Source organism: Phoxinus phoxinus (assembly GCF_949152265.1).
Source record: "Phoxinus phoxinus genome assembly, chromosome: 11".
NCBI lineage: Eukaryota > Metazoa > Chordata > Actinopteri > Cypriniformes > Leuciscidae > Phoxinus > Phoxinus phoxinus.
The window spans coordinates 16,658,454-16,902,246 of record NC_136886.1 but is presented as its reverse complement, the minus strand read 5'-3'; the positions used below and the strand labels follow the sequence as shown (position 1 = coordinate 16,902,246).

Sequence of the window (243,793 nt, the reverse complement as noted above, 5' to 3'; positions counted from 1 at the left end):
CGCATAGGCTATTGGATAATACTGCAAATCTGCAATCGGGTCTGGTTCCATTCTGGAATGGGACGTCCAGTTTTCAGAATCAAGTCAATTCCTAATGGATACAATTGAGTCCTGTCCTTCATTTTTCACTAAGTCTGATTAGTAAACTGGGTTGAGAAAAATTATGAATGGACAAACAAACGGCCTATGTCCTGAACACAATAGTTTAGTACACACTGTGCACGTTATAAGGTTTCCCTTTATAGTACATTATGGGTGGTGGAATAGGATAGAAGAAGGAAGACACTTGACTGAGGCTCTCTTTAAAGGTACAAAAGTCCGGCGCACCGGATCGTGTTCCCTGGATACCCAGCATCTATTTATTATCCTTCTCCCCTCTGTGACCTCCCCTTTATTTTAGACCTCTGATTCATCTGCAATTCAACCCGTAAAAACCGCAAAACGCCTCTAAGTTTACAGCCTCTGGTCTATACCATCGGCAGGCGTGAATCAAGTGAGCTTTTTCAATCATTTCTGTGCGCATCTATTGATGGCTTGATTTTAACAATACAACTATGTGTTGTGTTTAGAGAACATTGAAGGACATACAGTAGCAGTTCTAATTTAATTTGCATTGTAGAATTGGTAGCAACCAACAAGCTGATATCAACAGGAGAGCATCATTTTGAGTTGACAATGTTGGTTTTATTCATCTTATTCAATGAGAACAGGAATCTGCCAATTGAGATTAGCCTGTCATGTCACAGGTGCTTGCTCTGCATGTTAGCGGATGAAGGGATGCAGGGCGATAAACTTCTAACACAGAGCTTCAGCCCTATTGACAGGTCAGGAAGCCACCGTGGTCACAGAGGGCTATTTGATGTGACATCTATTTCACCTGGTCAGGTTAAAATTGAAGTTAGCGGCTAGCGTGATGCAATCACCACGCATGGCTGAAAGCTCCTGGGATTCTGGATAGAAACGGCAGCCAGCGAATGGACAGCGGAATGTGCTTTTCAGGTTAGTGCTTAGACAGACATCGCTGGGGACATGGACTAGGAATGGAATGGGTGGGGGTTGTTGCTTAATATCTATATCCTAGCAACTGAGTGGGTATGATACCATGTCCAGTTGTTGTCAGGGATTGGTCAGCATGTTGGCATTGACGCCGCCCCTTTGCTTGTGGGCTGTAGAAAGATTAAACCAAAATTATAACATCCTCCACACTTGATTCACTCCTGTGCACTTGACCTTCTAGCACTTTAATCTGCCTCACAATTTCTTTTTTGTTTGTTTTTCATGTTTTTCCTTTATTTATAACTCCAGATCTGCTGTAATACATGTGCTTGGGCCACTTGCCGATAACCTTGACGACCTCAGTAAAGACCCCAGTCTGGCAGTATGTCCTCTCCTTATGCAGCAGTTCAATTCTGCCCAGAGCGAGCCTTTCAACGGTAAGACAGAAGCAACAGTTTGTGCCAATTTGTTGGCCAATTCTGAATAGGTCACCAGGTTTATCTTGACCACTTACTTGGGCATGCACACATGGTTTTATTTAGTTGCTTCATTTGTAAATAGATATGAGCACATTGCAAAGCAACATGTGGCTGTTTCTATGGTCCAGCACAGTGTGTTTTTTTCTTTCTCCTTATTAAAGAGTTGTTGTCTGGACTGAGACATGCTGGAGGTGCTAACAGTTATGTCTGGTTCTCCAGCTGCTGCCTGGCTATGGTATTTATAGGTGTGCTGTTCTTATGGCGAAAGTCAGCGTTTTGTGTAGTTTAGGGTGAACTGTCTAGATACTCAGCCTGCTTGCTTGTTAGCTCTTCATGCACTCGCTACTGGACATTTGTTTTTGTGGGTCTGAACAGAGTTCAACTCTAAATACAGCTGTATTAATAGATACTGTAGGGATTCAATTCTCATGCTTGTATCCGTTAATGACGTTCTAATGTAGTATTCCATTTCAATGGAGTATTGGCACCTCTTTAAAAAGGCAATTTAAATATTAATTTCATATACTACATACATTTTCAAATGCCAGCTTTCCTTAGCTGCTTTGGATATACATCTCTATATTAAATAAATTGTTATGGTTAAGTTAGGTTATGTGCATTTTTATCTAGTCATTCGGTATGTTGACAATCATTGGGTAATGTGGAAGAATACATGTTTTTCAATCTGTCATGTGAGAGTATGCAATTTTTCAGGCCTGTAAAATGAACTTAAATATATTGTTTAAATGTAAAAAGGTTGTTACTCTAACATGTAAATTTCAGGTGACAGCCATGTAATGGGTACAGTCATGCTAAATTATGCTTTAGAAGAGACTAGTAGAGCTAGTTGTCACTTTCTGTAAAGGCACATAACTAAAAATCTTGGCTATTACGCTCTTCTCTTCCCTGAAAAGAAAAAAACTGCTCAGGAAAAACATGCAGTCCCTTAGTTGCATGTTGTCACACTTGAAAATTGCAAATATAAAATACATTCATATAAAAGAAAGAATCTTTATATATATATATATATATATATATATATATATATATATATATATATATATATATATATAATTGTGTAAATCTGTAAAATGTAAAACGCATGGGACAACTTGACCCATTAAAAGTGTTAGTTCAACTGGTCATGAGCTGAAAGTACATAAGTTCAACATCTTGGTTAAAATCTGCTTTAATAATAGTTTTGACACTTGCCTGAATGCCAGTGTGATTTTTTTGTGTTCATTTATTTACCTTACAGCTAAGGCCAAAAATATGACATAATATTTTAAACCAACGTACAAAACTACGGTTAGAGAAATCACACGTGTTATTGGACATAGTTACTGTCATAAATCCCTTGTGACATATTCCCTGTGTGACAACATGCGGTCTAACTTACCACTATATTGTTAGGTCTTAGCCCTTGAGCTCATGTGGGTATACCTGCAGAGACGGTTGTTTTTGAGACTAATCCAGCTCCTATCAGTAGGTCTAATCTACAAGAGAAGATAAACAGATGTGTACCGATTAAAAATAACATCAACAGAGGTTCTCAAAATAAAATGAACATGCATTTCCATGCAAGTCAATAGAAGTTCTCCAAATCACTTCTAACTGAATCCTGGAAAATTCGACTCAGATATTTTAAATTAAAAACAAACTTTGATTCTTAGACCCTGTTGGATTAATTTAATGATCAATTAGGGGGAAATGTTGAGTATATTTTGTGATTGACCTACATTAAATTCCTTTTAAATTACATTTAATTGCCAAACAGTTGAATCAAATTGTCACACACCTGTTTACGCTGTTATGCTTGAACACAGGATATTGAATGACTTTTCTGTATTGGCAAGCTTTTAAACATACTTTTGAAAATGAATAAATTACAAGTGCAAAGTGAATTAAGTCAATATGAGATTGTCTAACTTTGGGACAGCTCACTCCTTTGCCACATTCAATCGAATTTGGGCATTGACAGTTAAAGCCCGCGTCTTGGGAGGAAAAACCACGGGGCCACTATTCTTTTGTCTGAGCCACCATGTCCATCCTGCAGTCCCGGGTTTGAGGGATGAGGGAAGGGTCGGCAGATCCCTTTGAACGTTACCTGGCCTCTGATTAATGAAGATAGTGGAGAAGCCCCTCTCACTTGTCTCCCCAGATTTCAGGACTCTGTTTGTTTTGATTGCATTTTCATCGCTGGATGTGCCCAACCTGTCAGGAGACAATGGGCAGCCCTGTTAAGCTGTGACTTTTGACCCCGTCCTGTCTGCGAGGGGCCTGGTCTGTGTTTAAGTGGACGCAGTGCAGCCTCTCCCTCAGGCAGAATGCATAACTCCCCCCAGTAACCAGACACCCACCCACAGCTTCCAAAGAAGCTATACCACTAGAGATGAAACCAACCCTCCACACAGCCACAATGAAAAACTACAGGTCACCATTGTCTCCAAGTAGTTTCTGCTTTTTTTAACAGTGAGCTAAGCCCTGAAATAATTTCATCATCTCAATGATCTCACTAAAATCTCCTTTATGGTTTTTATTACCTGTAATGAGGATAAGAAGGATGGTTCCTTGGCTAAATTTGGGATGCGATGGCTGACATAATGACAGATGTGGCAGCCACCGTGGTAAAGCAGAATTCTTAACATGTTTAGGCGTTAGTTATTTGACGGAGAATGACAGAAACGTACATAGTATTCCTTCAATGCGTGATTCCTGAATTACTCATTTTCAGGTTGCACTATTTGTTTGATCGGGCGTTGTGAGTGCTATTATTTTTGTGTCTAGATGTTTAATTGATGAAACGGCCATTCCCATGTTAGCTGATGATGGATCAGAAATCTGCCCATAAACTTCACCTGTCATTTCTGTGGGTGTAAATCAAAGCTGGATATTTTCGCGCATGGGTGCTGCACCTTTTGTGGGACCATGATGTCATTCTTGGCTGAAAATCCCTGTCAACCATATTGTATTTCTATTTACTATCTAGCATCTGTTCATCCATTGTTTTTGGACATTTTGCCGAGAGTGCATCCTTTCTCAACTTTAGTTGGATAATTCACCTGGCACAGGTTTTATGATGATGATGATGATGATGATATCATCACACCAGGGCTGTCACCCAGCTCTCAGCCAGGGATCTGAAACATGTCCTGTCGCAATGTGTGACCTGAGACAGCAGCCACTCAGCACCTGCTGGAGACCTATATAGTCCTCATGCTCTCACCAACCTGTAATGTTGACAATATTAAATGCAATAACATATCAATGAGAGAGAGAGAGGGAGAGAGAGAGACATGTAATCCCTATACAGACAGATGCTGGAACCTTGTGTAAGGTTATTAGCCACTACATTCTCTGACATAAGAGTAGTAGTATCTTGTTTTGTGGTTTTGTTGAGTGTGATGGCAAAAGCTAAATCTAAGCGTACTGACAATTGTAGAGCCATTTAGCACTCTCAGAGCACTATAAATTAAACAGAGTCTTCCATGATATATGATATAGATGACATACCCCTATGACATAAACACTTTGCTTAAGTTGCTTCCGCTTCTTTATAGCTTGTCACTTCTTATTGCGTTGTGTATGAGCCTTTTTAGAGATAAAGAACATGGAAAATGAATTGATTCTTAATTGTTGCCTCGTGTATTTAAAACTTCCTTAATCCCAATTAAAGGTTTAGTTCACCCAAAAATGAAAATTCTGTCATAATTTACTCACCCTCAAGTTGTTCCAAAACCTGTATGAGTTTCTTTCTTCTTTTGAACACAAAGGAAGATATGTATTTTTTTATAGAATCTCGGTATAACCAAACATTTGATGGACCCCATTGATTTTCATCAATATGGGGGGAAAGACACTATAGAAGTCAATGGAGCCAATCAACTGTTTGGTTACCCATATTCTTCAAAATATTTTCTTTTGTGTTCAGTAGAAGAAATTCATAAAGGTTTGGAACAACTTGAGAGTGGGTAAATGGTGACAGATTTTGAATTTTTGGGTGAACTATACCTTTAAATTCGATCTTTTAAAATGCTACTATTTTAATGACACTGTTAAATGTAATTTTTACCAGATCTCAAAATTTTTGATTTTTTTATATACTAATCATTAGTTGTGATGATGTTTGTTATTATTATTATCATATACATTTTTCATTTAGTATTTTGACAATATAGTGTTGAATTTTAATATTGTCTACTTATTTGCATACGGGATCTGTCAGAATCAGTGCATCCTTACTGGGGGTTCATTTTGTTTCAACAGAAAAACAAAAAACAAAAGTAAATCAACGAATACTAAAAAATAATTACCTATAGTGTTCTATCAAAAAAAGCTGCGACAATATATCAATCTAATTCTGCAAGAAATAAAGAATGATAGCAATTAATTTTATAAAAATAATTTTGTGTCTGCATCTTTTTATTTGGATATCCAGATACATGCATTTTCTATGTGGCTTCATTGACTTATGTTGCTTTTATAACTTAAAAGATATTTTAAAAAATGGTTAAAAAAATCATCTCAATATCATACTGCTGTGCATCTGTGCAAGATCCGACCCATTTTATAAAAATGATGTAATAAATATTCTGAAGTGCCATCTCTTTGATTATACTTGCATGGGTGACAGATTCATTAATAGAAATAACAATATGAATAGCTGTCAGTAAGTTAGGGCGCAGCTTTCATTTGTATTTACTTACTCCCTTAAAAGCCCCTCAGACTGTTCAGGTTGACAGTGTAAAATGCAGAGGGGTTTAGATTTTTATCTTACAATGGGAGGTAGGAATGCTGAGGTATGGACCTATGGACGCACTGTGACAATTGACGCATTGGGCTTGGCATTTGTGTGTCTTCCAGTGTGCCAAATGACAATATCTATGAGGCTTAAAGTAAACATTAGCAATGAAAAAGCTTTTATCCCCAGTGACAGGCCTGGCAGCACACCGTTGTCCCAGTAATTCAACTCTAGCATTCACTTTGTGCCACACCTCTTCAGCTGAACAAAGACAAAAAAAAAAAAAAAGTATATACCCTGCGTTTCTTCTGAAGAGCTGTGTTTGGGGAGCCCATGGAAAGAAAAGGGAAAAGAGGATTTTTTTTCATGGTATTGAAGCTGAAATCCAAATGCTTCTTTTGCCCCTCCCATTTTCTTCCTTTAGGAAATGGATATAGTCTCACCCCTGGCCCCATATTAAGAAATAAATAAGATTAAAATAAACTAAATATACTCTTTTGTGTTCCACAGAAAAAAACAAAGCCCACCGGATTTTGCAATTATCCCTTTTAAGATACAAAATTTGAAACACCATATTTATTAAGTTAAGAATTTTTACTAGTTTCGTCATATCAAATTCATACAAATGTATTATGTAAAAAAGCTTTGTGATGCTAGGCAGAACAAATAGGCCTACTGTAAAATGAAGTTTCTCTTCAAAGGCTGGTATTCCAAGTGTCACTTTAGACTTTACAGTGATATCAAAGAATAGTGTTGCTTTGTATCTCTGCCTAGGATACAGTAATTTGACATCCTTCGACCTAAAAGCATTCAGCATTTATTAGGCATGCCTACATAGCTTAGTATATTAATATCTCCCCACCGCACAGAATGTAGGGGAATTCCGGCCCCACACCCGAGTGCCAACGTTAGATTATGGGTTGACACCCCAACTCCCAGAGACACACACACACACACACACACACACGCACACACACAAAGATACATACATTTACTACCTTCAACCCCCATCCACAGCCAAGCCCAGTTCAGCCACACACATTCCGAATGCTGCATAGCGGTGGTGTTGCTATCATATAGACAGCGAAGGGGAATTCCGCTCTGCTTGGTCCTCAGCGTGTGCCTCTCCTCAGAAGGAACAATGAGACGCCGGGCTCTGGCTTGGTGTCATATTTCAGATAGAGAGGGTTGTCGTGTTTTCACTGACAGTCTTATTCTCTCTACTGCTCCTGAATGTCATGTTAACACTGGTTATTGGTGTTGCTTTAGACAGGCACAGAGCATGGCCTTTGTGGGGGGAGAGGTAATTAAGAATGAGTTGTGTTTTTACATCCTGAAGAAGTGCAGTGACTTCTTACCACCATTAAGGCAATAATCGGGGCCGGATTTATGCATAAGCATTCTAGGCATGTGCCTATGCTCGCAGGTCCAAGGAGGCCCAATTACAATAAAGGATAAATAATATATTTGTTATTATTATTTCAGTGTAATGCGAAACTCTGCAAGACAATTACTTTATAAACTAATAACATATCATTACTGTCAGGTCTTGTATCTCCATTTTTTTCCATTCTTTTCATAAATCATTACTATTGGTAACCCTTTATATCTGTCTGTGGGTTTTGTAAATATTTAACCAATGAAAAGTATAAAAACAGCTTGTGACTAAACTCCGTAACTCCATTGGCTCCTCAAACTGTCGGTAAAAACCTCATAACTCCAACCCGCCTCAATCTTGAATTGAACATCAATTGCTGAAGTGAGATTTATGACAAATTACCAACAAAAAAAAATGCATAACTACAGCTGCAATACATTTCATAACCTGTAAGTTGATGAAAGCATAATGCAATGCACTCACTGCCTCAAATGCGGCCATTCTAATGACTGGGGAAAAAACAGGACATTCGTTAATCAAAAACTTGGAAACTTGAGTTGAGCTTGATTTTGGTAAATGTTAATATAATGACACATACAAGTATAGGCTGTATGATCATATATAAAGCTACAATATCAACTTTGACAACACAGTTTTTAATCATTTTTTAATCCAATTTTTTCATTTCCTGAAAAGTAGCAGTATTGGTCATAGGAGGTTTGCGACCAACAGCGGGCCAGGGGGTCTAAGAATGCCACATAAGGTAAATCCGGCCCTGGCAATAATGGATACTGTATCAGTTTACTAAATAAAATTTGAGTTCAAGTCATTTGTTACTTTAATTAGCGGTGATTGCAAAGGCAAACTATTTCTGCTGCTCATTCTTAGGATAAAGGATGTTCATAACTGATGATCGTAAATAAATAAATAAAAATTTTGTCTGGTGTACATATGAAAGTATGACATTAATATGGAGTAGTCTATTGTAAGTAACCAAAAGAAAACCTAGCAAACCTGACAACACCCATATCAACACCATTGAAAACACCCACAACAAACCTCTGGAAGTGACTTTAGCATAGGCAAAAACAACACTTTTTCTCTTTCTTCAGAAAGTTTTAGTTTAATACAATTTAAGTGTGTCCACAAACTTTTGTTTCCATCTCTCTAGATTGAGAGAACCCGCAGCAGCTTGTCTCTCATGGGCTGAAGGTTCTTTCCTGGCCTCCATGTCCCAGGGCCAGGGCTCTCAGGGTACAGATATCCTCGGACAAGATGTCATCAACCAGCTACTGGAGATGCTGGACCAGTGAGTTATGAAGTATTACTAGTATTATGCATTGAATGGTATCGTGAATAATTGTAACCACAACTATAATACTTATTCATTGTTCCGCTTTTAGAAAATATAATGCATCAAAACATGTGACAAATAAACAATTTTAGATGTAACAAGGAATTTGCAAATATTTAAAATATGTAATACAATATAATAAATACAACTATTTATGTAAAATATGTAATACTTTATAAAGTGGATTATGAGTGCCTTTAAGACTTTAAGTGTCACCCGTTATACTTAAAAGCAGTCACACCCACTTATTGGCTAAATACGACATTTTATTTAACTTGGACTTTTTAAATAAAGAAATGAATAAAGAAATTCAATAAAATAAAATAAATCACTATATATACTATATTATCTACTCATTTCACGAATAATCAGTCCATTTGCTGGTCTCTGTTCCAGGTCTGCACTACATTCAATGCAGCCGATCGAGCTGAACTTCTCTGAGGGCTCTTCAGGCGGATCAGCATCCAATACCATACAGATTAGCATGGACTGCATCACGATGCGTGGGCCTGAGGAGCCTCTTACAGTGAGTACTTAATTTCACACTTCAATTTGCACAGTGAAAAACTACACCAAGTTTAATCAAACAACAATTTCACTTATCTGAAGGATATTGCTGTGTCATTAAGATCTGAGCAGTTACCGTGGGTCGGGACTCTGTTCTTGACGCATTTCAAGATGTCAGATGATGTGAAATGCAAGTGCCGATCTTCTCGAATTCATATCTAAGCTTTAAATATGGGAATATTCATTTGAATTAAGTGTCTCATTTCTCAAAAGGAGGAGCTAAGGCAGGTAGTTGATAACTGGTTATCGACTCAAAATATCACCCAAATATATACCATCTATTACCGGTAAAATAATAGTGATGCCTCAATTGCAGTATGTTGTTGAATTTACTGTAATGTCACGTAGCATAAAACTGCATACAGTTTAGATATTTTAAAATAATCAAAAGCCATTAATACAAAATATTTAATAATCTTTTCAATACTTGGCTTATTTTACTACCACTTGTAGTACTGAAGAATTTAATTGTTGAATTCTTCTAAAATCCCCCGCAAAGTTTAAAACAAATGTACATGGGGATTTTTTTTAAAACCTCCCACTGAATGGTCTCAGACAGGCTGTTTTTGAAAGAAGCAGTAGATAATTCACTTTTTTAATACCTTCAGAAGAATTTCTGTATTTTTTGCCAAGTACTTTTAGTTTTTTTTATTTAGTTTTTTATGTACCGGTAATTTGCTTTTAAATATTGAACTTCATCCAACAATTTTTTGAATACACACACGAATTTCTTAAGTAGAGAAACGTAATTATTTGATCACATATGAAACTTGGTTTTGTTTAGTGTGATCACTCAAGTGAATAATTTCAGTAGTGGGGAATTTAGTGGTAAGCCCCAGCAGAAACAGTTAACTTACACTTGCATGTGGGGGTGTTACTGTTTATTGGGGGTGTTATGGGTTTTCCCTGGTCATTCTGGATCGTTTTGGTGGTAGCAAATTCAAAAGAGATGTCCAGGTCCGGATGAACAGCGCTAAATATAAAAGTCCTGATGACGATAGCCTTGCTTTGCTGCAATGGCACATCCGATCTGAAGTGCTTCAGATGTAGCATTTTGTCATGTAAATAAAACAATTTTTGAATGATCATAAAAATTTAAGGGAATATGAATTATGAAGATGGAGATTTACAACAACACTACACATCAGATAATTTCTTCTTTGGTGTAAGTTATCTTTTTTCCCCTCTCTATACTCTGAATAAGATCTCTTTCTAGTTCACACTATTTAATCCTTTTCTTTTATAAAAATGTAAATCTTGTATAAATTAGTTAGTGAACTTTAACACGGTTTAACAACTGTTAATTTGCATAAAGTCGATGTAAGTCAGGCGAAATTGATGTATCCCTCGGGCAGATTCTATCAACACGTATGGCTCTAACATACTGTTTATACCAAACAGAAGAGCAGTGGAAAGTTTGACATTAAGTGTATGACCTGACGCTGAGGCCTTGTAGATTTTCTCTGGGCGCACAGGAGAATTAGGTGGTTGTGGTTCCCCTCCCAGCAGAGGAATGTAGTTGTCCGGTAGTAAAGATGGGAAAAAAAGGGAGAGACAGAGCAAAGCGTTGCCTCTCTGGCCCTGAGGGATTATCTTTTCTCTTGATCTGGTGATTAATACCCCCCATACAACACCACCCGCCCCCATTTTCCTCGCAGTAAAGATCAGGCGTGGTGCGCAGCATGGCACGCTAACACTCCGTCCCTTGCCAGCTAGCATTCATGTTGATCGAAAAGGTGGAAACTATGGAAACCTTCCAATCGCCATTTAAACTCTCGAAGAACAAACTTTTATTGAAAGACAGCAGTGGGCATTATAGGGATAGTTCACCCAAAAATTTAAATTGTCATCATTTACTCACCCTCATGTTGTTCCACACCAGTATGACTTTCTTTCTTCTGTGGATATCTTGAACAACGTTTATTTGGACAAAAAAAATATTTTTGGATGAACTATCCCCTTTAATGACCAGCTTATGATTGATCTGTGAACTCTTTCACCAAAAGAACAAGAATTAAGGAAAAGCTTTGCCGCCCTTCATTAATTATCAAATGATGCGGACTGTTTAGCGCCCTCAGGGTCCTCTGTGTTTGTATTGTGCATGGGGTTTAAAGCCCTTTTTTAATCTGAAATTGCTCTTTCTTTTGGAAGTGTGCTTTCTCTGTAGCTGCAGGGCAATAATTTAGTTCAGCACCTGCCGCTGTGAGTAACTGAGGCTTGCGTCCTATTCTGTCTGTGTGAGATCGGGCATAGGGGAGGAGAAGGAGAGAAAGAGAGAGGGGGGGGGGGGGTGTCGAGTCAGGTAGAATGAAGAGGAAAGATTGTGTCCTGACATTCAACAGCTCAGCTGATATCATGGCGAGATGGAGCAGTTACTCAGCTAAACGTGGTGAACTCAGAGCTAGTATTTTTGGAGCTGATGAAATAGCCAAAGAAAAGGGAGACAACATGTTTCATATTAAATGTGCCATTATTTAAAATTCACCTTTTTTCAATGACAACAGTAAACAAAACTGTTTGCTTCTGTATAATGATGTATCCACGTTGTTGTCCATGACAACTGCCATATAGTGCAAAAGAAACACCCTTTAAAAGAGTTATTTTCTACAAACCGTTCATGATTTAGATTTGTTGCTACCCTCAGTAATCAGTAGATCAGTAGTTCCATTAGAATTTGTATTTTTCCACGTTGTTATTAAAATTAAATTATATTTTAATAAATTAAAAGATAAGATGATGCTCAACCACATTTGAGTGCATGTTTATGTAAACTACCGGTCAAAAGTTTGGAGCCGGCATGATTTTATTTTTTATTTTTTTTAAGACTTCTTTTAAGGCTGCATTTGTTTGATTCAGTAATCTTAGACTAAGCTTAGTTATTGGTAATATAATAATGTTAAATTGCTAACAATCTTATTAATATTAGATTTTTAGTGTAAAAACAGTAATATTGTCAAATATTAGCCTGTTACAATTTAAAATGAATATTTTCTATTTTAATATATTTAAAAATGGATACAAAGTAAGTTAGAAAAAACTGCATTTTTATGAAGTAGAAAGATTTTGTATCATTATAAATATCTTTACTGTCACCTTTGATCTATTTAGTGCATCCTTGCTGGGGAAAAAAACAGTCTTTGAACTGGTGTACAAAGCTGTTTGTTTTGTTCAATTTAAATAATTTAATGAACAATTAATCTCCTTGGGGTGTGTAAATAACAACGTATCATAAGTAAGTTACTTTTTAGTTACCCTAGTGAAAAAAAAGAAAGAAATATATTTACATAATTTTTTTAATACATTCTAAATACATTTAAAATACGCTTATTTCATACTACGTAAGTATAGTACAAATCACTAACATTCACTGCCATATCGCTTGATACTTACTGAAATAAATATTATAATTAAACTTTATTTGGAGTACTTCTTAATTGCACAATGCACATTTCTTAATATTAAGCCTAAAAATATGTTTTAAAATCACTACTGTAAGGATAGTAGGATCTCTGTATAATAAATGTATCTTTAAATGCAAGATATTTAAAGTGTACGTAAAGAATACTTGCAATAGTTTCACTTTAGCACAATCAAATATAAATATGTAAATGTATTTGTAGTATACTTAGCATAAAATAAATGTATTTCAAATACATTTTGGTATATTTATTTTTCACTTGGGTACAAAGGACAGAAAACTAAATAATATGTATAAAGTTTTGTCTGTTTGTGTGGATGACACTCAGAATTTGCATATATATCTAAAGATATAGTCAGAGGTAGATTTAAGCATCACGGCATTAACGATTTTCCACAACAGTTACACACAACACTGTGCTTATTTTGTCCTATCAAATGTCGTAGCCAATCTAACCAATATCAATAAGCAAAGTTACACAGTAACAGGTTCTATATTTTGCAAACTGCTTCAAATAGAAGCATTGGCGAGAGAGAATGGCTGTCCCATTGAGCAATTTTTTTTTTGTCTGGGTGTTGCTGAGCAGCAATAATTTAAAACTTAATCTATCCCTTGGCTTGAATACATTGAAGGTGGTGAGGCAATGGTTTGTTTAGGCTGTGTTGTGTCCTAGCCCTTGATTAGTCATTTGTAGTTTTCTTTTCAAGTAGAGCCTGACTCAGCATTAGGCAGGAACACATAATGAAGGCGTGCTTCCTTACCGCAATCCATGCATTCTGTAGCTACTGTTTGATTTCTCCGAAATGTTTCTTGTAAATTATTTAAAATTGCGATTTATAAAATAATTATAAAAATCAGATTTTTACTGATTGTAAAATCAGTCTCTTACATTGTTCCCTATTTTATTAATGTTATTTAATATATTTGATTTATTGTGGTGGTTTTCATAGTGCTGATGAATGTCCTGTTCAGATGATCAAAGTCCTTTCAGTGGTTCTTCTATATATATATATATATATATTATGGATCACTCTTTTCAACTCTTGATTTGAGATTTGACTCCACAGTTTAAATCACGACTGCTAAATCACTGCTGACTCGTCACCCCACCAGTTTGCCTCAAGCGAAATTAAAAAGCACTGCCTTGTAAACATTAGCATTTTTTCCCCTCTGTCTCTTTCCTTTTTTCCACTCTCTTCCTTTATACATATACATCAAGGCATTAAGAAGTGTTTCGTATTCGTAAGATCTTCACAAATAGAAAACTCAGTATAAATGCAAAACTAGAAATTATAGCGGATATTTCTGAATGACTAAAATATCTTTAAGACTTCCTTCTCTGTCTCATACGGAAAACCACAGCAGTGACCCTTAACCTGGTTTAGTTGAAAGGCTCTGCAATTAGTTTTTTTAACCGTTTTTTTTTTGCTTGTATATTGTTTTTTCTTGTCAACGTCTGATAGGATACCGTTTTTTTTTTTCAATCATAAGTCAGACATCATGCTGATTTGAAACTAATAACTTTTAACTAACACCAGAATACAACCATTCCTCGAAGACTACACGAGTATCAAAACAGGACAGCAAGGACTAGTGCAAATTATGCTGTAAAAGTTCAGAGTGCAGGTGTTGACTTTTGCTCTGTGATGTCCACAGGTGTTTAGTCTTTGACATCACAAACAGCTTATTATCCTGAACTGTAGCACTGTTACCCATGAGCTAGTGAACTCAAAGCAGACTGACCCATAGATGAGTTTTAAAAGCATAGATTCAATAAAAATAATAACAACAATTTGCCATAAATACAAAAGTCATAAGTAATAAAATAAAATAAAATAAAATAGAGAATAAATACAATATATGCAACAAAAATATAATAAAATAAGCATCTTACCCCTTTTTATTTCTCACTACTCCGTTAAAGGGGCGATTCAGAGTTTCTTGAGCAGGTGTCTCTCAAAACACAAGCCACCTGACACATGACACCTCACTAATCCTAGAGTTGTAAGCCCAAACAGTCCTTTAAGTGTCCACATAGATCTAAGTGCAGCATCTTTTGTCTGAGCCACCGGGAAGCTTCAGTCAGGTTCATCACCTTTTTGCAGAGCCTGTTTATAGCCTCACAGCGGTGGCCTAATTTAGCCTAATTGTTTTGAATGAGTGTTTATATATATATATATTTCACTTCATGAATCGGAGTTGACCTGCCAAGTACAGTCTTTAGTCATTTGACAAGGGGTAGCTCATAATCTTATGTTTGCTGTTAGAGTGGATAAATAAAAAATAAATAAAAATAAAAAAGAAGGCCCACACCATTATCTAAATGTAAAATTATCTAAAGCCTCAAAGAATGCAAGTTGCGTGCAAAACCAGATAAGTTAACCTTTTGGGAATGATCCGTCTCAACAAATATAATCTATGTATTTTGTTTTAGTCATGAATGGCCATGCCTCCCTAAAGCAAAACCTTTTTTAGGGGCTTACTTCTTCTTACTGCAGTTTGTGGTATAATTTGTGATTGTTAGGTGGGTCAGGTTTAGGGGTCCAGCCCTTTGTCCACCGTGTCTATTGTCACCTGAGGCTGTCCCTTAATGCTGTCACCTCTGACCCCCACGGGACACATAAATAACTTCTCGACCAGGAATAGCTTTTCAAGTCAGTGCAATAAACCCACCCCAAAAAAATATTTGTACATATTAACATCTGTTAATACAACATACAGACAGCACAAACTATCTTAGAGAATATGGAACAATCAAAGAGCAGACAAATATTGTGGAGAATACACTACTGTTTAAAGTTTGGGGTTAGTACAATTTTTTAAAATGTTTTTAAAAAGCTCATCAATGCTGCATTAAAAAAAAAAAATCTAAAATACAGTAAAACATAATATTGTGAAATATTACCATAAAGATTGTAATGTAATAAAAAATACTGTTTTCTATTTTCATATATTTATATGTAATTAATTACTGTGATGGCAAAATTCAACAGCCATTACTCTGGTCTTCAGGGTCACATGATTCTACAAAAATCTTTCAGATTTTTGATAGTCAAGAAGCATTTTTTATTAATGTTGAAACCCAAGATTCTTTGAATTGAAAGAACAACATATTTTCAATATTTGAACTTTTGTAACAAATTAAAAAGCATTTACTGACACTTTTGATCAATTTAATGCACCCTTGTGTAAAGAATTATTAAATCTTACTGAGCACAAACGTTTGAATGGTAGTGTATGTATGTAACATTCTTCCGAATTTCTAATGAATTGACGGAGCTGGTTTTGCTTACATGACTTTTGATACATTACTTGGAAGGTTTTTCTTTTCCCTTCAGAGAACATTGCATAAGGAATAGCAAATATAGACATAATAAATAGCTTATTAGCAGTATATTATAAACATGGAATATTTAGCTGTGGTCTATTGAATGATTTCATACTTTTGCGAGAGTTGCAGTCAGCTTGACCACAACACCTCAGTTGAGTTGACAGCTGCAGCCCACTGTGACTTCAGTGCTACAACAGTGAGGGCCTTAACTCCCTATTGTAGATTGCAACCAATGTTTTTCTAACATAATTAGAAGTTTGTTTAGCTAACCCTAATTGCCCCCCATCAAAAGTGCTCTGAATAACAGCTACCCCCAAGAGGGTGTGAGCTACTGTTTTGAAGAATTTTAATAATAATAATAATAATTCATTACATTTATATAGCGCTTTTCTGGACACTCAAAGCGCTTTACATAGAAGGGGGGAATCTCCTCAACCCGAAAAATTCTTGAAGAATTTTAAAGTGTGCTCTGGGTGTTAGATGGGGGTGATAGTTTTAACGCACATTTTGACACTATCTAATGCTATATTCTTGACTCAGTGCATTAATGAGGCAGTTTGCCCTTCTCAGACGTGACTAGGTTGGCATGAGACTGCTGTACAGGGGGTTGTGGTTACCAACCTTTGGAATACATAAGTGAACAATTTTCTCTAAAGTCAGTCTGTTAAATAAATCGAATTTAGCACTTTTGGTTGGTACAAGTTGGTCTACAAGTATATCTACAATATTTTGCAAAGATAGCAACATTTGCTGATATAACAGATTATACCAATTAAATGGATAAAGCAAATATCACAAATGAGATACTGTATGTCTAGTTTACAGTAACAGTTCAAATAATTTGCATGGCTGGTCACATTGCACTTATGTAGTGGGTAAAATTATGTAAAAAGTGCCCAAGCTGAAAAGCGGTTTAATTGTTTTTCTTTCTTCCGTATCATCTGATGAATCTAACATGAAGACATTTAAATATTCACAAAGGAGTGGGTTGGTTCTACCCTATCTGAAACAACATTAGTGTGTTCAAAACAAATCTACACCGGTCATCTCTGATAGATACAAGCTGTCAACTGCAGTCCTATTGTTTCTGATGAGACTCATAGGGGCATGCTAGAGGCTCTTTGGGAGGTTGGGAGAGGCTCATTCTTATGCAAACAGGGGCTATGGATGCTACTACTGGAGAGAATTTAGCGCTCTAAGGTCTTTGTAGAACTATAAAGAGGATTCCAGAATTATGTGTCTCGAGGCTCCATGTTTCAGTGCAAAGTCATTTACTGCACCTCAAAATCCCATTCATGATATTTCTCTCTCCCCCTACATTTTATCATCATGTCATAAAATTCTGAAATCATTCAAGTTTAAAATATGCTTAATTATTTCAGTAAATAGAAAATTTAATTTATATATATATAAAGTAAATGTAATGGCTGACCTGTTTTTACTATAGAATTTCTTTTGACTGAAATGTATTTTTTTTTTAGGTATTGCAGTCATTTCATTGCTTATTTGAAAAATTAATAATCACACTTGCACAGATTAATTTTTTCCATGTTATGGAAAGTGTTTGATTTGGTTGCCATATTGCATTTTAAAATTGTTAATGGAAAATTTAAGTAAAACAATATAACTTTATTCTGGTTTTTTTTTTTAAGTAATTTGAATGTATATACATATATAAAATATATATTTTTTAAAATAGACAGGAAAAAACGATAGCAATTTGCATTGGAAGGCGTCTAGGTCGTGTGCATACTCCTTAGGGTTAAATCTTAAAGGAAGAGCTTGAAGACGGGCAACACCTTCCCAAAAGTAGGGTGTGGTATTGGACTCAGGTATTGGACAGGTAATTTCTCAGGACCTCCCTTTTTTGTCCCTGGTATATATGGCAATCCCATTGAATTCCTATAGAGACTTTAAGCCTGTCCCGTTCACCTCTATAGCCCACATCGCACTTTTAGGGGATAAAAGGAGGAAAACAAGGGGTAAGAATCCTGGAGCCTGTGGAGCAAACAGCGGCTGCACTGCTCAACCTCAGCGCCAATATGTTGTACCTGGAGACCAATCAGCCCACATCATACAGTGAGGTAAGGCCCTTGCGCTACCACTGCCCATCTGGAGAGTTGGTCTCAGTGCTAGATTTTGGGTTCTCAGGGAACCCTGTGGAGTGATTGGCAACAGTGGCATCAAAAGTAGGCCTTACAAAGGCATTGAAATATGTTGCGACGTTGCGTACTTTCTTTTATCCTTTTTTATGCTGTTAACCAAAAACGTTTGAGGGGATACTGTTACTTCTGAAAATGTTGTGATTTGTCTTTCTGGTCTCACACTTTGCATTTGCATTTAATTGGCTTTAAAAAATATATATATTAGATTTGTTTGTGCACATGTTCGCCAAACTTTTTTTATATTGAGACTTTAGAAAGTGAAATGTTTGCATTTAAAAAGTCAAGTTTGTTGAACTGCGATAATGGATTTTACAATGGCTTATGGGTGTGAAAAATCGGACATGTGTGTCTACAAATAAAAACCAACATGTATTGCTTTAATGGTTTGCCTAGCTGCTGTTTTGTCTACGGTGTACTGCTCTTGGGTTGAGTCAAGGTATTTGGCAAATAATGGATTTGTCTGAGACGGTGAGACTGATAATCTTGTTTGTATAGAACAATAGGCTGCGATTGGGCAGTTTGCTTTGAGAAAGTACTCATGGAGTCTACTTTTACTTAACCGTAATATCCCTTGTATTGTTACTGTTTATGGACAGTTTCAGAAGTTTTTTTTAACATATACAAATATTTTTTTTAACTGTAGGTTAATGGATACAATTGCATGTAGACATCCAGAAGTCATTGTATTGCTATATCAGGAAAGAAAAAGAAGATTAATACTTAAGCCAAAATAATTGAGTGAGGTGACAAAAGGATCATGGTTTCACAGCTAAGCTTGAATTTCGTGTCAGGTTGCTAATGTGTTTTCGAATGGTCATGGATGAAAGTTAGCGAATTTCTGGGTGTATTTTTTGTTGAACTGCAGTAAATGCCAACACGGAGTCTTCTTCTGTAACATTTATATATGGAGAGCACATTTAATAATTCCCCAAAATGTCACTGTTTTGACATTTATTTTTATTTTAGAATATTTCTAAAAATATATATTTTTTTAATTCAAAATATCTTCTTTTGCATAATTTGTCAACTGAACTTTCATACAACAGAGCGATCTTTGTACTGTTACAATATAATGCAACTTAAGTTTCTACCCTGTGTGTTGTAAGCTAAGATAGTGGCCGGATCTGTGTTTGTTCTCTAAAAGCACCCCCATTCCTTCCTGACAGGTGGTAGTTCAAACTGTGATTTCAGTGCTGCCATTCTCTTGCACAAAGCTGTTGTCAACACAACACCGTTAGCTCAGAGACAAACCTGTTAGAAACGCAGTCCGGTCCCCCCAATCCCCACCCCACCCCCTTGTGTTTTTAAAACTGCCTTTAGGTAACCAATCCACTGCCCACACAGCTTTGATTAATGCTTTTAAACGCTCCGTCTCTCACTGTCTTTAATCATGGTAGGGGTTATGGGTCCGTAGACGTGCATGTTTTGTATTGTAAGAGGAGACATGGAGGTGCAAGGAATTTAAGCCAAACGAAATAATACTGTGTATGTTTTGATTTACCATAAATGTTTTAAATGATGGTTGAAATAAATGAAATTAGCTAATTGTAAGCTATGCTCTTTGGAGAGGTTCCTTAACTTTTAGGTTGAGTTGGGTTTAGGGAGAGTTGGGTTTAGGTCTTTGAGAGCAGTTTTGGCCTTAAGATGCACCCATATTTCTCTCAGCAAAGGGTCTTCAGGTTAAACTCCCGCTCGTCTGAGTGATAGATTGCGGAGCCGCTTTGAAGAATGCGTGCATCAAAGTGATCCTGAGAAGTCTAGGAATTGCAATTGTTTTAACTGTGGTGCATACAGATACAATCATCGGCTCTGCCCAGCCCACTGGGTATGAAGTGCGAAGAGAGTAAGAGCAATCCCTAACCCCCCTCCACCTTCTTCAATTTAGTACTTAATGTTTTCTTCCCCTGTGGTCACTCATCAAGGACTCACAGATGTTCTCAACACCCATCCCGGGTTACAAACTGCCCAGGTCACTGGAACACACCCAGGAATGGCAGCCATTTCACCCCCCCAGGCCAGGGCAGCCTCAGCTCCTGTCACAGCTCTTGAGTAAGGAGCCCTCATTTTGGTCTCAAACTCAAGACTTAAGTAGCTGTTGGAATGAAGTAGCAGTAATTTAGTGGTTTTGGTCATTAGGATACTTTTTGTGGAATCAAGAACCAAGACCGGTAGCATTCGAGGCTGAAAATCAACTGTACTGCTGGCTCTGCTGACACCTGTCAACAGCACATTGTTAAACGATGGAATGAGTTCTGTGGAGTTCCTTGAAGACTGACATTGCAGAATTTAAAACTGGAATCTTTACAATTTGCTTTAGCTGGAATCGTTTTTAAGAAACTGATAATCATTGAACGTTTAGATTGTCTTGATTTCACAAAAGCATCCATGTGTGCATTAGGCACAAGGGCAGCAATTGAGAAAGTTTTGCTTGTCAACATATTATTATTATTATTACATTTAAATGTATGTATTTGGCAGAAACTGTTATCTAAAGCGACTTTTGTTGCATTCAACATAATTGAATTACATTTGATCAGTTCATGCATTCCCTGGGAATAAAACCCTTGACATTGGTGTTGTTTGTGCCAGACTAAAGTATAGTATAGTATAGTATAGTATAGTATAGTATAGTATAGTATAGTATAGTATACATTTTAAATTTAAACTGCATAAAGGTAGATCTCTAGAAGAAAGGATTTGAGGATCCCAACTGTACAAAGGTCATATCAGCATATGTCTTGGCATTTCAAAAGCTCCATCTTGTTATTAAAGATTGCACTTGCAGCCTTTTCTTTTGCACTCTAAAAAATGCTGGGTTGTTTCAACCCAATTATGGGTCAAATATGGACAAACCCCAAACGTTGGGTTAAAAACGTAATTAAAAAATGTAACCCAATGGCTGGGTTTGTCCATATTTGACCCAAAATTGGGTTGAAACAACCCAGCATTTTTTAGAGTGTGAAAATCAGTCAGCTTTCCTTTAAATTTTAGTTTCTTCCCATTCCAATTTGTTCATCAGCAATCAATGCATAATGTTCAAACTTTCAATGGTATTATAAAAGACGAACCCATCATAGCCATCTGATTTATGGCTCTGCTTAAGCATGCACACATCCCAGGGGCTCACTCTCCAAGTAGGTTATAAACGGGGTGGTATTTTTAAGAGCAGCTAAAGCAGTTGTTGCATTGTGGAAGAGTATTTGATAAAAAGGTGCTAGAGAAAGTTAAACACTGATCAAAAAGTTGAACTAAATGCTAAATAAAAAAGTTATTACTGGGTGTTTTGTCTACACAAACTTTTTGAATTATGATATTGTATTTCCTCATAGCATATGCACAGTTGGTTAACCCTCTTTCCCCTCACTTTATTATCAGTGCTTCTTTCAACATTGAGCAGCTCTAATGATTCTTAGAAATTAGGAAGTGTGGGTGGTTTCACAGATGTGACTTGTATGTTAAAATAAGTCATAAAGTGTAACTTCACATCTCACTCGGTTTACCTCAGTAAAATGCTCATGCTAATAAAATTATTATAAAAATATTCCACTACACTACATGATACCAGTTTTGGAGCTTAAACTGTACATGACTTGGCCTCTCAAGCAAAGATGTTATGATGATTTCAGCAGTGAATTCCTCTATACCCATTTTTCCCTAGAAACTTAATATTGTAGGGTCATTCTTTTATAGCTGCATTGCTTTTTCTCTTCTTCTTTTTTACAGTTTAAATGCTTGTGTTGATTGTTGTCCTTTTGCCCAACTTTAATTATAATTTCAAATGCTAATGTGGTGCTAATGACTTGAAGTAGACGGTACACTGCCCTAGACCTCTGTAGTGGGATCAGACACACAGACTGACTTGCGTGGTCTTACTGTCTCTAAAAGATTCCATTATGTCCTAATTGCTCCATTGTAAGGACGTGTGTGTTTGAGAAGTTCTGTTGAGGCTGGAGGGTAATGCTCTAGTGTTTGGGTCCTCTTTGTGTGGGTATGTGTGTGTCTGCTCTTGCAATACGCTTCTTTTCATACACCGATAGACCTGGTCTATTGTTTCTCTAGACAGGCTCTTAAAAGCCAGAGACTCATTGTTTCCAGGAGGCTGAGCAGACTTGTGGCGTACACACACACACACGCGCACACACACACACAATGACCGACCCCTGTCTGTACAGTGCAAATGGCGCTCTCAGGTGTGTGGGTAGCTATACAAAATAGGCAATTTATTAAAAATATTTTAAAACTTTTAAAAATGTATTCTTTCTAGACAAAAATGAATTATTTGAACACATGCATTAGTCAAAATAAATGGACGCTTTTAACATTTCTGGGATTCTCAGAAGCGGAAGTCGTCTTAGTCTTCTATAGTGGTGTAGTACAGAAACTACGACAAATATGTTTAGCCTGCTCCCATTTGCCCCAATAGCAGAAATCCATGATAGCATTTTGATGACTTTCCAAAAGAGGAACAAATATTAAGAGTGATTATGTTTGTCAGAAGATAGAAAGATCAAGTTTGCAGTCACTCCCTCGGCCGTTGTTTTAGCAACACGACACGTAGCGTCATTAACCGGTTTTCTCTACTTTAATGCCAAAAAACACAAAGTATACTGTTATAAATGTACTTTTTTTTCCTTAATGAAAATATAAAAGAACTTTTGCTGTATTTATGATGTAATAACTATAGAAACACGTCATCACAGTCTGCGAAAAGGGCCCATCTTTGATTGTGGCCCACAGCATCAGGAGAATTTTATAGGGAGGGAGTGAAAAAGAAAGAGACAGGAAAAGAGAGAGAAAGGGGAGAAGCGTGCAAGCTGGACAGCTGTCTCCATCCATGCCTGAAATAAACAAGGGACTCGGTTGAGATTAATGACTGTCTAAAGAGCCACACAACCATGGCACCTCATCCAGGAATGTGGCGTATATAAATGGAAAGGAATGGACTGGAGGAGTGGGGCTGGAAAAGACTGGCTTACCTCCAGAACATTCTTCCTTCTCTCAAATGACAGTCATTTTAATTCCTCTCTGCGCCTTCACTGGAACAAGGCAACAGGAGCCGTGTGAACTGTGTATCGCCCATTCACTGGCCGTCCCCCTTGCTGACCCCACCTTCCTTTGTTATTACTGCATCTTCCAGTTCATTTAACTGTGTCTTTATTTATTCCTACAGAGCCCACCCTCAACATTAGAGCAATTAAGGAGTGCTAAAGACTTAATTGGTCCTGAATATGATGATTGTTTACATTGTAAACGACTGCAGTTTCACACCTATAGAATAAAAATCACTGGGATGAATTTAGAAGTAGTTCATTTTGAGCTAATTAGACGTGTAGTATTTAAGACCCGATTTGTTCCTGTTAGATGTTAGGCTACTTTCAATTCCTTGAAAATGGGGAAAAAAATGCTGGGTCGTTTCAGAAGTTAAATATGGACAAACCCCTTAAAAATGTAAACCAATGGTTGGGTTTGTCCATATTTGACCCACACATGGGTTGAAACAATTTGAAATTTGTGCTTAGTTGTGAATCATTACATACTGAATTATGGTTTCTAATAATTTACATAATGTTCTTTTTTAAATAAAACTCTTGGAAAACATTTGAGTGAGAGCATAACTGAAAATGTACATACAGTAAATTAATATTAGTTACATAATGTGTCATTATTGTGGTAATCCTTCTCATCTGTCAGGATTGACATTTGATGCTGTTCTAGATGATGCTGTTATAGAAGGACATTTACTGCCTTTCTTAATGCAAGTAGACAGGGCTGTTTGATGAACAGTTTGAAAAAGTGCATAACCTCTTGGGTCATAATTCTCTCTGACTTGCGCATACTGTGCAAAGACTTCTTTAAGTCTGCCAAGCACTGGCTGATATGACCATCATCTGTTTCTCTAAGCCCACCATTACATCATAGCCTGATGTATTAACATCAAAAGAAGCGGTATTGTGGCAACAACCCATTAATGTTTTGATGAATATTGTGTCTTTGTTCATGTGACACTGCTAATACCATAAACACTTGAAAAGATTGTATACTGATAAAAATACTCCCTTTTTTTCCTCTAGCCACAGTATACAAGTCTGGGGCTTCTCAGCAGCATGGATCAAAATGGTGGCTCCACCTCCACCAGCCCCTACAACAACGATCATGCTCAGAACAATGTAACGGCACCATCACCCTACGCCCAGCCCAGTTCCACCTTCGAAGCCCTGTCTCCATCACCTGCCATCCCATCCAACACAGACTATGCTGGCCCACACACCTTTGATGTGTCCTTCCAGCAGTCCAGCACAGCCAAATCAGCCACCTGGACGGTAAGTCATGGCAATTGTGTATATGTGTGATGGATGATGGATGACTTTTTTGACACATTATTTTTTACACTATGAAATTAAATATTGCTAGTAAACTACAGACAAAACCCATTTACACCATTATACTATTTATTTACACCCCTCCCCCTTACACACACAAACAACAACAAAAATCAAATTTTATTCAGATACCTTTTATTACTGGGGTAAGGGATTAGAGCCAAACCAATAGAGAAAGGAGACCATGTTGTCCTTTGAATCTATATTGGGGTTAAGTGTCTGGCTTTAGGGAAACAACCAAATATTTCTGCACCAGGAAAGGGGACCTCCTGCCCTCTGGTTACAACTCCTCTATGTATGGCATTTGGAGTGTTTTGTTGTGTTATGACAGTGTGCTGTGGTTGTCTGTTACACAAGGACAAAGACTTTGTGATGTTCTTATTAAAGGTGATTTCTGCTGTCAAGGGTTCTTCTTCTCTAGAAGGATAGTAACGTTTTTGTCTGTCTGAACTCTGCTTTAGGCACTTCTGTGAACTATATGAAAGATGTCAGTTACAAAACTCTCTCTGGCTGAGAAAAAAAGGCACAACGTTTACTGCATAATACTTGCCGTCTTTTTGAAGATTTTCTCAAAGTCAGTTAAATTGGGTACAAACAATAAGCAGTTATTTAAAAAAAAATATATTTATTATTTTTAGTCAATAAAATGCATTATCTGATGAATACTTGTAATTACATTTTTGAACATTAAAAAACTGAAAATATAAAAGTATTTTAAATATTTTAAAAAGACGAAAGGAAAATTCTATTAAAAAGGGCCACGACTGACCCCTGCTGGTGAGTTGTTACCTTTCATAGACCGCTATGTCCACATAGCGGAAAAAATGCGCTTCAGTGAACATTACAGTAAGCGGTGTCACTGTCACTTTGTTTTGCAGATAGGTGTCACCTATTTATAATCAAACCGACTAAACTTGCTAGGCTAGTTGTAGCAGCATGGGAACAATCCCATCAGGCCACTAAGTCTGTCAACTAAAAAGTACAACAAAAAAACTGGCTTTCGGTTGGACAACGCACCCTAGTGGTTGCTAGCTAGTTATAGCTAATTAAGGTCTTGCCGACCTTGTCTTTACACTGTTTCTTAATTTTTTGCTGTGTTTTATGATTGCAATAACAACTGTTGTTATTTTTGCACTAAATGTGATGCATTTATTTCTGACAAGGCTAACCTGATCCCTTCAATGGAAGCCATTTAATCACAGACATTAAATCAGATGCATGTCTAGCATTATTTGAGGTTAATTGATCCCAGGTATTATAAACCAATGTCTTGTTAATCTTGAATTTGGCAGATTGTGGTCTTGAAAAACCAGTGAGTCAGTTGCGGTAATGCAGTTTTATATCTTTGAGTAAACAAGTTGAGCGGAGATTGGTTTTTGAGTTGCTCAGTGCTCATTGGCTACAGTGCAAGTGTGGGATTGTGACATTTACCCTATTCCCACAAGAGCCCTTGTCATCCTCACTTCTTGACTTCACCAATACAGCAGCAATAGTCAGACACCTCACTGTACTTAGAGAAGACTTCTGGGTGTGAGAAAGACACCACACCCATGGTTGTCTCATTTTAGTTATTCCTGCTCATTCTCTCCACTGTGAGAAACGGAAATATGAATGCTATGAAGAGTAGCTCATCTTTTAATTTAATTAGCAAAATGAAAGGCATTTTTTGGGTTAAGTTTCATGTAACCCACGCTTGTTCTCCATACGCAGCTCACTCTAATCCTGCATATATTGCTTCCATGACACACACCCACACACATATTTCCTGGCATTGCATACTACCGCTCATCATTTACGGGAATGCTTTTGCAATCCTGCTTTTTTGTAGATGTCAATGATAAGACCATTCATGAACCTTTTTTGTCCGTTTTCAATTTTCAGAGGAAACTCATCCCCTCAATCATTTTCAGTTCACTTTTTTGGCTGGAGTTCGTTTAGTTTGATGTTCTTTAGAGCAGAGCCTCCAATTGCATTTTACTGTCAACCTATCAACGCATCCACAATTTAGTTTGGCCATTGGTTCACCTGTATAGAACGGCATGACCAAAGGAATGCGATCGCTAGAGTTGTTGTCTCAAGAAGTGAGCTAGGGATTAGAAGAATGGGTCAGTAATACTCGTGTAAATACTCCATGCCTTCCCCCTGAACCCTACAGTGCCAAAGGGGCTGTTCCCTGCTCAATGAGTAAAGCTTTTCGACTGCGTCTCTCATAATGCCGCAGGACAAGGAGATGAGAACGAGGATAGAAGTTGGGGGAGGACAGACGCGTTCAAAGAGATGAGTGTTCCAGCGAAAGGTGGCAAGATACGACTTGTCCATGGAACATCTGCAGGCCCGTCCCACGCCTCGTGAGATGGAGCTGAGACTTGTTTGTGTCAACGAGCTTGTCGAGACTCGTCTGACATTGCCACGTAAAGCCCTAAAACCTAGAGCAAGCAGAGGAAGAAGAAAAGGAGGGAGAGGTTAATTTAAAAAAAAAAAAAAATCTGAGGTTGAAAAGATTTTTATGATAGGGAAATGATTTCTAAGAAAGGCGTACCTGGAAAAGCACACTTCTCTGACAGGTTCTGTTTGGAGATGTTGTTCTTGTTGTTTTGTGTTTTAAAAGCACAGGTAATCTTTAATTGTTTAAAAGACCATGCAAGAGGTAGAACTGGACTGAGTCAAAGAAGAGATCAGTCTGTCAGCACCAGTATAGCGACGCGTCTGCTTTATCTCACTTGCACGTTCATAATCTCCATTTTCTCGTGCAGCCGAGATACAATGGATCTCTCTGAAAAGGCCCGGCATCTACTTATTAGACGTGACCTTAAAGCCCACCTTTTGTGCGACACCTTCAGAACGTAATTGATCGAGAACAGAAATGCAAACACCTTCATTTTCAGCAAAAGAAGAAATAAAGGTAGCTGTGAGGAAAGAATTTGGCAGCACTCAGGGGGACCATTGAGCAAAACTAGGGGAAATCCAGCATAATTACACCAAAGCTTGTCACACGTTTTCTGGGAAAGATCACATTTCCAGAGCATATAATTTAATCACAGGGCATTAACTAGTGCCAGGAAGCATTGGGGGCATTTGTTTACATCACTTCGAGAAAGTATGAATATGATGAGGGTAGTTTGCAGAACAAGTCTCCCTCCAAATGCACTATGAACAGAGTTACTGATTTTGGTTTGAAAACCAATTGCATTTAAATGTCGACATGCACCTTTGGCTTCATCCTTTTTGTGCACCAACTGGTTTGAAAGTGAAAATCAAAACCTTTTAAGTAAATATGCATAAACAACATGCAAAGTATTCAGGCGTGAACTCAGCATGGCTGTTGATTTGGTAATCAAAACTGTGGTTGCAACCCTTCTTGCTCACCAACTAAGTCCTGCAAACGTGCAACAGCAAACAATTGTTTCCCATGTATTCTAGTGTAAAAAGCGTGCCATTATGAGTAAAGAGCTCTACTTTGTCCTCAACATTTATAGCATGAAATATATTAAGCACAGGTACGGCCAATGTCCTGTGAAATTTGCCTTTTAACAGATTAGCATTTTCTGTGTGAAATTAGGATTTAAGTGTAGGGGGTGCAAAAGTTTTGCTTTCCAAACTCACCAAACAGGTGTTTTTATAATTTTTTTCCCCCTGCTGCGCCAAAGGGGGGGAAACAATTTTATTTCTTTCCCAATGAAACCGGTTTTGGAAGAAGCAACAGGCGTGATGGTACATGTCAGGTATGAGGTGGGACAAGACCAGAGGCGCCAGAGCATTGGGCCAACCCGCCCTGCCATGCTGAGACACGAATACAGCCTTAGCCCGCAGCCCTGCTCTGCTCAAACACACACACTACAGCTGCAAACTTGTCACAACATGTACAGCGCTGTATGTGTGTGCGTTTGTTGTATGTGTGATTGTGGTTTTACACATAAATCTCTGTATGTGTAAAAATCTCTTTGACTGATTTGTTTATAGTGCACATCATCAATTTCAAAGACATTGAAAATGATTCAAGAAACAGTTGGACCATGTTATCGCTTTTTATTTTAAATTTCAGTAATTAACACGTTAACATAATTTTATAATAATTAAAGGCTGCAGGATAATAAAGGAACCGAACAACCTTAAATATGGTGCTTCATTTCAGTCATTATTAAAACAGAGCAGATTCTGCACGTTTCCTTTAGGCTGCTGATATACTGCACAAGTGCTCTGCAAGAACGATAAGATCACTTTAAAAGTTCCACTACCATACCAGTTTTTTAGCATCTTCCAACTGTAGTGTAGAATTCTGGGTAGCACTTTACAATAAGGCTCAATTTGTAAATGCATTAAGGGGGTCATGAACTAACAACAATGTACTTTTACTACATTTATTTATCTTGATTAGTGTTAATTTATAAGTATACTTATACAGCAGTGTTGTTATTGTTAAATAAAAATATAAAAATGTATAAAAGCTGAAATAAAATAAAACATCAATAGATGTAAAACTGAAATTTAGAAATGTTGCCTTGAAATAAATAAGTTGGAGTACTAAAATTAAAGCTAACTAGAATGATAAAAAAACTAATAAAAATGACAAAAGCACATACCAATTTTACTTAAACGTAAACTGAAAATATTAAAATAAAGGTTAAATAAAAAAAAATCAATAAATACTATAATAGTTTATAAATAACAATGAAACAACAGATATATTTTAACATGCATTTAGCATAAAATGTATGAATGATCATGAAATCACAATAAACAATAATATGTTTATAAATGAACATTAACCTATAAATGCGTTAAAAAATGATTATTCATTATTAGTTCATCAATGTTGACAATTTAACCTTTTTTTGTAAAATGCTATGAAGCTCCTTTTCTGTTCAAACAGTTACTTTAACCTTTTTTGTTCCATTCCCAAGCTGTGTGATTCCCATTGTAGCCCATGACTGGGACATAATTACATGTTAACACCACTGTGCCCCTCCCTGTAAAACAGCCAATGCCTCCAATTCATCAGATCACTGTGTGGCCCCACCCTTGGTGTATGTGTGCGTGTTTTATGTGTGTGTTTTTCCCCTGTCAGAAGCGGCTCATTTGGCCCTAAGCAAACACGGGAGCCTCCTCACATGTTCGAGTTCTGAAAATGTGTTGCTTTAGGGCTAGAATTGATATATCAACTGCTTTGTTTGTGTGGTGAGTTTTGTAGGTTGAAGTTTACGACGATGTTGCAAAATATGTAAGAATGGTGTTTGTTGTCAGTATGTCATTTATATCTGTCTCTGGCTTTTTTTTTCCCGCTGGGCCTCTGTGTGATTGACCCTCTGGCATTCATGTCTACATTCATTGGTCCTAGAGGATCTTCCCTCTCCCCATCTCTCACTCACCTCATTTAAATGAATGACAGGAGCGTACAGGGCATATCAAGTTGGGAGCAGAAGTGCAATTACAGTTATTTATCTTTCTTTTTTATAGAACACCTTTCAAATAGTGCGTTCAGTTCACGCACAAAACACCTCCATCATCCCCCGGTGAAAGCACCCCGGTGCTAATTTAGTCCGAGCTAAACTGGGTCGAGCCAGTTCTGAGAGTGCAGATGATGAGTGAAGGTGCTGTATGCTGTTGATTTTCTGATGAAGACATCAGCTAATGCAAGTGATATGTCAAGTCAGAGAGCCGAAAATATAGACTGTGCAGACCGTCTTTCAATGTAGCTGACATCAAATTTGTCAAAAAAGGTGCAGTTAATTAAATAAGTCATAAACTAACAATTAATTTTTGTACAGCATAATACATTATAATAATGATATATGTAGAGCAATTTATTAATCCATTTTTGAATGTTAATATACTATTATTCATTCCTAATATTTAAAGGTAATTTGTGAATTAAATGTTAATTTATTAATGTTTATTAAACCTGTTAAAAATGTAGTTGTGTAGAAATTAACATTATTTTAGATTAGTAAATGCTGTTAAAGTATCTTGTATCCTTTACTGTGGTCTTATTGTATCAGTGAAATCATAGGCAAATTCTTCATGGATTATTATTTCCTTTTCTTTTAATGTTGTTGTTTTTTTTTCCCTACATCATCCAGTTTGTTCTACCAATTCCTTCAGGAAATGGCCAGGATTTGTGTGTGTGTTTGTTCTTGTCAAGATTGTGTAATACTCTGAAAGCTCACGAGCAGGTGTTGGGACGGGCTCCTCTCATTGGAACACTTCATATCAAAAGTTAATAGAGATGGAATTTAATGTAACATTGTTCTTCAGAACAGCCCCGGGCAACGTTCACAGCCCCTTTTTTCTTTCTTTCTTCTTCGTCATCTTCACCTTTTCTAATGAACTTGACAGGAAAGTTTTCTCCACAGTTATTTTCCATGGGCTCGATACGCTGCTTTCAGCTCAAGAATTCAGTTCAAAGCTGCAAAGAAAATGATGGTCTGTGCTATTTTTCTTGAAAAAGAAGTGATGTGCAACCAGCCATTGTTATCTACAATACAAAATCTATGGCCTAGCATTAGGTTTTGCAACATTGATGGTGGCTGAGGGGTGATTTGCAGTTGTCACAATGTTGGCGGTCACACTTTGTGAGACTGTTTAATCACGTAGATCTTTCTTTTTGTCCTATTATGTGTGGTAAGACAGTATGTTAAACACTTGATGATGCTGTAAGTATGAGTAACTCCTGAGTTTTAGCCTGCGGTGATGAGGATGATTCAAGCACACTGTGTGATGCAATTGTGATTTTTGTGGTCAGTGACACCCAGAACATCAAGCTGTCATCAGTGATGAAGAGGATGTTGGGAAATACATGTTGTGGTTACCTCATAAGATTTCTATTTCTATTTAATAATGATATGTACAGTAGATGTTTATTTTCATGCATTTAAAAACAATAAACCTAATTAGTGAAACTCCAGCAGAGCCTGCTTCTGTGTAAAAAGTCATTCTTGCATAAATTGATTTGAACATGACAATTTATATAAGAATAGTATAAGCAGGGCTTGACGTTAACACCCACCAAATGCGGTTGTATTTTAGCAGTGGGAGTCACTCCTACTAGACACTTTAGGGTTGAAATTTATATATAATATATACTTGTCCTAAAACTGTATTCTTTTAAAAATGCATCTGAAATAATAAGTGCAATGTAGTGTGAAAAATAAACTTTTCAAAACATATTGATATGACACGCCTTGAGTATGATTAACGAATTACACCATTGGTTTTTAACCAGAGGGCCTCAAGCAAACTTTAAAGGGGTCCTGATTATGCTTTAAAATGTTTTAAAATATGACAAAAAAATTAAAATGTGACAAACAAGCTAAAACTAATTAAACCACAGCTAAACTTCTGGAATGTTACTATTTATTGATTTAATTGGATCTATTTATTTTATTTATTTATTTTTTTAATTCAAATTATTTTAGTACATTTTTAATCTGTGGACATTCTAATTTCTGTACATTAACAAGAGAGTGGGGGGTCTGCAAATATCGTTCTGTATGAACAAGGCCCATTGCTCAACACCAGAAATATTATCACATCAGGGTAATATTTTTTCGTCAGATTTCTGCAACAAAATGGTTCCTGACATCTTGATAGATAAATTATGCTTCAGGTGGTTTAGAAAGCAGATCTTAGTGTGCTTTGTGTGCTTAAACACAGGTATATCTTAACCCATGACAGCTGTAGGACAGAACCAGAAGTCCTGCCGCCGAATACCAGCTGCTATTCCCTTTAAAGACAGTTATATGGTGCTTATTCCACTAAAGGGTTGCCAAACTGCAGCTGTTTTATCTCTGCATTGGCTGTTTAAGAGAAAGACTTTCTTTACATGAACATTTTACAAAAGCTCTCAAAGAAAGCAAAACATTTTGCAACATTTTAGTAATACTGATTAAAATGTGCGTATATTGTTAAAATAGGAGTGCAGTGATATTACAGATGCATTAAGTCATTTTTGGTTGTTTTAATTGCAGTTGCTAACCAAACCTTTCTGTCTTTTCTTTAGTACTCCACAGAGCTGAAGAAGCTGTACTGTCAGATTGCCAAAACCTGTCCCATTCAAATCAAGGTCCTTACCAATCCACCTCAGGGTGCAGTTATACGGGCCATGCCTGTCTATAAGAAAGCTGAGCATGTTACTGAGGTGGTCAAACGATGCCCGAACCATGAACTGAGCAGAGAGTTCAATGACGGTATGTCACTCGTCTAGATTTGTACTCTAGGAATGCAATTAAATGTGTTTTTATTCTTCAGCTTGGTGATCTAATCGACTGACTTTTGTGTTCATTAGGCCAAATAGCCCCACCCAGTCACCTGATCAGGGTCGAGGGGAACAGCCATGCTCAATACATGGAAGATTCCATTACTGGGCGTCAGAGTGTGCTGGTGCCTTACGAGCCCCCTCAGGTGAACACACACGCACACACACACACACACACATCGTTATGAGGACAATCCATATGCGTAATGATTTCTATACTGTACAAACTGTATATTCTATCCCCTAAACCTACCCATCACATAAAACTTTCAGCATTTTTACATTTTAAAAAAAAATCACTTGGTATGGTTTATACGCTGTTTTCATTGTGGGGACATTTGGTACTCATAACATAGGGTTTACAAGGTACACACAAACACTGCTCCTAGCTCTCCCTACATGCCCTGCACACCTGAAATCATTCCTAACAGATGTTAAATTAAAACAGCTCTACAGAAATGAACAACTGTGTGGTGTATGACACGGTTGTTCCCCATTAACAGGTGGGCACAGAGTTCACAACCATCCTGTACAATTTCATGTGTAACTCCAGCTGTGTTGGCGGAATGAACAGACGGCCTATTCTTATCATCGTCACTTTGGAAACCAGAGAGTAAGACAATTTCAAAACGCATTGGATTTTCCTGAATAGAAGATCGCTAATTTGTGAAGAACATATGGAAACACGCATACATTTCTTCATTGGTCTCTCCCAGTGGTCAGGTTTTGGGCCGACGGTGTTTTGAGGCTCGTATCTGCGCGTGTCCTGGACGTGACCGCAAAGCTGACGAAGACAGCATCCGCAAACAGCATGTCAGCGATGGCACAAAGAGCAGTGAGGGTATGAAGCGCCGTAAGTAGTGCTGGGGGCTGGTGACTGGGCTTCATCTGACACAAATACACTTGCATTGCATGTTTCTTACTCCTAGTCCTCTCACCTCTATAGATACTGCATGTCCTCTTGAACAAACAAACACACACACACACACTGCAACTTTTCCTCCTGTTCTGTGCTTCAGCTCTGCATCTTGTGCTTGCAGATCTTCTTTTGCAGCTGTTTCACTTCTTCCTCTATCTCTGTCTTCCACAGCTTTCCGCCAGGCCTCTCACCTGTCTCAGCACCCCTCCATCAAGAAGCGAAGATCCACCGATGAGGAAGTGTTTTGTCTGCCTGTGAGTATCTCTGCTTTGTCTGCAATATTCCAGCATCAGATTTTCGGTTATTTATTTGAAATAAAATATAAGACTTAGTTCACACAGGACTTTATCAGTTTATACAGTTATTATTTTTCAATGTAAACATACACTAGGTGGACAACCTGTTGTCTTCCATCCTGTTGCTCTCTATTTAGCTATTTTTGAACACGATAATTGGTCCTAAATGAACGGTCCCTTGCTCGATGAGAAAGAGTTGTTCAAACTTTCTATGAAGCCTGCTTGTATAATGTATTTTTGTTTTATTTATGTTACATAACCCATTAAAAACGGCACTACACGTTACCTTTTGGTATAATGTGCTACTTTTTAACTGTGAAAATGAATTATACTTATGTTTTATAACTGTTATGAGAACAATTAACCATAACTTATGAAAAGATCATTGATAATTTGTAAAAAATAAATAAAAAAAAATGGTAAATATTAGTAATTAGGTATACTATCAATTTAACAATGAATAGTAATTTTACAGCATGCATTAATCTAGGTTATTGATAATTTCTACACATTCACTATCTATATATCTATATCTATAGATAGTGAATGTGTAGAAATGATCAATATCCTAGATTAATGCATGCTGTAAAATTACCATTCATTGTTAAATTGATAGTATACACATATATATATATATATATATATATATATATATATATATATATATATATATATAATATTTTTTAAGTATTTTACATATTTAAAATTGCATATAAACAATAGTGTATTCATAAATTAACATCAATTTAGATTAATAAATGAATTATGAATACCTTTACAATGCATTAAAACCTGTCATACTTCATAAAGTTTTCCAGAACTATTTGAAACTGAAAAGATAATAAATAATAAAGGAAAAATAATGTAAGAGTCTGACATCCAGACTTATCCCTCCTCTCTTCCTCTCTGTGCTTCAGATTAAAGGCCGTGAAATCTATGAGATTTTGGTGAAAATCAAAGAGTCTTTGGAACTCATGCAGTTCCTCCCTCAGCACACTATTGAGTCATACAGACAGCAACAGCAGAACCTACTGCAGAAACAGTGAGTACCTTACACACGCAGAAAGATTCCCTGATAAAATGGGGGTGATTCTGCCTCATTGGAAAATTGAGAAAAACTATAATATGGGGAATTAATCCTCAGATCATCATTTTTTATAATGTGACTAGCCACAGCAAAACTAGGCAAGTACTACACAGTGCTAGCAAGGTCCACCCACAGATTTATATTTGTGGCAGTGTGTTTTAATAACTTGATCAACCTGCTTGCTTTCAACGTTTGTGATTGCTCATTAACTGACTGTGAACTGACTTTGCAATTTACATTTTTTGTTTATTCGATCAGCCATTCATTTCCACCTCTTATGAGGGTTTCTAGAGTGCAAACACTTGAACTTAACATGGCAGTTTAATTCTCTCACACTGCTGATATAATCTTGGTTACCGCGTGAATGTATGCGTTTGGATTGCATCTGCATGAGATTTGTGTTCTGCATCACTGATGATGTTGTTAAAAGATTAGCTCTTAATCAAGCCCCGCTGTTATGGTCAGCAATTCACATAATAATAGCTATGTTTTGCATTCTGCTTGGCTTCATATTAAGGGTGTACCTTGCTCTGATTTATTCAGATTTCCACAGAAACAAGTTTATACTCTGCAGGCACATTTTTACTGGTCTTCATGGTAAATGCATATTTAGTCTGCGCTTAACCTTTAGCATAGTTCCCGCAGAAGCACATTCTGTATCTGCTGTAATAGTGCTCAACAGAGGGGGAGGGAGAGACCTGCGAATGATTCCTTAAATGTCACCATTAATGAATGCTTTTGACAGCTTCTCTAATTAGCAAACCAACTGATGTCTGACTATAAGAATTTAAATGTCAATGATTGTCTTCCTGTAAATTTCCTTAAGACCGTTTAAACCATCCACACCCAACTGAGCTGTTCAGTGACGTCAGTTTGTAGGTCAACTGGATTCGCCATGGATTCCCTAGGGAAGTTCTAATGGGTTTTCAGAATAGCCTCTTTTTTTTTTATGAGTAAAATAAAGATTTGGTTACATTATCTCACACATTTTTTTCAATTCTATTTTGTAGGACAAAATACAAAAATTCTTTAATATTAACCACACACATTTACTTTTAAATAACAGCCATACTAATAACCCATAGATATTCCAAAGGGAACCAATGGCTTAAAAATGCTAATTCTCTACTGAGTTGCAGAGCTATAAACTGCTCAAACAGCTCCAGTGTGAAAAGTTGTGAAAGAACGGCTGGTGATTATAGGGTTCATTTGTCCCCTATGTACTAAAACAAGGAAAGAGCACACAGGCTGTGAAATGTGCATCGTTTGACGATGTTTTGAGTATCCTGTTAATGCAGTACTGTACACATCGAAAGCATCCATGTCCAGATTAAATAGGTAGATAGTTTAACATTTCCTGGCACAAGTGTGGTTTGATCATTTTCAGCTTTGTCTTGCATGCTGTTAATTCCCTCTTTTTTCATAAATCTGTTTTTCTAACTATATATTTTTCTCTGTTTTAAATAAAGCTCCTTCTGTCATAGATTCAGTGCTGGTCGTTTTATTTTGTTGATTTCCTTCTTGTTCTTTCTCACTGTCTCTAAAGTTTAAAACTGAAATGACTTCCATAGTTGCAGCTTACTGCCATCTTGTGGAACGATTGTGCGCATGCTAAACACAGTTTGATTAGCCTTTTTTTTTGGTTGACTTGTCATATCTTTTAGCACCTTTAAATCACATAATGTAGTTTTATTTAAATTAATGAGGCTTTGAAGATTTGTAGATGCATGTTTACATTGAATCCCATTTATTTTAGGCTAATAGTCTATATTATTAACTTAATATATTAAATATGTTATTCATTATTTATATTATTATATAATTCCAGTTTGATTTACCCATCCTCAACTCCTCATCACTGTGGTCTCTCTCTTTCTTTTATTTCATGATACAGTGTAATATCTGTTTAAATGGTGTCATCTTTTTCATTTTTCCTGACATTTTGCTATTCCTCTCTCTTCTCTCCTCACATCTTCCTGCATTTTCCTGTCTTTCTATTTCTCACTGTCTATCTTTGATTCTTTTCTACAGCCTGATAAGGGCCCGTTTGCGCTCTGAGCTTCTGGACCCAATAGGTGAGCAGAAGAGGCGCTTCAGTGCTTCCTGAAAATAGGAATCCCATTCCTCCTTCGCTCATCTATCTCCATCTCTTCTTCATCTCATCCTCTACCCCTCAAGGGGCTCCTTGTGCTTCTCCAAAGTGTCACCTGTGGTAACTCCTAGACTTTTCACATGCCACAAATAGGTTGAACACAGGATTTAGTTTCTACCACCTGAAGACCTCGTTTTAAATGTGAGCTCTCAAGTGAAGTCGTTTTTAGATATTTTTGGAAAGTCCACTGCATGATTTTGCCCCTCCAAAGTGTATTATCCAGCCCATGGCGCTTGTTTATCAATTGAAATGATCCGTTTGTGTGTTCAATTTGCTTACACTCAACCAACACTCAGATTTAGTTGCATTAATATTGTTGTTCAATAATCTGAAGTGTCTAAAGTTTCTTAAAACGTTTCATTTTCCTTGTTTGATGTTTCTTAAAGGGCCCTTGTGACTGAGGCGGCTTGTTGCCTCAGCATTTACTATGATCTGCTGGTATTGCACAGAAACCCATTGCACATAAACAGTATAGCAACTTGTCAGCTGACGACCTTATTTCTCTCTTTCTCTCCATTCTTTCCATCTGTTTTTCTTCTTTCTATCTCTCTAAATAATCCTGAATGTCGAAACTGACCAGGAACCAAGCACACACCTTTTTATGGGACTCATAGTTTTTCTTTAAGCTCTTGATGATGGTTTATCTTAAATCGCTTTTTTGTTTTTGCCTCTGTCTTCATTTTATTATTGGAGCTGGACTCATTGAGTTGTCTATAAACGTGGGGGGATAGACTTTATTGATGACTGAATTTTGATAATGCTGGTCATGTTTTGTAAAGTGTACTGCTGGGCAGTTTTTTTGTGCGTTTTGTCTTGATTATTTGTGCATTTTCTTAAAAAAATGTATTTCCTGCTATGTACATGGCAGTTAAGAGAAAAGGAAATGAATGCTACAGTGTTGACAGATCCTTTTGTTGTTTCATATGAAATGAATGGTTGTTGTATTCTCAATGGCTCTTGCACTTTTGTCAGTTACTACTATTCAATAAATAACTTCTCTGCTTTTGTGTTCCTATCCCTACACTTCCTCTTTAATCTCTTTTCTTCTCCTTTATCTCATTGAATCTTCTTTTTCATCGAATTGTCAGGGCCTTTCAGTCAGCAGGGCATTTTAAAATATCAATGAACTGAAACACTTAGCGTTTTTATTATACATTATGTGAACAAAGAAAGCAACATATGCAAGTTAAAGGGTTAAACCACACAAAAATCTGGTACTCACTCTAGTCACTCCAAAACTGTATTTTCTTATATTTTATATGTATATAAAGAAAAATATATATTAAAGAACACATTAAAAATATATATATTTTTATAAGAATGTAGTTAACCAAACCAATCTGATTTTCAGTGACGTCTCTAAAAAAATATCTCCTTTTATGTTCCATAAAAGAAAGCAAAATTATATGTGGGAGAGTAAATGAGTAAACGATTTTTTTGTTTGGCTGACTTAACCCTTTAAGGCCATATTACACAAATATGTCATGCAAATTAACCATAAACGAGTCTATAAATATTATTTTTCCCCTGTTGTTCCTATTGTTAATTTACATAATGTATATTTAATATTACGTAAAGTAATATTTGTGTAATATGGCCTAAAAGGGTAAAGTCAGCCAAAAAAAAAAAAAAAAATCTCTGAATATATATATTTTTATACACGTTTATACCTCTTTGCTGAGAATTGCAGAACAACAAAAACATGTTAGTGACCTTGCACAAAGTCAGTGTACAAAACATTTATAGAAAACATTTAATCATGACAAGGTAGCACACATTTAATATGCCTGTATAAGCCTATGCGAAGAGTTCAGGAATGGGTCATTTGGACGTCCACTATAGTTTAGGCAAATATCCAATGACAGTATCAGAACCTGTACTTTCTTTCTCCCTCAGGAGCTCTCTGCCACCCCAACCTAACTTCGGTTCCAGCTCACCCACCCTCGGCAAGAACAAGCTGCCATCCGTCAGTCAGCTCATCAACCCCCAACAGCGCAACACACTCACCCCATCCAGCATGGCTGGAGGACTAACTGACAGTAAGGACTCGATTTAACCATCAGTCAAATTAATAGATGCTTACAGTCTATGCTAGAACTAACAAAAGACCTTATAATCAATATAAAGCAATTTCTGAAGTTAAATTTACACGCGGAAGTGTCTCCGAAACCCTTTCTCCTCAGTGAAGGAGATCCTGTCTGGGCTTGAGAAACTCTCAGTTCTCAGTGTCACTTTGACAGACAGTTTCATTTTAAAATTGAACTAGATCTTTGTGGGACAATCCGCCTTCCCTTCGGCACACTGTCAAAATTTACTTATACGTGATAAATATGCACTGTGAAGTGTGCCTCAGGTTTCATGTTTTCTAAAATCACCTAATGCATATTTGGTGCCCTCAGGTGTTAATGTAGAGTATTTATTTATTTAGACTCTTGTTTACATGTTTACAGAGGCTGCATTTATTTGATCAAAAATATAGTAAAAATCAATAATACTGTGAAATGTTAATACGGTAACACTTTACAATAAGGTTCATTAGTTAACATTAGTTAATGTATTAACTAACATGAACTAACAATGAGCAATACTTTTGTTACTGTATTTATAAATCTTTGTTCATGTTAAAAATACAGCTGTTCATTGTTTGTTCATGTTAGTTCACACTTCACAGTGCATTAACTAGTGTTAACAAATACAACCAAGTAATACAACGTATTACTAAATGTTGAAATTAATATTAACTAAGATTAATAAATGCTGAAGTTTTGTTCAGTTGTTAGTTCACGTTAACTATGTAGTTAACTTATGTTTACTTAGGAACCTTATTGTTAAGTGTTACCATTACCGAGTAAAATAATATTGAAAAAAAAACCCCGTCAGGATTCTTTGATGAACAGATCAAAAGAACAGCATTTATTTTGAAATAAGATCTTTTGATCAATTTAATGTATCCTTGCTAAATAAAAGTATAATTTTTTTTTTTTTTTTTACAAATGTTTGTATGGTAGCGTATCATGATTTCCACAAAAATATTAAGCAGCAAATAATAAGAAATTGAAATAATAAATGTTTCTTGAGCATCAAATCAGCATATTAGAATGATTTCTGAATGATCATGTGACTACATTAATGATGGCAAAAATCCAGCTTTGTCATCACAAGGATAAATTACATTTTAAAATGTATGAAAATAGAATATATATATATATATTAATGTTCTTTGCAAATTAATACAAATATTATGAAATAAAATATTTAATTGTTTTTACTGAGCATAAAAGACTTGTAATCATAAAATGTAATCATAATGATTCCCAGCTTTTGAGCGTGTGTATTTTTAATTAACTTATTGTTCATTGTTAATTCATGTTTGTTCATTATACATTTATTTTAATTTACAAAACTTGAAATGTCAAAATTGTATTAGTATATGCTGAAACGAATATGCTGTAAAAGTATTTTTCATTGTTAGTTGGTGATACCTAATGCATTAACTGATTTAACCTTATTGTAAAGTGTTATTTTATTTCCCTTTTTTTGAGGTTTATTACAGTCTCAACACTTTCCCCTCCCTTCAGTGACCCCTCCGATGATGGGCGGCCCTGTCCCCATGAACACGGACATGAGTGGCCTGAGCCCCACCAACCCCCTGCAGTCTCAGTTACAAATGGTGCCCTCCTCTCACTGCACACCTCCGCCACCCTACCCAATGGACAACAGTATTTCCAGGTACACAAATACACTCGCAGTAAGTCTCTCTAAAATGGCACATACGTGAAAGGGAAATGGCGTTATCGTAGTACTGTTTAAAAGCTTAATATCTGTCAATTGCAGTTTCCTGTTGAGGCTGGGCTGTTCAGCTTGTTTGGACTATTTCACAGCCCAAGGACTGACCAATATCTACCAGATTGAGAACTACAACTTGGAGGTGAGGAATTTGCCTTTCTCCTTAGTGTCTATCTGTCAGGTGCCGGTTTAAGAAAGCATCGCCTAGAATTGTTCACCATGGAGCTTATAGCACACTAGATGTGAGGATTCGGAGAGATCAGAGCAGTGGCTGTTGTATTCATGAGCTCTGTGGTATTTCCATCCACAGGACTTGTCCAGGCTGAAGATTCCCACAGAATTCCAGCACATCATTTGGAAAGGAATCATGGAGTACCGGCAGACCATGGAGTTTTCTCCACCTCCCCACATCTTGCGCACCTCTAGCGGGACATCCACTGTTAGCGTGGGCGCCACCGAAGCCAGAGGCGAGCGCGTAATCGATGCGGTGCGCTTCACTCTCCGTCAGACCATTTCCTTCCCTCCGCGGGATGACTGGACCGATTTCTCCTTTGACCTGGCTCCCGATTCCCGTCGCAACAAGCAGCAGCGCATCAAGGAGGAGGGCGAATGAACACTATTACATGCATACAACGGCAACAGTGTACATTTACTGTACACGCACACACACACTCTGTTTTATATTAACACACTTGGTGTTGGTCCAGATCGTTTCACAGTTTTCCTAAGCAAGTGATTAAAAAAACTGTGAGCCTCATAGTCTAGTTCACTTAAACTTAAATGGGCAGATAAAATGCACTTAAAGTCCTTTATGGTTTCATTATCTTCTGGTGGATTTAGCTCTGGTTGTCATTTCAAGCCCCTTTATTGAACGCAAGCAGCTGTGGCTGAGGGGAAATGGTGCTTTGCTAGATTGTTTTGTCATTTTTACTGTTTCTTGAGACGAAGCACTTAAGAAATGCTGTTGTTACTACTCATAAAATACACACTGAACGTTTGGGGTTTCTTTCCTTCTTTTGTTTTAAATGGCCAACGGTATATTTCTACGTTATTGTTCTTTTCTTTTTTTTTCTGTATAAAAAACCAAAACAAACATTTTCCTCCCAGCAGGAGCTTTAGTGTTAATTGTAATCATTGTTTGAGAGAATTCCTTGCGGTTGAACAATGTCATTTTTAAAAGGCGGACGTGTCAGTTTTGATTGTATGTATTTCGAATCGCACATGGTTCTCTAATCTCACAGAAAGTGTTATTCGTCTATTTTTATTTGTGGTGTAAGACTGATGTTTTCATGTAGCCTCTATGTAATACTGTAAACCCTTTGTATCTTTTATTTGTGAGTCGCAAACACTCCAATACTAGAATTGCAGTGTGTAAGTATTGAATTTAATTGCTTGAACTGCTGTTTACTGGCCCGTAAAGTATAAAAGTGATTTTTATTGGTTCATTGGCCAATGTGTTTGTACATTGTCAATGCAATGTGGCTTCAGTATTTTTTAAACCAGTTTCCAATTCACTTGATACTCGTTGTTAGCCTTTTGTGGCAATATTGTACAGTTTTTTAGTTCACTTTCATTTGACAACAGAGTAAACAATTCTTTATCAAACTATTAAGGAATTATTGTAAATATGTTGCAATGTACTTATTTTGATATAAACCAAAAATAAAACAAATATCATTGAACATTGGCTTTTTTTTCTATATAATTAAACCAAATAAATCGGTTTTATTCAAATAGAAGTCAGACATGGAGGACCTCATTTTGATTTATTAAACAGTAGATATCAATAGTATTCTGTGGTTTTAACAGAAAATAAACAAAGATTGAAAAGTTGAGCACTGGGAATATAATCCTATGAACATCTTTTAATTTACAGGTCATTTTAAGAATCTTATTCTCATTTAAGACTTTTTTAGCACTTGCATAGTGTGAAACTGACAGGACTATTTCCAAAAATGTTCTTAAGATTATATTTTTCCTCACGTTGATTTGACCTCTGTTAAGGTTTATGTATAGATTATGTTTGATACTGGTAAATCGTTTGTGCATACATTTATATTTGATGGAGACTGGATTCACAAACCAGTTTTTCTTTAGTGCTTCAGCATCAGTACATAATACTTGCATTACTGAATAACTACTCGACAGATGCTGGTTCACTTAATTTAACTCAATTATTGGCATCTTCAACTTTCTCAATACATCCTCTTGTAAATTTGGCCATTACTTATAGAGGTCCCAGTTTACTGTCACCATCTCATCAACCCATTCCTTTTAATCTTGAAAGCAACAATCACAAGACAACTTCATGGAACCAGGTGATCCAACAAATGGTTAACAATATCTGGGCATTTTAGTGAATCAGTACAGAAAGCAGCAGAGTTGTGTGGAAGTATATGTGTGTCACACTGGCGCAGCCTCATGTGCAAGCAACCATACTTTCCAAATATGAAAATTAAGTATATATATTCACCTCAATGCCAGTGATGAGGCTCCAGGTGAATTTGTTTGCTGTAAAAACACTGCTCTGATAAATATGTCAAACTTTTCTGTTACATGAGTATTCAGCAATATATAATGTTTACATCTTCAAATGGCAAAATAATTAGTGACCTCAAACATTAAAGCAGAAAAGAGCAATGAGGTTCCTTGATTGAGGTTCCAAAACCGTTTTCTCATCCAGAGGACCTGTTTGAGACTCATATAAAACAGCTGTAGCTCATTAAGGCTCGAGACAGATAGATAACAAATCTAACTTGCTTAATTAGCTCAGTTTCTCAAATCAGAAATCGAAATCACAAAGCAAAATGAACAAAAATCACCATTTCTAATGCAGGGTCATATTGACATCTCCATGCCCAAAGTTTTAGAACGCCCGTCAATCATGATGCCCAAAGAGTCTTGACAGTATTCCACGTCAGTGTTGCCCAGGGAGGAGGATCACGACAAGAAAAAAGAACAAAACAAAAAAAAAGTGTGGGAATGCTCTACTACCCCCTTCCCCTTCAGGCTGTTTTGGTTGGAGCTGTGGCTGTCTCCTGGATGACCAGAGTGAAGCATTTCTGACGTCTCTGTCACTAAGAGCTCTCCATAGCATCTAAAACTTTCATGATTTGCTGTTTGATGACTTTAGTGGCGTCACCTGCGTCTGGAATTAAATACCTTGAGAAGAGAAGACAAGAATTATGCTTATGCTTACAATTTTGCAAACTACACAAAGACAAGTAAATGACACCAGATGCCGTGTTGCAAAAAACAACAACAGTATATTTGCATATACTGTAAAGTATATAACAGGGTTATTATCATTAACTAAAACTATTAAAAACACTTTGTTAATTTAAATAAATATGAAATAAAAATTGGATGAAATATCTAAATAATAGAACTATAAATTTTGCTTTGGCAACTAAATGAAATACATTTAAAGGCACAGTGTGCAAGTTTCACCACTAGAGGTCACTTAATCAAAGCAACAAAGGCGTGGCTTGATGATGCCGTGAATGAGCGTGGAATCATGGGAGGTGTCCATATGTCCACCATATGTCCACCTCCATAGCCGATGGAAAGCAATCCGTCGGGACTCGGGTAGAAACCATGTTCATACATGAGCTAATGTATTGCTGTTTAACTTGGTCAAAACAATCCTACTAAAATACATTTGAGTGTGTTGAAAAAGTTGTTATAAAGTTACTCTGTGCGTTCACTCAGTAGCTGGTGTGAGACACTCATTGCACATTACAGAAAGCTAGATCCTTATTAGAATATCATATAATTATAAAAGATTGTGTTGCTAAATGTAACGCAATTCATTTTAAAATATTGTATGTATGGCTGTATTACTGTTACTACAAATTAATCTCTTTCTGATTATGCTATGTTAGCCACTTGACAAAATAGTGTTGTCTCTGAGAGATGGTACAAAAATGTTACCCACGGTAAATCAAGAAAAAGAGATTCAAACAATAAGATTAACTGTGTTGAGCTATATAACAAGTAGTTTTCTGTCGATGAATATATCCAAACATTTGCTCACCCGTCTAATAAAACATAATATATTAAAGTGTCTTTGGTGTTTCCATGGCTTCTATGGAAGTAAATTCTACGAAAATCGAGGGTAACGCAGATATGACATCATTATCAGACGACGCAATGACACGAGCTGTTACACTGGTTAAAATGGCTGATTTCTCTGGATTTAAACATTTGGGATAATGCAAGTACACAAGTCAACAAAATATAACATTACATTGTTCTAGTAGCTTTTGGATTTTATATTCCAAAAATCTTACATATTGTGCCTTTAAATTGAAGTACTAAAATTATCAATGGGAAATAATAATTAAAAAAAAAAACAGAACAAACTAAAACGGAAATAAAAAAAATTAAATCCAAGTAGAAATATTTAAAGAAAAGAAAATGTATAAAAATGACAAAAGCACAAAAGACAAAATTTGTAAAACATCTCATTAAAATTAAACCTGAAAGTGTAAAAATAAAAGCCAATTAAAAATATTCATAATATATACTTAAATAATAATATGAATGTATTTTTTTGTTGTTAAAATACATAAAGGTCTCTTGGTGTCCTGTTGTCATATTCACCATACCTCTCTACAGCCACTATCTCCACTCCTGCAGCATTGTTGTTGCCAAACTTAAAAGTGATGAGTTCTGGATGCTTCTTCTTGGAGGTGATCTTCACCACAGAGTTTAGGGCCTGCCTGGACTGGATGTAAGCAAAACCTTTTCGGGCGGCGATCTCTCTCAAACAGTACATGTGTGTTGCAGTGATCAGCAGATGACTGTGGAAAATAAAAACAATTTTATAACCATAATACGCACTAGAGCTGCACGATCCTAGATAAATCGAGAATCACAATTTCTTGGTAAAAATAGAGATCACGATTTTCCCACTATTCTGAATAGACAACTAAACAACAGTCTAGTTAAAAAATATTGAGTTGATATGAAAAAAATAATAATTACTCATTAAGACTTCACTTGTTTAATTACTGGATGAATCAGCGTTTTTGAACAAATCTCTTGAACGAATGTTTCAATGACAAATATATTTTTAACAGTCACTTACCGCCACCTACTGGCATAACGATGTAATTGATACAATCTTCATTTGGAGAGTCAATTATTGAATATTGTAAGACAGGAATAATGATATTGTGTGGTTGAAAAGCGGTTTCGTACCCATTATAACTGCTCGCTCTGGGTCAGCGGCACCATGAACACAGATTTGAACGTGATAGTAGTTTTTGAAGGTTTAATAGACATGGCTGAATCATTGACATCTATGAATAAGATCGCGTGGGTATTTGAATTGAGATCGCGATCTTTTAATGATTAATCGTGCAGCTCTAAAATGCACACCAGCCATCTTATCAGCTGGGAAGCCTCAGTATCTGATATGCTGAATTATTTACATCATAGTTTTTCACATGCAACCGTATTATTACACTGAATACCTTGGCCAGAATATAACAATTGTGTTATAATGTTAGAATATAACCTTGCTGCTTTTTTTTTTGTTTCATACTTAAACTTTTATTTGATGATTCCGCCTGTAGTGGAATCCCGGAGCACCAATCCCATGTCCAGTTCTGATGTGCTCAGACATGTGACCTCACCTTGGGAACATGTGTCCTGTCTCCTTAACTTCATTGCATGGAATATGGTGCTTCACATCTGGTTTGTTGATCCAAGTCTGTATATTGACTATCTCTTTCCTGTCATCATCTGATATTGATGAACTGTCAATCTCATCTAAAAGGAGGAAAGGAAAAAAGAAAACATGAGGAAAAACACAGGGACCCAAATATGATATGAGTGTAGTGCACCAAAAGGAATTTATAATTAAATATCTAGAAGTTAGGTTTAGTACAGTAGTTCTCAAATAGAGGTCCTCGACAAATTTCTTATAGTCATACACACACTATTTTTAAGTATATTTATTTTTATTTTTAACAGAAGTTCCAGAGGTCAGCTTATGTAAATAGGCAATATTCAAAAGCTTTGGAAAGGAAGGCTCTTGAATATGGTCTTGGAAAAAGGGTACGTTATTTTGTTAATACCGGTATATAGTTTAAAATTTGTTCTTTGGTTCCCTAATAGCTTGCTTAATAGAAAGTATGTTTAAATACAATTCTGCAAACCAGTATGACATGGCATGAATCCAAGGTCAAGATTTCCACTAAAAAATAAATAACATTTTGGTTTGTTTCTCATCAAACTCCGATCTCATGCCACCCGAACACTGAATTATCCCATGTGACTTGTGCTGTGTATATTCTGTGATATTTTTGCATTTTGTTTTTCAGCTTAAAGGTGTCAGTTTTTGTTCGAACTAAACTCTGCAGGAAAGTGTAAGTTGAGTTGCCTGGAGCAGGTTGAATGTCCCTGGTTTAGATCGACCTATGCATTTACCTGTATCATACTCTTCCTCATCTCCGATGCTGAAAACAGGCTTCACACCCCTGTATGGCTTCCCCACCCGATCACTGCTGCTTACATGCCTAAAGAAAGAAAAAAGAAAAAGCATCAGAGGTACTTACAAGAGCCACTAGAAGAATAAAGGTTTGTCCTTCACAGTAGCATTGTCTTCCTTGTGCTAAAACAGGCATTCTAAGAGCATGGTAGTGAGATGAGGTGTCCTCTAGGATTAGAAAGGTGAATACTGTTAGTTGGAAGAGAGGGAAGTTAACATGTTTGCATTTTAACAGAGATGAGAATCAAAGTGTGGAAGGCCAGAGTTTACAAAGTGAGTCCATTTTACAGTAAAACTGAACAACTTTAACATTAAAAATCACAATTGCCCCAGCCTTCCACAGCAGTGATCAAATCTGTATAAAAACAATGAAGAACTGCAGTCTCCCTCCACACAAGTTAGGGGCATCAAAGAGGACTCAGACTTCAGGCACTGCTGGCATAAAACAAGGAAAGGCACAAAGTGGCAAATGCAGTGAAAGAGGTCACAACAGCCAACACGGTCACAAAGTGACAAACAATACCTGTGGTTCACAGCTTCCATTCTGAGTGGTATTTGTGAGTTCTACTACACATGCATGTGAATGTTTGGTAGTGGATGACAAAGTCACAAACTCTAGAATATTACTCTACTCTGATGATATTTCCTGAAGAATTTTAGTAGGAAACAGGAAATTCAAAAGACTGAATAGGATATGGTGATGCAGATGCATATGGTGTTAAAGCATGAGTGTGCCGTTTAATTTGGGTTGTGAAAACCCCTACAATGAGCTAAAGCTGACAGCGCCACCTTGAGAGGGCAAGTTGCGGAACCCGGATGCACGCTGAAGGGGGCACAGACAAACAGTAATGAAGTCTTACCGATCCAGTATTCCCTTGTCTGGCCAGGGTAGATTGAAAGACATTCTAGTGTGAAATAACAGGGCATAGGTTGGGAGGATGATTAAAAAAGGAAGACTTCAGAAAAGCAATCACTTTAAATAAATGCCACTATGTAATATCATCTAAGTTATTTTCTTAAGTAAGGGGTTTTAAAAAAAAGAGAGAGATCTGATCATTAAACTTTTTTCTTCTCATCAATTGTTCTTTTTTTATCAATAGACGGACATATCTGCAGAGAAGGATGTGAAAGAATGCCTGTCTGGTGAACTGAAGATAAAGGATGCTCACCTGTCCACCGGTGTGGAAGTGTTTTCAATGAAGCTGATCATCTTCTCCTTCACATTAACTGACTTTGACTTGAGTGCAAAAGTCATTTTGTTGACAAGTGATTTAACTCCTTTGCCATCTGTGCTGTTCATTTCCCCCTGTACCAATATAAGAGATGGGCTGGATTAACTTAATCCAAGTTTGAGAGGCATTTGCTTATCACAATGGAAGTTGAAGCATTTATTGGCTTACTTTACATACATACACTAAATGCCACCCAGAAAACGAAAGGAAGATGCTACATGTATTCAGCTTATTTTTCAAAAGGGAAGTACCGTAAGCTGTTTCCTATGAATGTGTGCGAGACTTCAGATTCCTTAGCCACTATAAGTAATTAACTAGAAGAATAACAAAGTGCAGTAAAACTATGAGCTACAAGCCATTGTTTTAATTACAATAATATATTTATCAATCGTGATAATAAAATAACTGGAAGCCTCGCACATTCAAGATAAAAAATGGCCATGCAAGCTCCTACGTAATAAATAAATAAGGAGGACACATCCTTGAAATATCTTGAAAACAGATTTAGAAAATGTTGATGAGGAGGACATGGGCCACAAAAGCCTGGTTTATAGGCTGCATGCTCGGAGTAGTGAGTAGCACAGCTTTAATGCACAATCTGATGATGTAACGTGCATCTCTCACACTCACATACACACCAAACTCACATCAGCTGAGCTGAGGCTACTGTGGGATCCTGAGGTGCTCACGATCCAGTGAACATAAACATTATCCGGCCCTTCAACATTAATATCTGCCAGGTGCTGCTGCAATGCTGAGAATAAAAGAAACAGTGAGTCTCATCAGCACAATAAAACTGCTTCTGTCACCATGTAAAACTGCTGATCAGATTTTATAAATAAATCCAAATGCATTACATTTTATTTATTTAAAGGCACACTATGTAAGATTTTTGGATCAAAATATTAAAAAACCACTAGATCAATGCTATAAATTTGGTTGATTTGTGTACTTACATTATCCCAAATGTTTCTAAGAACGTTTAAATCCAGAGAAATAAGCAGTTTTAACCAGGACATGGACCGTGTCCATGCCTCGCCCATCAATGAGTTACACTCGATTTCCGGTTACGTTTTGTAGAAACCATGGAAACACCAAAGAAGCTTTAATATATACCGGTAATGTGTTATATTAGACAGGTGACCAACTGTTTGGATATATTCATCGACGGAAAGTGAATCGTTATACAGCTCAACACAGTTAGTCTTTGTTTAAATCTCGTTTTCTTGATTTACCATGTACCATATTTACCATCCCTAATATCGATCTCTCTCACTGCGGTGTGCAACAAGTGCCTCATAAAGTAGCCGCCGAGCGAACGCACACTACTTCCAACACACTCAAATGTATCTAAAACAGCGCTGCGTTGCACTACATACGCATGACCGAAAGAAGCAGGAAGTGGTCTGTGGAATAATAAACGCTCCACTGCTCTCGAGCTGTGTCGTGCTTGTCTCTCATCAGCAATCGCTCCAGCGGCCTCGTTTCGCGCCAACGGCTTTCGTAACGTTAATAAATCTTTAATACATTACCGGTCATCCATGAATATGATTTCTGCCCGAGTTCCGTCGTATTCTCCACCGGCTGTAGAGGTGAAGACAACAACTACCATGATTCCACGAATCAAGGCGTCATCAAGCTAAACCTTTGTTTTGAATAAACAACCTCTAGTGGTGAAAAGTTACATAGTGTGCCTCTAATTGTTTGTTGATATTATGTTTATCAGTTGCATTTTGTTCCAAATTTGGACCGGAGGTACAGTGCACAGATGATTTAAAAAAGTGTTGCGTCTGAAAATACAACTTACCCATAAATCCACCTTTTGCTATGCTCACGAACTCTTTATTTTTCTAGACAAAGGAAAGAAAAATATATCTCTAATAGTTATGAAATTCTTTGAATAATAATTTACACAACAACTCAATAAGTAGCAACAGACAGTTCTCACCTGTAGAAAGTGGGCAAGCACCATGTTCATGTACATGTCCTCCTCTTCACGTCCACTGCCCATGAAGCACAGATGCTCTCCACTGGCCACAGAGCCCGACTCCAGAGACTGCTTCTGTGCCTCCAGAAGAGACTTCACTGACAGGGCAAACTCAGAGGGGTTATGGAGCATCTGTGAACCAAGACAAGGTAGTGAAGGACACAGGTGCATAAAGCAGTGTGCAATTCCTCTGAAGCAGCTACACATATTAAACATAGTATTTTTGTGGAAACAACGTCTATTTCAGAAACTCTATTTGACCAATTCATATTAGGTCAAATATTGCATTTGAAAATTCAATTGTATTTTCAAATCAAAGGCATTCTTCTCTGCTTGCAAAAATTCTTACCAGGTCAGAGTCCAAATGAAAGGCAGTGGAGAGGTGACCAGCATTGTACTGCTCTGCAGGACGGCAGTCGACTACAAAAAACCTCACACCCTCCTAAGTAGAATAAAACCGCAAGAATAACACAGATTCTCTGTTGGTGATTCTCATGCACAGCTTGCAGAAATCAAGATGCATAGAGCACATCAAATATGGTCAATTTGATGTGCTCTATGTATGTGCGATGATCAATGTTTATATGTGAATAAAAACCTAAATTAAATGTTCATCATATAAAATCACCAAGTCTCTTCAGAGGACTTATCTGCTTCATTCATATGGATTCATTTTACAATGTCTTTAGGTACTTTTTGAAGAATGGCATTAAAAATATCTTAATTTGTCAAAGATCATAAAAAGATATGAAAAAAAAAAAAAAAAAAAAAAAAAAGAGTAAATGTTGACAAATTTCATTTCTGGGTGAACTATCCCTTTAACGCTGAGCCCTGATGAACAACATTAATAATCATTAAAGATGATTTGGAGAGGTCTTCAACAGTAATCTTGGGCTGGGGACTCACAGGTTGTAGCTGGTTGGCTTGCAGGATCTCAGGGACGGATACGGGCAGACAGAGTGCTTGACTCAGGTCCATGTCCTCTTCTTTTAGGGCGACCAGACTGCTGCCAAACAGATTATGGTTCTCCTGCACACACATCAAATATTTAAGCATGTAATACCTCAGGGCTCGATAGAGTGATTCACTTGCATTTGTGAATGAAAAGAGATGTGTGCGAACAGTAAAATGTATTTGTGTAATGTGTGCAAAAAAAAAATACAAAAAAGCCTGCAGCTCCTCAGTTTTGTGAAATGTAAGGTCATAAAACATCTTAAGTGGTATAACTATTTTAAAAGGTATTACATTTGAGGGTGGAAAACAGGAATTGTGATTCAGCCAAATGTGATTATTAAACTTAAATTATGCTATTAAAAGATGTTATTGCGATGCACCACAGTTCCTGATCTACTGTGCATCATATTTATAGGAAGTTGGAAATAAGAACAGCGATATAATGTTTACCTTTCTAAGCGATAGAGGCGTCTTGCTGTTGTAATACTGTGCTAAAGAGAACAAGTCTTCAATGTCCTCTGCCTCTAGTAATGACGGAGACAGCTCCAGCATTTCTGAGAAAATAATAATAAGACAAAAATCACAGCTGTACACTTGTCACAATGCAACAGGTTTTTGTAATGTATTTTTATTATTATTAAAAAATGCATTAAATTAAACAATTAAAATTAAAAAATTACTGATTATCTCCTCTTTGCCATCTCCTTCTTGGGTAAGAATGCTGTCTCTGGACATTAGAAAACAAAGAAAAACATCTTTTGACTTGATCTCATAAACAGGCGAGCAAAACTCCCTTAGTGTAGTTCCTTAAAGGGGTCCTATTATCCTTTTTTCTTTACTGTGTAATGTTGCTATTTGTACATGAAAAAGGCCTGCAAAGTTAAAAAGCACAAAGTCCACTCCAAAGGGAGTTATTCTCTACATCAGTAAGCAGGGTTTCTGGACTCTTGCAAATGCCTCCGTACATGTCAAAATGTATACCGGTTATGGTAAGGGCATTACATTCCTATACACGCTTTAAGTGATAGACCAACTTACTGTTCAACAGACTGAGGCGGTGAAAACAGGTCCTGCAACAATGTAAGTTGTTTTGTTTTTTTAAATTGCACATTAAATGATGAATGAACATATTTCATAGATGCCATAAACAAAATTATGAACCTGTGAATGAGCATAATAGGACCCCTTTACTCAACTGAGTGCACTGAACTGTCACATACTTGGCATTGACAAGGATGATGAGCAAGAGGAAGAAGATGAGAAAAGGGTCAGCCTGTTGGAGATAAACATCCCACAAGGCCTGCGTTACCTCAGGGATACAGTGGCTAGAAAAGAGACTGCCCAGCTACAGGAAATAGGAATGCAAAAAAACATAAGTGTCAAGTTCTTTCGCAAAAATTATAAATGTACATTTGATTCATTCTAGGAATATGACCATAACACTTTTTTTCAGACTAGCTCCATAGCATGTATAAGTTACGTATAATTAATATACTAAGCTTGGGGTATCCAATCATGCTCCTGGAGGGCTGATGTTCTGCATAGCTTCAACCTTCATTTAACACACCTGCACCAGTTAATCAAGGTCATGAGGATTACTAGAAACTCCCAGAAGGTGTGTTGGGGTAAGTTGGAGGCTTGGAGCTAAACTCGTAGGCCCTGCATGAGCAGGTTTGGACACTCCTGTACAAAGCCAAATATTTCATCAACTTTTGCCAGAAAAAGACTGACCCAGCTGATGGCGTAGGAATCAGGAGTGATCTTTTTTGTGTCCAGGAAGGAGCAGAGCTCAGGCTCATGATACTGCAACAGGAGCCTGAATAGGTGAAATGGGCGTCCTTTCACAAAACAGTCTCTGCAAAGGACAAACAATATGACACTAAATCAAGGAAAATGATATACAAAGCATGCATGTTCCCCCTCTTAAAGTTGGTGGCATTTAATCACCTTGAACAAAACTTTCAAAACTGGCCTTTTTAGACAAGACATGGTCATTTCAGAGATTCTGATTTTCTACATAATACGCAACATTTTATTATTAATTTTAATGTTTGATCAAATTACATCAAACCAAACTTGTCATGCACAAATAAATCCTGGATCGGTAAAGTTTTGGAGTGGAAAAAAACAGATGAAAAGCAAAACCGTGGGGTTTTGTTTTATCTTTTCTTTTGATGAGAAAAAACACAGACAGATATATGAACATCCCAACTACCGTGGGATGTATTTATTCATGATTGCGTAGAAGCAGTTGTAGAGGTCTCTGCGGGACAGCTGTAAGCCCAAGAGTGGTTTGAGGATGTGTGGCCAACTAAGATCTGGAGTGAAGGTGACATTTCTGGATTTGCAGTAGAAGGTGATCACTGACTCCACATCTGACACCAGGTCCCGCCCTTCCTCCACTGGTATCCCCAGCTCATCTATAGGCAAATATTGCAGAGGTCAAACATTAGCATCATAATATTTAAAAAAATCCAACTGATTTTTATGGGGCTGTATTTCACAACACTGTAAACTATCTTTTGCAGCTTATTGCACTTGAATGGTCAAACATGCACAGTTATATACAGTAAGTTATATCATACGTGGAATATTCATGTAAACAGTAGGTGATGTCTTAAATTAACATAAACAGCTGGGTAAAAACCGGATGAGTCAGTTTTTTAGTCATCATTCTTAGTTTAGTGACTTTTTTTTTTAGAATGTAATGTTACAATATTAGAACCCTTTTTGCACATAATATATAGATCATAGGCTACATTGGTAGGGGTGGGAATCACCAGAGGCACCACGATACGATATTATCCCGATACTTGGGTCACGATACGATATTATTGCGATTTTAAACATATTGCGATATATTGAAATTTTTTACCTTTTTCCAACTTCAAATTATGTCCGCAAAGGAAAACTGTCAACATCTGTTTGTTCATGTCACATCAATTTTATTGCCGCAAAATGTGATTGTCAAGCGGACTAACTAACAAACACTTACATGAACCTGTGATAAATGTTGCATACACCTGGCAAACTGTACTGTTTGCATTTAAGGTAAACTAGACTGTAATACAAACAGGTATGCACTGCTGTGTTACTACAGGTATTGATGAGATGCAACAACACCCGCAATTGTTATATACCGGTATAACGCCTGCTATTTGCAACAACGCCCACAATTTGCTCTTTTAGATAAGGAAAAAACGTCTTTGTCTTTGTTTCCACAGTATTTTAAATTTTGATATTTTTAGGTCAAACCGTTGTTGTCTGACAGTCATACCATGCAGGTCTATGGGGTCCACCTCAAAGAGCATGCACAGAGAAGTCAAAATTAAACATGATTTAATGACTCGTAAATGTAAGTACACATTGATGGCCTAAGACACGAAACGAGCGGTTTGTGTGAGAAAACGAACAGTATTTATGTCGTTTTTACCTCTTGTAATCACAGTCAAGTCCATGTACTCTGAGGGTGCGGGCGCTTCCTTCTGTGTGACGTGTACGCAGACTGGTGCATAGATATATATACACTAGATGTCGCATTAAAGACATTCGTTCCAATGAACTGCCGTAGCCAAGGTGACATCTAGTGTATACTTCTATGCACCAGTCTGCGCACACGTCACACACCAGGATGCGCTCGCGCCCTCAGATCACTTTGGACGTGGCTGTGTTACAAGAGGTAAAAACGATATAAATACTGTTAGTTTTCTCACACAAACCGCTCGTTTCGTGTCTCAGGCCATCAATGTGTACTTACATTTACGAGTCATTAAATCATGTTTAATTTGGACTTCTCTGTGCATGCTCTTTGAGGTGGACCCCATAGACCTGCATGATATGACTGTCAGACAACAACGGTTGGACCTAAAAATATCTAAATTGAAAATACTGTGGAAACAAAGACACCTACATCTTGGATGCCCTTGAGGTAAGCTAAAACATATCAAAAATGAATTTCAAAGTGAACTATCCCTTTAAATTCTCATGTGTAATTTAAATAATAAAAGATCGATGCTTGGCGCCCGTGTATCGATACAGTAGCCTATTGCCACAGAAAATATCGCGATACTATGCTGTATCGATTTTTTCCCCCACCCCTAATATTCACTATATTTGTTATTCATAGACTTCAATATGAACATAGTTTGTAGAACAACATTGGGCAGGATGTGAAATAACTTTTTTTCTTCTTTTTTTTATCCTACTAAAAAGAAGAAGAAAGTACAGAGACGTATAACCGTATAGCTAAAAAAATACTAGAATAAAAATTTTTTGGTCATATCGCCCAGCCCTAATGTGTAGTACATAACCACGCATAAATGGCAAATTGAAAATGAGGAGAGGTAATTCACCAATAATCTGCTGACTGCGGGTGTGAATGAGCGTCTGTTCTGCTAGGTCCAAAGCCCCATCCCATGAAGACAGACTATCTCCTTTACCAGACACGTTCAAAGCAATCTGTCAACACATACACATGAAACTAAAAATTAAACAGAAAACACTTACAGTTCAACAAGGCTCTATCAGCAGCACTAGGGTTGTCAAAAGTATTGATACTGAAATATCGGAAATGGTTCCAATTCTCCTTTTCTGCAGTATTGATACACCGATATTAGCTGCGCATTCTCACTCTCTCTCCTCTCCGCATGTTGTGTAACAGCATATTGGATCCGTGCATAAGATCGTATAGTGACAGCAGCCTAATAAACCTGATGCTTTCTGTCATGTTAATCAAAGAACAAAGAGAAACATCACTCACTGATCTTGACCGAATAACTTTTGTAACTTTATTTGTAAGCATTAGTCTGAATTTAATTTTTAGAATGGAAACAATCCACAGGTGTTATTTTACGTTTTATTACTGAAATTTCAGTAGTATTCTGAATACTACTGTTAGAACTTAAAGCCATGTTTATTTCATTTGTCTCTTTATTCTATTATACTTATTTGTGCTATTGTTTGCAATTTGTTTATTTATTCTTTTTTATTACTGACTGTTTACTGGCCTTTTTTTCTAAATGTAGTTCAACAATTCAAACAAAGCCTCCCTGTGTGTAAAATTATGAGATAAATGATCTGGATGGTGGTATTATGGCAGTTTTCCCAAGTATTTAAAATGGTATTCAATATCAATATTTTTCAAGGTATTGCATCGAACTTGGAAATTCCAGAATCGTGACAACTCTAATTAGCAAACCATTAGATATAGCCTAGGCTAATCTCCCACAGGGTGTAAGTTTAAAGGGTCCTACACTCCAAGCTAAGCTACAGTTTCCTTAATGGTCATTTGATCAATACAGAGGCTCTCTAAAGCCCTTTGGGACCCATTGACTCTGAAGGAAATTCTTTAAAACAAAGCCCTGCATGGATCTCTTATGTATTTTACACAACACTTTTTCTGTCTCTCTAATCAACACACATCATGTACAATCTTTCCATAGCTTATTCATAATGCAGATAGTCAATATTTCCACATGAGGCCACACAGGCTGATTAGTCATGCTGTTTAGTCTTTATACACTTACCATCCATAACTTGGCCCGCTGTGGTGGGGAAAGGTTTCGGACCTGGATGACACCATCCTGATCAGTGTCCAGATCACATTCTGCCAAGTCAAGAGCGTCTGCCAGATCCTGATTCCTTCAGAAAACACAGTAAATGCACACATGACACACTGACCTGGGCCTCATTTATAACCGTTGCATATGCACAAAACAGGACCTGAAAGAGGCATACGCCACTTCCGACGCATAGGCTCAGTTGTGATTTATAAAAACAAACTTGACGGGAAAACTTGCGCACCTGCACGCAAACTCTGACCCATGCGTACGAACGTTTTGGAGATGGAGCAGTTTGGCGACACCGATGGTGAGCTGGAGTTAAATGTCTTTTTCGTCACTTTTAGACAGAAAATCATACAGAAAGATAATACAAATATAATTTCGCTCACCAAGCAAGCCTATCACTTGAAGAAGAATATCCATCCCTTCTTAAATGTCTGCGTTGGGCCGTTTAGTGAAACTGAATATGTAGCCTATCTAACGGCAGATGAAGTAAAACCGTAAATCTTCATTGTGAGTCCTAATTATAAATACAGTGCATGTTCACAATAACAGTTTAAATAAATAAAATAATATATTTTTTTAATTCTGATATAGGCTACACATTTAGATCAAACACTCTCATTAATGGAGTTAAACACTTAAACTACATGAAATCATTACGAAGAAGTTATAAAAAAAAAATTATATTCAATAAATAGATATATTTGTTGTGGATGCAATGCTTTTGAACACTTTTCCTCTGGCATGCTGTGTTTTAATGTTTTAACTACAGAGATATCATGATAAATAGCAGATTGTCTGAGAAAATAGTTTTGTGTAAATAATGCACAACAAGTGGAAAAGATTGAGAAAAACTTTCTCTGAAATGTATTTTATTAAAATACTTGGATTAAACCGCTTAATTCATATGGATTTATTTTAAAAATATTATTATTTTTAAAGTTTTGTGTGAAAAGACTTCCAATGGAGGGACAGACATTTCTCAATTTCATTACCAAGATTACGGTAACTACTTTCATTTCCGAAGATAAACAAAAGTCTTGGAACGACATGAGGGAGTAAATGATGACAGAATTTTCATTTTTGGGTGAACTAACCCTTTTATTATAAAGAGAGTATAAAGAATACGGCAACTTATTCTAATTAGAATTAAGGAGAAAAAGCATTATTTCTGTTAAGTGTCAGATGAATTTATTCTTATTCAGTCTGATGCATTTTTATATAAACAACAAAAAATAGCACAGGAAAAAAAACAAAAAGCATCTTGAACAGCCAGTGACATGAATCATTTATGAGCAATATGCTGTCAGCTATACAGAAATTAATATCACCACAACAAATAAGGTGCGTATGTATATACATGGTAGCTGACATGGCTGGCTGTGTGATGAATACACACATTACTGAGAATTCAACTGCAGAAAGAGGCTTCTTCTACCAAATTCAATATTAAGTCAAAAGGTTATTCTGTCTCTCTGCACTTCACTCTCCTCTAGGGTTTCTCTAAGAGCTATTACAAATTCTAGACACTAGCAGAACAAGCCAAGAACCTGGTACAGGGTTCTTCAGGAGAAAAAAAAACAAACACTCGACTTGCACTAAATTGCATTTTTAGTTGAGAAAAAAAAACAGAAAGAAATCCTCTGAGGCCTCTTTGCCATCTGCTATACTGCCAGGGAAAGAAACTCCCAGACAAAGCCCTACTCTCACACACTACTGCTGAGAACAACTGTGCTGAAATTTAAACAATGCGCATCACTCACACAAACACACCGCAGATGCTCCAATTCTTTCACACACACAACCTCTTCTCAGCTGCAGCAAAACCACCAGTGACGCATTACAAAATAAACTATTTTTCAGAGCAATAATACAAAACACTTACCGGTAATTGTTTAATGAGTACCTGCAACATAGTAGCTAATAGCATGATTTTTTTTTTTTTTTACAGTATAATTTTCAACCCATTCGAACTGATTAGCCTATTCCAAGACTATCAAGAGTCGTTCTCGGAATTTCAACAAAACATAATTTGTTATCGACATCACCATGGTGACAGTGGAAAAACATGGTTAAATAAATACATCAAGAAAACTAAACACTGTAAAGGTGTAACTAGTAGAAATCAAGTTGATTATTGATGATGGGTTCCACAATCACTCTAAAGTCGTGACATACTCTTAGGGATGAAGACGAAAGCTGTCTAGCAACAAGCCATACCAAGCATTCAAACCTGGGGTGAAAAAATGCAAGTCGCCACATATTTTGGACGGATGCCTGAATATTGAGATAGGAAGCTTTAGAGTCAATACATTCTTTTTTTAGGTGCAGCGCACTAAATAACATGCAAAACTGTATCTGTGGTGGTTAATAATGGACTTAGTAATCACAGCCTGAAATATATACCACCCTGCAACAAACTTTGCTCCTGTTATCTCTCCAAGGGAGTCATTTGTCTTCCTTGAAAACAGGAAGGTCCATATTCAGCATAAGAGGAAGAGGACACAAAGGCTCACTAAAGGAAGTTAGAGGAATCATTAAAAATCTAGGAATTAACTTATTTTTGCCGAACTGTCATTACACAGTGTATCTCTTGCTAAGCGAAATCCTTTTAAAAAACTATAATGGTAATAGTGGATTATGAGAAAAAGAGTGCTTTGCGGTGACCTTCAATAACAGTTTGCAAATGCCATGGCTGTGAATTACAACAGGATTCAAAATGCTTTTCATAATAATTATGATGAACTTCTACGCCACATGTGCAGAAAAACAAAGCAGAAAAATGTTGACGTCAATAAGCTGTCAATGTAGTTGGGCTGAATTCCTCAAGCATGTATAACTTGGGAGGAGTTTCTAATGTTCATACTTATTTCAACTCTCATGTACAATACATACTGAAATATTCACAAAAGAATCACTTCAGAAAGTACCAAAAGAAGGTGAACCCCCCATTTTCAGATTTTTTTTTTTCCAATTCCAGAAAACCACCACAGCTAAGAAATATGCCTTACAGAACTAAGTTAAACAAAGAATTCACACTTAAGGAGAGCCGAATACCCTAAACTACAACCATATATACCATATAAGTAGGGGGGAAACATGGTCATACTGAAGTTATAGGAGATAAGAGATTATATAATCAGAGTAGCATAATCATCATCACAATTCTATTGTGTCAAATTACGCTAACACCTAGCAAAAGCTGTTTTAACACAGCCAACTCCTGAGGGAACACAACAATTACATATTTAACTTCTTAGAAGACATTTTACAGATCACCATAAGAATAACAGGACTATGTCGAACTGAGCTGAGAAGGTCTGAGAAACAGCTGGAGCCTCAAAACAATACTACTGCTTTGACTAGCCAGAGTAGCTGCTTAGCACAGCATCGCTGTCTCACAAACGGATGTCGTGAAAACACTACGTGATTAATAATCTCTCTTCACCGGACTTCAAGTTGCAAGTGGTAATATCAGACTGGGACCAGTGAATCGTTCTGCGGCAAAATTGATCAGTGGTGTTTTCTTACCAGCTGCCTTGAAGCACTTCCCCTACAGCATCCGCCATTGCTGTGGTGACGGTTCACGTCAAACTGTGTCGTAAATACCAGCGTCCTGTCGCTAGGACCACATGCGCGCGCGGACACTAGTCTAGACGTGACGTAGAACGCGATATTCAGCGGCGCGCGACTTAAGCTTTGATGAAAAAAAAAAAAAAAAAACCTTAAGCTTTGATGAATAAAAAAAAATTATGCATTCTAGACCTGGTCGGTTATTTTTTTTACAGTCTATGGTTTCAACACGGCATGACACTGTTGCCTGCCTCTAAAATAAATTAGTATTTCATTTTGTTTTGCTTGTGCATGTAGGCATGTAGCCCACTGCTAATTGATTTTTTTTAATTGATCCGGAAAAAAATTGTTATTCATTTTCTGCCATGATGTTGTATGATTTATGTCATATGTAATGTATTTACAAAATACTCGACTGGCCACTCGACTGGATCATTCCAGCTGATAGTATGTTACAGAGATTTAGTTTGGGCAACAGATTGGTTATCCTTGTATTTTTTTAAAAAAGCGAAACATATTCTATAGTCCACGTTTAGCCCCATACAAGCTTAGTCTTGTAGTCTTGAGAACTGATAGCCTATCATTTTGTCAATTTATCACCAAACTACTTGCTCAGAGCAAATTGTCATGACGAATTTGCTCATGACGAAGAGCAAATTGCTCCTATTGACAGGAAGTGTCTAATTCTAACTGAGCCAAGATTAATCAAAACTTCATTCTCCAAAACTTAATTTAAAATGCATGATGTCTGATGAGCATCTGGGTCAAAGTCAACAATCCCTTGAGGAGAAGTAAAGACAATGTTATCAGTTAGTCTCATCTTGGCTCTTTGGGTGCTTTTGACTTTTTAAAGTGTACTTTGTTTTAATTATACCTCTATCATATGAAGATGCTTGCCAACCTCACACTTTCACACAAACAACTGTCAAAAGATATTTGTTGATAGATGGATAAATGTTGGCAAAACCTGAGCAAAATTACTGAATAACACAGGGTCCATTTGCAGCATCTGTCTTGAGAGTTTGACCGGCAGTTAGATAAGAGGTTATCAGCCTTACTGTTCTGATGCAAATTAGACAACCTTTTTATGTCAGTACATTAGAATACATGCAGTACATTCTACAGTCTTGTAGAAAAAATTAAATGACTAAGTCTAAGCAGTTTTTGCAACCGGCCCTAAACTAAAGGCCACGGTCGTTAAATGAGTGTTGTTATATTTTTGATGTCAATGATTCATGCAAATGCTCATTTACTGATCTCATTTGATGTTTTATTCCAGGCAAAAACTTTATAATGAAGCATAAATGCTTGCCACAGGCATGCCATCCTCACAGGAAACACGCCTGCCAAGATGGCCAAGACCCACTAAACATTGGAAAACAGCTCAGAAGAGGTTGTATATGAAGCATATAAGCATCAGTTAATCCCCCCATCTCACTTTTAATTTTCTCTATTTGTTTGTATATTTCAATTTGAGACAAGACTGGGAGAGGTGATATGTGATTTATAAGAAACCTGATTGTACCGCAGCCACCTGCACTAAAAAAAAAAGAACCTTTTAAACATTTTTCATATACATATTTATATTATTTAAAAATATAAATGTAAAACTATGTATTAATTAAGGACAATACAAATGTAAAAAAATGTTTATGTATAATTATACCAGTTTAAGCCAAAACAGCTCATTTTCATTTGCTGTCCCTGGGAATGTGCATTCAATTAGTAAGCAAATTTAATAAGCATTAAATAAAAATAGTTACAAATAATTAATCTAAAGAAACTAATTCACTGTGGATAAAAGCATCTCCTAAATTAATAAATAAATGTAAATCTGCATCGAAAAACAAAGCAAGCTGGCTTTATGAATAACTGTGGACAACTTGATTCTTTATTTTAGGGTATCATACATTAATATTACACAAGTAAACTTTACTGACATCACATTTACCCCAACCCCCCTCCCTTTATTTCTTTTTTTTGCACAGCAACTTTCAACAGATTCAGCACAACAAATTCATTTGAAACCTTTAGGTTGTGCCACTTAGCTTGCATTAGTTTATTTTAAAACAATCGTTTGTGATCTTCAAACATGCAGCAGAATGACTGGAATGACTTGTTCTACCAATATTGGTAGGTAAAACCATTAATAATTGATCGGGTTGGAGAAAAAGAAAATAAGCAAACATGTAAACATTTACATATTAGGCAATGCTTAATGTGTACATGCATAGGCAATTTATCACATCCCCCCCAATAGCATAGGACAAGCCCAATGAAGGCAGCAATGCCATATTGACATTGAAATCATCTTAAAGCAGAAGATGGCCGAATGAATGCAGATAAGTGAAGAAATTGTGGTAGCAATACTTCATTTTTTACTGCCTTTTATTAATAATGGTTAAACTGTGAATGTTTCATTTTATTTATATATGTGTATTTAAGGGCATGCCATAGTTTAAAAGTACCTCAATATTCCAAGATTTTACAAATCAATGCAGAATTTAAACAAAAGACTAGGGAGGAGGAACTTAGTTGCTAAATATATGGTGTTTGTTTTATTTTATTTTATCAAGAAGTGAGCCATACTTCAAAAATACCCCTCAATGACATTTTTATTTCACAGAGGAATTAAACAAATAAAATCAGATATGTGCAGTTTTAAAGATAAAATGAGAGGAATGTAATTTTTGGCGCTTCATAACGTATCTAAGGTTCATTCTTGTTTTTGCACAAAAATGCAACATTACATTAATCACAGCTTTATTTTAATAATATAACATTTGAATGCCTCAGTTAAATAAGATGGGAAAGTTGATTTCAGACCAAACTTCTTATACAGTTGCTAAGAGGGTTTTAAATTACTCTAGTTATATTATCTTATACATTAAATAATGTGTAATTTGCCTCTATTTTTGTGCCAGAAGAATATTATCTTTAACATGTTACTTTGTGTTTTGACATTAATTTCCTAAAGAGAAATTTAATTGCTGCACAGAAAATATAAAAAAAATCCCCAAATTCATAAAAAAACACAAAAATGAATAACTATGGCCAAATTTCAAACTTTTCCTTGATATAATCCCCTTCTTGCAAACACAGTGTAATCACAGCAGTGATCAAGAACATACAGATTTAAAACAAACACATCTCAACTAAAATTTTAATCCTGCATTTCCCATACAACAAAGAACGCAAATAAGATTGCTAGGATGTGACAGTGAAAGGACAAAGCTTACGCACATTACAGCATCAAACCATGAATACATAACGCAGTCCTGCTGATGGTATACACTGATTTAATGTAGTGAATCTGGTGTTTTGGAGAGGAAAAAAGAAAAAGAAAGAAATAATTATCGATTATCGACATGTCACCAATTGGCAGGGGAGACTGAACATGAACAAATGAGTGCTGTTTGTAAGTCATAATAAAGCCATACTCAATGAGGGAGGTTTTGAACTATGCCAATGATTATTTTAACTTTAACAGAGCAGCCATCAGTCTTTTTCACGAGCTTGTTTTTGCATTCTCGTTTCCTTTTGCTGCTCCTCCACCTTCCAGTCCTCAAAATTGGTGTAAACACGTGATAGCAGAACATGTTCGGTCTTTCTTTTCATTGACAATGATCATCTTTATGATGAAGTAAAAAAAAAAAAAAAAAAATCAAACTTATGAGATGTGTACTCTGGCCCGTCAGTAGAGAGTGGAGAAAGGCAGCAAGAGTTATAGCGTGGGAGGCTTGAGCCCATACTTCTTGGCCACCTCCGTCTGGGCATAAGCAGCATCACAGAGGGAGTAAAGATGGGCCATCTCCATCTCTGACTTGGCCAGGTTGATGGCCTTGTTGAACATGTCTATAGCCTTGTCCAGATTGCCTCTGTGGGAAAAAAAAAATCAAAATATTTTTAAAGGGACTTACAAGAAGGACTGAAAGTGGAATCGAGAATTGTAAAATTCCTCAGGTATCTGAAAAATTTGGTGTCATAACCTTATTTATTACAAGTTTACAAACCTGTAATAAGGCTGCAATAGCCACATCAACTTTTACACAAACGTTTCAATATAATAAAGGACCCACAAATTAGGAATTTTAGAAAAACATACATTTTAGTGACACAATGCAACATTTTGGTCATCACAAACCTTTGGACTTCAATGGTTCCCATAGTTTCATAAGCAAAGTCGCATTTATTGTCAATTTCAATGGCTTTGCTAATGAGTTCAAGCCCCATTTCCAAATCTTGTTTCCATTGAAGCTGCAACAGACTGCAAACAGAAACACAACTGATAAGTATTTTCTTTGTTGAACTATGATTAACATTCTTTAAATACAAAAAAAGGATAAAACTAACCCTTTGTGGACATATGTCGTGGCGTTGTCAGGCTCTAGTTCAATACATTTATCATACATTTCATCAGCCTTACCAAACTGTTGCTGGTCAGTTAGTGCCTATCACAAAAAAAAAGACAAAACATTATAGTTATGAGGTAAACTGATAAAATAAAATGTAATGGTTTTATGCCATCAAGGTGAAAAGTACCTGTGCATACAAAGCATAGCCTTCAGCACACTTTGGAAACCTCCTAATGACATCCTCAAAGCCATCCATGGCTTTCTGAACCTGGGATGGGTTGTTTCCAGTGTATGCCTGTCGGTACTACGAGACAAAAAAAAAGGCAATTAAATTTATACCACTTTTACAGTAAAATTAAGAATTTCTCATATTAGGTTGCTCTGGTTGAAAGTCAACAGCAGTACACAACACCCATAAAGCCATTTATCATTTCATTCAAATGTCACTCAAACAGTGCCAGAGTAGGGATGCGCCGATCCGATATTCAGTATCGGTATCGGCTCCGATACTGACATTTTTGCCGGATCGGGTATCGGTCAGACGAGGCCGATCCACATCCGATATTGTGCGTATACTATTCTGTGCTATTGTTCAGCCCCACAAAAGGCACAAAAACATTATAAAGCACCATAAAGTTGTCGTGCACTATATTATAAGTGTTCTGAAGCCATTATAGAGTATAATGTGAGATATAAATGAATATTTAAGTCATTAAATTCAAGATCACGTACACTTTTTCCCTCCGCTGCGGCTGTCAGTCATTCTCCATTCAGCATCAAACAGCGCGTCGCGTTCGGTACGACAGTCAACACGATGAAAAACTCTCTCCAAGATGATTCAATGTTACTATAATTATACCTGATCTGTAGATATAGGTCTATGGTTTTGCATTAAACAACTTTATCTTGCCGGACTTTATTGCTGTACCTTAACTACTTTCTACCGGGTGTCTGTCTGCTCACAACACTGGAGTCAGAGCACTATAGCAGCTAACTGTTCTTCACGCGCACAGTAACTGACATTTAAAACTGTTAAAAGAAAATAATAAATAAACTATTGCTTAGATAGATACTGTATAATACTCTAAGCATCAATATGTCTTTCCTTCGTGCTTTGAACTCTTCAATGTGGACTCGACGCGCTGCGCGCTGTGACTCATGTTGCTTCAAGCGCATCATTCTGCGCTCGGGATGCGCATAAGCGCTGTGTGCCGCTTTTCATATCAATACAGCGACTGTTCTGTATAGACTGTTCTGTACTATCCATCATGTTGCTGCCTCATTAAACCGCTGTGCTATACATTTAAAACATGTCTCAATTTTATAGTAGGCTATAAAATAATTAATATTTTAGATTTTTGTTATCTTGTTTTTCATGAATGTATTTTACAACAATACAAAGAGCAATGTGTAACGTTTTACCAGATTTAGTGTTACACTTATTCTCATATTTGTTCCCCACTAAATGTTTTTTCATGTTCAGATTTAATACAATTATTGTGCACTTGTGATTTTTCTAGACTAAATTTTACTGCTTAATTATCCACTATTCTAGTTTAATTTCCTATTTGCAGTGCAAATAGCATCCATTAAACATCCTGTGCAAATTTTGCACTTAAATTTTGAATGTCAACAAGTTTAAGCTACTGAACTTTTTATTTTATTTTGCACTTGTTGCTCTGGTGCTGGTTTAATAAATCACTAAACTTGTGAATACATTGTTTGTCATTTTGTTTTACAAGGCTAAAAAAATATTGTTTAAGTTGAGCCTGATATCTTGCAAAGTAATGCATACAGCTTATTAAGTAATTTAGCTCTTTTAACATTTTACCTTTGTATCGGAATCGGTATCGGAAACAAAAAAGGTGGATCGGAGCATCCCTATGCCAGAGCACAGGATTTAATGTGTAAACAGTACCCACTTGTGGTACTTACCAATGCAAAGCACTTCTGGGCCTGGGCGAGTGCAGAGTCTGGTCGAAGTTTTATACACTCATCAAAATCTCCCACAGCCTCCTCCACCTGATCCAGCAGAATCTTCAACTGAGAAGTAAAAAATATTCCCAATTGGTTATCCATACATAAAGTTTGTTGCTGTTAATTGTTGGGGAATGTTGCTAATTGTTGTTCCTAACACAGTTGTAAGGGAATGTTGAGGAAAAAAAATAAAAATAATTTGTACACAAGTACTTAAGTAAATGGACATCAATGAAAGTCCATTTAAGCCTAAGAGAACCCACGTCACACCCCTCATCTCACTTCAATGGTTCCCAGTTGGGGCCAGAATCAAGTTTATAGTTCTAACGCTGGCCACCACTAGAACATTACACTCTAAAACCAATACACACACACAAAATTCTGCATTTCTTCTCTTCTCTAGCTGGTTTCCTAACCTAGTCGTCTAATAAACCTGGTATTGTGTACTACAACGATTGTTGGCTCTTTGAGATGTTTTGTTATTTTTCTGTAAGTAGCTTTAGATAAAAGCATCTGATAAATGCACACATGTAGTATTTAAGGTTCTTAAATTGGTGAAGGCCATCTTAAGAATATTACAAACAAAAAACAAAGCAAAATGCACATTTTGTCAGAAGATTTCCCATCTAATGACTATTTTTGCAAACATTTCTGCTAACTGAAATGAGGGGCACAGCAGGTCATGAACTCAGCAGGGATACGGGTTGCTATTAACACACACCCACTGAGACATGCAGCCAGACAATGACTCCTGATTCTCCAAAAACTGCAAATGAAGATTACAGCTGGAAACCGGCTCAATTGAAAATGGAAATCTCATATATTAATACCATGAACATTCAACATAAGGGCTTGGTTTATAGCACGTCTTTAGGTGAAAATTCCAACATGTATGTGACGTTGTCATACCTGTCCCCTGTGATGGTAGACATCAGCATTACGAGGGTCAATTTCTGCAGCCATGTTGAAATCCTGCGTGGAGTGATGGGCCTGCTGCTGCTGCATGTACATGCTTCCACGTTTAATGAGCGCATTAGCACGCAACTGAAACACATCACAAAGGTGCATTAACACTAATAGGATCAATAAGAGAGGCAAGCAGGGCGAGAGCTGTGGGAACAGAGCAAGGCTGGTGACGCAAGTGATAATGGCACAAGTGTAACTTTTTGATGAAGTTTGTAGTCGTCCGTGGGGGGCTGCCGCTTTACTTTCGTTTTGTAGGATTTATTATGGACATTAAAGTGTATGTCCCTTCCCTGAACACAAATAATACAAATTCCCTTAATGTAAATGTCAACGAAATGTTTTAATCTCTGAACATTTTTTGGGGTTATAAGATATAAACCTACAGATGTTGCAGGATAGGTAGAGACAGGTAAATCTGATTATACATAGTATATTCATTTTAAGTATACATTTAATCTGTAATTTGGTAACTGATAAAAATGGCAGTAAGAGAAGACATCTGAACTCTTGCAGGCATGTGACCAGCTAAAGACAAAAAAGAAGAAAAACCTGGCCCCCCAGGCAATTCATTTAATGAAAAAAATAACATTTTTTTTTTGAAAAAAATCTTGCAAAAATACAAAGTATTGTACTTTAAAAAATAGAATTTAATAATCACGATAACAATATAATATATTATAATACAATATATGTTATAATAAAAGTAATAAAGGAATTGTTATTAGGCTATTATTATTACTAATAAAGTTAATAATAATTATTATTATTTTATTTTACAGAACAACAGTAAAATTACAATACTAACATTTATAGTTAGTACATTTACAGTCTTAATTTCTTTGCTTTCAAATGTTGGTCTTATTTTTAGCGTAAAACTGCAGGGACACCTTATTGAATAGAAATATAATAGATTTCTAAACAATTCTCATAACGAGCGTTGCATTCCTAAATGCAAATTATAAGCGGCTCAAACACGCAAAACTTTCAGAGTAACATTTGTGAACTGGAAAACAGTGATGTTACAGTACTTTGAAGCATGCAGTGCATCAGACTATATATTTACATAACTACATCACAACCGTTGTGATATGATGATCGGGCAACTGGCAAATAACAGTTTCAATGCCAACTTTAACTCGTATTTGGGCTTTGAACCCTGGCTAACTATGCTAATAGTGTCCAGCAGATGGCGCCGCAAGTTCATGCAGCGCTGTTAGAAACATTAGACCTGAACTCCCACGGGACTACCATGGGACCCAACGTAACAGTGCCCAGTGCGGGCGCGGGCGTTAAGGTACTCGTGTGTGTGTGTGTGTGTGTGTGTGTGTGTGTGTGTGGGTTGCGGGAGAATAAAACGATTTGCGGGACTCAAGCAAAATAGAAATATCTATAAATAAAAAATCTAAACTAATAAATTGTTAGCAAATAGCAACAAGAACAACTAAAACAAAATAGAAACGATTTAGAGGCCAGAGTTTCCATTTATAACATATTTGCAGCATTGAACAATGTAGACAATCACAGGCATGCGTGTTGATTTCTTGACTTTTTGTTCAGTACTGAATTCTGCATGCTGGCAAAACCTTTGATTATAACAAACAAAGTGTAGATATTATGAAAGATTCATTGTGCAGTCAGCTTCATTGATAATAACAGAGATTTGTGAGATCGCAATGAACTGAGATTGTAGCTTTTTAGGATTTATTAAAAGAGCGCACTTTGAGCGCATTCTGTCATGCCAAACTAAGCACGCAGTAGCCAGCTTGCTTTTATGTTAAATTATTAACAGTGGTTTGTGTTAATGCTTTAATAAAAAAAATGCTTCCGCTCAATTTTCATTTTCCTTCAGAACTACGTCTGGGATTGTGGTGTATTCTTGGGTTTTCTCCAGTCAATTTTTTACCGGTCCAATCAGCGAACAGAGGGAGTGGCTGAGAACGATGACGTTGTGCGCTAGTTTGAGACGTCATACGTCACGACCAAACGTTAGCGATTGGTTATAGCAGATCCAGAGTGGCTCTGGGCAGATCCAAGAGTTTTAAACTTCAACAGAAGATCCGCCTTCAAGGAAGTTAACGCTTGTCAATGGAAAAAGGCCAGACTCTCTGTACAAATGAAATGTCCAGTCTAGGTTGTGGCAACATGTAGGCTAACTTGAAAGTATTTCATGGAGGTACAGAAAAAAATCTATACTATTTAGCGGGCGATTGCGGAACAAAACATGAATGAAAAAAAAAAATCACATCCTTGCTATAATCTGTTACCTTGACACTGGCATTCTCCATGTTAATGACACGGTCAAGGTCAGGCTGTGCAGCTGTAGCGTTGCCAATCAGCAGATAGAAGGTGGCTCTCAGCAGAAGAGCTTCAGCTGTGTACCTGCCTCCAGACTCAATCTCCTTTGTGCACTCACTGATGATCTTATCGTAGTTCTCCTCCTCCATATACTGCTTAGCCTTTAGGTAGCCTGAGCTGAGGAAACATTTCTTTTTTACTTTAGGAAATTACATTAGCAGTACAGCATTTATTTATTTATTATAGAAATAGAAAGTTTATACTGAGTAAAGTGACTTAATAATATAACAATAAGACACTCTAAACATTTAGGATTTAAAAGCAACAAAAGGAAACCGTTAACAAAAGCACAAACAGTGAATGTACAAATCTCAGTGTATTTGCAAAATATAATACCCTCAGCTCTCACCTTCCTGTGACCTCTGAAGCCTCACCCTCTTTGTCTTTATCCTCATCCTTCTTTTCGCCTTTCTGTAGGGGCTGTGAAATGATGTCATCAGTAAAGGAGCTGAAGTAGGACTTGATAAACTGAGGAGATGGCATTAGAGGCTCCCGGTTCTGAGAAAAGCAAACATGACAGAGCAAAAAATACATAAAAATAAGGTAGATTCTATAAATATGTAATACAGTTTACATTTAAGTCTGAGATCTGTCCATTTCCATCACATTCCCACCTTGTATTTATCTTTGGCCTTTTCTTTTCCCAGCTGTTTCAGCACCTTGTCTGCAAGTAGCATACTCTGCTGGTTCTGGAAAACCTCCAGAATACATACTGCGGTCACATCTACAAAAAGTAGAAACATATTTGTGACTGAAACACATGTTATGCCAGAGAATAGAATGTGGTCAATGACTACATTTACATGTGCACCAATAATGTGATTATTTCCAAAAAAATCAGAGTAAGGTCTTAATCGCAGTAAGATGTTTACATGACATGAGCAGACCTCTTCACTGCAATTTTTATTATTCGCAAAGAAGTATGGTTATACCACACTCATATAGGCATACAGTATGCATGTTACCGGCCACATAATTTAATGTGAATGTGGTTACTACGATTACAGACTTAATCGCATTAGTTTGATTGAAGTATTGCGTTTACATGAGGTAAAGTTTAATCACAATATTGCCAAACTCCCATTATAATCGGATCATGAAAGTAAATGCACTCAAGGAAGTTCTTTTTGAATTAAAACAATTGATGGTAATTAATGACAACTTGATTTAATGGCCAATATCCGTGATTGTGAGAACAGGTTGTTTAGAAACATAAGGTGCTTAAAATCAACCGAAAAATATATAAGGTTGAAACGCGTCATATTTGACTTTAAAATCTCCCACCCAAAGCAAAAATTCTCGTAAAATTCCAAACAAATACAACAGAAATAATTAAAAAATCAAACCAGAAATAACGCTAACCTTCTAGGCATTCCCTCTTCTTATCCAGTTTTTCCAGTGCTTTGGCACGCCTGAAAAGGGCTTTTACATAGCAAGGATTCATCTCGACTGCCTGAGAGCAATCCTGTATCACTTCTGTCCATTTCATCTGAAATTTCATCAGCAAATAGCAATCGTTCAGACATGTAACACTTCGTGATGATGCTATAAATGATGATCTGACAGACAAACCTGTTGCTCGTAGGCTGCAGCTCTATTCTGGTAGAAGGTGGACAGATCTGTTTTCTGTTCTTTGGGACATAGGCTGATGGCTTCTGTGTAGCACTTGATGGCATGCTCGTATTTGCCAGCCTTGAAGTATTTGTTGCCTTTATTCTTGGCAGATTGTGCTCTGTCAAGGGGACTCTGGATGGGCAGACAATAATTTTAAATAAAACTAAGATTAAGACTGCATGATGAATAGAATGATAAGAACAAAGCTGCATGCTATATCGTAGTGTAATATGATCAGCTCTATTGGTAGTGAAATACTTTGTGAAAAAGCTAAATCCAGAACTGAAATTAAGAGCACTTTTCAATTGACATAGTAACTTCCGACACAAATGTATACCACTGTCATTAGAAAAAGTGAAAATTGTAAATGCTGGTTAAACAAAAAGATGCAATTCATTTTTCAGAAGGCATGCTACATACAAGAAGTTCTCAAATCTGACATGATGACATCAGCAAACAGACCAACATATAAAAATTCACTTAATTGTGTTTGCCAAGTTCTGTGCCATAAGCTCAATCACGGTTAAAGACTCCACTGAGATTAGCAGGTATTGCAACAGTCAGCTTTACATGTGTGCATCTAAAGCATGTCTTTTCCTAATCTACAGATGAAAGCACCAACTCTTTTTTTCCCATGATGATATTCCTGTAGTTCCTAATATAAGCCTAAATGAAAATGAAACCTTACAACCATTTCACTTTCTCAAAGATCAACTTGTCTACATATAACCCTCCAAAAATTGCATAAAAATCCAAATCTCTGCAGAAGACTCCTCCCCCTGTCTAGCCCTGGACAAATCCCCCACTCCACGTCTGTCTGTCTCTAATCCCCAGATCTTACAAACAGAGAGGTGAGCTTCCTATTGAGAATGAAGTCTTACTTATATCATAAATAGTACAAAATTAGTATATGCATTCCCAGATTGCAAAGTATATGTTGATTGGAAGGAACTACGTGTTTCCAGAATAGTATGTGCTGTGGGTTCAATATTTTTTATGTAAAGATTAATTATTATATTTTAATAGCTCAACGTTTACAAAGTTTTCACAAATTCCTAAACATTCTAACATCAAAGCGTTCAGCCAAAACGTCCTTAAGCTATAGAAAAATCAACTGACATATTGAAAGAGCCCTGCATATATTAATCTGAGGCTATAATAAATAGAGGTCTCTGAATTTCATGTATAATGTATTATGATACCAAGTTAATGTTGCTACATTTGTAGGGATGAGGGCTGGAAGCTGGAGACACATGCTCTACTTATTTGATTTTGTTTGTCAGGGCAAGCCTGTAATAGATTAAATGGGTCCTATTATGTTTTTTCAACTTTGGTTAGTGTGTAATGTTGCAGTTCGAGCTAAAAAAAAGGATCTGCACAAGGTTACAAAGTTCAAAGTCCACTCCAAACTAAGGGAGATATTCTCTTTTCTACAGAAAAGACTTTAAGAACTACAACAAATGGCTTGTTGGGATTACAACGCGCTTCTACCTACATCATCAGAAAAAGAACCATTCCAGACCCGGAAGTAACTTTTCAAACTTTGATTAAAGATAACTTCGGCAAACCATTTTTTTCCGTGTATTAACTTGCACGGATTAATTGTTCACCACAAGACTAGTAATATCCGCTAACAAAGTAAATAGGGTCAATTTTGATTTCATACCGACTTTAAGGTTTTCACAAACATTAGCAAAAAGGGGTGTGGCATTTACAGAATGGTGCCAATCACAACACACAGGGCCATCTAACCAATCAGAGCACATTTCGCATTTCTGAAGGAGGGGCTTTATCGAGACAGGAACTAAACAGAGCATTCGAGACAGACTGGGAAGAGAGGTGCTGCAATAATGTAAAATATGAGAAAAATAATGCGATTTTTGAACAACCAAGCAAGAAAACCTATCCTAGTACACCCCTAAAATAAAATCAAGACTTCGTAAAATGGCATAATAGTAGCAGCTGCTGTATGTAGTATTATATAACTCTTATCATGCACATAAATATAACATATGTTCCATAGCTGTAATTTAAGCAAATTCCACTGGCCTAGTCATATTCAATATTGCTAAATGCATACATTTCTGTGTGTTATGCATGCACGTGTCAGGGTAACCCAGGGTTCCCACACTTTTGACTAATGACTTTACATGACCTTTCCAGTCATTCGAGATTACTGGATAAGAATTTTTAATCACACTGATATGCAGTGTGATTAAAAACTAGTTTTCAAAAAATAATCAAGTCAAACGGCCTCACTCACAAATCAAACATTATTATGTTTTTTCTTCTTGCGAACAGAGATCGACTCCAGAGCTCGACCCTGACTATGACTGTACGAATACTAGCTATACCTTATAATCTTGCACAGGTCCATGTTCGACAACATTTTTTACGTTTTAAAAGTTGTTTAACTAGAGGCGACGCTGTCAGCACGAAGTGCGATAAGAGCAACAGATAAAATACTAATAGTTAACAAGGAAACTGTCACATGTGGCTTTGCCTCAGTCTGACCATCTCCCCGCCCTCACATACAGCACACACCACCATAATTTAATATAAAACCGCGATCTTAGGCGTATGATATCAATATATTTGTCATCAGGGTAATCAAACCAAGGGCATTTGACTACCATAGCAGACAGACTGAACAGATTTTGATCACAGATGTTGTTTAGGAGATCACGTTTGGAAGCTAAGTTAGCTGGCTATTGCACATTCGCTAAGACGGGCTAGTTTGTCAAGCGGTGTCCTTGACTGGGAGAGCAGTAATGTTAGGGTGTCAAGAAAAAATATACGGGCCAAATGACAGGTCCAGATATATACATGTTGTCTATTAAGAGAAAAAGAACAGTTAGGCTTTATAATTGGGGACATTACCATGTTCTCCAGCTCTGGGTTAGTCGCTTCGTGCTGGCCCTGGACAGGGCTAGCGCTTCCTTCGGGAGTTTTCCTCTCTCCATTCTTTTTCCCTAGCTTTCCTTTGCTGCGACTTCGGTTCCACAGGTAAACAGCGCCGACGCCTAGGACGATCGGTGTCCCTACTAGGAGTGCCAGCTGCCAGCGGGGGAGCCCACTCCCGGACTGAGGCTCTACGGGCTTCGACGCAGCCATCATCCACGCAGCAGCACTCAGCTAACGCGCAAACTCACACACTCACTTGCGTGCGTGCGCAACAACGAGCCACCTCCTTTACAGAAGCAGGTGGTATCATGGGATACTGGAGGACTGCACAGATTGTTATCCACAATGATATTCTTAAAAAAACAAATATTATATTCTGTATTTCCTGTCAAGTTGACATAGATAACTGATCTTCTTCTTTTTTTCTTGTGTGTTTTCAAATATTTTTATCTTATTGGTTGGAGACAAATATTAATTCATTGCCCACTTTTGCTAAGAAACATAGGCTATTATGTTTGAAATCCTGTTGAATGATTAAACAAAAAACTTTAATTATTTTTTTATTATTAATGTAGCCTAATGTTGATTCTGTGCAAATTTTTCATTCATAAATGCAAATGTATGAAGATGACACCTTTTCTATATTCAAAAGAGACTTTATTTGTAATTAATTTCCATCATTGGAATGTTTGTAATTAAAAAGGCCCAGAAATGTGTTGGAATAATAAGAGCTTTCTTTCTTAAAAAATATTTTCTTCAAATAGGCCTATGTAATTTTCATTATAATACTTATTTGTCTGTGTTTATCAATGCAATTATATATATATATATATATTATTTTTTTTGTTCTTTATTTATTTATTTAGTTAGTTCAATTAGACACGTACAATAAAAAAAATACAAGACAAATACAAGTCATTGTAATTCAGAGTGCATAAACAAAGAATAACAACAACAAAATATAGAATGAACATACTAATAATAACTAATGATAAAAAAATATTGGAATAAAAAGTGCTAGGCCTAGCCTATATAATATTAGGGCAGTTACATGAATTTGAAAATCTTTAAAAAATATATAATTGTTTTTATACGCTTTTTGTTTTGTAATCTCATGTTTGAAAGAGTTTCAAAGTATATTGTGAGATCGGTGTTATAAAAGGTAATATATAATAGCCAACAAACCTGGCAAAGACAGAGCTATTTGTAGTCCCGGCCAACCCAAAACATCATCACAACTTCACCATTCAGCTGGCTTGTCATCCATAACTCCATCAAGGTCAGCCAGGAACCTTGGAGTTGTAATTGATGATCAATTGAACTTCACAGACCACATTGCTAGTACTAGCACAACATCAGCAGGATCAGGTCCTTCCTATCAGAGCATGCTACACAACTCCTTGTCCAGGCACTTGTTCTATCCAGACTGGACTATTAATGCTCTCCTGGCAGGTCTTCCAGCTTGCTCTGTCAAACCTCTGCAACTGATCCAGAGTGCTGCAGCTAGAGTGGTCTTCAACGAGCCAAAGAGAGCACACGTCACTCCTCTCCTCACGAAATTGCACTGGTTTCCTACAGAACAACCACTGGCACTGCTCCCCCCTACCTAAACACATTACTTTAGACTTATGTGCCATCCAGAAAATTGCGCTCTACAAGCGAACGTCGTCTTGTGGTGCCATCTCAAAGAGGCACGAAATCTCTCTCTCGGACCTTTACCATGACGGTTCCCTGCTGATGATCTGCCTAACTCAACCAGAGCTGCTGAGTCCGTAGCCATTTTCAAGAAACGGCTAAAGACGCATCTTTTTCGGCAGCACTTGATCCACACTTTCTCTTCTATATCTATAAAAAATAAATATAATAAAAAAAACGTTTTGCATGCTGCGTTAGATTGAACTGAGAAAGGTCATAGCACTTAGCCTACATGTTGTTGTCCTGTTAGTTTGACTGCTTATTGACTAAGTCGCTTTGGATAAAAGCGTCTGCTAAATGAATAAATGTAGGCTAAATGTAAGGGTTTCTTTTGAGTAGCCTATTCCTATTTGGGAATTCAAATCCCTAAAAAAAACTAATTCTAAAAATGGGATTAAAAACTCTTTAAAAAAAATAAAAATCAACGAAGTAGCTATATTCAATATAGTCCCATATTTTTTATTTGAAAAACTTGGGGGATAACATTTTTGTTGCAATGTCCCTATATAACTGGTAAACTTCCTATTGCTTTGGCCAATTATCACAAACAAGCATTACTGTTCATGGTCACTTTTGTACAAACACAATTTAGGTGTTTTATATCAACAATGGTAATTAATAAAAAGAAGTCATTGTACGTAAGTTTTTAATCCAATACATTTTTTTAATTTGGTTTAAAAGAGTATAATTAATAACATTTAATCCACCATCAGATAGGCTAATTTATTAACAAGGACACTTTTCTTAATTTATGAGGTTTGTTTCTCCAGATGAAATTAAAGAGTATTTTATCCATTTGAGAGAATATATCCTTTGGGGGCACTAAGTGAAGAGAAAAATACTCTTCTGCCTTAATTATCAGATCAAACACTAAAGAGAATATCTTGGGGGCTAGATTCAAAAGATCTCAAGCTTTTTAAGACTGAAATTGAGTCAGAACAAATTAAAACATTTCCAGGTTTACATTTCTCTTACCCGCTGCAATGGCAAGAGTATTGCCATCATTTCAGTACAGACTCCTAAATGATTTGAAGTTTGCTTTATTCCACTGATCCTGTTACATCTGCCAGCTGCGAGTGCCCTTTAACACCAGCAGAGGGCACTCTTACCACTGACACAACACACATAACGGACTTAGTTTACCATCACCTCATGCCTGTTTCTCTCCGGTACCGGGTTTCTGTGCAACGTCATCACAGAGATGCGCGCGCAACTAGGCGGCAGAAATTTCAGATTTCTAGCAGAAACAGATGACACGGAGCTGTTGTGCTGTAAACTACACTAACCGCCAAAAAGATGGATTTAAAAAGTAAGAAATCAATACTTTTATTCATCAAGGATTAATTAAATTGATCAAAAGTTACAGTAAAGATTTATGTTTCAAAAGATTCTATTTCAAATAAAAGCTGTTCTTTTGAACTTTCTATTCATAAAAGAATCCTGAAAAAAATCTGTTTTATCAAATCAGCATATTAGAATGATTTCTGAAGGATCATGTGACACTGAAGACTGGATTAATGATGCTGAAAATTGTTATGGTTAAATCCTGGTAAGCATGAGGACAAGGTCATTCTCCATTCTTAGTGTTTTATTCAGCTTCCACAAGCAAGCCAACGTGGACAGGCATTACATTGATTGCTAGCAGGTGTGTCCCCTCTCATTCTTACTCACACCTTTTATAAGACATGAATATGGACTCCAGCACCACCTCCTGACCAGTACATAAACACAACATTCCCCTGTTACTTAACTGTAAATCTCACCCAAGAATACATAATTTGTGCAATTCAATACAATAGTTACATCTAATTAACTTAATTTAACAATACATGGTATTCTGCAACAGTACCCATTCAACTGTAATGAATTTCTCAATTAGCTCAAGGTAACCAATGTCTTTTAGTTCTACGTTTCACTCGTGATGAAGACCTTTCTGGAACAGATGGAGGGGCAATTGCAATAGGTACGTTCACAAGTTCACTTTTAGGTAACACAGTAGATGAGGAAACTGACTTGAGAGGCAAGGACACAAGTTCACCATCAATGACATTCTCCAAAGGTGCACCAGCTGAAGAGAGACGAGACGCATGCCAAGTTTTTCCATCCGATAACTGGTAAGCATGAACCAAGTTGACGTGTAATTTTCAAAGGCTTTGAAAATCTAGGATGTCCTTTAGGAACATGAACTGGAATCTTTATACGCACCCAGTCTCCAGATTTGAACTCTGGAATACAAGCTCTGCGTCTGAGGATGTTTTCATCTTCTTTTGAGACAATGACACTTTCTGACTCACGGCAGTATCTTTACAGATGATAGGGAAAGGAAGAACATTGAGACGAGTATGCATTTTCAACCACAGAGTAACTCAGAAGGAGACTGTCCAGTAACAGAATGTGGAGTAGCACGGTAAGTTTGAAGAAACTCTGTTACTGTTGCTTTCCATGGTTTCCCAGAAAGAATAGCAGATTGAATAGAACCCTTCAATACTCTATGGAATCTCTCGATAGCTCCATTTGCAGCTGGATGATAGACTGACATATGTATGTGTTGAATGTCTCCATCTTTCAGAAAAGCAGAAAACTTCAATGACTTGAATTGACATCCATTATCAGATACAATGTAATGACGATTTCCAAATCTGCTGAAAACTGATGTCAAGAAGTTGATCACATCTCTACTTGTGATTGAAGAACTGAATGCTATTTCTGGCCACTTACTATGATAGTCAATCAATGTCATGATGTACCGACAATCCCAGGTAGCAGTTTCAAATGGGCCAACAATGTCAACAGCCACCTTTTCCCATGGGATGGATGGAAAAGGTACAGGTTGTAAAGGTGCAGCAGGGACAGTTGTAGTCTTATCAGAAGACAAACAAACTTCACAATTCTTAATCTTTTCCTTGACCAAGCAGTCAATACCAGGCCACCAGTACAGTTCACGAATGCGCTGTTTCGTGCGCACTATTCCTTGATGACCTTCGTGAGCCAAATTCACTAAGACGCGTCGCAATGAAACAGGAACAACAAGACGTGACCCTCTAAAAACATAGTCCGTTTGCACAGCAAGTTCATCACGTACTTGAAAATATGGACGTAGAACAGCATCCACAGCAGCTGACGAAGAAGGCCATCCACGACTAATCAGAGAACGTAATGCAGCCATTTCTGAGCATGATGCCGAGACAGAAGCAAATTCAGTTGGAGACACAGCAGACATTTCAGAAGACAAAAATGCAACAAACTCAGGTTCAGTATCTGAAAGATCCTCATCAGAAGCTGGCAAGGGTAGGCGAGACAGATAATCAGCAACCTGGTTTTGAGAGCCAGGATAGTAGTTCACCTCATAGTTAAAACACAAAAGTCGCTCTGCCCAACGCGCTATCCTCATTCCAGTGCGATCTGTGCCTTTAGAGGAGAGGAGCACTGTCAAGGCCTGATGATCCGTACGTAGAAGAAATTTCCGACCCCAGAGGCAAGTTCTCCATTTTTCAACAGCCCAGACACATGCTAAGGCTTCCTTTTCAATCGTTGAATATTTGCATTCAGCTGTTGACAATGTTCTCGAAGCAAATGCAACAATACGTTCAGTGTTGTTTTCATGAATTTGAGAGAGTACAGCACCGAGCCCATAATTTGATGCATCCGTTGATACGACAGTGGCTAAGTTAGGGTCAAACAATGCTAAAGCAGGGCTTTGAAGTAACAACTCTTTTACAGCACTGAAACTCTTCTGAGCTTCATCTGACCAGCTGAACGCAGTACCTTGTCTGATGCATGCACGCAATGGTTCTACTACTGTGGCAAAATTTGGTATGAATTTATTGTACCATGACAACAATCCAAGAAGGGAACGGAGCTGGTGTGCATCATTAGGAACAGGAGCATGAAGCATTGCACTGAGATGACCTTCATCTGGGTAAATACCCTGTGCAGATACAGTATGACCAAGGAAGCGCAAACTGCTTTTATTAAAGTGACATTTAGCTTTATTCAACTGTAAGCCTGCATCTTGTATGCGCTGAAGAACCACTTTGAGCATGTGGTCATGTTCACTTTTCGTGCGTCCCCAGACAATAACATCATCAAGATAATTGGCTACGTTCGGCAATCCTTGAAGTACAGTTGCTAGCATTTTCTGAAATGTAGAGGGAGCTGAAGCTAGGCCAAAAGGTACCCGACAAAATCTGAATAAACCTTCATGGGTGATAAATGAAGTCAGATCACGACTTTCTTTGTGTAACAAAAGCTGTAAGTAAGCATTTTCCAAATCAATTGTAGGGGAAACTGTTGCTCCACGCAGCATAGACAACAATTCATCAATATGGGGCAACGGATAACTGTCTGCAATAACAGCTTTGTTTGGTTCTCGCAGGTCTACACACAGGCGAATGCCACCCGACGACTTCTGAACAACGACTATTGGAGAAATCCACGGCGATGCATCCACTCGTTCAATGACACCCAAGCCAAGAAGGCGTTGAAGTTCATCACTGACAGCATTTCTAACAGACAATGGCAGCCGTCTGAGTTTCTGACGTACAGGTTTCACATCTGGAGAATTTTTTACCTTATGCACAAAGTCTTTTGCACATCCCAGTTTAGCAACAGGCACAGAAGTAGACAGGCGCATTACGGGGATTGGTGAAGAAGCCGGTCCTGGAAGTATGGAAGAACCCTCAAACTTGAGATGCAGTCCATTAATCAAATCCATTCCAAGAAGAGCAGAGCCACATTCAACAATAAAAATTGACGTATTGCAGTTAAGATCATCCTTGTTAACAGTAACAGGTAGACAGCCAAGCACTGGTATTGGATCACGTGAATAAGTCACTAATTTAACAGAAGGAGGCAGCAAGGCATCTTGTTTAAAGTGTTTTTCATACACAGCTTTTGGCAGAATGGAAACGGAAGATCCAGAATCTACAATCAACTCCACAGGTACAGAGGCAGACTTAGTCATGATAGTAGCTGTAGGAAGGCCAACCAGTTGGAGTGGAAAAGGGAAATGACGTGCTGTACAAAAAGGTCGATGCAAAATCCAAAAATGGTGGTTTATTGTAAGGTGCTAAAATATTTACAGTGCATGAGAAGACAAAAATAAATAAAAACTGTACAAAAAAGAAAAGAAAACAGCAACAATGTGCTAATTTTGGCTAAACCAATTGGCCCAAGATCGCAACACTGCACAGTATGAGCTTCCTCTGAGTCCACAATCAGAACTGGTATCCTTTCAGACAGCAAGCCTATTTATAGGCTGAAGCCCCACCTATAGGGCATACCAACTACAGGTACAAACTAAAACATTTGTAACAGTCAAATTAAATAATCTAAACACCCAACACAACACTTAAACCTTCCAAACAGCTAAAACAACAACCATTAACAGAGAAAGAGTTTAACAACAAATTAATTGACAAAAACAACGGTTTCTAAATCCCCCCCTCTGACATCACACCAAAATGGCATCTTCCACAGGAAGTGATGTGGCGGTTGCTTTAAAAGACAGTTTAACCTGGATTATGGGTTTGGTTGTACAGAGTGTGAACCGGGAAGTTTAACTGCAATAAGGTTTGTGGGAAATATGTGGAAAAATAAAGGTAATTATCATATGAATTATTGTGTTTTCTGGCATTCTGTTATTATAGACAAATAATGACAAACTTTAAGAAAAACTATAAAGAGTTGAACTATAACAAAACACAGCAGTAACAAACCTTAGACTGAACTGAACAAAACAAAAACTCCATAACACCTTCCTGATGTGTACACAGATGTTGATATTGCCGGCAATGCACAGTATCAGTGAAATGGATGTATGTAAGTCCAAGTTTATAAAGTCACCAGGTTAACCTGTGACATTTCTCCCCCCTTCCTCAGACACCTGAGGTGTCCTAGAGAGGTAATCTGCTGTACAATTTTGGGACCCAGCTTTGTACAAGATCTCAAAGTCAAATGGTTGGATGGCTAAAAACCATCTGGTGATCCGGGCATTTGTATCTCTCATACGGCCCAACCAGGCCAATGCTCTGTGATCAGTCTCAAGTGTGAATTTGCGTCCCACCAGATAGTATCTTAAAGCATCTAACGCCCATTTAATTGCCAGACACTCCTTCTCAACTGTAGAATACCTGGATTCACGGGGAAGGAGCTTTCTACTGATGTAGGCAATCGGTTGAAGCTGCCCTTGACCTTCCTAAGGCAGTACAGCCCCAATGCCATGTTCAGAAGCATCGGTCTGTACAGTGAAGGTCTTTTCAAAGTCGGGACTCTGTAAAACAGGCTCGGTGCATAAGGAGTCCTTTAGGTCCTGGAAAGCCCTCTCACAGTCCTGAGTCCAGTTAACTTTATTTGGCCTGTCTTTTTTAGTTAAATCAGTTAGGGTAAAGGCTCGTTCAGAGAAGTTGGGGATAAAACGCCTGTACCACCCTATAAGTCCAAGGAAAGAACGGACCTGTTTCTTGGTTACTGGCCGTTCTGCATTCTTGATGGCCTCCACTTTCCCCACCTGTGGACGTATTACTCCATGACCCAGCACATACCCTAGGTATTGCATCTCAGTCCTGGCTAGGGTGCATTTGTCTGGGCGGATGGTTAGACCAGCATTCTTAATTCTCAGTAGCACGTCCTTCAGATGAACCATATGCTCCTGCCAAGTTTGACTATAGATGATTATGTCATCTAAGTATGCAGCAGCAAACTTCTCAGTCCCCCGAAGGATGTGGTCCATCATCCTTTGGAAAGTAGCTGGAGCTCCATGAAGTCCAAATGGAAGCACACGAAACTGAAAATGTCCAAAGGGTGTTTTAAATGCAGTGACCTCCTTGCTCTCCAAACTTAGTGGAACCTGCCAATATCCCTTGCAGAGGTCAAGTGTGGTGAGATATTTTGCTCTTCCAAGACTCTCCACTACCTCATCCACTCTTGGCATGGGATATGGGTCAAATTTACTCACATTATTGAGCTTGCGGAAATCCAGACAGAATCTGAGACTGCCATCCTTCTTAGGCACTAGGACAATGGGATTGCTCCATTCGCTGGTTGAAGGTTCTATCACACCAAGGCTCTGCATGGTCTCCAACTCCTCCTTCATAACTGGCAGAAGTCTTTCTGGGACCCGGTATACTGGCTGACGAATGGGTTTGGTATCTTTGAGAGTGATGTGATGGTGGATAACACTTGTTCTGCCAGGTATCTCCATAAAGAGTTGGGCTGGGATGCATTGTAGAAGTTCTTGCCTTTGACTATCTTTTAAGTGCTCAAAATTCAGCTGACTGTTCCCCTGACGACCAGGCAGGTATTGTTCCTCTATTTCCTCCTCTCCCTCCACTGATCTCACGAACAAAGCAGCTGCAGTTCCCGTTTCTTCCTCAGACACAGGTTCTGGTTGTGTGGAACGAGCATACCACTTCTTTAACATGTTAACATGGAAGATTTGCAAGGGCTGGGTCCTGGATGGGATCTCTATTTCATATGTCACAGAACCCACTTTCCGCTTTATTTGGTAAGGGCCCTGCCACTTAGCCAGCAGTTTATGCTCACTCGTCGGTAACAACAACAAAACCTTTTCACCTGGCTCCAATGTACGGGATCTGGCTGTTCGGTCGTACCACTCTTTTTGTCGTTTTTGAGACTGCAGCAGATTTTCTCGTGCAAGGGTTGTTGTCTTCTGCAGATGCTCTCTCATCTTTAGCACATAGGAGAGAATATTTTTCTTGTCTGGCTTATCAGTGGCCTCCCAACTCTCCCTCAGTACATCCAGAGGCCCTCTGACATGGTGAGCATACAGTAGTTCAAATGGCGAGAACCCCGTGGATGCATGAGGCACCTCCCTATATGCAAACAGAAGGAATGGAAGCCACTTGTCCCAGTCCTTGCCTGTGTCAGAAACATACTTCCTCAGCATAGTTTTCAGGGTCTGGTTGAAACGTTCAACAATACCATCAGTCTGAGGATGGTAAGGGGTGGTTCGTACTCTCTTTATGCCCAGCAATTGATATACTTTTTGTAAGGTGTGGCTCATGAAGTTTGGACCCTGATCTGTGAGCACTTCCTGAGGTATTCCAACCTGCGAGAAAAATCGTAGGAGTACCGTGGCTATTTGCTTAGCTGTGACCTCTCGTAACGGGTATGCCTCAGGGTACCTAGTAGCGTAATCGCAAATAACCAAGATAAATCGGTTCCCCCTCTGACTCTTTTCCACAGGCCCAACTACGTCAATTCCTATTCGCTTAAAAGGAGTGTCAATTACAGGAAGTGGTATAAGGGGTGCGTAGGCAGGCGTACGGCCAGTAGTGAGCTGACATTCTGGACAAGATTTACAGAACTCCTTAACCTCACTGTACATCTTTGGCCAATAAAATCTTTTTGCAATTCGCATTAATGTCTTCATAAAAGCCAAGTGACCTGCCCAGGGAATAGAATGCCCAAGTTCTAACACCTCCTTCCTGTATGCCTTAGGTACTACCAGCTGCAGTCCTTCTTCCTTACTTTGTCGGTACAAAAGACTATTTTGTACAACAAAAGTCTCACCAAGCAAAGTTACAACACCCTCATTTTCCTCAGCCTGTTTAAAACATTCCGTCAAGGTTGAGTCCTCACGCTGAAGTTGGGCTAAATTACCAGGGACAAGTAAGTCTGCTTCAGTGAGTTCGGGTTCTTCTTCCCCTTCCTCAGCTTCCTCTGAAGTTTCCAACAACCCCTCAACCCACTCCCTGCGTTTCTGCAGCCTTTCCTGCTCTGTAGGCCGTGACTCACCTAAACTAGTCTCAGAGCTGAAGGGCATTTCTTGCAGTGTGTCTGGTGTTATTTCTTGGGGCTGTGGGACCTGAGTAAGCTGCTTTGCTTGGGCTCTCGTTACCACGCCACACCATACAGTCTCTTGCACCAATTCAGCTAGTATAGGGAAGTCAGTACCTAACAGTACAGGATAGGGCAGCTTGGTAGCAACACCCACATTCATCAGATATGACTGATTACAGACCTCAATATAAACCTCAGCAGTAGGCAACTCTGTGCTATCCCCATGCACACAACAAACTGTTACTGCATCTCCTTCACTCCAGGAATCTCTGGGTATATACTGGGCCTGTACCAGCGTATGGGCACAACCTGTGTCCACCAACGCTGAAAGCGGTTTACCATTTAACAGTACAGTGATGACTGGCTCTCGATCAGGCTGTGTTCTCAACTGTTCTGGCCGGGGCATATAACAAAGACCAGTTGTCTTGGGCTTTTTGAGTGGACAAAGGGGCCTAGTATGACCTGGCTCACCACAGTTATAACATATAATGAAACTGATCTTAACTGTTGTCTGGGGGATTGTGGCCGATGTTGGTTTAGAATGAATGGGCCTAAAGATTTTAGGGCCACTTTGAGAGTTTGAACCGACCCCCAACCCATCAGACTTACCCTTCACAGAGTGGAGGATGCCAGCATATCGAGTAGTTCCAGGTCCCTTCCGTGCAGCAATGTAGGCCTCAACCAATGTTGCAGCCTCTGCGGCGGTGTCAGGATCTCTTTCCTTTACCCAAGTCCTCACCTCAGGATACAACACTCGCAGGTACTGCTCCAGCACAAGGGACTCCATAATGTCCCTCTTATTACTTTGCTCATAGTGTACCCATTTAGAGAACAAGTCCTTCAGTCGGATGTAGAGTTCCGTAGGGCTCTCATCGGCAGGGGTATTAAAGGACCGGAATCTCAACCGGTATGTCTCTGCACCGATTTCGTATTTTGTTAGAATTGCAGCTTTTACTTGGTCGTAGTCTCGGGTTTGGGAGGGGTTCATGGCCACAAAAGCACCTCGGGCCTTGCCAGTTAGCAAGGGAATAAGACGAACAGCCCAGTCACCCCTTGGCCACTGATACACCTCTGCCAGTCTTTCAAAAGTTGTAAGGTAGTGTTCAATATCATCACTGTCCTCCAGCTTGGCTATCCGAGGTTCATGGTCTATCACCCGCTTTGCAGCTCCTTCCGAACCTCCATGTCTTGTCCGCTCCATGTCTAGCTGCATTTGGGTGACCTGGTGGCTGAGGACCTTGTAATTCTGTTCGCGACGAGAAGCCTCCCTCTCCTGCCTTTCATCCCGATCCTTTTGATACTGCATGAAGGACTGGAACATTTGTGCCAGCGCTGTGACGGCAACATCTCCCCCAGTGGCTGGGATTTCCGTAGGCAGCAATCTCTCCTCGGCAGCACCTCCCACAGCACCTTGGTCCATTACTGCATCTGAGCCCTCTACAGGCTGACCCCTCGTTTTGGGTGCCATGTCAGCCGGGCATTACCTTATGCAGGCACGTCACTCACTGGTGGAAGGATCCCACTTCTGACACCATATGTAGGAAGGCCAACCAGTTGGAGTGGAAAAGGGAAATGACGTGCTGTACAAAAAGGTCGATGCAAAATCCAAAAATGGTGGTTTATTGTAAGGTGCTAAAATATTTACAGTGCATGAGAAGACAAAAATAAATAAAAACTGTACAAAAAAGAAAAGAAAACAGCAACAATGTGCTAATTTTGGCTAAACCAATTGGCCCAAGATCGCAACACTGCACAGTATGAGCTTCCTCTGAGTCCACAATCAGAACTGGTATCCTTTCAGACAGCAAGCCTATTTATAGGCTGAAGCCCCACCTATAGGGCATACCAACTACAGGTACAAACTAAAACATTTGTAACAGTCAAATTAAATAATCTAAACACCCAACACAACACTTAAACCTTCCAAACAGCTAAAACAACAACCATTAACAGAGAAAGAGTTTAACAACAAATTAATTGACAAAAACAACGGTTTCTAAATCCCCCCCTCTGACATCACACCAAAATGGCATCTTCCACAGGAAGTGATGTGGCGGTTGCTTTAAAAGACAGTTTAACCTGGATTATGGGTTTGGTTGTACAGAGTGTGAACCGGGAAGTTTAACTGCAATAAGGTTTGTGGGAAATATGTGGAAAAATAAAGGTAATTATCATATGAATTATTGTGTTTTCTGGCATTCTGTTATTATAGACAAATAATGACAAACTTTAAGAAAAACTATAAAGAGTTGAACTATAACAAAACACAGCAGTAACAAACCTTAGACTGAACAAAACAAAAACTCCATAACACCTTCCTGATGTGTACACAGATGTTGATATTGCCGGCAATGCACAGTATCAGTGAAATGGATGTATGTAAGTCCAAGTTTATAAAGTCACCAGGTTAACCTGTGACAGTAGCAATACACTATCTTAGATACTGAATCATGCATGTAAAGAATCTGAAGCTCAGGCAGTTCAATCTCACGTACAGAACGTGTTTGCGTTGAACGACATACTCTTGAAAAATGTCCAAACTTTTGACAATTATTGCACTTCACAGAAACTGCAGGTCCACATAGATCCACAACGATAACATGCACGAGTCGAGGAAGTAGCAGAAAACTTTGAGGACTTTCTTTTGTACCGATCACCAGCAGGCACACCCGTTGTTTGTATTGGTTGAACAGGTACTGAAGTCTGATTTGAAATCATCTTAGCTTGTTCAGCAGCAGCCTCCATTTGTGTAGTAATAGTAATAGCCTTGTTAAGAGTCAAATCAATCTCCAACAGCAACCGTTCTCAATACCATGGCTGTTTACATTCTCCACTAATTGATCTCGCAACATTTCATCATTATTAATAGCAAACTCACATGTGGCTGCAAGGTCCCGTAGAGAAGCAACATACTGCAGGATTGTTTCCCCTGATGCTTGAATTCGTTTCCTGAATGCATGACGTTCAGCAACAACATTACGTCGAGGAATAAAGTGCAGTTTCAAAGTTTCAATAGCATCCTCCATTGTCTCTCCTTGATTTGGAAAAGTATAAAACAGTCTCTGGCCTTCTGTTCCAAGGCAATGAAGAAACAAAGCTCTCTTTCTTGCAACTGGCCAGTCATCCCCTGATACATTTACAACAAGTAAGTAGTTCTCAAACATCTTTAGCCAGACGTCGAAAGGTATGGATGGCTCACCAGGACATGGCAAGAATGGTGTAGGAAATGAAGCAACAGCAGACATCTTTCATGAAGAAAAGCAAAATCCTCGTCGCCAATTTGTTATAGTTAAATCCTGGTAAGCATGAGGACAAGGTCATTCTCCATTCTTAGTGTTTTATTCAGCTTCCACAAGCAAGCCAACGTGGACAGGCATTACATTGATTGCTAGCAGGTGTGTCCCCTCTCATTCTTACTCTACACCTTTTATAAGACATGGATATGGACCCCAGCACCACCTCCTGACCAGTACATAAACACAACAAAAATGCTGAACTCGGCATAACACCTGTTAGCGGTTTTGCCTCTTGAATGCGCGCGCATCCAGTATTGTTTGTAGGCTATACAAGAAACCCGTCTACCCTGGTTTTCCCGTTCCTGTCTTGCTCTCTGGATTGTTTGGAATGATTTACTGTGCTCTGGCCTTCTGCCTGCTTAGTGGACCATACCTTTGGATTGTGTTATAAATAAACTGCACTTGGATCTTTTCTTGGTTAAATGAAGACAAGAGTAAATAAAGGGAATTAAGTAAAACATTTTCATAAATTAGTAACATCATATTTCCCCTAACAAAGGTAAGAAGAAATGTAAAAGTTATTAAAGAACATTATAAAGAAGTTGATTTAAGTTATTTAGTTGATAAGTGACACTTTTCCTTTGAAACTTATGTGCATGTATTCAAATGTTGATACATGTAAAAGGCACATGTATCTATCCACACAAGAGGAAAAAAGTCTGCTCATCAGGGGAAAACAGAAGCTGACCCGTGCGACAGAAATCCATGTCCGCGCGCATATGTATTTCCTAGTAACTGCAGCGCACACATCTGAGCACACCGATGTGGTTGCGCTATTGATGTATAGGCTATAAAAACATGACGAAATAAAAGTTTGTAAAAAAATACAAATAATCTTATTTTGATTTATTATTGGCTTCTGTAGATGGACAATGAAAAAATCAGAAATTTATAAATCTACTGAGTCGCTGTCCTCAGTGAAAGGTATCCCTTTTTTTTGGCAGTTTTCTGGAGGCCCACCTACAATCATAATCCTGGCGCCGCTAGTGCATGTAGGCAGAGCTGGTCTACGGAGAGCCTGCCCACTCCCTATTAAGTCGTATTGTACCGAATTTTGGTTGTAGTTCCACCAGAGTTCCACTGGGAGCGATCGGCCCCAAGTGCAAAATGAACGGGAGTCTATGGAGCTGGACGGCTAAATTTGTCTCTTTCACCCGATTGCCGTTGAGAAATCTCAGATTTGATTGTAGGTTTTGCAAGTTCAACATGGGTTATAAGTCGAAAGTTGAATGAACGAGTACTTATGTCCTTTCATTTCTTACAGGTTGAGTTGTTGTTGCCCATAACACGCTAGCATTCTGCTAATGAATGCTGATTGGTCAGTGAAGGACTGATTACGACCAGAGATAGCCCTACCGATTGATGGCATTGTGGCATCCGAAGCGGGACCAGAATGTCTTCTAGCAATAACTCTTCTAGCACGTGTATTTACCGCTGTCAGCTGTGTTGTCGATGCCTCGAGAGAAAAGAAAGTGCAGAGCCCGAAAGCACCAAAGTGACTGAATGATTGCTGTAAAGCAGTATCTCTGGTCGTACGATGTGTATGACGTCATTGACATTTTAAAAGACTTTTTAAAGCAAATAAGTGACTCTAAAAAAATCTAACATCCAGCAATGTGTAATTTCTTTGCATCTCCTTTCGAATACAACATTCAAATTACTAGACAAAAAATTATATCCTGAGAAAAGTGGATTTTGAGGGGTATAGCTCCATAGACCTCCATTCATTCTGCACTCGTCCTGTGAGTGCCCTCATATGGAATCAGAGTGGAACTGCAACCAGTTCAGAAGCCGGAAGTGTAGCGAGAGTGAAACTTCTCCCCTTATTAGACATTCTCTGATGTAGGTTAGCCTGGCTCCGCCCTCCTATGTACTTCCGCTCAGTTTTCATTTTCCTACAGTACTACGTCCATAGACATAAACTGGACACAGCGACCCCATAGGTTTCAACAGAGAAAAGTGAAGTCAATTCACCTTTGGCTAAGCCCCGCCCCCCTTAGTTACTGTTGCTACCTCCGACAGCTTCATCTGGGCTCTGGTTTGGTATCAACATGGCTTACGCTGTGACAGCTTTTCCTGCTGAAATTTTATCAAACTTTTATAAAGCAGCAAATAAAGTGTCCGATAGAAGTAGGCAAAAGGGGCTGCAGTATGCGTTCGAAGGCTATATTCAAGACATACAGGTGAAACGCAAGCAACAACAAGGCATCCAAATAGAGGCAAAAGCATAACGGTCACAGTCAAAAAATGGACCACCGCATATCCTAATCGAGACGGAGGCTGGGACTAACAATATCAGGAGAAACACTGTTCGTGCAAAGCTGGGTAAGCCAACTGACTACGCGAGTATAAAGTTGTATTTATTAGCAGCGTGTGCTAGCGTATCAACAATTAGGGTAGAGAACCGAAATTATGACCTAAACCAGCATAAAACTGTCTAACTAGTATAACTTCACAGTAAGGTTAAAAGCTAAATGTATCTTAGAGCAAAAGTGTGTTGTTGATCTTGAGGGGTTTCGCTGACCGTGAGGACGTCCACACAGTTTAATCCAAAGACGACACTTGTCAGTATTTAACAGTATTTAAACGGTTTTGGGAAGGGGAAAAAACGGACACCCCCCTCCAACCTCTCTGGGAAACGCGTATCTGTGTTACAAATGCCCCAGGCACAACGTTTAACCATATTTTTAATAAAACGACGACCTAATAGCCTGCCGAGACCAAAAATATGAGACGCCTGTGTTGAAGTCAATGGAGCGCTGTGAAAAAGTGTCGGAACCTCTGTGGGAGCTCGTTCTTGGCTGTGCTGTGATTGGTCAATCTACATTCTAGGGCGTGGCTTAGCCAAAGGCGAATTAGAAGCACTCACTTCCTGATGGCTGGGCGAACTGCGCAGGTTCAAACTGAGCTTGACGACGTAGATGTGACGTGAGCAACCTGTAGGTCTTCTAGTAGCTGAGCCAAGAGAAATCTGAATCATTCCCTTCCGAATCTCGCAGAGATGGAGAGCGTGAGTATTAGCTGTCCATGAGCTAGCAGTGGGAGCAACTTTATCACTCTCTGTGGGCTTCTCTCTTGACTTTATGCCTCCACGTCCCCCGGTTGCTTGCGAGCTTCTCTGCATGTCCATACGGTAATTTCTCAACTTGTGCGACAGAGTCGCGCGGTTATGACGCAATCGTTAGCCTATTTTTACAAAAACTGCTTCTTTGGGGCCATAACGTAAGATACAAGGTAATGGAGCCTTTTATACATTTTTGTGTTTCTTTAGAAATAAACAATGGACAAATGGAGTCTTTAAACGCCTCAGATGTAAAGTTATTCGGTGTCAAAGTGACGCCAAAATGAATGGGAATGCTAACAGCAGGTGGGGGTCCGCTAGCCAATGGCGGCGCCCGGGGAAGCTTCAGTATCCGGCGGATGGATTACCCCCTTGACTATGTCTGGGTTTGTGGTGTATTCTTGTGTTTTCTCCAAATTTTTACCGTTCCAATCAGCGAACAGAGGGAGTGGCTGAGTGACAGAGGGAGTGGCTACTTATCACAATGAGGGGATGTAGCTCAGTAGAGCGAATGCTTTGCATGTATGAGGTCCTGGGTTCAATCTCCAAGCAATGTTGGACTATTAAGTCAAGGCATCACATATGATGTCGAACTTCTTTAACTTCAGTAAACACAGAAATGAACCGATCAACCTCTGCAGTCTGCTCAGCCATGAACTGTGGCCGAAAGCTGATGACGTAACATGCAGGTAGGCCCGCCCTCACGTGATACTGATTGGTCGATTGATAAGCTTAAATCTGATTGGCACACACACAAATCCAAGGCGATTCACATTTGCACATTCATGGATAAACTCTTACATTTTATTCAAAGGTTTTTGTGCACAGTTGTAACTACGAATTGTGTTTTGCATTTGTGAAATGTATTTTATGAATATATAAATATATATATTTTTTGCGCATATGAATTGCTTTTTGTGAAGAAGAAAAAATTCACGCATGTGATTTTTTGACTGCGTGTGTGAATCACGTTTTTTGAGGGAATTATAATTGAGACTAATCCGCGTCCATAGCAGCTTAATTATAGTGTTTTATTTTGTTTTTATCCTAGCCTATACCTACTAACGTTACATACACACCAAAAAATTGTGTATACAAAGTGTTGTATAATATATATTAGTTTTTGTTGGGTCTTTCCTATTAATTATATTTTGAATTAACATTCAGCATTTCTTTGTAGCCTGTCACAGTTTGCCTCCTGCGCTCGCTCTAACATTGGCGTCAGTTAACGGACTGGTTAAAACCTTTGTTGAGGAAAACTGTTAGCACCGTAAGTTAACTGGATATCAAGCCAACAAACTGGAAATGGCAAACGATACAAACGCTTCTTGGAAAACAACCGTTATAATCAGCACCTCACCTCAGGTTGGTTTTCCGTGTGTACGTTACGTTGGCTGGCTATAACGTTACAGCTTGTTAACGTTTATATAGGTTGTAGTTGTCATAACTTTAAGTAAAATATTTTGTTCTGTTTTTGATTGTTAACGTTACTAATCTAACGCATTGACCGACTGAATCACACTTATTTATGCGCGTATCTGCTTTTATTTTGTATTGTCTTCGCAGTGTGATGAACCCTCACAGATTCTTTTAGCGCAGCAGCACAGGATTCGCCGCTCGGACAACATTCTGTCCTCTTCTTTTGTTTTCCCCTTGTCAGGTAAAAAGTAGTTCAACTTTAACTTTAAAATGATATCCTACTTGATGTGTTATGTTTTTTCATTGCAGTAACGAACGAAAACTTGTACGTTATGTGCAGCTCAATGTGCAGAAGCTTCCGCTAGTTCAGAACTGCTGGTCTGCCTGTCCATCACAATGTAACGTTACACGTTAGAGCAATCAGCCTGGCAACAAACATTTTCATCATAAATAATCTTCACAAAAGAACACAACTTTGATATATTTTGAACCCTAAATTCAATTGGCAGAAGTGAATAGCTAAACGTAGGACGAATGCTAGCTATAGTCCCATTTAGCCACTTGTTAGCCTTTTTCAGGACAAAATCAAATCATCAAAAAAACCTCAGAGGTATTACTGATGTATTTATTTCATGTTGTAAAATAAAATGTGAAAAAAATGTGTAAAGGGGTAGCTGCAGGGGCAAAAAAACAACAACAAAAAAAACGATATAAATAACATAAAAGAGATAGGAGGAGTGTGGTATTACAAAGCGTAGAAGAGAGGTGTATGTCTGGTAATGTAGGGGAGAGCTGGGACAGTTGAAACACTTTTCAGATAAACGTCATTTTCTAAGATTGACTTTGAACGTTCATTCAGGCAGGACGGTTGCAACACAGGGGTGGGACGGAAACATAACAGTTTAAATGGCAACTATTCATCTAATGCTTGTTTTTATGAACAATACCTGACAAGGTATTGTTCATAAACTTATGTATATTGTTACAAACATATTTTGTAATTTATTTAATTTTAAAGGTTAATTTTAACCATTTTTGTTCTATCACCCAATAAACATAGGCGATAAGCCTATGCGCATTTTGTGTAATCTTTCTAATAGGCTTTTTTGACGAATACAGACATCCGTTTAGAATTCATTTTCTTACATTTCTTCCTGGGGGCTGTTCCATAAAACAAGATTAGAATACAAGCCAGACTTATTTTGGTTAGTCAGACTTATTTTCGGTTGATTCTGTTTCATAAAGCAAACTTAAAATAGTTCAAACTCAGTTACCCTGGCAACTTATGCTGGGAAACTAGCCTGGTCCAGGGCAGGCTAACTGTCAGGCTAAGCCTCAGTTGTTGCACAGATCCTCTAACACTGACCAATAGGAACACAATTACTGACAATCTCTCATACCATTATTTGACTTTATTAACCACTATAAGTCCAAAAATAAATATACAGTAAAGAAAATCAACTTAAAATATATATATATATAAATAAATATAGCTGCAAGCAGCGATTACGGGCCCAAGCCGGTGGCACCGCCACCCCGGTGCCTTTAGTTACACTAAAGGCACCGAGGTGGCGGTGCCACCGGCTTGGGCCCTCCATCGCTGCTTGCAGCTATATTTATATATATATATATATATATATATATATATATATATATATATATATATATATATATATAAACCGCCACCCCGGTGCCTTTAGGGTTCCTGTGCACGACGGGCAATAACGTAACTCCGCTTTGACTGTCGAGAAGAAGTCTGCTTTAGAGCTTGCATCAGTGTGGGTTCTGCAAAAGTGCGCATCGAGGGCACATATCAACCACAAAGTATGCGTGAGCACCCTTCTGAAACCTAAAATGAAAAATTAGACACCCTACAGTCTCATGGACTTAACGGTAACGGACACATGAAATCAGCAGCCATTGTAAGTACACAAGACCAAAAATTAATATGAAGTGTGGTATATATATTCATTGAAATTACTGTACTTTAAAACACTTGTTTGAAAGAAAAAACACATGTATACATAGTATAAAACACTAGATGCCACAATATACCTATTTTTTATAGAGTCTTTCTGCCCCCCTCCCCACACACACAGAGACAGGGGGGCTGTCTGTGTGTGTGCCCTCCCTCCCCTCCCCACACAGACACACACGGGGGGGGAGTGTCAGACAGACAGACAGACAGACACACACACACACACACACACACACACACACACACACACACACACACACACACAGAATGGCAGGGGGAACTCTGTCGGAGAGAGACAAAACCACATTCAAACCAAAATATCTGACTTCCTGTTGGTCGGAGCTAATGACTGTAAATGAGAAAGTTGTCCGGCTCGATAAGCACAATATACATACCGAGTTTTGTGACTGTAGGTAAAAATAACCCCCCCACTTTAGTCAAAAGCATCTTGAAAGTAACACACTTCCTGCTGCCAGTTGGTGGCGCTATAACTTTGACTCACATTAGTTACATCCATGTGATCGGCCTCTTACAAAAAACACACTACTGAAGTTTCATCAAGATCAGTTAATGTATGAAGACGTTATAACACATCGTGTTTCTCTTTTCTCGCCATAAATTTGTTTCCTCGCCATGGCCAAACCGTTCGAGATATCAAAAATCCGTCCGCAATTTAGCATTCTCAATGTCTTGACTTCATGCTGACCGAGTTTGGTGAAGATCAAATTAAATTTCTTGGAGGAGTATATAAAATTCCAGGGGCGTGCGTTTTCATACAACCCATAATAGCCGACTTCCTGTTGGGCTGGCGTAAAACTTAGAGCACGAAAGTTGTTCGGCCCGATGAGATCTATATGTGTACCGAGTTTCATACTAATTCATGCAATATTCAGTTTGATATAGGGACCAAGTTTTCGGACCCCGTTAAAGGGGGCGCTGTTGAGCCCCCCTGCCACGCCCGGGTACCAGCTTCAGCCCGGCCCTGATGGCCGCAGGTTCTGACCTGTGTGCAAAGTTTCAAGAGTTTTCGAGCACGTTAAGGGCCCCAAAAGTGCCCGAGAAGTCCCACACAGCAGAGAAAGGGTTAAAATAAAGCCCCCCTCCTCTCTCACACACACAGACACTGAGAGAGACTGGCAAAATTCCCATCAAATCACATTCAAACCAAAATATCTGACTTCCTGTTGGTCGGAGCTAATGACTGTCAATTAGAAAGTTGTCCGGCTCGGGGAGATAAATATAAATACCGATTTTTGTTACTGTAGGTAAAACTAATACCCCATTTTTGACTAAAGGTGGCGCTACTGAGCCCCTTACCACGCCCGTTTCTGAAACTTCACACATGCCTAGTACCTAATAAATCTGATATGCATGTTGAGTTTCATGCAATTTGAAGCATGTTAAGAGCCTCAAATGCACCCAAAAAGAATATAAAAGTTTAAAGCGTTGCCATGGCAACAGTATTTAAGATATCAATAATTCTTTCCCAGGTCTACATCTGCCGTGTGTTTACATTATACACATAAAGTTTGAAGCAAATCGGGTAAAAATAAGAGGGTGAATTCAAAGCATTTTGAAAGTGACACACTTCCTGCTGCCAGTTGGTGGCGCTATAACTTTGACTCACAATAGTCACATCCATGTGATCGGCCTCTTACAACGAACACACTGCTGAAGTTTCATCAAGATCAATTAATGTATGAGGATGTTATAACACACTTCCTGTTTCCAATATTCGCCATAAATTCGTTTCCTCGCCACGGCCAAACCGTTCGAGATATCAAAAATCCCCTCGCAATTTATCATCCTCCATGTCTTGACTTCATGCACACCGAGTTTCGTGGTGATTGGTTGAATCGTCTAGGAGGAGTACTTTAAATTCCATTGCATGTGTTTTTTAAACTACGCCAAATAGCCGACTTCCTGTTGGGCTGGGGTAAAAAGTCAGAGCACGAAGGATATATGAACCGATGAGATCTATAAGTGTACCGAGTTTCATATTATTACACGCAAGCGTGTTTGATTTATGGACCAAGTTTTCGGACCGCGTTCCAGGGGGCGCTGTCGAGCCTCCCTGCCACGCCCGGGTACCAGCTTCAGTCCGGCTCTAATGGCCGCGGGTTCTGACATTTGTGCAAAGTTTCAAGAGTTTTTGAGCACGTTAAGGCCCCCAAAAGTGCCCAAAAGGTAGTAATATAATAATAATGAAGAATAATCCGAAGGAAAACAATAGGGCCTTCGCCTTTTCAAGGCTTGGGCCCTAATAAGGCAATGATAAATTAGACAATATAGACCTACAAACATATGTTGGGGTTTATATACATATATAAATATATATAGGCTATATACATATATATCCTACAGGTTTTCTTTTCTTACTGGCTCAATGTTTTGTGATTTTATTAGATAGTTTAAAAAATTTATTAAATAAATAAATGTACTTTATTATGTCTTTCAATTCAAATACATTTCACAATTATACAAATGGACAGTTCCTTTAAAGACATAATATTTCCCCCCAATACATCTTATTTTTCCTTCTACTTTTTTCTTTTGTGATAATACCCACCAACACATAAAAACAATTAGAACAACAACCATTAAGTACATAGTTAGACACTTTTACATATGAAAAAAAATGGAAAAAATCAAACATTCACATATTTATATCAAACTCTTATAATGACACATAATTCATAATAAGTTATTAAATTAATATCATTTAAATATCAAATATTAAATAATTAAATAAATAAAATAACAAATAACTAGAATTAAGGGAGGGAAGGTTATTTAGTTATAGGCTAATGTATTCCTTTATTTTATGGAATATTCTTTGATTTTAGAGTTGCACATATCTTTTCAAAATGTATACTTTTGCTCTTAATTTCATGTTATCCTCTTCATAATGCACTGTATAAACTAAATCTAACCAAACCTTCTTGCTTTCTCCAAAAAAAGAAGATTGCTTTAAAAGCTGTAATTCCTAGCATTCTAATTAAATAAGTATAAGTCATTTTTTTAAGTAGGTTAGGTCCTAAACCCAAAAACTATATTTTGTATCTTTATTATATTTGGTTTCTTTAAAAAAAATTATTCCCTGAATTAGGCCTACTTCTGTTTAATTGTTTTATTATAAGTATAAAATTAGTGTAATGAGATATACTGTAAGTTCACTGCAACTGATCCAACATCCTAAAGATAAATTATTATAATCAGAAGATATTATCATAAAATATCGCATAGCCTATTAATTTTCAAAGCAAAATGTATATTAGTCAGAATTATTGCGCTCCTATTTGGCGCGCATGCGCGCAGCAGCGCTCGTTCAATGTGAAGTTTACAGCAAAATTGAACTATTTGCACGACTTTCTAAGATTTTCAGATGGAGAATATTCCTGTGAAATGTAAGTTTTGCAAACACCATGTCTCAAACGCATAAAACAGCACAAAATATATGCAGTTTGATGGTGGATCGATTTGATCTATGATCGACCTCCAGGGCTGCTTAAGAAACGCGTGCACACGCAGTTATCTAGACTAGATAAACCTGGATCAAATTAGTGGGATTGCGTGAACTTGAATTACCTTTTATGAAACCGCTTTAGCCCCAACTTATTTGTTAGGTTTATTCAAGTCGGGTTTTGGAGTTTAATCCCCGCTTTTCTTAGCATCTTTTATGGAACAGCCCCCTGGAGTCATATTGAGTGTTTACTAGTTGAATAGCCTTAACAGCGGTTTTCCTATGACCAGGTTTAACTGGCAGGAGGCCCTCCTGCCAGTTAAACCTGTTTTGCCCTTAAACTAAAAAACTCTGATATTGCACACTTAAGGGTGTGTTACAGTACTAATACACCTGCCGTATTATCATTACAATGGCACATGAAACAATAAATATAATGTATCGCACGAAAGAATTCACGTACTGCACTCAAAAACAGCTTTCCATGGAATGGAATGGCATGTCGTAAAGAATAAATGTTTTCGCGGGTCTGGTAGGCATTGCGTGTTATACGTGGTGACGAAATTTGACGTAGCCTACATGACGTGAGTGTATTTTCATCCGTCTGGCGTTTCAATCGTCCCGACTCTCCCCTACTTGGTTTGTAGTTAGGTTTTTGTTAAATTTAGAAATGTTAGAAAAGAAGACCAGGTGTCTTCAAAGGCTGACATTTTCTTTCCTCTGTTTTCATTATGTTTTTCCATAGAAATATACTCTAAAATTAAATTAGTCCAATGATTAATGTTATATTTCCAATTTTGGAGGACTACTTTCTTAGCAAGAACTAGAGAGATGAGCAACGGATTCCTGAATTTTTGCGGGATGTGGATTTCAGAGATGTCACCAAGGAGACTCCTTGGCTCAGGATGGTAGACAGTGTCTTAGTGACCGTAATCTAGAAAGAGTAAACTGGTTGACAGAGCCACATGGCATGTAAATAGTCGTCTACCTAAAGTGCATTGTGAACAGATGCTTGTGTTTACTAGGCCCATTATGAACATTTTACTTTGGGTGATGTGAGTTCTATGAATTACGTTATATAGTATAAGCTGGAGGTTTGTGTTAGCAGTCATGGAAAAGGTGTTCTTACTGATTTGTTCCCAGAAATCAGGGGTGGGAGAGAAAGCCAGGTCAAATTCCCACTTGGTAGATGGGAGTGCTGTTGAGGTTAATTTTTTTAGGTTATTGATTTTCATAAGTTCTTCTAAGCTGAGAAGGTTGTAATGTGTTGTTGGTATGTCTGTTTTTTTCTTTAATTTTAAGTCTAAGTTGTTGATATTTAAGGAAATGTTCTCTCCCAACCCCATATTTCTGTGTGAGTGTGTTAAATAACATGAAATGGTTGTTCTCAAATAAGTGATGAAGATGAGTGATCCCCCTTTGTGCCCATGTGGAGAAGTAAAAAGGTTTAAGCAAAAACTGGGTTGTGTCAAAGTGGGGTAAACTTATTTAATTCTAATGATGATTTTGTAATTTGATTCGTTTTCCACCAGGCTGACAGAGTTAAATAGTTAGTAATGCGTTGGCAAAACTTGGATTTCTTGATTGTTTGTGAGAGAAAGGGGAGATCTGCAATTGCGATGTTTGTACATTGGTTTTGTTCCAGTTCTAGCCAAGGGTAATTATGCTTGTGTATATTGATCCATTGAACTAAGTACTGCAATTGATTTGCCAAGAAGTAGTGATGGAAGTTTGCTGCCTCAAGCCCACCATGTGATTTTTTTATTTTGTAGTGTTAAGAGTGATATTCTGTTTTTTTGTTTGTTTGTTTTTTTCAATAAAACTGTGTTGTTAATGAATTAAGAGTTTTCTGTTGTGTTTCTTGTGATATATTGAATAGGTTGAAAAGTCTGCGGACATTATCTGTGGCGTGTCTATTTTTTATGAATCCAGTTTGATCTGGATGAATGAGTGTAGGAGTGACTGTTTCTATTCATGGTTGCTAGCGCTTTATAGCCTGGCAAGCCAGACTTACATCAAGATGTTTAGTCTGGCAACTCTCCATAGACGCGGCTTAATCCGAGGGGCGGGATAAACGGTTGTCTCTCAAAATCCCTCTGCACGCAATAGGATAGCGCTACAACCAACCAGAGCAACGAAGAAGGTGACGTAGTCAGAGCGGCAAAGATCCGGTCCAGCAAAACTCCGAACACTTCTTCCTTTTTTAAGAATGACTTAAGTGCCGTTCTTTGCTCTTTTCTTAAAGAAAAGCTTAACTCCAAGTCCTCCAGAGTCGCGGCCAAAGCCGATTCGAAAGACCGCTGTTCTCCATCCGCAGCTGCCATTCTTTGTTTTCAAGTGGCAGCCGTCGCAACTCTGTCGTCATATGTTAAGCCCGCCCCCGCCTACTCTATACATGACTTGATTGGCCTGAACCAATTTATGTTTTTGCAGCTAGAAGGTCTATGGAGAGTTGCTAGACTGCCCTGGCTGCAAAATACATTTTGCTGCTGCTAGGGTGCTTCTAGATTTCTAGGCTAAGCGCTTTAGTGATCATTTTCAAATCAGTATTAAAAAATAATCGAGGTCGGTAACTAGATGGTTGAGATGGATCTTTGTTGGGTTTTAGTAATGTCATGGCTGCTGTATTCATGTTTGTGGGTTTGGTGGAGGAAGTTTTTATTTCTATAATTACTCTATTAAATAGTGGTGACAATATGTCCCAGAAGTGTTTGTAGAATTCGGCTGGTAATCCATCTGGTCCGGGAGATTTATTGCTAGGAATTTTTTCGAGGGCTTTGGTAAATTCATTCAAACTAAGAGGTGCGTCTAGGGTGTTGGTTTGTTCTACAGTTAATTTTGGTAATACCAGACTGTTTAAAAAATTGTCGATTTCTGATTGTGTGGGTTGGTGAGTGGGGGAATAGAGATTGCTGTAGAAATTCCAAAATATATTGTTTATGTCCTGTGAATTTTGATTAATGTTTCCTGTGGTGTCCAAGTTGGCTGGGATGATTGATTTTTCTTTCCTGTGTTGAAGTAAATTAGATAAATACTTACTGTTTACTTTATTACTGTATTGAAAACCATTATATTTCAGTTGCTGAATTTGAAATTGTATTTTTTTCTGTATCATATCGTCAAGTTGTGTTTTAAGTTCCTTTAATTCCTTTTGTTTTGGTTCACTGGGTTGGCGGGATATTTCATTTGTTAATTGTTTGATTTTGAGTTCTAGTGTATTTTCCAATTGTTGTTGCTGTTTTTTCCTATATGAAGAGTATGAAATGATTTATCCTCTAATTACAGCCTTCCCAGTTTCCCACAACATTGAAGTTGAGGTATCCGGAGAGTCATTCATCTCCAGAAAGAATGCCCACTCTCGCCTTATAAGGGTTGTAAAGTTGAGGTCTTCTAACAGTGAGGTGTTGAGTCGCCATCTTGTAGAAGTTTTGGCATATGTTTGGGTGTTTATAGACTGAGAGATAGATAGATAGATAGATAATTTATTGTACCTTAACGGGAAATTTGTTCTCACATATTATCATACAGCACACGCAACTGTATGATAATATGTGAGAACAAATTTCCCGAGAGACTGGTTAATTGGATGAATTATGTTATCTGATATCTTAGCATTTAGTGAGTTACTGATAATAAATAGGTCGATTCTTGATGAACATTGGTGAACTGTTGAAAAATATGAATATTGCCTTAAGGACGGTTTTCTCATTCTCCAACTGTCGCTAAGGCCATAGTCCCCCATATATTGCTTTATGTCTTCAGTTGAGTGCTAGTTTCTTAAGTTGCCAGAGATGCTTGAAATCAATTGTGGGATTTATTACAGTATTGAAGTCTCCTGCTATAATAAGATTGTTTGAATTTGATAACATAGAGAAGAGTTTGTGGAAGAAAGATGGATCATCATTATTGGGGCCATAAATGTTTGCTAATGTAAATGTTGTGTGGTTGATGGTTGCATTAATGATGATGAATCTTCCTTCTGGGTCCATAATAGATTGATTTAGTGAAAACTGAATTTCTTTATTTATTAAAATTGAAACCCCTCTTTGTTTCCTGTTATAAGTTGAAGCATATATTTTGTCAAATTGTTTGAATTTAAGATCCTGTGATTCTGTGTCTGTTAAATGTGTTTCTTGTAAGAAGCAAATATCAGCCTTTAATTTTATTAGATTATTAACTTTAAGTCTTTTGGATTGGTTACGGAAACCGCTTATTCCATGTTATCAATGTTATCAAACATTCCCTGTATGTCAGTAGGTATATCCGAGTTGTGGTCCTAGTACGTATATATGAGTTAAGTCATATAAAGTGATAAAGAAAGAGAGGGAGTAAGAAAGAGGAAAAAAGTGTTCGTATGAGGGGATATGACGTGTATGTTTTTGCTCATCAGTTTTGAGTGTATGTGTGTCATATATCTCGCATAACATGTTTTTCATCGCTTTTATTTGAGTTTGAATTAAGAAGTAGGCCTAGTAGTGGTATAAGAAGTTTATTGTGACATCCTGAGTAGCATGACCAATGAAAACTTTTTTTTTTTTTTTTTGGTATCAAACATGAATACAAAACAAACAAACAGACATTGGGCAAAGGGACTTACCACATATAGAGAAAAACAGACAAAATGACAAGACGTAAACAAGCAATATGCAAAGAAAGGCTCATGCCCTATCAGAGAGAGAGAGAGAGCACAGCAAATTGTAGACGATGGGCTATCTAATTCGGTCGGCTAACAGAGGTGTACGAAAATATAATTGTGTATTCATTCAGAAAAGCCACGGATTAGTGTTTTTTGTAATTTGATGCCAAGGATATATTACGTATAATGTAAATGTATGTTGTAAATGTACATACATAAATACAAAATTTAAAAACTGCATTAATGAAGTTAATAACTGTTGAAACGCAGTCTGTGAAAATAGATCCCAGGTGTATGCTGAAGAGTTGCCTTCTCTTTACTTTTCTGTTGCACAGGTACGGCTTTCTTGTTGGTCACACTGGAGGAGTTTTCAGCTAAGCTTGAGAACACAGAACTTTTTGAGAGAATTGAGAAGTTTATGGAGGTCCACAGAAACAGTTTTCTTCTGCTTCAAGCCCCAGTCTATGGAAAAAGAGAGTGGGACATATTCTCATCAGTGCAGAACAGGTGCATGATCAATTAAAATCTACAAATGTACAACATTATTTTGAAAGCATACATTACATACATGACCAAACTGTCCGAATTCTAGACATGGCATCTAGAGATTAATTCAGACTAATGAACACACTTTGTGGAAGAGCTCAGTTCTGGCCAGCAGAAAATCATGTTTTATTTTGGGGAAGAAGAAAAAAAGAATATGTGATAAATGGTGTAATTCTGATATTTTAATCTTTGGGACAGATTCCTTGGCTGTAACCTCAGAGTCATGCCCGTGCATAGTACTGCTGATGTAGTGAAGGGAATGCTGATCATCGCTAAGGTAACTTGTGATAGTTTGATTTTCCTTTATTGTTATAATTTTCTAGTAATGTTATTGTTTCAAAATGAATGCTGTCTAGAGGTGAATTAAGTTATGGTTTTTAATGGTCATGTTATACAATAAAAGCATTTATACAAAAACAAAAATCATAATCATTTATCTTCCATATATAAGAAGTATATTAGCATGGTGCCTGCAAAAGGTTAAATGGCCTTTTTATTCCAGGCCACAAGTAAACCCAATGTGGAGAATTTGAGAGAACAGATGTCTTTGGCTTGTGCTCACATCGTTGATCATAGCCCAGTTTGGGGAATGCTTCAAGAGATACATGTCCATTTATCTTCTTAATGTTTGCTATACATCTTTTTAACAGCAGATGTCAGTATTGTTTCATAGTAAGTTGTGTAAAAACTGTTAATTTCCATTCCTACTATGTTCATATCCTTGCAAAAGCTTTTTTTCCTTCATAATAGCAAAATAGTTCATAAACTGTTAAAAAACAAAGTATAAAATTAGCTGGAAAAGACTTCAGAGTACGAATACAGTATTGAAAATATAAATTTTGTAGCTCTCACATTGTTTTTTAGCATTGCAAAATGTAGCATGGTACAGGGAATGTAAATAAATAAATACATTATTCAGTTCAGACCACAGTAGTTGTTCCCACTTGTTCATTTTTGACTCTCCTCAATGATCTCCTCTATACGAACGACAAGGCTTTCCATTAAGTCATATGTGACCAGGGCACACTGCAAGACCTGCAAATGATATATTTAGTGTTATGTATGACTTATCGTCACTATTTTTAAACTGAATTCAGATAAGTCGTAGGCCTACTGATAATCTAACCTTTTCCTGTGCCTCGCGTGGCATGCTGCCAAGTGTCTCATTTTTCACAATCAAGCTCTGAACTGATCTCTTCCCAGTGGCCTCCTTGAATTCTGTGGGGAAACAAAGATGTTACTACAAGTCAAATTAAAAAATGTGATCACTACATAATATATACATTTAACTGAGAAAGAACACAAAGCATGTATTACCTTTAGCCTTGATCTTTTTATCCTCTCTAAGTCTTTTTAACTCCTTCCCGTAGTATGATTTTGACATGCTTAGACATACTCGTAATAATTTTGTGTAACTTTCTGCAATGTGGCACAGGTCTATCCATGTTCCAGTCTGAAAATAACAGGGTCTTATTAACAGAACATGATGAAAATATAAGTAAAATGTTATACTATAGTATATTGGTGTTTTGACAAACTGTTGTAAAAATCTTACGGAAATTTCTCTTTCCTTTATCAATAAATACCGCAGGAGATTCAGAGACTCCATGACCCTTTGAAAACAATAAAGAAGAAAATATTAATATGGGGAAAAAAACACACACAAATAATTCTTATTTCTTAGTCAAAAATTGTCTTCAGATATTTCTCGTACTTTATACAGAAAGAGTTATGCACAAGAGGAGCATATAATGGTAAAAGCTGACCATCAGCCGGATGAAGCAAGGCCTAAGTAATTTATCAGGGACAGATTATCCAGACGAGGTATGTCAATCACTCAGGTTTTAGTATCATTTTAGGAATGACACAGGATCTGCCTCAAAAATGGGACTACTCGCCATCTGTTCTGCATTGTGGGATCGTGGCAGTAAACCTGGACTATACACTCATTAATAAATTATGGTTAGGGATGGATTGTATTTAGTTAGTAGGAGATCTAACATTTAAAATAGAGACAGCTGCCATATGTGGAGTCTGCACTTGGGTTACGATTCATGTCAATGATTTGTTGATATGAAAGTTGATTAGATCCATCAAGATGTAGTTATGTGCATTCAGTGGCTTGTCAGGCGATTGTTTTCCTTTAGTAAAAGCTTTGTAAAAATACAGGTCTTGTTCACCTGTCCATCCCATGTAGCAAGTCAGTTTCATGGCCCTGTGGGAGAGTGATGGTGTCTCTGAGCAATGAGATGAGCCATGTCCCCTCAAACCAGCCATCTTTATAGGCTGACTTGAATAACAAAAGAAAATAAATATTTCTAACATCAGTGATTAGTTGATAACAATTGTATCAAGTGGACATTAAGCATGTGATTCATGAATATATTTGATTGTTTTGTACACTACCTTTCTGCACAGTTCCACTTGATTCCTTATGTTTTTGATGATGATACTTTCTACCCCTGCATGATGGCTAGTCTTCATGAGGCGTCTTAGAGCATTCACAAAGAAATAAGCAATTAACACCCAGCGATGTTCTGACTTTTTATATTTACATACACCAACAGATTCCATTCAAATTTTGATAGCACTTTTAATTAAACATAGATTCAAACTATCTAGATACCATACCTGAAAAATTTGTGCTTCGCTTCACCATTAAGCTTCTCTATAAAGAGCTGGAACACCACAAGACTTCTTGCTCTCTTAATGAAAGAGTTCAAATGACAGCAAACATAAAACTGGCTTTAATTCACATAGATCAGATTTACATGCAAGTTGTGTCTCATCTATACTCACCAAATGCTGGATAGGACAGTCAATCATAATTTTAATTAAGTTCTGTGAACAAATAACAAAAGTTATCTTGTAAGTTAACAATGTCATTAAAAAAGTAAACATAGCTGAAAAACACTTTTGTTTTCACCAGGGATTCGTCAATTATTAACATTCTGGGGAAAAGAAAAACTGATATGGTACCGATATATTGTGTTTTTTTAACACAATAGTACATTTCAACTCAAAATGTATTTGTTTTGTTTATTCCATAACAATACATAGTGTTGCATACCTGTGGAACCTCATGAAACGGTCTCAGCTCTAAGAGCTCCGCTGGAAGACTGTAGTCTGTTACTCTTTCCAAACTTTTAACATATAAGTCCTTAAAATGCAAAAAGACATCACTTGTAAGTTACTACTCAGTACTGATCATTTAAGTATGTACATAATTTTCGGCACTTGTACTAACTATAATAATTTTTGGTGGAAGTTCACTTTACCAGTCCTTTCAAAATCCATGATTCATCCTTTCTGCATAGGGATACAAAGCAGGAAGGGAAGTTGGACTAACATGGTACACTGTTGGCTTTTTTTTTTTTTTATAAAATGAAAAATTGCATTGTGTTACACACCTACTCAACAGAAGATTGATGTATTCCATATTGCACTGCAGGACGAAAACAGGGCTGAAATAAAATGTCAAATTAAACCTACGTAAAAGCTTAAAAGTATACCAGTCATGTAAACCGTTTTCATAAAGACACTGTTATTGTGTACCATAAAAATAAAAAAAAACACTGGTCGAAGCTCTAAACCCTTTTGGTGTATATGAAGGCCTGAGCACAAAACAAGATTCTCAAATGTAGGGGATTTTAAACTGCTTTTGAAATCCCACGAGATTTGTGGCCTCAACAGTTCACACTGTCTTTGAGTCTGGTAAACACATGGCGAGAGGGGAAAAACACATATTTAAAGTTTTGAGGTCTAACTGCAACTTACCTAAAAACCGCAGGAAACACTTCTATGGCAATAAGCTGGACAAACAGCAAGTAAGCCATGCAAGCTCTTGATTCATTTGGATGGCAATCACCTTCCTCTATATCATCTTCTTTCCCCCTCAAAGGATCGTAGAACAGCATTTTTGGCAGAGACTCTTGGATCTCTGCTAAGATTGCCTAGTTTTAGAAGCACAGAAGCACTTAGAATGTCATTCTTTTTCCAAAATTACTATGCCTAATAGTAACAAGAATGTGACTGATATCATTACCATTATTTCTGTGGCAAAATTCCACAGGGGTGACATTTCTGTCATGTTTGCCTCTCTGTCCAGCTGAACTTGGAGGAGAGGTTCGCTTAGACTCTTCATGCAACTGAGCCATTAGAGAAAGAAAGAAAATTGGGAAAAATTAGGTCAAATATTGGTTAAGATTGCATACTTATAATCTATAAAGGGTTACATGTTTATCCACGTTGTTGCTTAAATGGCTGCTAATTAAATTTGGAAAATGTTCACTCACATCAGACTCGGACTACAGGCTATTTTTCATTTAAGACAAATGATTGTTAATTTTTATTTAGGGCAACACTGAACATTATCTAAATCCATTAGTTTTGAATGTGCAGACATGTGCCTAGGCATCAGACTTCCCTGCTGAAAAATCCAGCATTGCTGGTCACCAGTATAAGGTTTGTTTTGCATGCTGGGACCAGCATGGGATGCTGGTTGCTAGTTTGCGTGCGGGAGTTCTGGTGGACCAGTTACACTAGTTCAGTTTTGCTCGGGAACAGCATGACTATACTGGTCCACAAGCTCTAACCAGCATAAACCAGCTTGGATCAACATGGAATTCATGTGGTTTATGCTGGGCTTTCAGATTTTTCAGACTTTTCCTGAAAGGAAAAGGAAAAACCTGTGACAACGGTCATATTTTCATTTCATCAGTACTTTTTGATTACTGATTACTCTTGTTTAGAACAAAACCAACTAATAAAAAAATCTATTAATAGAACAATACCAACCAATATTTATATCGCTTAAATCCCTTTGAACATTTAGACGGGTATCGTCACTGCAGCATTGATATGCATATAGCTATAAATACAGTATAGTTGATTCAAATTGAGAGGATTACTTCTATCATTGGTATATATTGTCATATTGTCATTGTCAGAAACGTGTGAAAAGCACAATACAAATAAATTGACTTGACATATTTGGATGAATGGCTAATTTAAGCAGTACATATTTTCCATTGAACAAATTGTGATTGCATTAGTAAAAACAGGTTTGAAAACATACAACTTCAGAAGAGCAGCCCTTAGTTTTGTGGACACTGAGTTTGTGTCTTGATTCTTGGCTTCCTGCACAAAGGGTTGTACAAAGGTCAGTACTGCAGTGCAGCATCGGCAGAGCCCATGCACATCTTCCTGTTCCTGTTTGTGTGAGTAAGGTACAGGCAGCTTTGAAATCTGTTTCTGCAAAGATTCAAGGGCCAAAGCCAGTCCAGGGGCCTTCGACTCGCTCATTCTCAGCAGCACTGGAAAGGGAACAAACAGATGTGTTCATTCTTGACAGTTGCAGTAGAGGGAGCCGTGTTTGTTTTTGGCTTTTATTTTAAGTTAAAAACATGCTTTTTATACTGGTTTAATTCAGTTACCTGACTGAATAAGAGGCATGAGAACAATTATGGAGTCTGAGATGGCATTTGGATCAGTGTTCTCCACTTGGTGAAGTAAAATATCGAGGAGTTCTTTCACATTGCAGATCTGCAATGAAAGTTATGCTTATGTATTGTCATCATCTTATTATTCATAGTATTTAAGAACGATATGTGACCCTGGACTACAAAACATTGAGTAAATGTATACATCATATGAAAACTGAATAAATAAGCTTTCCATTGATGATTGTTTGTTAGGCGAGATACAACTATTTTAAAATCTGGAATCAGAGGGTGCAAAAAAAAAATGGAGAAAATCGCCTTTTTTTTTTTTTTTTTTTTTTTTTTGAAAATCGCCTTTAAAGTTGTCTATTTATGTTTGCGATCGTGCTGCATTCACTCATATTTATGGTAGGAATTTACAAAATATCATGGAACATGATCTTTACTTAATATCCTAATGATTTTTGGCATAAAAGAAAAATAATTTTGCCAAAAATAATGATTTTTGGCATAAAAGAAAAATAATTTTGACCTATACAATGTATTGTTGGCTATTGCCACAAATAAACCCATGCTACTTGTGACTGGTTTTGTGATCCAGGGTCACATATTTGAGTAAGCACAATCTTACCTGTACAAGTTGATTGAGGATAGCTTGACAGTGGGCAGGAATCCGGTCCTTTCTCAGCACTTCATTCACCAGTGCAGGCAGTAGGCCACTGCCCATAGACCTTACTATGTGCTAGAAAGACATTTATCCTTTTACATTCATACTTTAAATGAAACCTTTTTGTATTTTTGAAACATTTTGCGTGTATTTGCATATGTATACCTACAAACATGTATTGGATTTAGCATTTGATGGATACTGGCTGTTATTATTTTAAAATCAGTCATTTGAAAATATGGTGTATATTTGGTGCTTTTAAGCTCTGCTTTAAAACTGCTATGGCGTGTTATTTAGTATGTACGTGTATGGAAAAGTGGAGCAGTGCAAGAAATTGGTAAATCAACAGCACTTAATGGAGTGCTGCTCCTGAGAGGGCTTCCAGTGAAGCAAGAAATCTGACTGGTTCTCCGCTAAACTGCATTCCCACACCCAAGGGTCATGGGGCCTGTCAGTTTGGCAGAAGGACAAAGTGGCGATTTAGTACAGATACAGCCCATCTAATTCTCCCAATCCCAGTGGATTGATGTCATAAAAATGAGCCCTCGATATACAGTATCTGTGTAACATGTTGTGGCACCTGTCTGTCTCTTTAAATTAAGGATACCTTCTTGTTTGCAGTAGTGTGTTATAGAAACTGAGTTGATACAAAAAGCTTTAAATCATAAAATGTGTGAGAAATGCTTTCGAATACCAAGATCTAAAATTATGCCAATGCTTCCAGATTTACCTGATTGTCTTCCTCTTTTATGAAGTCCAGTAGTTGACCGATGCCACCTTGGGCGATGCAGGTACGACCAGCATTCAGAAAGAGCTCATGGTCCTCTGGTTTAAAGTCTTCAGTTGTTCTCTGAAAACATGGAAAGGAGTCATTGTCAAATCTTTGAAAAAAAAAAAAAACAGAACAATCACACTGTAAATCTTTGAAGTCATGTTTATGGAATTAAAATGAATAATAACTAACAATGTACCATTCAGAGCATATTCACTCTTGCATGTTCCCTTTTGGTTATGCTCTTTACAGTCATTATCACAATGCATACTGATTGACACATATTACATTTATGCTTCATATCATATACATACAAACGCAAACCGTTTATAACAAATAAAAAATGCGACAAAATAATATGACACTTAATTTTCTGTTTCCTCACCCATCTTTGAACTACATCCTCTAGTTGATTCACTGCCATTTTCAGAGCTGGTCTTTTCAAAATTAGTCCATACGAGTGACTCTTCAAGGTCAGGATTATAACCGAGGCTTTTCTGCTCAAGGTCTGAATGGCATCTGCAATAAAAATGCAGCACAAAAGAATAGGATAGCTAGGTTTACAATGGAGGTCAGAATGTTTGAAAAGAATCGAGCAAGAGGCAATCTGACAGGGGACCCTTGTAAACCTCTTAGTAAGCATTGCAGCTGAGTGTCTGCTAATAGGATTAAGAAGCTATCTAAAATAGATAGACAGAACTCTCTCGAAGGCCCTGGAAAACAGTCATGAGATTTCTCATTATAATTTACAATCAATTCATATTTACTCAAACAAATTCTGTTTGTTCAATTGACTTTTATAGGCTCTAAGTATAACTGATTAAACATTTCGCTCTCATACACAGGATTATACAGAAGACCACGCTGGCTCATAATAACCTTAGTAGACTGCTCTCAAATGAGCCCTGGCGTTATTTAAACAAGTCATGCCATGAAAATAATGAAAGCGCATCAGAAATTGCTTAGTTAATCTTTGGCGAGCATGTGTGTACTATCCCTTAGCTAAATCCCTAATAAGTCCAGCATTGCTCCAACGGACATGTAACCTGATATGAGCCATGTCTTTGACTTCCTGCATGGACAAGTATTGTAGACCCTGATTTCAGGTGTACGGAGACAAACCAGGTTTGAGCAATAGGATTTAAGCAGCAGCTGCGAAGTTTGCTCTGTCTATTACAGTGTGGTGAAAGGCTTTAACAAAAGGCACAATGTAAATATAACAGGAAAGGACAGGCTGGTTGCCTGTTAGCTTCAGATTTGCCCGTGGCTAATTGAAGACTGCTGATTTAGTGTTTTGTCAGCGAACAGACTGTGTGTAATGAAAGTCGAGCGCAAAAAAAAAGGTCTCTCACTGTATGTTGACAGACAAACAGGTTTGTTGTTTTTGCGTGGTCAGCCCATATCCTTTTGCACTCATTGTATGTTCACAAGGTGTTGCAAAGGGAATTTGAAAGCAATTATTTAATTAAATATTAATATAGCATGGGATGAAGTAAAAAAAAATTAAAACGTCAAAGAAGCATATATTATACTGACGAATCAGTCATACATTTGTAATTTTGATTAACAAACAAGCCACAATATCGCTTCAGAATACACTGTAAAGTGATAACAAGCAATCAATATCTTTAGGAGCAATTTATTCCTGTTCTGGCCCTTAACACATTTGTTGGTGTAAGTTATTTCAGATATGAAATAATGTTTGATTTATTTATGTGATACCACATGAAGCACATTTTTATAAAATATTTTTAAGAAGAAACATTTGATAGTTAACTAACATTTTTGGTTAAGCATTTAGTCAGAAAGGTGTGTTCTGTACACTGCTGCCTTGACAGAAGTATGATGACATTTGTATACTGTGTCTGGTGACACTTTTGAGTTAAAATTGTGAATATTTTTGCATAAGATGCACTAAATTCCCTTGAAGCCTCTTTTATGCAGCATTTCTTTGAGTGTATGTGTGTTATGGGCCTGTCCCAGGTCACTACTATCATATATCCATGTATTTTTAATAGGGAACAGCAACAGGACAACAAAAGTGTAACCTGACTATCTGATGGACACATCAGCTTTTCAGGCTTAGACTTCTGAGCAAAGAGAAGTAAGGCATTATGTTATCTTTAATAGTTTTTCTTTTAAGCTTTTGCATAAGGAAAACTAACATTAAAGATTATAAAATTATATAAACAACATATCTCTCAAAGTGTATTTGAGTTTAATGCACCTTCCATCACAGACACATACTGTGAGACACCTGTGCTTTTTTTGCACTTGCTGTTCTTTATCATGTTTACTCTGCCACTCTCTTGCCTATTTCTTGGCAATAGAGTGGCCCCAAAGGCCCCTAGAGGCCGTGTCTGGAGCTGAAGCTGTCTGCCAAAATCCCTCCCTAAACCCCAGCAAGCATGTCAAGAAAAACTGTGCTGTTTAGGGGTCACTCCCTAGAGTCTGTGCCTTAGCTTTCACTCTCTTGTCTACAGATGGACTTGTGCGTTTGATTTGCAACAGTACACTTTATATGGACATGGCTCAGATTTTCCATTCCCCATGATTTGGTAACTGCAGGAAGATTTAAAAAAAAACTAAACAATAAATATTGTGATTCATGGAAACTAAGTAATGGCTAAGCCCTTGCGTGAACCTTTACCACACAGAGGAGGGGTCAGAGTCAAGTAAAATTAGCTAGGCCTTGATGTAGTATGGTATATCATAGATAGATAACAAAGTGTTTTCCCTTAAGTTAACTCCCTTATTTAAAACGTGCAAGTGAAAACATGCAGCATATGTATTTATGTCCTCAATCTTCAAGGGGGAAGCAGCATTTGTAATGCTAAAATGGTAGATCTGAGTGTTGTCAGAGTGACAGGGATCATGAGAAGGAGAAAACAACAGATCCATACAACCATACAGGTGCTTCTATTGCCGATGCCTGCTTGCCCTTTTGTAAATCGGCATTTTGATGGCGATTACCTGTGTTGAGTTGTTTCAAATCAATACGTACAGTGTGTGAACCTTAATTGACAAGGATAACGCTGGCCCCTTTTCTGAAGGAGAGACACCCTGTCTGCCTTTGATCAATACCATGCGCACCAGCACGACAGAGTCCACTTGTGTGCTCAGGTACCCTGTGCCTGCATCTCTGTAGGCAACCCCCAATGGCAGAAGAGGCTGGGATGTTACATGTGAACAGGCTGTCAAAGCAATTTTGTCAGTCTGCTCATTCTCTGGTGTTTAGAGATGCTGACACACTGTGTACTGGTTCCCATGATTTTATTAAGGTGATGGAAGCTTTTAGGTGTGTTTTTTTCCACTCTCTCCCTCCCTCTCTCCTTTTATCCACGAGTACATGTACAAGTGTTTTAATTTGTATTCCTCCTGCCAAATATGTCTCTGAAGCACCTTGTTTGCCTGTCATTCAGGTCAACAGATCATCAGTTTTATGATTTTTTAGAGTTTAACTTTAAATCAACAGCATAACTTGTGAGATGTAAATACAGGTGATGATTTTTATTGACACGTAATGAGCTGTTCCTGTTCTGGACTTTGCCAAGCTGTGTGATATAGGTCTTTTGTCAAATATTTGGGCCAAACTTTTTGACCACAGTAGACCATAAAATGTTTCTGTGGAAGTCTGTTTCCGCCTCCACCTCACAATATTACTTTAAATTAGAGATGCACCGATTACAATGTCCTAGGCCGATTCCGATTTTTCGTTGAGTTTGACCTGCCAATACCGATTTTAGCCAATTCCGATTTTATTTTTTCTAACCACTTTACAGCCCACACAAATATTTATTTTCTATATATATATATTTTTTAAATATAAAATACCATATACTTTTACCCAAACTGAATAATAAAAACAAGTTTAAATGGGTACATTTTCTATACATATTTTTGAGTCAAAAACCCACCACTTCACCGGAGCCATCCTTTTTTTTAATGCGAGATCTGATCTGTTATCCAGATACAGAAGCCACTTGATGTGGACAGGTGTAAACGCACCGTGTCCTGATTGGGTTATGATCCGGATCACGGTGATCGCATGTTAATGCCAAGTGTAAACGCAGCCTATGTAACGTTGCACCTAAGTGTCTACTAACTCTCATAAGAGTGTTAGTTGAGTATTAGACTGTTAGGGTTAGAATAAGATGGCATAGTTGCAATAGACCTATAGACCATCACAATAAAGAGTTAGCAGATATTAAGCAGCATTCTACTAATACTCTAATATGAGTTAGTTGACATGTAGTTGCAAATTTACTTAGTCAACACAGAATGTTCAAAAGGGACCATCAAAATAAAGTGTTACCTTTTTTTGCCAATTGATTGTATATCTCACAATTATGACTGAATGTCTCTCAATGGCGATTTTATTTAGCATAAATTCTACTTAAATTGTGATTTCATATCTTACATCAATACCATTTAAAATCTCGCAGTGTGACAATATCTTGCATTTCTCATGAAATTGCCTTTATTTCTTTCAATTGCAACTCTATATCTCACAGTGTGACTTCTGTCTAACAATGTGAATGTATTTATTATTTTTAAGCTTTATCTCACAGTTACCTTTCTCTCTCTCGCTTGCTGAGGTTCCTTTTACAACAAAGTGAATGTGATAAATCAAGTAAATGTGATTTGGAGGTCATTAGCCACACCTGCTTCTTCACGCTGTTGTTGTGCAAACATCTATAACTGGACTGTGTGGAAAGCCGGCTGGAAAAAGTCTGAGTTGATTTGAGCAGATCAGGTACTGCTTGTGATCATTAAAGATTTAGCATACACCAGCAGGGAAACGAGCAGGGCCGGTCTCATCTACCCCTGCAACCCAGATCTTTGTCCTCAGATCTCTGTAGTCTTTTACAGTGACCAGAATCAAAAGCAGTCTCTAATTTGGACCTTAAGATTCATTTCTCTCTTTGAAATATTTAATGTGTGACGCGTTCATTTTATAGTAATATGTGTAGCTAAGCCCACAGTTTATTGCTTTAGCTTGAGTCAGAAATAAATGACTAATTCCTAACTAATTGTTACACTCTTGTTTAAATTTAATTGACTTATTTATAACATGTTGACTCTTGTGTAGTTTTGCTTTTTTTTGTTAGTCATGAGACCATTATCATTTAATGCAATTAGATTGTGTGGGATTTATCCACCAAAAGATCATGTTTGACATAAAGGAAATAATATATTTTTAAATAGAGTGGACCCTACACAAATGAATGCTTTGCTCTTTTGTTCTGTTCACACTTCACTTCCCATCAGAGAGTCAACACCAACCACATTCACACAACAGCAGAAAAACATCACAGCTGTTCCCACATACACCATTACATGAAACAGCCTTTTATCTCTAGTGCTTTTAAACGGCGTAGGAACATATCAGTGTGTCCGAGTTAGTGAGCAAACGTGTCGGTGTATTTTGTGCGTCTAGTGTCAGAATGTGGCTATGGGAGGAGGCTGCGCATGCGAGCGAGTGTGCGCGCTGGACCTCGGGGACATTGGAAGTACTTACCAGCTCACTGTAGACTGCTTGATCTGTTGAGAAGCAGTGCAATGGCTTGATGCTGCTACAGACTGACACATGACTACACAGACCCCGAACAGACATTAGCACAGGCTTCAGCAAACCTACATCTGAGCCTCAAATCATTCATTAAATCAGAACATCAAAAGGAACTTTACTTGAATGCCTCGACATAAATTTTTTATTATTACTGAGAATAAATCTTTTGTCTTTTTTTTCCTCACCACCACCATCTCCTGTCTCTTTTTGCACTCTCTCTCTCTCCCTCTCTGTCTCCGCATATCAGCTTGCCTGCATCCCTCTCTCCTTCTCTCTTCTAGTTTGATACATCCTTTAGCTTGGCATGGTATTTTGTGAAATGGATCTTATGAATTTTTCAGAGAGGTTCATTGCTTTAGTCAGGCCTGGTTAAGTGGAGGATTGTATCAATTCGCAACCTTTTAGGCTGCATGTGCGCACTTTCAAAAATCACGCTCTTTATAAAAGAGGGATTTATGCTGACCGATGGATAATGATGGATGACTAGACTACTAATAATATTACTGTGTTATACACTCTAAATATACTAAAACATTCCCTTACGAAACTCACTTGAACTTTATTTTTATCTTTCTTGAAATGTAGACTAGGGCTTTGGTAATAGAGTGGGGGAGGGGGGGAAAGACTCTTACATATTTATAGCTTTTAATTCTACTGTAACTGTGCAGCCTGGGCCTGTCTGTCACATTGTATTTGTTTCTGACCAGAAAGCTTCTTTTTGTTCAACCTTTTACCAACATGAATCCTTTTAGTGCTTTTGTCAGGATTCATATGCTATTAGATTACTCTTTAAATGTTGATGAAACGGAACTAAACCGATGTACTACGGTTAAAGAAATTGCTGCCTAGCAGGACGAATAATGTCATGGAAATTTGACTTATTTAAGAGTGGGGGGTAGAATTCTGGGAAATGTTCAATTTTTTTTGTTTTTAATGTTTTTAGGTGTAGTTTTCGTTCTTAATCTCAATCCCATCTTGTGAAACTGTCTGATTTGGAAAATTTATTTAAAAAAAAAATAGTTATCTGATACTGTAAAATCAAATGCCAGTTACACATATCTATCAATTTATTTTTCTATTTTATGAACATACTATTTAAACAAAATTTTACAGGTGCACTGAAAACTGCAACAAATATGAAACATCCCCTTACGGCTCCATTCGAGCGACAGCTAGGATCCAAATAGTGGTAGTGATATGTAATGCTAAATGAAGCAGATAAACATGTCTTTAAATGAGCAGCGACCTACTGCACCCACCTTTCAGCAGCTGACTGGCCCGACTGCGTGCTGTGCAGGGGTTGGTGGGCCCCACTGCGAGAGAACTAATGGAAAAGCTTTCAGGGCTTTAACCTGAAGGAAAACGTCAGCTCACATTTGGCCGCTCACCCAGGTCTAATGTCTCCCAATTGTGGCAATCACCACTGCTCTTACCCATTTTTATCATGCCCCCCCCCTCTCCTCACACACACACACACACACACACACACACACACACACACACACACACACACACATAGCTTTTCTCTGTTACACTCTCTCACACACACACATACTCCAGCCCCATTGGACTCTGGATTGACTGACTTTAGAGCGTGCCAGGACTCTGGAGACTTGCCTTGTTAAACAGTCCTGAAAACAACATGGACCGCAAAACAAAAGTGTGCGGAGTTTAGGCAGTAAAAGCGTGGTACTCAGGCTCAGCTGGGACATCCCAGAGAAGACTGGGAAAATGTTCCCTGTTCCCCTGAGTCTGTGCTGAGGTGTCATGTCAAGCTGGAATAGGATGAATAGGAGCAGACAGCCACTGTACTCTGATGGCCTCACACACTGTAACCTGATGCAGTTAAAGGCAAATCAGACTTTTCTATTGAGATCACTATTTTTTTAATGTTTATGTTATATTCTTAGTGAGTCAGTTTTATTCTCAGTAAGTATGATGAGTTAATGAGTTAATATTTGTATCTATTTTTTAGCATGTATGTATTATATATCCTGTTTTATGAAAAAAGTCATTTGTATAGCACTTTTCACAATGCACAACATTTTCACTAAACCATTTTATTAACTAGGAATTTTGTAATTTATAGATTTCATATACAGAACATAAATCTTTTTATCAAGCATATTTCATGTAACCCTGTGCAAATTGTTCTTCTCACAGATTGTGTCAGGGTCTGTTATGTGTGCCAACCAAATTCCTTGTTTTTTTCTCCCTTTTTTCTACCGTTCTTTCTAAAATCATGAATAATTTGTATCCCCACCCTACTGCCTGATGACAGCTGTGCAGTTGTCTTGCAGTCTATTTTTCAGATCAAGTAAATAATGAATAAAGCGCCACAACAAAAGAACACAGTATCTGAGCCCTGTCTCCCTGAGACCTTCCACTGCTCTCCAGTCACAGAGGTGTAGACGCCCTGCATTTCTTCTGTCACCTCGGTTTATCTTTCTAAGTGAGAGACTACTGAGTAATTCATCGAAATACCAGAATATGTTTCACAGGTGATACATGCATACCTAGTTTATGCTTGATTGCTTGCATGATACTTGTGAAATATTGAAATGACTGTTTAAGCGACACGCCAAGCAATCAAGCAATTTCCCTCTTTGTATAGGCCTACCTCCCTATTTTTTTCCAATGGTTTTCAGTCTTTTTCCACATTATGTGCTATACAAATAAATGTGAATTGAATTGAATTATTCAAGTCAGCAGATGATGTCATGATGATTGGGAATTTGGAGGATACCTAGCTAGGATTTAGTCCTTTATATTCTCTTGCCGGCCATATAAATCAGGAGAGTGTGCTGGTGATATTTCACCTTCTCATAGATAGAAACATTGTTTGTCTATCATTAAACATGTTTTGAGACCACTGTGGCCGGGTGCTGTTCTTTTGGGGGGTTTTCCATAAAAATTAAAGTCAATGGTAACCAATTATTTCTTCAAAAATATTTTCTTTTGTGTTCTGCAGAAGAAAGTTCAGGGAAACCCCAAGTTATGAGGACAAAATAAATGAGGACATTTTTGTTTCCCATGAGGAAAACAACTTATGAATCATACTCAATGTTTTTTTTGGTTTTTTTTTGAAAATGTAAAAATTCTGATGCTGATGGGTATAGCTTTATCATTTGTAAAGCATAAAAAGCACGCATTGTCTATAAAAAGTGTGTGTGTGTAAGTGTGTGTGTAAGTGTAAGTGTGTGTGTAAGCCAGAGAATTGTCTATAAAAAGTGTGTGTGTGTAAGTGTGTGTGTAAGTGTAAGTGTGTGTGTAAGCCAGAGAATGAAGTGCTCTGATTACTTGCTCACTGAAATTGATTGGGCTCTTTCCAGGACTTCTTCTATTCATATTTGATATGCCTGGAGGCTGTGGGGCAACGGTCTTAAAAACCTCACTGAAATCTGGCCAGGCCTAATGGTCCAAGCTTGCACTTTCCCTCTGAGTGAACTGCAGAGGATTGAAACTGTGGTGGCCTACTGACCTGAGTAAAGGCATTACAATCCCTGCAGCACTCTGGACAACATCCATACCCACACTCCCACTCTGTCAACTCAAATTCAGACCACTGTAAAAAAAATGATTGTTGGTTTAACTTAAAGTAAGTTACCTGGTTGACTTTTGGGTTCATTGAAATGAAAATTTTGAGTTAATAAAAGTCGTCAGGTCACCTTTTATAGACTAGCGCTTTTTACGGATTTTTTTATTTTTTCAAATCAGCTTTGCAGTGATAATAGTGTTTTAAATCGTATCAGCAGATCTGCGTGACGCGAATCATTCTGATAACGTTCTCATATACAGAGGAAAAAACTTTTGTCGTGTCAAACTGAGGAGATTGGTTTAATGAATAGAAACTCCAAATATTATGTTATCTGAACCACATTAATTACTTTTTGATATTTTCAGTCTAGGGAAATTACGAAATCTGCATGTGAAATGGTGGAATAGTTGGTTTCATTCCAAATATTAGGCTACTTTCTAAATATTATCCTACTTCCAGGCATGTTCGGTTTTCCCTCACAGCAGCAGGGCATGTAAATCCCACAGCCATGTGCTTATCTCTCTTTTCTCTAGAATAAATATGCATTTTCCTGTTCCTCTCAGTCAAATCTTCGGGGTTTTAAAATATTCAGTATTTTCGCGGGCCTGAAGTAGCCTAAGATTTGAGCTATAAAAAGTCAGTGATTTCAATCTTTGATTGTTTCTTTGCACTATATCAAAACTTGCAACACGATCTTCTAAGTTGTAACAGAACTTAAAGCATCTCGAAAAATATTGAGGGTAGGCTATAGGCTACTTTTGGAAAATGAGAAATAAAAAAAATGTTCCCGGCTAATGCAGCGCGGTTGCGTTGTTGGAAATATATTTTAAACCGTATATTATTTACCTTCATTGTGCCAGATCCCTAGATAAGCTGACGTTATATCCCGGGGCCATTTTAGACTGCAGGGCAGAAAGCACTGACCCGCCATATTCCGTGGGCATGAGTGAACTGTTTCTGCTGAATAAACTCCCTTTATTTAGCCCACACTTAGTTTAGTTAACAGCGGAGATCCAACTGTGTTTAGAGTGTAAATAAAAGGGAATAATAATTGTCATGGTCAGATAAGACGAGGCAACAATCAGTTTGATTTGATGATATATGCACCTACTACCATAGCATCATTTGCACAAAAAATAAATAAATTTCGATATAAGAAATATGACGATTTTGGTCAGGTAGCCTAATTAACTATAGGCTAATGTACCATATAATTAATGATTTGGTGCAATTATAATTGTTACGTATTAAAAATAAATAGGCCTACGTGCTTTCAAAAATGTTAAATATGGCGTGTGTCTCAGACTGAGGAATAAATCAGTGGGAAAATTAACAGCAGCGTCTGAAACCAAATGGACAGATGTAAAACTGTTAAGTTTTAGATGAAAAATATTTTCGTGTCTTTTTTTTTATTAACAATGAGCATAAAGTAAAAAAATTAAATACTGCCATACAATTTTAAATATAACTAATAATAGGCCTATAATATAGCTACAGTTTTTTATTAGATCCTAATTTTTGCAGTTTTATTCACTAGTCCCAACACAACTGAATTAAGTAAATGGGAGTGTACACTGAAAATCAATTGAGACCAAATTCAAAAGAATTGTGCTGCATTCGCTCATTTTAATGTTTTTAATGTTTTAAGAGCAGTAAAACATCAGGCCTGGATCAAATAGAACAATTATTTGCAACATGATCATATCACTTTGATGACTGTTGAATTTAATTGAAACTTTACACAATAGGCCTATATGCTATAGGCTAATTATGTTCTCTTCTCAAACATAAATGTATAAAGTTGATTTAAGTGTTTTTTTTTAGAGCAGAAGAGTAGTGTTCCCTTTTTTCAGTGTAGCCATTTTGTGACACTTTCTTTGCGGTCTCTCATAGATAGTAAATACTGAGATTTATAAATAGCCTAATCGATCGGTCTTTATTTTTCTCGTAGCCTACCTTTCTTTTCTAATATCGAATAATTCTTGATTCTCATTAACTTCGGCTATTTAATGGTGTTTCCAATCATTATTATGTTGAAAACAAAGATAATGCGAATGCACTGATCAGGAAACACATGACAAGTGGAATTTCCCACAGCTCTGTTGCGAATAAATATCGGCTATTATTATTTAAAACGTAATGAAATGCTTTCATTTACAATCATGAAATGAAATGTCCTAGGCTATATGCTTAGCAGTTATCCGATGCGCGCATGCACATAGATTTTACAAATCAGTATGAAACAACAACTTTGTTTATTACACAAAAAAGAAAATATACACGCTAGAAATATATCTTCGTAATATTCTTTATTTCAATAAATAGTGTAAATTATATAAAAACAAATAGGGTATTTATCAATTTATTTTATCTGACAATATTAAGTAGGCCAAGGCTATTTATTTACGCTATAGAAAACGAACCCAAAAAGAAAAGAAGAAATGATGCCTGGAAATGCTTCGACAAGCCAAATAATTTAAGTTGGGCTAGGCCTACACAAACAATCCTTTTATTGATGAAATCTCGCAGTCTATTGTAGTGCTTGTTTTGCCAGCATCCCCTTTGCAGCGTTGAAAACAGTGTGACATTCTTTTGAGATGCGGTGATTTTTCTCTCCTTCAGCTGATATTTTGGGTGATACAGTGTCCTTTCTCGCGGCGGTTATATTTCGTCCCTGATTATTTTGGTGAAAATATTTTGGGTTCAGACACGATGCCTGACATGTTTCTGCAGCGGACCATTGATTTGAATGAAGATACCCTGTTATAATATCACCATGAAAGCTGTCAGACCTGCTGGCCTGCTGCTGACTCGTAGGCAAATATCACAAAGCATAAACAGCTCTACAACTAATGTAAACGCTATTAGTCGTCAACTCTAAAACACTGATTTAATGTTTTATGAATGAGCATTTGTAGCTTGTTAAATAAAAAGCCTGTTAAAGTCCCGACGGGTTTTCCAATAGTGTTTGGTAAAGTCCTTGACTCGTGAACCAATGTTTCCTCACTTCAGTCCATGTTGTGTTTCCTTGTGTCTTCTTAAATCGACCTTGCGCTGGAATCCTTTGCCGCAGAGGTCACATCCAAACGGTTTGAATCCAGTGTGTTTTCGACTGTGTGTTATCAGATTGGAGCTCTGACTGAATGCTTTCCCACACACCTGACATTTGTGTGGCTTTTCCCCTAGGAGAGAAAATCCACACGTCAACGTTTTCATCCAAAGTTCTATTTTTATAGATAAGGTTCTAGATACATTTCCATAGGCTAGCTACACCTTTATTTCGTTTACCTGTGTGGATGAATGTGTGTTTCTTCATATCTGATTTCTGGTGAAATCTTTTCCCACAGTACTGGCATGGGTAGGGTCGTGTATCGGAGTGTATAAGGAGATGAGTGGACAGAGTGGATGATCTTTTAAAACTTTTCCCACAGATTTTACAGTCAAAACTCCTCTCCTGTGGGATAAAAGGCGTTTTTGTTCAAATTCAATCGATTTCAGTTAGACAAATTAAACATTTGTGCTATGGTTTTCAATCCTAAATATGAACATTATGCGAGCACCTGTGAGTGAACAGCTTTGTGTTGTTCCAGACTGACCGCGTGCCCGAACGTTTTCCCACAGATGTCGCAAGCAAAGGGTCTTGTTCCACTATGCGACCTCCGGACGTGAACTTCCAAGCCATGTGGTGTAGAAAACACCTGTGGAGCAGAGAGGACCATCTTTAATAAATAATGTCTAATCGTGATTTCTAAAAACAGTCAAGCTTATTTGCGCTAGTAAACATTACCTTGCTGCATTTGATACATTTGTATGCGCCATTTAGCAGGAGACGACTACACATCGCATCGGAGCTGGACTTTATCTCAGTTCCTTTTGCCCGAATGCTGCTGTCATCATAAAATCCAGAGGCAGCGGCGCGCTCGAATAGGGTGGCAGTGGAGCCGTAAATGCCTGCGCCAGATCCCCGTTCAGTGAATAGAGAGGGCTCGACATGCACGCGCTCATTGTAATAGGCTGGAGGAGTTGGCCGCTCGTGAGAGTGGTGATGATTGAGAGTATGAACCAGCTGTCTGATTTCACATCCCGAGTACCTGCTCCACGCATAAGGCCTGAAAGGGACGGCGAAGGGCTGTGTTTCTTCAACGGAGGGTGAAAAAGATTTGGCTGACTCTGTTAAAAGAGAAAAACGAAAAATTAGCCTAATGATTTCTGTGTTTTAAATAGGCTATGCTGTTATTCGGTTTAGAATTATAAAGTGACCATTGATCTGCATTGATAGCTATCAGCAAGATTGCTTGCTCATCTGCAATAGGATGTCTCAAAGTCAAAGACGTTTCCTGTCAGATGTTAAATAGCTAGACATTTAGAAAATATCTTTAAGATGTTTAGTATGATTTAGAATGTATGTAAAACTGCTTTATCTAAAATGTGTTAGATGTTTTCCAGATTAAGCGCTGTTAACAGACATTTTAGAGAGGCCTGTAGCCTATGTTCTATTTATTTGTTACGCAGCCTACGTTTTGTGGCAACATTTAATGAGATCAAATAGCTTATGGTTCACTTTTAAAACAAAACAAACATTTTCTGTCAAAATTCTGTCCGATAATAATTCGAAATGAACGAAAGCCATGAATGGGCTAGTACATAATATAAAAAACACAACCACATGCATTCACACTATTGATGGGCATCAAAATATTTAGATATCTTCAATAAAGTACACCCGTACCCGGTGATGCCGATGGTGATGGAGGTCGCCAGAAGTCCTCGTAATCTGACGAGCGGTCGCACACGCTTCCCCCAGAGCTGAGAGGAGACTTGGAGGAAATATCAGTTTGATCCACCAGGTGAGAGTCCGGTGAACAAGCATCAGTCGTGTCGCCTGTCAGAGCATCCGTACAGCACTCTGACTCGTCTGAAGTTTTGCTTTCTGTAATGATTTTTCCCCCCGTCAAAACCACATCATCTGTAAACTATTGAATCTGAATCTCACAACATGGATAGGCTACAACGAAAATCTAGAATCCAGAGTCTTCCCCACACAAATGTATAGTCGTAGGCTACGCTCACTATTTTACCATCACTTGCTTTCTTTCTTAGACAAATAAACAATGATTTCATTATGTTTATGTAGGAATAAAAAGAAAAAAAATTACAAGCAAGGTAATAGACGAGCGTTTTTTGTTTTGTTGCATAAATACCCTATACATTTTCTGTTTGACAATTGCAATGCATTTTTCTTTGTTCCTCTCTGTAAATCGTATGTAATTTAGAATTTCAAATGCAATTTTGACATACCTGCGCATATGTGAGCTAAAATAGAATCAAGTCTTTTGTAGTCATCCTCCAAATATCGTGGCTGGTGGTAGCTGTGCGCTTTTTTGCTCTTCACCAAGAAAGACCTAGGCATTGTGTCTCCTCTAGTTCCTTCCTTCGATGTCCTCGGTCATTAGTGAAGATCAGGCAATCTGTCAGATCCACAGATGCGGCGGCTTTTTATCTCTGAAAAGATTTGAAGACCATTTGGTTGAAGAGCAGCGCGTCTGTATAGAGGATGGCAGAGTGGGAGCATGCGTAAAGCAATTCTCTCGTCTGCCAGGTGTTATGAAGACAGGTGCTTTAAAGGGACAACTTACAACTACCAAGCCTTAGGCCTGTGATTGGTCCGCCCCTCTATGAGAGGACAGACAGGTCCGGGGGGAACCGTGGCTATCAGGATAAGTGATACACTGTTTTATCAATGTGTTACTCAATCCCTAGCTGCAGGGGGAGAGGAAACGAGGAGACGGCAACCCAGCCTGTGCATGCCTTCTGCACCTATAACGATTTGCGCAGGTTTTTGTGTTAAGGACTTGCTGTTAAAACAAAAAATATATAGGCTATATTACTCTTCCAAAACAGTTTTATTTAATATTTTTGATCAATTTAGGGACTGCTTATTTAATTTGTTTTGCGTTCACATATGGATCATGCACAAGGGGGCATTTTGAGTCCTTCATGACATAAAATGCAAACAAATTATATTTGTTATTGGCTTGTTTTCTTTACACATCAACAAAAACCATGCAGACTAAATGTATTTATTTTTGTTTGGTGTAGTAGGCTATTAGCAAATATGCACACTTTCATTTAAAAAGTAGGTCTAGATAAAATATTTCATTTGAAATGTATTAAATATTTATTTTTATTTATTTTATTCTCTATTTAAGTTTCGGGTAATGCGTCAAAAACACCCCCTCAGATACAATTCAATAAACTAAACACTATGACAATCTAAACGTCATCATTAGGCTATATAAAATATAATGATATCAAATATCCTTAATTACTTTATACTATATGTTTTGTTACAATTGTCCAAAATAGGCCTTTGAAGTCATTAACCCCATGTTTTTTTAAAGAAAACAATTGGATTTTTAAAACAGTCATTTGTAAAACTATAGCCTAAGATAAATATAGCCTATCAAATAATTATATTTTTAATAAACACACATTGAATTGTCATGACCTTGCGCGAGGCCAATAACTGCCGAATGAACAATAAAACTGTCAACCCTGTTACCTCGACTCTCAGTCAAAATCCTTTTTTTTTTTTTTTGATAGCCTACAATTTTTAATTGAATATTTAGGCTACTTACACTTTTTTATATTTAATTTTCAAAATTACGTTTTATTTATTTATTAAGTCTCAATGGAAAAAAGTGTCCCAATCAACCAGAATTCACCCCTAAATGTAATGTCCGAAATTAGAATGCAGATTGAAGTTCTTAAAAACGCTGCAGTTGAATTCATAATTGACTAGCTATGTGTTCATTAATTTAACCAGACTTTATCGAGGTGATCAAGTAAAACTTGGTTTTAGTAGACATGAAATAAAGCTGTCCACACGCCAGCGGGGTCACGGTGATCTCGAGTTTCGTGGCTGCTCAGTGAACAGAGCGCCCTTGTTCAGAGTGGACGCTGGTGATCTGTCGTGGACACAACAGGGACACGCATTCAGCTCGTGCGGCAGACAATCAGTGGGAGCCCGTAGATCAGCCAATCAGTCTCCGTCTCACCTGCCTTTGACTCGTGACAGCCGTCTCGCAAACTAATCGCTTCACTTCACTACCTACAGCGCTATTGCAGTCTGTCAGTTAGGGGGGAAAGCTGTAAATTGATGTAGGGCTAACTGTTATCTTGTTATTTGGACATGTCTCGCTCACTTTGTATGGATTTATGAAATCTGTCGCGCCCATCAGATAGGCTACCTATAATCGCACAACAGGATCCGCAGAAGAGTGAGTGTGTTTGATAGCCTACTGCCAACAGCGAAGCGCAGGAAATCAAAGCGCAATGTGCCCTCCGTCGATTAGACATGCCACCCCAGGGTATCCGGTAGATGGATACCGATAATGCAAGGACACTGTTGTCAATATCTTGACTGATGTTCTGCCATTATCTCGCAGTTAGCCTACTGTGTAGGCTACTCCATCACGAGAAACATTGAAAACAATCATATTTAGGATAACGAAAGTGACAAACACGGCACCGAACACGAGGGGAATAAATGGTTATATCAATAACAGCACAAAATAGCCTATACTTTTATGCCGTTCCAGACCTGCGTCAGTGTCATAATACATGAATTAACTTCCAGAACAAAATAAACAAACGAAGATAAAAAAGCAATATCCTGACCATTGCGGCTTCCTTTTTTCCCCCCTAAAAAATTAACATTTTAATATAAGGACGTGCTTTAAATTGTACTTCTAAAATACAGAGCCTTCAGTTATAAAGATATAGGCTAGGCTAAAGAATATTTTTTATGAGCAACCAAATAACGCTCCCAAAATCTTTATAACGATTTGTTAATGTTTAGACTATCGTCCTGCACAGTTGAATGTCATCAACGAAATACCAAGCGTTGCAAATTAAAAGTTTGCATTTGTAGCCTGTAAAACGTTCCAGAGATACGTCGTTTTTTTAATAAAAATGTACAGCTACTATGGAACTTCATGCATAACTGGAAACGCGCGAACTGTGATTGCAGATTAGCGAAACCCTGATTCAAGAATGATGTTTTATCAGTCACTTTAAATTGACAAGAGCTCATTTACCTACAGGAATTGCAGTAGCCTACTTACCCGATAGCCTAACACAATTCGTTGCAAGATGATTTCAGGACAGTTAAGGTGTTTTCGTTTAAGGCAAAGAGCGCACAGCCAATCTCCTCTCATGGGTTTTAAGCGTACGAGCATACACACACACACGCTTCCTGAAGAACGTTATTTGCGACACATCTCTATAGCATTCCAGTGTAAAGAGGGCTGTACTTTCAACAGCTGTTTATTTCAGTGCACTGAATGTGTATTTGCCTTGAAAAACAGCGTTAGGCCTACATAAAATAATTCATAAATAAACCCTAATAGAAGAGAGAGAAAGAGAAAAAAGACGCCCAGATGTTTCGAGTTTTCCCCCTTCGATTTCAAGATAAACTCATTTACAAAATAGTATTGTATTAAATGTTGTAAATAAAATATAATAAAAATTGGATTACCACACATTTTCGTTCGACTAATCGACTCTTTTTAATGCTGCTGCATGGAGAATAGCGAACAAAGCATGACAGTCACAGGCTATCAAATGGTCTTTTTATTGTGATATAAATCAACACGTTCATCATCTTCAAGACACTAATCTTGTCAACAGTCTGTAAAGCGTTTCATGCTCACAGGAACATTCCACAGGAATTCACTGTTAAACACTCAACTTTTGTAAGGTTTCAGTTTACATTACAACGGTTTTTCTTAATTGCTGTAAATCACTTTAGTGTTTTGTGCTTTGCAAGCTCGTTTAGCAAAGTCTTTATTTTGTATGTGGGCAAGGTGGACAAATAGTGTACCAACTTTACATCCATCATGATAGGTTTTAAGGCTTGCTCTCTGAAATTACTTAATTCTTTTGCTTTGAAGATGACTACCAAAGTCAACTGGGACACAAACTCATTGGAGAACAACAATGTAGAGTGAAGCTCAATTAAATATATTGCCATAAACAGGGATAAGTAGTATTTTTCATTGTCGTGAAGTCATATGCCTGTCATCTGTGCAAAAATCCAAACTGATTCAGAAGCTAGTTGATACGAATATGTATGTAAAAAGAAAAGGAGGGACAGTGTGTGTATACTTGTATTCTCATTGCCTGTGATAGCCGTGAGTGCTTGGCTTGAGTGAGGCCAGAGATAGGAGAACATTGTTCCGATAAACACCACTTTTGCATCAGTTTGCAGGTATTCATGATTCATAACATGCTCAGCATACCACGTTTTGTAGAACATATTGTAAATCAGCAAGAATTTCATAGAATCTTTCCAGGCACAAAAACAAATCAAAACTCCATTCTGTGAAATAGAGAAATGACTACATCAAAGCTACAGTACAAAAAAAAAAGTTATTGGACAGCAGTGTGCCAGGAAGAGTTGTTGCCTCCAAAGACCTCCCAAATTCAGTAATACGTCCTTTAACTGTACAATACATTAGACATGACATCCACTGAATACATTTTCAAGTAAAAATGGAGATGAAAAAAAAAAAATCAAAACATGTACATATTTACATAGATGCTGGTTCCTTGACCCACATTTCATAATGTGTTCATGACCCAATCTTATAATTCATGCCAGGAAAAAAAAGGACTTGATAACTTTAGATATGACACCGTTGTATAAATATGGAACATTTAAATGTCCTTATAAAGATGATAGTGTTCCATTCTTTAATATCCCTCACAGTTATGCATTGACTGGTTTCTCATGGTTTCTTAAAAAAAGGATGACTTAAAAAATAAAAGCTATGACAATGCAAAATCTTAATGCATAAAACACTACACTATACAAAGTCGCTTTTCATAATGTGAAAAAAAAATTGTGGGGTATTAGAAACACCCCCTTTTAGGGTTTGGGAATCTTGTGCCACAAAATTATTACTTTTATTACAAGGGTCTCAAAGAGCCTAAAAAGGCACATTATCCATCTTTATTGTGGCTAAAATTAAAAGTAGTGCCATGACAAACATCTGACGCATTTTGGCAAAAACAAAACAAATGCAGATGTAAACCATGACCTTCAGAGAGATAAGGCTCCACAAGTCCATTTGTAAAGATGAATGAGGGCTTTTCAAGTTCTCCAGTTCGAGTCCAATGCTCAATGCTGTAGGACGAGCTTACAGACCATGTGACCTTCCCAGACCTTTGATGGCAGTTTGTGTCACCAATCCATACGATCACACTGTAGTTGTCTTATGGCTGCCATTTGAGGGCACAGTAAGTCGTAGGGTATCTCCTTCCTCATCACCCTCACTTTCTGAGTCCTCCAGGTTTGGATGTAGTGTGATCCGGCTTCTGACCTGAAGACTGGTCAGGTGGGGTGACAGCTTCACTCCATCTTCATCAGAGGACTGGTAGGATTCATTGTCACCTCCATAGTGATTGACTATATGAATCCCATCAAAACTGGGTTGGTCGGGTAATCCCTGCTGCCCTCTTAAGCATCGGATCTATGAGAAGAGGAAAGAGAACATCAGCTCGACTGAAACTTGAACACCTTAACATTTTATTTTACAACATGCAAATACACACCAGGAAATAATTTCTTCACAAAAGATAATAATAGGAAAGGTAACAGTTGCCAAACACACACCAATGCACAATCTCTGGACAGCACCATCAATTTAAACAAGCACACATAGTGGGATGATGGGGCTAAAATGAGTTTTGTTGTAGACAAACAACTTTAACTACAATCAGTCAACAACACAATCTCATGGCAAATCAGAACTATTTTACATTTTAGCAAATTGACGGTTCGTATGAATTCGGACAATCTCCTTCACATGATTTCATATGACCTGGTTACGGCCCAGTGACGGTTGTGTTTAGGGTTGGGGTTAAGGGTGGACCTTCATACTTTTCTTCCTAAAAATCGTACAAATTCATACGAATTCGCATCTCGTAAAATAGTTATGTTTTCCTGTGAGATCAGGTTTGATAGTTCACCCAAAAATGAAAACTCTGTATCCTACCCTAATGATGTTCAAAGACATTTTGAAGAATGACTTATTATATGGACCAAAAAAAGAAGAAGTAATTTTTCAAAATATAATCTTTTGTGTTCCAAAGAAGAAAGAAATGCATAGCTTTTTGGAACAACATGAGTGTGAGCAAAATATTTTTGAGTGAACTATACCTGTAAGAAACAGTCAGGAGGTCATCAGGACTTGAAGACTAAACCATGTATCATATATTATAATACAACGTTCAAAGTCCAATAAAAGTCCATGCTTAAAAAATAAAAAAAAATAAAAAAAAAAGTAAACCAAATGGCCAACCGTAAGCCAATACCATAAAAGTCCTGGTGTGAAATGTGGTTTTGAACTGAGAAACTTGCTCTGTGGTATAACACGCAATTGATAGAGATGCATACTCTCTTACCTGAAACATTCTGCCTCAGAAAGACAGACATGTGGGGAGAGACGTATTCATGGGTATTGCAGTGTAACCACAATCAGTGACATTCTGTTTTATGTCCCTTCCACAATGTAGTCATTCCAACTAATATTACCCAAATTACACAACAAACAAGAGTTTTTAAAATGAGAACAGTGTTCATGTGGGATTTGAATGCAGTGCACATTGAAGAGGGCTGATGTGTGAGTTGTGGAGGCTAAAGAAAGCAAAAGAAAAGAGAACAAGCCGGAAGACAGCGTCAAAATGGCAAGTGAGGCCACAAGTATGACTCTGTGATGTTGAGAGATTAGCTTGAGTATGGTTTTGCTTGGTGCATATGCGGCTGATTGGAAACCTCTCGCTGTTTAGCAACTACGTGATTTAAATAGCAACCAGATACCAGACTTCCGTCCTTTTGTTTTAAGGTTATGACTAAGCCGACTTTAGTGTGGCTGATCTTTTAAGCCAAACTTTACAACTTAATTCCACAAATCTCTAGTAAACATCTGCAGATAAATGATATAGGTTTTTACTAAACTTGCAGTTATGGACTGATTATTGTTGGCTCTTGACAAATTGCTTGCGATGTTCCTCATTTGTAACTCACTTTAGATGAAAGCATTGGCAAAATAATGGCTCTTCTCTCAAACTACACATTCACAAACATCCAAATCAGTCTTGTTCGTAAGGGTTTGTGGCTACAGACAGGATTCATGCTGATGCTTGATTGTGTACAAAGAGGAACCTGGCAGGTTTTAAGAGGTAAAGCTGTCTTGCTGCACTCTGTAGATAGGGATTGAGATGGATTTAGTAGAAAGTTGTTTGACCGCAAACCACCAGCCTTTTGTTGTCAGTATTAGGGAGGAGGAGAAAAATCACACTACATCCTGCCCTCTGTATAAATCAATTAAATGCTTTCCATTTTCTGTTCTGTCGCTCCACATTCTATTACTCCCTTACCACGTAAAACAATGCCTAGCTGAGAAAAGAAAAAAAGAATGCAACATGTGACATTTGACTATGTGATTTCTTAAACATCACACTAGGTATGTTTAAAACTGGTTGTTCCGTAAATACATCAAAGGAAGAAACATCATTGAAGTCATGCTCACTGCACATATTGTGTCAACACATTTCCCAACACAATGCTTACAACTGCTAGTGATGTCAAATTCCAAATAAACATTACACAATCTATATCGACCTAAACCATCTACATAAGAAGCATCACTGGCCGACAAAAGAAGCTATTAGACCAGATTCTCAATGCCTAATAACACTTAATGTAAATTAACCCAATTAACTATCAGATTTGCATTATCCATATTTCCCATAAGCCAGAGACACATGAGAAGGTTCTATATAGAGGTTCTATATAGCATAGTTCTATATAGAGGTTCTATATAGCAGTGGTTCTCAAACTTTTAAGCTATTGAGTCAAAGTAACATCTATGAGAACATCAACCGCCGCCACCACAGCAGTCAGCCGCCACACAGTGATGTCAGATCTGCATAGATGAGAATAATTGAACTATTTTGTAAAACACTTCAATCAGTTGTCTTTAAAAAAATCTGATAATACTTATTTATATATATTTTTTTTTATATGTTTATTTAATTCAGAAAATAAGGAAAGTATGGTCTTGTGAGCCCTTGAATCATTCCACGACCAAACCATCACTATATATAGGACAGACAGACAAATGTTTTCCATGGATTATTTGTTCATTTATTCTTATAACAAATTGTTGATCAATTTATTTTGAAACATCAATTTTTCAAGATGGCAAGCCATCTACTTATAATACTTCCTCAGTAGCTATTTAACACAGAAGTGTAATGGTTCTGAAGTGGGCAACAACCAAAACAACACATTAGCCACAAAAACAACACCACCTACAGACAACCTAGAGTTGTCAAGAAGTTTTTGTTGTTTTTTTCTTGGTATATTTGAACTACTTTCTTAAAAGTGCCTAGTGATGAACTCCCTTTGGAGAAGACTTTGCGCACTCGTTTACGTGCACAAACAGCTATAACACACTAAAAAAAAGGAAAAATAAAAAAATAGGTGCACTTTAACACATGAACGAGAATAAAGAATAAATAAATAAAAATAGATTTAACTGCTACTTGTTTAGAATTCTTTCAGTGTGCCATCTCCAATGACTGCAGAGCCAAGGTAATGCCAAGTAAACGGGGAACATGTGTCACTGTAAAATCGGTGTGTACCTCTCCGTTTATCTGTCTGATTGATGACCTGACAATTCCATTAGGTTGACCTTGAGTCACAGGTCCAGCCGATTTATTAAAATACAGGGTCGACAGAACAGATTTCAGGGTGGTTACAACACCTGTGAGCGGATAGGTGTACCGCTACAGAGTGTGACGGGGCGTGTGCAGGGCAAACTGAAGTGCAGGAAGAGGCCATGCACAGGGCGTAGTTAACACTTAAAAAGCCCTGAGAAATAAACTAACAAATCTGTTCAAAGCGCTCATAAAGCTTGTGAAAAATAAGAAGCTAACCACAAAACAAATAGTAAAGATCAAAAACATACATCAGGCAGGAAAAGAAGCATCTCATGGGTGGGTAAAACATCACACTCGCCTAGTTGACTTTGACTACTACGATAAACTTCTGCTTAAAGGTACATGAAGTACATAGTCATACAATATTTTGAAACAATATGCAAAAATATTTAGAAACGCATTGAAATTACCTCATGTTTGAGATCTGCTATCTGATCCTTGAGGTCTCTGATGTACTGGCTGGAGTCTGTGTTGTTGAGCTGACCTTGGACCTTTCCTTCCTCTTTCTAAATGGGAAAAAAAATAAAAATAAAATAAAGAATATGCAAACCACCTAGAACAACTAGCAACCATTTACAAAATAATTTCTTCTGTGAATAAAAAAAGAAACATTGCAGCTGGAACAACAACATTACAACGTGTGACAATGATATTCTCAGGTACTGATTAACTTAATGTGAGTTTGAATCTTGAGTCAGATCTTGAAAACAAATTTAAGGAAACAAGAACTCCGTGTAAACAAACAAGCGTATTCTACGACAAAGCTTGTATCAGTCACTCAGTATGTATTTTTATTATTGTTTCCATGATACAAGGTTAGTGTTTACTATTCCATTTCGTTGCGAGTGCAGTGCTGATTGGCTGTGATTTTTAATTAAATGTGTCGTGTCTCGTAGTCATGTAGCGTCTGGTGTGAACAGACAAATTTCTTGTCGCTAGAATTTTTCACATCACATCTGGTTAGGACACGGTGTTACATGTATTGGCGGAACATCACGTTGCTCATTAATCCAAGTGTGGGTCTCTGCGGGTAAGAATAATGTCCATGCAGAAAGGTCTTTATAATAGGTTGCGAAAAGCGGTTTCTGTTAGTTTCTGTTGTAGCCTTGTGTACCTTTCGCACGCCCATTACCCCGACCCGTTCTCCATTAATGTTGTACAAAGCCACGGCAGATATCAATATTTACACTTAATCAGACGCTTTTATCCAAAGCGACTAACATGAGGAGAGCAATAGAAGCAATCAAACCAACAATAGGGCAACAAAATGCAAGTGCGGTGACTAGTCCCAGTTTGTCTAGCACAGTACACATAGCAAGGTTTTTTACATTTATAAATCGATATAGAATAGCAAGTGTTAGTATTAATGGGTCAGGTGTTGATTAAAAAGATCTTCAGTTTCTTGAAAATGGCCAAACATCAGTTCCTTGAATTTGATGCGAGCCGCAATTGGCAACCAGTGCAATTTTATGAGGAAAGGCACTTTAAAGACCACTCTTGTGTAAACAAAGCAGCGCTTGCTTGCCATTTTGAATATCAGTTATGTTGATAACTTTCTTAATTTTAAGCGGCTCATTGTTATGAAACTATTTGTGTTTTGGAAAGCTCGGGTAGGATAACATAGATAAACCTTCTGTCTGTGCCGTCTTGACTTACTTGCTCTCTTTCGCTTTTATTCTCATGCACTGACTCGTCCGCTAAACTGAACATCTAATCTGCATGTAATTACAGATGTAAATTGTGACTTAAATCTATAATTACACTGTTGACCCTTCCCTTACACCTTAACCCATTCTTAAACCTAACCATACCACAAAACCTGTCCTAACTTTGAGACCCCGATATATACATTTTTTGACATTTTTTCGTCCTTTGCTTAGGGGTAATACATGACCAGCGGTACACTGTTAGGGGCGGTTTCTTCATTAGGGCGATTGGGTGGCGCACCACCAAAGTGCGAAAGGGACTTTTTCGATCACATTGGCATTCAACCAGAGTTACGCTAGCCGTCACTGTTGTTCTGCCTCTGGATATAGTCCAATTAGCGCCAAGTCACGTTCTGTGGAGTACCCCCTCTTTTTGATGGAGAGACGGAGCGCAATATAATAAGAGCGCAATAATTCTGACTAAAATATACATTAACACTAAATTATAAATATATTTTGCTAAAATATTTGTTGTTGTTGGTGAACATAAATGTGCTTTAGAATTTCAAACCTATAAGTGTATATTTATGATATCAGTTTTCTTTTTATTTATTTTCATTTTAAGTTTAGTGAATTTAACTACTACTTTAAAAAGCATTATTTTGTTTTTAGATTGTAATGTTGCAATGTTAGAATGTAATGTGATTTGACCCCTTTTTTGGATAGACTGCAAGGTTACTACATTCACTATGTTGGTTTTCATAGCCTTCAATATGAACATTGTTTGTAGGACAATATTGATCAGGATATGATTTTTTTTTTTTTTTTAAATACATAAAAAATAAAAAAAAATAAAAAAAATAAAAAATAGAAAAAAAATTAAATACTGAGATTACCATCGATCGCCATTTAGCACAAAAATTAGGGCCCAACCCTACCTCATGGCATGCTTTAAATGCTGAATTTTCTATTTTTAGCTATTATTATCACTGTTAAATGGTTATTTAACAATTAGGCCATTCAGTTCTGAATTAATAATTGAGTTTGTTTGCGCCCCCAAAATTTCTTTGGCACCAGCCGCCACTGCTCGACGCCACCCACACTGCTGAGAGCAGCGTTTAGATGAATAGGCCTATGTAAATATGGGCTACGTGCTTTCCTCACAATTAAAAAAAAAGGAAAGAAAATAGCAAGCTTTTTTTGAAGAAGAAGAAGAAAGCATTAGAAAACCATCTGATCAAAGCAACGTGGATATGTTTGCACGAGCTCAGCAATTCGGCACTCCAGTAAATTCATGTCACATTTATTTATATAGCACTTTATTCAATAGATTGCTTAAAAGCAAAAAGCTTTACATTATTAAACACAGCATCTCATTTAATCAGAATACAACTATTTTCTACTATAAAGCAGCTCTCCAGCATGCTCATGTTTTCACTTGCGGACGTCTGACCTCAACAGACTGAACTGAAGAAATTAACTGGAGAAGATTTCCATCTGAAAGAAGCGCACCCATTGATGACATTATCGCCACTGACTAATGGTGGTACAAAGGTGTTACCCAGCCAGAGGGAATTTTTCCTGCAAGCTCTTTTTGGCAAGCTGTTTGAACTCCCAAAACAAACTCCAAACAAACTTTGTTTTGGCTCGATTTTGTCAAAAAATTACATCACTTCATTCTTCAATATCATATATCGGGGCCTTTACCCCCTTCCCACCTCAATGTCAGTAAAAGTGTTTTGCAATTCAAAATGAACACAATAAGTACGTTGTACTTAAAAGTTACCTAATATAAAAAGGGTGAAAAACCCAGCTAGATTATAGTGGTGGCCATGTTGGTTTACATGTATGAACTAATATGGCTATAAATTTGTTTACATGTATGTGAACAGATTGTGAGGCTGTTGTGTTTTTCATAGGGGAGTAACGGATCGTAGTTGATCCGTACGGACCAGGCTTCACGTCATCAGGCATGTGATTCGCGGGTTAGTTGCAAAGTTTCATAGAGTGAAAGTTTATAATTTGCACGTGTTCATAAGTCTTGCCAATTTAAACATTGAAGTGATTTTAAACTATTCAAGTGCAAGAAGAGGCGAAAGAGAACTTCGTTCGGCACTCGCACGCACACACACAGAGAGAGAGAGAGAGAGAGAGAGAGAGAGAGAGAGAGAGAGAGAGAGAGAGAGAGAGAGAGAGAGAGAGAGGGCGCTTTTCAGATGAAACGCAAGTATCAAATGCAAAATGCAAGTAACTTTGTGGGCGTATCTCAGGCGCTGTTGCTATTATACAGGTGGGATAAATGACTCTTGCGCCCGACGCAAATCTGAAATGGGTTGGTCTGAAGTAGCTTCATTATTCATAGGTATGGTTTGGTCGTAACGTGAAATAAACCAATCAGAGCGTCCTCTCACATTCCCTTTAAGAGCAGACACGCTTGTTCCACGGCAGATTGCTATTATAACGGCGGATTTGCCAGGCGAACGCAAGGAGCGGTTCACAGCCGAGGAGACTGATGTTCTTGTCAGGGCCGTAAAACACAGAGAAGTGACATTGTATGGGGATGGCAGAAACCCACCCAAATTAGCTTCAGTTAAACAGGCGTATGATAATTTGGTTAAATGTGTAAGCTAGATTTATTTTTTCACATCTTCATGGACACAACAATGATTTCCCTCGTGTGTTAATAGTTTTCCTTGTAATAATGTATGATTTGCAAAAATGAAAACTGCTGCGTTTGTGTAGATGAGATAATCAAAGTGTATGTGCATTGTGCTGCACATGCTACATTATGGCCAAGCATGCGCCCTTAAAATACCACAAATAACACGCGCAACTGACTTTAGACTAGGTTTTTCCTGGTCAGTGGCGGAATTGTTTTCTGAATCTGCAAAATAGCACCAGGGAACGTTTGCGCCGAAACACGCCTCCTCTTTTCACTGCACTGCCCACCGAGCGCAAGTTCATTCACTAATTTACCGACGTGCGTCTGTGGAGGGAAAAGTCCGCTGTGCGTCGGGTGCAAAAAATAGGAAGGATACATGTGTCGGTGTACAAAGTCAATTGTGCTGGGTGCAAGATATATGTCTAAAGTCAGTGGTTCTCAAACTAGAGTATGTGAGGTGACAGAGGGGGTACACAAACAAAATGCAGAATTTTGCCATTCTACCCCACCTTAAATTAACATTACAATTGAGCATGTTTTTCTAGAAGGTAAAATGCCGTTATAACATGACATCCAATCAAATGACCTCATCTTTCACGGTCAAAACTGACTGCATCCACACAAGTAGCATGCATATGACAGATTGCGTGCAGAGTATGCAAATCACGCTTTACTTTATTGCCGTTCTCGACAATGTACTTTAGTAAAAGTGGGGATTCAGCACTTACTAGCATGAAGAACAAATAATAACACAGACTGTGCATAGAGATCGATTTAAGACTCAAACTCTCTGATAGAAAATCATACCCTGTGTGAGTTCTTGTTTTTAATGTTGATCATATATTATACGAGCAAGAATGCAATGTTTCCCGAATATCCACACGATTGTGGACAAATATGACATTGATTTTATACAACAGTTCAACACACGAAAGGGTAATATTAAGTGATGCTCATTTTAAACATAGTATTGTCAGTATTGTTTGCTCTATTTTGCAATGAAATACTAGTTCCAACAAAAGCCACAGCAGTATTGCAGCAAAAAAATGGAAAAATCGATTTAAGGGGGCAAATGTTGTCCCTTAAAGGGTTAGTTCACCCAACAATTTAAATTCGGTCATTAATTACTCACCAACCATCATGTCGTTCCAAACCCGTAAGACCTTCGTTCCACTTTATTGTTATGAAGTAGAACCCAGAAGCGCTGCACTGTTTACACTAAATCAACAGCGTAGGAGAATGACGTGGAAGAGAAGAGATTGTTGAATAATGTCATTATTCTGGGGTTGGGGTTGGGGGGGGGGGGGGGGGGGGTGCTTCATAATATTAAGGTTGAACCACTGTAGTTAAATTATATATAGTTAAATTGACTATTTTAATGATGTTTTACTACCTTTTCTGGGCCTTGAAAGTTGCAATGACGTGGCTGCCAATGGAGGGACAGAAAACTCTCAGATTTCATCAAAAATATCTTCATTTGTGTTCCGAAGATGAACAAAGGTCTTACGGGTTTGGAACGACATGAGGGTAAGTAATTAATGACATAATTTTCATTTTTGGGTGAACTAACCCTTTAATGATAACCCTTTAGGTGTGACTGAGAAATTTAACATCCTTCTGCGTACCCCCTCTTCCGCTGCAGAGTGTACGCCACTACAAAAAGTTTAAGAACCACAGCATTAAGTGAATGTAAACAGTTGAGAGAAATCAGATGTGTATAAATATACCCAATAAATATACCTGTTCCTATCTTTATCATTAATGTTAACAATCAAACAACACAGCTTCAACAAAGATCTATATATAATTTATACTGAGTTTAATTTATACACTGAACACTGTCATTACACCCCCACATATTTATTTAATTTAAAAAATATTTTTGGCTGAACCAAAAAATGATCCGATCCATGACTCAAAAACCATAATATGATCCGAACTGTGAGTTTTGTGATCCGTTGTACCACTAGTTTTTCACTGCTGCTGAAAACCTTGGGGGAGCTGCGGTATTGAACAGACATGTGTACACACTACATAACATGTTTACCCACCACATTCACACCTGTTAAAAAGGGAAATCAAAACATACACTACAAACATGCTGCAAAGAGCCGTTTTCCTCTGTATCGGTACAGTTATGGCAAGCCAGAAGAGTGAGCAGAGAGGGGTGTACTATATAGGTACTGAGGTAAGATCAACACATGCACACACACCCTAGCAGGGATGGGTGTTTTCAATTCCTGTGGTCTGCGTTCGGCTGTGCATGCAGTTCCCTGATAGGCCAAAGATGGGGATGGAGAGGGATCTAAAGTGTTCTTCCAAGAACTTGTGTTTTTTCTTGAGGTTTCTCCCCCTCCCCCCTCATAGTGTTGTGATAAGGGAAAGGCAGTTAGCCGACTTCCTTACACTCAGCTGCATGAAATCAGCAGGTGGCAGACTGCAGCTAGGGACATCAAACGTCTGAGTAATGGCTTCCTCACTTCAGTACACCCCCACCCCCAATACAAGTAAATGGGGTGGTCCATGAGAACCCCAAAAGCAGAAAACAATTTCCCAATTAAATTATGCTTTAAGCTTGACGTCGACTAGTCGCTGATCAAGGCCTACAGAGGGCACAACAGGATAAGAAATATTTGAAGTTCACTTGTATAAGCTCCAGTGTTGGGGAAGTTACTTTTAAAAAGTAGTGTTTGCTCATTACTCGTTACTTCTTAAAAAAGTAATCCGTTACTTTACGTAGTTACCCCCTTTGGAAAGTAACTTTTTACGTTACTTTTACGTTGCTTGACTTTGGGCAGAATCCAATATCTGTTCCTAAATGTGTAGGTCTACATAAAGTTCTACTATGAACTCTACTTATTGAAAAACTAGGGGGGAAAAAACTAGAAAAAAAAGAGATTTTGAGATAGAACAGTTTTTGAAAAACCTGTATAAACTGAACACCAAAGAACAATATTAACTATTGAGCGGTGGTGACACGTTCATGAAAAATGTCACAAAGAACCGGCAAAAATAATGATTATGAATATGTCAAATATTAGCAAGGAGACATTTCAATTGTTTATTAATAAACAAGTGTTTTCTGTGTCAGTCAGTGTCGGCTGCAAAGATGAAGTTGACGATGCTGACTCACGATCTTCGCAGAAGTAAACACGCCAGAGAGAAATGCACATTTCATACGGATTACATAAGTAGTCTGTAGTCTGTTTTCTGCAAGTAGCTTATACGCTGAGTTTCGGTTCATTTATGAGACGAGCTCCAGTTCACGCGCCGGCGCGGAGCTCCTGAGAAGTCCTGATTATATTTCCTGCTATATTTACTTCTTATTTATTAAATCCAGGCAATTGGTTGATAAAACATTGATTCAAATTAAAATACAATTAATTTACAAAATACAAAACGAAATTCACTTTAAAGAAAGGCTTTCTAAAAAAAGAAAACTTTAATGAAGTGGTCAAAATCATGTCTGTCCACTCCATTTGTCTCCCGATTGCACATCTTATGATCTTACTCATACTTTTCACTTTTTGCGCAGTGTAATTCACAGAATTGATTGCCCTGCTACCAGCCTCTGTCACGTAACGTGTGGAGCTTGTGACTATTGCAAGCGCACAGCGTCGCTGTCAAATCTGTCCCTGGGAAAAGTAACGTTGTGCCGAATTTGAAAAAGGAACTACGTTTCGTTACCAAATTTTCAGTAGTAGTGCGTTACACTACTTCTGACCCGAAAAAGTAGTTACGTTACTGTAACACGTTACACACAACACTGATAAGCTCCATTTAAAAAAATAAAGTTAAAATAACAATTAAATGCATACTCCGAGAACGCTCCACAAGATATGTTTGATTATACCATCTGGATGCTCAAAATTAATCGGGTGAATGCAAGTTTTAAACAGCTTAATCTACACGCAAGTCAATCACCGTTCTGATCTAATGTGCTGCTGCATCATAACGCACACACATACAGACAGTAGCTCGTAGACCGCATACAAATAGAAACATTCAGTAGCGCAGACATGTATTGTCAACACTGTTATGTGATTTATCAATAAAATAGCTTAGAAACAAAAAAGTTCTAGCATATATTTCTTAGTAACTAAAACACACAGCTTCACTATTAGTAGAGACATGCTGCCAGGTAGAATTAATTCACAAGCAATCGCTCTCTCACTAATGAATTCATATAAATGTACGGTAATCTTTACTGTGCTACTTTATCCGTATCTGATTAAGAAGGAGCAGAAATGTGTGAGAAATATAACGACCCAAAGACAAAAGAACCGATAAAAATAGGCTGTTATGTAGGAGCAATAGGCTTGTGGGCAGCACTGTGTCATATATGTCATTGCTGTTCACAAGGTAACCCACTATCGAGACTCAGCTCGATTTGATCATGAATGACCTGATCAGCGACTAGTCGACTACAACTCGACTTTAATCAAGTCGTTCAACCCCTAATACAGAACTTTACCCTCTAAGCCTCTTCGGTCAAAAATGAACGAATGCTATTTTTTTCAAAAAAAAATTGCATTATCAGAATTGGATGACACTTGGTGACTTTTGTCACATTAGCTATGTGAATATACAAAAAAAAAAATCTTGGACATGATTTGGATATGTTAAAGGGATAGTTCACCCAAAAATGAAAATACTATGGAAAAAAAGATACTATGGAAGTCAATGGGGTCCTTCAACTGTCTGGTCACCAACATTCTTCTAAATATCTTCTTTTGTGTTCAACAGAAGAAAGAACCTCATACAGGTTTGAAACAACTTAAGGGTGAGTATATGATGACAGAATTTTCATTTTTGGCTGAACTATCCCTTTAAAGGGTCATAAAAAAATAATCACACTTCGCTCCTTCACGGTCAAAAATTACAGACATAGGAAATTAATGGGAAATATGAAAAAATACGAACACTCAGAGAAACTTTTGGTGGTACAAACTACAAATCACACGCACGCACGCACGCACGCACGCACGCACGCACGCACGCACGCACGCACGCACGCACGCACGCACGCACACACGCACACACACACCCTCTAAGACTGTATTTATTGAAATAAAATCAATAAATCATAAATCAAAAAGAGACTCACATTCTCTCTTACACACACACACCCCCACACACACACACACCTTTCATGGCTTCGGTCACTTTTGGCCGCGATGGAGCAGATGGTTAACAAAAATTTGTGGGATGCACCAATTCTTGCTGATATAATAAGCCTATAATTTTTTATGTTACAGAGTTGATATTAAAATTCTATACTATAGCCAATACCATTCTATACAATTTATAATAAAAACAAAACACTAAAAACCTGGGCAAGATTTGAGGTCTGACCACATGCCAGCATCTAGCGCATGTGACTCGATCATCTCTTTCTCTCTTCAACTAGTTCAACTATCAGAAGGTGTGTTGAAAGAAACAGTACTACTTGCTGAAATATTTTATGTCTAATGTAATCGCTCAATCAGTGTTTCAACCGATTGAAACATCTTGTAAATGTCATGTAACGTTGCCTATGAAAGCCATTCAGCCTACTTTTTACATAGCTCATTAGTCAATTAGAAAAAAATCTAGAGAGGAGCATTTTGCTAAATATATGCACTGTATAACATTCACTACATTTTCACTTGAAGTACAAATAACACAACAATGTACTAAAAAGGAAAAAAGTTTTCCTTTGCATTTTTGAAAGGGTGACAACATTGTCAAAACAATCCCCATTCACACAGATCCATGAAAACGACTAAAAATGCTGTATTATGCCAGGCCAGTAGTTTGTGATGTCACTTTGTAAAGAAACACTATGCACAGACTAAACACATTTACATATGAACATGACATCACCATTTAAAAAAAATGGTGTAAATGAACGGCCAGTTTTAACTTACATTTTATGGTTATATCCTTATCTGTAAATGTTAGAAAGTCCCACGAGTGTTATCATTTAGCATATTCTGACAATAAGCGAGTCGTGAAACATCACAGACTTCAATAAGCGAGCGCCGGTGGATGCATGTGCGTCAAACGGACGGAGCGTAGTAGAATAGGAGAATATTCTGACTAAAAAACACTTTTTGTGAAAATAATTTTGTTAGAAATTAAGTGTAGGTTTAAAATTCTACATGTAACAAGTAATTATATTTATGAGCAGTAACAGTAAAGGCACTATTGTTGGACTAGCCCACGAAAGTAATATAATTACTATGTTCAGAAGAGTGAATGTGTTCTTCATGCCTTTGTACAAGTTAACATTTTGTGTTTTTGTTTATTTTTTAATTTCTGCTTTAAAATAGTAAGCAGTCAGTTGTTTTTAGGTTTAGAATGTTTGAACCCTTTTTTGCTTATATTATACAGCATAGCCTATATAGATACATGCACTATATTTGTTTTCATATGCTTTATATTACACATTGTTTGGAGGACAGAATTGGATATGGAATAATGTTGTTTAAAATATTTTATAAAATCATATATAATCTTTTTGTTTTGTTTTTCCATCAGATTAACCGAAAAATAAATCAACAGATTAACCTACAGTATAATCCAAATAATCGTTAGTTGCAGCCCTAATTAATTTAAACCTGTAATTATTATAGTATTGTACCAACCGACAGGGTTCCCTGTAAAGTTTACAGCTTTAGTTGAGAAAGAATTGTTTAAAGACAAGCGGACATGTACTGTACCTGTCGGATATACAATATATGACATTAAATAGGAATTAAATTAAGAGCTTGTGAATTGAAATCAAATAATAAAATCTGTCAATAGTCAGCCCTACTAAAAACTAGAATAAACATTTTAAATGCAAAGTAAATTTAGGCATAACAACATTATAATGAGATTTCCTAAACCGTACATTTAAGTTTTGGATTACATTTAGTACAGGATTAGTGTGTTTGAAGATTAACTTTCTAAATGTAAATGGATACATCCCAAGCTAACTGATATAATTTAATTTGAAATATGTTTAATATCAGCCGATAACCAATATACGACCAAATACATTCTAAAATACATTCAGAAAGAGTTGAAAATATTTTCCTAAAAACAGCATATCCAAAGATTTGAGTTAGCACAACAACTTTTTTGTTCTGTATAAATCAACAGGTAAACAGCATAACCGTTTCACGCAAAAAGCAGAACAGAACTGAGCCACAATGACTCGATCAAATGGTGATGCTGATGAACTGATATATTAGAGTTGAACTGTTGGCCTGATTCTGGGGAAGATTCAACTTCGTTAAATTGAGCAATTCTTATCTGATGGACCTAACTCTATTGTGACATTACTCCTTTTTAAAATTTGATGCATGCTAAATGTAAAAAATGTAACCTGTAACTTTACAAGGAACTTCGCAGATCAGATATAGAAAAAAAAACTTAAATGTTACAACAAAACAAAACATTTTGGGACATACAGTATTTGTTGTTCTATATCAGGTTGGCATGGCAACAAACACTCATTTCAGTGTTTCGGGGGCTTGTGATTTGAAACACTTCTACTAAATGTCACTTTTTCTCTCTGCAGCAACTCATAACTATACTACTGAGATTTCTCTTATTGCCCTTTCTTTGTTCACGTTTATGCATGCATCTTACAAACACGTACCGAGCTAAATCTCTCTGTCACAATTGATCATATGAATGCAGAGCAGTAAAGCATAAAGCAAAATGTGAGCTTTGATTATTGCTTAGTGCGTTTCTCTGCCTGATAGGAAGTGGTTTCTCATCTGGTAATGAAGATAGCTAAGCTGCGGTCCCATGGGCCATGCAAGCAGCCGTTTCAACCCTGAGCTCTGCTAGGTGTTAAAACTAAAAAAAAAATAAACCCACTGACTTCACTCCACTCTTAGTTAGACAAGAGCTCATAACAATGCTGAAAAGAAGCAATGCTGATGCTCTGCATTTTCGCTGTGAAGGCTTCATTCAGTCTTACTTGCACATCAATCACAATAACTATTAACAGACTCGGGACTGACACGTTGTGTGGGTGTTCTGAAAGGTGTCTACATCTCCTGCATGCTGGGGAGATGGGTTAGTGTGTTGGTGTCTGGTGTCAGACAGACCTGTAGGTTTACTTTATAGTGGATCTTTCCAGTGAAAATAAAAACCACACTCACACCAGGTGACTCAGAGTCAGTCCAGAGGAATAAGACTGTGGTGACATCATGGTGCTATATTTTCCAGCAATGGGTCTTGTCAAGTTAAGAGTGGGTGAAAGGTGAACAAATAAAAGATTGGGCGAAAAGTGAACAAATAAAAGATTGGTTTGATGCTATGTCGGTAACAATGACGAAAAGATATGCAAATTTTAAATGCTTCATAATATACAATTATTTAACTTATTTGTGTGTGTGTGTGTGTGTGTGTGTGTGTGACAAATAGCTTAAATTTGCATTAAAACACTCAAAAAAACATTGAACTCTGCAAAATAACGCAGAATTTTCCCTTAGTACGTTATGGACTTAAAGGAGAACTCCGGTGCAAAATGAACCTTTGGTCTAATTACACATTGTTACCTAGTCAACCGTTATCTGAGATTTGTTTTCATGATTATCGAATGTAAATAGTTTTATCTCTAAAAACAGTTTAGCCTATAACGCTAGTATAACGCTAGTATATGGGGCGTAGAGTAATGACAAATAAAAATCGCTTGTTAATACCACTAACAAGGCTCAAAATAGCCCCACACTAACACGGTAGCATAATGAAGGTCCCTACCTTCAAACCGAAGCATTGAGAACTTTGACAGTGTCCAGACAGTTTAATAAGAAGATATTTTATACATACAGTCAACAGACTCTATCAATCGATCTACGAACCACCGATCCAAATGCGCTGAACTGTGTAGAATCTCATATGGTCCAGCGCATTTGGATCGGTGGTTCGTAGATCGATTGATAGAGTCTGTTTTTCCAAGATGGATTCTGCTTGTATACGTGAAGTTGACTGTATGTATAAAATATCTTCTTATTAAACTGTCTGGACACTGTCAAAGTTCTCAATGCTTCGGTTTGCATGTAGGGACCCTCATTATGCTACCGTGTTAGTGTGGGGCTATTTTGAGCCTTGTTAGTGGTATTAACAAGCGATTTTTATTTGTCATTACTCCATGCCCCATATACTAGCGTTATACTAGCGTTATAGGCTAAACTGTTTTTAGAGATAAAACTATTTACATTCGATAATCATGAAAACAAATCTCAGATAACGGTTGACTAGGTAACAATGTGTAATTAGACCAAAGGTTCATTTTGCACCGGAGTTCTCCTTTAATCTTGCATGTGTAAAGATGTTGCTGACCTGCTATGCTTGTTTTTTGTATTCCAATTCTTATTAGCTACAAAAGGTAAATCTAAGGTTTACGTAAATTTAAGTCAGTTTTTAGTAAATAACACAGAACAGACCAAACAGTTATAAAATGTAAAATAAATGCATTAACAGCACTAATAATCTGTGTGAAACTTAAAATAAACTGCATTCAATAACTATGTTAGCCTGAATTAAAATAGATTTGAATCATGAAAATAAGCTTTCATTTGGTGTGTTCTTGACTGATAGATAAACAACCAATGGGTAGTTCCTTTCTCTCATTCTCTCTCATCTTCACTGTCTTGTACCAACAGCCAAAAGGTGAATTAAAGTATGGTGAGCCAGATCTGTTGCCCACAGCCCTCAGGGTAAAAGCCATGTAGGTAGCCAAAACCACAGAACCACAGCTAAGAGCTGCACATGCCTAAAAGTAGCATGCTTGTCTAATCTGATATATTGCGAACTTGATGCAATTTCAGCACACATAAATCACTTGCATACATCTAGCAAAATACAAATCTCTCAAGGAAAGGAAACAGCTAAATGTTAGATTACGCAGACTGTCCAACATCATCACACTTCATACATGGGTAAAAAAAAGTGTTGAAGAGAAAAGCTTGCAACCAAAAGGAACAAACTCTCATAAAGGTGAGATTTAGTTTCGAATACAAAAAAGCCCGCTTTATATCTGTCTCGGGAAGTAAAAGTCAAACACCCCACCACACTGATATAAAACAGCACTGATGACATACATAGCCAATCTTTAAAATAATTCGTCTTCCTGTATGGGGAACGCAACATTTTTAGATAGCAGCATTTTCTCTGAAGAGATCAAACGCTTCTCACTTTTCAACTTAATCCAGTAAATCTTACTAATATAAACTTTCCCTCAAATCAAAACACACCTGCGTTTCAATTACGTTTGACATGCATGTATGCTCTTATTTACTGTAATGTCAAAGCAGCAGTAATTGCAGTAAGTTTCGACTGATTTACTTGAAGAGTGTACGCATCTTACTGATGCTGAAAAACTGAGTATAAGGATGTTTTTTTAACATGTTGCAAAGCTAGATAAGAAGAATTACAGATGTTATATATAACATTTGAAGGCATCTAACATACATTATGTGCACTTTTTGGTTAAATCAAAACTATTAACAAAAATTACATATCTTACTAAATTTACCAAGAAATGTTTTTAAAACGCACAATACAAAAATGGGGCCTTTCATTCATAAAAGGCAGCAATGCACCATTCTTGACTAAAAACTGTATCCTCATTTTTCAGTCAATTTACAGTCAGACTGACCCATGACGAACTATGTTTACAAAGAAATCCCTGTGCGAAAAAAACAAACAAAAAAAACTAATTTACACACTAGAGCTTAAATATTGTGGACAAATACACTCAAAATGATATGATTGTATTTTTATGCTATCACATTTTTCAAAATAATATCTAACAGGTATTCTAGAAAGTAAGAAACCAAAAAACAGCAATACTATGAAAGGGAACTATGAGCAGCTCTGCTATGGAGAGACTACGATCATGTATTGGACAGATAGACTGTGCTGTGATGTGCTGGGCTGGGCTGTGTAAGACTAAATTGGACTGATGGAGTGCGATTCTTTGCTTATTTGTACCTGAATCTCAAGCTCAGAGATCTGCTGCTGAAGCTCAGCCATGGCAGCAATATTGTCAGCTTCTCTCAATCTCACTGCCATTACCTCTTCTTTATTCTGTTGGAGAGAGAGAGAGAAACAAACTGTGAAATGAAACAAATGTGAACATATATTCAGCTTTTATTGAATGGTTTATTTTTGTATGTTTAACTGAAAGCAGAAACACTCTTCATCTACTCTGCTGATCTCTAAAAAATGAAGCGCTGACAGGAACTACTAAACCCTATTTAAAGCCAAGTCATGAATGAGGAAATGCAACCAAATCATACAAAGATGTGGTAATGAGGCATATTTTGCTTTTTTGTATCATAAAAAGTATTTTTATTTTTGGCAGATAACTACCGTAATTACATAAAAGGTGTAATGGTAACTAGAATAAAATAAATCCTTCTGTCAAATCATAATACCATTTGGATAAAGATTACATTTTTGCACTTTGCTGTGGTATCGCTGTGGTATTGACTACTCAGTTAATGTCATGTAAATGATCATCACCTTGCACTCTATTTCAGCCTGTTTCCGTTTCATCTCCTGCAGCTCTGCATGCAACAGCTTGTTCTGGTTGGTCAAAACCTGCAGCCGCTCCTGTAGATTTCGTGCCTCCAGTTCTGCTCGCCGCAGTTGGTTACTATGTCTTTGATTCTGTATGTGTGTAAAAAAAAAGTATTAATTAAAAATTTCTAAAAAAAGACAGCAGAGATACAGCCTATAATATCAGGGTAAAAATGCATTAACTTTGTCTCCCTCTACTGGCCTAAAATCTGTGTATGCTCTCTAGTCACAGCTTCAGACATTACACGCTTCAGACATAACCCACTAGCTGAACTGATGCATATGGCAAACAAAACTGGAAACACTTTCGAAGGCAAAAGTCTGAATCTGATTGGCCGACTTCTAGGTTTTCTGGGAGCCAAGTGTGCGGTGATTTTTAACTGTCCACCAGTAAACAAAGCTGTGTTTAAAGTTCTGATACTGTAGCAATGAACACTTCAGAAAGCAACTAAAAGCTTGATTTAAAAAAAAAAAAAGCTAAAAGAAACTTCTAGACAGAGCGTTTTGTTTGTGACACTTTAAATTTAAACAGATGTGTTCGCATGTGGATATACAGGAAACTTATTCCTTTCCAAGCTTGGCTAACCCTTTGGATTCACAGTTGTTCTGATGTTATTAGTGTTCTGTTCTCTCATCTATAAATGGAAGATCAGGTAAAGTACAGTACTGTACTGATAAGGAAATATATGCGACACATGCAGGTAAACAATGAGTGCATCAATAGTCTGTTATAGCACAAAGGTCTGTAATTGTCACCACATGTGCCCACTCGTAAACATGATGTTAAACAAAACAAAACTGTGATTGGACACTTTACATGTCAGTCAGACGGCCTCTTCCTGAGACAATTGCAGTGGCTATAGAGCCCAGACCACATGTCGTTAGGCAAAGGTCTGGCTGCGCGAGACTATGGCCCGGTTCCACAGACAGGGCTGATTAAGCCAGGATTAGGCCTTAGTAGTAGCTTTAATAAACTTCCTTAAGAAAAAAACAATGGCACTGACATATGTTAAGATTGTCAGTGCAAGTTGCTCTCAGCTAAAACATGCAGTTTAGTCTGGGACTAGGCTTAAGTCTTGTCTGTGAAACCGGAGGTATATGTTCTGACTTATTTCCTCTTTAAATTCAGTGGCCAGCAGTAAAGGGCTCAAAACAATCATATCAGTAGTTTTATTAGAATTTTGTTGCACTGCAGTCAATTATTTTGGCAATGTCTGATTACCCATCCTAAACATAACAAAAGATGTAGATGTAGACAGGCAAAAGGTCAGGCTAAGCAGTCAGGCTAAACATTAGCTAAGGCTAATCTTAAATCCTGAACAAATTATGATTCTTAGAAAAATATGATTAAAGATGTGAAAATATGATTAGAAATTGGAATTCTGTAGAAATTGGCATTCTGCAAAGGTGTGAGTGTGTGTGAGGGACGTGTCAAGACCTGGGTGTCCAGTTCCAGCATCCTCTGTCTGGTCTCTTTAAGCTCAGCCTGTGCCTCTGCCTCTCTGAGCCTCACGCTCATCAGCTCATCCTGAAGCTCGCTCATTGCATTTTTCCGGGGACTGTCTTTCCAGCGGCCCGCTGTGCGCGCCAGATGCCTCTGCACACAACGCCAAAAATATCTTACTTAAACATTTGCGTGTTAATTGGAGGCATGAAAAGGAGAGCATATGGTATAACAGCAACACAGTAAGCTTGTGGGAAATACACACATTGTAATATTGGGAATGAAACAGCTATCTATGTGAGTGTGTGTATTCACCTGCCAGTGGTCCTCCAGGTCTCTAACCTGCTGTCTAAGCTCTTTAAGCCCTGTAAGAGCCTCTGCCTCCCTCAGCTTTACACCAATTAACTCCTCCTGAAGACGTACCACATTATTCTCATCTGGCAAGGATGTATTTCTCTATAACAGAAACAAATATACACAAAAGTCAGCTTATAAACTAGAAAGCCATTTTCTGCAGTCAGGTTGCTGTAGTCGGCGCCAAACCTGGAATCAATTCAATGTGTAGAAAAACAAGCAGAAAAGGCAGTTCTGCCCCTCAAACGTGTTGGTCTCAAACAAATAACAGCTGAAATCAGTTTAGGTGTTGGGACACAGTAAAGTTTTCAGAAAAGCAGCAGCCTGGCTAATGTAAAACAAATCTAGATTGCACCAAACTTGGTCACTTTCAATAAAATCATTGAAGCAGTTATGTGTTCAAAAAAAAATGTTTTATAATAATATCATATCTGTGAATTGATTGCTAGAATTATAATTAGAGATCCACCGATACCATATTTCTCTGCCAACTAATGCTGTAAACTACACAGGGAACCATCTCATTCGGTATATTACTATAATTTTAGAGGTTAAGATTAACACCAGATCCCAAACTATTATTTTCAACTGCCATTTATTTTCAGATATAATAATTACACTATAAAAACAAAAACACTTTGCAAAAACCACAGACCTGGCAACTCTGGTTTGAACTAGGGGTTATTCATTGGGTCAAATGGAGCCTGCTTTAACGTAAATATATTTTTTTACTTTATTAAATTTTTGACATTATTGCTTTTTCTCACACTGTATGATTTGCAGTCTGAAATGTTTTTCTGCCACTTTTTGATTGCCAGGATACAATTGACCCTGATCATCTACTGTTTTTAAACAATTAGCCAATGGCTTATAGTAAAAATAATAGCTTTTTTCGGCTGATATTATTGGCCGATACATCAGCGCATCCCTAATTTTAATATATCTAAATAACTTATGATTATTGAAAGCAGTGTGTGATGGCATCAAAACACAGAATTCAATATAGGATGATAAAATATATACTCAAAACTTGAAATATGCATAAATAAATACTATGGGGTGGCATATTACTTTGTGAGCAGGTCATGTAGCAAAGTAGCCAGTCACATTGTTTGGTTCCTTAAAATGCCGGTCCTGAGAGGTTTGAAGGCCTCTTGACCATATGTGTGCTTGAGAATGGTAATAAAGTTCTACCACCTTCTCCATGTCGAGGATCTTGTCCTGCATCTCCTTCAGTGCGCACTGAGACTCAGCCTCCTTAAGTCGGGCCTGAACCAGTTCTCTCTCCAACTGCAGGATGAACTCCTCAGAGTAGCGTGGGTTCCCCTTCTAAATAAAAAAAGTTTGATTAAAAATTCTGTCAATCAAATCCCAACCTGTCAGAAATCAATGTGTTATAATCGAATACCCATGGGCATAACATCTGAACAGCTCTTGTGGTTTGATTTTACCAACTACATAAAATCTTCAGATAAAAAAAAAAAAAGGTTCTCTCCACTTATGCTCATGGTTTTACCACCTGCCACATTAAACCATAATGAGATTGCAACACAACATTATGTAAAACAGCCCTTTCCCCACAGCACATGACACATTATCCACTTTTTCTCTGTGTTGAGCATGTGCACATTAATAATTGATGAGCCATATCCCATCCTCCTGTTGAGAATGTAGATTTGATCAAACAGGCAGCAGCTTCAAGACTCTCTGCTAAAGTTACACTCATACTTGACAAACACCTACATATACATAAACCCCATTTGGCATGAGTTGTGCATGCAAATGACCCCAGCTCTGCTGTTCTGATCTGCAGTCATGCATGTAAAGAGCATCATTACAAGAGCAGCCGTTCGCAGCTCTGCGGTCGCTGAGATTTTGTTGCTAGGCAACCACGAAAGATTCAAGTACAGCTGCCACTGCAAACTGTTACATGAGGGAGCAAAACATTTCTCAGTGTAGTCATGCGGTTTCTGTGTTCGAAGAGCAGGCCTCTCATCCAGGAGGAGGCGCTGTCTCTGAACTGTCCTTACCGCAAACGGCTGCTGTTGCTGGAGCTGTCGGATGGCGTTTTGCGCTTGCTCCAGCTGTGCACTGGTCTCCTCATTGTGTTGTTTGACTGTGGCCAGCTCCCGCTTGACCAGGTAGTTCTCCTCCGCCTCTTGGGCTCGTGTCACCTGACCCTGACGTGACCAATTATGGATGAGGGGTGAGCGGAGAATCGGAATGGGTGGAAACGGATGTATTGATGGAGAAAAATAATGCTGGATCTCAAGCTCTGTCATGCTGTTAGCAGTTTTAGGCTTTCAATTTAGCACTTAAAATTGCTTCGACTATCAAAGGGGGAATTATTGTAGTTGTAACCAATATTTTAATTGTAACCAATAATCAGGATTGCAACCCAAAGATAACAAGCACAGTGACACCTCGTCCCTGAAGTCAGAAATTGCAGAGTTTGCCTTATTTCACTGTTGATTGTGAGTAGGTGTGAGATATTTAAGCAAATCAAGGAAATGAAGCAAAGCTAAAGATAGAACTGCTGGGTTCTTAAAGGGGAATAACAGAGCTAAAGGGTGGAGAGGAGAGTGAAAATTGTACCTGAATCAATCTATCTGCCAAAGAAGCACTTTCCTAAAAACGGAGAAAATCCATAAAGGAAACAGCAAAGAGAGGAGAGAGACCAAAGGATATTACAACACAGAACAAAACAATAAGATTTGACAGAAAACAGTGTTCTTTTTCGTACCCCTACATAAAAACATTGTAAAGACACTGTTCTAGATGAACATTTGCTATATCAGAATAAATATGCAGCTTTAAAACCATCATAGTGAGGTGGGGTAGAAAAGGAACATGGTTTGTGCATGGTGTTCGTGCAGTGGCTATGGAATAAAGCAAGATTGTGCACCACAACAGGGTGAAAAGTGTAAAAGGAGGTCAAGCAGAGGACAGTCAGAAAGGTGAGAATAAATAGAACGGAATTAGTGTTATTTTAAAGGCTCTAGGTCTACTATATTTGTGTGACGAACGCAGCCCAGGGTTACAGATGGTGAATTTCTGAAGCCGTTAGTACTTTATTTTAGTACAATGGTTCCATGCTGAGAGGTGATGGAAAACCAAGTGGGCGTGTTTTTTAACTGACCTGCACTGTGGGCTTTCTTTTCATGCATGACACAAACATGCCTTCACAAGCAGAGAATATTCTGACATGCACCACTGCAGGTTTGGGTTTTCACCCATGCTCAAAAAAGTCTGTCAGACAACCACTTTGGCCAGAAATGAGTACATGTAGTGTACTAACATTTCATACCCATGTGCGCACGCAAAATATTTTTCTTTCTGTTAGCACTGTACTTACCAGCCTCAAAAAACACAACAGGTTTATCCAATGACATGCACACAAGCAGTTAGTTATGATGCACCCAATAGGGTGTGTGCAAGAGCATTTGTTATTGTTGACACCAAAGAGTTGTGATAACTGACAGCAAGGAGATTACCCATTTCAAGATAAGCAAATCTTGGATGACAATGGTGTATGGATGCGTTTGATTGATTAATGATTTGCTTTGCCTCTAATTTATCACTCACTTTCTCCAGAGTGTCTATTCGCTGCTTCAGGAGTCTGTTCTCTGTGCGTAGTCTCTGTAATAGAGTCAACATTAACAGTGTTAGACTGCAATACATCAATCAAATATTGCAATGTACTAACTAGACAATGCTATGAGCTTTTTGGCAATATTGTTGTTTAGTGTGGGTTTCAATTAAACATATTTAACAGTATTTAAATTATTTTCTACTTTAAAATTGGTAAAGAAAATAAGAGGTAATTATAGACAATGGACTCTTTTCACATTTCCGGGGGTTCTCAAAAGCGGAAGCAGTCATAGTTGGATAAATGTCTACAGTGGTGAAAAAGAAAAGAAAAATTCCATATATCATTTCCACAACTTTCCAAAAGAGGGAAAAATACAGAGATTGATTACAGTCAGATTTTCAATAATACTATTGCTCCCCCTGCTGTTTTTTTTGTTTTGTTTTTTGTAATCTAATGCCAGGGTAATTTAAAACAATGTATAATGTTATAACTTTTTTATAACTAGACTTACAATGTCAATAACTTTGAAAAAAAAACATCATCAAATGTTTGGAAAGGCATAATTTTAGCAAAATGCAAGCTGGGCGATGGGATGACTGTCTCACCTTGATCTCCACCTGTTCTTCCATCTCCTTGGTTTTTATTGTAGTGTACTCCTTTTCCAATCTGTGAAGGCATAAAGAAACCGTTCAGAATATGTTTGTGTCCAAAAAACATATTTAAAAAAGTAATTCACTTAACAATGTAAACTCACTTTTTCATTTTCTTGGCATTGTACTTGACTTGATAAGCAGCCTGGATAACTTTGTCTGGTCCACTATCCAGCTGGTGAGGGATAACCTTCTGAAAGTGCTGCAATAGAGAGTGAAAATGACTAAACTGCTTATTATTATTGAATTATGCATATTTGTACAACAAATTCATTTGTGTACTGCTTAGCGGAAACTGACAACAGTCTAGACTCGAATCATGGTGTGGTAGCTTCTACAGAAAGTATTGGCTAACATAACCACTATAATTAAGACAAATACAAGTTTATCCTTGAAAGGAAAATTATGATAAATAGCCCACCTGCAACATTCCCTCCATGTCCAACTGCATGAGCTCAGCCTGATTCATCTGCAGGATAGCCATGCCCACACGAAACACTACCTCTAAACCCTGTAAGGACACCTACTGGTGAAAACTCAAGATCCAAAAATATTTGCAGTTGCATTGTGAAGCCAACAGAGGGAGGTAGCAGACCACTAAAACACACCAGTGTGCCATGTTCTCAATTAGCCTAGCATGTAAAATAAGAGTGAGTGAGTGAGTGAGTGAGTGAGTGAGTGAGTGAGTGAGTGAGTGAGTGAGTGAGTGAGTGAGTGAGTGAGTGAGTGAGTGAGTGAGTGAGTGAGTGTGTGAGTGAGTGTGTAAATGAGTGAGTGAGTGAGTGAGTGAGATAGATAAAGTCTTACCTCACACATGAATATATCAAAGATCCTGGTAGCTACAGGAAGAGGGAACGAGGTAAGGAAGATGGTGAGAAACCAAGATGAAGCATACATGGAGGTATGGAAACTCTGGGCCTGGAAGTGCACATGGAGCTCTGGGAGCTGCTCCTGCAGGGAAAAAAAACAAAAGAGACTGTAAAGTCACAGAGAGAAAGCAAGAATGCAATTCATAAAACGCATTCATTTGATTTATTGGGAGTTGGAGCGTTAAGCTAAGCTTAAAAGTCCGATTTTGGCAGACAGTCACTGACCTGAATCATATATTCAAACTGGTACATGCAGAGGCCCAGTTCAGCCATACTGGGTTTGAAGAGCTCTCTCAGCCTGTAATCTTGCATCAGCTTCACAAACACACAAAAAGCCTCTTCTTCTGGCATCTGTGACAAGACAATTATACATCATATAATTACAGACTAGAAACACACTACCAACAGATATACATTTATTTGAAGAAATAATAATAACCGTTATTATTATTATGTAATAATTATTATTATCATCATTATTAGTGCAAAGCCATTTATATATATATAAAATGAACATCACAGAATTATTCATATCACATTAAAAAAGTTTTACATTGCTCATCCAGCATTATCTTAAATATTATTCTATCGCATTTCATAATACAGCTTTAAGTGTGGAATATTTGACTGTGTTAATACCTGCATTAGAAGAAGGCCGACAATGAAAGCGCTTCCCTGACAGTAACCCACCTCTCTATCAACCAGGGAATAAGCCTGTAAACACAAAAGTGAGATTTAGTGAGAGCTGGACAATCGATTATAAAATCATTGCTGAGTTAAGTGCAGAATCAGCTCTGTTTTCCCCCCAGACAAGCCTGTGAGTTACCCACTCTTTAAAAACAACCTCAAATGATCTTTAGGTGTTTTGTTTGGGTGAGCTGGCTTTAAAAGACATTGAACTTAAACTGAAGTCATACACACATAATAAAGGACATAAAGAGGATTGTAAAGATATTTCACTGGAACTTGGTCTTCATTACATCTATATCATGTTCAATGTCAATTGTTATTTATTAATATATTCAGCTAACAACTGTTGTTAGAGCACTGTCATTTTTTGCTACAATTTGCCATGTCAATAAAAAAAATAAAGTACCCAATTGATACCACATGCTGTTTGTTTGTTTGTTTGTTTGTTTGTTTGTTTGTTTGTTTATGTAAAACCCAAATAGAGGCAAGATACATGACAGGCGGATAAAGAGTAACTAAAAAAAAAAAGACTAAAAAAATATCAATAATATATCATATTAATTATATAAATATACTAATATTAATGAAAATAAACTATTATTTAAAATGTTCATGTTCTTTATGTAACCTTATAAAAATAGTTCTATTTAGCAGCAAAAAGGGTTCTGCTATTTGTACAAGCCAAAGAACCCTAATTTGGTACTCTTTAGAACTGTTGATAAAAAGATGCATTGAGCATACCCTAAATCAGTGTTTCTCAACCTTGCTCCCGAAGGACCCCAACACTGCACATTTGCTCCCTAATCAAACACACCTGATTCAACTCATCAGCTCATTAACCCATGCGCTTTTCAGACACACAAAATTATTTCAAAATACCCATCTCTGCAATATTCTCTCAGTTATGTCATAAGTGAACAGCTGAGAAAGAAACCGGATGCGTGTCAGTATATTCGGTCCATGCATTCAGTCTTAAAGTGACAGCAGCCTAAGGCCACATTTACACATAGCCGGGTATTTAGAGAAACGAATATTTCTCCCCCTCCGTTTTCAATAATAACATCGTGCACACAACCCGCATAAATACGCCGTCGAGCGCCTTTATAACTATGCTAAACCTATGGGCGGCAGTGTAGGGAGAAGGATAAAGCCATGCAAGCCAATCAGAATCCTCAGAATCGACAAGAGAGAACCTAAAACCCCGTTTCTCCCAGTTGACACGACAACATATAACCGGCGTTTTCAGAAATCTCCACTTTGGCCGGAGTTTTTAGAAATGATCGTTTTCTGGGATAAAAACGGCGTTTTCGTGTAAATGACAGGCCAAAACGCAGAGAAATATCTGCGTTTTCCCATCGTGTAAACGGGGCCTAATATTCCTGCTGTTGTCTGTGTCATAACATAAAATCATGTGTATAAACAACCAAAACAATTTTTTATTTTTTTTTTACAATTATTGTTAATGATGAACAAAACACAATATTAGATCATATAAATTCTTGTCAGTGCTAACCTGATGATGTTGGGAAGAAAATAAAAATAGCATTCATCATTCTGAGTTACCACTTTACGTTCATGTTCAAAATATGCTTATATTACGGTGGCCGAGAGAGCTGCAACTGAAGAAAACACATGCAAATAGAAAAACACCTGCAAAATAAGAAAACATCTTCATCAGTTTTACAACACGTGTGCTCCAAATACTCACAACACAACCAAGTACAGAAACGCACTGCAAAAGTTCACCACACTACCAAATATAGAAACGCGCTGCAAATAGAATAGACCACAACCGAAATGTTTCCAGGGGACCCCAATAAGTGACGAAACCGGCTGGGACGTTTTTTTTTTGCAAAACATACAGAGATGATGTCTATGACATATAACTTTGTAAACAATATATTCAATGTCATGAGAATGAGAAAAGAAGAGTTAACAATGAGCTGGAAAAAAACAAAAACAGGAAAAAAACACGAGGTTAAGATAGTAATCTATAATGCACATCAATCTCTATCCATTGCACAAATTTTGTCATGTTATGTTTAAATAAGTTTCATAAGAAATATTAGGTAATGCAGGGTCCAAAGATGAGACGGCAAGTTTCAAAGTTGAGACGCTCACACACTTTTTTGTATAAAATGTATATTTATTTGCAACAGTTATGTTAACAGCACTAATAAGAAATGTCTGTCGTAAAACAGCTATTCGGCTGATGGACACCGTGCTGCGTTGTCATGGGAACATCCCAGGTGAAAATAATGAGGAAATTACATTGTCTTTCGTTCACTTTTGCTCACTCCAAAGTCCCCACTTCAAGGGCTCTGCCCTTCGAAGGGAGTAGGGCCAAAGAGTATAGAAGCCTTGGTAGGGCATAGGGACACTCACGAGCAGTAAGCATGTCCCAGCCGGTTTCTCCACTTATTGGGGTCCCCTGGAAACATTTCTGCTGTGTTCTGTTCTATTTGCACCGCGTTTCTGTATTTGGTTGTGTTGAGAGTATTTGGAGCACAAATGTGTTGTAAAACTGATGAGGTTTTCTTAATTTGCGGGTGTTTTTTATTTGCATGCGTTTTTTTCAGTTGTAGAGCGTTGAGCTCTCTCGGCCACCGTATTATATGCATAAGCTGGCATACAAGGTGTTTTAGGTAAACTACAGAGATGCAGTGTGACATCATCTTATTAAATTTACTGATGAGCAGTCCCGGAGTAAATTTATTGTCTTTATATTGGTCGACATCCTGGCTACCACCCTCTGTCCATTCAAACTTTCCCTTTCAATCTTTAATGGGAATCATTCCTCCATTTGCCCAAGCAAGGAGAAAACCTACCTTCATAACATTAAAGAGCACCTCCTGACCCAAACTGTCCTCCTTGAAGAACTCGTGCTCGGGGTAGGTACGGGCAATGTCCCTGCGGATGAGTTTTTCACAGGGCGAGGTCATCTTCAGCAGCTCAGAGTACTGCTCCTTTATGGGTAGATTCTGGGCATTGCACAACAGCTGCCACACTATTGCTCGGAAGTGATGCGGAATGCCTTTCCTGACCAGTTCCTATGAAAAAACAACAACAACAACAAACCACTTTTAAATATTAACACTGAAAGTCAGGACATAACAGCCTTACTTAAGAGCAAGTTCTCATGTTCCCAGACTTGCCACATCTATTGGGTTTGAGAAGATATTCGTTTATTTGAAGCATTACAAACTAAAAATGACTGAAGGTTTCAAGATTGTCAGCATTCAGATGTTCTCCCAAGGGTTTAGTTTGTAACTGAGACAGGATAAGACCATTTTATGCTGCTAAATATAATCTTGTCAGAGACTTCTACAGCACAGCTCGATATTTTTGCAAGCGAATTATGTTTGACCTGATTAGGCTGTTTCCTGTGCTCATCTGCGCAGCTCAGACAGCTGATATCTACAGCTGTTCATTCTTGTGAGGGTCTGAGATGCGAGTCCACCTACATACACTGTTAGCACTGAGATTCTTCAAAAGCACTCTAGGGGTGTGCTGGAGATTGTGTCTTTGTTAAAACGCCAGGCTTTTACAAAGGGCTTCTGTTGCTGCTTTGCTAGAAGAGCCCTAGATCCTCCCTTTTGGCTTGTAAGAAGTCATACATTAAACACAAACTGCATTTCTCTGTCTCACTGTGCTCAGTAAGTTCTGTGGGGAAGTGGCAATATTGTGCAGGCAACAGCAAAATTTGTAGAAGTGGTTTATATCATTTTCTTTCTTCCCATTGTTTCCTTGAAAATGTTATTGTAAGAGTGAGATGTGTAAAACACTGTAGAAATATGAATTCAGAAATAAATGGAAAATATTTCAGGAGGCCTAAGTTTCCAAGTAGTTTTAGAGGAATCTTTCGGAAAGGGCTAGGCTACTTGATCAAAGATTTCAACCAGCCATTAGAAAATTAGGAAAGTTTTAAAACCGTCTTATGATTTTTTTTTTTATCATTTGGATTATGTTTCTGGAGACCTACTTATAAATATTGGTCATTTTTGGTTTCAAAACAGTCATATGGAGCTAAATGTTCTACATACCAGGAGCAAACAACACGTTAGGCTCACTATGAAGGTTTTAAACCACGTTCCATCACACCCCATGCGGGTTTTTTCAAACTCATTTGTATAATAAATGTTGAATATTTATTATTCAAATATATAATTACAATTGCTCTAGAAAAGCTACTTTGTGGCCGAGGCTGTCATCAGTAAATACAATCCTTTCTTTCTGTGAGCCAACCTTCCTGTTAGTTCTGTTCGTCGCCTCGTTCAGCAATGGCAATGCACATTTACAGTTTTTCTTTATTCATGAACACGGCAGCATTACCGATAAATCACTCGCATATTATTTAATTTGGGCCGTATGTTTTATGACCCTCTTTGTAATGCGTTTCACTATTTTGCTACAGCAATAAATCTGTTTAGCTGTGTACTTGTGCACTATATTTGATGTTGCTGCAGCTGTTCTCTAAATCTCATGTACTGTTGTAAATGATTAAATAAAATAATAATAGCTGGAATTCCATATGTTCAGTTCATTTCATAAATGGCATAAATCTGATTCGCACACTGAAGCTTGATGTATAATATATCTGCTTACCTTTAGTTGTTTTTCCTTCTTCTTCCACACATCTTCCCACTCATTGACGATGCGTCCCCACAGGATCCACGAATCCTCCTCCAAGTGCGACAAATTGGAGGAGGCTGAGGAACTAGACACCAGTGAGGAGCCACTGTTCCTTCGAGAGCCATTCACAGATTTTAAAGACTTACTGTCGGTCTCCAACAACCTGGAAAGACAACCATAGCAGATAACAGTTAATACTAAAGTAAATAAAAAATTGTGCTTGTTCTTTTAAAAGAAGCACAAAGAAACCCGAAAAACTGATATATGAACTTAATGTCAACCTACATCAGGTGAAAGCATACCTGGGCAGTATGATTTTACCATGGTGAAGGTTTGCTTAAGTATTATACAAACCAAATGTTTAATAAACAGTTAATGTATTAATAACAAAATCGCTATCATTCTGTTTTTAACTCAAGTGTAATACAATATGAGGCAGTGGTTATTGCACTGGTGTCAGAAATATTACTCATTTGTTATTAATATCTTTTGGATAAAGTTCCAAATAATAAGAGAAACTAAGAAATATTTAATTTATTTGCATATTAAGCATTAATTAAAAAATCTATATTGTGATAAATACCATTACCAAGACAAAATCTTACTGTGACATTAGACTTTAATTAATTCCACCTAGGGTTGCAAAGGGGCAGAACATTTTTGGTACATTTCTGGAATCTTTTGAGAAACTTTTCATTTATTCCATTGGAAGTTAAGCCGGGAAGTTTTGAAAACATTCCAATTTGGAAACTTAACAGAAATTTACTGGAATGAATTGGAAATGTTGGGTAATTTAGATAAACTGTATCATATACACAAACAAAATATAAACATTTTGTTTAGTCTTAAGCAGACATGCATGTTAACTAATACAAAGTCATTTTTTACTGATTTATTTGTGAGTAGTAGAACTTTAATTGATTCTTTCATTGAACAACAACAACAACAACAAAAACATGAACGTTGAATAAAATAAACATATTCCCCATTACACATAGTAGAAATTAAACTGAATTTGAATTAAATCTGGTTGTTTTAACCAAGATTATGCTGCTTTTTTTTTTCCAACTACATGCAAGTTCCCTGTTATACTAGGTTAACCTGCAATTTTGCAAAATTTCAGTTTATTCCCATTAATTCCCATATATTCCCATGGAAAGTTTTGCAACCCTAATACCAACCACCATAAAGTAAATATTGATACAGTTTTTTGCCTTAAATGAAGTCTTGGTGTACAGATGGAACAGCGATAAGAGAAGCGATCACATCAAGTAACACAATAACAGTCACAACACTTGATTTATGTCAACTTTCCTTCCAGTATCAGGGAAGTGTTCTAAGTTGATAATCAGTGAACTGAATGGCAAACTGTTTTTTGGTGCAGGAATGAGGGCAAGATGCCAGCAAAAAGAAAAGACATTTCCAGCCATTCTACATTTGTGAAACATTTGTGATGTCACTGCTGGCAAACTAGGGGAACCGACATGTTCATGTTGACATTAATGATGTATTTTGGGCAACAGTAGCAGTTGCTGTGGCTAAAGTAGTTTTTTTTCCTGATGGGAGAGAAAAAAAAACACTGGATGGCTTGTTTGTTCAAGACATTAATATAGTTCTAAAAAAACTACAATTCAGAACAGATATAAATGCTTAATGCGTGCTAACAGTAGCATTATAGTGACGTTATTTTAAGACTTAAGTCAAGTATTCAGAATTAACAACTCTGTATTTTTTTACGAAACGGGGGCTGCTTGCCAAATGAGTGTGCTAGCTTGGGACCATTGGCAGACAGCTATAAAATGGTAACCCAATCTAAGATTCTAAAGCATATCTAATGCAAAAAAAAGCCAAGGCTAACCACATTAGCATGTTCACACACAAAAAAATAACAGGACAATAATAAAACAGCCTATCCCCCCAAAAAAAGACAAATAAGGCATGAAAAAAGAGACTAAATCTTTCTGACACTTCCAGCAAAACATGAAACTCCAAAACAAAGTAGTAAAACGCATGTTAAATAGTTTGAGTTAAAAAAAAAAACTGTCCCTCTCTGACTGAGTGTCAGCGGGGAGGACTATCATTGTGAACCTGACCCTGGATCAGCTGGAAGACAAGAAGACAATGCTCGTGAGTAACCTCAAAATTTAAGAGCTGACAGCACAGACACAAGGCCATGGAAACCTGATCTCGGAAAAAGAGAGGGGCCCCGGGCTTCTAAAGGCAGCACTAGGTGACGTCATGGCCAAGGCTCTGAGGCTGGATCCGGTTACAGCCGCTTTTGGGTCGTACAAGGGGGGCCACGGTTGTTAGGGGTGAAAGGCAGTGAGAGAGAGAGTCATGGGGTTCACAGCTGAGGGGTAATAATGAGTAACTGGTGGTAGGTGGGCAGAAAGGGAAAAAAGAGAGACTCTGTTTTTCTCCAAATACTGGCCCTTAATCCTCCAAAATGCACACTGTAAGCACACTGTAAACTGCATTCAAAGTAACTTAAGGTTACTTTAAATTCCAGTCACAAGTTGCAGTGGGATACATGGAAATGTAATACAATTGGTTGTGGTTGTCTTAGTCACCTCTAAACTTGATGAACTGATTATTCTAAGTAGTATGAATAATAATTATATCAAGGCATTGGGCAAACAACATGTCTTCCGTTTAGTCAAGACCAAAAGATAACTGAAAGGAAACTTTGAAGAACATTTGTTATTATTAAAGGAACGGTTATTATTAAAGGATCTTTTCTTCACGAAAAAAAATCTGTTATCATTTACTAAGCCTTGTGTCGTTCCAAACTGGTATGACTTTCTTTGTTCTGCCTAACACAAAAAATATATATTTTAAAGAATGATGGTAAACAAACAGTTTTGGCAATTTCTCAAAATACCTTCTCTCATGTTCCACAGGATAAAAAAACGTCACATTTGGAAAAACTTGAGGATGAGTAAATACATTTTCATTGAAATGTCTTTTTTTTGGGGTGAACTATCCCTTCAGGTGTATAATGAGCTCTCTAGACAATCTCCATAACATTTGGGGCAAGATGAAGCTTGCATTTGTGTGGGCACAAATGAGAAAGCCCGTTTAAAATCTTTGCAGTGAAGAGGAGACAGGAAATAATACTGGAGAGAAAGAGTTTGAACCTGCATCACTTGCTTGTCTCCAATGTATCAAGAGTATGTGTGTGCGCTGCTACTACTGCACTGCAGCCCTGATGCAAACCTCTATCAAGATGGTATTTACTCAAAGGTCAGAACGTTTACATTGGGAAAACCCAGCAAATGGTTGCACATTTATGTCCACTCACAACAAGCCATTATAAAGCTGTTTTGAAGCTATATTAAATGCAAATAAAGCGAAGCAAATAATTGGTTTAAAAAAAAAAATCTTATGTTAAATGAAGTACATGTACTGTAGGGCTTAACCTATCTGATGAATTCAGTGAGCATTTAAGACAATATGCATTGCAATTGTTGCTTCTGTGTTAATGATTCACTGCTGGTTAAAGTGCAAAGCGAATTCTTGTACAGGAAACAAACACGACACATTCCACTACAAAATAAATATTTTACTTTGTAAAAGCGGATAGAAAGCCAAGTACTCGTTCTATGAATGAATTAAAAAAGCAACCACAAACAAAAAACAAGACTGACAGCGAAAAAGACTGCGCTACTAAAATTTGTAACTGGCTGTGAATTTCAGCTCCGCTGCATCTGCAGTGTTGTGCGATAGAGAATTGATCAAAGGTATTACTGCGAGTCTGCTCACCATGGGAAGTTCATTCTGCAATCCACATGTCTTTCCTCGGATTCCTCCAAGTAATCCCAAATGTGCCTGTGAGAAGTGAAACAACCTGATTTTCTCTCACACACTCTTGTTGTCTCTGTCTCACCCTACTCTCTCTCTCTCTCTTTCAGAGCCCACATAAATACACACACACAAACACTGCTTATCTAAAGTGCAAAGGCCCTCGACCAGTGCAGCGGCAGAGCAAAATCCCAGTGGAGTTTAAAATCTGTGCGAGTATGCATGGAGAAGGCTCAAAAATTAACTGTTTGCCACACCTGCTAATGGTGGGTGAATTAAAAATAATTACTGGCCTTTATTTCTTAACGGCTATGAACCCGTATTATGCATTAAGACATACTAATGTACATACTAAGACAACATAATTATTTAGCAGGTTTCTCTTGCATATTCACTTGTATGTATCACATAGCCATTTTTTGTCTCTCTGTAAAACATAACCATATCAAATTTTTAGCATTTTGCTCAATCAATTGTTTTCTCTAATTTGCCCTTTCAATTTGGACCATGAAGTGTCTTGACCATGCACATTAATATGGAAGCTTATTTCCCCCACAGAATAAAACAATTTAAAAGATATTTTGCAACTTTTTATCTCACAATTTAAATATATTTTCTCCCAATTGAGAGTTTATTTTTTAGCAATTGCGAGTTTATCTAGTAATTCTGACTTTTTCCTCACAATTGAGAATTTATATCACAATTCTGACTTATTTTCTCAGAATTGTGAGATATAAACCAATTCTGAGGAAGCAATTAGCCTACCTTTTTTTAATTTTTTTATTCAGAGGTAGAAGTAAGCACCTAACATTACAATTTAAAAGTTTAGGGTCAGTATATATACATATATAGTAATGTTTTTACTTATACTGCAGCCTTGGTGAGTATGAGAGACTTCTTTCAATAAATAAATAAATAACCCCACAGTTTTGAACAGTAATGTAAAGTAGAGCTGGTTATTGGTAACATCCCACCTACTATACACATTGTGATACATGTCACTATTGAATACATCAAGAAATAATTTTGTTTGAAACTTTTCCAGATATGCCAGACAGAGTCTCAGTGTGAGACAGAGCGCATCTGTGGTATCAATCTCTAATAATGCTGTACGCGCCTCAGTTTTGTTGAGTGCCATGTCTTAGAAGTATCTCTGACCTCACAGAGAAATGTTGGTATAGACTAGCTGCTGCTGCTTCATTATCTGTAGAAAATATAAATTACTGGTAAACAATAAATAAAAATATGGATGAGAACTTAAAGTATCAATGTAATATTGTAAGAAATGAATGTATGATATATCCATATCCGATTGTATCAGCACAGTCCTAACTAAGATTCATCAGTGGCACTCGTGGCCCCATTTCTGCAGTGGTAAGACGAGCTCATATGGCCATGTAAAGAATCGGAGCTCCAAACACTCCACAGATCCTCTGCCCTACTTTCTTGCTGCAGAGAGAACTCTGTGTGGGTGTTGCATCGCCCAAGCGGATCACACTGATTCCGCTCTAATACCGAAACCAGTCTGTGATACCAAAAACAACAAGGTGAAAGCAAGCAATGGGTCTCCAACCTAATCAATACTCAATGAGGAAAGGGGCGGGTTCTTGATCTGCCAACAACAAATTCACATAAATGCCCACGAAAAGTTCAACATGCCCATTAACACTTTAAAAAGACCAGGAAATTAGTTGCAGATGCTGATACAGTAACAATTTCTTATGTGAAACCAGGAAGGAAAAGGCCTTTATTTTATTACACGTCTCCTTCCTGGTTTCTAATGTGGCAGTTTAAGTAAATTCAGCCTGACTGTCAAATATATATCGGTTTTACTCTGCTTTGCAATCAATATCAAAAAATTGGCTAACGTGAGCATTAGGCTTGTGTTGACTTGAGAGAAGACACACTCTCTGACATGTGGCAGGCAGCATTACACTAACGGCATGCATACTGTGAGAGACAGCGGGTGATAGGGTGTTGGTAGTGATCTCTGGGACCAGCTGTGGCATCCAGCTGTCCTGATGAAGACTGGGGTCAAAGGTCAGCTAGCCTGAGCACCACACCCACTCTGCTTTTTAGTAAAGGTCGCAGGTCAAAGTGGGTTAACATACTAAATCTGAAGTCAAGTCATCCATTTTTCACAATTTTACTGTTTTTACTGTATACAAACAAATGCACGAAATTCACAAATTCGCTCTCAGCTCCACAGACAGCTCCACAGACCTTTATCTCTCCCAGGTTCTATATTTGGAAAAGTACTGTGTCACCAGTTGTCTGAGAACACAACACAGCCACCCCAGTAAAGGCTTCACTGTGTTAACATCATGTCAGTGCTCTTGACATTTCACTGTTTGTATTAAAGTGCAGGCTAAATTTGGACCACACCAGAAGAGAAGATGGACAAGACTAGAGCTCCTCAACACAAGGTTGGACAAACTTTAAAAGGCAAAGGCAAAATATAAGTACACAAACAACAAAACTATTTCCTTAAAAAAACCTTGTAGACTTTTAAACTTTCTGATTTCCAGCATTAAATAATGCATGCACATATGTTGTCTTTCTCTATAGTTTACGTTCACTGAATTGGGACAGTGACAGTTCCTTCAACTGTCCAGAACGTCATCTGGACAGTTGCATCTGTCAATGTTAACAGAAAAAAAATATCGATTCATGGATTTTGCAAACCAATATCGAATCGACCACATTTAAAAAAAAACATTAATTGACAAATCTTTTTTTTTTTTGCCCAGCCCAAATATCAAGCACATCCCACAGTAGACTTCATAACACGACAGTCACATTACATGATTTGACTAATTTGGACGTTAAGTTTGGACTTTTAATGAGGGGTGAAAGCGCACTACAAAGAACAGAATGAGGCACAGTAATCATTTTATCTCGACAATCAATCTTAATGATCGTTGGAAGTCAAAATCTAAACTAAAAATTAAATTAATCGCACAGCCCTATTATTTATTATGTTCATTCATTTAGAAACCCTGCACTTTTCAATTCCTTTATAAATGCTGTTCTTGTATTCAAATTAAGCACAGCCAAGAAGTCTGCTTCTGTATCGGTATTCATATCAGCAAGACTATGTGACGATACATCAGCGTATCAATATTTTGAACACAGCCCTAATAGACGGTGTTAATACCCAATAAGCACTGCAATGTTCTGACAAAACAGTGCTCCCAAAATTATTCTGGGAATGGGAAAATAGTTCAAAGTGTTTTGGTAAACACTAAAGATTTCAAAAATCATCCAGATGACATTGGGTGAAGCAGTCGTACCTGTTCTGCTCCTCAAGTTTGGCCAACAGCTCCACATCGTCTGGGCTGAGCTGGGACGGGGAGGCTGAGGAGGGCGAGGACAGTGAGGCAGTGGATGAAGCCACAGTGGTGTGCAGCGAGGAGGGCGTGGCCACCTGACTAGCCATCTGACTCACCGTGTGCGACACTGAGTTCTTCACCCATGAAAGAGTCGAACTCAGCTTGCCTGCTACCTTGTCTGTCGCCACCTGTGGAAAAATAAAATAAAGATTATTTAAGTGGGAAAACTAAAAGTTTTAAAAGTTAAAACTAAACGGCTTGATTTTAACAAACTAATGACATGTTATAATACGTTTTTTTGTTATGAATTGTGCTTCTTGGTTTGATATAATACATGATTTGTCAAATCATGATCATTTAGGATTTAGCCTAAAAAATATACTAATAGCCTATTTAAAATAATCATCATGCTCTTCTAGATAAAGTGTGTTTTAAAGCAACTTCATAGTTTTTAGACTATTGTAGTCTTCATAGTTTTTCCATTGTAAACTGATTCTGACACCTGATGCAATGATGCAAACACTAAATATAATGCTAAGCTACATAAATGGCATTATTTTGAACAATGAGACACAAATTAAAACAGACATTCTTGTTTATGAAAAGCGACTGCAGGTTTTGACCAACCAGAACAATATTATGTAAGCTACATTAATGTAAAGCTAAGCTACATTGTTCATATTTTGAACAATGAGACACAAATTAAAAGGGTATATCAGAACATCTGAATTAGATCTAGTAAACATCATCTCAACAATGTTGCAGGATGTCCACAACACTACCCATCTTTTATCTTGTTTAGTGCATATTAAATTAATCCTGGATAAAATAATTACAGCAAAATCTGTGCATAATGTGTTTGTGGTACTACAATCTTTCGAACTGTGAAACTAACTGAGGCCATTTCTGCAATGAGATGTTTTAAGAACTGAAACTTGAGGAACGGTTTTAGCTCTGTTAGTGAGGATGCTGGGATGGCCTGAAAGACCGATAATTCCCTTAGTACACAACATTCTTGTGTCTGAAAAAATTCAGGTCAGTGAAAACAGCTTTGCACAGTCCAAAATGAGCATGTAGACTGATTTGAATGTAGCAAAGTTTATATTACCAACAACAAACACACTGGTTTTCATACTTGATTTGGACCATACAGAGTTGTTCACTTTCCCTTATATACCATTTTTTTTATTTGCTAAAAAAAAAAAAAAAATCCTACAAGCACTATTTTTAAGACTATTAAAGCAATAGTTCAAGTTCAACCAACAATTTAGATACTTTATTTCTTCTGTAGAACACAACAGAAGATATTATGAAGAATGTTGGTTACCACTGACTTCCATTGTACAGCAGATAGGTGGAAAAAACACACACACACACACAAACGTTATACAGGTTTGGAACAACATGAAGGTGAGTAAATGATGACAATTAAATTTTTGGGTGAACTGCCCCTTTAAGAAATGGTAAACAGACTTGCTGGTAAAGGCCTGCTGTTCATAAAGTTTGAAAAAATGTCAGATTACATGTTTACATAATATTCCCAGGACTATATTCTCCATTATGACCCATAGGTCAGCAGGGTTAACACCCAGCACCAGTCAAATGAACGTACTCTTTGCCAGTCACAGTGGGGAGTGACCGGTCAGACATGTTGACATTTGCCAAGAAGCAACAAATGATAGGTTCACTTTAATTTGACTTTGCCTAATTTTCAATATTTTGGGCTATAAAAGAATAAGGCTTTTATAAGTCAGTGAAGTTTTGCTCTTAGTACATTTCTCCCATAAGATTTAATATTTTTGGCAAAACCATTGTTCATCTGACATAAAAGCTTAGCATCCATTAAAAAAAAGTAAATCACCCTTTGCAATCATCTGACAATAAAAGACAGCCTTTGCAGACAAAAACTGCTCCATGACATCAGACGTCACTTTTGTTTGGCATCCTCTTCAAAAGTGGCTCTTTGAAAGACTTGGATTTGATTTTAGTGTCTTTTAGTCCATGTCCATAACTTTGAGGTCATCTATATGCTAGTGTACTCCTAAAACCTAGGGAAATAGTTTAGCAGATACAGACATTTGCTGTATTTCTTATTCTTATATAACCAAAATATTGAGGTCTCATCTTCCAGTTGATGTGGGCAAGTCCAATCATTTATCCAATTCTCCCTAAAATGAGCAAGTCCCTTACCCCAAAACCAAATACTCGCCTCTGACTTAACATAGCAAAGCAAGTATCAAACCATGATTCATGGCCAACATCCTTTAGACATATATATAAAAAAAACAGGTACAAGCCCTTAAATATGTCCTGGACCACCTTCCTCTTTCAATGAAAAAATATGCACAGGAAAGAAAACTGTATTTGTGAAGCCATTTCATATGTAAAGGGTTTTATGACACACTTATACCTTACAGCTACAAAAGCAAAATGATTTACTAGGTCATTCATTAGGTGTGTACACTGTAGATTGGAAACCGATGCCGTATGTCATTCTATATTTTCAAAAGATGACCTCTAGAAGGTTTGGACTAAGGGGATATGGACAGTTGTGTACTTCTTTAACAGTAGTAAAAACACTGACTCACAAAAACTGAATCGCACTGAACCTAGTGAAGACATCAAAAAGGCACAAAGCAGAATCTTGTGTCAACTGACATTACGAAAAACCTTAAGACAGCTAGGAGCAGCAGGCTATGACAGTGTAACATTAGAAAGGCAAGAATCCTCCTCCTCCATCTAGGATTTCCTAGGTGTACTTTGCTCTTACCTGAAGAAAGATGTCACCCTAACTGAGGTCCTCGCTAATTCCATAAACAAATCCACAGGAGAAATAACGGTATTTGAAGACGGGATTCTCTTGTGATTTAGGCTATCTCAGCGGTCTTCTGAGGCGTTTAGTAGATTCCAAAGTCACACTGTTGTGTAGGTGTCACCTGGGTTCAAAGTGCTCATGTAGAAGACACAGAGGCAGCTGTAAAGTAGACAGAAGCAGTTGTATAAGCTTCTGGCTTCCCTTTTACAGCTGTAACACTAATTCATGCCTTGGGAATTCACCCGACAGAGAGAAAAAAATCCTTCCCTGCAAAACCTCTGTGACGTCTGAGCTCACCGCGCCGAGCTTCGCGAAATAAGCGAGCTGTAATGATAAACCCAGGGGAAGTCTACCTCTTTACAACAAAGCAGGTTTCTCATTTACATGTGGCACTTCTCTGAATCCTCTATAAGACAGATCACGTTTCCTCTTGCAATCTCCATTTCTGACACATTTTTATGACCACACGCCTATGCATGGCTTCTGTGGTTTTCACAAACCACCAAAAACAAAATGTTATAGTATTCCCCAGCAAAATGCCTAGAAATGACTCAAAGCTGTCAAAGTTGGAAACACCCTTTCTTAGATAGCATTACAGTCAGAAGAGTGACACAGAAAGAGGCGGGGCATAGACAGGAAGACAAGGAAGGATTAGCAGGTGTATCTCATAGAAATTAAATGTATAGCCTACATTCACATACACTGATTCTTTGTAATATTACAATATAATTTTATACATTATACATAATTTAATTTTTACTAAATAAGTGCAGCACAAATTTAGCTCAGGAGGGCTGTTAGCTCAGTAGGGCTGTAAACGATTAATCGCAATTAGGCTAATCGACTCCAAAATAAAAATTTGTGTTTACATAATATGTGTGTGTAATATTGTTTATAATTATTTTGTATATATATATAAATACACACACATGCATGTATATATTTGAGAAATACTTGCATTTATATACTGCATATATATTTCTATATGATTTATATTATATATACAGAACTATTTTATATACAAATAACACATATTTCTTTAATATATACAAGCATGTGTGTGTATTTATATATACAAAATAATTATACACAATACACACACATATGTAAACACAAACTTTTATTTTGGATTCGATTAATCGTGATTAATCGTTTACAGCCCTACTCACAAGTCATACAAAGTCTGCTCAAAGCTTAAGTAAATTATTATTTACACTTGTAGCACAGGTAAGACCAGTAACAGCTGAAGCTGTTAAAAATGTTCACCCTCTTCATGCAAATCTCAGTGTTGAATGTTCTGATACTGAAAACATTATTAATAATAATAAATCACAACAATAATTCAGCAACAAAAACAACTAACGAGCCACATGCACACTGCAGCAGCTACTGCAATCACTCCCAAATTTACATTAAAACCTTATATAGTTCACCAAACAGAACTGGTCAGTTAATCTGAGATCTGCGTCTCTCATTATGCCAACAGCTGTACCTCTTAAACACAGCTGTTTCCGTGCATTAGGAGCTACACACATACATGCAAATACAATTTGCCTGGTTTCATACACCACAATCAAATTTCAGATTCTTGTCTGCTGATCCACACATTAGCTAAATTTTTTAAATATCATGCAACATGTAAATTACAAAGTAAAACCCACACAACTGTAAATATCGCCCCTTATACCCTTAAATAGGGAACTATTTTAGGGGACAGCCATTTGTAGTGATGTCCGAAACCATAGTGCACATTATCGAGTGCACTCATTCAATCTCATGGTGCGCCGCAAAACAATACAACCGATGTACGATCAATGGCTCGAGAAAACCCACCCACTGTGAGAGTCGCGCACCGAATGGATTCCCGCGTCTGAACAGAAGATGGCGCCCGCAGATTAATTACATCCATTTTCCAAACCGCTGGTCCAATGTGGCTACAGCGTAAGATCACACAGTTATAAACTCCTGTAGAAAAAATACTGTAATAAAAACAAACTTAGCCTCTCAGGGGAACGAGTGTTTTCATACACTGAGAGGAGAAGAGTAACTGCTTAGGAAACAGAATAACAATATCACTTCCTCTGCCCTGGCCTTCTAAATGATTCATGCAGAGATGCTGGGCTGTGTTTGCTGAACAAGACAAAAAAAAAGAGAGGAAGGTCAGGCCTCATGCATTTTCATTATGTTTAATGAAAATCCCCAAAGATATCTCCTTCTTCTAACAGTGGAACTATTATACCAAGTACAACAATAACAGAAACGAGCACATGAAAGGCATGAGCCTGTAAAATCTGAGCGCCATGGGCCACAATGAGATGTCAATTTTTAGACAAGAAATATCATCTCTGTGAAAAGGCGTTGTGAAAAACAGAACTTCTTGTACAATCAACTTACTGCAGAAGGAAACAACCATTATATTAGATCATGATGAAATGATTAATTGCAAGTCACACCGTTTTTTTAAAAGTGAGACTGAGCATAAAAATGCTTTAATTCACTTTACAGTTTGTGATGTGCATGAGTAATTGATGGAGAACTAGTAAAAACGCAATTAGAGTATTGAAAATTGGTAGGCCTATCTTTTTTTATGTTCATTGAGTTTGCATTTTTCATAAATGTAGGCTATAGGTTGAAGAATTTGCCAAAATTTGCCATTTCTATTAGAGATGTATAAAACAAATACTGTGACCCAATTCTCTTTTTTTTTTCATTAGAGAAATAGGAGTATATGTATTGGACAGAAGCAAATTAGACTCCAAGCCTCCGTCATCATGACCCCAGACTAATCTCCAGCTGACAATGATATACTGTCAAAAAACCCTGACAGGCAAACCTCAGCTCATCCTGGAAGGTGAACAAGAAAGTGATGTGCGTGCACTTTCTATCCACACTGCTGGTGATTCAGAAGGAAAAAACAGACTACATGGACTTTTGAACATGCTGAAGTCAACACAACGCTTTCCAGCAACCCATTAAATGGCCAGAGGTAGAGATCCAGAGAAGAGTGTTCATTAAAGACAAAAAGCAAATAACAAAGTCTTTCATTATGTCAAGCTGGGAAGAAACCTGCAGACATGCATGCTGGCACAGATCCTGCGTTGCACAGGAAAACAGGAAATGGTGGCTAGAGATGACCACCTTTATTATTGGTGCGCCCTTAGCTGACCTTGCTAATGTAGCACGCAGCACAAAGCTGCAAAATTTATAATGAAAAAATTTATCTGTCTGATCAAAGAGACTAGAGTCAGACGTGGTGTCTAGACTGAAATTATTATATGCATCAACATTAAAAACTGTTATGGTTTTCACTGCAACATATAATGTTTTGTGTAACTTGTACTTCTGTCATTATTTACTCACCCTCATGATATTTTGAAGAATCTTTACTCTCTTTTCCATTTAATCACAGGTCATAACAACCATGTCTATCAAGCTCAAAAAGGAAAAGAAAAGAAGCACACACAATGTTGGCACTATATTGCAAGTCATCTGAAGTTTTACAATAATATTGTGAAAAATCACCAAAGTAAGTTGTTGTTTGCAGGTAATCTTTCTCCCTGGCGAACCATTTACTGCCACATTCAATCACATTGATGCATTAATGTGGCACGCCAGAGGGCAGTGTAATTAATCGCAATTGTTTTATTTTACATTTGATTATTTTTCTGTAGAAGGCTGTTAGCGGAATACTTAAAGACTACTTGCAAGAAAAATTTAAAGCACCGTTAGTTTCATTTGTATCTTTTTTCTATTTTATTTGTCCCATTGTGCGTAATTACTTTTTATTGTATCACAGCCTTTACTTTTTTTTTTACTTTACATTAGTTAGCCTAATATTTGTCTGTGGTATTATAGAGAATTGTGAAATTTCACTGGTATCTACAATTTAGCAATCTTATTTCAAGCAAATATACTTGATATCAATATTAGGGGTGTAACGATACACTCATGTAACAATACACTCACGTAAATCACGATACTGAACTCACGATACAATACTATAGCGCTATTTTAAACCAAAATATAAGAGACATTTTTTTATTATTACTTTATTATTATTGTGTGTGTGTGTGTGTGTGTGTGTGTGTGTGTGTGTGTGTGTGTGTGTGTGTGTGTGTGTGTGTGTGTGTGTGTGTGTGTGTGTGTGTGTGTGTGTGTGTGTGTGTATAAACCAAACTAAATGTGCTCAATCAATCTAATCGCAAGAAAGCCTGTCAAAATTACTATTCCCAAACTGTAAATGGTTAGCCTAGTTCATTCAAAAATTTTAAATCTACATTTACTCACTTTAAATGGAGGGACAGAAATCTCATAAAACATATCTTCATATATGTTTGGGAGTTGAACGAAAATCGTATAGGTTTCAAACAACATGAGCGTGAGTAAATTTTAGGTGAATTATAGCTACTTTATAAATACAATAAGCTGAATCTTGGATAAAACTAACTTTATATCGGTAATCATATCGTTACATCAAAGATACCATCGCATTTTTATATCGCGATATATCGTTACACCCCTAATTGATATAATAAAATAAATTACTCTATAAGGTTTTGGTCATATGGCCCACACATAGGCTAGCTATTTGTGTTAAATAATCGTGTTTAATCATAATGAAGAGAGTGTGAAGATTCTTCAATAATTGTCCTTTTCTGTGCCATGGAAAAGAATACCAACTTGGATTTGACATAAGGGTGAATAAATAGCCTAATAATTTTAAATTTGGTGAATCATTCCTTTTAAGCCATTAAAACAGTGCAAGCCCAAACTGCCTCTCTGCGAATGAACTTTAAACTAAGGGAGCAGGAAGCAGTCATGTCTTTGGCTAAAGCTCTGTGTCCTCAACTGTTTGTTATGGATTCTGATTCAGCTGTCCAAATAGTCCACAGGAGAGCCAACCTGCTGCCCTAACAACACACCAATATAGAGAGAGCTTTAGGACAACAACTGACAAAGACAGCATAGGGTTATTTTGGAAAACAACAGCTATTTATCATTTTCAACACGTGTTCAGTACAAGGAAAATAATTTCACTGTGAGACGAGGGGGAGGTTTAGGCTTTTGACAACAGGCAAAATCAATCAATGTAGTCAGGACTTAGTTTTTTTTTTTTTCATAGTAACCTACAATAGATTCACTATAGTTCACACTCATTTAAGTTCAAAGCCATTTTTAAGTCAAAATAATACTTCTAATAGCAGTGTAATTCTCCTACTTAATTTGCCTTATAACAATTGTAGGTTGACACTTGGTCTACCAACAATGTCTATGTAACTCATTGAACAACCACAAACATAGTCAAAATACTTCTAGTGCCACCAAGCCATCGTTTAACAGCAGTTGCACTGGGCATGTGACCAAGAGCGCAAAACTTACTGGTTGGTTGGCCAGCATTTTCCATAGTGTGATGGAAAAGAGATTAGAACACCTCTACGTTTAAAAAAAGAAAAGAAAAAAGTTGCATCGACAGCAGCCGAATGTTCGAGTTTTAACAGCTGTTCATTCAAGTTAAAATGTTACTGCACTGATTGTTTGTCTTTCTGTAAAATATAACCAGAAGTACAACCAATGGAAAAATGTAGCCCCACCTCAAATGGATGCATTAGAAAACTTCACAAATGAATTAATGAAAATTTCTACAACTGAACAATTTATGCAAGTCACATTTCTGCTTTTGACTTCCTTTGCTGTAGGCAATGAAAATTATTTTCTGCGCCAAAATGCTTGAATTACATTTAACCCAAATTTCTCTCACAAATGCACTTTGCATAAACGGCAGACGAACAGTAGAGCTGCATGATTCTGGATAAACGGAAAATCTTGATTTTTTTTGTTTCAAGCTAAGATCACGATTCTCCCACGATTCTTAACAGACAAATAAACAAAATAACATGTAGGCCTAATAGTAACTAACAATTATTTATTAATTTTCCACACCTAGATCAGGCTCGAAAGTTTTGTAATAACAGCTCGTTTTCAGCATGCCCGGGAGTCGGAGCCATCATCATTGGAGATGAACATAAACAGCGTGACGAATCGACGCATTCCACGCAAATAGACTAATTTACGATTAAGTTGACACGTTGTTCCAGCCCTAGATTAATTGTGCAGCTCTAACTCCATGCAGAGTCAATGACTTCATGGCCTGCTGCTTCCGTATAAAGTAGCACACTTTAAGGACTTATTGTAATGGAATGCAGGGCTCGACAATAAGGACTGCCCGATGGGCAGGGCCAGAGTAAACAGCGTTCGGAATCGGGACAGTTGACAACTGTCACTTGCCCAATCGGGCCAATGTTGCATCACGAAAGATGAAAACCATTTGGACGTGTTTTTAAGCCTTCCCAATTTGAATATTCAAGCGCAAGAAGACGCAAAACTGAAATCAATTCAATAATGTGAGAAGTTTTGTGTGCACACCCATCCGAAGCACATACCCAGAAAGTCGCTTCACAGACAACGTGCAAATGTTGAATTGAGTTGATGTTAAGGTATGTATGCATTTGTGCTATATATAAAAAATTTGCAGGGAAAGTAAAAAATTTGAACCGGGCCAGTAGAAACAAATCTTTAGCGTTGAGCCCTGGAATGTTTCAAGTCTTCAAATCACACTAAATTTAATGATGTCCTCTGTATGGGTCTGCAGCAGAAGGCCATCTCCCAAGTGGTGTCTTATCTAATGATCTTCTGCAACAGCAAGTGTAAATCATGGGCTGCACTTCTAGTTTTCCACATTGTTTATCAAAGGGGATGATGACAAAGCAGCAACAATACATCTGAATACCGCATGATAAAAAGGTATTTGCCAGCATAAGATACAACATAACAGCAGACATTGTTACACCAAAAAAGGGCCTTTCACTGTGCGAGACAGACCTTTGCAAATAGGGCTTCAGGATACATTATACTAAGCAGATTTATTTTGGTTGCATATTTTTCCGCTTTCTTTCACCAGTCAGCACTTTGCTTTGGGGGAATCTGCTGGTTTGCTTACGTCTGTGCACTACTGCCTAACTCAGTCGTATAAGGCTAGAAATTCCCTCAGTCATGCAGTCTAAGATACAAGATACTCTTGAAAAAGGAACTGCAATAATGCCTGTCTACAAAAGCAAACAAGTTCCCTTTGCTCAGGCCAAATGGAAGCAATATGTTTGTCTGAGTGCGTGTGTCTTTAAAGGGGTGAGAAAGGAAGGACAGAGAAAGAGAGGGAGTAAAGAGCAAGTTTAGACAAGGCCACTTAGAGCAAGACTTTAACATTCCGGCAGGGGATCTTCTTCTATTCAACGTGACAAATTGTATGAAGTGAGATGGAGCAATGTGCCAACATGGCTGGGTCGTGTGAATAAGAACAATGAATGTTCCCAGTATTTGTACAGGGAAAATATAACATCAAAGCTAAGCAAAACACAACGTTGTCTCTACCAGACAAGAAGCGTTCTAGAAGGCAAGTAGAGGCAAGCTATTTGGTCGCATGAATTCGGTTATAATCTCAAGCGACATTTACAGACACCCACAAGCCGCCACCAAGAAATCCTCCCTCAAAGCATTAGCAAGCATTCCCACCAAAACAGACAGAAGTTCTGTTCTAGAAGACCGTCAGAAGAATTACGGTTTCACATTTCATTTAAGATTATCAGCCTGAAAATCAAGGAAATCTTATCATATGACTGACAAACATACCTCAGGTCACACTACAGTCAACTTCCTGAATCTGCATGTTCCAATGAAGTGCTACAACAGCACATAACAGTGCAGTTTGTGTGCACACTGCACAGAATAAGGAGGATGGGCTCACAACTAAAGTGGATCAGCAGCGATCAGAGGGGGATCAGCTGTAATCACTGCAAAGCCAGAGTTAAAGATCCAGTGGTTCACGATTCGCTTGTGGTTCTAGCGACCATGATGGGGTCAGAGGATGAAGGTGAGAGGTAAGTATCTGAACTGGAAGAAGGTGCTTTTTTTCTCCAGTGCAGACGTCCTGGACTGAAAATCTCATCACTCTTGAAAATGTAAACACCAAGGGTAAATGGAGGGGGAGAAAAACATCAAAGTAGTTGGCAGTTTTCCTAAAGCCACTGATCAACTAATCGCACCAATCTGTATGGCCCTTGTGTTTGCATTTCATTAACAAAACTATTAGGTCAAAATGGACTAAAATGATGATGTTAAAAAGCACAACAGATTATAACAAGTAATGTCATCAAAAATGCCCTGACACATGATTCTTTACGCATTGGACAAAACAGCTTTTCCACAAACATAATCCGAGGTTTGAATTAGAGATGATCACAATAATGTTCTTAACACATGTAGGCTAATATCGGTCTTTTATTAAAATTACAAAATAAACACTATGCAACATTTTCTTTTCTTTTTTAAAGCAGGCAAAATCAAAGTCAACCCTAATTTTTATAGGACAGTTTTAGAGGTTTTTATATTTAGGAAGTCTTTATATTGTAGACTATTTTTATTTTATTTTTTTTAAACATATATTTTCGTCGTCACTATGAAAATGGCACTATGAAAACTATGAAATATCAAGATTAGATATCATGTTGTCCCAGTACTTATTGGTATCCTGCTAAACATCTCAAAAACCTTCTAGTCACTCAAAGTATAAAAAATAAATAAATAAAAAATATAATGGCAAATATGGCTTGGCAACGTGTTATTTTGAATGCATACAATAGAAATACTCCCATGATGCTCAGATCATCAGAATTCTTGATGCTTGCTTTGTGTCATAGTATAAAAACACAATGGATTAATGTGTTTGTTTCTTTTTAAAGTGATCATCACATTATCCACTAGTTTCCTCTGATCTGGGTCTCACCCCACCCTAGACTAAACGTGGCACTGTTATCCGTGAACATGTTGTGAGTGTGACCACATACACGTGCATTAACCTCTGGCCACAAATGTGGACCTATTATTCAAAACTCAAAATAATAACGCTAAAAAAATAACAGAGCAGCAAATCCCAATGGCATTTCTCTCTTGGCAAACGACCCAGCTCATAACATCAGTCGTACAACATACGCGTGCATGATTTAGAGTAAATCTAATTATTATAACAATGATAAATTGCCAACATATGGCAGATTATATCAAATATAACGTTAAACTATAGACTAGAGGAATATGATACATTATGCATACGTTCTGACCAGTGTTAAGCAGAGTCTTGAGATGTCTGAGACTCTAGCTAAAGGAGTTAGCAGTGGTGGCTAACGGACAGTCTAGATCTCAACCTGTAATGCTGGAACTGTATTAAGAGTCTCAAAAATGACAACTGTTAAACTTATTTTAGTATTTAAACTGTGTTTTACTAGCTGACAAGAAGCTAACGTTAGATGAATTGACCCTGAATAACTAAATGGACAACTACATAAACAACCACAACAAACAACGGACGTTGGTCGGCATTCACCTCCCTACAGCAACAGACACACACACAAACACATACTAGATTAAAACCCGTCTCAAACTGTTTACCTTGAAGTCTTTTTCAATTCCAGGGGTTTTAGCTAAATATTAACTTTCCATGGAGCGAGGTAAAGTTGGATAACCTTGCGTACACTGAGGGTTCAAGCCCGTCGTCAACGGTCAGTTTTCACACTAGTGCAGGATTTCAACAGTCCAGTCCATAGAGAGGCTGAATGTATAAAGCCCGTGTGGTGTGTGCGCAGACAGCAAGGCAGTTACCGCAGCTCCTCCAGCAGTCACTCATGCCATCAGAAGACGGGCTATGCGCTGCGGCTGCGCTGGACACAACTGCGCACGCGCACACATGCGCTGCCTGCAGGGCTAAATCATCTCTCTACCACCCTCTGCTGTAAACAGTAGGCTACAACATGTATTGTAAACACGAGTTCCGACAACTATAATATATAATACATGAGAAAAGTACACTAATAAAAACAGTCACACTTAACAATTTCAAGGTCCACATCTACGTTTTACCAGAGATCTTAATTGTGCAACTTCAGTGATTAAATGTAGGCCTACATATGTAATTCATACACAAAAGGCAATTTTTAAGACATAATGAAGAAAATGTAGTTATTTCATAATAATATACATAACAGTGAGTCTATGTAGGCCTATTTGTTCCTCACAATACTCTGCCGTAAGCCTATATCTTAGGTAGTAGCCAATAAGTTGTCACAATAGAATGAACTCAAAGCATTTTAAATTTAGCAGTTGCAATGTTTTCTGGATAATCCCCAAGTGTATTTCATCACTGCAATCAGAATCTCTCAATATTTTAAATTAGCCTATATGATGTAGATTGTCAATACTTTTTCATATTTCATTTGAACAGGCTGCTCCTGTGAAAAGAATAGGCCAGATAATTGAATAAACAACTCACCATCAGATGGCTATGTCATCTGCAAAATGTAGATTACTTTTAAAAGTTAGTGACTAGACAGACAGTTCGGATAGCAGCTAGCAACTAACACTGGAACTAACTTTTCTGGTTTTCCTTGGTTTTGCTGACGTTAATCTCATTTCTTTCTGATGTTGGACACACCTTTCGCTCTCCAACAATGCATCACTGACGCAGCAATCAGCCTATTAGAACTGCTTTATACGTAGAACCTATTTTGAGACACAAAAAGAGAATCACTTTCTCCATGTAATGAGGTTAATGTCTTCTCTTTTAAAGGTGTGTCTAAAAGTCAAGCTGTCAACACGGTTTTGTCTGCATTACCAAAAAGAAAACATATTAAGGAGAATTCTGTTAAAATTATAAAAGAAGAATTGCTCCAGATCTTATGACCACTGTTTACATATTTCCATCACAATGTCACTTACATCTCATCTAAAATTATGTATTAATAGTATTATGTGCTGAAAATAATGGATTTGGAAATTATATGTAAATAATTTATTTTTTAAATATGTACAGATCTTTTAAAATAATATGAATAATAATATTAACATAAATACTTTTCCATGAATAATACACTTTTTCCAAATTATTTCTGCACAGCTTAACAGCTTGATTGCTATAATTCTCTAGTGGGTAATTTTCACAAATAAAATATTAACTAGAAAAAAAAATTGAAATCATGCACACTGCCCAAACTTGCAATCGACCTTCCTCAGACTTAGCCTATAACACGTAAAGTATAACAGCAAAAAATGACAAACAAATCAAATACATGCTGCAAATAATCAGAAAAAAAGAAGAAGAAAAAGTTCTACACCCAAATGAACAATACATCTAATTTTACAAAATAAACATCAAGATACAAATAGATCTATTACAAAAATGTCATTAAATATAAACATCTTCTATTCCAACAAAAACATAAAGTAAAACAAACAAACAAACAAACTATAAAAAAGGCAACCCAAAAAAACCTAAATTGAAATGGTTTATTTGACTAGCCTGTTTCTTTAGATCATAACTGTGTTAAACATGCGATAATTTATATGTTATGTAAAGGCCTATTTTCATAGTTTAATTGACTGTCTAAAGGTAACGATTAAATCTATAAAAAAATAAAACAGTAGCCTAGCATAACACTAGTAGACAGCTAAACTGCATCTTCATGTAATGAGATGAAGCATAAGGCCTATTTCTTGGAAAAAAGCGATACGAGCTGGACAGATGTCATTTGTTGATAAGCATTGTTCATACAAATGTATTTAGCTCATATTCGCCTTTATACATCCAAAAGAGCAGGTGTCGCTGTGTTTTCCTCCTCACAGTGTTGTTTTGCCCCGCTGTCGTTGGTATTTACCGAGCATGCGCACATCATTCTTTCTTTTCCAGTGCAGCGGAGTCAAAACTCCCTAGTTTGACTCCAGGCTCCGGCTTCGGAGACTGAAAAGTCTACAAAATGGTCAGTACGCGCCGAAATACTTATGTTATTGTGTTCCCTAAAGGTTAATTGTCTGTTTGGTGCGCTTACGTTACAGTGTGATGACAGATAATAAAAGGATGGCATAAGATTTTCTCGGATAGACAAAGTTCAAACGTGGCCGTATGGCTGATTTCAAGCCCTTCCCACATGAGTTTCAGAGAGAGATGCACACTCTAGTGCATATTGGCAATATTGCTAATGTTTTTCGCAACATCACACGCTCTCAAAAAGCACAATATGAATATACTATTAAACACCTAATCGCGCTCTCGCGTGATGGTCAATGTTGGCATGCCATGCTTTAATTTTGTTGCAGGCCTTTCACCCTTTTGCAGTCCTATCACGTTAGTTTTTTCATTGTAGCAGACATTTCGATTTGTTTTGCGTCTTCAGGTTAAATATCGGATGTGATTGGCTTTTAAAGTGCTGTGTTGTCTTTTAGGGATTTGTTAAAGTAGTGAAGAACAAGGCCTACTTCAAGAGGTACCAGGTGAAGTTCAGGAGAAGGAGAGGTACATGCAGAACTTTGAACAGTTATATGAAGTCATACAGACAGGTCTGATTGTCATTGTATTTTATTATTGCTTTTCAGAGGGAAAAACTGATTACTTCGCCCGAAAGCGCCTGGTTATTCAAGACAAGAACAAGTACAACACACCCAAGTATAGGATGATTGTCCGCTCCTCCAACAGGGACATCATCTGCCAGGTGGGTGTAAAGCTGCTCACCGTTTGCCCAATGACCATTAATGAAGTGCTCATGCAGCAGGATATCCTATAATACTGTAAATCAGTACTTGAATTGGATGGGAGATTATGGGGAAAAGTTTAATTGTCACTTGGCAAATTATTTATTAAGCATTAAAAGCAATATTTGGTCATAGTTTGTTAGGTGGCCTCATTAAACTATACAATATACTTATTAAATGTGTGCATGTAGGTGCATAGAAGTTACAAATAACGTACTTGCATTTAATTAACATTTGTGACCCGTGCTTGCAAAATCCGTCACAATAGGCACATTTTCAAAAATGATAGTCATTCTCTATTAAAAAAAAACCTTCAAAATGATGTATGATTTTTGTTGGAATCAGACAAAAAAAAAATGACTGAGCTACATATGAGTTTATAGTCAGCAAAGTAAATTGAGAGAAATTGAATTTCTTAAAGCTCCAAAACAAAATCACCTAGCAGCCATACTTTAACATTCCTGCTAATAACACAAAATGTTGCGCACACAAAGTCAAAACCAAATATCATTTGAGAAAACTATTATAATAACATATTAAAAAAATATAAAAAACATAAATTTATATATATATTAATTAGGGGTGTAACGATACACGTACCGTTCAGTACGAGGCTTTTGGTTCGCTACGCATTACAAACCGAACGGTTCATTGGACCATTTTTCCTGCTGACCAAAATTCCGTTATTTCAAATGTAGTCGCGTGGCAAGTGCGCTTATAATGTAAGTAGGGCTGCAACTAACGATTATTTTAATAATCGATTAATCTGTCGATTATTTTTTCGATTAATCGATTAATCGGATAAAATAATAATTTAAAAAAGCATTCATTCCCAACCCTTTATTCAAAAACAGAACTGACAGTGCAAATTCACAGTGCAAAAAAATCTTCAGAAAGTGCACAAACAGGTCGCTCCTTGATAGGAATGCACCGATACCATTTTTTCAGAACCGATCCGATCCAAAAAATTCTGAGTATCGACCGATACCAATCCGATACCAGGGCAGTTTTTTTTTAAATCAAGTAGAATTTCTATAACTATGTGTGTTGAACTGATAATCACTATTTTGTGTGTTAAACACAATCTACTTAATACAGACAACTTCATTAAAAAAAACACACCATAAATGCTATTATAAACTAGAATAGTGGATAATTAAGCATACAATTTAGTCTAGAAAAATCACAAGTGCACAATAATTGTATTAAATATGAACATGAAAAAACATTTAGTGAGGAACAAATATTAGAATAAGTGTAACACTAAATTTGGTAAAACGTTACACATTGCTCTTTGTATTGTTGTAAAATACATTCATGAAAAACAAGATAACAAAAATCAAAAAGATTAATTATTTTATAGCCTAGGCTACTATAAAATTGAGACATGTTTTAAATGTATAGCACATCGGTTTAATGAGGCAGCAACATGATGGATAGTACAGAACTAGAAAGGCTATTAATAATCGTTCATTGCGTCGCTGTATTATGATATGAAAGGCCCCAATACAGTGCGGCACAAAGCGCTTATGCGCATCGCGAGCGCAGAATGATGCGCTTGAAGCAACACGAGTCACAGCGCGCAGCGCTTCGAGTCCGGATTGAAAAGTTCAAATCACAAAGGAAAGACATAGGCTATTGATGCGTAGTGTATTATACAGTATCTATCTATCTATCTATGCAATAGTTTATTGAGCATTTTCTTTTAACAGTTTTAAATGTCAGTTACTGTGCGCGTGAAGAACAGTTAGTGCTCTGACTCTACTCCAGTGTTGAGAGAAACCCGGTAGAAAGTAACATGATGCAGCAATAAAGTCCAGCAAGATAAAGTTGTTTAATGCAAAACCATAGACCTTTATCTACAGATCAAGTATAATTATAGTAACATTGAATCATCTTGGAGAGAGTTTTTCATCGTGTTGACTGTCGTACCGAACGCGACGCGCTGTTTGATGCTGAATGGAGAATGACTGACAGCCGCAGCGGAGGGAAAAGTGTACGTGATCTTGAATTTAATCACTTAAATATAAATTTCTATCTCACATTATATTATATAATGGCTTCTGAGCACTTATCATATAGTGCACGACAACTTTATGATGCTTTATAATGTTTTTGTCCCTTTTGTGGGGCTTAACAATAGCACAGAATATACGCACAATTATTTTTTTACATCTCCGTGTCGCGCGACACAACGAATCGATAATGAAATTCGTTGCCAACTATTTTAATAATCGATTTTTATCGATTTTATCGATTCGTTGTTGCAGCCCTAAATGTAAGAGACGCTGGCGCGACCACAACATTGCCCAACATCTAATGGCAAACGTAATGAAAGCGGAACGAAACTGTGCTACTCGTTATCTTGTGCTTCACGGACCATTTATCAGTTTGGACCAATGCAGCGCGAGCCGATCTTGATCAAGCGACACACTTACTACACATCGCTAAGAGATCCAGTAAAGAAAGCATTTGAATTCGCCACTGAAGTAATAACATGGCTACGAGATCTAATGAGAAGCATTCACATTTCTCCGTTAATAACGGATCAAACAGCGCTGACGTGGAAACCTGGAAGAAACATTGTAGGCCTAACATACTTTCAAGTAACGTTACATTGATTTTATTTCGACATTATGAATAAAATTGCTGCTCTCAAATGTTAATCTGAAATAAAATAAACCTTTGTTTATAACTACTACAATATTACATTTAATTGTTTTATAAGGAGCTATTTTTGGTTTGTGTCCATCATAGCTCCATCATTGCTCAAAGTAAAAAATGATCATACTTTATGATGTTAGTTTTAATAAATAAAAAAATTAATAAAATGTAAATTAAGGACATTTCACTGGCATTTCTTTCTTTTTGCTGTATCGAAAACGTACCGAACCGTGACACCAGTGTATCGAACCGAACCGTGAACATTTGCAGCGAACAGACAGACAGCCTATATATTAAGAGCTAATATATATTAAGAAACCCAAACCGTTTTGACACTCATGAGTCTGAGTCATTGCACACGGTACAGCGGCAATCAAATGAGCTTTCACGCTAAACGTGTTGACTGCAGCTTTCAATATTGCTTCTATAGGTTTGAAAATAAAATAAAAGCAATTGATTTGATATAAAGCAGAGAACAGCACAGCCCTTCCTTTCAACAAACAACTAGAGATTTGTATTTCTGTGCGTGTTAGTGAATTGTGTGTTGTGTAGTGTTGCAGCCACTGGGCTATAATATCAATAGATCTAGCCTATGTGACATGGTTGTGTATGATTTCGCAATAGGGGATATTCTATACACTGATCAAAATAGGACTGACTCCCCTTTTTTTTCCGTTTAAAAATGTTGGGAGGGGCACGTAACACTCTGCTCGTAATTCCTCACACAATGCGAGCCACTACCATACGGGCATCAACGATTTCCACGCAAATTCTCACCTGCAAGCTCGTATGACAGCAAAATTCCTACAATGTATGCTGGCGTAACCCTTACTACTTGCCCCAACCATACCTCAAACTCCTTAGCAATAAATGTGGGAATTTTCTAGAATGACATGTAGTTACACAGTAAATCCTTAGTCTTGTGGGTATTCCATAGCCGCTTTTCCACTGTCGGGCCAAATGGTTCCGGTTATATTTCCACGTGAGCCTGGTACGGCATGATTACAAACCGTTCTCGGCCCGGAATTGGCCAACCGTGCTGGTAGAACGTGTGTAGTGACTTCGCAATTCGGGTCACTTCTCTGTTGTCTGACTATCAGTTTCTCTGTAGCTGGCTAAGCGTGCTATTTGAGCGATGTAAACAAATTAATAGAATTAAAATAAATATCTGATCATCCTCCATAACATGGTTGCTGTTTACATCTCATATCATCTGTAAACTCTTGCATTACCTAGGCAACAATTGTATTTGTATTTATATTACATTCCAAAGAGCTCCGTTATCAGCCCCACCGTGGAAAATGAAATCCGTTATCAGCCCCACAGTGGAAAATGGAACCATATTTGTACCGGCTGGGCCGGATCGGCATCGAACGGAACAAGCAAAGAGAACGTTTTGGCCCGACTGTGGAAAAGTGGCTAATGTTAGTATGTAGTAATATTTTCTGCATTAAATGTAGTTTTTGAAAATTATTCTAATTTTTTTTGATATTTCATGTTCTCATTGTGCATCATAAGATGAATCAAGCTTGTCTGTATATGAAATCACTGAAGAAATATCCCTGTGGAGTCAAATGTGATTTTAAGATTTGTTTGTTTTCCCAGATTGCCTATGCCAAGATCGAAGGTGACATGATTGTGTGTGCAGCCTACTCCCATGAGCTGCCCAAGTATGGCATCAGTGTGGGTTTGACAAATTATGCTGCAGCCTACTGCACTGGGCTGCTGCTCGCCCGCAGGGTGAGTCTTGCACTTGCCTCTTATTTTGACTTATTTCCCCATTGAAATTGATTTATGAAACTTTACCTTGCAGATCTGTCTCAAGAACTAGAGTAGTTGCATCAAAGTAATTAACTTATTATCTAGTGATTCTTCATGTTGACATATATGAGGAAATATGACTGTAAAGAGTCATTTCAATTGCAGGAGATCAAATTTGTCCAAGATGGATTGCGTTACTCGTAATTGAAACTGCAAAAGGGATAGCACTCTTATTTGTATACCTACATGTACTATGAACTCAAGTTTTATTCTGTTGAAACCTTTAAAAGATTAAAGTCAATCCAGATTTAGCAATGGAATTTTAGATCAATCATTACATGGGTATTTTGTTGTTTAGCCAGAAAGTGATTGCTGTGTCCCAGTTTGCATATTATACATCCTAAATGGTGTTCAAAATTAGAATAAGTGTGTCCCAAATAGTAGTATGTTGAAATTAGTAGGCTATGTTACCCAGATGGTCTACTGTTTAAAGTGGAAATTTGAAGTGCAAATCCATGCACACTCCAACGCACATGTCAAACTCCGCTCTTAGAGGCCCACTATCCTGCAGAGTATAGCTTGTGCAACAAACAAACAAGATAATCTCATACACTGAAATGTCAGCAGTTTTCAGTTCGAACCGGAGTCGGACAATGCCTACAGACCCAGAGAATATATACTGTATGGGGATAGAACAGGTATAGTTTAGTTTAATTATGGCTATAACTTATGTTATCACCTTGCTTTTATCCACTACAAGCCTGTTGTAGCAGACCCCGTCCAAATGATGGCCAAAGATTTACTGATTCGTTTTATAAAGTTTATTGTACATCACACAAAAGATGAAGAGTCTTTTTTCACTGTAAAAAAAAATCACCATAAGAGCTGAATAAACACAGTATAAGAAGTGCGCATTAAAGTCTTATCCATAAACACTCTCTCCCTATTATCATCAACATGCACAGCGAATTACACAAAAACAATGGACTGTGTTCAGCTCACTCAGGGGGGGTCTATGTTAATAGTTGTGGGAGGGGCCTGTGCAAGGTGACGTCACTTTGCCCAGAATCTGCAAATGGCTTGTGAGACCGTGCTTATGATTTATGGGGATTAAAAAAAAAAAAAGCACTTGGTGGATATTTATCATTACAGGGTGGTTGTGTACACAAACTGCCAATACACATTTATCCTCGAACACCATGTTAAAGTGAATTTTGCATAATAGGTGCCCTTTAAACGAGGGGTGCACCGAAATTTCGGTCGCTGGAAATTTCGGCAGAAAATGGCATTATCGGTTTCGGGCCGAAATAAAAAAAGCCAGCCGAAAATGTCAACCGAAAATGAATGTCAACCGCGCATCCTCCCATCCGGGATATCCACCTATCTATATCTAGTGTTGTCACGGTACCAAAATTTCAGTATTCGGTACCGATACCTGTGAAAATCCACGGTTCTCGTTACCAATTTCGGTACCAAAGCTAATTTAGATTAAATTTGCATAATATTAAAGTGTATATCCATTTGTTAGATAACATTAGATACAATGACCTAACAATAGCTATATACACTGAAGCAATTATTCTCCTTATGGTAATTTAAAAATGTAGCCTACTAATACATTTTTAAAATCAAAAGTTGTATCCGTTCATGAACAATCAAGTGTTTGTATTAAATAACATTCACAAACATACATTAATGTTGTAAAAATATATTGTTCACTCAATGTGTTTGATGTTAGATAAGGCATTAAAGGATTAGTTCACTTTTAAAATGAAAATTCTGTCATCATATACTCACCCTTAAGTTGTTTCAAACCTGTATGAATTTCTTTCCTCTGCTGAACACAAAGGAAGATATTTAGAAGAATGTCAGTAACCAGACAGTTTTTGGTTCCCATTGACTGCCATAGTATATTTTTTCCTACTATGGAAGTCAATGGGAACCAAAAACTGTCTGGTTACTGACATTCTTCTAAATATCTTAATTTGTGTTCAGCAGAGGAAAGAAATTCATACAGGTTTTAAACAACTTAAGGGTGAGTATATGATGACAGAATTTTCACTTTAAAAGTGAACTAATCCTTTAAGTAATGTTAATGAATGGTATCTTATTGTAGTGTTACCAACTAAACGGGAGATAAAACGTGTTTTATTTGACTTGACTGTCCTTTTATTCAATTCAAAACTGCGGTCATATTTAAAAGGCCTTTTAAACTAGATACAACCGCACACGATACCACTTTAGGGGCCGTTCACATATCGCTTTTTATGCGCGTGCAAATTCGTTATTTCAAATGTAGGCGCGCGGCTTATAATAGAAGCATCTCAACAGGTCATGTGACAAAAAACAGCGGCCTTTCCGTAACAACATGGAAAGCTCGGCCGAACAGCTGATCATAGCTGTACAGGGCGGCTTTTTATTTCTCATCTCAATTAATATATCTAGTAGTAAAGCTAATGCAAGGGCTAGAAATCAATAATTCTTAGATTATACTTCCTCGTCATCATGGAGAGCGCAGTTTGCACCGCTTTCTCATTTCCACAAGCGCGTGCTTTCCCGTGGCTATGCAACCATGAACAGAGGCGCGCCCAGGGCCGCATTAAGAGCTCACTGGGCCCCGGGGCTATGAGCTATTGGAGGCCCCCTAAAATTGAATCAAATTAAACTTCTCTTTTTTAAAACTTGTTTTATTAGTTTCAATATTTTAACTTTATGCACATTGCATCAACCAAAAATTTAATTAAATGCAACAGTCTCAGACTTGAAGAAAATTGTTGAACATTTAACCAATTTCTGCACATTCCACCATATTTTAACGAAATAAACAGTCCTTTTTCTGTTAACTTATATTTCTGCATATTCCAGCATATAAAATGCACATATTTTTTTGTAAAATCCTCTATTCGATTAGATGTAAATAAAATACAGCAATAAAATAATTAAAATGAAAGTCTCTCATGACTGTATACCAAATTATTAACATTTACGTCTTTTAACATTAAAGTGCAGATTAGTTTTGTTTTTGTAAATCGTCAGACATGTTTTTACCATTTCATTAAGTTTTGCTTTGTAGAAAGCATTTCTTTAAAGTGAATTTCGTTTTGTATAAATTATCTTAATTTTAATAAATATTTAATCAACCAATTGCATGTATTTAATAAATAAAAAGCAAATATAGCAGACAATATAATAACCGTGACATTGAGGCGCTTGCGCGCCGCGTTCACTTGCATTGCATTGTTAAAAGCCTTTCTTTAAAGTGAATTTCGTTTTGTATAAATTCAATTATCTTATTTTAATAAATGTTTCATCAACCATTTGCATGTATTTAACAAATACAAGGTAAACATATAGCAGACAATATAATAACCGTGAGATGGAGGAGCCGCGCGCCGCTTTCACTTTCACTGTTAACTAGAGCGCTCCTCATAAATGAATGAAACTCAGCGTAGGCCTATGTCTCATACATTAGCATTAAATATCTTTGCTGCATCCTTTCTAGAACAGACAAGGGCTTGAATGAACATAAGAAGGAATGTTGTAACAAGCGGTATTACAAATTCACAATGTCACATTAACTTCTAGTGGGAAAAAAAGAAAATACATTTTACATAAAATCCAGTGCTTTCAAAGCATTACATGTTTTCATTTCTTTCTGGTTTTTAGTTTGTTCCGAAAGATGTACATATAATGTAAAGTCATTTATAAAATGTGGAAAATTTGGTTTACTTCGAGCCCACTTCTTTTTATGTATATGGTATTTTCCCAATATAACAGATAACTATAGCCTAATATGTTGTTCTTTACATTCCAAATTGTCATTTGGAATTGTTACATTCCAAATTGTTATTATTCTTAGTATAAAAAAGCACATAAAAAACACAAATTTCCATCATACACTTTTAGAATAAATGCATTTGATATACCAAATTCAAACGTGACGTTTCAATTCACCCTGCCGTCCACGGGGGTTTGATGGACAGGCGATCTGACCAATCATTACGCCGAATCCGAAATTTAGTCCGGCAGCAAAGCAGTCAGTAGAAAGTTAACGTCTTTGGACTTCAATTTAAACAATACCGTTTTTCAAGTTCCTTAAATGACAATATTTGAAAGTTGAGACTTTGTTTCATGTCAAAAGTAAGCTGCTCTCTCGTCTGTCAGCGCGTAGCCTACTACTAGTCTGTGCCCCGCGATGTATTTTTCACTGCGTGAGAACGTGTGGCGTGACTCGCGAGAGCCTGGCTTATCACACACAGGAGGCTGGTCTTTGCGAATGGTCAATTACTTTAATAATAATGATTGATAGTGATGATTCCATGATAATGCATGCAATTTATGGTAAAGCATCACTAAATAACAGGGCTAATTTGTGGGGGGCGTGGTGAGGCTTTGGCAATCAGCGTTACCGATGGATAGTCAATCTGCTCCACGGCCAATCACGGGCCCCCTCCTTGCTTGGGCCCCGGGGCTTTAGCCCCGCCTAGCCCTGTTGTTAATGCGGCCATGGGCGCGCCTGCCGCCTGGAAAACGAATTTGCACGTGCAAAAAACGCGCTATATGAACGGCTCTTTCCTCCTTTCTTGTCAACAAGTGGATTCAGAGCCACCGCTTTTGTAGCGCCGCCGGTCGCCATGTCTCGGTGTGTTTATGAAGAGGACGTGCAACTGTGCACCGTTCGGACAGCGAACTAATAACCGGATTAACCTGATACTTCGGTACCACCGGTACTTAAGAAAAGCTGGTACTAGAGTTGGGGTACTCGAACTCGGACTCGGACTCGAGTCCGGTCTCGAGTCCAATTTTGAATGGACTCGGACTTGTCACGCACTCGAATTAATTTGTACTCGGACTTGACACGGACTCGGGACATTTTAGACTCGGAAAAATGTCCGAGTCCAGTCGAGTCCGGGCACTGGATGACACAAAACTAAATTTTGTGAATTTTTTTTTATTCAAAAACGAAACGAAACAACGTTGTTTCAGCATTGAGCATTGTAGCCAATCACAGTTAAGTGCATAAACACAGTGGCAAATCAGAGGCGTTTTAGAGTCCGCATGCGAATAATTCGCTCAAAATGTATGTTTAGAATCAGCACGAGCTTTATCCTTTCGCAAATCCCCTCATAAACAACAAAGTCTCTCTAGACGCAATATAAATAAGATATTCACTGTGCAGTGCGGACAACTTCAGTCAGTGTTTATGACGAGAGTTTTAGGGAGAGTGCCGAACGCGGTAAGTGATGGCTTAAAGGGAGCGCTGTTGACAATCTAAATAGTTTTGTTTTTCATACTTCTAGAGGACCAGTGGTTACGTTCACACTGTAAATTATAAATAGTGATAACTGCATTTAAATCTGGGATTGAATCCACTTAATTTTTGTCCTTTGAGTCATGAAATTGCGATGATTTGACACATAGCAACATAAGAACGTGATAACCATAGCAACATTTTGGCGTCTAATAATGTTATCATTTTTGTTGCATTTATACTTTAGTCATAAGTTTACATACTCCTTGCAGAATCTCAAAAAAATGTTATTTTTATGTTTTTTAATAAGACGGATCATACACATTGTTTCTATTTAGTACTGCCCTGAAAAAGCTTTTTCACATAACAGATGTTTAATAGCCTAAATAAAATACAAACACAAAATAAAGACTAATTACATAGGCTCGATTTTAATATTGTGTCATTACCTGAATGATCCACAACTTTTTTTTTTTTTTATTGTTGAGGAAAAATCATCCAGCTCCTGCACATTCTTTGCTTTTCCAGCATCTTCTGCATATTTGACTCCTTACTAGCAGTGACTATGATTGTAAGATCCATATTTCCACACTGGTGACAACTGAGGGACTCATACACAACTATTACAAACCCTGCAAACATTTAGTGATGCACAAGAAGGAAGCATCCGTTAAGAGCCAAGAGGTGTAAACTTTTGAACTGGATCATTGGTGTAAATTGGTCTTATTTGTTTAAAAATGCATTCATTAATTTAGTCCAACCCTTCAGAGGCTAAATAAGATATTAGCATGTACAACACAATAAGAAAAATTTAAACATCATCATCTTGCTCAAAAGTTTACCCCTGGCTCTTAATGCATCGTGTTGCATTATTAAGCATTACCTTGCAGATTCTAAAAGATAGGTAAACGTATGACTGTAACTATACATTGCAATCATTTTGTAAGGTTTAAAATATTAATTTAAGAGCTCAGTGTTGAGACCTTTCGCCGGGATTTGATTGACAGGTGATCTGACCAATTATAATGCAGATACACGCCATTTTTGTTCGACAAACAAACCAAATCAGTTAGTAGATTAAAGGCAGTGGACTTGAACTTGAAAAATTGTGTGTATTGATTTCTTTTTTAGAAATTTGTGCTATAACTAGAAGAGATTATCAGTTCACGTGCTGCTTGAACTGAGGCCTACACATTAAAGCACCACAAAACAGTATTTATTGTTTGAATTTCATAAAAATTTAAAAAATTGAAAGCTGAGACTTTATTTCAAACCAAAAGTACCCTGCTCTGTCTTGTCTGTTGGCACATTGTTAGTGTCCTCTTTGCTCCGACCGAGAACATGTGGAGTGAGAGAGGAATGGCTTGTCGGACGTAGCAACAGTAACCAAGAGGGGCGGGTCTTTGTGAAAGGTCAATTTCAAATCATTTAAATCTTTGTGGACTCGGCCGGACTCGACTCGGACTCGGATGTTAAGGACTCGGACTCAAGTCCGACTCGACCCTCTTTGGACTCGGACTTGGACTTGTACTCGGTTGTTAAGGACTTGGACTCGACTCGGACTCGACAAAGGTGGACTCGGACCCAACACTAGCTGGTACCGTAACCATTAAATTTTTTTAGAACCGAAATGGTACCGAAGTACCGGGTCTTTTGACAACACTATCTATATCTGATTTATCTTATATTGAATGCATCCCTTGAATTAACGCTGTAGTGCGCGTGATCAACTTCAGCGCGCACAGCTCAAACGGCACTGCACGACTAATAATGACTATTGGGAGGACTGTCATATTACATAACATTATAAAGAGAACAATATTGTAGTAAAACATTGTGCATTATTTGAGTTTAGTTGCCGTGTCGCGTTGCTCCAGGAAGAGCGCTTCCACAACATTCGTCATTCTGAATGAATGGCACGTAACTTAATTCAAATTCACTTGTGCATTTGCGTCATTTTCTGCAGAAATAATTTGTAATAAGTTTATTTTGAATATATCTGATTAATCTCATATAGGATGAGTTTCTTTGAGTTAAATAACGTGCTAGCAAACTAAGTGCTCCAGTTTAACGGTAGCCTATTGATTCAGCGCGCGCGCTCAAGCAGAAATGCACGACTAATAATGATTAATAATTTGGGACTGACATATTACAAAACATGAGAACACTAATGTATTAAATCGTTGTGAATACATTGGGTTTATTTGCCGTCTTCAGTGCGGTGTTCGGGGAGAGCACGTCCACAACAGTCACGCATTCTGCACACATCTGAGCTGGTGACGCATTGTATTAGTAGTAGTAATTATATTTGATTATTAAATAATTAATTTAATTAAATGATCAATCACATCGAAACATTTTACAATCCTTCTAGCCCTTTATTTAGATTAAAAACCATTCTCATTCATTTGGTGAGGAACATTGCGTTTTGAGCAGGATTTGCAGAGCCTGTCATGCTGTTGGCCATGCCACTGCAGCAGACGCGTATTGAGGCTAACGATTAATTGATCGTTCATTTAAACGACGATCGATCATGGGAATTTGTGAAAATTGACATCCCTAGTGTTAATAAAAGTTTGATTATTCTATTGGTTCATTTCAGATCCATTCAAAATTAAGCAATATAAATATATATTAAAGTTTTTAAAAGAGGCCATTTTCGGCTTCAGTTTCGGTTTTCGGCCAAATACAGTTAAATCATCCATCCATTGACTGAGCGTTTACGGGTCAGCCAATCTGGTTCCGTCCGTTAAAATTAACTTTTGCAAATAACAATCGCGGTCTTGGACAGTGAGTGACCTTGCACATTAAGATAAAATCTGATTTTCTCCAGTCATTGTTAAACAAGCTAACAAAACTGGCAAACTAACGTTAGTGAAGCGGCCAGAGGGATCTTTCTGCAACCAACTAAGCTCCGTCCACAAAGTCACCATGTTTACTAACTGAAAAGGGGTCTATACAATGGGAATAGTGTACTGAAACTGTAATGTGTCTATAAGAGGATGTTAACCGTGACAATATGATTGACAGGATAGTTTCCATTGACAGCCTGGTACATTAATGATGCAATTATGATTTGGTAGTATGTCCCAAATCTTGGCTACTCTTCTGCTTATACACTCAAACGTACGTACATTTTCTTCACGTGTTCATTTTAGGGCCTAGATAAGTAGTCAAATTGGGATGCAGCAAATGTTTATAATTGTTTAATTATGAATTACGTCATGTTTACCGGTAGTGCAAGAGTAATCCAAATGTCCATCTGTAAAATTGTCCAATAATGCATGGTACTTGATTTTGACGTTTCAGTGAGCAAGAATCTGTATGTGTAAATGTGCTACGATGGGTGCATTTTACACCTGGTACTAACAGTCATCTCTGGCAACACAATCACGAGTGGTCAGCTGAGACTGATAGCCTTTTAGAACTGGAATAGTCTTCCTTTGATTACTTGTGACTTCCTTCTTTCTTGACTACATCTCATTTACGTCAGTAATTTCAAGCAAGTTGCTCTTAAGTGCAGACAGTACTTCAACCTGAAGTTTGGATGTGCATGCTTTGTGATCTGCATCACTGCATGTTATCATAAATACCAAAGATGTTCTATAAAGTCTGGCTTTTTAAAATTTAATCAGGTTTTTAAAAAAGAAAAATGGCAACGTTTCAAACCCTTACATTGCTGCAGCATTGTGTTCGATAAGTAGCCCATAATTTGCTGTTCACATGTCCCATCCAGACACACTAGCTTTGACGGTACAAAGGGAATGTTTTTGCATGTTTTTAATGACCTCCAAATTTGGTTTGAGTAATGAGATCACAATGCTCTTGCAATCCAATCTTCTCTAACTGTTAATATCAGGAGTAAATGGGTCCTTAAGCAGTTCTTAAACACTTGAATGAATTTGATTTCTGGATAATTGATATGAGGGCGTAAGTATTGGTTCTAACTGGACAATTGTGTGCTTTCTTCCAGCTGCTGAACAAATTTGGCCTTGACAAGGTGTATGACGGCCAGGTGGAGATCACCGGTGACGAGTTTAATGTGGAGAGCATTGATGGACAGCCTGGAGCTTTCACCTGCTACCTGGATGCAGGCTTGGCCAGAACTACCACTGGCAATAAGGTATTTGGAGCCCTGAAGGGAGCAGTGGATGGAGGTCTCTCCATTCCTCACAGGTAGATCTACCCTCTTACTGTTTGTTCTAGGGCTTCCTATTTCAATATAATTCTGTCTACATGATGACATCTTGAAACTGAGCAGCTTGTTGCTGTGATTGCAATTCAAGACGGGACTGATTTTAAGACATGTTTACATTGGAATCATCAAAACTGCATGAGCTCTGTTCGTTAATACTGTGTAATTTGTCTCAGCACCAAGCGATTCCCAGGTTATGACACTGAGAGCAAGGAGTTCAATGCAGAGGTCCACCGCAAGCACATCCTGGGCCTGAACATCTCGGAGTACATGAGATACTTGATGGAGGAGGATGAGGACGCGTACAAGAAACAGTTCTCTCGCTTTATCAAGAACGGCGTTACCCCTGATTCAGTATGTACTGCGTGTTTTTTAACATGGTAGTTAAAGACGACTGATATAAAGTGGGATGTGCATAAGACTCTATAAATAAAAATACTCAAAAGAAACATTTAAAAAAAAAAATTAGAGATGCATGATATATTGGCATCGTCCGATATATGTTCATTTTTAAAGTTATTTTTATCAGCCCGATAAAAATTTGGCCGATGTATTAAAGCTGATAAATATGGGATTATTTTCTTTAGCTGAGACACTTGAGATGCGCACTTTTCACCATGATGGTTTTGAATAGCTTTCATAAAAGAAAAATATGGCAGAAAAGGAAGAAAAAGTGGAAAATGCCTGCGCAAGTCTGTCATATTGGCTACATAAAATGAGAACATTATAATTGTGTGCTTGGGACATGACTTTTAATGGTGAGACTTTTCTTTTTGTAATCGGGCTCTCAAATTATATACAAATTGGCAATTAGATTTATCGGCCAATATATCGGCTTTCAAATATAAAGTTATTGGTATCGGACAAATTTTTCATATCAATGCATGCACGGATGCCTTATAAAAATACATTTACTTCATAGACAGCCTTTTTTATATCCCTGTTATACTTTGTTATAAGTACAAGTACATGAGCGCAGCGCAGTATTGGGCCCAATACTGGTATCGGTGCATCCCTAGTTTAAAATGGTATTTTCCCTTGCATGCACCCATACGTTTTGTGAGTTTCCCTTTAAAAATTGCAAATCCATAACTTGGTTTCATATTTATGCAAGTTCAATATTTCATTAAAACAAGATTACTAACATCACTATTCATAACTTTTGTATCAGCCTGCTTTACTGTAATATCTTGGCCGTTTTGCTATATTCTAATGTGTCTCTCTTCCTCAGATGGAGGAAATGTACAAAAAGGCACACGCAACCATCCGGGAGAACCCAGTGCATGAAAAGAAGCCCAAGCGAGAAGTCAAGAAGAAGAGGTACATCATTTGTACATCATTTGATGTTCATGAGCATATCACAGCCTTACCCTCGGTTTCACAGACAAGGCTTAAGCTAGTCCCAGACTAAAATAAATGGTTTAACTGAAAGCAACTTGCACTGGCATATCTTCAAATATATCAGTGCCATTGTTTTGTCTCGAGATGCACACCAGTAATGTTTTCTTAAGGCACGTTTATAAAAGCTACTAAAGGCCTATCCTGGCTTAATCTAAACCCTGTATGTGAAACTGGGCCTTAGAGTCATGGTTTTGCAATTTGTCAATTAAACAATTTAGACAAGGTTTTATGTCCACAATAACTGTTCTGCTGCTTGATGATGATACCCATTCAGACTGAGCAAATTGTGGTTGGTCCTACATTTGCACAGTTGATGCACACTTCAAGACGGGGCTGAGAGCAGCTTTGGTTAATAGTTGGACATTTAGTGTTTGTAGAGCCATTAGAGGAAGTTTCATTGGTTTAAACTCTACTGTAGAGGGTTTTTTTCTTTTCAGAATGGGCATGAATTGTCAGACTGCAAAGAACATTAATGAATTATATTTGGGACTAAGTAAATCAATGACCTTGACTAATGCTTGTTTGGTCAGTGGAAATTGGTTGGTCATCTAAATGAATGTTTAATTGAAATGTAGTATGTATTTAAAGTTGATTTTCTGGGAGAAATTGCTTGCTACTTGTGTTTGCTAAGATTGAGTGGTTCTCTTTCTAGATGGAACCGTGCCAAGCTCACACTGGCTCAGAGAAAAGACCGTGTTGCCCAGAAGAAGGCCAGCTTCCTTCGCGCTCAAGCTGTAGAGGAGGACTGAAGTGCGATCCTTTTTTGTCTCCTCAAATTTGTGCAGAAAACTTTTGTTCTAATAAATATTTCAGAAAATACTTTTTTCCCTGTCTTATTGCTTGTAACATTTCAAAAGTAGGTGTATTTTCAAATGTTAAATATGGTTTGTGTATTTAAATGCCTTAACACCTGACTTTAGGGAAACCTTTAGCATTTATGTAATTAAGGAAATGGCGAAAATCTTTCAGTTTGCTGTATTGTAGTGAACACTTTTATGGATGAGAATAAACTAAAAAAACGCACTGTCAGGCCAGGAGTTTAAAACATGTGACCTGTGCTGAGACAGCGTGTGATCCCGATATACACAGAATTACAGTATTTCTAAATATCTGTCTTTGCTAGTATTCAAGCAAACATTATCTGTTATGTCTTAAGTGAATGTTTGGTTAAATGTTGAGGGAAAATGTGTATATTAGATCCTTGTGGTACAGTAGGTCTTAATATATTTGCTGTGTTTTATTAATGTTAATCAAACAATTATTGTTTCTCTAGATATTTGGTGTTATTACGAGGGATTTTAAGGCATGGTTGATACTAGGTGATTTTGTTTTGGAACTTACTTTGCTGACTCTATCGACTTAACAGGTGTACCTTTTTTTTTTTTTTGGTCTGATTCCAACAAATAATTTAGAGAATGTGAAACTTAATTTTGAAAATTTGCTCATTGTGACTCATTTTGCCAGGACGAGTCTCTTAAGTTTTGTGAAGGACCCTGCGTCCTAACTATATAAGGGTGCCATCTTCTATACTAATACATATCTAAAACAAAGATGAAATTATGTGCTTGACGTTTATTAAAATGAAATGAGTTAAATAATATTTAAACATTTCTGCACACATCTTGTCTCTAAAATGGATAATTAAAATTACTTTAGTTTCAGTTTGACTCAAAGAAAATGAGCGACAGCATAATTGTTCTAACCTATTGTACTGCGCTTAATCATTGTCTGAAAATTATGAATCATGCAAATAATTTCAGATCTTTAGTAGTTAATATTGGAAGCATGGAAATGTTCTGAAATTTTTATTGTATATCTTAGGCAGATTAGAGCAGGGATTTCACAATTTCTGATGCCAAGGCCCCCATTAAAGGGTTAGTTCACCCAAAATTCATTATTCATTCTCATGTCGTTCCTCTTTCGTTCATCTGGAATTTTTTTTTGATGAAATCTGAGAGCTCTGTGTTCTCCATTGACAGCTACGCAACTACTTTGATGCTTCAAAAAGTTAATAAAGAGATCGTAAAACGAATCCATATGAATTTATCTGTTTAGTCAAAATGTTCTTAAGACACTCAATTGCTTTATATGATAAACAGATTTAGTCTAGGCTTTTATTCACATTTGATCAGCAAACAAAAACAGAAGCTCAAACGAACCTGCTTGACACGAGAACAAACCTCTTGCGGAAGCTCAAGCGTGCTGCGTAACACGAGAATGAACCAGTGAACATGCTTGAGCTTACGTTTACCACAACTGATGATTAGACAAAAGCCTAAATTCAAGCTGTTCATCATTTGAAGCGCATGTGTGTGTTCAGAAAATTTGGACTTAAATCATCGAAGTGTCAGTTGCATAGTTGTCAATGGAAGGACAGAAATCTCTCAGATTTCATCAAAAAGATCTTCAAAAAATGAACGAAATAAGGGTGAGTAAATGACAGAATTAAAACAAATCCCTGACATAAAGTAATGACGTCTATATATATATTTCATGAATTAAGAAATGCTATCACTGGACTAAGTTCAATGTAAATTATAAAAATATTTATATGGACAGTATTGACTTTATATTAAGTTCACTGCTATCTTATTTTTACCCACTACACCTTTAGTAAAACCCAGATTTGAAACCAGAGCTGTCAGTATAATAAAATTATTTTATTTTAATCCGAAATAAAAGATAAATTCAAAATTCTGAAATTGTAGAAAATATATATTGTGTTTAACCTTTATCATGTTAACAAGGTAACTTTGTCTCCAATAAAAAAAAGTTTTTTGTAAAATGATAATTTTTTCCTGTAAAATGGGGGACCCCGGCCTCAGTTTGAAAACCCCTGGACAAGACAGTTTGATTGTCACGTTTTTTCTGAACAGGGATCTGCAGTAAGATTAATCATTTGTCTATTTCTCTTGGCACTGGAGAGGACATGCATTAGCAGAAGTATTTCTCTGCCGCCTAACTAAGCTTTTAGAATTTGGGATTGAGTCAAGACTGAGTCATGTAACAAAACAAGGTGCCATGAAGAGTATATTGACAGTAGGCCTACTCTACAAATACAGGCCCAAAATAAAAATATGTAATTATATTAGGCAAAATATGGGTGGTCGATATCATTCAGACAGTCCCAGTCTGTTGTTCATAAATTCTGTGTTCTCTATATAAGACCAATAACTTAGTTGTATGTATTATTATGAGTCTTTTGTGTGAGATATCTTCTTCCAAAGCAGAGTTTTGAGGTTGTTGAGAATCAGGGAATGCTCCATTTCCATCTGTTCGCTGGCGCCTTTGAGAGCGATGCAGGCGTACAACTGTTTCTCCAGTTCGTCTTTAATGTCTGATGGCGCACCATGCAGAAGATAGTCCTTCAGTGTGCTACATACTTTAGCCAGATTCGGCTGCGTGACCTCCGTAGTGCAGCGGTTTTTGGTGAGATCACAGGAAGTGAGGCAGTCCCTTCCGTACACACAGTCGTTGTCCTCTTCGCACCGCCTTTCACGCATTGCTTCCTGAAAAGCACCTTCGGGTACAATGCGCTTTGCGTCTACCACCTTTATGTCATGGCGCTCTGTATAACCAAACCCAGTGACACTAACATCACACATGAGGAAGCTTCCGAATGTGCCGTGGAAGACATCCTCGATGAACTCGAGCAGGCCGATTGCTATCTTAGCCTTGCGGGGCCAGGAGGGAGCAGCCCATTGGTCGATGCTTCGCCGCAGGCTGGCTGGAATCCACAGCTCTACGATCCACGGTAGGCTGACGCCATAGAGTGGTACGTAAGGAACCTTCTCCATCACATACAAGTCCCCACAGAAGCCCATCAGTCTGGGGGTGTGCTCTCGGTCCTGCAGCACGACGGACAGCAGGAACTCATTCAGCTGCAGTAAAGCCCAAGCTGAATGTGCTTCTGACAGGGAGATCTGGCCATCCTTGTTGCTGTCAGCGACTCCAAGCACAAGGGTCACCAAATCTGCTAAGTTGGCTTGGTCTCCTACTTTTGCCTGTCAGGGGAAAAGTGCCATTGAAACGGGTTAATAACAGTTGTCTGGAAGAGATGCGGTAGATACATTTGTCTCTGCATGCAGAAAGGTCTTCCAGAATATGAAAATATCTCTTTATTTTACTAAACAGGCAAATTCATGGAGTACAAGTAATGAATGTTTACATAAATTTACACAAAAAAAAAAGCTTTTAAACATTTTTTTATAACAGCTTCAGACCTCAGCTCCTTCAGTGCACTATAATAGCATCATTTATTTATTTACTGTGCAATCATACTGTTAATAAATAAAATTAGTATTATTATATCCAATAATATTATATTAGGCTCCAGCTTCCCTGTTACATAGGATAGGAGAAGTGGTTTGGAGAATGGATGGTTATAAATGTCAGTCACATGTTTACTGGTTCAATAATTCAATCTCCAATGCTAAAAATGTTAAAGCGCAGAATGAATAATTACGTTCAATTTATGTTACTGCATGGGATTTGAGACCTTTAGATGGCTGAAGACCATTTCTTTGAACTTCTCCATTGATGTCCCTTTGGTTGGCCTGTTAAAGGATGCAGACTCTTTTCGGGGCTCCAGTTCTGCACCCAGATCATAATGAGGGTCCTCCTCCATCTGGCACTTTATGATCCCTTCCAAATCCCCCCAACTGCCAGAATATACCTAAACAGGAAGGTGTGAGAGCACTAGTAATTTTAAAGTTTTATTTTTCATATTTCTATTTTTCATAAGCACAATTCTTGTATTCATTAGCCACACTTGTCCCCACAACTTGTCCCAGTGGTCTTTAAAATACAATGTAATGTTAGTCATCAAAGTAATACCATTAAGTGGTTTAGAGATTAAGTGAACGGATGGATTTTGGATGGATCCATCCTTACTTTAACTTTGCAAACAAATTCATATTTGTGCAGATCCAGATCACCAAAAACACACACTCAATGAAAGATCAGACAAGAATGACTGTTATATTAAGGAGCAACTACAGTTTGTTGTGTCTGACCTGATTGCTGGGTTTGGCAGAGAGACATTTCCCCAAGTAAAGAGTGTCCTTTTCACACAAGCTGTTGCAGGCTGAGCCATCAATCACCCCCTTCCGGAATTTATCACACTGGAAAGACATGGAGATACACATACGTCAGAGTCTACGCTGCATTATTCATTTTATTCCATTACATTGTACTCCCCAAAGATTGCCTGATCCATTTAAAAAGTCAGTGTCTTTACAATTACTCTCCTCTAGATGGCTCCCTTTTGTATAAAATGTTTGTAAAACAGCTGTGGAGGTGCACTTATCCCTTATTTAATAATAATAATACCATTAAACTTGAATAGTGCTATATAAATGAACAGTACATTTTTACAGTGGTATCAGTATCGAAACATTTTACTTTTGCATCAAACTATTACTTTTGTATTAGCTACTGCATGCAATCGTCTAGTATAGAATTATTACCATATTGGTCAGCAAATATTTCATGTAAGAACTGAAAACTCACAATAGAGTTCTTGCACTCATGTCCACGACACAGCTCTGTGTATGATGAGTATTCTACATACACCACCCAGCTTCCAACGAAAACAGCCAACCAGGAAAAAAACAGGTACTTCATGTGTAGGTAGGAGAACCGGGCCTGTGCACCAACAGAGAGGGACAAAGAAACACTTAAAAAAAAACCTTACATAAAGCTTTGATTTCAGCTCTAGACAGTTTTGAAGACATTTGTGTGCTGATGTACGCTGATTATGAGCCGATATAATTTGCTGGAGGTTGTACTGCAATGGTAGCGATAAGTGCCAGGACTGCTAAAAACCAGATGAAAAAAAAATCACAGCTCAGTGGAAAGACTTACAGTCTCCATCCATAAAGAAATGGGAAAGATTAGATTCTTTCTCGAATAGAGGATGACATTATTAGAATTATTAGGATATATACAGTGAGTGTGTGTGTGTGCGTGCGTGCGTGCGTGCGTGCGTGCGTGCCTGCGTGTAAAGGACATTTATTTTCAACTATTTTTTATTATTTATTAATCATAGCTTTCTAGTTGCATACACTTAAAATGTACTGCTAAAATGAATGTATTACTTATGAGGACAAACAACTGAACAATATCCTTCATATCCTTCATAACCGTTTAACCATGATAGAGGTATTAAACCCAGAAAAATCCTTTGATCTTTTATTTATGTGTGACCTTTTAAAGCTCAGAGCAGTGGGAAACTATCTTCCTGACAGCCACACAGGATGTGTGATCCATTATAAATAGATAGCCCCCTTCACTTCAGCCACTGAGTGCACTTCCTTCATGAAATATCATTTTTACCTAGATTACTAAAAACAACAGAGGTCGGAATGTATCTCAAACTTATTTATGATGCAACAGGGAAATGTTTCAAAATCCATTAGAACATTTCCCAGATGCGTGTTCCTCTGACAGAGAGTGCTCGAGTCTTGTACGGTCAATTTTCTATATTTTCCTCTGGGCAGAATTTCCTTGGGACATGAGGAGCAAAGCCATCTAATGTATGTTACAGCTTCATCTTCAATATATTTGCAAGTGTTTGAGAGAGATCTACTGTCAGGACGTAGGAAGAGAGATTTCAAATGAGGAGCTGGAGTCAAAGCTCGCCTGAAACTACAAGCAAACGTTTGAGTGAGCGGGGTAGCACACAGCCAGCTAATTTCAGCAGCATCGCAGCCCTGGTCTGACATTTCCTGAGCCGACAGAACTTCTCCTCCAGCATGAGGAGGAGGAATGGGCCTGGTGGCTGAAAGAGTGTAGATCTGGTGTCTATTGTTTTGTGTTTTAAGAGGAACTTTGTGTGGTTCCTCGTGCATAATGTGTTTGTGCATCATGCAAACACATCCACACACAGAAACAGTAGCAAAAACAAATAACTAGGAAAGTGAAAGTATGTGATAACATGACAGATGAGAAACAATCGTTGCCTCGGAAATCGCAAACTATACAACGTTGTGTTTGGAACTTCGTGACCGTTAAAAAATCTGCCTGTCCTTCGTATGAGACATTAAGACGAGGTCCTGACTCTCTGTGGTTAATAAAAATCCCATTGCATTGGCCTCTGTCCATCATGGCCTCCTAATCATCCCCATATACTGATTGGCTCTATCACCCTCTCTCCTCTCCACCAATAAGCTGGTGTGTGGTGTGCGTTCTGGTGCAATATGGCTGCCGTCGCATCATCCAGGGTGATGCTGCACACATGGTGGTTGAGGAGATTCCCCCCTTCTATCTAAAGCACTTTGAGTGCCCAGAAAAGCGCTACAGTATATAAACGTAACAAACTATTTTCATTATTATTAAAAAAGTATGTTATATATGGTTTGAACGTGTGTATTATGAATGAAATGACAATGTTGTCACTGTCATGTGACGTACGGCGTCAGTTGCAAAATCTATAGAAAATACTGTAGCCTACTATAATAATAATAATATGTTGTTTTTGACATGTACCAAATTGGAGTACAATGTTAATGGTTTTAAATCAGGTAAGTATGAAAGTGCAATTACCAAAGTGAAGATGAGTATAGTGAAGGTGGTGGGGTGATATAAAAAATAATTTAAAGGAGATTTCAAAATCTTATTTGGTTGGAACAGGAAAGTACACATTGTTTTTCAGTGCAAATCAAACCTCAGAGGAACAGTTTCCTGAACTTTGCTCAGCTCAGTGCAAACAGCTATACTACTTGCAAAATTTATAAGAAATGCTGAATTATTAATTACAACGATTGCAGCCATGCGATCTCTATATCAAAGTAGCTAGTGTTTAAATGTTGTGGGTATGATAACCCTGACCTACACAATAAAATGAAATAGAGAGGGTCGCATGATAGACTGATTGTTAAAATATGAGTTTTTAGATTAAATCCCAAATAGAGATGTTCTCCTTGATGCAACATTTAAACAGTTTTTACCATAACATCATTCATTATTTATTCTGCTTGAGTGTGAATGAGGCCAAGCATGAGAAAGGTGTTTGCTTATTATGAGTTTTCTAAAACAGCATATAACACCGTACTGGTGGTACTTTGGGGTTTAATCCAGTGTGAACATCAAATTGCAAAACTATAGTAGACCAATAAATGATGAGCCAAATGTTGGCCATTTTGAGATGATCAGCATTAGCCGATAACTATGCTGACTGACATAAGTGTTAGCACCATCTTTTCTCAGTTCCAAAGTCTAAGCATATTTTCTGTCATAATTTCTGTCATGAAACTCTACAGCTGGTGGGTCCTTAATGAAACCTGATGACATTTACATTGTTTACTACATGGCACTAGCTGATGTCACATCTGCAGCCAATGAGCTCGCTGCTTAACATTTAAATAGCTGCTTAGCATTTGCTATAGCAGTTCCTCTGAAACCTCCAACTTCCCCAGCTCCACCTGTATAGATCTGCTATGGGTCGTTTTATATATGCTATTTGTGCAGCAGCATATGTCTTATGCCACAGCAGCATATCAATGTTTGTATTGGCAGTAGTCAAGTCAAGTCATATTCATTTATATAGCGCTTTTAACAATGTAGATTGTTTCAAAGCTGCTTTACAGAGATAAACGTATAATTTAAGGTATTAAGGATTGTTTTGGCTTTAGGCAGTAGCAAGTCCCTGTACTTGCTATGCAGGAATAATCAACAGCAGAAGCAGCATCTGCAAAGACCAAATACATTTACATTGTCATACCCATTACCATGCTAAAAACAATCTTCAGAGACTTAATAGAAATATATATTGTATTGTAGAGATATATATAGAGAGATTAGAGAAGACAGACAATATATATATATATATATATATAATTAAATTAATTTTATTATTTATTATCATTGTAAAACCCAAGACTACTAAATAAGTAACATGAATGCTGCATATTTGCCATTTGCCCTGCAACCTTTAAATACTCTAGAGTGAATGATCTCATAACATATTCAAAGATAGTTGCCTATTATGCATACTGCAAGAGATTAGCAGACAAATAACAGACCTGATGGAGCCTCTACTCTCTATTAATGATGATGAGACGTCAGTTGGACAGTGATGGACTTTCTTCTTCTTCTTCAGTCTATTTTGCTTATGGCTCAGTGCTTATGGCTCAGCTCTCTAATTTCTCTCTCGCAGTGACATTTTATCTCGGAGAACATCCAAATTTCTAACTGACAGTAAGCTTCTTTTAATCGGCCTCCTATTTCATGGTACAAGCCTGAGCAAGATTTTATCTGTACTCTATTTTGATAAAGCAAATCCAGTTATTTCCAGAGCCTGGAGATACAAACCAATATCCTAGGCGAAGCTGATCTAAACCAATAACCAAAATGCCAATAATGTAAAGTAGATTGATTTCAAGTCCCAACTGATTGGACTAAACCTCACAATCTGAACTGCCCCTCCAGTTTCCAATTTAAAATTTTGGTCAGGTCCAGAGACCTGGTCTGGCTACAGTCAGCAGAGCTGAGATTTTTTCCTACATAATTTGAAAGGAGGTTTTAGTCACCCTCTCATTGGTCTCATCTGTTTGTTTGTCTATAATTTAATCTGATCTCTCTCTCTTACACTGTCTCTTTCTTCAGTGGCTTCCCTAATGACAGGCCATCACTCCCTCTCCGGTCTCCGCTACGGGCACTCAGTGAGATGCAATTCTGCCATTTCCATCTGAGAATCCATCTTACTCTACTCTTTAAATCTCATGCCCTTCAGGGTCTCTCCCCCCACCGTCTCAAACTCACTGCCTCACTAAGCCAGGATGACAGGCGTTGGAGAGTTGTGGCAGGCCAGCGTCCTGTACAGCCTTTCATACCTCACAAGGCCCGGAGGAGCTGTCGCCATGGCAATGGTGTGACAGAATGCTCAGTTTTGTAGGCAGACGTCTCCCTGAGTCCAAAGTCAAGGTTTGGGAAAAGAGGTTCATTCATCAATCCTAAATCAGTTTTCTGAATTCCTCCCACTTCCATCCTCTCCTTCTCGTTTCGGCTGATGTCTGCAGCCTTAAAAGTTCAAAATGATTAAAAAAACTTTACAATTTTAATACCTAAACCATATCTTGGGCATTCTGATGAAATGGTGCTATTTGTCTTGCTATTACTCTTGGTAAGTAAAATATTTATACTAATATTTAGCAGAATATTGAACAACACTTTATTTTAAAGTCTAGTGTGTCACTTTTTATTAAAAATATTTTCTTATCGTAAGATGACTTCCTTTTTGATTTCTTGAGTTCTCACTTACAAATAATCAGATAAGAGTATGCGTATTCGGCGTTCTGTCCGAGGGGAGGGCTCCGAATTTGGCCCGAACCCAGAGTACTCCCCCCGTATCTCTGGCTAGGATAGTAATCATGAAAGTGTGAGGAGACCGGGTGGTGGAGGGATGCAGAAAACTCTTGAGGAACATAGGAACATCAGTTATATATATATATATATATATATATATATATATATATATATATATAATTATATTATTATATATATTAGGGGTGTAACGGTTCACAAAATTCACGGTTCGGTACATTTTCGATATTCACTGCCTGAACTTTATGCCTCCACGTCCCCCTGATTGCCTGCAAGCTTCTCCGCCTGTCTATACAAGGTAATGGAGCCTTTTATACATTGTCGAGTTTCTTTTGAAATAAATAATGGACAAATGGAGTCTTTAAACGCCTCAGATGTAAAGTTATTCACTGTCAAAGTGACGCCAAAATGAATGGGGGTCAATGGAATGGTAAGCCAATGACTGCCCCCATGAAGGGTACGCTTTCCGGGTGCTGGATTACCCCCCTTGGTCCAAACCAAGCGTGCTGTACAAGCCCTGAAAAGTTAAGCCAAAACGCCTTGATCGCCCCCCGGTTACTGGTCCTAGTATAGGTCATAAACCCTGCCTCCCCATGTTATTCAACGTCCCGTGAGACCAACTTTTTACCAATTAAATCAATTAACTTACACTTCAAATATCTTTTTTCCAAAGGTGGTTTCTGTCATTTGCTGTCGTTTTTATCACGTTGATGTAAGTTCAAGTGTCTGTTTTTAAAATAAGTTTGTTTGTTTTTAGTTAGTTACGTGATGCTATAAAAACGCTTCTGGGTTTTGGCCTACAAAAATGCCTCCCCGCAGCTTTCTATTGCTGCGTTCCAATTCAGAGGATGCATCCTTCGGAAGCCGCATTCGAAGGCCGATTGCGTCACCGCTACGCGACAAAGACTGTCACAATTCGAAGGCTCCTTCAAATGCGGCCTCCAAATGCATTCTTCGTTTCCCGTGAAATGAAGGATACAACAGATGGAATTCATTGCACGCCAGTGATGACAGTTTTGTTTTGGGAGAAATTGCTAAATTACCATTTTAAATGCAAGTATTGGGTTTCAATTTACTTAAATATCTAATGATACAAATGTATATAAAACCTTTAAAGCGGTTCAAATGTTGACATACCTTACTAAGATGTGATTATATATATTTTATACTCTTTACATTATACAGAAATTGACCATGGTGAACATATTTAGACAGTTTGTATAGTTTGTGAACCCTGTTTTGTTTTCAGACAGTTTCATATAACTTTAAAAAAAGTCCAGTACAAATGTTACTTCCACTCATCAATGGCCACTGTCACAGTTGCTAGGCGACAAGCACAATCATCCGTGGGCTAGACCGCCCCATTTAATAACGCTCGGTCCGATCTTCGTGGCCTTCGAAGGTGTTTCCTTTGAAGTCTGCGTCCTTCGAAGGATGCGGCCTCAGCTAATTATTTTGCTAGTCCTGAAAGAGGAAATGTTGCATTATCTTGTAAACTGCTGACGCATTTCTGTGTTTTATCAAATTTACATCCCTCCACTGTTTTTTTAGTCCAAAAGTGTGATCATTCGGATAAAAACGTAATAATTATCATGTTCACTTCAAATATCTTTAGAGAGCAGTATTTTTTTTCTATTTTTATCAAAAACATGGGGCGATGAGAGCATTGTGGAACGCTAAACTCTCACATGTAATTTATGTTTCATTCATACGCAATATTTCAGTAGATATTGTGATATATAATTTTTGTGAATTCTTTTGGACACGAAAATCATGTAGTGAAAAATCAGATATATGATTAATGCGAAATATTTGCATGCTTTGTTCTTTGTTCCAACATCAACAAATATATAATAGTAATTAATAGTGGATTAGCATATAGGCTACACACATATATATAAGTTTGGGGTCGGTAAGATTTTTAAAAAATATGTCTCTTATGCTTACCTGCATTTATTTGATAAAAAATACAGTAAAAACAATAATACAATGAAATATTACTGAAATCAAAATTAACTGTTTTATTTGTATCTGAATAAACTTGAAAATCTAATGGCAAAGCTGAAATTTCAGCACCCATTACAAAGGCACTATTTCCTCAGAATGACCCATTTCTCTCCAGGATGATTCACTAAAACTCAGCTGCAGCTGCAAGTAATTAATTTAATGTTTCCAGCTATCACTAGGCGTATTTCTAATGTTTTCACATGATCACTGTTTTCACATAAATAACTGTAAAATGTGAATGCATACTCGTATCTTGCATAATGAGAGAGGAGCTAAGAAAGCCTAACAAAGACGTTCCCAAGATAACAAGATGGAGATGATCAAATCAGTCAGTGCAGAAACAAAATTAAAACAATTAATCTGATCAAGTCTTATCATCATCCAGGAATCCATTACCTTGTTGCTACGAAAGACAAGCATTACCCATAATGCCTGGAATGCATGTCATTTCCTTGTTTTTAAACTTGCTTTCAACAAGACAACACAAACAGCAACGCTCTGCTTCTTGAGTATGCAGTAGCTCATAAATCAAATAGAGTGAGTTTGACATCAATAGCTTTATAGTTTGCCACTCGGGATGACGGGTCCCCCTCTTGTGACAGGAAGTGTTTCCATGGCAGCACTTTGAATTAACAGAGGATCGCAGTGTCAGAAAGCTCTCATCGTTTAGTACACTGGGATCATGCTGGTCAGTGGACCATCTGTATGTATGTGTCAAACAGCATTTAGATGCTCCGCTGCTGTGAACTCACATGCAATGTGACGACAGACAGTGTGAAAAATTCAGCAGCGGCCCCCACATCACTCTCGGCTCTCAGCCGAACTGAAGACTGCGTGGAATTTCAATCACAAGTCGGAGAGAAAAGTCCACACAAGGCTCCGTATACCACACGAGCCTGTGGCTCAGCCTTTTATGGGGGAGTAGAAAACGGAGAAGACATAGAGGAGCAAATAGTTTTTGGAGTTTTTGCAAGACTTTATTAAGCGAGCCAAGGATGAGAGCCGCATTTTGGCCAATGCACTTCATAAGAACTTTAATTTAATTTTTTGGAGTACTCTATCAGCTCCTCTTATAAATGATGGGCTTTAAGGACAGGTTCTGTCTATCGGCACTTTGAGATGAACTCTCTTTAGCCGGTGCTTAGTCTCGCGTAACCAGACCTTCAGACTCACTACATCGCTGCTTTCATTGGCTAAGGACCGCCCAGAGGTCGTCTGACTGACATGTAAAGCAACCAATTACAGTTTGTTTTGTTCAGGATCATGTTTAGGGGCGTGAAAATATAATGTCAATGTCCCTACAATATTCAGTATAAAACTCTTGGACGTATTTTTAAAAGACTATGCTGCGAATTTCACATTCTTCACAGACTTTTGAAAATCCTGCATTTGGATGATCCTGGTCGATTTCCAGACGGACCGTTAAAGAACGCAACACACGTGTCTCCTGGAAATCCTGTAGAATTCAAATGGAAAATAAGCGTGTCCAATAAAAAAAAAAAGGAAAAATCTTTCCTAAAAATGTACTTTTTTTTTATTCACGGTTTGCTAAATTTAAAGACTTGATGTCAAAATATCAAAAACTTTTCAAAAACTCTTTTTTTTTAAATTGGAGATTTGCACCATATGACAAACTGAACTAGTCATTAATACGTCATATTATCTGATATTTTAAAAGACTGATGACTAACCTTGACTCTCCCTCATTGGTCACTGTGATTTTGATATGTTTGATATGTTCCTGGATCAACATATTGTTGATCTTGGAACAACATTTCTATCCAAAAATGTTGTCCTAAACCCTATCCCTACCCATAACTTATCCCTAAAACCAGAGGGAAATGATTGGTGAATAACACTGATGTAGATGAATTTAACCGTGGTTGTAACTTGTAAGCCAAAACTTGACAAACTGTAAACTTTTTCTTTCGGATCTGATTGGTTGATTGAAATGCTGTTCCAGGATCAACAAAGATGTTGATCCAGGAACATGTTGCATTTGGTGAAATCACATTCATCCTGAATGTCATGAGGGTCTCCTGGCGTTCTATTTATGAAATTATTTTCAGTTTTTTTGCAACACGACAGTCGTACCACATTTGGCAGAGAGAAGTTTTTCGAACATTAATGAGTAGTTTTGTTAAAACAGTTTGTTAAAACAATTTTTAAATAGTATAGCATAGGCAAAAGATAGTTTGAAATTAAAATTCACCATGTCTATTTTCTAAATGCGTGTTATTGATCTTGAATTGATCTTGATCATTAATGATTAATCCATCCAAGTTTTGTTTGGGCTTCCGGACTCCTGACAGAATGTTAATTTTAGCTGAACTATCCCTAATTGTAATATGGACTCATGCACTTTCTGTAAAGCTGCTTACATGTGTATTGTGAAAAGCTGCTTACATGACAAATACACTTGAATTGAATTAATGGCTACTCATAGCTGTCTCTGCATATTTAAATGCACAGCTTTAAATTAAGTACAAATAAAAGCCTACCGCCTGCATGTGATTAATTTTCTGCCCTCCCATGAGGTTAAATCTGTTTGCACTTCTATATGCACTCAAGCATGTATGCATACTAGTCTGTTTATACCAATAAGTACTTCGCTTGGCTCACTGAGACATGCTGTAATGCTCATTTCCATGGTATCTCAGATCGATCCTTGCTCCATTACAAGTGAAGTACTCACAAACAAAGCAAACCCACACCTGACCTTTTCAATCAATGCACAGAGACATTAATTTCAACTCAGCTAATGTGGCATGTTCATCCTCAGGACAACATCGTCCCTCACTACAGGCAAAGCCAAACAGAACGTAATGAGAGGCTATTGATTGAGGCTTTGAGTCCGCTTTTCATTAGTGGCTGAGTGAGTGAAGACCAGTGGCTGTGGAAAAGGTGGGCAGAAACAGTGGTATCCCAATGACCCTCAAAGGCTTTCATCTAACGTTTTAATCAAAACTGATCTAAAGACATACAGGCAAAAGGGAGCGTGTGTTAAATGAGGTAGTCTGCATCTTAAAAGATCTTCTGCTATTCTCAAAGCTATTTAACCTGCTGCTGCTGACCAGCCTGTGAAGAGGTGGATGAAAGGGATCATAACTTTCTTTTTCTTAATGTTAGTCAAAATTTTGGTGTGATAATGTAGTTTTTTTTTATCATTATGTATATCTTTATATACACCACCGTTCATACGTTTGGTTCAGAGTCTCTTGTGTTAACCAAGGCTGCATTTATTTGATCAAAATACAGAAAATTTACAATATTGAAATATTATTACAATTTAAAATACGATTTTATTGGAATATATTTTTTAAATGTAATTAATTCCTGTAATGGCAGAGCTGAATTTTCAGCAGTCATTATTCCAGTCAGAATCATTTTAATATACTTTTCATGAATTTAATGCATCCTTATTACATAAAAGTGTTAATTTCTTTTCTTAAATATATATGACAGTGAAATAACAATATACATTTTTATATTTTAATTCAAAAATATTATTCACATGATCTCATTTTGCTCCACACGTAAATCTATCTTGTTTGTCACATATGTTAAAGGTATACTGTGTAGTTTCTTAAGTATTTTATTAGCTAAAATCAATGTCTTTATTCATAAATATGTCCTCAATTGTGTACAATTACCTCTCCCAATGATCTGACTTATCCTCGTACCTGAAGAATTTCTTATCTTTATTTACATGGGACAGGCAACTCCACAGAGGCTTCCATGTCGTTCCGCCATCTTGAAAAACTATAATAGCAGAGAGGGACAAAAAGCACTAGGCTACCTCAACGCGTTTCCATAATGCATTTTCGTTCAGAGCCAGTGTAACGTGACTGACACCAGCAGAAACGGACAATGAGAGAGGCGTAATGCGTGTCACTGTCCCGGTAAATTTGAAAGGTTGCACTGCACGGTACTTCATAATTCAGGATAATTATGCCGAGCAAAATTAAAAGGAAACGTGACCGGCAAATTCAAAAACCGAGGGTAAATATCGGGATAGCTTTACCCAGGTGGAAAGAGCTAATGAAGGAGAAAGACTTTGAAAGGGACTCTGAAGTTGCCTGCTTTCTTCTCGACGGGTAAGTCAATGTTACGTTCTAAATTACAAGCTTTTTTTCATTGCTTGGTTGTGTAATTCATTATATAGACAGCATAACAGTAGAACATCTAGGCTATAGTTAAACTCGATGAAGGGCTATTGTTGTCATAGCTTCTTGGTACATAACGGCTACCGGCAACCCGCATTTGAAAAAACGAGGAGCTAGAGAGCACTATTAGTTTAAATGCAAAATACAATTTCACCGCTAGATGGGAGAAATTCCAACGCAATGTAGGCCTACCTTTAATGTATTCATCTAATGACGTCAGAAAGTTATTAAAGTTACAAGCCATTCTTAGTTTTAATAGACATTCTATATGGACAGGGGTGAGACTTTTGAGTTCTAAAACTCTTTACTTTTAAGGGCAGATCAAGAAAAATTAATGATCTGAAGTGCCCCTTTAAGCTATTTTTATTATAAGATATAAAACAAAATGAACCTACTATCCATCGTTTTCTTAAACCCTCTAAATAAGAATAAAACATTTGGTGTCTGTAATATGACTGGAAATCTGCCAAAGGCATGTAAATGTAAAGGTAAAATATTACATTGTCTCCCTTAGGCTGTGACAGCTTGTTTGGTTTGACAGCAGTGTCTCTACTGAGATGAACTGTAGAAGGACAGATATCTTAATAGGTCCGTATATTTATTCAACCTGCTAGTGCCGACAGCTTCAATCACAAGCTTTACTCTTTGCTCTCTCAAAGCCTAGCCTTCGATTTCAGGTACTCTGCGAAAAAATGGGCCATATAGGAATATGGAGCATGTCTGTTGCTTTTAATCCTCAAACCCCTCAGTGGCTCGGTGAAAGATGATCGGATAGAAGAAGCGGATCAAGTGGGGGAGAATTTTTGCACTGACACTTGTTTTCATAGCTTGCTCTCTACTCATCCATAATTCATGTTCATAAAGCGATTTCTTGCTGCTTCTCCCTAATGCCCCCCTCCCCTTCAGACCAATGAGCGACGGATAGATGGAGAAAGCAACAAAAAGAGCAAGGAAAAGTAACAAAGACAGACAGAGTGAGAGAAAGATGGCTGCTGTCACACATGAACTCAAAAACAAAAGGGTATTTAATGTCCTGAACTGTAGAGAAAACAAGAATATTCTCTCGCTAAAGGAAATATAAGTCACGAGGAACAAGAAAAAGCTTCTCGCATTAAGTGTGATGGGAGATAGTGTTAGTTCCCACTCTCTCTCTTCCTCCCTGTTTCTCTGGTCCCAAGCGGCGGCGTTCTGATGGAAGCAGACGTCACACAGGCACTGCAGGTCTAATTTGACTCATCTCTGTGAGAACAACCAGCAATCATGCACCCCAGCCCGTTTCCCTCACTCCTGTTTCCCCATGGGACACATCCATCTACACTGACTCAATGCAACAGTCCAAAGTGTTTACATCAACCTAACCACTGGAGCTCAGGAAGGTTGTGATTCAACACATAGATTCACATGAAGAAAAGCACATGATCAATGTGGAATGACAATCAGTTGCTCCTTGTTCCATATGCAGTGATGTGTGACTCCAACAGCAACAAATAATCTAGTCATAGCAACATCTTGTTCGCTGTTTCACAAATGTCATTTCAAAGCAGCTGCTCTTTTATGAAGTGGAAAGACTTACGTCACAAATGTTTGTGTTGTTTTTTTTCTCTCACATTTAGTGTGTGTTTGTTTGTGTGTTTGTGTGTGTATACACATATTTTAACCATATTAAATATAAGGTATGTAATTGTAATTCAAACCTATAATACTAATAATACTTAATATATGTGTAGTATTAAAAATCATTTGAAAAGATTACTTTTCAGAGAGAATCAGAGATTTGGTATATTTACTTTCATCAAAAAATATCAAAAATTTTAGCTTAAAAACACTAAAATAACACACATTCCACACTCCAGTTTCCTGCTGTCCTCATGATATATATTGGATATATTTAAATGTGTCCTACCATATAACCTCATTTAGCATGTGACACAGTTCTTCTGGGCTGCACTGGAAGCAAAGAGGGCCAACCTGACACTCATAGTAAATAGGAGACCTGGTTTTTTTATTCCCACAGGGACAAAATAGAGGAGATTGGTCGTCTGATTGTGACAGATCCCTAAACTGCGCTGAAATATGGCTGAAATGAGAACCAAGTTTCTCGTTTAAGAGAAAAGGGGTGTATCTAATTCTAGGTTAAACTCTAAACATACTGGACAGTAGGTTAGCCACACAAGACGCAGGACAACAACTAGGACAACAGAAGAATTAAAACAATGTAGCAGGCACTAAGCTAAATTGTGAAATTGTAAGATATTTTCTGATGTACTAAAATCCTTTAAGGCTAGAGACACTCTTTTTAAAAGCATCCAAGATTTTGTTTCGTGGAATGATATAGATATAGCATTCCTCTGCTATCATACGCTTTTATACAAAATAATTGAATGCTTTTGGCTAAAAGAGGACAGTATGGATTTTGAGTCAGGCAAATAAGAATAAACATATCTTCAAGCATTTTTCTGCTGTGGCTTGATAAATCTGTTTCACCAAATCACTGCTTGGAATGGATGGAACGGCATTGCAGTATATTTGGACTCTTATGACTAACACCAAAACAGCTGATACTTGTCATACACTTGCATATGTGTATAAAAGTGTAATGGAACCTATCAAGGGTGAGAATTGCGTGAAGAAATGTACCGTCCTATGGGACCAGAGACAATACACTGCACTGGGGTAACTGTGTCATTTTGTATTGGGCCGCTCATATTACTTTCCCTCTTATCCTTGCTAACTTGTTTTCTGAAGGTTCCCTATGGATTTTTTTTCTTCTTCTTTTGAATGCCATCTTTCCCTCATGGCTGGATGCTCACAGTGTTTTGGTCCCCAACCTTTGCAAAAAAAGAGGGACCTTAAACCGAACTTAACCGGCTCAAGAGAAGCCTATCAAAGAAGAGTTTTGACATCTGGGTTTATGACAAATAAGAGTGTGCAAAGAAGGGCAAAATCATTTAACATTTGTTAGATATTTAATCCTTATATTCAAGTTGGTTTCATGTGGTTTTGAAAAGCTATTTTCAACAAAAGTCTAAATCGAATCTAAGTCTAAAAATGTCTTATAGTATAACCACCAAGTACATTTTTATAATATAAATCATAAAAACAAAAAGGTTCTTTGAAAAAGATTTTAATGATTACATTTTTTTTTTTTTTTTTTACAAATACCATGAATTAATAATTAATATATAGCATTAATTTTGTCGGGCTAAACGATATGACTCTTCTTTACTACCTACCTTGCCATGTCATAAAAAGGTGAAATTATCTGATATGTTACGAAGGTCTGCAGGGATCCTCTCTATGATATAATTGCCTTTTTTATGATTCTTTAAATTCATGTTGTTTAAATAAATTTTTTTTTTTTTTTTACTCAGTAACAAAGATATCAAGACATGAACTGTCAGAACTGTCTGAACTGTGTTCATTATAGAAAAGATCCAAGTCATCAGGGGCCAAGCTGGAGTCACCTATTGTTGTTCTTCTTTTTCTTCTGCTCTGGAAGTCTATGGCACAGCCCATAGAACCACTTGCGAGAAAGTTATGAAATTCGGCACACAGACAGAAGACAGTCGGAACTTTATTTAGAGTCTCTAATTCAATCCCTCTAGCGCCACCAACTGCCAAATGTTCATTCACATTTATGCAAACAACTTTTTTATGCTTGTCATTCAAAAACAAAAACAAATGTTTCTCTGATTCGTCATTTTCCGTTATGAAATTAAATTTTGAATAAAAAAAAAAGGATCATTTTCTGACCATGCTGAAAAAGTTATGGAAATTGATTAGTTAAACCGTTCATGAATAATATGCGAACAAATTTGATGAAGAGCACGCCAAAATGGACGGTATAGTACGTGAATCACAGATCGGATTTATATTAATTTTGCTTGTATTTTGCCTAAAATAGTAATATGTTTTTAATTGCTCATTGTTGCAATTGGTCTGATGCGCCCAGCCATGGTGGCATGACTTATCGTGCCTTCTGTGTGCTTGGCCACTTCATCCCTGCTTGCAGCTATATATTTTTTTATTGTTTTTAAATGTATTTCTGAATAAATTTATATATTTGGACAAAATAGTCTCAAGTCATTGACCTATTCAGTAAAAATGCAGATGTATATATTTAATTACTAACTTGAGAATACTAATAAACATCCTCAGCTGGTTATCAGTACGGCTTTGTGGAAATGCTGTATCTGAAATATGTGAATCATGCCTCTGGCTGAGAGAAATGTAGAACATTACAGAGAAACTCACCTCCTGAACAAGTACTATTGTGTCCTGAAGCATTTAGTCTCAGTAACCTCGTGAATTGTATGAGGCAAGTTCTCCTAATTCCTTCCATATAATGTTTGAGAGCATAAAGCTGTTATTTTATAAAAAATTCTCTGAGCGCATGACTTCTAAACAGAATGCTTTATGTAGATAAAATAAAGCGTTCTATTCAGAGTTCATCCATTTAGAAAGAATAGTAGCTCCAGACAGAGGTCAAAGTACTACAGCAGATCCTTTGGGCATATGAACAGATTTATAATATAATATGGCTCTTACATTTTCCCTAAAAAACAAATCTGCCCCTGCAGAGTAAAGAAGAAAATGTAGGTGAAGTCTTTTTCACAGAGAACAGCCACCATTGCTTCAAACTAAAATAGTGTATAAGGACCAGTGCAAAGTGGTCTACTTCTAAGATTTACTTCTAAGATTCACTTTGCTCACTATAAAAAGCACACACCTCACATTCATGTTCTCTCTCCATCAATCCTTAACTTGAGCAGGCAAACACCAGAGAGTAAGCCAGGCTCAGAGTGTGAGGACAACCAGAACTGAAGAAGTCTCAGTAAGCTGCTGAAATCATGCAGGATTACAGTCTTCAGAAAATAAACAAAATGCTCAAAGGAGGGCTGCCGTCCTAGTCTGAACCGCTCATCCCTCCCACCACAACACTAATGCCACTTCCTTCATTTTGTGGAATGTACAGTAAAATAACTACATCAAGGATTACCATCCACCACAGATTTCACCTTATAGCACAAGACTTCTTTAGCTAAATGTTTATTTCACACAAACAAAACAGAGTTATGAGCTATTCGCACACTGAAGTGTGAAGAAACCAAGGAATGAGAAAGAAAACCAAATAAAATTAAATGTGTTACATGCAAAACCCAATTAAGTTTGTGTTCAAGAAAGAAAGAAAGAAAGAAAGAAAGAAAGAAAGTGCGTTTGTTAGTCCAATTTATGTGCAATTTGTCCAGTCCATGTTTCTTAATAGCCTATCATAAAGGCACATATGGGCCCTATATGGGAACAACTCTGTATTTTTAAAAAAGAGAAAAAGACATGAATTGTGAAATGAAAATGAAATGTTCAGTTTAAACTGTCGTAAATCTTTGAATGCTTTGGATCACAGACTTAAGTTTGGTCTCTTTTTAAAGAAAACACGTGGCAGATTATTGCTGATGTGAAAAACATTTTCTAAACAAGTTCCCCCAGTTTCACACCCAGACTAAAATGCATGTTTGAGCTGTTTTAAAGGGGTGGTAAAGTATGATTTCACTTTTCCAACTTTAGTTAGTGTGTAATGTTGCTGTTTGAGCATAAACAACATCTGCAAAGTTACAACGCTCAAAGTTCAAAGCAAAGGGAGATATTTGCTTTTAAAGAAATCGTTTTTTTAAGGACTACAACAAACGGCTGGTAGGGACTACATGACATTCCTCCGGGTTTAGTGACATCAGCAAGTCTAAAATGTACATAAACCCCGCCCCCGGGAACACGCAGTTGAGGGAACAAGTCAAATATTTGTATTTGTAATATTTGTATAGTATTTTGTCACAGAAGTGAGTCAGCTCAAACTTTAGCATCCATCTTTTCACATGCAATCGAAAGTCACTCTGTGTGCATCTCACAACAGTTCCTATACGAGCGATTTATAGATGATCATGACAGAATATGCTAATTGAAGATAGTTAACGCCACATCAGCAACATAAATTCATCAACTAACCTTTCAGAGACGTCCTGTTGCATTCTACATGTTGTCTCTCCATCTTTGTCTGACTCCGTTTTGACATTAAAGACAGAACAGTTTCTGTCATTTTAGTGTGTCTGCATGAGGTAATAGCAGCTGCTAACACACACATGAGCTCTTGAAACCCCGCCCTCTGCAGCAGCTCATTTGCATTTAAAGGGCCAGACACAAAACGGTGCGTTTTTGCAAATCCTCAAAAAGTGACAACTTTAACATGCTATATAAAAATATCTGTGGGGTATTTTGTGCTAAAACTTCACATACACACTTCTGGGGACATCAGAAATTTATTTTACATCTTGTGAAAATGGCATTTTACCACCCCTTTAACTGAAAGCAACTTGCACTGACATTATTATGTCAGTGCCATTGTTTTGGCTCAAGATGCACATATAGGCTAATGTTTGTTTCAAAGGCATGTTTATAAAAGCTATTATATTGTCCTAATTAAACTAAGGCCTGGCTTAATCTAAGCCTCCCAGTTTGTGAAAGCTGTTGTGTTCCAAATTTGAGGTTGATATCTAAAAAAAAAAGAGCTTTCAGTTTGGCTGAACGTTTTTGTTTGGGCGCAGTAACGTTTTCATTAGATGAATTCACTTCGCATTCGTGTCCAATGTGGTCATTTTTTACAGTGAACAGTACAAGTGTGACTGTTTTTTGTTTGTTTTTTTCAGGACCATTTAACCTTAATTTTTCTACATAGTGCCAAAACCCTTACCAAGTTTTGTACCATTGAAGTAAAAAATTTGGTCAAAAATGACCGAACAGCACCAGAGGGTTATTTCATTTTAATAGGCTATTTCTGGGGAACATAACATAATCAACAAAACTTTGCAGAAGCATTATTGAAGACTTCCAAGTAGGCTAAATATCCCTGAAAAAAGTCTGTAGCCTAATAGTGAAACTATGGTTTATTATTATCTTGAGTTAAATGTATAAGAGCTTGTATCGACGTTGCTCATTATTAATAGAAGTGTAAAATGAGGTCGTCAATCTTTGAATTACGTTTCTGACAGGTAGGAGAACGAAGTGTTTTCAGCAGGACTATAAAAATGTTATACAGCAGCACGGTTGCTACAGCAACGACCGACCCGATGATGAATAAAACGCAGCAACATCAGTTTAATCCATCACATTCATTAAATCACAGGAGAAACGCAACGGATACAGTTGCGGAAAAGGCCATTTCGCTGTTTTAGTAAGATATTACAATGATGTCAATGCATAAAGGTCGAAGAAAATGGTTGAAAAGAGTCGCGGATCTGCCGCTCGATTAGTCGCTACATTAAAGCTATAGTTAGATGGAGTAACGCTTAAGAGATGAAACTTCAGAGTCCAAACGGGATAACAGCGTCCCCACCTCGTCCCTTCAAATCTCACACACTGTTTATTCCAAGTAGCTACACAAATGGCTAGTAGCTAAAGCGAAACACTCGGTACGATTTATGAACAAGTTACATGCGATGCTTATTTGGCGTCTTACCTGGATATAGACTGGTCGCTTCAGCCAGATCCACGGTATCAGACCCCTTGCCATGATTGAAACACCACATCTCACAGCGCTAACCTACCACATACAGCATCAGTGTACGGTCAAAGCCATTTAAATGATATAAAACACAAATTACAACAACAAATGTCCTTTACCAAGCCAAGGTCTTTCTCGCCATGAGGAAAGAGGATGGTGAAGAGTATGTGAGGCTCCTCAGGCGCCGCACCTCACGCGCGATGAGCAACATCTGCGCGCACATCAACTGGATGAGCTCGCGTTCATCAGCACGAGAGACAACGACAACTAATCTTTCATTTTATCACAGTCTGAGCCTGGGAGCCTGAGGAAGTTTGTGCATATTTAGAATGCTTTGGTGATTTCAGTGTCGTTTTACTTAATTTCCGGATAATGTGCACGCAGGTGGACTCATGTCATTATTTTTTCTCCAATAAAAAGGTCAGACCAGTGTGTGAAACGGTTTGCTGCACAAAAAGCTCGCTTTTCTAAACATTTTTACAATTGATAAACACGAGTTGATATGACGCTAAATAGAATACTCTTGGGAATTTACTTTTGGGGTTTGCACTGGGTTGCCACAAACTCTATTAAAAAAGAAATTAAAATAACTAAGCCTAATTATAACCATATAAGTCATCATTTAATTGTGGCATTGGTGAACCAATTGTAACCAACCACAACTTCTTACCACATAAAAAGTTGTGTTTTTTTACAAAAAGAAATGTATATTTTTTAGATGTAAAAAGTATGAATTAGCTTGTTTTATATTTAAAATTATTAATACAGGATTATATAAATTATTTTATTTGACACAAATTTGTTTACATCATCTCATACATCTTCCAGCACTCAACTGTTATTTGTAATAGATTAAGATTAACAAATACTTTAATAGCTCCAGTTATTTACATTCTAATGACGTTTAAAATGAGTGAACTTAGAGTGAAGTTAAAACTGGCTGGCTAAAACAATATTACTATAGCTTCTAATGCAATGTTGCATGTTGAGAAAAGTGGTAACCAGAACACATTTAGAAACTATAACACCAATATATTTAATATCATTCTATGAAGCATGCACCAATATTCTAACAATTCTAATAATAGTACATTTTTACAAGGGCAGATCTCACAAATCTTGGGATGCTGCTAGTGGTGCATATGGACTTCACACATTTTCATTTTCACTTCAAGACAGAGGAAAAAATGAAAAAAAGAGAAAAGAAATAGAGCACATGGTGAATCCCTGCAGACAGGGAGTTTTTTATTTGGTTGTCATTTCTGCTGCTATACATAGTACTCAGCTGAGACCGAGAGGCACCGCATTATACCACCGACAAGAGCCTATGGCCCTTTTGCTAAGACTGTTATATTCTTTACAAATGATCAAAATGAAAGAAAAACAAAACAGCCTTAATAATGAGAAAAATGTAACCTAGTTCCAAAAAAGTCAAACATTTATATTGGAATCTATCTGCATGTTGTATGCTTGATTATGACTATTACAATGCAAATTATTCTGTTTATGTACAAGTGTATACAGAAGCTTACATATAATGTAAATCAAGCATATTCACATACACATCATGCACTGATTCTCTCTCTCTCTCTCTCTCTCTCTCTCACACCACACACACACACACACACACACACACACACACACACACCTGTAAGAAGGGTGATGTCAGCAAACTCAAGAGTCTTTTAAGCTTATTTTAATTTACATTTTACATCAAAAATAAATGAGCACTTTTTACAATATCACACAGGGTGCATATGACAACAAAAAAGAATAAGCCTGCCCTTATTCATATTACTTTTACTGCCAAGTCACTATGATGCTTTAGACAGATCTGAGAACTTGTGTCTCATTCCACCTCTGCCACATGGGCCACCTCCACTTCCATGGTCTGGATGATCTCTGGTGCATCTTCCACCTTGACTGAAGCTTGCTGTGCCAGGACGTAGTTCACCACCTGCATTATACTCTGGTCGGACAACGTGGCCACGCTGCCGTCACTCATAGCCTGCACTGCCTCCACGGTTTCTTCGGTGATGAGCACGGTCTCTATCTCCTCTGTGGCGGGAGGCTGTGGAGGCTGGAGTTCAGGGGGCAGCTCAGAGCTGAGGATGCTGACGGCGTGCTCCACCTGCGTGCCCTGGTTGTGGAACTGCAGAGTGTCCTTCTCCAGCATGATCTTGCCGGGCAACTGATCTCCGTGGAACTTGGTTATGTGCTTCCGCAGCGTTCTGGCATCTATGTGGGCCTCCTGGCACAACGGGCACACGTAAGGGCGCTCGCCCGTGTGAGTGCGAACATGGCGCTTCAGCGAACGAGCATCAGCCCATGCAACGCCACAGGTCAGACACTCAAAGGGCTTCACTCCTGAAAAAAAAAGACCAGCATGACATCTGTTATACTCAGCTATTTATACGCATTGCAAGTGGCTGACACCTAAATCAAAATGTCAGTTGCCTGTAACACTGCCAAATACAAGCATGAAATGTGTAGGATGTCTATTAGGCTGAACATATCAACAAGAATGACATGCAGCACCACCTACAGTAGAATAGAGAAATCTTTTCAAAGCAAATATTGGTCCGGGCCAATACCATGATGGTAGTTGAACAAACTCAGGGTTACAGGATTCGTTTCAAGTTGACAAAACCAAACCAATTCAATCAGGATTTGTTGGTACCATGATACTTGCAGATACAGCTGAGCTGATTATAATGAATAATAATCGCTCAAAGCCAGACAATTTTTGTATTTAAAAATAGTTTATTATATAGTAACCTTTAATTGTAGGCAAGAGAAACTGGGGGAGTGACTTTATTTCGTCAGAGATGTGTCACTTTGCTCACAGCTGATTGGTCCCGTTTAGGTTTGAGATCTCTTTCCCAGAACATAACCTGCCCAGATTAACAGGTTAGCCGTGGAGCGCAAATTGTTGTTGTTTTTTTAAAACTTAAAAAAAAATGTTATTTATCAAAAATTGTCACAAATTTAAATGCCGTGGAGCGCAAGTTACTATGGTGATGAACACAGCTAAAAGCTGAGCCACTTTCATGGTGCCTAAAACCTAGGGTTGGCACAAGCTAATTTGAAACATACCTGCCTATCACCTAAACCGGCTTCATGGTATAGGCTCCTGGTTTCACAGACAAGGCTTAGATTAAGCCAGGATTAGGCCTTAGGACATTTTAGTAGCTTTTATAAACGTGCCAAACATAACTGGTGTGCATCTTGAGACAAAACAATGGCAATGAATTTAAGATATGTCAGCACAAGTTGCTTTCAGTTAACACATGCAGTTTAGTCTGGGACTATAGGCTTAAAGGGATACTTCACCTCTGTAAAGATGAATGTGTATTTAAAATGGGTCATTTATGTAGTAGAAATGTGGAGCCTTCTAGACTGAGACAAGCCAGAAAATGTATTTGTGGCTCATGTGGATGAAAGACAACAACTCCCAGAATGCACTTGCTTCACTGCCCTATGAGGCCACACCTACCGGTAACAGAGCGCAGTTAAACAACAAGGCTAGGCTACTAGTGAGTCTCCGTGACGAGTCTGCCCGGGATTTCGAGACCGCCCAAAATGTCCGGGAATCGGCTTTTGCGTTCTACAGTCGCCATTCATTATGTTTACTGTGGCGAGCAGGACGAGACTGAGGGCCGCGGGAGAACGACGCGAGGCCGGTGGCGTGATTACTGATGAGCGACACCTGTGAGACGCACTGGTCTCATATCTTTCAAGGAGGAGCGGGAATTTTCTTAGCAATGTTAAAAGGACATCAACCGATCACTTGTTTAGCGTTCATGTAAACACTGCATTCAGATTCACCAATCGGAATGAATTCAGTTAGATTGAAACAAAAGGTGTGCATGTAAACAATGAATGGCAACTGCAGAAAGCAAAAGCCGAATCCCGGACATTTTGGACGATCTCGACGACCGGACATGTCCGGGAAAAAGAGTATGGTAACCCCTACTACTCAGCTTTCTCCACAGAATAAGAACCTGTTAGCTTAGCTTCCAAAAAAAGATGGCTGACACTATTTGTACATTCTGTGAGTGAGATCCCACCCTCTATGGGCGGGTTGAAAACATGCAGATCTAGCGCCTTCTACTGGCTGTAGTCTCTAGCCTCTGGCCAAAAAATCCTCCGATGACGCAAAATGACAATTTTTGTGTCATCTGAGGATTTTTACAGACAAAAAATACATAAATCTCTCGTCTCAGGGGAATATGAGGGAGGGAAGCATGGTAATTTGAAAATACTACAGGTTTTCTACTGATACAAATCTTAATGCTAAATCCTGACCTGAAGTATCCCTTTAAGGCTGTGAAATCGGGGAAAAAGTATTAAATTGTTGTTTTTGACAAAAATATATTTTTTTGTTTTTAAAGCAGAATCCTTTTTTATCTTCCTGAAGTAGCTATGAATGCACACACACAAATATATACGCATGCATGTCTGTGACTTTCTGTAACATTAGTATTACTAATTGTGGAGAAATGAAACGGTATATTTGTGGGGAGAAAAACAACGAAGCGTTGCCGTGCTGCTTATATGCAGTAAAAACGCCCCTTCTCGCACCCAAAACAAGGCGTCTGTGGATGAGAGTCTGAAACAAGGACTGGTGAGATGCTGTCCTGCTCCACTTCACAGATGATGAGTGGAAGGAGAATTTTAGAATGACACGACAGTAATTTAGACACTTCATTCAACAAACACAACAGCTCGTTCCTCCCGTCATACGTCATTACGCCATCTCTACGTCATTGAACATGCGCAGTACTTTCCAGTTTCAGTTTTAAATCAGATACATTCCTCTCAATCAGATTAAAAAAGGTTTGAACCACCCCACAATCCAAATGTAATTTTAATCGGATTTGGGCAATTCATTCCGATTGACGTGGTTACATGTGACTATTTTATTCCGACTGTGCTAATAATCTGATCACAATCAGATTATTAGGGTCCATGTAAACGCAGCTATTGATAAAGTCATACTGCTGCCAGAGTTATTGTGGTGAAACTACATTTTCCTTTTTACATTTTTTGTTTGTTTTGGGTGAAACAGTTCCTAAATCTGCATATAAATGATTTATTATCATTCTACATGCGTTTATGTATGATTCTCCACTAACCCTGGTGATTATTCATGTGGCGGCGGTACTCTCTGAGCTGTGTGAACTTCCTCCCACAGTGTTCACACTCTCTTTCCAAGTTCTGCTTCACTCTGCCCTTCTTTCCATGAGTGGCTTTCTTGACATGCCGTCTGAACAGGGCCTTCTCAAAGAACTCCTTCCCACACACATTACACCTGCCAAAAGGTCAAAACACAATATAGTTCACCGTCTACTTCTAACAAGTGCTTGAGCCAGCGAGTTCAGATATCATATAATAGAGAAATATAATTTCCATAACAGGCCCTTTTGCAGTGTAGAAACTAGATCATTAGAGATATTTGTAAAGCAATGTTTTAATAGTTTCTTCAATAAGCACCCAAAAAATAAAATAAAAATAAACGTTGTTTATCACCCTCACCTGAAGGGCTCTGCAACAGTGTGCGATTTGACGTGCGAGTACCAGTCTTTCTTCCAGCTGTAGCATTTCCCACAGACCTGACATTGGAAGGGCTTTAGGCCTAAGTGCTTATTCATGTGCTGCTGCAGGTCTTTCGCTTCAAAGAAACTCTTATCACAGCTATAATGAAGGAACAAAAGGTGTCAAACCATTATGTGGGAAGATACGTGAATAAAAGTTTAATTGGGGGGGGTTCATAGAAAGCAGTCGTGTGCATGCGTGGAGGGAAAAGGCACTCACTGAGTACAGTGGAATGAGCGGACATCGGGTTTGGGTTGATGTTTCTTGAGGTGTTTGCTCAGTCCGGATGCACGGTGAAAAGATGTTCCACAGGTTGTGCATAAGTACTTTGATTCACCTGTCAAACAAACTGCTATTATGAACTGCTCATTTAGCACTATCATAATGTTAATGACTGCATTAATACCGTACTAAAAGCGTAAAAATTAGCTTAGACAACAATACGACTCAATTGTTACCTTTTACTAATATGTTACTGCCAGACTGGATGAGATGTATTCCAATCGAAACTATGACATTATTCCAAATTTCCAATTTTTCCCCCACTAAAACATTATTCTTTAAACACTATTTCTGTAAAACAGGCGGTTATCAAAAATTACATCGGAAAATTATTTTATAATTGCCGTTCGCATCAAATTCAAGTCACTGACGTTTGCCTACAGAACAACCACTGGCACTGCTCCCTCATACCTGAACTCATTACTTCAGACTTATGTGCCATCCAGAAACTTGCGCTCTGCAAGCGAGCGCCGTCTTGTGGTGCCATCTCAAAGAGGCACAAAATCTCTTTCTCGGACCTTTACCATGACTGTTCCCTACTGGTGGAATGATCTGCCTAACTCAGCCAGAGCCGCTGAGTCCGTACCCATTTTTAAGAAATTGCTGAAGACGTATCTTTTTCGGCAGCATTTAATCCAGTAATACTAACACTCTCTTCTCTATTCTAACAAAAAAAAAAAAAAAAAAAAAAAAAAAGTACTGTACGTTGGATTGTACTGTGAAGGGTCATAGCACTAACATACTGTTGGTCTACTGCTAGTTTAATTGCTTCTATTGTTTCTCATTTGTAAGTCGCTTTGGATAAAAGCGTCTGCTAAATGAATAAATGTAAATAATTAAAATGCTTAAAATTTTTGATCAGAACTCGTATAGTTAATACTAATCACATAATACCAGTATGCATGCCTGCATATTTAAGTATTTGTTTTGGCCTGGCACAAGCAAAATATCTGTGTGTACCTGTGTGAATGCTTGTATGCTCCTCTAGGCTTCTTTTGGTGACAAAAGACTTCTCACAGACAGTGCACTGAAATCTCTTGAGGGAGTCGTGCAGCGCACGGTGCATCTTCAGGCTGTGCTTGGTGGCAAAGCTTTTCCCGCAAACCTTGCAGGAGTGCGGCCTCACCCCTGTGTGGTTCAGCATGTGAATGCGCAGGGAGTACAGCTTGGGCAGAGTCTTGCCACAGATGTCGCACACAAACTCCCGTTTGGTGCGGTACCTCGCCTGGTCTTCGGACCCCTGAGAATCTTCTGTGGCCATGGCCCGTGTCATGCTGACTCTCTGGGTCTTCTGATGCTTGTGACGGGCCAAATGTGCACGGAGTGACGCTGCGTACTGGAACTCCTTATTACAAATCTGTGAGGACAAAAGAACGGTCAGGAAAAATAACCAAAATGCATAAAGATCAGGCAAGAATTACTTTTTATTTAGCCCAAGGATACATACACTGCACTTGAAGCTGCGAGCCTTCTCATGTTTCAGAGCGTGCATGATGAGGGCGTACCGCCTCTGGAACACCATGCCACACTCATTACACGCATGTTCACCCTCCACAACTTCTCCTGGGTCTCCCTGCAGTGCGCCCTCCTCCTCCTCCAGAGTCTCTGGCTGGTCGACAACAGGCTCCAGTTCCTCTGCTAAAGGCACTTCGGCATCAGCAACAGCCTCTATGTTTGACTCTGAAATCTCATCAGGATTGTTCTTCACAGACTGAACCGGTCGACCTCTCCTGGCAAGTCTCTGAGGTGTCTAGGGACACAGTAAGATTCTATGAAGACAATCAGACTAATTTTTTTTTTGTATCCAATCGTTGGCTCATTAAACAATAACTCATTAAATAACTAATTAACGTTGGCTCATTAAATGACTGTCAATGACAAAAATTGTGTCTATGATTTCTTTTTTAATCTAGTTTAAAATGCATGTGCCAACATTTTGGCTGCACTCTTGCATTTTAAATGTATTATGTGATTTTGAAAAATCTTTATACCATTTTCAAGTAAGGTTTAAATTTGTGGTGTAAATGTAATATAGTGTAAAAAGTACTAACATTTTACTTGTATGAACATTTTAGTACATTATGATATCAAGGGTGCATCAAGGCCACATAGTAGGCACACTTTTAAGCCACAACATGACAGATGGCCCACCCTGCGGGTCTTGTGGACCTTACAAATGTGCCAAGTCCTAAAGGGCATCATCTGGGACAAGGCCATCGTCACATTTACAGATGAATCATATGTCGAGTGAATGGGAGTGCATACCTTTGCAGGGGGTGAGGTGCTTCTCTCTTCCTCCTCGGTCTCAAGTCCCATATGAAGACGAATGTACCCTCCTTCTTTCACGGATCGTTTTCTGAGGTATCTCTTGTTGGGATCTTTGCATTCCTCTTCTTTTCTCTCTTCATCTGCACCGGATCCATCCTCAACCCCCTCCATCTCCGTGGGCTCCTCCTCTGAAGGAAGAGGAGGTGGCGGTTCCGGCTGCTTCACTTTAGGGGGTCTTCCTGGCCTCCTCCTGACCGGTGCAGGGGCTGGCTGTGGTGGTGCTGCTGCCGGCTCAGGTTGGCCTGTGGGCTCAGAAGCTTGGGGCTCATCCTGCGCAGCAGGTGGCGCTGCCGCAGCTAAATGCACAATCTCAGAAGCGTCCATTTTGCCAGGATCCACACTAATGAGATAGGCTCCCGTTTGAATACACTCTGCAACAGGAGTGTCACCAACAAGTGGCTCTTCTACAGACCAACAAGCCTGTACTACAGCCAGGGACTCACCTGAACCCGCTTGCCCGGAGTGAGTGACCAAAGTCATGGTCTCACCCTCCTCTGCCTGGCCACTGTGAGCCACCATGGCGAGAGACTCAGCTGAGCCAGCCTGTCCACTATGAGTAACTACAGTCATTGTTTCGCCATCGATGGTCGCACCAGCAAGCAAGGCCAGCGATTCAGCCGTCCCGATTTCACTTGCGATTACAGCCAGAGACTGTCCTGCTTCAGCTGTGTCATCACTCTGCATAGTTACCACATAAGTTTCGGAAGCGGTGGGTGTGATTGGCTGAGGGGGCGCAGGCGGGCTGGCCACCACAGTGTGGATGTCTCCTCTCTGATAGACCATCAGCTTCTGTTCTTCTACTTTCTTATGCACAGATTCACAGATCTGAAGCACTTCAGCCATCAGTAAGTGTCGTGCCAGTGTGGCTACCTCTGCCATCACACAAAAGTTAAAGGTCAGATTGGAGGTGTATGCAAAATCCATTAAGGGCAGAAAACTGGCCTTGCTGAAGCCTGGCAGGTAAAACAACACAAAAGAAAAAGTTAGGATTTAAATATGTAAAATATGCATATATATATTTTCAATACATCATGCCATACGCAGCTCTCAAACAGAGTTCACTGTAAAAGGTCATATTCATCCGCAAAATCACACAGAGCCGAAGCAGAAACAAAAACAATGTTCTTCTGCAAAATGCATGCAGTTTTGTTTTTTAACCACTAGATGGGCCAAAAGTTCCATAGTGTAGACCTACCTTTAACAGGTTAATGCTCTCACACAAATTACAAACTAGGAAGCTGCCTATCTATTCAACATTTTAGACATTACTGCTTGACTTATATAGATTTATTGATGGCCGATGGCATTATCTTAGAGAGTGAGGTGGGTGATGGATGATATAAAGTCGATATATATGATATCATACCATTTAATTTAAGGATAGTAAATTAAATTACACATGCTTCAATCAAATGCATTTCATTTTACATCATTTTCTAAAGATCTCTGAAGATCAATTTATACAAAAATTTTTTTTTTTACTTTAGACAGCAACTTATGAATTCTATAATCATCATAACGGTATTTTTCACAAATAAAGAAATGGTTAAAAACAACGAATAAATAATAAAAGGGAAGTAGTATTTCATCTGGATTACACAGAGGATTTGCTATTATCTGTGAGGTTTATGGAATTAAAAACTTTTAATGTATTGATCATTTAAATTATATGAATGAGTATTTGCTGATTTCTAACTGTATTTCAAATCATGTATTTGTTATGACGGTAAACTAGACATGTTAAGACATGGGAGCTCCTGAATGCATTGCAATTTGCTCAGTAATACGTTTATGCCAAGATGGTGGATGGAGGTATACAAATTTTAAAAAGTACATATTATTGTACAAATATTGTAAATTACTAAAGTTTTTGTAATTGATACATGTTTCATCATTTCAATCAACAGCATCCTGCATTCTTCTCACCAGAGAGGTCAACGACAGCTTCATGACTGGTCACAGCACCCTTTTCCACAAAGAGCTCGTAGAAATAATCACTGCAGGAGGCCAGTACAGCTTTATGTGCCCGATGCTCCTCACCCTCAATGATCAGGGTGATATCACAAAACTCATTTCTCTGTCGCTGCTGGTTCAACCTGTCCAGCATCGTCTGCCCATGCTTGGGTAAGAACTGCTTGACAACTCCCTTACTGTCCACCTATAACCATGCATGAAAGAATATATCCTTCAACTTATTTGCAAAATATTAAATATATTTATAAATAATTGTATTGTCTATAAAATAAAAATATGCAATAGTTGTATTTATATTAGTTTTAAATTGAAGAAATAATAATACATTTGTTTGTAGGACTGACAGTGATTTCTATGTGCTGTATTTTAATATAAATAAACTATTGTACATGGAATATTTCCAATTAAATAAAAAATTTCAGGGGGAACATTTTTGTATTCAGTGACACAAATGGCATTCTGTACTTACAAACACCAGTTCGTGTTTATCAACTGAACTGGTCTGTTCCTCATCCAAATCATCATTTGCCTCATCATCCTCTTCCTCGCTGGCACAGGCAGAGGTCTTTCGTCTAACTTGTCGGACAGCTTGTTTTGTGGCATCTTCAGCATTGCCTCTCCCCTTCTCCTGCTTGCTTTGGCAGTGACTGCACTCTTTGATGCAATCCTTCACTTGCTTCAGTACACCTGTGATAAGAAGATAGGTTTAGGCTACATATAATGACAGACTTTGTCTCAAAAATCAATAAATTGCATTTATTTTAGCCATGGGATTAATAAAGCATCTGTCTATCTCACTGTCTTATTAATATCTAAACATACAAGGATGCTTAAAGTTGGCATTAAACGGAAGTTGCAATTTTTTCTTCCCTATTATGATGTACATCTGAGTGAAACTGTTGCTTGAACAAGAAAATATGTACAAATGTATACAACCCTGTTAACAACTACAACATAAAAAAGTGACAAAAGTAAAATAAAGAAGAGAAAATATGTATGGTGGGAGTTGATTTTGTTTATTGGGAACTGTTTGGATTATTGGATCATTGTGGTTTAACCTGCAATTGCGGTGATGTCTTGTGAGTGAGTTTGTCCCGCCCTGGAGCCAGTAAACAGATATCGCAATTAATAAATGCTTTTATGATAAGTACTGCAATATTTAAAAAAATACTATAAAATAAATTGTCAATTTGATTTCATGGTGCTCTATCTCAGAAACTGCCATACATATACATACATACACACCCTTTTTATAATATGTTTATAAGATGTCTATAAGATGTTTATTGACACTTATCCACTGTATTCAGCTGTAGCTTCCTTTCCTGTCACCTGCTGTGAGTGTGACATACTGACAAGAAAATTTTCAGCGATACCAGCTGTCACACAGCATTACAGAACTGGAAAGCTTTGCGGTCATTAAAGTTGTGATTAGTGTACCTCTCCACCAGTATTTCTGGGAGATGATCTCCCATGTCTGCTGCTGGTTGAGGTGTTCCCCTCCGGACGTGATGTGCGCCTCCGTGATGAGTTCCTTCCGCCTCTCGGCCTGCAGCACCACTTCCAGCTCCGTGAATTCATCCAGACCTTTCTGCCGCCTCTGGTAATAAAGAATCCCATTGCGCACAATGTAACAAGCAGCTGCTTTTCGGATCTTTCTCTTGGTGTTGCCGTGTGTGCCCGGTGCGTAAGGCTCCCGTTCATCGGTCAAGTAGCGCTGGATGGCTAAATAACTCTCCTCGTTCGACATTACCTCGATTAATGACGCTCACTCAACAAAAACAAGACACATCAGCCTACGAGAGGTATTCTCGAGCGTAGAATTCAATAAGGTATTTTTTCAGCCCGTTTCCACTTCCATATACAACACGGAAAATAATCGGCTGTGATATTTCTGAAATATTTTCCAAGGGGGAACGTCAGTTCTTGACCGTGTGGGGTGGACTTGCCTGAACAGACAAAATGGCTGCTGCACAACCGGATGTTGCGTTTGAAATGGCGGAAGCAGCACCGACCACTTCACGTGTAGGACAGTCACGAAACCAGCAGATGGCGCTGTTCACCAGAAAATCATTTCCCCAAACGTTCTGCGTTTTACATTCGAATGTCACAAGTAGACATTTATTGTGTCATACTAAATCATTAGCTCTCTAAACATAGTGCATTCGAAATATTTGGAGGAAATATATTATATAAATTAAGAAACACTATAATTTGGTTTTAATTACAAACAATATCGTACCAGTTATTCAAGGTGAGCTGACCTGCATAATTCCTTGACTAACCAAATGAAGAATCAATTTATATTCACTAACATTTGTTGTTTTCTTTATCTCTCTGTTATTTAAGCTCCTTATGCAGGGGCACAACTAGCCTGCCCTGCTGAAGATCAACTTAAAACCTTCAAGTGTAGAAGGTAGCCTACATGCTATTTATCAAATGTATAATAACAAATAATAATCAATAATCAAATAACAACTAGTTTACAAAATACAAATAATTATAGAGGCTATTCACAATCTAAATAGAAGCAATTTGTTTTAGGGGTAAAATGTAGTAGGCTATTGGACGGTTTGCTATTTGCATTTGATGTAAATACACACTGGCTAAATTTGAATCTTACTGGTCTGTAATAATCTTACAGGTGGTTGCATTGATTTAATTAAAGAGTCGAAGCTTCAAACACCCACTGACATTCATTATAGGGTGTTCTCTCTCTCTCTCTCTCTCTCTCTCTCTCTCTCTCTCTCTCTCTCTCTCTCTCTCTCTCTCTCTCTCTCTGCTGGAACATCATCTGACAGAGATAACTGAAAAGCCAGCACCTCTGTAGAGGGTTGCCAGGCAACCAAAACCAAAATGACTCATCACATACTCTTCTGTGAAGGCTTGGGTTGTTCACTGCATCAGTTTGTCCACACAGCCGAGTCCATCCTTATCATTGATACATTCCTTCCATTGAGAAGACCCATTTAGTCCCTGCACACTTCTGACCTGCCGTACTGATAAAGTCCCTCTTCATAATGGCTGAAATACACATACACGCATACTCACAATCACAGATGGAAAGCTGTTTGCCAGTAATCATAAAGCAGTCAATTTTAGAAAATAATTAAAATAATATTACTATGAATTCAAAGGATACCGTGCTGCCTGTTGTCACTTAATAATTTTTCATCTTTAAATTATTTTAATTTGTGGACTACAGGACACTAAAGGCCAAGGGTGATAGTGGATCATTTAAACTGAGGATAAAGAGGGCTTACTTGCTAAAGATTCAGATGTTCTAAATCATTTTCTATGTTGTTTTAAGGCTTTGGTAATACAAAATGTATTGATTTGTCATGCCAATAAAGCTATCTGAATAGAGAGAGAGAGATATGAGCTCTTCCCTCTTGTTTTCCTGTTGTCTGCAGAAGGGGGGCGCTGTTACAGCGCATGGTAAGATGTCGGCCCTTGTTGAGTCTTTAAAATGAAAATTTTGTCATTAATCACCCACCCTCGTTCCTAACCCTTAAGAATTTCGTTCATCTTCGGAGAGCTTTCTGACTCTCCGTTGACAACTACGCAACTTCCACAAATAGTTGCTTCAAAATGCTTCAAAAAGTTCATAAAGAGATTAATATTCATCCATATGAATCACACAGTCAGCAATTGTTCTTGTGTATTTGTATATTACCTATCTATCTATCTATCCACCAAGAAAACCCTGCATAGCAACATCCTAGCAGCTAGCCTACTTAGCAACACTTTAGCAACCATTCATGGCAACAAACAAGCAACTGCTTAACAGTTTCTCTTTCAAACTGTTCAATCTAGTTTGAAAAGATACTTTTCCACCATTCATGCTAACAATGAATAGTAGGCCTAATAGTAAACATAGTATGCATAGTTGTAATATTGTACAGGCATGGATAGTGGTGGGTAGGCTAGTACATATCACTCAAAGTGAGCATAATACAGTTTGATGTGGTGGTTGAATGCTCAGCTAAAAACAATATTCGACTGATGTTGGCCTATCTAAGTCAAGGTGCGTTATAATTTAAAATGACACTCGTTTTATTCTCTCTCTCTTCCTCAATAACATTTATTTTTATAGTGCATTTTGTGCTTTGCTAAACATTACATGGGCACTGCAAAATGTGATAAGACTAATCTTTCACCACCAGCCTCTTATTAAAGATGCATGTTCTAATTTTTTATTACCGTTTATTCAAATGATAGGGTTAAATTCTTATTTTATGGACCTTGAAAGGTCATTCCAGTAATATACAGGTCTATGAAACAGACCAGCATCTTTGCTCTGGATTTATAGTACCGCTGCACTAAACAGTCAAACCTGAAGTGCAAATACAGAGCAGAGATAAGCCTGAAGAAAAAGAACAGAACTGACTCTGAAACATGAGAGAGGGGAGGTAAAGAACGGAAGAGAGCGGAAATGGCTCATTTGTGTCTGCACCTGTCAGTGTGACGGCACCTGGAAGTCAACGCACAATGTCACATGTTCCCCATATGGATTCAGGGATTCATTATGTATTTACTCATATTCTGAGATTTGTGTATAAATAAATACTTAAATGTGTGGAAAAAACACACACAAGGCCAAATCACAATAGTTAGGTGTATAGTGGAAAATCCTCTGTGTGCTCTTAAAGAACAGAGGCTTCTTTGTTACTCTGGCCCCAAATTAACAATAATTAGCAATAATTGAAAGCTGGGAACATTTTTGTCTGTCCTTCTCACACCCAATTGTGGTTTGGAATGAAAAGTGATTCTGATGGCAAAAAAAGTGTATAACTTTAAAGAAAATGTTTACATGCTTTCTCCTATCCCAGCTTAATATGCAGAGAACAAGCATGAAGGGGAGGTACTTGGAGAAACCTGTTTGTAATTTCTTTAGGTGATGTTAGCTGCACTGAAATTACACACTTTTTTTATTTGTTTGTCAAGTGAGGTGGCAAGAACATACTGATAACTGAGTAGTATCGGATTGCAGATAATATCCGTGCAAAATGCACGTGTACATTCAAACATCACACCCAAAGATCCACCTATACAATAATACACTGCAGAAAATGAATATTCTGAGTTAAGTACATGTTAAGCTGAGATGAAAGAATTCAGCATAATCTTGATTATCACTAATAATTGTTCCTTTAAAACTGAGTTATTTTAGGGTTTATAGCATTGTCATGGCGTGGTTAGTAAGCAGTTTTTACACTAAAATCCTGTAAATGTGCATATTGTTTTCATCCTGTGGCAATACAAACAGATATATTGTAACTTCACAAATGGTTCACTTCCATTGAAGTGCCTCACATAACCCAGATTTTTCCTCTTTTTTAAGAAAAGGAGGAATAGGAATAGGACTACCGTTTTTTTTTTTTTTCCGGTATCAGTCTTATACCACAAATGCTGTAAATGAAATTAAACTTGTACTGAATTAGGAAAATTCTTTTAATTCAAGGCACAATAGATGATAATTTGGTTACTGTTTTCCTGTGGGGAAGTAAGAGGATATGGGGGTTCTGTGAGGTCAAACAGGAAGACAAACTGTTTTAACTGCTTCAGAGGAAGTACAGACTGAACTGGGGTCTTGAATCAACACATATCACCCTGATGTTCACCAGAAGTTCCAGATAATGTGGACCCAGCTTATAGACTTTTTAAAGTATACAGCTGTCCGGATAAGTCAAATGATCCAAAAGTTGGAATCCTTGAATATAAAAGCTTCCTCGTGAATTTTTGCACAGCATTCATGCTGACAGAAAGATACACTTGATAGACAGTAACATCACATGTCTCTCTCAGGCTAACCTGTGTTTAAAAGGTTACATAAGGCTACAAAAGGTCATGTGAAGCGGTTTTGAGCATTAAAGAGAACAGAATGTCCAAGTGTCCTATTCAAACTGTGTCCAGGAGAGGACGATGAATGCTACAAGGTGACTTTCTGTAGCCTACTGCTGGAAAAATCCCAGAGGCACAAGGAGTTTACGAGCCTGTAAGTAACCTTGAAACACCAGCAAGACCTCCCGAAAGCATATTCAATCTATACAAACTAATTAAAAACTAATCATTAACACAAATCATTTTTGAGCTTTGCTTCAAAAGTCAGTTTTATATTGGAATATGAACTGTTCATGTGTAACCTAAAATTTCCAGATATAAAGACAGAGCTAATACAGATACATGGACTCTATTGTTGGTTGTTTGGTCAGGAATATTTCATGTTGCTTTGGAAAAGAGCAACATGAAGTAAGAGAACAGGGATGAGTTTAGTTTAAGACCATGCTGGGAAAATGGAGATGCCGTCTTTCCATGGGCTCATAGCCAAAGCATAGGATTAGTAACACCCTGAAATTCCCCCACACCCCCCTACTCCATTACGCAAGCCAGTCATGCCTTGAGAGTGAAGTTTTAATAAAGTGTTGCAGGATCAAAGTACTGCCACTGTTTCCATTGACTTCACTGGCTCTCAGACCCAACACAAGCGTTTTCAAACTGTCTGCAGGCCCCTAGGATCCAGAGGAAGAAATAAGAACTCAGAAATAATGTTAGGTATAATAGAATAAAAATGTATACAGTTTTGTGGTTAAAGATATGTGTTTGTATGTTGCATCTATATAGGGAGCTTTGCATCGTGATCCTTTCGCCCAATGATTGTATTATGAAAATCAGTACACTGATAAAAAACTACCGTTCAAAAGTTTGGGGTTATTTAAAAAAATATAATCTTTTATAAATCGTTTAATTCAGCAAGGATGCTTTAAATCAAACAAAAGTGACATTTATAATGCTACATAAGATGTATGCTTCAAATAAATGCTGTTATTTCTATTAATCAAAGAATATAGGCAAAAAATGATCATGTTTTCTTTAGAAATATAAAACGGCACAACGTTTTTAACATTTTAAGGATTTCTAAAGTATCATGTGACACTGAAGACTGAGTAATGATGCTGAAAATTCAGCTTTGCCATCACAGGAATAAATTACCACTTCAAATATATTAAAATAGAAAACTGTTGTTTTAAAGTGTAATAAAATTTCACAATATTACTGTTTATACTATATTTTGGATCAAAGAAATGCAGCATTGGTGAGCAAAAGACATTTGAACTGATGTCTCTAATATTTACATTAATGGGTAGAAAATTATTTTGTAGAAAAACACATGCTACTCAATATATAGCCAAATTTTCCAGAAAATATTTTAATAATTTGTAGTGACTTTACTACAATGATAACATAAAAGCCATGTATATAATTTGCCATCTTTAGATAATATAATGCTTCCTATTTTTCACAGACAGTATAAATAAATTACAAAAATAGAATGTTACTGATTAAAATAGAATGTCACGCTGATTAAAAATACATATTGTATTTAAATGCAGTTTAAATTCTTACCTGACAGCATAACTAAATCAGGAGGGTATCACCGTTATTCTTTAGTGACAACACAATACCTAAAGTGGGGTAATAAGGATTAGTTGGGGGCAGTATCTCATTTGGTTATGCCATCACAGGCTGTAAAACTGTGATTCATGCACTTCAAACTAGCAGCCATGCAGTCACTACTACACAATGTAGCCCCTAATAATAAGCCCTTTGTCAGATGACTCTCAAAGCAAACAGGCGGCACTGGTTCATCTTATAACTAGGGGCCTCTCTGTTTCCCAGAATGCAACAGCAGGCTGCTTCCCGAAGGACCACAATAGACGTGACCCAATGTTGACATTGCTCGGATAGATGTGATGGTGAATGAAACATTCACAAACCACTCATTTGGAAACAACCTATTGATATGCAAAGCTCTGTCTATCAAAGGACCAAATCAACATACTTTATGCGTTCTGTTCCCTTTAAAACATTGTAAATAGGCTGCAATAAAATTCAAATATGCCGTTCACAGAAAATAACCTTGCATTCAAGGAGAAAGCAATTCCTGGAGACTCCCAGTGTATACGCTTATAGTAATTATGAAAAGAATTGTGGACAGATTTCTCAGAAAGGGTTCAGTCACCTGTAGTCCTGCCTACTCTCGTGAACACACACCTTGTATTACAGAACATTTCTTAAAGTCAAAGAAATTTGTCAAGGTCTCAGCTCACTTATGATTAAAAATGCAAAAATGAACATTGCTAGAAAAGGAAGAATGAGCATAGTGTAGGAGTAGAAATGACAAGAGCAAATATTTGAAACATTGATTATTGTGTCCATTTGAAATTTGACCTTGAAGCGTAGAGGTCACAGTCTGGTGTGTGGAGTTTTCTTGTGTACTCAGCATGTATCTTGTGTTGTTGTACAGGTATGAGCGTAAGGCAATGAAAACTTGATGACAGCTTGGAAATGAAACATTATTAGGCAGGATTCTGGCTTTCACCTTTCCTGTACTACTGATGTGTCTTGTGACTGGACACAAAGAACAATGGAGTAAGGAGGTGAGGGAGGAAGGAGGGAGTGCAGAACGGAGGAAAGAGGAGGGAGTGAGCAGGTTGTGGAGTATGTAAGGTCAGCAGAGTCAGGTTTCCTGGTTGAGCTTAAATCCGCTCTATAACCATTAACACAAGTGACTCGGGCATCCAGCTTTCTCCCACTATTAACCACAGAGGTTACCAAAGAGGTCACAAAGGTCAATTCCCAGGAGATCTCAATAATGCTGTTTTTTTTACTTTATTTTATTTATTAGTGAAATGTATTCATTGTCCTGGCAGAGGTCATTGTCAAAACTTTGGAGTGGAAGCCACTTACACTTCAGCAGTCTGTGTGTTTATGCAAGTGTTCACACATTGAATTGGTTAGGGGTGTCGTATTTTTAAGAGGTAACCTAGACCCTTAGAGTTGAAAGTGGATATATACTCGTGCAGAAAGAATGGGAAGGTGGTATTTACACTGACCTATACCACAGTAGGAGCTTGGAAAGGTCCTGTTTTCTTTTTAGCCATTTAGATCTTCATTTTGTCCTGCTGAACAACATTTTCTGTCCTCTGATGAGGTTAATACATACTGTACATGGTTACTGTAAAGGGATAGTTCACATTATGTCACTGTTTGCTTACCCTCATGATGGCCCCAAACCGTAGTTGTGTTTCTTAAATCGAACACACAAACAGAATATTTCTGTCTACTTGAACTGCCAAAATCTACAGAACTGCCACAATTTACAGATAACAACGAAGTGATAAAACAGAAAGCCACATGATGGATTCAACTGTCCATAAAACATGGCTAATACTCATATATGGACAGAGATACAAACACAAAGACACAATCAGGTTAACGCGCATGTACATTACTGATAAGAAACAAAACAATTTAAATAAAATATATCATATGTGTCGTCGCTCAGGGACGACTTCTGGGAATGTGTTTTTACTGATTTTCACCATACATGATATGGTCATTCATAGATTTTACCTACCAACGCCACGGATATGATGTATTTTACAATAAAATTACATATGTGATGTTAAAACGTATTATTTTTCACTGAATATTGAATATTAACTTACTGTGTACAGTTACAGTAGCATTTTTACAGTCTTATGTGTATACAGACCAGGGGCTGTGCTCTATTTCTACAAAAACAAATACATTTTTAGCATTCAATTTGTTTCAATTATTGGTTAATGTTTTATGAACCAACAATGAC

General features: G+C 37.6%; 10 protein-coding genes across 47 annotated transcripts; 3 read left to right on the top strand and 7 right to left on the bottom strand.

Annotated features, from left to right (window-relative positions):
* Positions 1-907: 907 nt before the first annotated feature.
* tp63 (tumor protein p63) lies at positions 908-42,982 on the top strand. Of its 23 annotated transcripts, XM_079627692.1 has the most exons (15): positions 908-999; positions 1,306-1,433; positions 8,766-8,903; positions 9,345-9,474; positions 24,501-24,749; positions 32,806-32,992; positions 33,091-33,206; positions 33,564-33,673; positions 33,777-33,913; positions 34,151-34,233; positions 35,193-35,317; positions 39,411-39,553; positions 41,057-41,243; positions 41,349-41,442; positions 41,611-42,982. In XM_079627692.1, the coding sequence occupies exons 2-15, from the start codon at positions 1,381-1,383 to the stop codon at positions 41,911-41,913; spliced, it is 2,055 nt and encodes a 684-aa protein (XP_079483818.1). In that variant the 5' UTR covers positions 908-999; positions 1,306-1,380; the 3' UTR covers positions 41,914-42,982. The 23 variants fall into 23 exon arrangements, with proteins under 23 accessions (XP_079483818.1, XP_079483839.1, XP_079483835.1 ...); XM_079627713.1 differs by lacking the exon at positions 908-999 and having other exon boundaries at positions 1,171-1,433; positions 33,777-33,901; positions 41,093-41,243; positions 41,622-42,982; XM_079627709.1 differs by lacking the exon at positions 908-999 and having other exon boundaries at positions 1,171-1,433; positions 33,777-33,901; positions 41,093-41,243.
* Positions 42,974-61,218, bottom strand: tbc1d23 (TBC1 domain family, member 23). Of its 2 annotated transcripts, XM_079627690.1 has the most exons (19): positions 61,068-61,201; positions 57,498-57,612; positions 56,325-56,430; positions 54,188-54,392; positions 53,704-53,827; positions 53,193-53,317; positions 52,653-52,699; positions 52,423-52,526; positions 51,925-52,047; positions 51,368-51,460; positions 50,980-51,150; positions 50,839-50,881; positions 49,679-49,785; positions 48,969-49,105; positions 48,660-48,704; positions 47,739-47,827; positions 46,943-47,078; positions 45,911-46,105; positions 42,974-44,462 (listed from the first exon to the last, which is right to left on the bottom strand). In XM_079627690.1, exons 1-19 carry the CDS (start codon positions 61,103-61,105, stop codon positions 44,378-44,380), a joined length of 2,088 nt encoding a protein of 695 aa, XP_079483816.1. In that variant the 5' UTR covers positions 61,106-61,201; the 3' UTR covers positions 42,974-44,377. The 2 variants fall into 2 exon arrangements, with proteins under 2 accessions (XP_079483816.1, XP_079483817.1); XM_079627691.1 differs by lacking the exon at positions 48,660-48,704 and having other exon boundaries at positions 43,094-44,462; positions 61,068-61,218.
* A 1,926-nt stretch (positions 61,219-63,144) lies between these two features.
* Positions 63,145-76,876, bottom strand: tomm70a (translocase of outer mitochondrial membrane 70 homolog A). 2 transcript variants are annotated; one of them, XM_079627458.1, is made up of 13 exons: positions 76,466-76,876; positions 75,257-75,604; positions 72,335-72,508; positions 72,125-72,251; positions 71,377-71,486; positions 71,112-71,260; positions 70,672-70,879; positions 68,351-68,485; positions 67,400-67,507; positions 65,652-65,768; positions 65,463-65,560; positions 65,254-65,376; positions 63,145-64,987 (listed from the first exon to the last, which is right to left on the bottom strand). In XM_079627458.1, the coding sequence occupies exons 2-13, from the start codon at positions 75,491-75,493 to the stop codon at positions 64,834-64,836; spliced, it is 1,740 nt and encodes a 579-aa protein (XP_079483584.1). In that variant the 5' UTR covers positions 75,494-75,604; positions 76,466-76,876; the 3' UTR covers positions 63,145-64,833. The 2 variants fall into 2 exon arrangements, with proteins under 2 accessions (XP_079483584.1, XP_079483585.1); XM_079627459.1 differs by lacking the exon at positions 76,466-76,876 and having other exon boundaries at positions 75,257-75,624.
* A 15,762-nt stretch (positions 76,877-92,638) lies between these two features.
* Positions 92,639-174,770, top strand: cUnh1orf146 (chromosome Un C1orf146 homolog). Of its 7 annotated transcripts, none has more exons than XM_079627454.1 (6): positions 92,639-92,823; positions 93,315-93,499; positions 93,701-93,794; positions 103,966-104,137; positions 104,375-104,453; positions 104,679-104,817. In XM_079627454.1, the coding sequence occupies exons 2-6, from the start codon at positions 93,440-93,442 to the stop codon at positions 104,799-104,801; spliced, it is 528 nt and encodes a 175-aa protein (XP_079483580.1). In that variant the 5' UTR covers positions 92,639-92,823; positions 93,315-93,439; the 3' UTR covers positions 104,802-104,817. The 7 variants fall into 7 exon arrangements, 5 of the variants coding, with proteins under 5 accessions (XP_079483580.1, XP_079483581.1, XP_079483579.1 ...); XM_079627455.1 differs by lacking the exons at positions 92,639-92,823; positions 104,679-104,817 and adding exons at positions 92,896-92,948; positions 119,961-120,228; XM_079627453.1 differs by lacking the exon at positions 92,639-92,823 and adding an exon at positions 92,896-92,948.
* On the bottom strand, positions 103,469-111,708 carry glmnb (glomulin, FKBP associated protein b). 3 transcript variants are annotated; one of them, XM_079627449.1, is made up of 19 exons: positions 111,442-111,708; positions 111,015-111,134; positions 110,249-110,359; positions 109,612-109,720; positions 109,254-109,491; positions 108,222-108,324; positions 107,954-108,129; positions 107,587-107,640; positions 107,455-107,485; positions 107,247-107,336; positions 106,976-107,017; positions 106,808-106,881; positions 106,583-106,667; positions 106,357-106,466; positions 105,732-105,789; positions 105,494-105,629; positions 105,303-105,394; positions 105,087-105,211; positions 103,469-104,092 (listed from the first exon to the last, which is right to left on the bottom strand). In XM_079627449.1, the coding sequence occupies exons 1-18, from the start codon at positions 111,697-111,699 to the stop codon at positions 105,125-105,127; spliced, it is 1,974 nt and encodes a 657-aa protein (XP_079483575.1). In that variant the 5' UTR covers positions 111,700-111,708; the 3' UTR covers positions 103,469-104,092; positions 105,087-105,124. The 3 variants fall into 3 exon arrangements, with proteins under 3 accessions (XP_079483575.1, XP_079483576.1, XP_079483574.1); XM_079627450.1 differs by having other exon boundaries at positions 103,470-104,092; positions 105,121-105,211; XM_079627448.1 differs by lacking the exon at positions 103,469-104,092 and having other exon boundaries at positions 105,076-105,211.
* gfi1ab (growth factor independent 1A transcription repressor b) lies at positions 122,404-128,418 on the bottom strand. Its single transcript, XM_079627451.1, has 7 exons — positions 128,293-128,418; positions 125,465-125,668; positions 124,896-125,096; positions 123,954-124,336; positions 123,727-123,864; positions 123,455-123,620; positions 122,404-123,348 (listed from the first exon to the last, which is right to left on the bottom strand). Exons 2-7 carry the CDS (start codon positions 125,574-125,576, stop codon positions 123,170-123,172), a joined length of 1,179 nt encoding a protein of 392 aa, XP_079483577.1. The 5' UTR covers positions 125,577-125,668; positions 128,293-128,418; the 3' UTR covers positions 122,404-123,169.
* evi5b (ecotropic viral integration site 5b) lies at positions 128,720-182,522 on the bottom strand. 6 transcript variants are annotated; one of them, XM_079627443.1, is made up of 21 exons: positions 181,511-181,797; positions 169,314-169,385; positions 169,159-169,222; positions 162,038-162,227; positions 160,261-160,482; positions 157,382-157,456; positions 156,968-157,093; positions 156,681-156,824; positions 156,295-156,384; positions 155,978-156,075; positions 155,829-155,889; positions 155,217-155,270; positions 154,227-154,259; positions 153,662-153,811; positions 152,829-152,960; positions 151,593-151,733; positions 151,272-151,430; positions 149,777-149,923; positions 149,243-149,338; positions 134,368-134,463; positions 128,720-130,701 (listed from the first exon to the last, which is right to left on the bottom strand). In XM_079627443.1, the coding sequence occupies exons 2-21, from the start codon at positions 169,339-169,341 to the stop codon at positions 130,429-130,431; spliced, it is 2,379 nt and encodes a 792-aa protein (XP_079483569.1). In that variant the 5' UTR covers positions 169,342-169,385; positions 181,511-181,797; the 3' UTR covers positions 128,720-130,428. The 6 variants fall into 6 exon arrangements, with proteins under 6 accessions (XP_079483569.1, XP_079483568.1, XP_079483572.1 ...); XM_079627442.1 differs by lacking the exon at positions 181,511-181,797 and adding an exon at positions 182,388-182,522 and having other exon boundaries at positions 169,159-169,385; XM_079627446.1 differs by lacking the exons at positions 153,662-153,811; positions 154,227-154,259 and having other exon boundaries at positions 181,511-181,801.
* A 1,186-nt stretch (positions 182,523-183,708) lies between these two features.
* rpl5b (ribosomal protein L5b) lies at positions 183,709-200,730 on the top strand. Its single transcript, XM_079629040.1, has 8 exons — positions 183,709-183,870; positions 184,334-184,403; positions 184,484-184,599; positions 188,909-189,043; positions 198,289-198,491; positions 198,687-198,864; positions 199,742-199,830; positions 200,564-200,730. Exons 1-8 carry the CDS (start codon positions 183,868-183,870, stop codon positions 200,658-200,660), a joined length of 891 nt encoding a protein of 296 aa, XP_079485166.1. The 5' UTR covers positions 183,709-183,867; the 3' UTR covers positions 200,661-200,730.
* Positions 200,731-201,476: 746 nt separating this feature from the next.
* Positions 201,477-224,170, bottom strand: dipk1ab (divergent protein kinase domain 1Ab; the record flags this gene model as incomplete). The annotated part of the gene is given in 7 exon segments (XM_079629039.1): positions 201,477-203,915; positions 204,410-204,586; positions 204,927-205,034; positions 205,423-205,557; positions 223,915-223,998; positions 224,079-224,123; positions 224,126-224,170. Coding segments are annotated over 7 exon segments (1,407 nt in total). The 3' UTR covers positions 201,477-203,102.
* A 998-nt stretch (positions 224,171-225,168) lies between these two features.
* zbtb11 (zinc finger and BTB domain containing 11) lies at positions 225,169-236,129 on the bottom strand. The gene is made up of 10 exons (XM_079627339.1): positions 235,582-236,129; positions 234,611-234,828; positions 234,094-234,325; positions 232,105-233,120; positions 231,287-231,589; positions 230,800-231,196; positions 229,777-229,894; positions 229,498-229,656; positions 229,098-229,273; positions 225,169-226,326 (listed from the first exon to the last, which is right to left on the bottom strand). Exons 1-10 carry the CDS (start codon positions 235,889-235,891, stop codon positions 225,809-225,811), a joined length of 3,447 nt encoding a protein of 1,148 aa, XP_079483465.1. The 5' UTR covers positions 235,892-236,129; the 3' UTR covers positions 225,169-225,808.
* Positions 236,130-243,793: the final 7,664 nt, after the last annotated feature.

Coding starts and splice junctions, on each gene's coding strand:
- evi5b (XM_079627442.1), bottom strand. Junction 157,457..160,260: donor TGCTCTTTAATGTTATGAAG/GTAGGTTTTCTC, acceptor TTGTGTTTACAG/GCTTATTCCCTGGTTGATAG. Junction 153,812..154,226: donor TGGCAGATAGATTGATTCAG/GTACAATTTTCA, acceptor TGGTCACGTCAG/GGTCAGGTGACACGAGCCCA.
- tomm70a (XM_079627458.1), bottom strand. CDS start 75,493: ATGATGGCTGCGTCGAAGCCCGTAGAGCCTCAGTCCGGGAGTGGGCTC. Junction 70,880..71,111: donor GCTTCAGAGGTCACAGGAAG/GTGAGAGCTGAG, acceptor ATGTTTCCTCAG/CTCAGGCTACCTAAAGGCTA. Junction 67,508..68,350: donor TCTACCATCACAGGGGACAG/GTATGACAACGT, acceptor TTTACTTCTCAG/TTGAAGATTCTGCTGGATCA.
- cUnh1orf146 (XM_079627454.1), top strand. CDS start 93,440: ATGGCAAACGATACAAACGCTTCTTGGAAAACAACCGTTATAATCAGC. Junction 93,500..93,700: donor TAATCAGCACCTCACCTCAG/GTTGGTTTTCCG, acceptor TTGTCTTCGCAG/TGTGATGAACCCTCACAGAT. Junction 104,454..104,678: donor GAATGCTGATCATCGCTAAG/GTAACTTGTGAT, acceptor TTTTTATTCCAG/GCCACAAGTAAACCCAATGT.
- zbtb11 (XM_079627339.1), bottom strand. CDS start 235,891: ATGTCGAACGAGGAGAGTTATTTAGCCATCCAGCGCTACTTGACCGAT. Junction 234,326..234,610: donor ATAAACACGAACTGGTGTTT/GTAAGTACAGAA, acceptor GCATGGTTATAG/GTGGACAGTAAGGGAGTTGT. Junction 229,657..229,776: donor CGCTCATTCCACTGTACTCA/GTGAGTGCCTTT, acceptor CCTTCATTATAG/CTGTGATAAGAGTTTCTTTG.
- tp63 (XM_079627692.1), top strand. CDS start 1,381: ATGTCCTCTCCTTATGCAGCAGTTCAATTCTGCCCAGAGCGAGCCTTT. Junction 24,750..32,805: donor CCAAATCAGCCACCTGGACG/GTAAGTCATGGC, acceptor TCTTTTCTTTAG/TACTCCACAGAGCTGAAGAA. Junction 32,993..33,090: donor GAGCAGAGAGTTCAATGACG/GTATGTCACTCG, acceptor TGTGTTCATTAG/GCCAAATAGCCCCACCCAGT.
- rpl5b (XM_079629040.1), top strand. Junction 189,044..198,288: donor GGCTGCTGCTCGCCCGCAGG/GTGAGTCTTGCA, acceptor GCTTTCTTCCAG/CTGCTGAACAAATTTGGCCT. Junction 198,492..198,686: donor GGTCTCTCCATTCCTCACAG/GTAGATCTACCC, acceptor AATTTGTCTCAG/CACCAAGCGATTCCCAGGTT.
- gfi1ab (XM_079627451.1), bottom strand. CDS start 125,576: ATGCCTAGGTCTTTCTTGGTGAAGAGCAAAAAAGCGCACAGCTACCAC. Junction 125,097..125,464: donor TTTAGCTCACATATGCGCAG/GTATGTCAAAAT, acceptor AAATCATTACAG/AAAGCAAAACTTCAGACGAG. Junction 124,337..124,895: donor ATCACCATCGGCATCACCGG/GTACGGGTGTAC, acceptor CTCTTTTAACAG/AGTCAGCCAAATCTTTTTCA.
- tbc1d23 (XM_079627690.1), bottom strand. CDS start 61,105: ATGGCGGATGCTGTAGGGGAAGTGCTTCAAGGCAGCTG. Junction 57,613..61,067: donor GAAGTGCTTCAAGGCAGCTG/GTAAGAAAACAC, acceptor TGTTTTCTGAAG/GAATCAGGATCTGGCAGACG. Junction 51,151..51,367: donor TTCATTTGGACTCTGACCTG/GTAAGAATTTTT, acceptor CTTGGTTCACAG/ATGCTCCATAACCCCTCTGA.
- glmnb (XM_079627449.1), bottom strand. CDS start 111,699: ATGCTTACTAAGAGGTTTACAAGGGTCCCCTGTCAGATTGCCTCTTGC. Junction 111,135..111,441: donor AGGATGTAGTTCAAAGATGG/GTGAGGAAACAG, acceptor CCATGTTTTCAG/AGAACAACTGAAGACTTTAA. Junction 105,790..106,356: donor TTGCTACATGGGATGGACAG/GTGAACAAGACC, acceptor TTGTTTTCAAAG/GGTCATGGAGTCTCTGAATC.